At 38.0% G+C, this 288,358-nt stretch overlaps 1 protein-coding gene across 2 annotated transcripts; it reads right to left on the reverse strand.

Moving 5' to 3' along the window:
• Positions 1 to 14,416: 14,416 nt before the first annotated feature.
• On the reverse strand, positions 14,417 to 141,722 carry CBLB (Cbl proto-oncogene B). Of its 2 annotated transcripts, XM_039732799.1 has the most exons (19): positions 141,564 to 141,722; positions 140,607 to 140,765; positions 130,825 to 131,075; positions 73,968 to 74,114; positions 62,716 to 62,872; positions 59,842 to 59,963; positions 57,601 to 57,738; positions 55,987 to 56,074; positions 53,608 to 53,739; positions 49,737 to 49,940; positions 42,180 to 42,365; positions 38,487 to 38,852; positions 35,983 to 36,077; positions 32,324 to 32,467; positions 28,291 to 28,370; positions 28,057 to 28,188; positions 26,651 to 26,791; positions 24,075 to 24,194; positions 14,417 to 18,161 (listed from the first exon to the last, which is right to left on the reverse strand). In XM_039732799.1, exons 2-19 carry the CDS (start codon positions 140,751 to 140,753, stop codon positions 17,899 to 17,901), a joined length of 2,913 nt encoding a protein of 970 aa, XP_039588733.1. In that variant the 5' UTR covers positions 140,754 to 140,765; positions 141,564 to 141,722; the 3' UTR covers positions 14,417 to 17,898. The 2 variants fall into 2 exon arrangements, with proteins under 2 accessions (XP_039588733.1, XP_039588734.1); XM_039732800.1 differs by lacking the exon at positions 28,057 to 28,188 and having other exon boundaries at positions 141,564 to 141,697.
• Between the last annotated feature and the right edge of the window lie 146,636 nt (positions 141,723 to 288,358).

The raw sequence follows: 288,358 nt of genomic DNA on the forward strand, positions 1-288,358 counted from the left end.
CTTCCCCCTGCTCCACTGGCTCTCCTTGCACTGAGAGGCACTGGAGGGCAGGCAGCCCTTGGCTTTGCACGGGAGCAAATCCTACCCTTCAGCACTGCTTTGGCTCCCAGGAGATGGCCAGAGGCAGGGACAAGGAGGAAACCTTGCTCAGAGAGGGTCTCATAGGAAATGGGAGGGAATGCCTCATCAGACACATCAGCGAGCCAAGGAATGCAGGTGACAAAGAGCAAAGGAGGGGGAAATGCACTTCAGAAAATAAAGGAATGGCCTGAAATCTCCAAAGCAGGAAATGAGAGAGATTTTAGAAAACAAAGAGCAGACTAAACATGCAAATTCTGACTAGAAATAAAGTAGAGGCTAGTGGAAGAGAAAACAGCACAGGACAGCACAAGCAGCTGAGCAAACAGCAGCAAACCATCAGCAACGCTGTGAAACACGACTGAGAAAGGATATGCTACTCTGCAAAGGTCAGACAAGGAATCATGACTCAGGAGGAAAGAAAAACCTTGCTTGGAGTCTGGGGGAGATGACAGGAGATTAACATCCAAACACTTTGTCTCGTTTTGTACAACCACTAAATAAATAAATATTCTGCACTGAAAATATACACTAGATTTGTGTATCTAAGCATTATATATTATATCACAAACATTGTAAGGTGAAACGTTACAATAAAAAGAAAATGGAGAGGGAAGCATGAAGCAGAGGGAGAAAAAACACCTGGTGGATTCTACCTTATGCTTGAGTTTCCACTGGCAAGCACTCAGAATGGATGAAGTGACTTTCTGACTCTCTTGTTGGGACAACACTACTACTTGGAGACTGGGGTGGGAGGGGAAGGGATTCCAACATTTCTAAAAAATGTGCACCTCTTCAGAGCACAATCACTCAAAAAGAGATAAATGAAAACATGCTCCCTCCACCATGTAGCAGCAAAGGTAAGCTCTCAATACAAATTACTTGATTTTTTTTCTTTTTCTTTTTTTTTTTTTTTTGGTAAGGAGAATGAGTAATGATATGAGAAATCCATGTGACAATAGGTGGATGTCACATGGATAGTTCAGGAAACAAAGTATTTTAAAAAATTCTAATTACTGCAAATCAGTGGATTTAATGCATTTGGGGGTCATCCACCAAAATTAAAGCATACTGTGATTAGAGAACTGTACTAGGATGGGACACATTTTGCATTACAGAGAGCTTTCCAAATTAAAGCCAACATGCAGAGAAAACTATGATTCCTTTGAGCTTTTGCTAAAATTTAGACAAGCTGTAATTAATATGCATAGAGGATGACTTGTAACTTGGTGGATCATGTGCCTTTTTAAAACTTGATAATTTTAATGTCATTTTTATTAATATAATTAATGCAAGCCAGTTTGTCTGAGGAGAAGGAACAGAAGCAAATCAAAGCTAGCTGTCTGCTTCATTTAAACTCAGATTGATAGGAATATACACTGTTCCCCAGCCTGAGACATCAAATAGAGGACAAGAAAAAAACCTTACAGAAATGGAACCATTATTTACTGAAGGGAATTGGAAGCTGTCATCCATTGAACAAGGCTTGGTCAACCAAACTTTGGGACATAATTGTACCTTCTACAAGATGCCAAGATAATGGATAAGGATTTCAAAGGAGTTTTATTAAAAGACAGTATTTTCCAGGCTGTGAAAGGGCTTTAGATTGACAAACATCCTCTGAAAGTGAGCTAGGAAATCAGAGGGACAGTTTAATCCACACTGCCTTGATTTAGGCCCACTACACTCAGAAAATATCTGCTGAAACAGAGGGCTGCTGCTTATGATGAATCAAACTTTCTCCTGTAATGTGACATCCATTTATAAACGAGCCTGTGATGCTGCAACTCAGGCTCAAGAAAAGCGGAGACAGGAGAGGTTGGCAGCTCTGGAAGCCAAGCCTGCAGTGTCTCAGACTAAAACCTTGTATAGCATTGTCTCCACCCTTCCAGGGTCCCATTGAGCAGCACTAGAACACGGGTGATGTGAGTATGAGGCACAAGCCCACAGCTAACAGCACCCTGCAGCACTGCTCCACAGCAGCTCCCCTTCCTGTGACTGTGCTCCCCCTGTCCCCACAGCTTCCCTTCCCTCCCCTCTGCTGCAGCCACGGCAGAGGCACGGAGTGGCTGCCTCGTGCATGCAAGCAACCCTGCAGAAAGTCCATTTCTTCTGTGCTTGCTGCACAAGACTGCATGCACAGCAACAGTATTACTTCAGGATTTGCTACCCTGACATCACATCTTCCTCACACCAGGAGGATGTGTCTGTCCTTCGTGTTCTCCTGTGCACAGGCACAGAGGGATGGACTGAATGTGCAGGGAAGAGGGAGTTTCAGAAAAGCCCTGGGCAGGGCTGAGTACACACACAGAGCTGTGCAGACCTGCTGAACTCAGCTTACCAGCAAGCTCCTTCAGCAGACAACACAGCTAGGCCCCTTGTTTTATAGGGCAAGGCTTTCACTAAGATTTCGGTCTAACAGCTCTGAAGTGGAGAAATCACTATCCATATATTGATCTAATTCTAAACTCTAATCAGAAAGTCTTCACAGAGAGAAAGCTAAAAAAGTGGAATGAAAGCAGTGCTGAAGGAAGAGTCCACATGTTTGCAGGCAAGCATTGTAGACACTTCATTGGTGTTAAGTCAGCAACTAAGGCAGGCAGTAAAAGTTTGGAAGAAGCATGCCTCTGGATAGGTTAAGTGCACTAGACAGTCCATACTCCAGCACCAAAACCATTTTCAGAAGAGCTGTGCATCCCCTGTCAAGTAGTTCCTGGACTCCACTTGTTTCTTCTTTTACTACCAAACCCAACCACAAGCAGGAAGATCCTTTCTACTCTCCCCTTTCCTCTGCCTTCCACCTGTTTATCTTTTGTCTGATCTCCATCCTGGAAAGCTCCCTGCAGCTAGTTTTTTACGTCATAGAAAGTAAAGCAAAAAAACCCCAAATCAGTCTTCCTGCAAAAGTCTTTTTTTCCTGTCATTAAATTCCTTCAAACATCTAAATTGCTAGAAGCAAAAAACCCCAAATCGGTCTTCCTGCAAAAGACATTTTTTCCGTCATTAAATTCCTTCAAACATCTAAATTGCTATTAATCTATCACAATGGCTTAATATATTTACCACAATTTTATCCTCTGTCTTCACTGCTACTGCAGTTCTACCTCCTTTCCATCTTATTTGGTCACTGGTCTCCCACTGGGTTTTGATCTCATGGTCATGGATTGGTAGTGGTGTAACTTCCAGTCTTCCTTCAGCACGTGATTGGCACAGCTAATTAGACAAAAGGAGGAGGAAAGTATCCAAGTTTCTGCTTGATCCACAGACTCCCAAAAAAGATGCCAGCAAATGAATGTGCAGATAACACGAACAGTGTGCTGTCAGGACTGACAGCCCCCGGGATGCACACAGCACTTCCTGCACCAGAGAAACCACAGCAGCTGCAGAACTTCAATCAAAGCACATTTACAGTAAATTCTTAGTTTCCAGGGCAGAGTCAAGACACCAACCCCCAACAGCCAAACAATAAACAAAAATGTTAAAAAAAACCCTACAATACTGCAGATATCCCATGAAAGAGGTGGCACATCGTTAAACAATATTTCCAAACAGCCTTGAGCAGCTTAAATACTCTCCTGTGGGGTTACGAACCAGTTGTTACAAGGCAGAAACTGGATAATTTCAAAGCACACAAAAGTGCCCCATTTCATTATAAAACTCAAGATTTGCTAAAAAGTGGATAAAAAAATTGTAGGGGGAAAAATGTTAAAAAACCCATTATTTTCCCAGTCTGTAAAATTAATCCATTCCTCTTTAACATAATTTCTCTGTACTGCTGCAATCTACAAGCTCTTACTCATTTGAAGTGGTTATTACATGTCCAGTTGTGTGCTCCTGTTTGAAAGTGAAGGTATATGTTGTTAACAGAGTGCAGAGAAATGTAGATGAATTTCTTTCATTTGCATCTTCTGACTCACCTCAGGAAGACAGCTAGCACCACAGCTTTCCTGGCTGGCAAACTTTACCACAACCCACAGGACATGCTAATATCAGCATTTTCACCCAAAATGCTGATTTAAAAAAAAAAAAAAAAAAAAAAAGAAGAAGAAGAAAAAGTTTTACAGGGAACCAGGGCACGTTGGACAGCAGCAGTCACATCACCACTGTCTCAAACAGCAGCCATCATCTGGAGGCATCACAGAGCAGCAATGGCCTGATGAATTGATTGTAGAGCCCGAGCCCTCGGCAGCTGTACCACTGCCCCCACTGCGTGCCTTCCCCCCACAAGAGTTACCTTAAGAGATCCCACTTGTTCACAGCCCCAGAGCATCCACTGAATCACAGAATCACTAGGCTGGAAGAGACCTTAAAGATTGAGTCCAACCCATGCCCTGACACCTCAACTAATCCATGGCACTGAAAGCCACATCCAATCCTTTCCCAAACACATCCAGGGATGGTGACTCCACCACCTCCCTGGGCAGACCATTCCAGAACTTTATCACTTTCTCCTAATATCCAACCTGTATTTCCCTTGGCACAGCTTAAGACTCTGTCCTGTGGTTCTACCCATTGCTGCCTGGAGAGAGACCAACCCCCACCTGGCTACAGCCCCCTTTCAGGAAGTTGGAGAGAGTCATAAAGTCACCCCTGAGTCTCCTCTTCTCCAGGCTAAACAACTCCAGCTCCCTTAGTCATTCCTCACAGGGCTTGTGTTCCAAGCCCCTTCTGCCTATGGATTAGGAGTTACCATTGAGGATCACGCTGCAAAGGCAACAGAACTATGGAAACATACAGACAAGTATGATTCCAGCCAAGAAAACAGACAAACCACTGACACAGTTAAAAGCTTAATGGTCTCAACACAGCATCGATGCTTTGTGCAGACAAAGGGATGACTGCATTTAAAGCCACTTACAGAGCTGGCCAGGTACTTCAGTCTGGCACAAACAGCCGGGAACAGCTAATGAACAGCTGCTAATGAGACATTTGCTCACTGTGGAGGACAGAAGGGGCAAGAAAGAAGCGGAGTGTTTCTGTCACCAAATGTCCCTGGGTAACAAAAATTGTAAAGGAGGAGAGAGTTCACAGTGTGATATGTCAGGATCTTGAAGAGATGGGCACAGGCTCTTGGCAGCTGTGGTACTTAGGTTGCAACAGCCAGCAAGGGTGAGAGGATAGGATTTCAAAATTTCTGAGGAAAATCTTAATAACAGAGGAATCATATCATAATAATGAAATAGAATGGATGAAGGAAGTTTATGAGACGAACCAAGAGAAAAATATAAAGCCTGAGACTGAATAAGTTGATGTGAGACTACCAGCCAAACACTGTAAGAGAGCTGTAAAAGCATAATTCAAAAATGTGCATGTGCTTTTATTGAAAATGGGATGGGGAGAGAAAACGGATGTTCTAATTAGGTTTAAAAAGGTACACAGGCTCCACCCACTGCCATATTTTGGGTGTTTGCAAATGAAATCTAATTGCATTTTACCAATATCTACAAGGATATCTCAACACTATACATAATTTTGCTTGGTTAAAGTTCCTATGCTACCTTTCACAGCTGCCAGTATAAAAGAAATGGTACCTGTCAAGACAGTTGTTTGCTTGTACTCCCCTATATGGCTATTTCCTCAATGTTTCCCTCGTCTTATTCCTATTTTATATTTCAATAGGAAATTTATATATTTATATATATATATATTATACATATTTATATATACATACATACATACACACACACATATATATAAATATAATGTTTCTGCCTCATATTAGGGACAAAATTATTGGTAGAAGACTTGATTTTCTATTCTGTGTTTTCCACTTTTCCAGCATCTAGTTCACTGGGAGCTCATCACTCAAACAAGAAATTTTGATAAATAGGATCAGATAAATAGCAAGAATGACAGCAATATGTCTTTAATTTCCATGTTTTTTCTTATCTCCCAAATATGAGAAAAAAAAAGTCATGCCAGAAGCACTGCATTTAATGTCAACATCCTGATAGTTTCTTCATGGAGCACCATGTGTTCAGAGGTGGACAGGAAGAAAAACACTCTCAGCAGTTAGACTCCTGACTTTGAGGCAGTAGAAATTTGGCTGAGGAAAAGTTAGAGTGGAATAACAAAGTTAGGTTTTTTTCTATCAGGAAAAAGCTTAATAGAAATAAGATATGTAGATTAATTAGAACATAAATCTCTTCTAATGACTTTAGCCCAGATCATCATATTTTAATTGTGTTTCAAATCATGAAGGTTTTTGGCATATGTACTATATTTCTATTGATTTAATTTTTAAATCAATAGAAGTGAGTCACATAGAATTCAACCTTTACTGACTTCAGTATTTTTATAGAAGCCTAAGAAACAGAAATGCACACCAAGAGCTGGAGTCCAAACTACTTGAACAGGGCTCCTTAACCATAATACAGACTTCTTTGGATCTGCTCTTACATGAAACTTCCCGCCCTTACATGGCCTTAATCACAGAATCATAGAATGGGTTGGAAGGGGCCTTTAAAGGCCACCTAGTCCAATCCCTCCTGCAATGGGCAGGGACACCTTCCATCAGAGCAGGATGCTCAGAGCTCCATCCATCCTGGCCCTCGGTGTTTCCAGGGCTGGGGCATTCACCACCTCTCACAGCAACCTGTTCCAGTGTCTCACCACCCTCACTGCAGAAAAAAACTCTTCCTTCAATCTAATCTAAATCAATCCTTCAGTTTCAAATGTTACATTGCCTGATCTCAGCAGACCTACTTGCATCATACACAGAAAGTCTGTATAAACAGAAGAAAACTTATTCCAGAAAAAGAGAAAAAATAGTTAAGAGAGAAAGGAAATTGCAGACACCCACATGATGAGAAGTTCTATCCCTTGGCAGAGGGACACAGTGGCAAAAAAATAATTGCAAATTACAAATGCCAATATTTTCACCTACTCCCTGAACTTTTCATGACACCTCCTGCTGAACCCATGATGGTTTGACTCTCCCTTTAAACTGAACTGACCAAGTTATTTCCTTTGCAAAATGACAAAAAATCACCACAAAACAGAGATTCGGAAAACAACAAAACTGAGCCTGCAATGCTTTGTTCCATCACTTACAGACCGGCCTATCTGCCAGGGCTCATAGTCCAGCTGTAGAAAGGGGAAATTTCTTACTCGCTAGAAATAAGGAGTAGGTGTTTTGCAGCTTCCAGTTTGCCATCTCCAGCATTGCACCAACTTTCAAGAGCACAAATAAATGAGCTATACTTATGATGTGTATTTAAATTCCAATTATCATACAATTAAGCTACAACTATGCTTCTTGAGAAACAATATGCTCTTACAGCATAAACAAAACATCAGCAAAATTACTGAGATTGTTTCTTAGAGACATAAACCATTTTCGTTTCTTACTGCTTGCCACAAGGATATTGCTTTACATCCAAAGGATGCCTCTCTCTATGTATGTGAGTTCTGGCATCACTATTCCAAAAACAGCTTTCAAAGCATTTTTAAAACTACTCTTGTGGAACCTCTTCCCCCCTACTTCCCCCTGTCCCCCTCCCTTCCCCCTGAATTAATCTGATAGGCTTTCATAAATAGTCTCCCCTTCACAATGGGGAAGGGAACAGAAACCATAGATTTTAGTCAACAGAATTTAAAGGAATTAAAACTCATCTTAAAATATTTAAAAATAATTGCCAGCCCTGTCCCCCTCAAGCCCAGACAACCAAATATCCTGTCATTGTTTTTATCTGGTATATTTAGGTTCAGTCTCGAAGTCCAGCTCCTCTCTAAACTCAAAGGCCAGTCCTAGCAACATTTCCTCTTGTTCAGGATATAGCTTTGTAAAACTGATCCCCTGGTTTGAATAAGGCTCAATTCATTGATGTAAATGTAGAATGCAAAAAGTGCCAAAGTCTTAAGAACTTTCTCCTTCTTATTCTCCAGCCCAAGAAAGCCCACTGCCTCTGCAGCTTCAAAGTAGCTGACATGCAGCCCAGAGATCAGGCAAGCATTTCCTAGCTTATTATAGGCTGGTTTTCTGGGAGTCTCCCTCTCTCTACATGTTATTCAGCAGACATGCAAATGAAGTATTGTCCAATTTGTTCCCAAGTTTCTTAAAGAAATGCAGAAGCAGTGCTCTCCTTTGTACTCCCACAAACTGCCCTACTGGCCAGGCTCACAAATGTCTGCAGTCTTGAGATGTGTTTCTGTATTTTAACAGAGTGAAATACACATAAACTGTATTTCTTGAGTTACAGAACTCACACAAGCTTTACTAGTACTACATAAAATAAAACCTTTGCAAAGAGATCTCACTAAACCTCTGCAGTTTAGAGAGATTAATTATAGAGACATAGAAGTAGAAAGAGGGAACCTCCCTCCATTCCCTCTCCCTTATGACTTCTACATACTGGAACACCTACCAAAGCCAGAGTTTCTCTGGATAAATAGGCTGTAAAAGCAGCTATGGATCTTGGGTGCACAGGTAGTTTTAACGGCACTGAGAAATCTTAAAATATGTTGGATGACAAGGAAGTCGCTGCTGAAACTGGACCACCTGAAACTGAGGTATCACAATTGCCCCCCCAGATAATTTCATTACATTTGGGTAATGACAATTTTCAGCATGCTTTATGGCTGTATGATTTATTGCCAGTCATGAGTATAAAGCATAGTCACAGCATGGCTGCTCTGTAGCTGGAAAATTATTTCCACAAATGCACTGAAAAGTGAAACCCAGATTTCAATTCTGAGAAAAAGACCCCACAATCTCCCATTTCAAAGTAACCTGTAAGGTCTCAGCACTTTGCAGATTTAACAGGCTCCAAATTGAGTTCGGATACAAAACTGCCAAATGACAACATTTTCTTTGCTTAATCCTTCATTTGTAAGACTCAGCAAACTTTCTCATCAATTTCAAACCACTTAATTTTGTGAATATTTTCTAAAACTTAGACATCAACAAAACATATTTTCATTAGAATACAAAGAACAAAAGAAAGGCCCATTCTTTCTGAGACTTGTTGTTCATTTAAAGTAGCATTAAATGGAATTATTAAGATGTATTATCTGCCACCATTTGTGTTTTAGCTGATGATGGTATTTACACTTATTTAGTTATGGAGGAAGTTTTTCATAAAATGAACCCTCTTCTGTCTTCCTTCTGGTTTTTTTTCCTGTGTTTTTTTCCCCATAAGGGAATTTTTTCAATTTTTTTTCTTTGTCTTCCTTTGCAGATACCTTTGTCACATCACTCCTTCCCATTTCCTCTGAGAAACCTTTTTATCCTATTGTCACTGATGTGCCAATAAAAGATTAACAACAAGCTCTTGTTCAAACAGTGCTGAATAAGCACCAGTAAGTTGGCATCATTTCAGAAAGTATAGGGAGCAGAAGTTTTCCTACTTGTTTATTAACCAAGAAACAAACAAAAAAAAATAGTTGGAGGACATGCAGCTCCCTCAAAGCAACTGCTGAATGCTAGGACCTTTCTGTTTTTAAAGGCACATGCAATAGCTTCCAAAAACTGAAAAGAAAAACTTCTCCACCACAAAACCTATTCTCTAAATAAATTAAATAGATTAAAAAAATGCTTCTCCTGAAATTCCTTTTCTCCCACAAACATGCTACTAACAAGTCAGGCAACTAGATTCATTCCATACATCTCGCACAGCTCTCCTGACAGACTTTGCTACTGTCTTGAAAGGGAGACCAGGCAGCCTCAAGAGGCATGATATTGCTGTAACGGAGAAAGCTCAAATACAACAATGATAAAGTATCAATAATACAAGGTCCCATAGGTAAGGTCACTGAAAAATAAATTTCAGCTCAACCATCCAAGGAAAATAAATCCACATTGCTAAGGTAGTTGGTACATCAACAGGAGTCTGCCTACAAGCTGTTATTCCACACTGCTGTGCTCATCACTAGCAAGAAATTAGCCATTGTCCTGTGCACCCCATCAGAGGAGATGAGTGCACTTCATGAGGCAGAGTACAGCAACCACTGAACAGGCATGGAAATGGCACAGAAGTTTTACAGCATTATGCTTATGACACCACACAGGAATACAGCAAGTTACATGGCTACAGAAAGTGCAAAGCATACCCACAATATCTTTGCATGAAGCCACAGTCAGTTTTAATTTTCTCTCAGGCCTTTACAAATTGATATGGAATGTGGATAAAAAGGCAACCAAGGGCCTGATGGCAGGTTCACAGCCAAGAAGCAATGCCCTGGTCAGCCAGTATCCTAAAAACAGAGCACAGATACAATCAAGGCTCTGCCTCTCCCAGTAATCTTGGAAACTGTTTACTCAGCAACACCAACACATCAAAGGAAAGGATGCCAATGCAGGAAGACAAGTCTGTGGAATTCCAAGCAAGGTTTGTTTATTGCTAATAGGTTTTCTGCTTAAGGTAAACCTCAAAACACAAAAGCCTTGAAGGGCCTGGAAACCTCACTTCAAATCACAGGTAAAAAATGTCTCTATGAGAACTGACTGAGAAGATTGCCACAAAGAATTTCAGAGCTGTGCCACAGACCACTGCAAGGGTGGGGGTGATGTGGTGTGGGAGGGAGTAGTGGTGTGAGGGCAAACTCTAAAACAAGGGCATTAACCATGGCACAGATCACTCTGGAATTATACATGCAAGAACATAAGGCCCTTTTCATGTAACTGTGTTCTGCCCCAAGTGTGGCAAGTAAGATTTCCCCCACTAAAGCACACCCTTGTACACTACAACTCAAAATTCCCCCATCCACTCTGAAGCACTTCTCTTAAGTTTGTACCAAATGTCAGATCTTTTCTCATCTGATTCCCTTGCCTCCTGCTGCCATTATGCAACTTTCCTGCTCCCCCAAGATAATCACAGTTATAGCACTTCCTTGCTCAGCCAGGTTGAACATTCTCACCCCTTCCCTCACCATCCAGCCATGCTGTCTCTGGAGAATCTCATCCAGGAAGGCAATCTGCACTTCTTTGAGACCTAATGAAATCCACCCATTTGTTAGAATTTGGGAAAACTATAATGTGTATCCTCCCCCAGGCAGCAGCATGCAAAGCCACAAACCTTCTATCTCTGGTTTACCTAAAAAGCTACAAAATTGTCATCAACAGAGCCAACATGTGGGCAAGGTTACCTGACAAATGAAGAAGGGAAGTCTTTTGGAGGCCATTGGTGGAATCATTCAGATATAGTGCTTTTACCCTCTCTGTGAGAATTTTCCAGCTATGTGATACTTACTTCTTTGATGTCAAAGGCCAATCTTTTATCCCAGCCGCTCGTGGTAATCAATTACCTTTATCTGCAAATAAGTTCTCAATTTCACTGACACATGTTATAAAATTCATCCCTTCCACCTGCTCCTCAATTAGTACTAAAAGTAAGCAAATATTTTTGTGAGTTTTCAAGATACAAACCAAATTCATTAGCCAAACTTCTTAACTCCCATACATTTAGACACAATTCATCTCAAATAGAAGGACTGTTACTAGCAGATGTCATCTATGTTGGTTTCTTTTTACATCTCAAAAGCAAAATTGGGATTTGCTGAAATAAGTGGATTTCATCTTCATCCCAGACAAGTAAATCATGAAACACAAGAGTGAAAATCCAGGTCAAGAAGGGAACAGGAAAAAAACCCCAGTGATAATAAAGAAAACAGGCTTTCTCACAGAACTGTCAATTCATTTTGGATGACCATGCTCATGGGCCATTTGGATACAGTGCAGAGGATCTGCATAACCACTGAGACAGACAAGGCCAGCAAAACACTTTATGAGGGACCTCAGAAAAAAATACCGATGTGGCTGCAAGCTGAGATAGGAAACTGTAGTGTCTGTCATTATGGAGAGGAAGGATGTACTGGTGATTGATGTCACTAAAGAGATTTGGGGTGGGAGAAGAAGATAAAAACAGTCTTAGAGGGAGCAGAAAAGGATGCACAGTGATGTATCCATTGTAGGACGAAGGCCAGGCTGAACATGGCTCAAGGTGGGGTATAGGAGAGCAGGATAATTTGAATTTTAGTGCATGTGGCTAGGTAATAAAAACACTTCTGACAACAGCCATAGTGAAAAGAGAAAAAAAGCTTTTAAATTAAGGCTCAAGAATTTCATATGGACCACAGTAAATTGGTAACAAAAATATAGCAAGAGGAAACACTTGGGTGTTTCCTCTTGGAACACTTGGGTCACATGTTCAAGCAAATTAATAGCTTCAAAAAAATACCAGCTACTACCTTCAGGTATTTCTGAAAGACTAATGATGTAAATTTACTAATGTTTGTAAAGAATTTGAAATTCAATGACACTCCATTAGCAAATTAAAAAGAGTTCTCCAAGGACACTTTCTGCATTGTTGTCTAATGAGAACTAGGGAGCAGATCCTACTTTCAGTTCCCTGATCACTACACAGATGCACAGAAGCCAAGCTCTCTATTTTGGAGTAAATGTATGCACCTCCCCAGCTACACAGGAACAAAAAACTTGCCTTGTAGAAAGAACATGGGTGACTGTAGTAGCTTGACTACTGCACAGATTCAGCTACCCAAAAGAGCAGCTATTTTGTAACATGATTACCACATGGTCTGAACTCCCCAGGCTGGCATCACTTGTCATTCTCTCTCCTCCACGCTCCACCAGACCAGCACATCTCAGCATACACACACAAGCATCCTTCAAAAGCTAAGATGATGAGCTTGAAAACAGAGGTGTTTCCACTGAAATCCTTATAAAGCTTTTGGTTGTTTTGCTAGCATGCAAACACTGTGTGAGCAAAATGCTATTTCACACTTCCCTCTGCTGCTAAAACCCTGGCATCATGCTCCTAAACATTGTGACTTCTAAATACGACACACTGTCCTCAGAGAAGGACACAGCCTGGAGAAGAACACAGTAAATGAGAACTGGAAAAATCATAAACAAACTCCTTTCTGTGCACTAGATCTCCAGGCAAATCACATTAGCTACATTTACAATCCAAGCAGGGAGGGGCTTGGATTGTTATTACAAAATTATCTTCTTCTGCCTAGTTATCTGCTCATCTCCCATCCTGCTGGCTACTGTGGCACTTACTGAAAAAAAAGATTCTGTTTTCCAAGCAGTACTGTTGTAGTTGGACTGGCTGATTCCTGCACAGATCCAGACAGATGCAAGCAGCTTCAGAGTAAGAAGATCACTATTAAATGGTTTTAAGAAGATCACTGTTCAATGGGTTTATGTTTTCACTTCTGGCAGGTCTATGAAGCAAGAATCTTGTCACAGTTCACATTATTCCGAGTCTTCTAAGTTCCTTACAATGTTAAGGATGTTTATGCAATTAAGTTTCACAAAACTAAGATTTATTTTTTGATTTAAGATTAAGATTTGGGAATTAGCATTCATTCTGAACAAAAATTTCCACTGCTAAACATGAGATTATCTAAGGCGAAATGGAATGTTCCTATGTTGCAGTAACACACACAGTGTTTTAAAATCTAAACTTATCAATTTCCTGATGGAAACTTACTGAAACTGATAAATGGAGGTAGGAATCTCACACAGAATAATGACTGGGTCTATCAAACAAAAATTCCTGAAACATTCCTAGAGCACCCAGCTGCTAAAATTTGATTGTAACACAATAAAGTAACACCTAACTGTCACATAGGAAGAGTAAAAATGACAGAAATAGGCCCTGTAGTACTAGAGACAAGTATCCCAAACAGGTAAATTCTCTAATTAGCAATGTGACTAGTGACATACACAGTGGACAAAGATTTAACACACTGAAGCACCATGAAAATCTCAGCACTGAAGGTCTAATCCAACTGCAGGGAACAATGCTGAGTTTTAAACAGCAACACTTGTAATGTCATGCATAGTACAGGGGTTTGATTTTCTAAACTTCTTCCAGAATGCTGGGATACAGTAACAGGAAAAAAAAATGTTTTACACAGCTAAAATATTTTTGACATTAAGAGTACAATGCTTGAGAACGTAAATGCACAGGTTATTAAAAAATATCTGTCAGTTATTTTAATTTTCTTCAGGAAAAATATCCTGCAAATTAATATACAGTCGGACTTTGTGTTCACCACTTTGAATTCTAAATATTTAATGGTTAGCATCTTTCTGCTATACAACTATTACATGCACATTCCAAAATTACTGCCAATTTATTAACTTATACTACTGAAATTTAGAAATGAGGCAATGTATGGGGATGAAAAGCACATGTCTCAAAGCAATGATTCACCTTATTTTAGAGCAAGGCCTCATTTTTGTGGCTTATAAAACAATGTTTTTTAAGGCCCCTACACAGCACAGGCTATGTTGCTAAAGCGTCATATGAAAAGTGGTAATATTCATTAACAGAGACAGAGTCTTGAAAAATCATGGACCAAGCCAACATTCTCTTAACATTAATTTTATAAAATACCTTACATGAACAGATAAAGAACTTGAGCATACATAATAACCAAAATTTAAAAAGAATGCTGAATAAAATATAAATTAATTGAACACACCACTAAATTTGCCACATTAGACAAGTTTATAAAAGGCATTTTCAGTTAAAATAGTTATTTGAAAGAAAATCCTTCAAAATGGAAACTGCTGAAGTCCTTTTTCAAGAAGTCACTCCTAAAAGCGCTAAATATTCCAGGTCATCAGGTAGCACCTGAATGTGCTTTGAATATGGTGTTCATTTGCTTAAAAATTTGTCAATATTTAAGACACGAATTTCAGGTCAGAGTTGTCAGTGCAAAGTAAAGCTTCAAGCTGAAAATGAGAGAAATACAACAGAAGAAATGATCCTGGTACAAAATTTCCTAAATTCACATTGTAAAAAAGCTGTGACAGATGCACTCTTGAGATAATGGACATGAACAAATTTTACCAGTGGCCATTTCAGGGTTCCAGACAAGCCATTAACAGGGCTAATTATATTAGTTTCCTTCACCACAATTTAGTTTTTTCTTACACATAGCCATTGGAAAAGACCTGTGCTGCTGATGTCCACTTGTTCTGCTCAACTTCTGATTCAGCCAATTTGCTCAAAATGCAGTAACTTAGCCAAAAGGAGAGAAAAGGTGAGGCCAACCAGACAACACAAGGACGGTCTAAAGACTTCAAATGTTTCTGAGTTTAACCAACTTTGTTCACCCAAGCACTCTCATTCAAGTCAGTGATCCTTAAAGTTATCTAACACATTGCCAGGCTCAAACCCTTAAGTCTTTCAAAGGTTAAAAATATATTTAGAGAACTATGTCTTTAGAGAACTGGACTGCAGCCAGATTAACTTATTTTAAGCCTATTAATTCCTGCAGAGTAAACATCAACACTCTAGCAAAGCAATTTTGCTGTTTGACTTTAACCAGAACAGGTCTGAAACAGTCTGCATGTTCCACTATTTAAGTGTTATTAGCACAGTAATTTAAGGATTAATGGAAATCTTTTCAAGTTACCACTCAAAATACTGATATTCAAGTTTGTTTTTTTAACACATAATAAAAAAAGAGTGTCACTGGTAGTCACAACCAGAAAGAAGGAAAACTTTAAAAGCCTTAATCTATCAGGCAGCAGTTCCAGCCTCTAATTGAAATATAAGGATGTAATTTGTATAAGCTGCTGCATAAAAAAGAGAAAATGAGTTCTTCATTACAATTCAAAATTTCAAAACTCAATGTGCAGATTGTTAGTTCGTCCTTGTAAAGCATTCTTTTTTCATTATTGCTATGCTGGCAGTTATGCTAGAACCTCATTTCAGTAATTCCAGTACAACCAGAGTGTATAATTTAATAGCCTGAATCATTTTCAATTTACAGCTAGCTAATACGCTACAGTGATGTTGCAAACAAACCAAATGAACAAGAGGGTTCCATACTACACAAAACTTTCTCCCAAAACAGAGGAAAGAGATTAACTTGAGTCAAAGCATAGAATATAACTTACACCAAAACTTTTCCTAAGCTGTACTTGAGGAATGAACAATTACAGGAGGGTGCACAAACTCAGAAGCATTTGCTTAAATCCAAATGCTGCAGCAGTTTTTCCTTATATACCCTGTATTCTCCTGATCACTTTTTATCACTGACGCAGATTAACGATATCCATATTATGCTTTGTGATGCTACAAAATAATTTAATTAATTTTAAGAACAAGTTTTTTCATGCAACAATGGGACTTTGAGATAGCAGAGTAATTTCCAATGGGTGTTCTCAGTTACTTCAAATCCTGCAGTTCAGCCACGTGCTGTCTTTAAAAACATCTTTACAACAAACACACTGGCTGATGAGATCTGATCCTCTAAACTTTACAAATTCTTGCACCTACTCAGAGTGAAAGAGAACACTAACAGCTGAAAGGGAATAATGAACTTCACACCCAGCCTGGCACACTGAAAATTTTTGTATAATCATACATATCAAAATGAGAAAAATATTCTAAAGACCACATGGTTTTATTTGTTCAATAGTACTAGAAGAAAAATTTCAAAATTTCCTAAAAAAACAAGAAAGCAGCAATCTTAAGAATTTTTCTGAAAATATTTGGACTCAACTTTGAACATACTCAGAATAGAATTATCTTCACTCTTTTTAATATCAGGAAGATTTTTAAATTGGCTTGCACCAATTTGGGCTCAAAAATAAAATGTCAAAGTTTGGAATATCACTAACCAAGTAAAGAAAAATGTATTTCCAACTAAACAGCTGGAAAGTGAGTGAATGAATTTGGGTGTCAAACAAATCCTTGAGGATTATGAAGTATACAGGGGAGGGAGGAGGTTATTAAAAAACTTGGCAAAAAATATTGCTACAGTAGCATTAGGAATTAACAGTGCATCAAAGATTTAAAGTTTCCATGTTAATACAAACTGATCCAAGCCACAATGAACCACAGGATAATCACTCAAACAAAACATTAACCGCATTCTACTTTACTGAATCTAGAACTGGAATTTACCTGAATACCTTTAATATAATTGAAAAAGATTCCTTTTAGTCTTGCCATGAAGAACTGGTGCCATTAGTGTGTAATCAAAACACAGTATTATCATGTGCATTTGGCTTTTTTAAACATCTGCAATCAAATACTCAATTTTGAAAGAGATTTTACATGTGAGAACTCAGTATCACTGCTGCATGAAGTGTTTTATTTGTTGGTTGGGATTTTTCTGTGGAAACTGTATATAAAAGACTGTGAGACTACAGGTCATGGAATTCTTGTTAAACAGAAAGCTGCCCAACATTACTGTCAAAATACCTTTAAAAAGGCAGTTCACAGAATAATATGTTTTACATTCAGATATTTCCTCTCTCAAAAGCAAAGGAATCTCAGAAGAAAAAAAAAAAATCAGTAGTGAAGGCCACACACTTTTTGCATTTGATGAGCTGAAATGCAAAAAAAACAATTAAAGCATCTTGTAAAAGAAAAAAAAAGACCAAAAGAAAAACAGAACTCCTGGAAAGTGATGATTTAGTTGATGGAGTGGTCAGCATGGAAACTGTTGGGAATGCTACAGCAGAACTGACCACAAGTACAAGGGAATATGAACAGGACATAGTACAGGCACAAACTAGAAAACTGTAACTTGCCAACTTGTAAACAAGAAAAAGCATTTCACAGATTAAAAGTTCTAGGGAAGTAAACTTTTTTAAAATTATTTTTTAAGTTCAACCCTGATTTAAAAAAGTATGGCTAGCAAAAATACATAAGCCTCAGCATATTTTTAAGTCTTGATCAGAGCAGCCATGAGCCTTTGATAAACGGCTGGAAATAAACACCCTTCTGCTAAGGATGAAGAAAAATATTCCATTCTGTTCTTCCTCTCATTCCCCAATCCACATGTGTATCTGCAGAATTCATGCGCTCCAAGAAAATCTTGATGCTGCTATAGATTGAGACGTGGGGAGACTGGTGGAGGAAAACAGACAAACTCTCTTAAAATACTGCGGGCCACGTCAACATTATTCTGGGCAATTTCAAGTGCCCTCTTGACTTCTTCAAAGGAATAGCCCTCTCCCATAAGTTTTGCAATTTTTGCATCCACATTTTCTGTGGAACTGTCAGAGCTGTATGCTTTCCTGTGATGTATTTCTGGTGCAGTTCTCCGAGGAAGTGGTTTAGGGGGTCTGGCTGGTGCTTGTGAACCATCTGTTTCAAATAAAAGAGATAAAAATAATTATAAATTGGGTTAAGACTGTGTTATAGTGGGGGTTGGTCAAACCCCATGAAGCTGTTTTAAGAGTAAAATTCTAAAGGAACATGAAGAAATACAGTTAACCAATACAGCTCATTTTAAAATTTTGACAGAAGCTGAAGTCCTCAAGAACATCCAAAATGGAAATAATATAGCAATATACTATTTTAATAATAATATAGGAACATGCAGTTTATAATCTGGATTATTGAAAGCTGGAAGAAAAATAAAGTATGATGGAATAGGAGAGACAGTGAAAATAGCCAGTCAAACTCTTAAAGGCTCTCCACTCTCAACCCATAATTTGAGAATATCTGAGTTAAAAAAGAAAATAAAAAAGCAACAAAACAAACTAACAAAAATCCCACAAGCAAACAAAAATCCCAAGGAAAAAAAAACCCTACAAAAACAAACAAATGAGCAAAGCCCAAACACAAATTTGATTACAATTTTAGTGAGGACCATAAGTTGTGTAGAAGAGGAATCCAGACAAATAAACTGAAAGGAGAAAAACCCTTGATTTATTGGTCCATCTTCTAGATTCTGTTAGTTCAATTGCTATTCCTGTCATGCACAGCAGCTAAACATAAGTACATAACTAAATGGTCTCTCCAAAAGACCTCTAGCCCTATTATTCCCACGATGAGAATAGAACATGCTCCTTCCTCTCCAGTCCCCCTCTGGAAATATCTCCTGGTTTCTTATCTTCCATGGAAAGGTTACCTTCACAGTTAATGCTGGTGACTAAGAATCATGATGTACTGGTGAGAAAAAAGCTAATATTCAAACCTGCTAATCTTCTCAGAGTCAAGAGTTCCGTGCTCAAGTAAACTTGGTACTTTACTGAAACGCCTTTATTCTCACTGATTCCACAATAAGAAGCTTAAACACAAGCAGGCGCAGTGCAAAAAACACTTTCGAGAGCAAAGTATCTAAAAAATTAAAAAGTCTTTAATCCCTCAAAAATGGTTTTAACAAGTCCTATCAATAGTGACTTTGATAGATAAATTAGAGGAATTTCTAGCTGTGATATTTCCTGCTTACTTACACTGAGAGCAGTGGCATTTTCCAGTGTTAAGTACTTCAGAGATGGTTCTTTAGGCATGGAAGAAAGGTCATATATCCAGTATTCTTGTTGTAACCTTATCATAACACCGGATAGAGGGAACTATAATTCAACCAAGTGTGTGAAACACTTCAGATAAATGAAAGCAGTTCATACAAGAGCATGTTTAATGCAGGTGTATTTTCCTTTCTAGTTCCATCAATTTGGATACATGTTGCTATGAAATTTAATTTCACCTCTTAATTCAGAGAGTTAATAGTACCTTTAGCAAGATGGTGATATTCCTATGACAAATGGATGAAAGAAATTTGATTAAACATTTACAGTAAGGGGCTAAGACCTACAAGTACTACTTTATATGTTTTGATTTTTTTCTCTCTGAAGATAAAAAGAATTATGTAAATGTTAAACATTCTGAAGCTGATCCAAATGTGCTATGAAGGTGTGTAAGATCCATGAAACACCTGTCTGAGAATTAACTATAGCTCAGTAAATGCGGTTAATCACTAAAAACTGAATCAGAAACAAATTCAAATTTCTCACTTCACTTATTTTAGGAAACTCAAGACTGCAAAAGAATAATATTCTTTATCTTTAGAATAATGGCACATCATTTAAAATCTATCACTTTTCTTTCACAAACCTTCAAGCTGTTTTAATATGTACATTCCATTATGGACTTCATTTCTATACAGTATGAAACAAAATTAAATTTACAAACTGCATTTTCCCCTGGGCTTGAAGTATGGAAGAAATTCCTTATGCATAAATCAGATCCTTCCCTGTGCTTGTGTTTCATGAGGATATTTTTGCTTGACTCAGCCTAATACAGGCTTAAAACTGTTATTTCATGTTTAAAATCATCACTTCACTGACGTTTTCAAACAAACTTTATTAAGCAATCACACCATTTAGAAAGGTCACTTTTAATTCCGTCAGCAGATTTGAAGCATAGGCATTTTATTCTCACTACAGCGACATCTCTCAATAGCACAGACACTCTGAGATCTTCAGCACTCTCAATTCCCATTATTATTTTTTTAAATGCTGACATCTCTTTCAATATCTTCACATCCATATAAAATTTCAGCTAAAGCTGGGTATCATATTGGATCCTGAGCTTAAAGATATTAAGCCTAAGCTGCATGTCCATCTGGACACTGAGATAGAGGTATTAAGTAGAACTTTCTTTTCCTACCTCCCATCCTCTGATGTTTCAGCAACCATAGATGTCTAACTAAAAATTCAAATAGATTTTCTAACTGTGCAAGTCAATTAACAGTTTCTACCATGAGCAGCTTCCTCCACCACTCCCATTTCTGTAATTCAGCACTAGATTGAACCCTTAGGTAAGGGGTTAGTACAAAAGCAGACACAGGCTCATTTTATAAGTGTTTAAAAAGCACAGGAAAAGTGGTGAAGGCTCAATGGCACAGTGGGAGAAGCTGTTTGTAATGATGCCAACTGTCTGTTCCTCTCTGCTGTGAAATGCCCTTCTTTTCTTCCCTCACTGCTTCTCCTGGATTCCTTGGTCTTTCATCAACAGCTTGAGGAGCATCAGAGACACAGGTGACAAAGGCTTGTTGTGAAGGCCCTCTGTGGAACAGTGGCAAGCAGCTACACCTCACCTAAGTGGGGTACAGGAACAAAGCACACCCAGGGGACACGTACTCTAAGGAATTCAGAGTGCAGGGAGAAGGTGAGGGAAAGACCCACTGCACATGCTGCTCCATCAAGCTGTTGTGAGGCACCATCTTTGTACTTTGCAATACTGCAGATTACATTATTTCCTCCTTAGTTAAGTGAAATACACCCTGGAATAATATTCTTGTAAAAGGAATCCAAATTTGCAAGCAAGCGTTTTCATAAGGTCAACTGAGGGAATGAATAGGCAGCAAGCAAATATATTAACCAATCATTTGAATCTGTATCTTACAAAATAGCTAAGTTCAGCAAAACAGAGCAGACATCAATTAGAGGCTTAATTTTCTTCTTCCTTTCCCTCTTATTATTGGCTGTGCTTAGGTAAAATACTCAAATTATTACCAATATTATAGAATAATAGAATGGGTTGGGTTGGAAAGGACCTTAAAGATAATTTAATCTCATCCCCCTGCCATGGGCAGGGACACCCCCCACTACACCAGACTGCTCAGAGCTACATGCAATCTGGCCTTGAACACTTCCAGGGATGAGGAATCCACAGTTTCTCTGGACAACCTGAGCCAGGGCCTCACCATCCTCACAGCAAAGGACTTCTTCCTGATACCTCATCTAATCTCCTTCAGTTCTCCCTTGTCCTCTCACTACCTGATCTTGTAAAAAGCCTCTCTCCTGCTTTTTTCTACGCTCCCCTCATGAACTGGAAGGCCACAATTAAGTCACCCCAAAGCCTTCCCTTCTCCAGACTGAACAATCCAAATTGTCTCAGGCTTTCCTCACAGGAGAGGTGCTCCATCCCTCTTATCACCTTGGTGGTCTTCTCCGGACTCACTCCAGCAGGTCCATGTCTTTTTATGCTGGATGCATTTCTCCAGGTGGGGTCTCATGACAGCAGAGCAGAGGTGCTGAATTCCCTCCTTTGCCCTGCTAGCCACACTGGTTTGGATGCAGCCCAGGAAAGCAGGATGCAACCCTTTTGGCTTTCTGGGCTCTGAGCACATGTTGCCAGCTCATGTCCAGCCTCTCATCCACAGCACCCCCAAGTCCTGTCTCCTTTCTTGCTCTTTTTGTAATAATTGTAAACAGTTGGATATAAGAAGTTTGAGAAACTGTGCCTTTAGGGGAGTGGGTTGCATGGCTGAGTACTATTTCTGAAGTGTTCAATACTGGATATCTGCACTACAATAAATTACTTGGTAGACTTTAAGGATTCAGTTAAACATCATGACAGCAATCTTAAAAACAGCAAAAAGGAAGCAGAGAAGTTAAAGCACTGCCCATTCTACTCTAGGAATCCAGTATCCAAATTATAATTAGATTTTAGAGTGAACTCCATTTCTTTTTCAGCTAGTTCAGAGAATTACCTTACAAAAGCACTGAAATGAATAATTTCTTAAGTGAGCTGATTAGTTCAGAATAAATACAAAACCAAGGTTCTGAAGACAGTTACACTCTCTACATTGTCTTTTTAAATCATAGATGAAGGTGAACCTGTTCATCCTGCAGCTCATCAGTTCTGTCCTTTGGAATTACTGACACTGTAAAAACAACTTTCCAATTAAGAGAATGACATGATCTATCACATAGTTTTCATTTAATTGAAATTAAATGGAATATCTTGATGCATATCATGCTGATTTAGAATGATATTTATAGCAAAAGCTGACACGTGAATGTTTTAGAAGATAGCTATGGGAAACAGATCAAAAAGTATTAACTAGCACCAGAAAGCTCCAAGTTCTTAACTAGCAAGTACCTTGCAGTAATTTAGGAAAATTAAAAATGGTTCTATCTCAGAAGTGCAAGAATTGCAGGAAAGAGCCATAGCTTTAAAAGTAGTTGCATCATTGTCATAATTTGCATTATAAGAAAACTCAAAACACCCTAAATAAATTGACTGAGCATTTTAAGACAAATAGATCCCTCACAATACCACATATAAGGCATTATGAACGTTTTTCTTCCAACAACTGGAAACAAAAAGAGAAACAGCTATATTTGTAAAGATATCCTCTCAAAAGATAGTATTTTCCAAAGGCGTCACACTAATTCACAATTATGCTATTTGTTAAAAAAAAAGTAAGCCTGAAGAGAGCTACAGAAATTTCCCACCATTTAAGCTGGAAAACCAAACTCTTTTTTTCCCCTATACCTCAGAAGTATGAAAATCTCTATTTCTGAGAAGAATGCAATTACTTCTAAAAAGTGTATTTTTTTTTCCACTTGGGAATGCTTCATTTGAACAATGGTGATTATTACAACTGAAATATTAAAGTCCTTTTCTTTATGCATAAGAAGTCCCTGCACAACATTTTATCTATTTAAAGAATGATTAATGGTACAAAACATCACTTGGCTTTTTCTTTGTGTGGCTTCTTCATACCAGGAAGAGAATGTGGTTGGGTCAATCCTCCCCCTTCCCCATGTACCATGCACATCTAAAGAAAAGAAAATTTGTCTAAAAACTGGTGAATGTACTTGGAAGTACAGGTAATACTGTTATTAATTTTATCCACTTAGTAAATTTCCTTTAAATTTACTATTTTTTGTTGCCTGAAAACCGTAACCAAAATTTCTTTGGCAGAGGAATTGTTTATACTGTACCTATTCCATTGAAAAGGAAGACTGAATTTTAAGTGGTTTTGATTCTTGCTGTTTTATTAAGAAACATCTTAAAAGCTTCTTATAAATTCAGACACACATATTAGCAAAAAAGACATAAAATAATAACACTTTAGAGTTAAGCTGCTATTTTTTTGTTTAGGAGAAATGAAACAAAGATGGAAATTAGATGCTTGTGCTCCTTTCAGTACTTCTGATCTCTTATGAGCTTGAAAGGTGTCAGGAAAATTTCTGCCTTTCTCAAAAAATAAGGAACACTATAACTCAGCATTCAGCATTCAGTTTGGCAGCTAGTAAAATGGATGTTATACTATATACACCTACACACAACAAGTAGCACTTTACCTCTATGGCAAAACTTAAGTCCGTTACCCTTTGATGATTTCATACTTTTGTAAAGCAACATTACCACTGCAATTTGCTGTGCAGAACGACAAAACACTCATTGGACATTATGGATGAAAGTTATATTCTTTATAGAATTGTAATTTTCTACAAGAACAGTTTTCTGCCTTACCTGAAGATGGAGGGAGTTGATCATAGTCTTGAGATGTCCTATTTGATTTGACATTTTCTCCAGGTGCTCTCCGAGCAGGTGGCAAAGGAACATGACCAGTTATTGAGTCAAAATGGGGATCTGTGATAAAAGAATTTAAAAGGCATCTTAGAATAATCAGAACTACTATTTGAGGGAGGGCTCTAGCACAGAAGGTAGGATTACAATAGCCTCCCATCATGCAGAGGAACCATGAATCCAGAGGTGTCCTCTGACAGCACATGCACATAAAACTCCAAATTCAGCATTCATAGTACACATGTAAATATGATTTGAAGTGACAAACACAGGAGCACAGCTTAAAGGTGATCTGTCCTACACTGACTGTGGTCTCTTCTCCTCACATCCCTGAGGTACTTTTCCACCACCCCACCCTGACACTGCTGGGATTGTGCCTGGCAAAGCATCAAAGAGGTTGCAGTGCCTGAAGCAGCACAATTAGAAACATCCCAGCTATTCAATTTGCTTAGAGCTTCATTACACTTCTATGCTTTGCAGTTCACAAAGACTGCAGGGCTGATTTCGTATTCATACAGTCCCTGCTGTGGGTAAATACTGCAAGGACAGAATTTGAAAAATGAGAGAAGTAAACAATTCTGACATATTGTCCCCTTTTCTTTTTTCTTTGGCTACCAAAGATGCTGCTGAGCAAGTGCAGATCCATCCTGGATCTGGCTTCTGCTCTGGACTCAGTACTTGCAGAGTGTTTGTTTTGTATATGAGAACAACTTTTCACTCATGTTGATGATGAGATTATTATTCTAATCTGACAGGCTCTGATGGATAGCTGAGAAATCACCCTCAAGACTTGTATGGAAACCAATCATCAAAAACTCATCATAAATCTTCTACAACAGATTATGTGACAAGATGCAAAGTGAGTAATATGGCTTTAGAAATACCATATGAATAAAAAAAGACCAATTCACACAACCATGCATGCTTAACTAGATGCAATACATTGCTAAGATAAATGACAACTGTTGCTGTACGATTGTATTCCTTATGCAAATATGAAGAACAATATGTGGCTGTAGATACATATTCCAGATATTTATTTTAAAGCTTTTAAATGTTTTTTTTTAACACTATTAGTGACGTTCTTAGATTATTTGGAAGTTACACTTAAACATGTAAAACTCTGCATGTTTCTGGGCACAGGCAGATGGAGCTTGTGTGTGTCTGTGTGTGAGGGTTCCTATTTTTCCTCTCCATTCCCATCAGAACTGAACAGTGCAGTGTGTGTTTCTGCATCAGATGATACAATTGAGACACCTATTCTGACTAGACTGCTGAAGTTTACCTTGGTTTTATTTTGAAGCGTAGAAGATAAACTACACTGTACTTATGAACATCAACCTTTAAATTCTGTAGCATGGTAAGTCTTTTCACCTGGATGCATTCAGCAACTTAGATGAGAAAGTAACAGACTGAGTTGAATTTGCATTATAAAATACACAAAGCTTTGGCAAATTACTCAATGTCAGGCCTTGACTGACAGCAAAACATACATAATAAAAATATTCCATAAAAGGTCACTGCACTTCAAGCTAAAGTAGCTCCCTTTCCTCCCCACAGCGAGTTCCACTCACACAGGTCAGCCAAACAGCAGAGAACCTGTCAGGCCATCCTGCAGCTGCACATGACTGCTTGTCATTCACATTTTGGCCTTCCTGTGAAACTATCACCAAAACATTTCCCATAGAGCTTCTAAGAAAAACAGAGAGGGGGAAAACAACACCTAACCCCACCACAAGGCACATCATCCCTGAAAATATTCACAGAAAAGGTAAAGACACTTAAGACACCAGCATCCTTTGAAAACTTCCACAGAGAAAAAAAAAATTTAAAAAATCACTTCACAGACATACACTAGAACCCGCAAAAATCCTGCTGTAATCTGTATCCTAATCAGCAAATGTATTCAACTTCATTAACCTAAAAATAAAACTCTTTTAAACTCAAAGACAAAATCATGAATTGTAAACACAGCTTTCATACCTTTTATAAGCAAAATACCAGACTGAATGTATCACAGTGATTTACAGGGAAAGAAAGGTGAAAAATCTGACTGAGCAAAACAGTTATGAACCCTAGAACATAGCAAGTGTATTCACAATATAGTTTTGCAGCAAAATTTTACAGTTCTAACAAAGCAGACTATTCTTTTCCCTTATTGTATAACTTCTTTCAAAGTTTCAACTTGAAAATATCCCTCATGAATTATGTTTTACTATTGAAAACAATGGAGCTGACAAAAAGATACAGACTAATATTACAGATTATAACAGAAAGCTACAATTTACAAAATTTCTAGCTTGGTATAGAAATATCGACCTCATTTTATTACTTTGTGGTAATGAAAAGTGAAGTCTATTTTCTGAGTAGCTTCACCTCCACCATTTAAAATTTTAATTATTTGAAAAATATTTTGTATAATGAGCTCTGAGGCCTGGTGACAACTTTATCACTGAACAGATAAGCCTCTGAAGTAAAGGAAAATAAATTGAAACATGCTGTTTCTTCTGTACACCTACCAGAATGAAGGAAGAGCTCATGTCCTGATGAGGGTCGGCTCCCTGAGCCAGCAGGTTTTGTGTGGTCAATCATGCTGTGCCGAGCAGGCGGTGGTGGTGGTGGTGGGAGTGAGGGGGGTGAGTTATCAAATGCATCTTCACCTGCAGTTTAGAAATGAATTATTAGATGAGCAAAACTTCATTAAGAACTGGAGAATAAAGAATAAAGCTTAAACTTTATTTTTCTCTGGCTGCTGAGGCCTTCACTGTTACGATTCATCTAAGCAGTTCAGTGACTCCAGTAATGAAACTGTAAACCTGACTGTTAATACCCACAGTCCTCTTCTAAAACATGCTCTGAATAACCTTTTGCAGTGCTCAGTTTCTTTGCTGGGTTGGAAGGAGAAATTGCTTTTAGTGACTCAATTGCTAAGAGTCTACTACAATGAAGGCTTCACGGAGTATCACGGTAGAATAACAGCTGTATTTCAGTGGCTAAGCAAGTGTATTTATATATAAACACCAATGCTGACTGCACTCAATCTGCTACATTTACACTGTGTATTATCTCTGCTTTCAGAAGCTCTGACTCCAGACATAAATGGAATTTTCTAGAGCTTGGCAAAAGAATGCACCTCTTACACAAAGGTGGTGCAAGCAGGAGTTACCAAGCACCGTGATATTTATGTGTTATTTTGCCTTCATTTCTCCTGCATCTCAGGAACACTTCAGGGAGCAGAGAGAGCATAGTGCAGGAACAAGGCAAATGTTCAAAAGGTTTTATGGAACCAGAAATTTGGATGCTGACACACACACAACCATGCAGCTGAGTTTGTTAATGATAGTGTGGGTGGTCCCCAAGCATACCACCAATATATATGCAGGGATCACTGATTTTTATGTAGGAGAACAGAACAGAAATCAGGGTTGGAAAAAAGAGCTCTTGGTTCCTGCAGACAGCATTGAGTTTTGAACTGTCCCTTGATGAGGGAAAAAAAATCCCAGAAAGGAACTTACTAATTTAATTTAGTGGTTTCCTTTTCTTACTCAAATACCATCTTTTTTGCATTCTTCTTTGTATTTGATAAAATAAATGGAATTATTTAAGCTACAGTAGGAAAATTGCTCCACATCACAATGCTTAAACTTCTTAGTAAGAGACAATTAAAATTTATTTTAGGGAAAATGGTTTTTACTTTTCTGTGTAGCTGGAATACGGATTTAGTATACCCTTTTGTCTGTCTCAAGTGAGGTCTTACATACAGATTCCAAATGACACAAAATATTGACTGACAGCTGTAATATTTAGCTCATAGCCTGTTTAGTACTCCTAACCTACTCTACATTGGCTGTTTTTCAGTAAACATGGCATTTAGTTCATCTGGGCAGTGTTAACCATCACACGTAATCAGCAAAAAGTCTGCAACCTAAAGGGGGCACCAGAAGATCATAATCGGAGGGTGTCCTGGTGAGCAAAGAGCTGTGTTTGGGGTTGTCTCTGGCAGGAGGCCGTGCAGGAGGCAAGGGTACCGGAACAGTAGGTGCATCATAGACATCTCCTGAATGACACAACCACAAGAAGTGAATGTTTTCCTGCTGCACCCCTAGGGCAGCACAGAGTAAATCTTGTCAGCAGACATAAAAAAAAATAAAGACCGTACCTGACTCTGGATGTTTTGATTTCTTTATCTCGGAAGTGGCACCGTGTGTTCCATTCGCACATTGGCCATTCTCACACACCCTGAAGACAGACATTAAACAGGAAGCAATCAACCATTTAGCCAAGCATTAATTAATTCCCTGAATGAGCAGTACCTGGCAGTTCACCATATGGAAATGAATCAGGGACAATAAGCTGCATCAGTTTTAAAATTTACATTTTTAGATGTTGAGAGCAGATACTGGTTAACCCTCATTAAAACTGCTTTGAAGGATTGTACTGCTTTCTTGGTGACGTGCTGACACGGCTTAAAATAACAATAGCTGCAATACAAGTTAGAGGAAGAACTAACATTAAACACAGCCTTCACTTCAGAGCTCAGGTCATTACTTTATTCACACAGTTACATCACAGGCTCTTAGTTCACCTTCACAGATGCTGAATTTTCCCTAGCAGAAATACGAGTAAAGAGAAATGTGGATATTATAATGTAATTATACACACCAAAGCACACCAGAAAAACCATTAAACTAAACGTAAGAAACACAAAAAAATCCAAACAGAACACCACAATAGACACTAATAATAAATTTTGACTCAACTTTGCCAAACATTAAAAAAACACAGTGAAAACCCCAAAACTGAACTAGCCAAAGCAGTTTTGCAGGATGTATTAATTTCTGTATCCAAATACTTTGCCTTGTTGATACTTCTACAACAGTTTACTGATTTTTTTTTAATGGATGCATATTCTGCCCTCAAAACTTAACAACAGTATCAAATTAATATGAAAATCATCCAACCAAACAGTAAAGAGTGCCTACAATCTTGCTGAAGATATTGAAAATTATTTTTGTAAGAAGACATTGTTATATGGCAGGGAAAAATACTGAACAAACCTTATAATAATCTTAAATATTGTTTAAAAATATGAAAGAGCCAGGAAATTGCTCTTGTCACTGTAACTGTGGGCTCTGTATATTCAGAAAGAACCAGAGATTTTCCTTGAAAAAAAGCCACCATGCTAAGTAACTCCAGCTTAAAGATAAAAATCCCATTCTACCATGCATTATTATTATTAAATATTGGGAAATGTGCTAGAGTTACATGCAGCAAAAATTTTGTATTTGGGGTTTTTACCAACAGTATTAATAAACCTATCAGCTTTGGCCAAATGGAAAGGAAGAATGAATGAGGGTCTGGAATATTTTAAAATACATAAACAGTTAAGAGGAAGCGAATTGCATTTGTGGTCCCAAGAGTTACAACTAGGAGTAATGAAATAAATATACGAATAATTGTAAGATTTAAAAACAAACAAACAAAAGCCTCTAATGGTAAGAGATCTTTTGCTATAAATTAATTCCCCCAGAGAAGTGGTAGAGGAAGTGTTGTTCCTTTCTTTGACATTAGATTGGTTCAATCTTTCAAATGCATTGGATTCAACACTTCCTTTGACTCCTCACAATATATGCTAAGTAATTAAGAATATTTTCTACTCTAGTTTTAATGAGTTTTGCATTTTCAATAATGTAACTAGCCACAGGCAGCAAGGTAACTTAACAAGGCACCACTTCAGAAGAATCAGTCCAAGATGAGCCCAGCTAAGTGATCAGTTTACAAATAATGCTGAAATGCCTATTTACATTAACAGTAAACACTAGAAAAAAGGACATTGAAGGAGTACTAACAGGAAAGCCTTCTGTCTCCTTTTGGAAAAAAAACTTTATTAGAAAAAGACAGCAAATATAATAATGTAACATTCTTCTAATAATAGCCTAATTAGTAATACTGAAATTCTTTCTTTTTATTTCTTATTCCTGAACTGATGTTCAGCAGTAACAAACCAGACAATGCAATGATCTGCCAGAGAGTAAGACTGTGAATAATTTTTTGTATTATTCTTGAGATATTTTTAGCACTGTCATATCTACAGGTAAAAGAGAGAAAAGGTAACACCAGTTTGGGAGTAGGATGGAACAATTACATAATTCTGAACTACAAAACATTCTGACAAAATTTTTAAGCTGTTTAGCTTACTGAAAACTCCAAGTACTATCCAAGAAGTTAGGCACTAACACTTCGGAAAGAGATAAAAAAAGTGACACTAGGGGAAAGAACTGAAATGTACTAAAAATGTATAACATTAAAAAAAAAGCCGGTAACAGTTTTGGTGAACAATAATGAGAAGTTAAGTTTCATTGAAACAAAACATCCCTCCCATGTTACTTAATAAAATGCATTAAAAGAACACAACATCAACCAGGAAACAGATTCCTTCTTGAAAATGTTATCTCAGCTTTCACATCTAAGCAGTGACATAAGCTAAAAGAAGACATTTTAAGCATGTGGAACACCAGACTGGTTTTTTAATGCCTAGGAGAATGGTTTGAGTTAAATTTTTTATCAGAATGTATAATCAGAGGAGTTGGTGGTTTTAATCATGGAGCAACTTGAATAACAAACCTAGGCATTTTATCTGTAGCAAATCCTAAATTCATGTAAAAAATCCCACCATATGCACAGCAAAACTGGAGAAAACTTGGAAATGATCTTTCTATTTATAGCCTCCATTAATAATTCCAAGGGTCTGGTAAAATACTATACCAGCCAACTGAAAGGACACTCAATTATTTTTTTCTGTAAAATAGAAATTGTAAGATTCTATTTCTCCAGCTGCTTATTTTCTCAATAATCTTTCTGTCTGAATCTATTTGCACCATTTCCATACAAAAGCACAACACGATCCCATGAAAATGGCATAGGAAAAAAGGATTAGGACCTTGGAATGTTTTTCTTCTTGCTTTCCATTTTTTTTCTCAGCCAACATAGTTTTATTTGTCATTGATTTTTTTTTATTTTTAAGTCTCATACAGTAGATAAAAATTTAAGTCATTAAGCTTTGGCAACTGCACAATATTCATGTCTATGCAGTGAAGCCTGGATCAGGATTCCTAAAAAAGAATTTTTAACCTGAATGCAAAGAATGATCATATTATGAGCTTTTTTCTACCTGTTTTGAATTACAACTTAAAAGGTCTAAAAATCATTATTGGCTAATTTTGGGGTGAGAGACATGTTGAGCTTTATTGATGCTGGGTCCTCAACATCACATTCCAACAGAGAGAGGGGAAAAAATTGTAATATGTCACGGAATTTTTTAGTCACTAAATTTTTTAGACCAATACTTGATTCTAGTATCACACTTGTGACCCACAAGACCAGTAAAACATTTGCCCCTTTCCCCCGCAACCACTCCAGACTTATTGTTTTAATTCCAGCCATTCATATCTTTTTAAGGGGCAAAACTCCGCAGGAATGTCACAGCCTTCAGTTGCCACGTCCCTTGCTCCAAGTCTCCTTGTCATAATCCATTAGTAATTCTGAACAGTGAAAGTTTGGAGGTATTGTTTCAGAATATATTTAAAGCTAAGGAGACATATTCCACCTGTACTTAAAAAAGGTTCTCTTTCTGAGAAACACAAAGAAAATATACTGCCAAACAGCTCCAAAAGTTAAAAAGACACACTATACATAGGGGAAAAAAAAAGAATTAAAGTATGCACATACAGCTGCCAGTTCACATACTTTTCAGTACTGCATTGCTTTTAAATTTAATTATATAAAATGTGAACAGCTAAGAATTTCAAAGTTGACTGGAAATTTCAGTCACATAATCCTCCTTAAAACTAAATTGGAAAGAGTTTTAGGGGTTGTATCTCCTGGTCAGTTTTGAAAACCTCAATGTAAGGGGAAAAAAAAAAAAAAAAAGAAAAAAAAAAATACCCCAACTGCAGAAATGGTATCCAAAGGCAAAAAATATCCAGATCCAGTTCTGACACACGAGAGGTTCAATGATGTGAATTTCATGGGTTTGTATCTGTGGCAGTGGCCAAATGAAACAGAAGCATGGGTAATCCAAGCTTAGGAGGCAGGCAAGCTTACCCATCATTACAGACACTGAATGCAGTTAATTTTGGAAAAAGCAAAGGTTTTGTAAACAAAAATTTTTCAAGGCTGCTATATCACCTTACCGAGCAAGAGGTTTTATATTATGACCATGAGGTGGTTGTGAGTTCAGTATTACAGGATGTGAAGAAGGAATTTTGTATTCATCATCATCATCTGGGTGTTCCCTTGATTTATCAGACAGAGAATTTGCTGAAGGACCAGGGCACCTAAGAAGATTAGAAAAATAATGGTTTATCTTCAGCTGTTAGGTACTTGACCTCAGATAATACTGAAAATACTTTTCTTTAGCCAAAACATCCTTAATACGTCTGCTACATATAAGGAAACAAAAGCACCATGACAAACATGTTTGTAAGATTACTTTTTGTCACTGAGAATGCATAGAGTAAAGGACAGCTGCCCTTCTAAGAGTTAAACAGCTACTTTAAGCAAGCACAACATAGCAGAGAATTGCAAAGAATTAGAGTACCAAATAGGCACTTGCAAGACTCAGCCTATTTGCACTTATCAAAAGCACTGAATAAAAGTTAATTCAGGACAAAAGGTCTCGAGCAGGGCTTAGTGATGCAGAGGACATTGATGCTTTCACTGGCCTGTCAAGCTGTGAGTAAGGACACAAAGTGTCCTCTCACATGTCTGGAACGTGCCCCTAAGCCCTGCTCCTTCTGTCACCAAGAAGTGCCATGCCAAAGGCTGATCTCAAGGGAGACAGGAATTCCAAGCCTCAGTTGGTCTTAATGGGACTATGACTTCACCTTCAAAATGTTGTTAGCAAGGTGGGACAGACAGCAAGACGAAGAACACCTTTTAGTGCTACTTTTCCCTCAACTACCTCAAGGCAACTAAATATTCCTAATAAATTCACAGACTACGAAAGGCGCATGGAATTGGATGCATCATTACATACTCAAAAATGGAAGCTTCCTCATGCAAAATATTGCTGTGGTTTATGGTACTTTAGAGAGAGAGTCTGCTAATGATGTAGCAAAATGGGAGCTACTCACTGGAATGGAACAAACACTATTTAACTTGAAAATTTTGAAGTTTTGGGAAAGAATCACTCTGTATCTTTGACATAAGAGTTTTAGATATCCTTTCAGGAATAAAACAGCAACTTGATCAAAGCTGCTAAAAAAGTCTGACATAATTACAGAAGTCCAATTAAAAATAACTATTTTCACATGTTTAGTCAAAAACATAGGGGCTGAGTGGAAAATAAAAACCAGATGTTCAGTTAGCAAGAGTCTAATATTTCATTATTGAGGTACAGTTCATAGTAACTACTTTAGTAAAACAAAAATAAATCAGCACTGTTTCCAGGAAAAATAAAAAAAAAACCAACAAAAACCTCCAGTGCTTTTCTGTTAATGTAGCTTTTTAAGAAAAAAAAGTCACATTTGTAAAATTATATTCCGTAAAAGCTGATTAAACAATTTAAGTAGGGACGTTGTAGAATTGTGAAATTTTAAATAAGAGTCATTTTGCCACCTTGTTATGTAGAATAAGACATTTCACACATTATATACGTGTATCCTTCAGTCAAATATTTGGAATCACAGACTGATTATAACAACTAGAAAGAATAAAATGCCTTGGAGCTATATGAAACAAACCAGCTCCCAATCCACCACACTGCACAGATTGGAAAGCATGAAAAATAGGAGCAACTTGCTCAGATTAATTGGAGTAGCACAGTTGTGAAAAGCAGAGTATTTTGAATCAAGTACAGTTCAACATTTATGAGTGCTGAGCACAGTCAATTCAACAGGAGGAAAAATAGACTGTAAAAATATTCTCTCTGATGGTTCCAAATAAATCTTGCTAGACATTATTTGAGTTACATTTTTTGAAAGCATTTGTTGTGGTTGGTGGAAATTGCCAATTTTAAAGTTTTTTTCCCCTTCCCAGTTTTTCCACCTACATATTGTCAAACAGTATTATAGATTACTGGCATATTTCCTAGTGGTGTCAAAAACTTAATTTAAAATAAATTGAAAATAGACATATTAGTGTTTAAAGAAAGAACAAACAATGATAAATTTTTAATATTTATTCCATGTGGTATTTTAGTAATTAGATAATCTGAACTTCTTACTCCTAAAGTTATGTATTGATAATTTTATGCTCTAAAAATCAAAATCTAAAATTGCCTGTGCAATTTTTAAAACGTATAAGTACAAAGCCAAAACAGAAACCAAAGTTAATTTTTTCCTTCTTCCTGGAATTCATCAGTTTTCTATTCAGAAATCTTTGGTTAAAAAAAGAATTTCTTTTGACCAAGCAGTAGTCACACATTCTAGCTTTGGATTGACAAAATCCTGACAAGGATTTTGTGCCTGTACATATTATAACAATATTGTGTGGATTTTCCAAGGCTCTGTGTATACACTGTACTTTTCATCTAGGCTACATTTGCAAGTATTTGAGTGAAAAAATGGGATTCTCATGAAGTAGGATGTTTTTCCGTGCTATGAAGTACAGAAATAAGAATATTCCCCTCTTCAGATTTTCATTGTATCACGAAATAAGCAGACTACAAGGGAACTGATTACATGAGGTATCCAACTGGTACTTCTCTGAGATCCTACCTGCATCAGGTTATAACAACATTTAATTAACAAGAATGTCTGGATAACATGCTAAAATTTTCTTCTGAACTGAAAATAGGCATGGAGAACTTCACCTCAGCAATTGCTCCACCTGAAACCAGGCTTCTAAACAAAAAAGTCAATGCTCCACTGCACCTTTATTGTAGTGCTCACTGAGAAAAAACTCAGCATATTAATAAATTGCTGAAATATATTTGTCTTCTATATTAAAAAGCTAACTGAACACAAAAACGGAATGAGAAAGTTCTCAGGACTAATATGAACTGACTGTCCAATTATATTATTTAATAGCAAGAATCACAAGCAGAACATTGGAAAGAAGTTGTAGAATAGCATTATTGTGATATGCTCCAATTTCCTTATGAAAACACAAAATAAGGACAGACCACATTACAAGACTTCCAAGCTTTCAACTTTAAATAGATCTTATTCTGTACAAAATCCCGTGTCATTCAGAGTCTGAAGATACTTGCTAAGACAGAAACATCTTTATTTAAAAAATAAACAGTCATTATACTGAAAGACTAACAGTAGCCTGCACTTGAAATGACAAATCTTCCCATGTTCTGGAACTCAGAAAGGCTGATCATATTTAAAATTATACAAAATGGTTTGGTTTTGGTTGCTTGTTTTTTTAGCTACAACAAATAAGAGATGACGGTGTCAACCCTGGATAAAGCTCCATGTACTGAAAGCCCAGAAAGCCTGACTAGATTAGGGGCAGAACAGTGACAGAACACATTTCTTAGCTCTAGCACTTTCCCTGGATTCTGTCATCTCCTGTGATAAATAGCTCTGACCACAATTCTCCTGTAGTAATAGAAGCCAAACCAGACAGTATCTGCTCTCACTGCCAAATTCCTGTGAGCGAGATCTGCCACAATTTACCCTCTCTATACAAACATGCTGTGTCCAATTAACATTAGAACTGTTCCCACTTAATCAATACCATTTAAGTTTCCTTTGTCAAGGCACATTAAATCTCATGGAAAGCATACCTAGATATATTAGTTAATTTCTTTCTTTTTCCCATTTTTTCTTTAGCACCAGAGAGTCAGTGCTATTACCTAACATTAACTAGCACTTTTCTTATATAGATAAAGTTAACTTACTTTATACTAGGGATGACAGAGCCAGCTGGAAGAGGGGGTGAAAGCCGTGGAGGGACATCATAGTCTTCATTTATCAGATGACCATTTGAAAAAACCTAAAAGTCACACAAAAATTACAATGAGTATCTCCTTCTATCACCATGAATATTCATCCACTAGGTCTAACACAATCTACCTTGAGAAGCCTGTGGGTTAAGGATTTTCCAGGAGTTCACATCACAGAGCTGTCTCTGAGGTGACTCTGAGGCCTGTTTCACCCCATTTTGGAGCTGTAAGAACATGTTAGTTTAAAACTTCACCAAAAGAAGAAGCTTCACATGACAGTTACTAGACAGACACTCAGTTACAGCTGAACTGCTTGGGGGAAAATTAAGATTTCAAGATTGCAAAGTGAGAGAGATGAAGCATAATGGCAAAGACACAAGTACATGATACTAAACATATTAATTATTAAAACGGTGATACAGTGCCTGCCAGAACCCATCCTTTACCCACAGGATTGTCTTTCTAACTCTTGGCTTCTACCAATAGCAAAAGGTTTATATTACAATTGATATATGAATCAGGGAAGAAAATTCATTCCATGTTTCTCTCATGAATGTAAATGCAGCCTGAGATGGTAATTCAGGGTTGCTTCCTGTAATCTAATGGTTCAGATCTACAACTTGAAGATGACAGTTCAAGCAACACTTGGTTAAAGATCTATATATGTAACTCCTCCACACTGACTTGGTATTCTAATTTGAGTAGTATTCATTCTATCAGCTTCAGTATTGTGCTAGACCACAACAAGAATGCTACATGAAGGTACAGTTGAAGATATAAATCAAGTATCCCTTTAAAATCAATAGAAAACTTGAAGCATTTAAACAACAGCCTAGTTCCAAATAAAATTTTGGTGTTTTGTCTCAATGCTGAGAAAAGCGTTATATAATAATAATAATAATTAGATCATCATAGATTACTTAAGTCCCTCTCATCACATATGTCAACACCCCTTATTGACAGCAATTCAATTTCAGAAACGTACTTTCAAAATAACCAAAACCTCCATCTATATATACATATGGGAAGATAATTGCCATATACATACACACACACAAAAAAATTAACTGGAGATAGAAAGGTTAAATAGCTTGTGGTCTTGGGAAAAGCAAATGGAGGAAAAAAATGATTTCTAACTATCATGGCTTAACCACAAATCCATCAGTCTAAGCAAGAGCTGTGTAGTCTTCTTGCACAAGCTGTGTAGTCTTCAAAAAAAACAAAAAGAGGAGCTTTGAGTTAATAACCTCTATGAATAAATTACTGAGCTGCTTTGATAAAACTGATTAGAGCAGAACTAGGAATCTTTTCTTAGGACATCACCATTTGATCTCTTTTCAAAGCTAAGCCTGACCAGCTGTAAATGGTTTTGCAAGTGCCTGAGGCTGCTAAATGCCAGAATTCACCTCACCTACAACAGAGCTAACTGGATCATCTACTATTCCATCAGAAAATGCACACAGTTTTGGCATATGACAGTTCCAAAGTGGACTTGAGATGCTGTATTATTCCATACAAGGATACATTGTTATCGTAGATAATTTGCTAGAAGAATATAGCAAATCTAGAATATTCTCTCAAAGATATTTTTCAAGGTTTTATGTGAAAATTGTAACTCAGACCCTCATGTACTGTTGCTTCATAAATTACAGCACCTAACAAATAATTTCTTTATGAGCAGCTTATTGTTAAGTGTTATGGATATGGTGGTAAATTGTGCTGGTAGAATATGATTATTAGAACAATATAATATAAAGCTTTAAAATCACACCAGCAAGGGAGAAGGGGATTACTTCACAGGGTGACGAAAACCACAGCTGGCAGCTGGAGGAGGTATGTCATTAACATACAAAGTAAACCTGGCCTGCACAGGGCCATCATCACTGGGTGTTCTCGCTGTCATGAAGGAGAGAATGCCCAGCAATGATGGCCCAAGAAGATGTTCATCTCAGATAGATGGGACCATCAAGGACAAACATCTGAATGCGGGATTCTGGGAACTGAGGAGCAGATACACATCAGTTCCTGGACAAGGCTTTGTCCAGTGCAGGACAGAGAACAGACACAACATGAATATGAAGAACTCCAAGGAAGGACATAAGGGACTCCGCCGCGGGCAAGAAAAAGAGTATAAAACTCGAACTCTGCCAGGTGGCATTGGTGAACAGGGGGATTTAGTGTGACAGAGGCCAGATCATAGAGTTCACCCAGCTCCAATCCCGGGGTCAGTGCTGCCTTTGATTGTTGGCAGTCGGGACTGTATATCGGTCGCAAATAAATTTTATTTTTTTATTTAAAATTGGCTGGATCAGTTTTTACCTATAACATGAAGCATCGACAGAAAAGATTCAGAAACCTCAAATCACCACTGGCCAATATAAACAGTGTGTTAGCCAATGCAAGACAACATTGCAGTAGGGCGTGAATTTAGGATCCAACACCCAGCTCACTGGAAATACCTTGGCACTTTCTGCAGGCAGCTCATGGCGTCTGTGCTTCCTCATGAATCCCTGCTCCGCACTCACACGGCCATGCCTCCCGTTCACGTTTGCAGTGGCCGTCAGTCCCGCTTTGGGGGAGGCATCACCTCCGCCTCGGCAGCCCGCCAGCTGGCTTGTCCCGAACACGTCCCTGGGACACCAGCCCTCGAGGGGCACGGGCTGCTCCCGGGTGGGCAGGCTCTCGGCGTGGTGCAGGTGCCTAGCCCGGCTGCTGTCCGGCAGGACCGGGGGAGGCCGCTCCGGTGGCGGCGGAGGTGGGTCTCGCAGGGGAGGTGGCGGTGCTGGCAAAGGCTTGTCCTGTTTCCTCACCATGCAGGGAGAAGACTGAACGACACAGGAAGTTACAAAAAAAGGAAAGAAAGAAGCATGAATGTTGCTTGTTAAAGATATAGTTAGTAATTCATGCAATAGAATTATATAAAAGGAATATGTATAAAAGCATTTAAATTTATAATGGTATCCCTTCTTGCTGGTAACTGAATGGACATACAACCATGATAAGAACAGGCTTATAGCTTCTACAATATATCTAAAAACAAACTTACTGTATATGGCGAAATCACAGCAGATGGGCAGAGAGGCACCACAACATTGACACGCAGCTGCACAGGAGACAGGCATTCACAAAAGCATGTGCCCAGTGACACCCAAGAGATGATGGCCCGGACAAGATACCCATCTGAGATGCCCAGAGCAATCAAGACCTTCCATCTGAATGCCAGATTCCGGGAATCGGGGAAGTGTATTATTCCATTCCCAGATGGAGGCTTTGTGCAGCCCAAACCAAAGAAAGAAACCAACTTGAATATGAAGAACTCAGAAAGAGACAAAGGGACTCTGCTGCAGGCAAATTAAAGAGTATAAGAACCACTGACTCGGAGCAGCTGGGGTGGATGAGATGGACTTGGTGCGATAGAGGCCATTTCCCGCATCCACCCAGCTTACCTCCCAGGAGCGTTATGCTGTCCGTTTGATTGTTGGCTGTCAGGACTGTATTATGGTCACGAAATAAATTCTTTTGTATTTTTATTATAATTGGGCATATTATCATTTTTATTTATAACATTGCTTATGACCAAGTGTGGATTCATCGTTTCTGAGATATTTTCTTGGCAGTACAGCAGTACTTGCCAGGAGGTTAAATGCAGGCCTTGCCGGCATTCTGCAGACAACCTGACCCTTCAGACGGCACACCCCCATTTCTGGTGTTGCATGAGTAACCCAAGCAAGGAGTGGAAAGCAGAAAAGACAGCTAACTCAGGCAGATTTAATTGACCCATAGTTTTTTTCAGTATCCTTTGCTTTGATCATCTGAATCACTTATTCATCTGCTGAAATGAATTCTGTGGAGTGTTTGGAAAAAACAGGCTTCCTGGTGTGGAAGAGAAACCCAAAACCCCAAACAAAATAAAAGCCCAGAGGAATAACTCACTGACAGCAAATGAGCACAAAAAGCAATGATTAGAGAGCAAGGGGAAGAAGAAACAATTATTTCATTTTTAATTATATACCTAGGGATGACTCCAATCTTTACATGACACGCACTGTGTCAGAGTGCCGAATCTGTCTGAACTGCAGTTCAGTTTTTCAGGTAGCAGCCTAATTAGTTTGTAGTTTTACTTGCAATTAGCTTATCTGCAAGCAACATTTGTCAGAATACTTGCTTTCTAAGAATTGAATTATATCATAAATGGTTAAATATGGTCTAAAATTACATATGCTAATACTGGAAAGCTGCTACTCAGGTTATCAGGAACAAAAACCTCATAGCTGCACAAATCTGACAAAACCAAAACTTTTTCATTATGACTAAATTACTAATGGCAATTTACAAAGTAACAGTTGGGCCAGGTCTTTACAAATGTTTTATATCCAGCTACCATAAGAAATACAGGGAAAATTACTTTCCTGAAAATGTATAATTTTCTTGGAATTTGGTAAGCCTGCATGTTATTACCACTTAAAGAAAGGGAGGTCACCGAACTTTTTAGTAAGAACAGCATTTGCTCTCACTTCACTCGCTAGCACAGCACTATTCTTCCAGCAGTACCTCAACACGTGACTTGAAGATAAAGTTATTCTACCTACAGGCCTATGTATATTAAAAGGAAGTAAACTAAATAAAGAACTATTTAACCCACTTGCTAGTCAAGTAAAATAGTTATTTTCACTGTTAGCACAGGAAAATAATACCCTCAGCTAGATTTTTTGTTATACCTTATAGTTATAAATTATAGTTTTTTACTTGAGTAAAATAGAAAAGTTGGGGTTTTTTTTTTTTCCTGAAGGAGTAGTTTTGGCAGGACTAAATTATCTTTTTTTCCTGTTAAATATAAACATTTTTAATGTATGAGATTATTCTTTGTTGCCTCCATTCTGTTTCCCTTGCACCCCACAATTTTTTTTTTCCAGAAAAAGTTTCACGTAAAAAAAAGCATTTTCAAAAAATTGAAGCATCATCAATGCTATTCCTGGTTTCATTTCTTTTTTAAGTAATGAACTCTGCAAAAAAATCCCTATTATAAAACTGGTTTTTAATGGATGTGGCATATGTTTGGTGTATATCTTCAATGTGTTATAATTCCTTTGCATAATATAAGAAGTTAGGAAAGAAGATTAAAGAGACTATTCAAACTTCTATTTTTTCTTCTAAATTATAAGTCACTAAAATCTTAAAAATATATTGATTTTCAACCTTAAAGTAAAAACCTGACAAAAGAAACAAGCTACTTCAAACTAGATTATTATGAGTACATAGGTTTCAAGTCATGTCCTGAACTTGAATTTGAATTAATCATATAAAAATGAAAAATTTTATCTAACTCGCTCTCCATATACAGCAATTATAATAAAACAATCAACTTGTTACAGAGAGTAGCAAACATATTTGTTCTTGTTCATGCTTATCCACTCAAAAAATCACTGAATCTTTAGTATCACTAGTTTTACAAAAAAAGGCATACAAGCTTATTAGCTATAGAGCCATTATTATTTCCCTTGAAATTTGAGTCCTGTTATATGCCATTTAAGGTTCTGAAAGCAGTGTATCTGCTCATATTTTTCTTGTAAGGACACTGAAAATTGAACATAAATCATCATGAAAGGAAAACATATAATTTTAATGAGATAATGACCTTTAAATCTATTTTCAGGAAACCTTAGCTTCTATTTATTTTCATTAATCAGAGTTTGTAACAGAACTGATCCATTACTGCAACAGCTTTAAAATTCTGACCATAACCAAGTACAATATAATCATCAGACAATCTGAAGTCATATTGGACCAATACATGCAGCCAGACACATTTAACTACATAAGTATTATGGAAAAAGAAGAGACTTCATCAATACGGATCTAATCTACAGTTTCTTTAAACTAGAAGAAATTAAAGTTCTTTTCCAGAAAAAGCAATATCCATGGAAAGGTTTGAAACAGTCCACTTTACAAAACCAACAAGAAGCTCATAAGTTTCTTTAAACTAGAAGAAATTAAAATTCTTTTGGGCAGAGAAAAATCCTGAAAAAGCAATATCTATGGAAAGGTTTGAAACAGTCCACTTTACAAAACCAACAAGAAGCTCACTTTGGAAAAAAGCAAATGCAATTTCTCAGAATTCTTATATCCAGAAATAATCGTTCAGTAACACTTACCTTTGGTGACCCCGTTGGGCTGGCACACGGTGACCGTGCTACTCCCTTCTGAATCAGATCCAGACGGGGAGGGACAGGTGGAAGACTAAGATGAGGGATTTGCAGGGGGTCTGGAAGTGGTTTTCTTCTTTGTGCAAGAGGGGAAGATCCTGGGGAAGTCACTGGTGAATTCTGCCTGTCATTGCACTTCAGGAGAGAAAAAATAAAATTACCTGTTACCTGATGATCAAGTATACAGCTTCCATTCCCCAATTAAAACACCTGACACTTATCAGATACTTACTAAGAGTCAATTATAATTTTTCCTAATGGACATCTGGACAGTACAGCTCATAGTTAATGAAAAAGAAATCTACAAGTCATTCTGTCTCAAAATTAAGACCCGTGTTAACTTGTGATGAAAATAAAAGGATATATATTCCAGGAATTTGTATAAAAACCTAACAATCACTGCCAAACATAAGGGAAAAAAACCATAAATTCTACCACAGCAATGCTACCCTTGATAACTTTTTTTATTAATAGAGAGTATTCAATCTAAAGTTCTACAAATTACTTTTCAAAGGTGGACATCCGTGATATTGCCTGTTACTGCCTACTGCCCATTTTCAAATCATACTTCCATACAAAACAGAATGTATGTCTTCTGAAAATTTACCAATCAAAGTCACCAGCAAGACATTAGGGAAAGAAGTGAAATCAGCAAAAAACTGAAGGAATTATAAAAATCATTTAAGAACAATTTAACCATCTAAGTAAATACTGAACTAACAACACAAACATTTAACATCCCTCTCCAGGGACAAATTATAATTTCTTTTTTCCTTGATCTGCCCTTTCAAATTCATCAGAACCAAAGATTTCAACTCTCAATATAGGGCTCCATCCAATTTTGCAACTAGTCCCTACCCCTCATCTGGCTCAGTTTTAACAAACACAGCTCAGGTGTTTGCATAGATCAGTTCAAGTTATTTCTATGAACTCACTGTATGAGTATCAGTGCACTGTAATAAACCTGAATGGCTGTGATATTCTGTGCTTTCCCTGAGAGCAGATACAAGTAGCTGGAAGACATTCCCACCAACGATCAGCTTTGAACCACTTGTACCCTGAGGCATCCCACTGTTCTCATATCACAGCTTCCTTAGAGAGGCAAAAATCTTTAGCCATCTTTGGGCTAAACCCCTTGGATAAAAACTTCCCCCTCCCTTCATAAGCTTTTTCACATGAATGCTGAACATCCCACAGTGATAACTGGGATGACAGTAGAAAGTTCTTTAACAAGGAAACAAGTAAGCGACACTGCCCTTCTTTACACACAATCATTAAAGAAACTGGAAACTTCATAAATTCAAAAGCAGAGTGAGGAAAAGGATCTAGAGCACCGATCCTTATCAATGCTCTGTACTACAGCTCAGTTTAATGTCCCATTCTATACAACAGGAATTGCTACCACATCTCCTTCAAAAATAGAAGCCACTACAGTATTACTGTCAACAGTGCACGAAAAAGCAGGAGAGGGGTGAGAAGATGTTGAAAGCTAGAAGGGTAATGTGCAACTCCATCATCAGGATGATTTTTTTTTTTGTTGCTATTTAGAGTCTTCCCCACTTCATCTACATGTGCAAGCTCAATGTCACAACTAAACATTCAAATTCAAGAGACAGAGCAGTTTAAGATTTGTGGTCTTCATGGCTACCAGAAGTTTCTCAGTTTCTCCCTTCAATGAAGAGGTGGTCTCAATATTCATATTAAATGCCTTGAATACAGTCTTTAAATTTTCTTTGTTTCCTTTAACTGGTGAATGACCCTTTCCTTGACTGGAAGACCATAGAGATAAGTACATAAATTACCAAAGCATTTAGCCTCTCAACATTAAGGAAAGTTGAATAACTAAGCAAGCATGCCTGAGCAACTGTAATTATAGAATTACTACAAACTGAATGTCAATTAATTTTCCTTATCAGAAGGCATCTATCAGTTAAACAGCATAATAAACACTGTATCATTTAACAGCATTAGTTTTCAAAGTTTAGTTACAACTCCATAAAGCATTCCTGAAAACCAAGAACTATGCAATACAATATACTCAAAGGATTGACTTCAGCAGACACAAAATGAATATTTCCCAAATTACCTGAAATATAACCAAATAAGGAGGTCACACCTCCAAAAAGATTCAATTATTCAAAATAAATGAGAGTGATATAGTTAAGTCACAGCATTTTATGGCGTTGCACAACATAATGCATTTCAGTCAGCAGGGAATTGTTCCAGAAGAGCAATCATATATGTGATAAGACTAGGAAACAAAGAGTAAGAAATATAGGAAATACTGAAAACCAATTATTGGACAGGAAACATTTGTTTGGAATTTAGGATGTTCTAATTGTCGCATCATCAAACTAATTAACACAATTTCCTGAGAGAGCAACCTGAGAGTCTCAAATGGGAGACTGCCTGGAATTGTACAGATCCCAGCTAAGTGAACAGCACTGTGATATAATTTTGAGAATATCCACCCCTGTTTCAATCTGGCAAACTTCTCTTACACAGTTCTGCTCTAAAGAATCATTAGGCAAAATGGTGCCCCCTTCCCTCAGTGTGCTCACTGGCTCCATCCATGTCAGACTTTTCTCCTGCTGCAACAATAGTCTAACTCTTGCAGAGACAAAAAAATCATAGAATATTCACATTTAAAACCCATTCATTTAAAAGTTCAAGATACTTAAACCCTGACATGCTTTTAAACCCCATGAAGCAAGCAATTTAATTTGTGTGATAAACTTCCAGTTCCATATATTAGCTTGGTATTTGGCTACCTCTGTGACATTCCACGGACAGTAAACCACAACTAACAAAATGAAATGGAAAATTTTCAAAGTAGTAAGTGTGTGAGAGGACTTGAATTTAGGTTTATATCCACGCCTTGTTATGTCTTATTTCAAAACAGCAGAGTAATTTTTCAGTCCCCTGGACTACTACGCTGTAGTACAGCCACAATGCCAACAGAACATGCTGTGACCCCACAGATTTCAAAAAGGGAATTGATTTTGGCCAACAAGTTAAAGAGGCACAATTAAAAAAAAAAAAAGTTAAATAGCTGCAAGCAAAAGCAGCTTTTCTCCCCCTACAGGGAAGCTTCATCTGTATCGCCACTTGGTGCTGAAGTAAGAGCAAAAGCTTCGCTGGGATAAATAATTCTTTGTTGGACCCACTGATACTAAAAATAGAACAAAACCAAATATTCTACAGCAGCAAACAGGTTTTCCTTGGCATTCAGTATCAAATTTCCACCCTATTCCCAATATGAAAATCCCATATTTTGCAGTCTACCCCCATCCAACCTGTCCAGCTGCATCATTTGATGAGCGACAGCTAGGCCAACAAGATGGCTGCATCTAATGTGGATACCAAGGCATTAACAGATGTACTAATATCTACTCTTTTTAGCACTCTACTGTCCTAAAATTCCTGTTTGTCACCTACTGGAGGTTTCTGTATGTTTTCTATATGCTGGGAAAAATGTGCAATGAGAGAAAGCAGTGACAAAAAGCTAAAACAAGCAAGTGATTATGACACAAACTAGCTCAAATGAACTGGCAGTGACAGAAGACAGACCTTCAGTGTACAAAAGGGCTCTGCTGCACCACACAGAGACCTGTGCAATAAAGATGCAATTAAGGAGAAGAACACAGACTCCTTTGTAACAACATGGACTTCATCTGGTTGGCGTGACTGCTGCCAAGGGAAAAGCAGCTGTGACTTTGCAGTTGTACTGCAGAAGGGATCACACTTGTGTTTTTCCATCAGATGTATTTGTTACTGGGATACACTGGTATCACTTTGCCCTTAGCAGTAGTGAATTCAAGAAAAGTCTTTCTCTAAGTTTTCTTTTTATTTATAATCAGGTGAGAGTAACTCACATAGTTATTTCTTGTTAAGATAAGCTGTGACCTAGGCAGAGCAGTATTATCTAGGCTTAAAACCTTAATGAGGATATAAATTTACATCACTTAACACTGATGACCGTAAACATGTTTTAAATAGACAGATTTATTCCCTTTATCTTTGCTGACCCAAGAAAATGCACATGAAGGAGGGAGAGGGAGTGAGGTCTCAGAGTCAGCAGCACACTGCCAAGGGAATCAGTAATTAGGGGAGGCACACTGTCTCCCAGCATTTATACCCTTCAAATACTAGTAAGTAATCAGTTAAGTAAGTCACTCCTGTTGAGGAGACATGATCTTAACACATTCCACCAAACAGGTGTACCATTATGTAGGAAGTAATGTGTATATATCAGTTCAGGTACTGCCGAAGGGAATATCTGGATATGTATTTCAAGTCTTATTTTACATATTTTTAGATTTTATACAATGAAATGAAAAACATTATTACTATGTAATACATGCCTTCTTCCATTACCAGAAAAAAGTTGACTTAATAATATGGAAATGAGTGAAAACAGCCTCCTCCCAGATATTGACAGCCAAGGTCTTTTGTCATGGTTTACCAAATTTGACCTAACTCACTTGATGGAAGAAGACTAGTCATGGCAAACTGTCTTTCAGCCTTGACAATTTCCTATCATTATTTTAAAGTACAGTGTGAATCAATCTATCAGAGTTTTGCACATTCAGATATCTAGGAAATTAATTTCAGAGAAGACAGTAACACGCCAGATGGGGTAACTTCATCTACTCTTAGATGGAAGAGTTTCTTAACAATGCTAATTACACTTTAAGGTGAATTAAATTAAATTCATTAATCAATACAGGAGACTATTAAATTCATAGTCTACTGTACTGGTAGAGCCCTCCTCTATTTTTCATGGGATATTATTTGGATTAAAAAATTACCTTAAACAGTTATGAATTCAAAATTATTTGCTCTTAGCAAGAACTCCTTCACTATCCATTTTCCTTATTTTCATTTTTTATTTTTAAAAGAAGTGTATCAAATTATGTCTTGTACTAAAGAAAAGTGACAGAGAACTCTTCATTCATTAGGACAACTAAATAAACATTATAGAATAACTAACGTACTCTATTAGAGACTCAAACGCCCTCTTTAAAAATAAAATATTTTCAATATTTACCTGAGCCTGTAATTTCCACTTTTTTTAATGTGCATTTCATAATGTTGTGCTTTCCTAGAACAAAAGCTAAGAGGAACATTTTGGGCAATAACTGCATTAGCTAATCTGATATCACGGGCCTGAAATTTCTCAGCGAGGAAACAATTAACAGAGGCTTTTGGCACCTCTCTTCCTCTTTCTTTCATTAAGAAATATCTGAAGACAATGTGGAAATAAAAAAATTAAGCTGATTGCTGAGGCAGATAAATAGCCTAACTGCAGTAGATTTCTCCAAAGCCTCTGTTAGAGTTGATCTGCTGCTACTGCTGACTCATACACAGCACCTAGCAAGAACTATTCATTTTTCTTAATGTGTATCCACTTACTAATTCCTTTAAAGAATGACTCAGGAGCTTCATAATTATTCTTTTCCTTAAGGCAATTTCAAGTCTGAGGTTTTTCAGAGACTTAATTCAGACACCTCTTAGGAGTTTTGGAGTACTGTTCATGGGTAAGAGTGACAAACTGCAGAACTGGTACTTTTCTGATATCTGGTTGAGTATTTACACAATGCATTGTGAAGCCCTACAGTCACTTTCATCAGAGCTTCATGTCCCTGAAACTCTTCTCTTCTAATGAGTTTCACAGCCCAGCTCACTACTAGCCAGATTTTTCTTAGAATGGTCAGCCAGGTGATTTGACACAAATATAGCCCATTTTATTTTCAAGGATTAACCGATTTATGTTGAGAAAGCTGACCACAGTCCATGCAATTACAAAGTTACAACAGTACCAGCAGGTTGGCTGCAAGAGCTAAAGTATCATCTTTGCCACCTAACTTCCATAATTTCAGAAAATTACATTACTACAACACTGTTGTTATGCAGCACCCTGCTCATAGGAAGAGCGTTAATGACAAACAAAAGAAAATTTCACTAAGAGCCAAGTTACATAATGTCACAGAGAAAAATATAATTTCTTTAAGCAGGCTCCAAAGATACACTGATTAGCAGGAAAAATAAATAATGGTTAAAGAAAGAGGCAAGCCTGATGAAGACATCGCTAACAAAAAAGTATCTATAAACAATGCCATATTACACACAGGAGACATGGCTAAGACCATCACTGAACAATCAATGGTAACAATTTTAAGAACACAGCAGCTAAGAATCACCAAATGATGCCATAATTCAACAATTTCAAACAGATTTCAAGAGGGTGGCAGAGTGAAAATTTCTTTCACTGAACAATGAAATCAATGAAAAAAATAGCAAGGCACAAAAAGCACTTCGTGGATACCTAAAAGAAGATGTCTTCTAGTAAACCTATTGTTCCTTCTTTTGATAAAGGCATAATGCGTTTTTGCCTTATCATGGAAGTGATAGCGTTATAAAAGCCCATCAATTCAAGGCTATCTCACAGAGGTCATGCTGCAGACTGCAATTTAAGTCCAGGCAGGAAGGATAAACTGTTCCCAAGGGTAGAGCATGTTGTATTACGTACACAACACAAGAATGATTCATAAGCCTTAAGAGGTTAGGAAGAATATCAGAAGCATGTATATTAACTGACAGATATTCTCAGATATGAGGGTGAAGAACAGGGTTTTTTTTTAACAAATACAATGATAAGGAAATGGAAAAGTAAGATGTTACAAAATTAATTCCAAGGCAACAATTCAATCTAGATGACCTTAGTATAAGGAAATATCTAGTAAATGCTCTGTCAAAATCAGTGTCACATGGCCTCTGACATCATCTATTCCAGGTTAAAATAGAGTAGTAAAAGCTATCACCATAAAATAAACTTTTGTCAATGATAGTGCTTATTTATCAGTAATAAAATCTCCCACAACAAAGATCTCAGAATTTAACATAGAGCCCTTTCAGGACAAAAAACATCCCAAAACACAAAGTCACTACGGATAATCTCAAAAATATTTTTCCCAGTAAGAGTACCTAATACTAAAAATTGCAGAAAAAAAATTCATAGACTGCTCACATGAAGCATAACTTGTGTGCAATATGAATTAGGTGTCAAGTCACTTTATAAAAATAATATTATAAACTGTTTAGAAACTCAACGTTAATCCTAAAACATTCTATGCATGTGTACACACATGTGCAGAAAAAAATGCATATAGGAAATTTTTTGTTCTTTACAAATAAAAGCTCAGGGAATTGTCCATACAGCCTAGTTTGGATAAGAGTTTCAGCTGGTGCAAACTCATGCTTTGCCCATTATAAACTAAGTTATCTTAGTTCACATCAGCTGAGAATTTGGAATTTTTTTTTTCTCCAATTCAACTTCAGTTTCAATGCATTTGTATTGACACATTTTGTTTTTTCAACCCAACAACTGTTCAATGAGATGCTGTGAGCTAAAGCATGAAGTGCAGCCTCTCACTGTTTAAAGTTACAGGCAGCTTTGTTTACAAATGTCTGGGTTTAGCTGTTGTGCAGAGTTTGAGAAGTTACCTTTCGGACTGAAGCCAAACGATTCATCATTAGAGACTCTTCTCTATCATCATCATCATCCAAGTCCAACATGGGCATACTAAAGCTATCCATAATACTGCAGCACCTGGAATTCTCATCCCTGGGATCAAAAGGATCCACAATGATTGGCTCAGTCCCTTTGATTTCACAGCGGCAGAAAGGGCAGCCTTGGCCATCTGATTCCTACAGTAAGACAAAAATGTAGATAAATTGAAAAAAAAAAAAGGAAACAAAGCCAGCAATAATTTTAAAAGTAGGAGTTATACCTTTTACACAGAAACATCCTCAATCAGTCTCTAAAAGCTTGTAAAGAAGAACTGGAGTAAACAGGAAACAGATTAACAAATATTTAACTATAGTAAATCTTAAAATGTCTGCACATTAAAGCTTTCTCTCTTCAATAGACTAAGCTTCACTTAAAAATGACTAATCAAAATGTAGCTATTATCTCTACAAAGCACTAAATCAGTCTTAATATTATAGGTCAGGAAGTAACACATTTTCTTTCAGGCATACATTTTGCTATTTCTTCAAGAGAAGGAAGGTGAGGTGTGTAGACAGAGATAATGCATTTTATTATACACTTTTTATATTAACCATAAAGTATTTCTTTTTCATTTGATGTTAGGAAATGCAGGCAGGTTTTATGGCATGGAGCTCTTCTTGGAAAAACATATTCAGTCCATCACAGCTGCTGCATTACCAGCACTCAGAGCACCTAAAGCTACAAACAGCTTTCTTCACATTTACATAAAAAATCAGGACTTAACTACATTTTCAATAAATTATATAAAACATGGAATTATTTTATTAGAATATATTATCAGAAACAAGAACTACTTGAATTTTTATTTTAAAGTAGTATGTGTTCAATAATTGTCAAGCAGCCACATTCAATTCCTTTTACCTATTTCAGAACTGTATTTTTTCTCATCAGAAATAAACAAAAAGCCTTGAGATTGAGACTACTAATGAACAAAAATCAGAGAAGTCTTTCGAGCACTTATAGAAATATTCCATCAAGAAGCACAACACGGATTTCAATTATTATAGAAAACAAACAAAAACAAACCTACCACCAAACAAATAAAACCACAAACAAACCCACACTCAGAAGAACCATGAAGCTTTGAGAGTTCAAGATAATTCAAAGTGAAATTAGAAATCACACTGTGTTGTATTTGCAGTCAGGTAGACAAACAGCTAAAGAAATATTAACACCAAAATTTATTTCTACTATACTGAAATATAACCAATCAAGCACAGGTTTTTAGTTTATGAGATGCAAAAACATTAACTTTTTTCTAGCATTATTTTTATCTTGACACTTGCCAGTCTTACTAAACTGACAGATCATTTTACAGTTTTTGGATGAGCTGCATCACAAGGTCAGATAAGCATAAATGATTGTCTCCTGACATCACTTGCAGGATTAGCACTGGATTTTCATTTTGTATGGAAAGACACATCTACTCTACTTTCAGCACCATAACAACTAACTAGTCAACTTTAGTGCCTCAAAAAACATCTTCAAATTATATGGTCCTACTGAAGGTGCCACAGTCAAGTGAACCGAAGTCCTCCCTCACTCTATACAACTCCTTAGAGCTTCATTTTCTATTAAAAAACCTTACCAATGAGGCACAGAGCTTTTCGTTTTCAAGGCTTTCTTGTGCCTATGTTCTGCACTAGCAGTTTCCATTCTTTTTTTTGAAAAGCCTTAATAACAAAACACATCATCAGACTCATATTCAACAGTATGACTATATACATGAGATGTCTGTATTAATACACACACCTGTCCATGCCGTCAGAAAGGTTATTTGGAACATTATTAACCTTACAATACAGCCTATATGCTCATATGCTTTTAGAAAACACATACTTTTCAGACAATAGATTTCTGCAGTGTAAAATGACATTTTACTCCTGTTGTGTAATATAAAAAGGAAACAAGTAAACCAAGTCTTATTTGAGAGATTGAGCCCCATAACAGTGAACAGCTCAATCATCCTCAGTATTCTATGCAGATTGGATGCTGCTTACTCAATTTTTTTCTGCTCAGTGAAAACATCTGTATTGGATCTCTTGAGGCATGCCTAACGAGCCATTATGCTGCCAATTAAACAACCCACCAGAAGCTCACAACAGCTGATGCTGTTACTGTGTAATACCTCTTCATTGCCTCACTAATTATACAAAAGTTAAATTTGTAATGAAGTCTGAAATGTACCTGACCAATTACAGCTGATGTTCTGATGTCTTCTGAGCCTAAAATGCTTTGTCATTGTCTTCCTGAATCCCTGTCCCATAGCCAGGTACTGGGGACCTCAGCTTCTCAAGTCTCCAGAATCAGAACACATCACTGGCCTAAGACTGCAACATGCTCCTACCACACCACAAGATACCAAACAATCAGGAGCACTAAGATTTCAGTCCTTCTGCTTAGCCTTGTCAGCTCAGCCAAAAAACAAATGAACAAGCAAACAAAACCAACAAAAGTATGCACCTCAGAATTTTTCAGAATTTTTAAAGTCAATGATTTATGTCATTCAGAATGAAACTTGAAAGAATAAATAAAGGGTACTCCTGAAATGAGAAACATTGTTCCAGCTCAGCAGCTACTAAGTAGTGAAATAAATATACTTTTGTGGGTATGCCTCAAATGGAATTTCCTACGGATTTCTGACCTATGACCAATTTGAAAGATTTGTGTTTGCAACACAAAACTGGAAACTGAGAGTTAATTTTCAAGAAACCTTTATTGCTAATGGAAGAAAATCTCAAATGATACTTCTGGTATATTGTGTTGGTTTGCCACTGAGGCTTTCTTAATTAGGTAGAAAATGTCCTAATTAGAAAAGGAAAATTATAGTACTGGAAGACATGCCACAAATATAACAGTAAAAACACAGTGATGGAGGATGAACTAATTTAAAAACACATCTAAAATGGACTAGACTCAAGGATTCTTTTTACTCTTCTCACTACATTTGTAAGCAAAGACTGATTATTAAGTGTGGAACAAAATCCTCTCTGAGAACTGGTTGAACCTTACTTCTCCCCATAAAATATAGATACAAAAGAAGGGGCAGGGATGATGCACAACAGTAAAGAGGAATGACCTCAGCTTTAGACATTACTTTTTAGGTCAACTGCCCTGAACTAAGGGTGCCCATTCTCCCTTTTCTCACAGACTGGTGCATCCATGAACAAGATGGACAAAACACACCAACCTGGGTCACCAGGAAGCCTCTGAGCTTTTTTGGATGTTCTGTAAATGACTTTGAGAGAAGGGAGTTTCCCCTCTATTCAATCTCTTAATTCAACAACCATCTAAAGCCATCTAGGTGTTTCAGTGCTTTGCATGCTACTAATGTGAAACACAGGCATCCTAAAAGCTTAATTTCCCTCAGGTCAATTCATGACCTCTACTACTGAGTGAATCCTCCTCTCACCAAAGACACCCCTTCTCCTTATAAAATGCTGTCTATGCAGTTATCCATTCCCAGCAGCTATGTGTCCTCTGTGCCTTTGAAATACATCATGAAGTGACCTAAGTGACTGAATTGGCACCAAATACCCAGCTTGTACTGTCTGAGTAGGTCCTGGACTCAGGAAGTAGTTTCCACTCAGCAGCAGTCAGCAAATGGCCTTGGCAAGACTACGAGGCCAGACTGTAAAGACTCCTGGAGCTTTATTTTCACAGATTTCTGGTTGGAAAAAGAGGATGTTTACAATTTTAAATATATATATCCTTGCACCTGGAAAAGTAAACATATACCCACATTGTAAACACCAAGGTAACAGAAATCCATCCCCTTCCCCACCAACTAAACTATGACAGTACCTGCCATGCTGTAAGACAAGAAGTGCACATAAGGTGTCCACAAGGCTCTATCTTCACATCCTTGTCATTCTCTGCACAGATTTTACACAGCTGAAAAGTGGAACCCATTTCACAGTACAATTCATACTGCTCCTGTAACAAAAGAAAGTCAAGCAATTATTTTTTTCCAATTATTTGTACACAAAGAATATACTTCTCCAAATGCCCGGTTTTTGAATCTGCTTTACTTATTAATCAAAGAAACTCTTGCTACTGATCTGTCTAAAAGCCACACTAAGGTTACTGAAACAGCTTTTTCCAAACTGTGATATACTAAAATACATACCAAAAAGTGTTAAAAATATCTGTGCTCATTAGATTTTGTATAGACTTGTTATATGTAACTGCAATGCAAGGCACAAATCCTACTTTTCCTTGGTTGCAGATAAAAGGAAGAAAATGAACATATTAAGTGAAAAATGGGAACAAAACTGGGATTTTAATTTCTAGGTATGAATTTAGGACTAAGAAGATTATTGGATTGAAAATTGCCAAGCAAGAGGCTTTTTTTACCTGCAGCAAGGATGTTGTATAGCAGTATGCTAAAGTACACAATCCTCGTAAAGGAAGTATGGCAAGAACACCCTGCAGGAAACTTGGCAACAGTCATGCACAGATTATTCAGTGCTTTGCATCCTTACTAGACTGACAGGAAGGTAGAACACCACCATTTGAAGGAATAAATAATAGACAAAACTCAAGTTCAGAACAGCTTTCTAGAAATAGTTATTGTTGGGTAACTGACAGTTAAATGCATTTGAATTGAAATAAGCTTTTTTAGCCTTGAAAAACCAAATTTTGAAAGCCTAAAGTACAATCCAGATTATGGGAAAACAAGCAGCTACTGCTAAGAGAAGTGAGGGGACATGAGGCTAAGAAAAAGAGAAAACAAAAGAGAAAGCTTGTATCTGCAGCTCTAGTCAGTGTACTAAAGATGCTTATGGGGGAGCTCTAGCAACGAATCCATCTGCATCAATCTAGCCCTGCAGCCACTTTCATACCATCTTTTCATCATTTAAGGAGGTATACTGACAACTTTAAACCTCTTCAGTTATATATTATTTAAGGCAGACTCACATAATTCGGACTCTGTTGAATTACCATCAGAATTAGCTAATAATGTTCTCATAACTACATGCGCAGAAGCAACTTGATTCATTCAATGGATTCAAAATAAAATATGATTGGCTTGTGAAGAACAAAGTAGTCATTGACCATGTGCTGCTTCTTCTTTCTTTGAGAAAAAGTGAAGATATGGGCTGAAGCATTTCTCTACACAACACAAATACCTGATAAATCTCCATTACTCTTTCATTATTATCTTAACACTGGAGGGAAAAGATGGAACTCAGAGAAGTAGAAGTATTCAAGTTGTCTTCAGGTAATTGTTTTTAGGAATTCTCTTACAAAACAGATATATTTGTAATGGTATTTGTGATAATAACATAGTAAAGAATACTTTTCTAAAATACTTCTGGAGTGGAATGCACATAGAGCACCCAGAAGTACAGAAGATTCAGCATGTCATCCAGTTTGATCTGAAGAAACAGAAGACCATCTGGAATAGCAATGCTTGTCAGATGTCTTTCTTTGAACATATCCTCAAGTCTTCCACATGTTTTCATAGGAAAAATGTTCTACACACTATTCCTTAACCTTCTAATATTAATTTCAGCACCATTTTTAATCAAGGATCTGTCTGGTGTGGTTACTTCCTACTACTTGACTATCAAATATCTGCAGAATTAATCACATCACCACTTAACAAGACTATAAACACAACTACATATTCTAATTTTCTCTGCAATGTGACTCTGTTTAGGCATTTACCTACTTCTGCTGCTTTCCATGATCTCTTTCAATTTGCACCAAAGACAAAGAAGAAAGGAGAAAACTGGATACCTGGAACTGGTATTTTTGTGATGTATGAACTTTTCCTCCTGGACTTGCCAAGCAACTATACCATTGTTATTCAGGCTTCAAAACGATCATTTGATCCTCATATTCTGTATTTGCCTTTGTTATTAGCATGGAAAAAACAAGCTACATAAATCTGTTACATAAATATCAGAAAAACCTTTAGTAGCTGTTTGAAACACTTCTCACTTGGAAAAGGCTCACAAATAAACAAAACAATCCAAGACATGCCATCTGCATCTCCATCCACTCTACAGTTTAAAGGATTATTATCCTGTTACTCACCTAAGCCATTTTATCAACAGCATATTTTCTCTCTTATGAACTTATTACTCACATTTTAGTAAAAGCTTATTATTACTGCTAGGTGAGATATTAAGGGAAGTGAAGATTATAAAGTAACTCAAAACTCTGCCAACATACCTGTGTGACTTTTATGTGATCATGTGGTGTGGGTTCACACAATCCTGTCAAATCAGGATTATAACTTCGTCCATCTGGGAACAGATAGCTGCATCACAAGAAGACTGTTATAAATATGCACATTTCTTTAGCTTTATTAGCTAAATCATACTTACAAAATTTCAAGGGGCCAGAATAAGTTACAGTAGACATTAACTAAAATAAATCGTCTTTCCTCAGCCATCTATTTTATCTTTTGAGTGTAACTGAACTGCTACATATTCATTTTGACACATGCTCAAGCATATTTGTAAAAGCAGAGGAAAGATTTTGATATCACTTGGCTAGCTACCACTAGCATGCATCTGAGCTTTGATTAGCAGATAACCTTCTAGGGGTAGCCCAAAAGAGTATTATTTCAGATCTTTGTTTCTCAGTGAATTCATACTTCTTAGTGATTTCCCACTGGGAGCATCATGCTCAGGACTCTTTAGACTGTTTTAAGTAAAGCTGCAGAAAAGAAGGCAACACATTTGTGTGTATTTGTATTATGATAGATATATAATCTTATATATGCCACAATATTATATATGGGCATATCTGTGTATATTATGACAAGAATCTACACTGAGAACTTCTGATGCACACTGGACATTACACAAGAACCAATGGGAGCATTTCAATTGTGTGGGAAATTAAAAATGGTTAAATGATATTACAGCAACCCTAAGATGTTCTATATTCAGGTTTATGTTACCTGTAACTCAGAAACAGTTTCTTAATGGTCATATATTTTTAAGTCACATAATGAAAAAGTCATGAGGTACAAAAATATCACTCTGCATAAAACATTCTCAGCTCCAGTTTTTGTTTGCTCAGTTTTTGCCAGAGAGAAACACTACCAATATAAGTGTGTTTTATTACAGGCATGAAAAAATACTAGACTGTGTAGGACTGAGAAAAATTATGAGACTGCAAAAGATTTATCAATCTTTTTTTTCTTTTGAGGATTGATCAATTGCCTTTTCTTTTTATTTCACATTATATATATTTATATTGGGTATACCAAAGCATGTATCCCAGTGAAAAGATTCTGACACCAAATATTTTTCTGTTACTTCAGCCAACCTAGCAAAAATATACTACTTCTCCTTATAAACTTACTTTCTCTAATAATTATAAATCTTTTCAGTAAACTATTAGAATGCGGAAAATGTTCTGGCTGCACAATATATAAAAAAGCAATTACATAGCTTTCAAATCATTGTCCACAGTTGGACACATGAATAACTGGAAGTAGTAACTGTTCAATAAGCTTAAGTGCATTTGGGACTCTTGGGGGGCTGCAGGGGAAAGGAGGGATCAATGCAATAGCTGTCTAATTTTATTTTCTCAAGGAATTCATTTGCTATGAGATATGACTTTGGTTAACTTTCAGTTACCCTGGTTAGTGGAATTAACTAGAAACAAGTGTTTTTTAAATGAATTAAATAAATGGCTCTTAAACTCTGAAAGAATGCTAACCACCATATGCAGTTTCTCTGTTTTAAACATCTTTAACTACCCTTATAAGCATATAGAGAACAAGGAAATGAGGATTTCATAGCCATGGTAGCTGTAAGAATTGGTACTTACAATCCTTCCCGGCTGCCATCGATCAAAGCTTGAAACAGAGGCTTATTGTGAGGTATGGTCTGCAGTATGTTCCCATCTCCAGTCACATATCCAATGGCCCACTGGCCTAGGCGAGTGCAACTCAGTCTGAAAATGTAGCTTGATAAAAACAGGATGAATGAAAAGTCAGTGGAATTCAGAGTTCAGCAAAAGAAGTGAAGAGAGCAATTATGGCCTCTGATTCAGACATTGAATTAGGTCCCTGAACATTTGGGTAAGATTCCCAATTCTGCCATGTTCTTTGTAGAATTTTAAATAAACTTGTCTCTTCTACACTGTCAGTTTCTCATGGGCAGAAATAAAGTAAGAGTAGCTGCCTACCCCCTGCTTTTCATCTGCTTCTATTTTAGTTCTCAGAGTGAAAGCTGCACAATCACTCTGAGCAGTTTCACTCAGACATGTCCATAAACCTCTTGAAGAAGAGTGTATGATATGATCCAGTCTCCATAGCTACAACAGACACCTTTTGTGCCTGTGCAGGCCAATCACCTGAACAAGTGGAAGGCAAAATATAAAGCCTCCTCAGGTGCAACAGAAACAGGAAAGATGAATGATAAAACCTGCCCTACTAGAAAATGGTAATTTTATGTGAGCCTGTGGAGGTGAACAAGAGAAATACTACTTCTGATTCAGAAAAAACAAATATTAACTACACAATTGGACTTAAACACTTCTCTGTGTTACAGGTGGTAGCTGAGAGTATACATAATGTAGACAGAGAGCACAATCAGAAGACAAGGAAAACAAAAGCAAAAGAATTGGGCAAGTATAGAGCTTCATACTAAAAACTCTACTCCCTTTCATGTCAAACACCATTTCACATGCAAAAACCTCACTGAGAAAAGCGTCTCACAGTGAAAGACCAGACTCAATTCTGTATTACAGAGCTTAATTACACACCAATATTTAATTTTGTTCCAAACTAATATGAGAAATCTAAGCCTCTCTGAAGTTTGACAGAGCTCTTAGAACCATCAGTAGGGCCCACATTACACTGAAGTACTAACTATTCATCTGAACAGAATCTTGTAATTTGCAGGACGTTTTAGTCAGATTAAAGAAGAAATTTCACTTCATATCCCCTCTTTTCCATTCCAGCATTTCACCTAAGCAACTCAGAAAGTAATTTTCTGATATGCAACAGAAAACTACCTTAAAACTAACTGTCTATTTACAAGGAACATAAAAGCTACATGGGATAATTTCTCTATCACAGCATCGGGATCAATAACAGAGAAAATACTAAGTTTTTCAAATGCTCTCAAAATCAACCTATTTGACTTATGTAGTAGTGTCCATGAGTATCAAGCCAAAAATCAGCAGTTTTCTGTTGGAACCACAATATTTTTGTATTATGGACAGGACTACTAGGGTAATTTAAGATACAGTATAGTATTGTGCTAAAAATCGAAAGAAACCAAGTACAAAATATGGGTATAATTGTTGGCAGACTTCACTAATAGTTTTCAAAGCAATGCACTTTAACTATGTGCTTCTGCAGAAGTTTCAACAAAGAGAATTAGGGAAAAAGCTTCATAACTGAAAGATAAAACTACTAAAATAAATTCTAAGTAATATAGGATTAAATCTATTATTGATTTTATTTTTCTCCCAAGTGAAATAAAAACCCCAGGACAATAGTGACATAGTGGTAAAAGCTCAGTTTAACTAATTTACTATGCACAGCACCACATCAAAAGTATTTTAAAACTCTACATGTTATGGTCTTGAATCTGATTGCTTTTCTAGGTGAAGAGTTTATGATATAGAATGATACAGGCAAAGGAAAAAGAAAGATATAAAACACAAAAGTAACACGAAAGCACAGATTAAATTTATAGGTTCAATGTTACCATGAAAGATGTTAAGATGATTTTTGTTTTACCATTAAGTAAAAATTAAATGTAAATTTTGAAAATCAAATTATATTTTGAAAGATGCTTTTCAAGAATGCATTGCTGGTTTTACCTGATTCAGAAGAATAAAAAAAATCAATTTATTTTCAACTTCTTTCTGTTTATTTTTACATATTTAGACTTCAGTATGCTAATACAATATTTTTGCGCTTCACTTCTTCAGTGCTGCAGTGAGTGTTAAATAAAATGCAAAAATATGCAAAATAGAAGTATGAACCTAGCATAATTATGTAGGTTCTGAGACAGCAAGTTTATTTGGAAAGCAACACACAATGAAACCTCTCACCTCCCAGGTTTAGTGCTGTATTTCTGCAGCCTTGCTTTCACTTCATCATATGTCAGGAATGCCATATATCCAGGATGTGTCACAGCTAAGAAGTTCCAATTCCTTAAGATTGAGCCCCACGGCTACAAAGAGAAGACAAACAAGTAAAGAGACTAAGCCAGGTAGTTTTGTATTTCTAATAAAACTCAAGTCTGTGTGCCAGAAACACCCGAAGTGTTCAGCTGAAAAATGCACACTTTTGCTTTAGGTCTGAATGCTACAAAGGACTGTCTTATACACCCAACTTTGCTACAAGTGCTCCTTCAAAAGAATTATTCCAAGAGCACAGATGAACACCTGTTTATTTATTATCAAAATTAATACCTCATCAAGTTGTACACATGGAATAGAAAACAGGTTTCAGCACAGAGGCCATAAGATACCTTAAGTGTTTAAATTTCTCCAAAAGCAAGGAGGAAAAAAAAAAAACCACAAAAAAAGCCCCAAAAAACCCCCAACAACCCAGGAAGGATATGGAGCTGCTGGAGCAAGTCCAGAGGAGAGACAGTAGGATGGTCAGGTGGATGGAGTACCTCTCCTATAAAGACAGGCTGAGAGAGTTGGGAGTATTCAGCCTGGAGAAGAGAAGGCTCCGGGGAAACCTGGAGCAGCATCCCAGTACCTAAAGGGATCTACAGGAGAGCTGGAGAGGTACTTCACAAGGGCTTGGAGTGATAGGACAAGGGAAAATGGCTTTGAACTGAAAGCCTATAGGTTTAGACTGGATATTTGGAAGCAATTCTTCAGTCTAAGTGTAATGAAAGCACTGCAACAGGTTGTCCAGGGAAGCTGATCCACAACGTTTCTGTTGATGCCCCATCCCTGAAAGTGTTCAGGTTGGATGGAGCTCTGAGCAACCTGGTCTAGTGGAAGTGTGTCCTTACCCATGGCAGGGGATTGGAAGGAGATCCTCTTTAGGGTCTCTTCCAACCCAAACCATTCAAAGGCAAGAACCCATAGCTTGCCTCATGTACAGAGCCTTACCAGAGCAGAAGCGCTAAATGGGACAAGATTTGCTCCCTTTCTCTTCAGTGGAAGTATTTTCACACTAAAGGACATGTTAACAGTAATAGACTGAAGTTCCTACAGAGCATCCAGATATTCTGCTGTGCTAAGCTTCTCTCTGGTCAGGGAACACAGCACTTAAAGCTGTGCATACATACAATGGGGAGGCAGGGGGAGCAACTTCACTTTCAGAGGATCTCCATAAAGCTGAGTCGTGCTTTCTTCTGTGAATAAACACCATTACAAATGCAGCTTTTCTGTAACATAACCCACAGTTGGCAAAACAGTATTTTGATTACTTAATTGGGATTTTCTCTCAGTGGGTGTATGCACACATAGTTACAGAAGCTGTTTAAAAACTAGAGAAGTAAAATGTAACCTCTTGGGAGAAGTTCTCTGACCAAGTTCAGTGCAAGTTCAGTTCAACAGTTACACAGCTTTTGCACCTAATCTGTTTGGCAAAACATATCTCTCTGATTCTTTGCTGAATCAAAAGTTAACCCTTACCAGTCATCTCTCTTCACATGTGGCAATACTGCTAATTCCCTTCTTCTAGCACAAGGCACAGTAATAATGAATCAAACCAGCAGTGGCCTCACAAAGAAAATAAGTGACCAATAATTCTGGTTCAGTTAAAAAGAGATTACTGACACAATTAACATTTGCAACTGTGACAATGTTTTGACTCAGAATGGAGAAGAGAAAATCAAAATCAAAACTATATATACTAAAATCATCAATCCCCTCCTGCCAGATTTTACTATTAACTTCATAATGGCACCCTTTCCCATAACAGCAAAACTGGGACATCTAAGCAACAATTAGCACAGGATAATGTGGAAAACAGAACAAACGACAACCCAGGGTTTGATGTAAAGTTGATATTTTGAACATATCTCCATCAGGCTAAAGAATAATGATATATTCTTATAGGTTGGAAAAAGACCTTAAATATCATTAAGTCCAGCTGTTAACCCAGCACTGCCAAGTCCCCCACTAAACAATGTTCCTAAATGCTTCATAATCCTTTCAGAGAAGACACTTCTCCTAATGTCCAGTCTAAACCTTCCCTAGTGCAACTTGTGGTTCTGGTTTACCACTGTACACGGTAAAGAAAATAAATTATCAAATAAATGGGTGTATATCTCAATGGTTTCTATATACAAAAGAAATATCCAAAGTGATAAATTTCAGAAACAGTATATCTAATATGTATGCAAACCAGTGGTCTTCTATATCAACTAAAATACCTAAAGTATGTTCTGTAGAAGAGACATGAGGTTAAAATAGACACATAACATACATGAAAAGCTTATTTCAGATAACTAGTAATACAAATTAATGCTATTCCCAAATAAAGTACTTGTTGTAAACAACCATTAATGGCAAAAATATGTTCATAAAGGAAAGAGTTAGGCCTACATTTAGCCTAAAAAAAGTAATATGTAACTGTCCTTATGAGTTTGCAGAAACACATCATGTATGTAGATACAAATACACTACAAAAAACACAACTAAAACCTCTGATTATCAGGAGGTCTACATTTCCAGGAATGTATTTAAAAATAGTGAAAAATAAGTAAGCAGCAAACAGCTATTATAATAACACTAGATGTGTGCAGAAATGAAGGAGGTGTTGCTGGATGCTTTCAGTTTTTCAGATGTGTGTGTTGCTGCCACAAACACCTCTGAAGGATGAAAAGAAATGCACAATTTATTTCTAAATCGCATTATTTTAGTTCTTTCCGTTTTTAAAAAAAATCCGTTTCCTTGCCTCAGGACACTAAGCATCCCAAATTAACACAAGTATCCATAATTTTCAAATCTTACCTGAAATAATCTAGTGAAGATATCAAATTCAAAAATTGAAATGTAGTCATTGCAGGTCAAGTCAATAGTGGATTTAAGAGCCATTGCTTCCAAACCAGAGCTAATCTGATGAACTTCATGAAGGCACTGCCTGAACACCTTCCATGGCACTATAGTTCTGTTAAATGGATAGAAAGAATAAATTCAATGAAATAACATATTTAAGACTTGATACCTCATTTAGACATCAAAACTGAACTTTTAAAGGAGTGAATTGTAACATTAATTTGGTTTCTCTACAGAGAAAAAAAACCCCTACAAGTTAAATTTTCTGAAAGCAGCCTAAGCAAATACAAGAATGGCTTACCTTCCTTTAAACACAGCTGAAGTGTCATTTATTTCACATGATAAATATTCAAGCTTCCTTAGGAGTACAACAAAAAGAATGGTGCAGAAACCAAAATACCCTACCAAGTAGGTGTTGCAAACAATCTCACATCCTTTCAGAGATAATGTAAAGGACCTGTTCTATGCTTGTAAAAGAAATCCTTTCTTCACAGCCTCCCTTCCCTGAATGATAACTATCAATTTAATATCTACAATTATGTGATTTTTACTATAGCTAAAGCTCTTGAACAGTGGTCAAGTAACATGACAGCAATCAACCAGATACCATTAAGAGTGGTCCAAGCTCTGTCATAAGCCATGACAGTTACATTAACTTTAACACACAGGAAATTGGAATTATCCTTACTAACACAGAAAGCCATGTTTGGTCAGATTCAGTTTCTATTTGCACAGTTGAAGATAATGCAGGTTAGTTATTTTACCAAATGAGTACTTGTATTTGGAAACTGGCATGAGGTTGATCACTTGAATGTGCTCCATCTTATCTCTCTCAACAACAGCAATTTTTCTTGTGTCATTAGGGTCAAATCAAAATTTTGCCAAGCCTTAACACCTTTTAAAAATGTTCTGCCACACACTGAGATCAGATTATATTACATTTTAAAAACATTTTAATTAACCAAAATATAACCAATGCATAATTATTCAGGACAAGATCTCTCACATTCACAGTAATATTCCATTAATAACTGCTAAATCAACAAAAGATACAGATCTCACAAACTCAGTAATATTTCCTGTAAATTTTATTAGTTCAAAATGCCTTAGCTCTTCTAAGTATTTTCTCATGCAGAAATATAAATTACTTAGTATGATGGGGGGAATCAACTGTATTAAGTTGGCCCTGTGCAACAAATACTATGCAGTTATGCTAAATTAAAACAAACAGTAATTTGAAGTACAACTAAAGATACACTCCTGTATTTCTATTCTATAAGATATTCACTGCATTTCTAAGTGCAAAGAAATCCACTTGTTACATGCAGGCTAGTATTGAGAAAGTCATAAATGACAAAATGGGAAGTTTAATAGATCTCAGCAGATACTTTCATCTCTATATGAAAAACAGGAAACCACAAAGAGCTGAAGAGAGATACCACATTAGATGCCATTTATGAAAGAATGCAGATCAAATTTTCATTAGAGTAAAGAGAGAATAAAACATTGCATTAAATTCAGACAAAAAAAAAAATAGAAAAGTCAGTGCTTCTGTGGTGATTAAGTTTTCTTAGTTCAAGCACCTACTGCTTATTTAGCACCTGTAACCACGGCTCCAAAATGTTTTATGATTCTCTTTATAAACAACCCTAAGTGGTTACAGCACTGAATGGGGTTGAGAAGTTTCAGGGTTGACTGTGGGTTTTGTGAGCTTTTTGTTTGGTTGTTATTTGTTGGGGTTTTCTTTGTAGGGAGGTATTAATTTTATTGCTTTGAATTTTTTTAAAGGTTAAGACAATAACCCTAAAACGAAAAAACAACAGGGCATTTATCAGATATGATCACAGACATACTATATCTTAACAACTGGTTTTTCATGCCTTGTACAAGACCATTTCCTAGATGCAGTTAATAAGTAGGATCTTTGGCTATCTATTCACTAGCACCCTGCACCCCCAAAACTCCATAAGCAACACAGAAAACTAGCCTTCAGAAGAGTATGTTTTTAGGGCTCTGTTGGCTAGCACGTTGGCTAAGACAGAAACCAGATGTTGGAAAATGAGTGATTAGCTAATGAAATAACATCTTAAGTTATTTTTTGGGATTTCTCCAAGAACAAGTGCTTGGAATAGTAGTGGCCCAAATTTAAAATACACTAAATTCAGCAGTTTTTTTTTTCTCTGCAGCTTTGTGGGATAGGTCTTTTATCTTCTGTTTTCTTTAAATAAAGGTGTGAATTGGTTGTTGAAACCTGTTAACTTCTATTTCTCAACAGCTATTTTATAGAGTTATCATCCCTAAATACTTTGAACCAGCACCAAGGATTATTTCTCTGGTGTCTCTCTCCAGTTTACTCACACATATGCTGAGCTCTTTGAGACCTTGCAGACAGCACACACCCACTAAATGCAGGTGTAACTGAGTCTTCACAAGGTGCAGGTTTCGGCAGTGTCCTCCCCTCCTGCTCCTACATCACTGAAACCCGGTGACCTTTCAGGCACCCTGAGAAACACATCCTCTGGCAGAGATCTGGGAGGGGTCACAAGCATCAAAGAAGCTTTCAGAGATGCCTGGCAAGTTGAGTTTCTGTTTGAATTAACATTTCACTGCTCTTCCTTTCTTGTGTTTTAGGGGATACACAGCCTTTGAAGGCACCTGTTCATGACTTGAGTCTAAAGAGTTATTTTAATTTGGGTTTTGGTTGGTGGCAGAGGCAGTGGAAGGGCAAAGAGAACAGAACCAAGGCTGAGATTGGGACTGTCCTAGTTAATAGCATGTTTAGATTGTTATTTAAATAGATACATAGGTTTACATGTATGAAACACCTGTCCTTATAGGAAGAAAAAAAAAAATCCTGTTTGCAATGAAACCACTGCCTGCCACATTCAGCTCCTGAACCTCAGAAGGCATCTCCCATAAATATTTTCAGGGATCTTTGTAATATTTGTTGCATCATGTCCTAATGATACCTTGCACTAGAGGCTGGCAGATATTCTCCACATGCCTCATGCTATTAGGCTGAACCTGTGGACACTTGTCTAGGAGATGAGTCAGTCAGCTCCGCCTCAGCTCATCAGAACGACATGATTTGATATCCTGGTAACATTAGTTGTCTACAGAATTAGGCTGAGGAAGTGCAGGTCTCAGTATTTCAGGTATTTAATTGTAGTTACATAAGCTATCTCTTGTAGAAGAAGTGCCCATGACTGACTCCAGCTGAGACAATATTCTGGGGAGTCTCTCACAGGAGAGAGACCCTAAACTAAACAGTGACTGTACTTCACTTTGATGCAAAGGTTTGATGCCCAAATTCTACAGCACTACTGCATATGCACACATTACAAACAGATATACCCAGAGCTTTATTAACAATTTCTCTTTTTATAATACAATTTGAAGACAAGAAAAATCAGACTAAATTACACATATATACTGTTACTGTGCTCCATGTCAATTTATTGCAACCTCTATCAGTTCAAAAATCTTCAGGGAGATAATTTTAGAAGGAAACATGAAGAAAGCCACAGTGTACATGATGTATAGCAGTAAAAGAATAGAAGGACCTTTTACAAGGAAATCCAAATCTCTACCTGCCAATCTTTTAGGAAACAATTTATACACAACATGTCCTTGTACCACCTTTCGTCATTATTAGAGTAGAAGCAAGCCCATGCCAATTCAAAGAAAAAAAACAAAATAAAACAAATGATCCTGAAAAATATTTCTTTAAGAGGTTTTCTGTGCATGTCTGAAGCCAACAAAACTATCTGGATCTTGGTATTTACCCTGAGATTGTTTTCTTAAAGAGTCCTGTCAAAAACACTAAAATAAGCCATTTCTCCTTTCAAAAACACTAAAATAAGCCATTTCTCCACAGGTCTCTCTAAATGACATTAATTCTCTCCCTTTCTTCTGCAATAGTACATCTAGCAAGTATATTTGAAAAACTATTAATTCTAAAGTGTTTTAACGGAAACATCACATTTTAAAAACACTGTTATATAGGACGGTATCTATTTACTATTGTTGGCACCCATCAATGCAAAGTATGACTCTATAATCTCAAACACAGTGCTTTAAACACCACCCACACAACTTCCATATGCTTAAAGGAAAAGGATTAGTATTTAGCATGTGATTTTCAAGCAATTTAGCACAGGAATTTAGGTCTTCATTCCTGCCCTGATCATGTGTACATGGGATTTTTTTAAACTCCCCTAGTGTTGTTACATTATTAAAAAGCAAAGAACATTAAAATAAACCTGGAGATGAAGCATATATTTCCTGAGCATGAAGAGTACAGCTTTTACTTGTGTAAAACTGCAGAAATACAGCTATCCTGGAATGTCAAGTGACACTGCTTCCATTTGAACCAGAGCAGACCACAAGAATGTCTAGGGAGGTAAACATTTACCTGTATAACTTACACTTACAGTGAACATTTTTGTCTGCAAGCAACTCTCTCAAATGTTGCCAAAAAATACACCATGAAAAGGCCATTACTGTTTCCAGAGCAATTTCAAAAATATTCAAGCAAATACTGACCCAGATAGAAACAACATTCTTTGTAAATCTGAAGTGAGCAATGTGGATTTTGACTTATCACCACTGAAAAGAGCATTTTCTTAAGACTGCTGCATCAGTTTTAAGTGATAGGCCATGTTTCCACTGCTTCTGAACTGCAAAGCAAATAATTAGCACACAGAAGGCTTGAAAAGGTCAGTCCTAAGGGTAAAAAGGAATTCTGCCATATCATGCTAGTACAATTGCTAAATAGTGACATCATTCCAAACAAATACAAATGAATTTAATGAGAACAAACAAGGTAAAAGTGAGAAAATCAGCCTTACGAAATGGAGAAAATATGCCACCAAAAAAACGCCACTTCCAAATCTGTGTAACTGGACATTGCAAGAGAGACAGCAAGTTTCTTAAGACATGCAGGAACTCTGTATTTCCCCAAGTGTCCCCAAAGGGATACACTTCTCTATATTTTCAATTCTGATCTCTAACCACAAATCCAAAGCACACTCATGCTTTTGTACATCCTTTTACACTTAAACCATTGCCTCTCCTGCCTATCCATGGAGAATGTGTTCTCCTGTCTCACAATCTCGTGTGCCAAGGATCAGAACTATCTTTTGTACATGCCATTTAACCTTATTCTTAGTTACCCAGAACAGCTGTGAAGACTGCTCTTTTCCATCTTCTAATCCTGTCTTGCAACTTTCTTCTTTATAACATTACCTGTTGTCTTAATCAAACTTTTTCATCTTGCATTTGTAAAAAAGAGGTCTAGAGAGATTCCTGTCTCCAGAGCACCCAGACAGTGTCTTCTGTCTCTAGCTCAAGTTTAAACAAGTTTATCAGTAAGCCTGTGTGTGCTACTGATCAGCCAAGATAGGAAGCACCCTCCAAAAGCCCCGTTTCTGTTCCTCTCCTCCTCTTTAAAAGTTCCTGTTGCTAGAACACCTATCTTGACAGTGATGAAGGTGAAGGCATTTGGATCACTGCCTCTTCTGCTTTCATCTCTGTCTTTGGCTTCCCTTTACAGTTCAGTTCATACTCAGAGTTGAAGCTCTTTCAGCCATGACCAACTCTTCAGTCTGTATTTTTACACTGTTTAGGCAGTAATGGGGCTCTTGGGCACTCTCAGCAGCAAGAACAGAAAACCAAGTAATAAATTAAGGGGATTAACAAGGTATGAAAACTTGGTTTATCTGAGATCTCTTGAACTTGAAAACATTTAACTGTCAGATAAGTTGTGCATTGTGGTCTGCCTGTTTTACTGCTTCTTCTGCGAACCCAAACCACTGAGGCTGCGTCTGCTCTATCCGGAGCCAAAAAGCAATGACCGCATCAGAACCACAGCTACTCAAAGTTTAGAATATCAATTTGAAATGCACTGTTAAACTGCTATAGAGAAATCTATAGTCACATTTTTTTCCTAAATTCCAATAAAAAATAAATACATTTCAGGCCTCATCTGGAAAAAAAGTACAGGAACATTAAAATAGTAATGTCTTTGATCCTAACAGTGAAAGAATTTCTATTTCCTCAGCAACTAAAAGGTAGGAAATCAATTTACCTGGAAACAGTAACAAAAATGCTTTAACATTTTAAAAGTTGACAATAAAGAATAAAAAGCTTAAAAGTTAACTAAATGGCAGAACTATGGAAAAAAAAAAATTAAGTATATTGACATTTCGCCACTGATTCATTCTGCAATGTGAAGACAGCCACAAATCACAAATTTGTGTAGCAAATTTTAATAGTTACCAAGCCCTGCATGTCTTCTGTAGTTTTCAAACTCAGAATCTGAAAGATCTGTTAGGTCATCTTGCCTACTCTCCTCATCAGTTCAGGATTGATCCCTGTGACATTTTGCACATTTCTACTCAGTAAAAAAAGCCAAAAAACCAGTAGAAGATATAAGGTGCTATTAAAATGAGTGAGAAATCAAGGGAAATTCTCATCAAGCACTACGCAGTAATAAAATGTTGGTAATGAAGACGCTATCAGATTGTGTTTTATATGCACATTTACAACCCACTGGGGGGGGTTACTAAAGGATCTGTAAACAAATGTAACTGCTGATTACATGCCTTACAATTTCACAGTTGCACTGAACATTACTGCTTAGCCGTACATGTAACTAGCACTTGCTAGTTACAACTATAAAATTAGTACAACTATAAAAGTGAAGCAGGGGTGAAGATTCACTCCACTGAAACCACTTGCTCCAATCATGGTACTCCAGCAATCACTACAAATTCAAAAAAATCACATATTCTCAACTTCACCACTTTCCTGCTTTTGACATTATCAAGCTCTTTCTTGCTATAGATAAAGCTTGTGCCAACTTATTTATTAGCTCTCTTTCAGTCAGCTCCTTTTTATTCTTCAAGAGGCTCTCTTTTTTCACATAGCCTGTGAAAATGCCAGAGACAACTTATTCCAGGCATTCAGCCTTTGGAATGTTCTCATTCATTCCTGATTTTTGTTTTCAGAAATCAAATCCAAACAGCCTATTCCCCATCTCTCTGATATAGTTTTTCTGCCAGCTTCCTTGACAAAATCCAAACACCAAAATAATCCCGGGCCTTCTACTGAATACTGCTGACCTCCTCACCTACCCCCTAATTTGGATATACGTTTTACTTTGTCCTTGCAGAGAAATCAATACCTCCACTTTTTCCTTTTTCATATGGCTATTAGCACCCTTCTCCTTCCACCGAGACAATAAAAATCTCATTATCTCCCACCTTGAGTTATCAATCCTCCCTATACGCTCCTAAACCCCACATTGTGGCTCCAGATCCCTTCCAAAAAAAGGAAAAACCTCCTAATTGTAAAGGCTCTGACTGTGTGCTCCTTTTACACTTTCTGCCTCTGTGAAGGCTGATGATTTCCATATTGATATATCTGCTGCTCTCACAAAGCATTCTCTCCCAGATAAGCTTCTCCAAATACTGGCATTGTCTAGAAGTCTAGAAGTTTTTTAGAGGTGTACCATAAAAGTGAAAGTTGAGAAGGTATTCAAAGGCCAAGAATATGTGGTTATCTCAGCACTTGGCTCTGAGGGAGCCATTCTAATTGCTTGCTGAGTTCCACACTCAGTGTACACACTGTTCACTCAGTTCTACACAGAGTGTTTTCAACAGAAATCCAAAGAGTAGCTAGATGTATGATCCAAAGAGCCCAGCCATTTATTTTGCTCATGAGTTTGAAGCCACACGAATTCACACTTGACTAGCTCTAAACACAAAAAGAAAGACTGCAGACTATGACACTTATTAGTAACAGGACAAATAAACTTAGTTGCAGGTGCACAGTTTTGCAGCAAGTGCTCAGACAGACAAATGTAACCAACAAAATTACAAGTTCCCTATTCACTGGAAAAGAGCAGTAAAAAGACAATCGTTCTTTTTTTTTTTAAAGTACAAACTGGACTCATGAAAACTGTATGTATTGGATTTCAGTCTTCAGGAAACTGCAACATGTTGCTTTCTGTAAAAGGATTTGCAGGCCATATTTACAAAAACTGAAAGCCAAACAGTCAACTTAAAAATATAAATTACTATTGGTGACCTTCTTTCTATTTAAAATATTTCAAATTAAAAACTTTAAAATGTATTATTTCAGAAAGAAATTAGTGCAAAAAGTTGATCCAATAAAAATCCAATTCATTATGTTTAGAAACAGGAAGTTTTTTATGATAATACTATGTTTAAAAAAATCATGAATTAATCTAATCCTTCAAATTCCCTCCTTCCAATCAGATCAAACTGCATCTTTCTTGTACTACAGTTTAGCATCAGAAGCCAAGATCCAGGACAACTCTTTATTTATGCTCTAATCTTGATCAGGGTTAGTCAGAAACCCAAAGTAAGGGCTACTGTTCAGAAACAAGTGAGGGGTCCAGGCTTGCCCTGTAAACAGAGTTACAGCCCGGGAATACACAATTAAGTTCCTCCTTGCACTGCCTGAGTAGACCTGGGCATCAGAATGTCCTAGGGTCTACCTTTAGGTGGCCAGGTTAGAAGAAGATATTATGAGTCATTTGCAAAACCTTTATGTAGGCTTTGCTTTTAGGGAAGTGATACTAGCATATTTGCAAACTAATTTGTTACAACAGGTCCATTGTAAAGGATGTGGCTTACAGATATGTCTGCTATATATTTCTAAAAGGATTAGAAAATAATTAATGTTTAAAAAGCCTCAGGCATTTTATTTAACAAAGAGATTAAACCTAATGCCAAATAAACTTTTTTTTCATCTGTTGTTTGATATATATGCTGTTACATGTTTTATAGTTACTTAAGAACAGTTAACTAAACCTGAGGTAATGGCAAGGCTGCCAAGCACAGATCTACTGCTCCTTGCTTAGAAGACAGGCATCAAAACCAGCTTCACTTTATTGGGGAAGAGCTGGGAACACCAGCAACTGTGCTTATTTACTTGGCCTGGAAGTAAAGCATCTGATCAGAAATAACTCAAAAAAATTTCAGGCTATATTTCAAAATCAAACATACATATGTTTAACTGCAGGTCATTAAACTGCCTTGATTCTTAGACATTTTGGATGAATTGATGTTTTAGGCAAAAAGCCAACAAAACCCATATATCCAGTCACCCACCCTAAAAAAACAACAACAACAAAAAAAAAAAAACCAAAAAAAACCCCAAAAACAAAACCCAACAAAAACCCCTATCAAAGTACACAGGGGAGAGCAGAGAAGATCAGAGGGTTTGTACTGAAGGTTCATATTTAAAGTTGCATTCTATACAGAAATTTAAATAAGCAGGAAAGAAACAACGCCTAGAAAAGGCATGATAAGAGCTCCAAGGCCACAAAAGGTTTTAGAAATAAGAGGTCCAGGAGATGAGTGAGAAGAGATTAAGTATGTGCAAAAAAAGACAAGAGCAGAGCTGAATTGTTCAGATGAAATGATGCAGTTGAAAGATTCTCCTTACCAACCTTGTTGTGACAAAAACTTACTAACATGTTACAGTATCCCATTGTCTGACCCCTCAAACACCTATTTATTGTGTCATGTCATCTCCCAGTGGAAATTGGCAGGATCGGACCATTGGAAGGAAACTTGAAGGAAATCTCTTGAAACTCCCACAGACAGTAGAAGTCAGTGGAGAATACCAAAGAGACAGCACAGAGAATAGGGGAGCTGAGGAAACTGCCTCAGATAAAATGATAGAAAGGAACAGCAGCTTGCAGAGGAGGAGAGCTGTAAATCCCAATGACAGAAATGCAATTTGCAATCAAGACATCTGCTAAAGGTCATTCAAGGACAGAGCCCAACAGGAAAAGAGAAGTACCACAAGGAAATTTAAATTCTGAGAGCTCAGCTAAAGGGGAAAAGAGAGGAAGAAAAAATAGCAATACTGAACAAACATGATCATTAGTCATTTTATCAAAGATCCTGTTTTTTTTTTCTTGACTGACATGTTTTTGAAAAGCGTTGTCTGATAGAGAACCCTACATGTCACTTATGTTAATCCTTCAGAAAACTTTAGCTGTCACAGACAGTAGAAGTTAGTGGAGAATACCAGAGACAGCACAGAGAACAGGGGAGCTGAGGAAACTGCCTCAGATAAAATGATAGAAAGGAACAGCAGCTTGCAGAGGAGGAGAGCTGTAAATCCCAATGACAGAAATGCAATTTGCAATCAAGACATCTGCTAAAGGTCATTCAAGGACAGAGCCCAACAGGAAAAGAGAAGTACCACAAGGAAATTTAAATTCTGAGAGCTCAGCTAAAGGGGAAAAGAGAGGAAGAAAAAATAGCAATACTGAACAAACATGATCATTAGTCATTTTATCAAAGATCCTGTTTTTTTTTTCTTGACTGACATGTTTTTGAAAAGCGTTGTCTGATAGAGAACCCTACATGTCACTTATGTTAATCCTTCAGAAAACTTTAGCTGAACTTTTGAAGTTATTTTGAAAATTATATTCACATTAAAATGGGTAACACATAACATGATTAAATTCCTTTTCTCTAATAAACAGAGGACTGATATAGCAACTTCATCACACTCTGGCACTACTTTCATGGGAAAGCAATCACCAGAAAACACTACCATGAACCCAGAAAGAGGAAAGCTGACAGTGAGTGTGTTTAGACTAACAAATAAAACCATGGAAGTGAAACTTGAAAGTTCACACTGAAGAGAATTGATTTGCAGAAGTGCCAACCTACTACGCTGGTATTCTAAAAAAAAAAATATTTACTTTAAAGAGATGTTTATGCTCAGAAGATGCAACAGATTGTTGCAGAAATTATTCTGCCTACATTGTGCAAGATTCCAGAGCTGTAATATCAGGTTCCTAATTCAGACTTTAGAGTTTTTGCTTGCAGAATATATATATATTTTAATATGAAAGGACATTATTTGCCATATACTTCATGATAGCAATGTACTATTTTCACCGTATAATGGAACAAATAAACTTCTTGCAGTAAGACTGATCTTAAGCACCCTCGACAAAACTACCTTTGAGCAAATTACAGCATTGGAAAACAAAAAAAAAGCTAACAATTAACTCAGCAATTTCAGACAATTTAAAGACCTAGAAGAGAAATTATCTTCAAAACACACACCAATCCTTATTTGGATTTGTGGAAAGTTCATTCTTTTAATGTTTATGTTTAGAAAGAATTGAGGATTTTACAAAAGTTACTTACTTATCTCCAAAGAATTTTCTCCAGAAATCTGCAGCATCGGCTTTGGTGATGCGAAAGTTATCACCCTGGAATTGTCCATTTGGAAAAATAGCCTTAATTTCTGCTAGCATGTGGCTGAAGATGAGAGACAGCTTTGTGAGGTTTCTCCTGCAGATATAATAAGGAAAAAAAATCACATCAAATCCTTCGAACTTAATAAATTTAATCAATCTTTCAGTATTTCACATATCCCATGTATTTGTGTAACAATCACTGTGTGACACAAGAAGAACACTGAGCTCTCAACTGAAAACACAAAGAAATACAAATTAGTGTTTTGTATTTCCATGGACTTCTGAGGACATATTTATCATAAGTCTCCATGAATATAAAACCACTTTTTGGAAACAGAACAAATTTGAGTTCTCAACTGCATATTCAGATGCACTCCTTGTGCATTATGCTTGTGAGTTTCTATTTCATTTATTCATTGCAGAAGCAAGAATTTATACTAATTAGACAGCTTATACATTTAAAAAAATCCCCAACCAACAAAGAAAACAAAAAAATTACCCCACACTCAAAAATCTAAAGGTATAGTTTTGTATGTGACAACAAACTTGTCTCATTCCAGGTTTCTAGAAATATAAACATGCTTATTTTTATTATTATATTTTTGTTTATAATATGATAGTGAAAGCAAGTTTTAACTAGAGAGCATTTGAAAGGAGAACGAGAAGATACACTATGAGAAAGCTGAAAAAAAAATAAAAATAATAAAACTATCATAGGAAAAAGGAGCAAATCTAGAAACCTGGAAGCTTTCAGTACTTGGGACAGATGGGAACACAACTTGGTGCAAGTTTGAGCAGAGCTCTGCCTTGCCTGACACAATCAGTGTCCCACAATAATGTGCTGTGCTGCAGGAGCTATTTTCAGGTACATATTCACCTAGTGAGTTTGCTGGATCCCTGAGGCTTGAGTTAAGGGATGAAGTCACACAGAGGTGCCATCTGGGGCACTTCCTTGCCCAGAGGGCACTGTGTCTGTCCCTGCAGAGGCACTGCCTGCTGGGCACAGCTGCACAGGACATGGCCAGAACCAGCAGCTGCTAGGATGTGAGCAGAAAATGCACAGGAGAGACACACATCCAAAAGGCTCCATCTAAATCACAAAGCCCCTTCCTTCCCTCTTAGAACAACACCAGTCACTAAGTGCATCAGAACACTTCTGTTCCAATATACAAAATCATAAGGAAAGGAAAAAAGTGAAATGATTTTTGGTTTGCATTTGTATAAACAAGAAAAAAATATTTTAACATCTGAGACAGCTTCTTTTTATCTGATGGCAAAGGTGAAACTTGAAACCAACTAGAAACTTGTCTGTGCTTCGCTTGAACATACAGCATGTACAAACAGTAAGAGATGACAAATTCCTGGTAATTTATATGCAGGACATCTGCTTTTTTTCTCTTTAAATTTGATTCTTACTCTATGAGATCATTATCTCAAGTCCTTCTTTGGTATCAAAAAGCCGTGATAAATCATGCCTCAATTTTTCACTTACGTACTTTTTCTTTAGAACCGCAAAGCGCATATTGCACCACTTTTGCTCAGATATGCTTATGTGATACTAGATCTCAGTCCCTTCTTGAGGCAAAGATATAAAGCTCACTGATTTCAGAAAAGATTTTCAACAATTATGGTGCAGAGATGATGGCACTGGGGTGGGCCAATGATTCTCCCTCTCTGGGCATTTCACTTGCCTGAAGATGTCTATCCATTTCAGCAATGTACTTTTCCTGTCTTGGGGAGGGTTTTCCCAGGACACCTCAGGAAACATGTACTCCACTTTATCAGACCTGGCAGTGTGTGTAGCTGCATTTTTCAACTTAGGATGGTTCCCTTCCTTCCCCAATATGAAGGATGGAGCAGTGTCAAAAATTTTCCATCTTACCTTCCATTAGCAAGTTTTTCCATCTTACTTTCCATTCATAAGTTTAAGACAGGGTATTAATTTGAAAGAAACAGCAACTAAAATCATCAGGGTTTGGCAACTTAGTGAATAATTCTAACAGAAGCCAAAGGACCATTGAATCAGAGCACTTATTTTAGGTCTCATTGCCACCAGGAGACTGTAAAGAAACCAGTCTGCATCTCTTGCAGTAACAAAGGCTTTCTTCTCCAGGTCACAGCAGACTGATGCAGTGACAAAGGGACAATTGCGCTGGCAGCCTGGTGGACTAGAAGAGCTGAGCAGATAGAGATATGCTCCAGAGACCCTTTTACTCACTGGATTCCAGCAGGGGAGATATCCTAAGGGATCAATCACATTGGAGCTACAGCTCAAAATAACACCGTCCAAATTATACACAAATAGTGGTTTTAATGCCTCAGCAGCCAGCCTCCAGGGTTTACAATTATAATATACTTTCACTGGCAACATGAGGCTGGTTAGAGGTGGAAATTCTTCCTTAGTTGTAGAACATCGCACAGACATTTTATCTCTGCAGAGAAGGGATTTCATACTGATGAGAAAAACCTTAACTTTCTGCAATTAAAATCAAACAATGCTGCTTTACACAAAAGTGAACCAAGATGATAATTCACCAGTATATAATAGCTACTGTGGTAAAATATAACAATATGTTAACACTAAATGATGTTATATCAACAGCATTTTATGTAACATACAGCACAGGTCTCATTTATATTACTTGCAACATATTTAACACCTCCTAGCTGATGTTTTCCTTTGACTCAAGCTCAGATTTTTGCTACCTTCCTTTCACTGAGTCAAACTAATGCCATATAGGTCAAATCCCTCGTAGAACTTGATTTCTGAAGTACCATTTCGTCAGTCATAGTCTATGCTTTGTTGCCAACCATCTTTGCCCATGACAGATCTACTGAAGAACCAACATGGTCTGAATCAACCCCAGAACACCTAAGACACAAAGATTAAATACTGAATTTTTATTTCACATAAACTTGTAAAGATCTACTGAATCAGTAAGCATCTTTTGGTTAATAAGAAATATGCATTTTAATTTCAAAATGAATCTGTCTTTTGAAGTTATACCTCATCAGCAAGACTTCTAAATAGAGAGCAAAGCCTGAAGACAAGACTTTTGGGTTTCTTCGCTTCTCAGCAAATTACTATATTCTGAATCAATTCTCTCTTGAACTACCAAGAGTGAGGTCAGGCTAGAGAATACTGCAAAGATCTAATAATTTAAGGAATTTTTAAATACCAGTCATATGCAATGTGAAAACAGGGCTTGATAATGGAGATACTATAACCTCCCAGCCAAACCAAAACAGCAGCAGTTGACTAGTAGGAGGTCAGAAAGCAGCCCTGTCCTCCTGGATCTACTGAAAAATGAAGTGAAGCATGATCAACATGCAATAGCATAGATAGGTTTTGGCTGTGTCAACTTTGTAATCACTGCATGAAGTTAATTTTACTTGCTGGAAGGCACTGTGGTCCAGCAAACAGGACTGGACAGGGAATTAGGCAGTGTCACTTCCTTTCTGCCACTGCCTTTAATTATGACGTGGAAGGAACACCTGAGCCCTGCATTTACTGCAGGACATGGATGAACAGAACAAAATGCTCAGAGAGCTCCAAACTTGGAGAGCTCTGTATAAAAACATGTGGCAGATTCAGCCTGTGTATAAGTACACAAAGCAAAGCATGCATCTGTGCCCTCATCCTTCAGAATTATTGGATGTCACAGACAATAACCAAGACAAAGTAATTTTAACAACAAATACTTGTTACTCCTGCAAAAACTTGAAAATGTGTATATCTATCTACACACTACACATGTATATAACTTCTGCTTTCATGCCTATGCCCGTGAAAAAAAATAAATTAACAACTACAAATATTTCTGAAAGAAAACCCTCCTAGAATAGTCTAGAATAGAAGTAGGAATGCATACCTCTGCAGTTATTTATGTCATTACAAAAATTAGGTTATTGCTGGATTTCCTTCTTCATTGCATCTAGTAAGTGTTTAATCTTTCTGCATCCACATTGATACACTTTGTTAAACAATCACCTGCAGTAATAAGCAATACACCAACTTTCCAACTCATAATATATAACTCAATCAAGTGTCCTGGAAAAACAGTTTTCAGAGTTAGAATAAGATCTGTTTGGCAACTAAGAATATTTTCCAGATAGAACTTTCACAAAAGTACACCAAACTACTCCTAAACAACAGATAATTCCTCTATAATCATTTTATAGAATAATCATACAAAGACAGCTCTTTTAGCTGGCAAAACTGCAAATCATAACTGCATAGGAACTAAGATGAAAGGAAGTTTGAAATATGAATTTCATAAGGTGAATTGTTTATTTTGACTTCTAAAAATCCATCCACCCCAAATATTAAAGCCTCAAAATCTAAAGCATATGTACAGAGCTCATTTCACTTAATTAGTTCTATTAGAAACAGATCTCTGATCCATATGCTCGATTGTGGTAAAACACAAGGATTCTACAAAATACATGTTACCAATCCAAAGGAACAGAATAGAGTTTTGTGATTCAGGTACAAAAGAGGGAAATGAAGACCCAAGTTCTGAGCTCTGTTAGTCCACTCTCCCAGAGCTCAGAATTTATGTTTTGTGACTCAGATTTCCATTGTGTGAAAAAAGCTCTTCCCATTTTTATTTTGCCACCATGAGAACTATCATAGCTTCTTATAAAACTCCTTGACAGATGATACTTCTGCCACTAGCTACTGGTAAGTGACTCAAATACGAATGCACTAAGTCCAGGACAAATTACAGAAGAGAAAAAAATCTGAAGAAATATGTGAATTTTTTAAGATCTCCAGAAGACACAGGAAAAAGACTAAAAATTATACATGCTGATAGTGGTTCACTCTTGATAATCCAGTATAACCCTGACTCACTCACCCCCCTTCCTCTTATAGAACTTCCCTTCTCAGAGACAGGAAACATAGGAAAAAGAATAAGTAAAAAAACCCACCAAAAAAAAAACCCAAAACAACCCCACAACAAAAAAAAAAAAATCCCCCCGCAAAACAATAACACTTCCACAAGAAAAGAAAAACAACAAAACAAAAACCCCAACATTTCTTTTTTAGAAATCTACAGGTGTAGAATTCAGTCAGATAATCTGAACAATGGAGTATTCCTTAACACTTTAGAGGAAGCAAAGGAAACCAAAGGTTCCTGTCAACAAGCTTGCAGAGATAAAAAATGCCTACCATCATATTTGGCAATCAGATCAACTCTGTTTCTGTGCAATGATTATTTTTAAAAGCTATATAAGGACAGGGTATTGTTCAAAGACCAAAGTATATGAGCCTATTATTGGGATGAAATGTCCCTGGGACTAAGAATAATCATGAGCTCTATTTCCTACTTTTGCCACTGACTCATGGAAGGAACACATACAACTAAACTTTGATGTGTTGTAGTAGTCCTCATCTGTAAGCTGCTCCACAAACACGACCTAAAAACCTGCCTTAAACATGGCAAGATTCAGCCAAAAACTAAATTTATCATATATTAAGAAAACAACAAAAACCACGAAAAACCAAACTAGTATGACATTGTAAGAAACTAACTGGAGGAAACTATTATATTTCTTTGAGTCCTGGAGAAGCTGGGTTTATTACAGCTAGGAAAGCAGCATCCTTCCTTGAATGAACCATCCTTCCTCTTCATCAGCCTCTTTGTGACAGATACAAGGAATATGGTACAAGTCTATGCTCCTATGCTATGGGTACCGAAAGAAAGAAATGGCAGACTTTGGGTAAATATTGGGCAAGGATAATTTGGAAAACAAAAAGCTGATTCCAATGTCACTTTGAATTTTCCTTCATCTTTTCCTTTGCTTAGAAATCATTTTACATTGATACACCACCTTTCACCAACAGCCTGGTTCCTTTTGCTCTCATATTTTAAAAAATACATTAAAATGGAAGAAGGCAATGCTTGAAGAATTCAAAATTTTGTTTCATCTTGTGAAACTGCTTATCAGCTGTCATTGCTTTTATAGCAGGTGTTTATTGCACAATTTATACAAAAACCAAGAATTAATATACAGCAGCTTAGTAAAGAAAGTGGAATATAAACACAGAGGAAGGAAGAAAGCCAGTCTATAACACTCCACAAACTGATGAGTCTGCCTACTCACTGCTCTCTCATTTGTAAACTGGCATGCCACTGTGCCACCAACATCTCTTCAGCAAAGTTCTATCCAAGGATTATGTTTGCTTTTTGCTAAACAAATGCTCCATACAGTAGCAACCATGAACAGCTCTTGTTAGTTGGGTTTTAGGCTTTACAGTCCAAGTTTTGAAAATTTCATTACTTCCAGTTCTGTACAAGGGGCATTTATTCACACAGATAAATGTCTCAAGATACTCCTAAATCATTTTAATTTCTTTCCTCACTAGGCTCTGGTCTATGAGGTAACAAATACAACCACGAAATGAAAATCTAACGAATGCTGGCAGGAGTAAGAAGTAACAAATGAAACACAGTCCGCATAAAGCAAAATGTGAGTCATCAAAAATAAAGGTGTGTTGACAAGCTAAAGATTTAAAAATTTTGCCCATAATTACTTATGCAGAAGGATAGAGGTTACAAAAAAAACAAAAACAAAAACAAAAAACCACCTCTAGAGAATGCTATTTTGAAAGCAATTTGCATAAAACTGATCTGAATATTTACAAGTACAAATACTTTGTGAAGGACAGTCAATCCTATAACATTTTAAGTAGCAACATAAACTAAGAGCTAACAGACTTATTGATTTTACTACCAAGACTTTTAATGACCTACTAGACCATCAGTACAAAATACATTATTTAACATCCCAAATCTAACACGTACACAGATTTAAAAACTGAGCTGAGCACTGGCCTTTTATTTTCTACTTTTCAACAGTCCATTGCTTTTGTGCTGTGGTTCTACTCATAAGTAACGATATGTTGTTCAAGCACGGTTTGCTTCCTCCAACCTCCTCCCATAGACATCTTTGTGTATAATGGTCCAATATTATTTAACTAAACACTGACCTTAAATCTAAAGCTTAATATCTGTATGTATAAATGAAAACAAAGTTGCCACAGAATTCCCCAGGAAAAACAGTAAACTCAGACTTCGAAAAGCTGAATTAATTCACTGAACACAGAAATACAGAAAACTTGTTAAAAATGCGAATGAATTAATGTGAAACATAGAAGACTGAATTCGCATCCTTTGACCATCTTCCAAAGCCTTTAAGTGGAAGGGATATTCAAAACAACACTTGGCCAAAATAGGAAGTCTTAATGACAGAGATGTGATTGGTATAATTTTTTGGTACCCGATTAGGCCAGTAAACACCTTGAATTGCACAGCAAAGTGAGGTCACTACTATTATTCATACTATCCATGTACTGGAAGTGTAACTGATACTACAAAAAAGGTGTTAATACATCCCAATATAACCATCTTCCTCATAATTCTTGTAAGGATCACTTGGTTTGAAGATTATTTGGCACAAACCCCGCGACAGCCAACACAGCAGCCAAAGGCCAGGGCCAGCACAAGGAGGTACTGATGTGGCTAAATGCTTATCCCCTTCCAGTAATCGAGCATGAGCAAAGTGGTTTAGTTCTGTGTCATGCTTCATCTAGTTTGCTGTCAAGCAAAAACTCAGGAAACCCAGTGGTTCTGAGGTGCTAATACCAACAAAGCACGTGTGCCATGCAGCACCCTGAGCAATCCTCTTCCTGTGCAGGTCTGTCTCCCATCTGAGCAGCAAACTGATGATGCTTCACTTCACTGGCCTGCATTGTGCTCATTTTCTGCACAGAAATAGCCCAGAACATGGACTCAGGCTTCTCCTTCCAGGGCTTTTTATTCAGACTATTACCTCACCTTAAAACATGCTGTTTAAGGTTTTTAAATGATGTTTTCTAAAGGGTCTGCCTCCCATCTGAGCAGCAAACAACTGATGATGCTTCACTTCACTGGCCTGCATTGTGCTCATTTTCTGCACAGAAATAGCCCAGAACATGGACTCAGGCTTCTCCTTCCAGGGCTTTTTATTCAGACTATTACCTCACGTCATTTCCCAGAATGTGCTCATTTTCCCAGAACATGGACTCAGGCTTCTCCTTCCAGGGCTTTTTATTCAGACTATTACCTCACCTTAAAACATGCTGTTTAAGGTTTTTAAATGATGTTTTCTAAATAAAATAAACTATAGAGAGATTCATGAGTATTCTTAGCAACAGTCAAAAAGTACTTTGAATTCAAAACCTACCAAATTTTGCAACAGTATAGATTTTTGAGAAGACAAATATTTCTGATTGTTTGAGAGTGAATCCAAAATTTTACAGGCCTACTGCTGTAAATCACACTAAATGACTGGAAAAAATCTGCAACACAATTTAGCCATATTTCAAAGCAGGATTGGTAAATACTTCTTTCTGACATTAAGGACTTTTGGCAAACTAATACTGATATGCATATTTTTCCATTTATGTAATTCTCAAGTACCTAAATACATTTTTGATATTTAACAGGAAATGGCCTTCGGATCCTATGTGCCTCCCAGTACTTCTGGTGAGACTGACACAAGTTTGGCTGAGTGGTGGAACTGAGGGAAATCTTATCCATGAAGGCCCAAAACAAAATTCAAAATTGTCAGCTCTGAATTCTGAGCTCATGGTACTCGACTAAACATATGAAACACTTGCAGGACAAAACCTAAGTTTAAGCTAGCCTGCAGCTGTGAGGCACAGATCTAATTCTTACATAGGGGGCTTTTAACAGAGGATAGAATAAGAATATTACTCTCAATTTCTCTTACCAAAGCCCACAATGAACTCAGAAAGAAAGATGAGATGTTTCATTCAAGAGCAAAGAAGACAGAAGATAGAGAAGGGAGATGGAAAGAAATAGATGTACTTAGAGAAACTTTATTCACAAGGTATGATAAAGCAGAGCAGCATAGGAAACTGAAAGAAATAGATGGCAACATTGTACTTAGAGAAACTTTATTCACAAGGTATGATAATGCAGAGCAGCATAGGAAAGGCCATGAGAAGAAGACAACACTTTTACAGAAAAGTCTGAACATCATGAAAAAAATTAAACTATAAGGAACTGTATTAAATACCATGAACAAATGTACCTATCTTGCAGTTGCTATCTAAGTGGACATCTCCTCTATGCATTCAGGCCTACCCAGGCAACGGAGCCATGGAATAAAAAAATCTCACACTGTATTTAGAGAGCATGGCCACACACAGAATCTTATTCCTGGCAATTCTTCTGAGACCTTACCTTTTCAGTTATGATTTTGTTTTTGTTTGTATGAGTAGTAAGAAGTACAGTAGTATTTTCACGGATCAGATCTTCTAACGCAGAAAAGGGATCTAAAGGGAAGTTTTAAAATAGCATCCACTTTCTTGCATTAGAAGTGTATAGAAGTATCAAAACTGCTGTATTTTTAAAACTGCTGCAACCTGCAGAGGTGGTTAGTACCTGCTGTGTCGCACATGGTTTCCACTGAGTGCAAGACAATAAAATGTCCCAGCATTCCTAAGAGCCTGGTCAAAAAGGAATTTTCCTGGCTGAGCTACATCTGAGACTTGATCGAGAAAAAATACTGAGCTGCACATTTTGCCCTAGAATTCAACTTCAGAAAAATCCTTGGATTTTAGTTTTTGAGCCTTTTGTGCATCATCATATCTATTTATTTGCTCTGTGTCAGTGATAGACGGCTTTCAGCAAAAGCAGAATTGTTTTACAAAATACAACCCTCTTCAACCCATGTAGCTTCCTGTCAAAAGCCATCACTAAACGAGTAGAGAAACTCTCCATCTCTACACTTTAACAAATATTTATTTTTACAGACCTTCAAATAGATAGCAATTTTGACCCTAAGCCCTGAAATCAGATTCCACATAAGTAGATGCTCTCATTACAGCATTCTAAGTGTTGTCACTAAAGCATTCTAAGAGTATTTTAGACCACATGAAAACATGATATTTATTCAAAATGGAAATCCAAGTAAAAGCTACATAAGCCATCAAAATATAATAATCAGCCTTCAAATCACATCTCAAGTTATTGAATTCCTATCAAACATATAATAAAAATTTCCATTAGATGCACTCTAATCAAATCCACCTGAAATCATTCACTGAAAATAATTTAAACACTACTTAGAAATGAGATGCTGCTAGTTTGCAACAGTCAGGTAACAGAAATCTGTGTCCCATAGCTAAGCAGTGTCACACAAATGCATATGGCACAAAAATATACAAAATAAGATATATGAAGTACTGAAAGTGTATGTGGGTCTCAGAATAATCACTGGGCTTTTATTTTGTGAGAGACTGTAAAGTTATTGGCGTTGAGAGAAGGAAACTACCAACTCAAAAACAGTAAACAACCTATTCCCTTTCACATACACCCTGAGGCACCCAGTCACCTGTCCTCCTGCATATGAGGAGCACATCTAAACCATTTAAAACCAGATACATTGCTGCCACATTGCGTTAGGAACTTCATCTGTACAGAATAGCAGAGAGAGAAATATCAAATCCTTGGTTCCAAAACGCCACTTGAAATAATGCTATACATACTTATGGCCCTTGAGGATCAGGTCACTGTGGATCCAACAGGACAGTTAGGAATAATCTGGCATCAAAGGAATACAGCACAGACCTTGGTCAAAGTCTAACAGATTTTATAATAAAATGTGTGATTTCACACTAACTAGAAAAAAGTAGAGCTGGCTGAAATATTTTTATCAGTAATTTGGAGAGTAAAAGCAGGCACTGAAACCCACAAGGATATAGCTAGACAGACAGGTGCGTTTTTTCATGTAAACAGAGGCAGAATCTTTGCCTTGGGGAGGTACTGATGTCAAATATCCAAACAGAAGCTGTCCATACAAATGAAAATAAACCATTTTGCCTCTTCACTCCTTATCTCCCATGAAAAGCAAAGGAAGAGAACAGAATGAAAAAGATTGAGATGTTATTTGCAAAAAATTACCTTCCTTTTTTTGGTCTAATGTACAATAACCATGAAGAAATTTATACCCTGATCTGTTTATTTTTTTTTTACATTAAGCTATTCAAAGGCTATAAGGCTGACAGATAACTGCAAATAGCTGCATTGACTGCACAACAAAAACAGATGTAGTTCATACATCTGTTTTTGTTGTGAAGGCATAATGTGAAGGCATAATGTATTTGAACAAAAAAAATATTGACCTGATGTAGAAAATGGCAGTCTCTGAGCTGTCCATTTTCACTCAGAAGCAAAATTTTCAATTATGATAGGTAATTCCATGAAAATATCTGCTCAGTGCTCATCAGTAATAAAAACCCACATCAAATATCATGAATTATTAGCAAAAGAAGAGAGGAAAAAACTCAGAAAACATACTTATGCCACCATGTAGAAACACAGTCGCCTGCTATCAAACCAGATAGATAAGAAACAGAGATAAAAGAGATACACTGAAAGCCAAGTGAGGTTACCAAAGGTAAGAAATTGATACAAACTGAGGAGGAATGAAGTATCGTGGGACTCTTCATGCTGGATGAGTAACCACAGAGGAACTCAGATAAGAAGTCTACAAATTACAAATGACATAAGGAAGATGGATGAGGACTGACAGAAACTAGAACATTTAGTGAAGGTGACAGGAAGCAAGCTTAAAAAATCCCTGCTGCACAGAAGTTCTTGCCTAAGGGTACTGAGGAGGTAAGTTTAAATAGGTTTGAGGGGATGCTGGGAAAACACCAGGAAGAGCTGCTTCACTGAAGGTTACTAGAGTAACAATGCACAACAGGTTCAGGAAATTCCTTAGCTAAAAACAGCCGAAGGCTGAGAGAGTACTAGGGAAATATACTAAATTATACTTGTTTGCCCCATTTATTCTTCCTTAGGTATCTCCTTATGCTCACCACTGAAAACAAGAATGACTACAATGATTCACATCAGCCTCTGTCTTAAAAGCAAGACACGGTACTTAAGAACTAAAGCACATAGTTCATAGGTTACCCCCAAAGCTCTTAATTTCACTTATTTCACTCGTACAATTTGATTGCACAGAACTTCTAATACCTGATCACTCATAAATTAATTTCGGATGCCTTGGTGAATGGAAGCATTCTACTGTTGACAATCATTCTTTTTCATCCCCACAACTGAGATTAGAAAGTTGAAGTTGGCCCAGTCACAGCCTGTATCATGAGCGTGGCTTCATGTTTTACCAGGAGAGTGGCCTGGCAACATCTGGCAGTGGGAAAGGGAAGGTAGTGGAGCAGCACTGCCCTTCAAAGGGCAAGGATTGAGAGAAGTACCAGGGTTGGTCAGGAGCAGAGCCCTGTTCTGTGCTTTACCATGACAGCTGCAACAAGAACCTACAAGGGTACTTGCAAACACTGGAGACGTGAGGAGTGTTAAGAGGGCTGGTGGTGAAATTGAATCACAGATGTCTTCGAAGATAATCAGTTTCAACAGTGAAAGCCAAGAAAGACAGCATTCCTAAATTAGATGAAGAGGCTCATAGAGGGCAAGCATCCAAAGAGAAAAGGTTACTACACCACAGCTGTAGTGGAAACTTCCAAATTCTGAGCACCAATGTGAAAATCTGTATGTTTTACTTACTGCTAAATTTTATCACATGCAGGCCATTAAAACAATACACATGAATAGAATCACAACTGGACCCAATATACAATAAAATTCCTTCTGGTAAAAATAGTTTTTAAAGCATGAAGGTTCCAGGAGTCACACTGTTAACAGTTTACTCCCCCAAGACAACACTTGTGCAGTTTTGCCTAGCAAGACAGTTCACTTTGCTACTTGCAAAAGTAAACACTTTATGCAATTATGGATTCCTGGAACAATACATCAGTCTCTGAAAACAAATTGCTTTGAAACAGGAATGTAAACCTAAAGACAATACTTGTCTTCTCTCAAAAACTGGAATGTAAACTTAAAGACAATACTGGTCTTCCCTCAAACACCAAAGTATTACAGCTCTTGCTACCCAAGCAAGTAAGAACAGGAGACAGAAATTGAAACAAACAAAAAAATCTCTGGATATTAAGACATTCAGCTGCAAATTTTTAATCACTCGTTTTTTTTCATGAATCATCCTTAAAATCACTGCACTAAATATCCTCACCACCTGGAAATACTTATATTAAGATTATATGAAATTATACTATATTCAGTGTGATTTACTTTCCCAACACTTCAATTTCTCTAATTACTTGAATGCTGTAGCTGAATTAAATATATAAATATACTCTTAAGAGCCATCAGGCTAACATATTCACAGTCAAAAACATATTCCCACTTCTGTTTTTTCAGGTCAGCCATCTTGGGATAGGAAAGGAGCATTAACTACCAAAGTACAACGTGTATTTAATCGCCCTTTGATACAATGAATAATGAAAGACGACTGTTTAGATCTGAAGAGAAACAGAAATGGAAAAATAAAACTGCATTCCTTCCATCTCTGGGAAGCTCAGAGCACCAGGTACCACAGCAGGTAGCCTGCTGAGGTTTGGCACAGTTTGAAATATCCTTGACAAAGAGCTTCACTTGGTGTGGCGTATTTGGTGTTGGAAGACCTTTCACCCATATTAGCAGTTTTCATCTCACATAAAAGACATGTGACATGAAGTGGATGACAAATACTATTGCTATAATAAGCCATATCTGAGTTACTATAAGAAATACTTGTGATCAATAGCTATTGTTGGCTCTTACAGTCAAAGAAACTACAATGCCTCTATCCCTAGTGACTGAAAAAGGATCTTTATCAAAAAAAAGAACAATTACAGCTAACTACAAGAGATAATGCTGGAGAAGCTTGTGCAGCCAACTTGAAAAACATCTCAATCTCTATCAGCAAAAAGACAGAGTCCTTGGAAGTTTTTGTGCCCCAAGTCCCCACACAGCCTGCCCTGTCCCTGGACAGCTTCCCAGAAAAAGCAACGTCCTGTACACCAGTTTCCACCAGAAGTCCCACAGTACTCCTTCACTCCTCCTATTCCCTAATGGCTAAAAGTAAATTTTTCATCTGGCTCCCAGAGAAGAAAAAGGAAAGACTGTGAGAGACAGACAGGAAAGGGGAAACAGAGAAGGCAAAGGCCGAATAGCGATCCTGGAGCTTCTTGTTTCCCACCCACCAAGCCACATTCCACAGCCCCACAAGGGAGAGACCCCCCACCCCCTCTGGTACAGAAGATAAAGTAGTATCTGCCATGGAGCATTCTCCTACAGAATGTGCATCCATGGAAAAGACTGACGCAAAACATGAAATATCCAGTGTGCTGCATTCATGTGCTCATACCAGTCTAAAGCCCACTGGTAAACATGTAGAAAGAGAAAGAATCTTACCCTATGTTAATATTCTGATACAAAAATTCCCAAAGACTTCTCCTGAGAGCTTGAGGATTAAAAGGCCTAGCTAGTGTGTCATAGTGACTCATTGCTTAAGTCCAGAATATTAAAAGATAAGCTAGCCAGAAGAAACTTTACTTTTGCCATAAATGATGTTAATTAAAAGGTCAAGAGATCTAGAGGAGGTGTTGAGAGAAAAACTGCAGAAGGAGAAAATGAAAAGGACATTAAAAATATATATTTTTTTAAAGGTGGGGATTAAAGGAGGATTAAATAAAACCCTTTGAAAGCTGAAATCGAGAAAAGGATGAAAAGGTAGAAATGAAAAGTACAAAATTTATGTCTCTAATTCTTCCTTCAGAACTTTATAGTTCACATTTTCCTCCAGGTTTAGTCACCTTAATTGCATATATGATTCACAGCAGGCTCCCTTGCTAGCAACAGAAGATTCATGATTAAGAAGGCATAGTAAGTTTCAATTTCAATAGCTAAGACCTCAATATATCTGAAAAAATTATTTCAGTCAAAATGCACAAGTATGTGAAGAATAACTCTCAATTTGATTTCTCCATTTCTTGCTTTTTCTACAGTCTGGCTGCAAAGAGTCTAGTAATAACAGCAACAATGTACTAACACTGAGCAGTTCATCAACATCTCACACTAGTTGTACATAACTCTCTTAGGAGAATATGAAAGCTATTTCTTTCCAAAAGCAAGCCCTTAGTATGTGTTAGGAACAATATAGATAATTTTGGATTCAGTCTGTGCTAGGCAGCACTTTCAATTTGTAACATTACTCAAAGAATCACAACTGTGGAAATAAGAAAATGTTTTTAAAGTACTTAATTCTGAAGAGTCTGCTTTAGCTTCCCTTAAATGTTTTTAATAGTATGTTTAAGGAAAATGCAACTAGGACAACACATCTTCTTTTGGAAGAAAGGGCAATGCTAAATAAATAATTTCTTACCTAAACTCTCAGCTTACCTAATGGTAAGTTTGAATGATAATGAAGCAATAGGAATGTGTTCAAGAGGGGGGACTGTTTTTCCTGCAGACCAAAACTGACCCCTCAACTACAAAGTTTAATCAGTGAAAATGGAGAACATTAACACTGCAGAGAATCTCTGAAACAGCCATGACCCTCTGGGCAGGTGCTCAGAGGTCACAGGCATTTTGCTGCAGGCAGGGGATTTGAGCCTGTTGTGTGCTGCTTTAGCTTTCCACACCTATGCCTGTGCAAATTAACCACCAACAAGTGTAAAACATCCACTCCATCTCTGTACAGCTGACATTTTGCTGCAGGCTGGGGATTTGAGTCTGTGTGCTGTTTTAGCTTTCCACACCTGTGCCTGTGCAAATTAACCACCAACAAGTGTAAAACATCCACTCCATCTCTGTACAGCTGCAACTACCTAGGAGCTGCTTACCAGGGCAAACACATTCAGTGCCATGATCCTATACCCCCATTTCATCCTCATACAACTCACAGTCAATGCCTCAACAATGGGTATTCAAACACAACACTATTTTTATCATCAAGGTGGAGGGAGGAAGTTGGAGCAGGAGATCCTGGAAGCATTCAATAAAAACATCCACCCCACTGGTACATGGGAAACCTGAGCTTTCAAGCTGCATTGAAGCAATTCCACAGTCAATCCACAGAACTTGGTGGATCCTGCTGTAAACAAGTCTTGGTTGAAAATAATGTTCATCCCACTGCAAATCTGGTGATATATTCAGAATAGATGGCCTAAATTCTACCTAGCTTTCTGAGTGCTTATTTTTGAAAATTATTGAAAGGAAGGCCCACTGAGAAGCTACAACAACATTAAAAAAAAAAAAAAAGAGAGAGAGAAAAAAAAAAAAAAGAAGAAACAGCACTAAATGCCTTTGATCTAAAATTATGCTTTTTTCCCAGGTAATAGGATTGTCACAGAAAAAGACTTCCCTTGTTTTAAAAAATAATCAAACCCTATGCATTTATGCTTTGTTTCAAGAACTATTATATCAGAGCAAATTATTTTAATAGTCTTTGACATTTTACTACTTAGATGTACACTATCCCGCAAACCTACAGAACTGCAAATATACCCACTTAGGATAAACCAGAAATTTCCCTCTGCTTGCTCAATGACTTTCTCTGTTAAAACAAACCCAGACTTTTTTTTTTTTTTGTCTAAAAATTAAAGATTTGAAAAAACTTTGAATCAGATGTTTGGCAGGTAAACACCAGAAAGAAGCTTCTATAAAACCTGACTTACAGCTGATAGCATTCTGTGACACCATGAAGTTGAGACCCTTTCAACCTGCAAATTTAGGAGATAATGGAAAGACACAGAAGATAAATCACCATATGAGTTATAGGGCTTACAAACACCAATAGGTGTCATTGAAGCACTAGTCCCAATCACTCAGTATTTCTCAGACTGCTAGGACTTACTCCCAGATCCAGAACTTAAAGTGACACTATTTTAATAGGAGCCACAAGACCTCTAAGTCTATCAGGTTAAGTGTTAAAGGACAAACACCTCATCTCCAGTATTAAGAGAGTGAGTCAATCTGCATTAGTTACTGTATTATATTCCTAATCCAAACAGAGATCTCTAATTTTAATGAGCTGAACTATGAGGCAACCTCAGGCAAGGGTTATGCTGATTTTGTTTGACAAAGAACTTTGTTGTAGATATCCTGCTTCTGCCAGAGTTTTATGTGAAGCAAGTATCTTGTTTTTCCATCATCTCATTAGCTCATCACCCACCATTTCTCTCAACAGCAAAGCCATCTATGGAGACTCAAACAAAAGCCAGAAACCCTCTTTTCATAGAGAGAGCCTGCAGCAGCCAGCACTATCAACTGAAATCTTGCTCACTGCATGACAAGGATTAAAAAGAGAGAGGTTACAAGGAGTATTGCTCCACAATTTATTATCTGTCTTCTGACAACAAGTAGTAAATCCTTTTCCTAATTATTAATCCTTAACGACTGACTTTTATGATGATTAGCTTCCATTACAATACACTGAAAGAGTAACAAGGTCCCTCTTGAAGATAATGACAGGAAAGCTGAAAACCAGGACCAAAAATATTTCCTCAATTTAAGAATTCCTCATCCAAAGCTTCAGTATTCATACAGGTTTCCTGGGATTCGTTTTCTCCATGTCTGAAAAAGTTTCAGCTTGTGGAAAGGGGAGAGATATTGCTTCCTGAAAGCCCTTCAGAATAAGTGTGTTTATTCTGGAATACCCTCGGGGCACTCACTGCCCCTTGCACACCACCATTTACCCTCTGGATAGAGTGAGGCTTGGCAAAACATTCCTCAGCAGAGAACAAAAGACATTATATTAGTTCTTCTTCATTACACAGGACAAGGTGATCCTTTTATTACAAAATTCATACAAACCATAATACCAGGAATATATGCAATATATGGTGGGATTTACCTGAAACCCATGTCATAAAAACAGTGTGCTGTTTCTGTGTGGTAAATGTCACATTAGCACATTACATAACAAAAATAACATTCTCTTCTATTCCTAACTTTATATTATCTGCCTAGTCTACCATATTCACCTTTCCCCTTTGGTATTTTCTTTAGATTACTTGCATTAATTTTAACATTTATTCAGCTGACTTGAAAGGTATTTTTCAGTTACAAGAAGGAGTGAGGTAAGTATCAGCTATCTATATAACTAATAAACTAGTTCTGTCTTATACGCCTTTTGGTATCACAGGGCATTGAGATACACACAAGTGAAAATATACACATGTAATTGGCAGTTAGCTTAAAAGGTGATTCCTGGGTTAAATGTTGAACTTGATGACCTTAGAGGTCTTTTGCAACCTAAACCATTCTGTTTCTGTGATACAACAACAGCAGGCCACTTCCTCCCCAACACTGTAAACAAACTGAAGTGGACATTCGTTTGAGACTCAGACTCCAGACACATTTTGAGTGTTGTCCCCAGTCTCATACTTCCTTCCAACACTGTAAACAAACTGGACATTTGTTTGTTAAGACTCAGACTCCAGACACATTTTGAGTGTTGTCCCCAGTCTCATACTTCCTTTCATGTTCTCAGTTGCAATTAAGACTTCTTAGGTGCATGACATATTACAATCAAACACCAATAATTCAATTACACACATGCCTGAGATTACACATTTTGTCACCTCAGGAATGAAAAGCTTTCCCTTGCACTAACCATAAATTATTCTCATGCTCTGTGCAACCAAACCAACTCAAAGAAAAGGCAGGTTCAGGCAGCAGATCCAATGCTGCTACTGCTTGCCTAAAGTAGGGTCCCAGCTTTGGCAGTGCTCCTCACACAGGGAGGACAGCCCACTACCTTTAAGCCCTCAACTCCACATGGTCTTTGCTGCTTCTTTCACAAAAGACCATTATTATGTAAATAACTTAACGAAGGGGTTCATGAACCTCTGTGTGACAACATGTTACAAGACAGCAAGAATTCTTTTAACTAGGGTGTTAAAATTAACAGTTTGAACAGTCTTTGCTATATTCTACAGCAGATGCATGGCCAATGTTTGCTTCCCCGATTGTAACAGAAAGTGAAGGCAAAGATACGTTTTAACAAGAGTTCAAAAGCCCTGCTACAATGGCTTGTGTGTATTTCCTTGTAATAGGAAATAAAACAGGACCAGGGCATGAGCACTCCTAGGTGCCATTGTCCCAGTCCCACCAGACTTGTGCCACACAGCTCAGACACATTCAGGCGACGGCTCCTGTGGGAGACCATTCCCAGCAGGCCCAGTGGATCAGCTCTCCCTGTCTTTAGAGGAAGGCACACGTGTTTTCTAGACATACCACACCATGAGTTCTGGGGGGCCCATGCTCATTGTGTGATCATTTTATCAATGAACACAAAAATGGCCATCAGTGTTAAGAGTGGAAATCTAGGGTAAATTGGTCACCAGGGATCCAACTCTTAAGGAACATTCTTAAGGCTCACAGACAACAGTGAAACTCAGCAACTGTAGAAGTGCCTGATCAATTAAAAAGGAAGCCTAAAAATACCAAAGTTAACCTGCAAAAAAAAAATTAATAGTAATTCAACTCAAACTTCTGTAATGTTCATTTCTGTTGAAGCAAATATGTCAGTTATGAATACCAGCATATGTACCCAAGAAAAAAAGAGCAAAGGAAGAACAGACTGAGTTTATAAAAAGAAGGCAAGAAACAATACAGCATGCACGTTTGCTAGTGAAAATGTACCAGAAATTTTACAGTGTAAAAACCTGAATATTCACTCTCAAAAGCACAAAGCCATTTCAGCAGCTGTTGAAAACACTGCACTATCTCAGAATGTAACTATGACACAAATATACAGAACTGTACATACAATTACCTCTGTACTTTTTATCTAAAGCAAAGTATCTAAAGATGTTAGGCATGAGAATATCAAATCAAGAAAGCAAACATCAGATTTTAATACAAGTTGAGATATTCTAGAGTTTATATGGCATTAAATTTTGCTCTAAAAAGAGACAGACCCTTAAAAGGGAGAAACATAAAATGTCATGAAGTCCACTGGAACTTTCAGCAGTCCCCTTCTTTTTACATGAAAGTAGTCAAATATAATATAAAATATAAAACCATGAGAGTTTGTATGAAAGAATTGCCCCTTTCCATATAGATAAGAGATTGCATAGTTTGTTTAAAGTTGACCATAATATTTTTAAAACAAAATATCACCCAAATGCTAAAGAACTAAAAAACAATGCTACATAACTTAAGATTACCTGTAAAATGAAAGTAACCTTATGAAGAACTGATACTTGTTGAGACCACTTGAAGATTCTCTTCCTGTTTTCTAGTGTGGCATTTTTGTATCTACTTTGTTCAGCTGAACTCTCCCATCACTAAGATTCGACTTTTGCTCAAATGAAACTTATAGGGAAAAATCTATCCTCTAGAAGGGGAAAAACCATAGAACTTCCCAAATGTAAGATTTGTTTTGAATCTCTTTTCAGGTGAAAAACCTGTTACAAATTTTCCTGTTTCAAAATCAGTTTCCATACTGACAATTAGTCACCCCAATTTCTACCCAATTCAATAGGATCAGAATTCAAATGGGCAGGATGCAACACATCCTCTGTGCAAAGTAAGCACACAATTGCCAGACTCTTTTCTGCATGGAGAAACTTCACAAAGCCACCAGAAAAAAACACATCAAAACTCTATATGATGATTCTTCCACACATGATTTATCAGGTGGTATTAAAGTTTCAAAATAATATTTACATCCAGCTGCAACTTTTATTTTGCACATGCCACACAGGAATTTAATGCCATTATACTTCAGCGTGCAGTTTTGCAACTGAGCTCCTCAGCTGATGTAAAAGGGGTTTTGTCCCAATGTAACAGCCCAATCACAGATCTTAGTGGGGAAAAAGGTCTGGATTTTAGGTTGGTTGGTTTGAGGTTTCTTTTGTGTTGGGGAGCAGGGGCTGGTTTGGGTGCCTGGTGTTTGGTCTTGTATTTTCCAGCATAACACTAAGAAGACCAAATTATTTTTCCATTTTTACGTGTTTTTTCAGCAAAAAATATGAGCTAATTATTGTCCCCTACAATGTAAGTAGCAAATCACAAAATCCCTCAAAACACAGGTATCTAATGGAAATTTTGACACATGCTTAGTTAGAGCCACTCTGGTCCATATTGGTTTGTCCAGCTTCAGTTTAAAAGCTTTTTTCATATATGATTTTCCTGTAAAATTCTTTATTTGGGATGGTTTTTCCTCTCTATTTAAAATCATTGAGTTGCTTTTGCCTTACAGAGGTTGTTGTCTTTTCTCTCTCTTTCAGAGGGAGAAAAATGAATACATTCCCCAATGGCTAAGAGGAGTCTTATGTTTAGCACTCACTATTTTGCATCCAGCACACATGAAACATTGCCAAGTCAAGGTGGGAAGTGAAAATAGAAAGCAGGAAAAACTTTGTATATAGAAGTTGAAGTAATGGAGAAAAAAGGCTTGCTGGGTTAATTGACCAGCCTAAAGCCATATGATATATAGACCTATGTAGATACTTTGGTGCCAAAAGTAGCATTGTATTTTAAATGTTTTGGAGAGTTAGCAAGTCTTTTTGCTTATATTCCAATGGAAAAAAATTGGTTACTTGCCTGACTTCCCACTGAATCTTGTACTAACACTATAATATTTGACTATAATTCACTTTTGTAACCATCAAATATAGTGGAAAACTGTAACTTTACTTTTTTTTTGCCCTTCTCTGGATCATTAACATTGAAGCAAAGAATACCTAGCTACCTTTTCAACTTTCACAATCAAAACTGTTGTTCCTCTAATGCTACACACACATTCTTGTGCATCTCAGGTTGGATCAGTTACACCCTGGGTAAGGAAAGGGTTAGCACATGTCTTATACAAATGACCAGAGTAGCTATGCAGTAAACAGAAAAGCTCCAGAGTTCAACTTCACTAAGCAGCAAAATAGGATGAGAATGATGAGGAGTTTAATTATTTTTTTTACCTTTCATAAAGAGCAGAAAGTGGAGACAAAGTGAGTAAAAACATCAATCAAAGTGATATTCTGATTATACAAACACACAGCAAATGGAAAACTGCTTGGAAGCTTTATCTCCCCACTGGAACAGAGGTACTGAAAAGACATATTCCCCACCCAAATATAATTTCCCATTCTCTTCCCTTCCTGTCTGGAAAAAATCCCCAAAAACAACAGCACAGCAAAACCAAAAGGTTCAACACTCCCTTCACTTACCTTGTGCACTAGTTTAGAAATCTTTTTATGACTTCCTCATCCATGAACAGGAATGAAACTATCATCATCAGGAACAAAATCATTTTGCGAAAGCAGGAGAAGGTTATCCCACACCACATGATACAGAAAGAAGCTTATTCATGTTGACTTTGCTAAGCAGACATTTCACCTCTGGAGCTGATAAACAATTCTAATATATTTTCAGCTTCCAACAGGAGAGGAAACACTTAGAGAAATATATATTTTGTAGGTCCTCATTCATTAATAAAAACACTGTAGCAAACTATTACTGAATATGATCTGTACAAGCAAGCCCATGAAGGCCTTTTAAGCTCCATCCAGCCCTAAAAAGATGCATCACATTTAACTGCTTTAAAAATAAGTCACTATTGTGAAGTACATCCAGCAAATTAAACGAATGGAAACCACATTCTCTAGACAAAAATCAATTAGCATGATGCTTGCTGTGTTACACTGTTATCTATAACATATTAATACTCAGCAAATTAAAATTCTTAGGATGAAAAGACAGTTCTTTCTGTCAGTACCCTCTATAGAATTAAGAAATGTTGCCCTGCCCAGGATCCTTGTTTTACAGGAAATGGACCAACAGGAAGTCAAATGTACCAAAGGTGGTCCAAGAGGCTCAGGTGAAACTGGATGGAGGCTGAAAACCAGACTTCCAGACCCTTTCTCTACACATTAAAAATCACTGGCTAAGAAAGAAAAAGGCACCTGCCCTGCTGTTTGAGCCAGACCACACCACTGGTATTTGAAACAGCAGTTTAAGAACAGGTGAAGTACTGATAGTCTTCAAAAGCTTTTTTGCCACCTCCTAATCCATAACTTCATCTGAACAATTTTTGTCATGGAAAAAATAAATGCTCACCTATTTGCCAAAGAGCCTGCAGTAAATGAAGCAACTAGTCTTGATCTGACACTAGCACAGTACATTATTCACATAACTTAGATCCTTCCCCATCTATTTGCTTAAATAGCTTAAAGCTCTTAATAACAGCTCAGCCTAGTCTTGATATCGTCACCTGTCATTTTAGATAAAATTTTAATTTCTGATTTCAGGTATTTCAAACATGTTTCATATATTTTCATTTTCCCATTCTACTTATAAAGCACAGTCTGTTTGGCATCTACAAAATTTGCTTTAAATTTAACATTATTGAGGTAAAGCCTGAAACGGGCAGAGAGCCCAAGCATGGTTTTGTGGCTTGGCTTGAGTTCAAACAAAAGAAAGCAGTAAGAAAATTTGAAGGCAAGGAAACCCACCTTTTCAAGTCAGGACCATTACAAAAACAGCTCTCAAGCTGCTCTATGCACCCAGTTTCTCTATAGATACCCCAAAAATAAGGCCCAGACCACTCTGTCCTCCCCAATCTGTCCCACCATAAAATTGAAAAATAGGTATGGCAGATCATAAGATACTCATACTGCTCTTTTCTGTCTCCTACAGTGGCCTTAGTAAAAAAAATAACCACTACAAGTGTGGTATATCAGTGACCAGACTCTCCTAAGCAAGGCAGGTTAGTCACTGCATCTGCAAATACACTGCCAGATTTTTTTCTCATTTGATGTTAATGACCACAGACTTTATGTAAAAAAAGCTCAATCAAAACACCATAGAGGGCCCTTCAAAAGAATAATTATCCTTCCACTTGGCTGAAGTGCAAACTAGCAGAATAAGAGGCAATTAATTAAAAAGCCACATAAATTTCATGGGGTTTTTTTGCTACCCTGCTGTGCAGCTTGACAGTCACTGAGTAAGGGGAAAGAGGAAAGCAGGGAAAATATTTCTAAGTGACAAATTAAGGACTGTATTCTGCAACCAAGAAGGAGTCAATGATGGAATAATTTTATAGATGTCTCAGGAATGAAGGTTTGTGAACTGGCATGTGGAAGGATTACACAATCTGGCAGAGTAGGCTGGGCAAACAGATGAGGAGATAACACTCACCAAGAAGGGCACTGAGAGAAGTTACACACTCATGAGACAAAAAAAACAGCGGATCATTTTAATTAAAACTTTCTTGTTCAAACACTTTTGTAAGGAGACATTCTCTATACATGCCAATGCTTTGACTTTTAAGTAACATTTTCCAATTATTTTATTATTTATTCCTTTCCAGCATCTCTGCCATCGAAAGGATAAAATTTAAAATTTCTCTCAGTCTTTTCTTTCTCTCTCTGCCTCTGTAAACTAGTTATAGTCTTTTCTCTAATTGTTTTGCCTTAAGTTTATTTTTTTGTTCCAGTGCAATGACCAAGAAGTCAGACTACACTGTCAGAAATGTCAACAACTTCAGCCACACAACAGCAAAGTGTCTCTTAACACATGAATGAGCACCACTTAGTTTTGCTTTCAAAACACTGATTATTTAGCTTTATTGTGAAACAGCAGACAACACATAATCAGAGTGCACTATTCATTGAGTGAGCAAATATAATCACGTACAAAACATACACATTTTTCAAAAGAGCCCTTCAGAGCCCTGAGGATGACCATTCATTTGAATTAAAAAAAAAAAAAAAAAGTGGAGGGAATATTCAGCCATATTCAAAGTATTAGAATGCCTATGAAAAGTCTTCCACAGAAGTAGCACTATATTAGACATGATTAAAACTGTACATTACAGCATTTCCTTTGAGAAGAATACATATTAACAAAGTATCAAATGTGACCTTCTGAATTAGTCCAGTTAATTCACATCCAGAGCTCACAGTTCTTACCCAGAAGATCTAAATGAACCCCAGCAATTTTTACCTAAACAATTTTTAAGCATTTTTTTCCTTTGGTTTCTATTAATAAAGTACATATTTACAAACACTACTACAAAGTAATACTAATTTTCCTAGTGAAAATTTATCAATATTACAACATTAAATTCTACCCATGTCTATCTCTATAAATACAGTTTTCTTCCAAGAAAAGATCAAACAGTTAAAAATACTTTAAAATTTCTACATATTTTTTCCTATGCAAAATATTTCATGTTGAAGATATTTGCTTTCACTTTAGCCAAATTAAATGTAAAATTAATAAAGTAAGACTGTACAGAGCATATAATGATATAGCATACTCATCTCATTAAATCTGTTAAAACAATTAATCCAAGTTACGTTACTTGCTTTTAAAACTCAAGCAAAGCTACCAAAGGACTATTGCAACTGCTTAAAAACAGATTAAAACTAGTGTAGCAAAAACCTGCCAAATAATATCAAACACTGGAACTTTACTCTTTTTGCTGAGACATAACATCAGCTCATGGTTCAGGTATTTTTATGACTACAGGAGGAAAGGCAGAAGAAAAAGTCAACACAGTCATGGCTGGTTTAAACACACTACTGAAAATGCTTAATTGATTTCCACTATCACTGCTTTTCAGAAATGGCATCTTGGCACAACTTGTTCCTTGCCCGCATCTGTTTTGGCATATTTTGGTGTTGGCAAATAAACAGTTTCATAAAACAAACACACCCCAAATACTAAAACTATACCATAAACAGAGAATTAATTTTTACCTAGAGCACTAAGCTTTTTATTAGCATTAGAAAGCTTTCTATATCTGTGAGATCTTAGAGTTTTGGGGTTTTTGTTCATTTGTTTGTTTTTTTTTTTTTAACTAAGTAGCCAAAATTTGGCTAAAATGAATGAATTAATGTTTCAGTTAATAAGGAAGCTTTTCAGGACAAAGAGATTCCTAAAAATACTTTCTAAAGTTTCTGTTTGATTTTTTTTTCTTCCAAATGATAAATAGAAGCATGAGACTATAGGAAGACAAGACTGACTTCAAAATCAGATTTTCAACTGTACTATTGCATTTCCTGAAGCAGTATTCTGAAGGTCAGAAAATTCACCATTTGTTTGACACAATTTTTTAAGAACTAGTATTTGCCACCTTTTAAGCACTGAAGAAAATAAATAAACAGTACCATCACTCTTAAAATGTTTTATTATGCATTAACTGTAACACTTTGTGTCAGTAATTTTCTTCACATCATAGTACTTTTACAAATAATAAGAGACAGTAAAAGGCTACTGGCAACAGTTCCAAGAATAACAATCTATGAACAGAGAAACAATGAAAACCTCTTACTTCAGTGCTTAGCAGTAAGTATGTGAAAACTACCAACATCAAAAGTATAAAATAATCATATATTTGTTTGCATTGAAAACTACTACAGATTGATTACATTTGATCAATATGCAAACATTCAAGAAAATCCTGACAAACATTTCTCAGAGTAATAAGGTAATATCAAGTAAAAGAACAATTTTTAGCATGTTCACCCTTTTCTGATAGTAGTTTCTATCAGCAATTCTTTTATTTCTTTTGCTACTGTACATCTCCACTGTCACTTGCATTTGGAACTTCACACTACATAGAACATAGCATGGATGCTCCTTGGACATGAACTGAATCTCTCAAATGATAACAAGTACTGCAAGCTGGCCACAGAAATGTCACAGCAGCAGCTTTTGCCATGACGTGGAAACACTGACAAATCCAAAACCATTTTTGTAACTTAGGTTATTTCACAATATGTTAGGAACATTATGACATTTTTTGGGTACTTCACATGGTTACTTTAATAGATATCATTTTTTCCCACAAATACCTTGCCACTCCCCTCTTGCCTTTTTCTTTTTTTCCTGATTAAACATCTCAGAAGTTCACAGCGCTGCTCTACTTGTCTGTTTCTGGAAGTCCCTCAGAAACACCACCCACCAGCTCCTTCATTCATTAATTTATTTGCTGCATGCAAAGAAAATGGAATTTTTTTTTTCTGAATACTTACTTTCCCTAAAATTATCAAGTCTATTATTTATGGCACCAATAACAAGATTTTCTCTAAGGAACAAATATAAGGTCTGGAATTCTATTTTGCCTGCTTCTAATACAGTGTTTGACATTTTCACACCTTGAGATGAGGCTTAGTTTTAATTGCAAATTACATCTCTAGACACAGAAAGATGTCAGCTTCATCTCAAATTTTGGCTGCAATTCATTTTTGAGAAATTATTAAATATCACGGGATTTTAACTGTGATTAAAAAACACCTATCAGTAATTAAAAATTTCATTTATTTTTGTAATAAACTAGTTCTGAATTTTTGCAAGACAGAAAACAGAAAAGGCAAAGGCTGTCTAACAAATTGGTCTAATCTTTTTGTTTGTGATGATGATTAATATAATAATTGCACCTATTTCAGAATTAATCTGGTAGAAAGATGGAAGGTAGGTTTTTTTGATTTTTTATTCATGACAATCTGTGTTTTTTTAAGGTATTCTGTCTAGTAATTAGATTAATTTTTATATTAATCCAAATGAGAGATCTTTTCCTCTGCATTCTAATATTTTTCACAAATTATTAATCTTTTACTTGCTCCTCCAAAAGCTTAAAATCATTTGAGTTGTGACTAGTAAGCACGTAGAGAAGATGTACACTGCCTAGAAAATTAAAAACGCAGAGCACACAAATATAGATCCCCCTACACAAACATACTATAAATGCATTTCTTTAGAGGACAGCAAGTAAGATTTTAGTGAATGGTCATGATACATGTGAGAAGATGCACTTCTCTGAAACACTGAAAGCTTTAGCTCTCTGCACATATGACATTTGTCAGTAATATCAGAAAAGGTTTTTTTGTCCATATTTAGGCACACTATTTTAGATTAATTTTGCAGATTTATCTTCCCCTTCTGTGTTAAAAAGATTAAATAATTCATTATAAGGCTCCCAGTAATACCAGCAGAAATAATATGTCCCAGTTGTCCATGACTGTATAAACACAGACTGTAGTTTCATAAGTACCACAAAGTTCAACTGTTCAGGCAGTTGAGGCTTCCCTTCCAGAAGCAAAAAATCAGTGCTGAAGAAAAATCAGTTGGAAAACTGAATTTCAAGGCACTGCCTGAAAGGGGAGAGAAATGAAAGAGGACACTCCTCAACAGCCAGCAGCAGCAAAGTTGTCTGTGAGCTGAAACAGTTGAGGTTTCCCTTCCAGAAGCAAAAAATCAGTGCTGGAGAAAAATCAGTTGGAAAACTGAATTTCAAGGCACTGCCTGAAAGGGGAGAGAAGTGAAAGAGGACACTCCTCAACAGCCAGCAGCAGCAAAGTTGTCTGTGAGCTGCAAAGAAAGGGGACTGCAGCTAAGACAGCTTTTATAAAACCAGCATTGCATCCCCCCATAGTCAATCAGCAAAGGTAAAGATACAGTCCTGCACTCGGGCATCACAACAAGTGCCTTTCAGAACATATTGTACAATTCCAATAACTGTAGTAAGAAAAAAATGCACCTCCTAGCACTTGGAGCACCTTCTGTTTCTCCTACTTCCTTACCTGGTACACCAAATTAAAGACACACACTCATTTTTCTGCCATTTGGGTAAGCAATTAATGAGACAAAGCTGTTCTTTGCACTGTAACTCAGAGGTCTATAAACAATTTCACTATTTCAAATGCAAGATGAACATTAAAGATGCTCCCAGAAGCACCTCCCCAGCTCTATTTAGGTAAAACCGTGCTCTACTTGAGTTAAACGAGACTTTTGTAGAAGCTTTGTGTAAGTTCAGGTCATTTTTCCCTTTCTAATATGCTTACATCAGAAAACAAAAAGTCACCCTAAATCAAAGCAGGGCTCAACACAGGACACAATTTTTGAGCCACTTCTGAAGTTACTAATATAAAATTAAGAAAAAGGAAGGTTGTTTCAATTGTGCAACAGTGTAGCAGGGTAGAACTGACCAGATTCCTGCTCTTTCAGGACACAAAAAGGATGGCCTCTGAAACTCACCTTGCATTCATGAAACTCTTTGTGACTATCAAACCCCTGACTGAACCGACATTGATGTAGAAATCTTGAGAGATGTTTCAATCAGACTAACAAAATTAATGTCTGCTTAACTTCACCATTCTTTCAATTTTCCCACTAAAATCTATCCTCCAGCATATACCCTGAATAAAAATTATTACTGCAAAGCACTCCGACACTACTGTGATAGGTTTTACCAATGCCATAGTAGAAATTAAAAGTTTAATATTCAGTCATGAATAAGGCGAGTAGGCAGAAAGAAGTTTCAGATTACACAATGTATAAGTAAAATTAAAAATACAAAATTATTCTGAATTTATTAGGAAACATTGAGGTTATGCAAATAGTGTGCATTAACTTATAATCCTAAATATTATATAAATGAAAACCATATCCAAATGCATGCATGTATAAAGGGGTCCTGAGGAATTTTATCATGCCGTTCCTCAGAATAAAAGTCTTGTCTCCTGAAAGAAGTGGAACATATTTCTATTCTTTTGTACCAAACGCATAAGGACAACTAAAGTAGTTACGCTTGCTTTTCTTAAATACTCAGTATCATACTTTCAGTGGTTCTAACACTTTTCAAAGTTCTCATAATTCTAGTACAGAGTCTATAAAAGCAAAGAGCAATAACAGATTTTACAGGACTGTATTTGTGGAATCAGAACATAAATAGAATAGAGAAGCATTGAAAGTACATTACTTGTTATACTATAATCATCAAAAACATAAAATATTGCACTAAAAAAGAAAAAAATACTGCCATTGCCTTAAATGTCACTTCAGTGTGCTGAGCTCAGATCTACCTCTTTACTTAAAATTCAGTCATAAGGTTGTATAAATACTGATCCTGAAATTGTGTCCTTCCCATAGAGACCAAAATAATGTAATTTTTTCTCCTTTTCCCACAATATTAGTAATTTGAAATACTAGTATAATACTGAAGAAAGCCTAATGAGGCACTGTACTTAAGAGATCCAACTTGGCTCTGTTTTTTTCTCCTTTTTCCACAATATTAGTAATTTGAAATATTAGTATAATACTGAAGAAAGCCTAATGAGGCAGACCACTGTACTTAAGAGATCCAACTTGGCTCTTCCATTTAGTGCATGGACTTCATGTCACGGATGCAACTCATATTCCTCATAAAAAAGTACAACTTTGGTTTATCACACAGAACCGTAGAATCATAGGAAATACTGAGCTGGGAGGGACCCATCAGGCCAACTCCTGCTCCTGTGCAGGACACTCCAAGAGTCACACCCTGTGCCTGAGAGCATTATCCAAACGCTTCCTGAACTCTGTCAGGCTGGTGCTGTGAACTTCCCCAGAGAGCCTGTTCCCCAGCCACCCTCTGGGTGAAAAATTCTTTCCTGATTGTTTAAAAACAATTCTCAGTTTAAGTGACTGATGTTTTTGTTTGAGTAGCCAGAAATATTTACAGAAACTGCAAGTAGCTGTAGTTTTCTATTACAAACACAAATGTTTCTCAAAAGATTTATTAGACAACAATATAGTCTAGAAAGCTAAATCAAAATCAAATGCTTTAAAAAATTTCATCCACCATAAAATAACTCAGCAGGGACAGAATAGCAAAAAGACTGCTCCCAAAGAACCCAGCACAAAAAAAAATATTTTCTCTAGTGGCCAAAACTTTCCCTGAATAAACTGGAAATACTTTGGCAAATATCTAAAAAGAGTGCTCCCAAAGAACCCCAGCACAAAAAAATACTTTATCTAGTGGCCAAAACTTTCCCTGAATAAACTGGAAATACTTTGGCAAATATCTCAGACTATCTTGCAACTCAACTTTTGTTCCTATATCACCACAAGTTTTACTTCATTACCCTGTTTCAGCAAAAAGAGTTTCTTCTGCTGGCCAGTTCCCTTCACTAGCACAATCACTAGAAGATTGCATTGAATGTCAATTTGTGTGCTTATCATCGCTTCTGTCTTATGAAGACATTATTATTTCTGTTAATTTAGCACAGAGAGGCCCCAGTCAAAACTGAGGCCTTTGTCAGGCTCTACACAACCAGAACAGGAAGGTCTAAAGGCTTTCAAATAAGGAAGCAGGACTGCAGATAACACAAAAACTGGCAGAAGTGGCCGATACACCAGAGGGTCGTGCTTCCATCCAGAGGACCTTGAACATGGACTCACAGGAACCTCAGGCAACTCAGCAGGAGAAATGCCAAGCCCTGCACCTGAGGAGACACTACCCCAGGCACGGTCAGTACATGCTGGGGGCCATGCAGCTGGAAGGCAGCTGTCAGAAAAGGATGTGATGCCCTGCTGGACACCGAGCTGGACACAAGCCAGGAACATGCCCTTGCAGCCAAGAGGGCCAATGCCATGCTGTCTGGCATTAGGAGTGCTACCATCCAGTGATCCTCTCTGCTCAGCATGTGTGAGCCACACCTGCAGCACCGCATCCAGCCCTGGACTCTCCACGATGAGAGAGACAGAGCTACTGCAAAAAGTTCAGCAAGGGGCCAAGAAGATTGAGGAACTGGAGCATTTCACATGAGACAGCCAAGATTATTTAGAGTAGAGAAGACAAGGCTCAAGTGAAATCCCATCAATGTGTAAAAATACCTAAATGAAGGGTACAAGGAGGAGAGATATGAGCTAAAAGCAATCGATAGAGACTGAAACACAGGAGGTTCTCCCTCAACATCAGGAAGCACTTTTTTCCTGAGATGGTAACCAAGCACTGGCACACGTTGCCCACGGAGGTGTCTCCATCCCTGGAGACATACAAAAGCCACCTGGACATGGCTGTGGGCAACTGACTCTAAGTGGCCCCTTCTTGAGCAGGGTGCTGGAACAGAGGAGCTCCGAGGTCCCTTACAACCTCAACCATTCTGCAATTCTATGATCCTTTTTTTATTTTACAGACTCAATTCAACATGAATAATTATGTAAGGAATCACATGACTCATTAATTCCAGGACTAAATGCATCATCAGTAGTATTATACCATGACAGTAATCTAAGAACAAAGCTGATGCAATACCAAGAAGTTTATGCCTCATTTAATTTAATGAGGTGCAAATATCTATTGGTATTTTAGTTGATCCTGATCCCAGGTCAGTCTGTGAAAGACATTTACATTAAAAATCTGAGCACAGGGTAACAGTATAGAAGAATACTAGAGCAAAGTAAGACCATGTAGGAAACTTTAAATAATGTTTATATATGGAAAATTAATTATATCAAATAGCCTCATTTCACTTTGATTGTCATTTACTATTATAAACAAACTCATGGCTGAGTACTCTCAAATTAATTGCTCCATCTTCATCAGTACATGTCATATGATTGGTATCTCAATTTTCAGAAAATGTTACTTGCTTTTAACACCAGATTTAGCAAAGCACATCCTTAACTTTGAAGCAAAATAGAAGCATCCCTATTGGAAGCGACAAATAGCGTTTATAAAGATTCAGCTGGTTATTTGCATGCCTGATGCTCTAAACAATATGCTAGTCAAGCAAGGACAACAAATATACTGATAAATTGTACTCAGGATACAGTCACAGAGTTCCAATAACATTTCCTCATAGGCACAAAGGAAAACTAATCAGCTTAACAGACTCAAGAGAGCTGGTCTAGAGGTGAAACAGGGAGCAAAAGGTTAAACTTCTACAGCTTACAAAGTTTCATCCTACATTTGGTACAGGTAAAAGAAACCAAGTCTTACAAAGTTTCACTAATTTAAGCTTAAATATCTCTTTTAAACAGTTAGAAACCTACAAAATTCCTCAGTATGTAAGACTTCTATAATGCAATAGCACCCTGAATACCTTCCTGTACACTGCAGTTCATTGCCTTTTGTCTTGCAGGGGACAGGAAGTTTGGAACTACCGAGAGGCTCCTGCTCAGCACACAGTCAGTAACAGCTCAATAAGGGGCTGCCCCTGTCAAGGCAAGATTTAATCAACAGTACTTAAAATGTAGTTCAGACTGCTGTGCTAGCAGAATTCATCCAAACATCTCACAGGGAGGAAGCAGACCATGACAAATATTTCTTTTTACTGGCACTATACATAGAGATGAACAGCTGTTACAGTGAGGTATAAACCTGCCTACTATTTTCAGCAGAAGCAGGAGGACAGTCATTCTTTGAGCTCTCTGGCAGTAGATGTTGAACTAACGTGCTCTGTGCTGCTGCTTGGCACAACTTTGGCGTCCACAGAGCAGACTTCCCAGTTTGATGAAAGCTAGCCTTCACTCTGCACTGAAGGGCACAACTGTTAGGGATTCTATACGCTGACTGTGCGCCTTTCACAGCTCAAAACATGAATGGCAGATTGTAAAAGCCTAAGTGCAATAAACAGTGAAAATGCAAAAAATGTGAATTAAGGCAAGCAGTTAGGGAGAAGATGCTGTGGACAGTGTTAGGATGGTTACAAAAACCACCTGAGGGAGGCCCAGCTTTCCTGCAGCTGGGAGTGCTGGAGCAGGGGCTGCACCCCAGCTTCCACAGCCTCTTGCCCCACAGTGGGGATGGCATTGACACACACAGACCAATCCTCACTGGTTTAATTTACCTTGTGTTTTAAGGCACGGATTCCCTCACAGGCTGCTTACAAGACTATGCTTACTGTAGCCCACATGGAAAGCCCTTGCAGAAGCCTGCTTTAGCAGCAATTGTGGTGGTTAGTGGTATGGCTCCGACAGCAAGTAAATTCAGTGAAGGACCCACTGAATTCTTAAAGAAGTGTTCTGGGAGCTTCAGTGTCAATAAAATCCTTTACTTACTGAACCACAAGAAATTTCAAAAAAGAAGTACCTGTATTAAAGGAGTCATGAAAAGTTTAAATATATTGAAGTTTCATATATTGAAGTTTCCAAGCGTAAAAAGCACAAAACTAGAACTGCACACTATTGCTAGAAGAGTTATGTTTCATTTATGTTTCATCATAGGGCATTTAAAATTATTTCACCCTACAGAACTTTGAATACTTTGAATACCACAGACATAACATTTACAGTAAAAACAGAAAATATAACACTATGACAAGAAGGAACATAGATATAAATATTTTTAGACATTAGAATATAAAATTTAATTCAACTACAGCATCAGATTGGGAGTAATGATTATTAAAATAATATAGCTTTTCATTGGCAAAAGTGATACAATGTGACTGAAAACATTTTATGGAAACAAAATAAACAGAACATTTATATTTGAAATTTTAACTATCTTCAAAAGCTAATGTTCTGCATACTTTTTTTTAACAGAAGGTAATCTAATATTTTATTATTATATAGTTCTAGAAAAACTTCACACATAGTGTCTACAAGTAATTTTTAAAGCAATCTGGAAGCATTATATTCAATTTTTACAACATCCAAACCCAAAATATCTAAAGAGAAACATTATTTAAAATTATACATTCTTCTTCATAAAAAAAACTTAGTTCCTTCTACACACATATTACTTGTCCAAAGACAAGTTTATGCCTTTGCTTTCAAATTCTACATGTGGTAAATCTGAAAGACAACTAAACACACAGGACCCCCACCATAGGCAGGGCATGATAATAATGTTCATGTAGAGAACTTAACTATACACACATCTGGCAATTGTGTGGCCTAAGCACAAATAGTAGTATCTCCAAATGTTGGCCAGAAATTATGAACACCTTGTATTGAATACAAAGAAACTATTCGGCAGAGGACTAAAACCCCAAGGGGTTACAATACTTGTCATATTAAAAAGAGACACATTACGCAGAGTGGAAGAGAAGCATCTCAGAAATTTCAATCTCTATGTGCTTGTCAAAATTTAAAGCCAGCTTTCTGTGTTTCACTGACAAATACATATTTTGCTAACAAACTTTTGAGTCTAAATTGTGTCCCTGAGGCTACAATCTCACTGTTTGTAATCTAGTGGACTGAAACCTCTTCTTATGCCAGCAGGCGTAATGGAGCAGGTCAGGTAGCTAGTCTTTAGTTACCTTTCCTTGATGACTTGTTTGCATTATATACTTCCCTTCAGAACACAGTATGATAAACTAATCCCTTGGGAGCCAAACCAAGGAACTGGTCAAGAATATCTTTGGAGTTATTTCCTATCAGTAGAACTATCTGTGAATTGGAGACCTGAGTTCATTAACAGCTCTTCAAGGAAATAAGCATGTCTTACACATCAGAATACATCCTGAGCCTTAAAATGTCAGTCTCTCACTGTGTTATATTTATAGCCTAGCAAATTAATATTCTGTTTTTCTAAGCATAATTAAACCCTGCAGCTTAAAAATCTACATGGTTGGTGAGTTTTGAGGTACAGCTTTAGAAGGGCCACATTCACCTTTGACATGAACAGGCCACTTACAGTGAAGGACTTCCAGGTACTAGTCTCCCATCTTCAGACATACCCTTCCATGAAATACCATATACCATTTGTCCAGTTTCTGTAACTCTACCTTTTCTTACATATAACTAAACGTTACTAACAGTGCTCTCTCTTGAAACATACCTAGAGCAGAGGTTGCTTCCATGGTTCTTCCCTATTCAGCTTAGGGGTGAGAAAGCCATGTGGCTCTGCCTCAAAGATCTTGCTCTGTGCTCTTTTATTTTGGAAGTCACATACTGCTTTTAGATTTAGCAGGCGTAATAGTCTATGCTTACTGCATGGCTTAAAAAGAAAAAAAAAGAGAATTCTATTACGAGTTTTTACCTATTTACACCATTTTGGTAAGGCTTTGGTCCTCCATCTACAATCTGCTTCCTTGCAGCTCAACTGCACACGTCCTTCTGTATAAAACATACACACAAATTAGCAGACAAAATCAATTACCCTCGCATCATGCTGGCTGCCTTCTTCCCTTCAAAATGGAATTTTGTTAGCTCAACAATTTTTATAGCTTAAAGACTGAATAGAACTCAAGGTGCCTTAGCCACTTCCTCATCACCAGGGAACATCTTTTTCAGTGGACCTTCTCTCACACTACATTCCTCTTCTGTGCCAACATTGCTCCATTCTTATATGTCACCTTATCCAAACTGAAGTGTGCAGGGAGGTCTCCTCTCCAGTCATTTACAACCAAATTTGTCTGTGTGGCTCTGTGAGCTTTACCCAGTCTGTTTTCAGTTCTACTGTCATCCAGCTGGTATCTATTAAACACATGCAGTGGATCATAGCTCAGCAAAGGCAGCATCAGATGTATCCACACCCCAAAGCTCCCCACAGCCTTCCTCCTCCAAAGAAGGAAAAAAAAAAGGTGGCAGGGGAGAAAGGGACTGGAAATCTCTGTTATCAATAGACGACATCCTGTTAACTTCATTCACATGAGTCTGTGTGATACATACTCAGTAAGTATTAAACTGAAACCAGAGTCAATGACAAAAAAGAAAGAAAAATCTACCTGATGCCAGCTGCTACAACATTAAAATAGATTATATTTTAGGACAGTGATTTATACATAGCTGTGACTGCTCTCTGCAGGAACCAAAATAAAGGACATGGACCTTCTCTCAAACTTGTGAAGAAAATTAATTATTTTTCTGCCCCCTGTCTCTGGACGACTGGCTTCAGGTGGCCTTGTTTGAGCAGAGGGGTTGAACCATATGATCTCCAGAGGTCCCTTCCAACCTCAGTTATGCAAATCCTAAGATCAGCAAGCCCACTTGGAAATCCAAGTCTAACAAGAAATAAAATTGAGTTGACTGTTCAATGCTAACATTACTTTTTCAGAAAAAGACTTAATTCCCATTATAGAAAGCTAACTAAATAAATATAAACTCAAAAAGGAGTAAGAGATAAGATTCCCACAAGACCCAATTCCCAAGCTGTGTAAACTGAAGTTTAAAACTAGTTTCTGTGTCCCCAACTGTGTCCTGGAGGACTATCTGTTCAAGAGTTCCAGCTTGGGAGCATTTCTGTACTGAAAATGGAGACACTGGACATAAGACACTGCAGCATTCCCTACATTCAGACAGGCACAGCAACAAAAGCCAGCTGCAGGAGAACCACTTCTATCTAAGGGCAAGATCATTTTGAGAACAGCATTTCTTTATTCAGTACAGCTGAAGAAAAAATTCACTGTGACCTTTGGAAATAACTGTTCGATTTAACTTTAAAACCTCCACTTTCTCATCACAGACTTCTGAATACTTAGATACAAGAGTGGTAATATGAATGTAGGTATAATCATGAGTGAGTCATTGATGCCTATTGCTCAACTTGGCACCTTTTTCACATGCTGTTGCAAATCATTGCATTGCATCTTACCTGTACTACTATAACTAACTCAAAAATGCTCTATTTTCCTGTTACTGCAGCAGAAACTAAGTCCACTCTCCCATTTTCAAGCAGTTAAAAAGAAATGGTTACAACTGATTAAGTTCACTTACTCCAGCTTTGCTCAATAAACAAAATCAGAAAAATCCAACGTTTCATGGAAATTTCATTATGTAATGTGGTTCTGCTATTATCCATTATATCCACTGCGTATATGCTTGATGCCAGACAATGTCTGAAGAGTTTTTAATCCAGCTTGGTAGCTATCTGCATAAAAAGCAAATTTGTCCTAGAAATTCTACATCCAATGTGCATTTTTTTCCAGGAAAGATCGTCCTGGTTTTACAGCAAATCCCTAGATCAGAAAGGGGTTTAACAAAGGCAAATATCTTCTTAAGTATCCTCCCCTTTTTAATACAAATATGGAAGCAGAAAAATCTTTCGCATGATATAATACAGAAATCAAAGCAAGAGCCTGAAAGCCAGAGACACTCTTCAGGGCACTGCTCTGAACAAGCTACATAATCCTAGAAAAATTGGTTTCACACCTCTCTGTGTCTCAATTTCCACAATTTCTATAGTTGAAGAAAAATCTAAAAGTACTTTTTTATTAAGAACTAAATACCATATAAAATGCAGGAATATGGCCAAAATCCCACCTGTACTTATTTAACACATAACACTAACAGGTTGGTCTTTGCGTAAAATATATAAACCACTGGCATGTGAGGGTCAGAATCAAATGCTTCCAAGTCTTTATCTACACATTAGAACATTACTAGATATGATTCTGAATCAACTTTCAGAAATACAATGCAACAATCATTTAAAAATAATGCTTTAAAAAAAAAAAGTCTTAAAGTGCATTCATCTTTTGTCAAGTTTTAGACAGACATGAAAACATATATTAACTTTGACATAAACTGTCTTATCATAGAAGGCTATTAAAATAATGATACAAAAATTAAACAGGAGGGGTTTCTTTAACAAAAAACCTTAGTATTATAAAACTATTTTGCTAAGTCAGATATTAAAATTTAGAGCAGTTGCTATATAAGTAATATAAGTGATATAAGTAATATCATAAAAGTGATATAAGTAATATCATAAAAACCATAGAATGCAGCTCTCTGTTTTGATATATTTTGAGTCAGCTGGGGTTATTTCTCCATGCACTATCAGATATTAAAATTTAGAGCAGTTGCATCTCCAACAGTGATATAAGTAATATCATAAAAACCATAGAATGCAGCTCTCTGTTTTGATATATTTTGAGTCAGCTGGGGTTATTTCTCCATGCACTCCAAATCAAAACACTTCCACATGACAAAATCAAAAGCTCAACTTTTCATCCTTAACTTGATCCCTACGTCAGTATTACACATATTACAATATTACACATAAAGTATAACTTTACTAATTCAAATACATTGGGATGATACCAGCTTTCATAGAAACAAAACTCTGTGTTGACAAATTGTGATGCATTGTATTCTTCAGACATATTACTGAGGCAGCCTTTGCCCTGAAAATGAGCATATTTTATCCTGCAAACCAGTGCACCAGAAGATGCACTGACATCCAAAAGCACACACTAACAACAAACTGGTTTTGGAAGAAGTTGTGGCAGGAGTAGCAGAATCAGCAGTTTTGGGTCTCACGATTCAGATTTCTGGACAGCAGCCATTGTTCAGCATTTCCTTTAAAACTTACAGTAAGGGACAGAGAAAATGAAATCAAAGCACTTGAATTAGATCACTTTGAGTCAAAATGAACACACAACAAATTAGAACTTACTGGTGGGTAAATCAGATTTGAATAGACATTCAGCTGTCTAATAAATCTTGCTTCATTTTTCACTGCAAAGAACACTCAAACCCTCCAACTACCTTTGACTTAAAAGAGGTACATAAACTTAGTTCAGTTTTCAATTTAGCCACAAATTCCAGATTAAGTAGGTATCATAAACCAAATGGAATCAAATTAAATTACACACTTGAAGCACTCCTTGGAGAGAGCTATTGACTAAATGTTGATTTTTCAGGAACAAAACACTGAGGTCATATATAGCCAGGGGAAATTAAGACATGTGCATTTTGTGTGTTTTTTCTCATGAACTCTTAATAAATTTGACTAACTACTCTAAATGCCTCCACCTCTATCCATAAAAAGAGATTTAAAGAGAAAGAAATCTGAGGTGTCACTTGCTTTCACACAAACTAAACCAATCATGTGCTACTAAATATAACAGAAAACAGAATAATGTTATAACAGAAAACAGAATGATGTTATTCATGTCATGCTTACTGATTTGCCAAAAAGTCACAGGCCACAAAGATATCAGGTTCAAGCGTGGGTCAGTCAGGACCTCATGTATCTTGCCTCTCCTTCACTCTTCCTCAGCAAGCTTTTATCTTCCAACCCTCTCTGGCCATACCTAACACTTTCTAAGACTGTTACAAGATCAACACAAAGCTCAATGTAATATATCCCAACTCTGACTGCACCAAGTTCAGTCCACTTACTTAAGAAGTAAATTAATCTTTTAACATTAATCTCTGTTGCATTGCTTTGCCCCACAATACGCAAACCAAATTTCAAATTAATTTCCAGCTAAAATCTTATTAATATTTTATTGGGAACAGAATGGGAACAGAACAGTGAGGAAAGGTTTCCACTATTTAACTTGGAAAGCACAAGTTCAGGCAGTATCAAGTACTTATCCTTTAATGGTTCATGTGCAGATTTCTTCAAACAAATTATACTAGACAGGGTACACTGAATTGTGAAGCAAAGTAAAACTCTCAGTGTAATCAAGTATCTAAGCTAAAAAGCTAAAGTATGGTTGTTTAAAAATAAATCTCTCTGAACATAAAAATCTAACTAGCCTTTGTAAGACCACTTTGAAGAGTTAAAGTACTGTACAAATAAAAGTGCCATTCAAACATTAACAACATCAAAAAGAATAAAGTAAGCTTTTTGTGAAGGTCTGGTGAACATTTGCTGGACTGGCAAAATAGAAATGTTCTCTAATTATTCAAAGATGAAAGAGTATCTATTTAAACACATGTGATTGTTTGAATAGTCCTTGATGGGACAGCATTATTACTACTTAGTTCTTTCCATTATACAGTAAAGAGTATATAAAATCTCAGCTGTCAGTGTAAAACTATGTTATAACACTGCAGTCATGGACAGCTGTATCTGCTGACTATATTATTTTTTCTCCCCAGGGCGCCATACATTCATCCTAAATTCACTGGGGAATGAAGCCCTGTGGAAGAAGGAACCCTGGGGACATTTTAGCAACACTGCAGTGGGGAGGGAATGCTAATTATGGAAATGAGGCAGAACCATTACAGTGGGAGCTCCAGGGTATGCAGGATTTACACAGAAATGAAAGTAGTTGCAAAATAAGAAATATGACTAATCCAAAGCAATTCAAACACCTTTTTCTGTTAATGATTGGTGTGCATTTTATCATCCATCTAGTTACTCTTGAAAGGAGCGTGCCATTGTAAATGAAAATTGATTTTATAATATTAAACCCAGAAACTCTATGGTCTTTATGAAAGACTCCAAAAGAATACATAAAACTAGAATGCTATCAAGTACACTTTATTAAGCAAAATCAAATCTATATGAAACTTAAATTATTCTAAAACTTCCAGAATATCATCAAAACACTCCAACTTGCATATGTTCCTATCACAGTTTCAAGTATTATTAGATGGTATCTTAAAAAGTAAATGCCTAAAGAAATTTTGACTTTGTCTGAGGTTTGTGCAAGTTCCCTTCATCTCCGATGTGGATCATTCAGAGGAAATGTGCAAATATGAGCTTAGGCATCAGCCAAAGGAATTTAATCCAACATCAGTGCAGTCTGATGCTAAAAAGACAGAAGCACTTACAAGCATGAATAAATTAAGTAAACAATCACATTTTGCAGATGGGGAAAATAGGACACAGACGTTCTAATCACAAATTATGGCCATCATCCTGCAAAGCTATTTACTGCAGGACACAGTAGTGGCTGGCCATCTATGCACACTTACTGTACTGTAAATCAGATCTTTACACAAGATTTAATGCCTTAGTGACCTGTAGACTTCATTACAGAAATGTAATTCTCTTGGACTAACACTAAAAGAAACTCAGACTACAGTGATTCATCTAATCAGAAGGGCAGTTGGATTGCGTACCCAACACATAAATGTGTTATGAGCCCTGCCAGTTACCTGATCATATCGAAGACCAGGTCATCACCTGGGTCTTTATTTCCCCTGCAAGCTCCACCCACTCCCAAAAAGGTTCAAAAGGTTACACTAGTGTTTGCTTCAGGGTTTAACCTCTCCAGCTTACAGAGGATAAGCTCTTGCAACATCTGGGCTCATTGTCCTTTGCAATCCAAGTTTCAGGTTCGAGAAGATACTTCGTAGTTTGGGGAGAGGTTATGGTTAGTTGGTGGGAGTGCATGGACAGGGTTTCAGAACACAAAGTCTCAGGTTTCTGTCAATACAATATTCCTTTATCAATAGTAACTGGTGTTTCCTAAGGGAGGCACAAAAATTAAGGTCAGCAATTTGCATACTTGCTGTCACTATGCATATTACCTGATGTATTGCACATCTAGCTCCTCCCAGGAGGTTCAAGTAAGTCACAAACAGGATCATTCCATATAAAACAATAATTAGAATGATCTACCACTGCAGAAATGTGGGACCACTGGATGTGTAGGGCTGCACAAGGGAAGTGTTTTTACAGTAATGTCCCACCCACCTATCTTTCCTACCTATCTTTCCTATCAGGGATGCACAGAGGAGCTCTTTCCAGGGGTGTTGGTTCTCAACTCAGATTGAGAGAATATGGAAGAGCATTGCTTTGCTTATCTTCAAACTGCAGGCTTGTCTTGTTGACCCCTGGTGCTCAGATGAAACCATTTGACATTTATATATGGAGGGTTGTAGATGGCATTCAGCTAAAGGGGGGTGAAAACACATTAATTCAAAATAACACTTCTGTCCAGAAAATACAATCACACACAAGTAAATCCCAAGCTATAACATAATAGTTTGTTTACAGCATGTAGCTTTTGAAACTATAGTAGCAAGTTATTGCTCCTGCACACAAACTGAAATGCTTGAAGTCTGCCTGTTTCAACATCCAGTGTGAACTCTGCTCCTACACAGCCACCCACATGCTAGAGAATCAGCATGTCCTGTCCCATGGCTTGCCCTGCTGAGTGCATGAAACAAGATGGTTTCCTAATTAGGCAAAGGCTTCCAGCAAGAAAACATTGTAACTTGGGGGAACAGTTTAAATACTGTCACAGTTTAAACATGCTACAGACTTACCCCATTGCTCAGTGTATTAAAAAATACTGATTTGACAAACAAGGGAGACACTAATGAATTATAGACTATTACAGGGATAGAACCTCAATCAGCTGAAAGAAATTAATTGAAAATGGACGTTCCCCATACTCAAACATGATTACTAGAAAAACATAATTGCTGTTCAGCTTAGACAACAAGCCCAAGCCCATGGCCATCTTATTTTACCACAAATCCCTTACAATTCCTCAAAAATAGTGGCATCCCCTATAGCTTCAGGACACTTAATGATCAGGTACTGCCTCAGAGTTAAGAGTTTATCATGACACTAGACCTCTAGATGTATTCCATTCAGTTTGCATACAGTAATTTAATTCAGCTTATATTCACCTGGCAAAAAGTCACACTTGAAAACTACAATGGCTGAGACTGTGTGTAAAGTTCCATCACAGACAACTTTCACATGCAGGCTAAAACAAGGCTCTCAAAATAGGGAACTATTCTGGAAATGCTGACACATCTTTAACACTGTGAGTGGGTGCCAATATAATACACACATTGTGTACACATATGTTGCTGACTTCCTGGGAAGCTTAGCTGAAAGCCCACATGGTTGATGTGGGACAGCAGGAATGCCTCTTTGAAAGCACTCACACTGCTTATTCATAGTATCTCAAACAGAACCCAAGGCATATGGTAAAATTATGCCATTTCACAAAACAGCACTTAGAGCAGTGAACAATCCTTTTGAATCAAAACTACCCTTGACACTTCAACAAAGAAAAAACTACCTTGATGACAGAATTTACACACAATAGCAAGCATTCAAATAAAAACAAATCTTAAGAGTTAGAATTGCAGAGGTCATCAACAGTTTAATAAAGTGAATTATACCCATCACAAAAAAAACCCCACAACACTTCACTTGTTCTTTTTCCACTAAAGCACACACCCACTATAGAGGGTCAGACTCCCCAAAGAATAATGAAACAATAGATGGACCATCTGCTGTTAGACAAAGCAAATTGAAAATCCAGGAATAGAATATATGGGAGCTGTACTAAAATCAGCACTACTTTTCCATTTGCTTTCACTTCAAATTCTTAGCTAAGCTTTTAGAAACAAAAACAAGTAAGAAAGGCTACCATACAGCAAAGCTATAGAGAGACACAAATATACATAAAGGTAAAAAAGAACATGAAGCATCCTTTGAGACATTTTTTTACCCTTCCTTGGCAACTCTAACCCATACACTAATTTTCCAGTGACAAATACTCTTCCTTCTGTTAATACAGCAAATGGCTGGCATTCACAGAACTGATGTTCCACAAGGATACAGAAGGATATGACAGGTATCTTAAATTGCATATCCATGAATATCCACAACTTAAATGTCTTCACAGCTGTCAATTAATTTTACTCTAAGGTTTACTTGTCATTGCCCCCTCCTAGCTTATTTAGGCACATCAAGAACATGGCAAAGAGAACACTTTAACAGGATTAAAACAAGTGTGAACAAATCACTGCCCTAGGAAAAAACTGACCTGGAAAGACTTTCTGCACAGTACAACATCACTTGAAAACAAAGCACAAACAAACAAAGCAACAGTACATTTACACAGCTTTTTCTCCCAACAGGTGCCTCAAACCGGTGTAACAGATATGACTCTACTGTTCAATTATGTTTGAAGTATTTGGCCACTAGACAGTTTTACCATGTTAAAACAGAATCCAAAAGATGGGTTTTGCTCTGTTTTATTGCTTTGTTTACTCTAAATAAACATAAGCTAGTTTATTTCACTAATATTACCCTTTCCAGTAGACTGGGTGCTTATAAGTTTTGAGACCATATGTCAAAAGTTCTTTCAGTAATCCATTCCAATAACGAACTGCATTCTCAGAAATCATTAAATAAAGAACTGATTTTTAAAACAAACATCCAAAAATCTGTACTCCAAATCCATTTAAAGATATATTGGAGGATTTTAAAAAACTATTTATCTTTTAGGTTGTCCATGACAGTTTAGCATCAATAACACTAAATTCATGCAGCACAAACAAATGGAAACTCTGAAAAAACCTTCTGCACTTTCAGAAAAGCATTTTGTATTCATATTCCTCTTGAGCCACTAAAAAACTGGTATGTGGTATTCAAACACATCTCTTCCTGGCATTGAGATTCATTAAAGATTATTTCAAAGTGACTGTTGAGATCCATGACCCACACAGAACAGCTTCCCTCCCCCACTCCTTTCTTCCTCCCAATGGAAGTGGAAAAAATAGAGGAAGCAAGCAAGTCTTTCTCAGTGGCACCTCACAAGGCAGGATTCCTTTCAGGCAATTATTCCAAGCCTGTCAGTCATACGTGGGTGTAGTTAATGAACGCCCATAAGCACAGACTGGAGGACAGCTGGACACTGACGGGGTCACCCCTGCTCCATCCTGCTGAACACCCCCCAGACGAGCACTGTCTTCTTACATGGCTGTGCTCTGTAAGTGATTAGAGCCCCATTCCTCATAGGGCATTAATTACAGGGATTAACAGTAAAAGGAAACACATGAACAGGATGCTACATACTTTTGGGTTTGTGTGGCTTTTTTTTTTCTTGCTTTTAATCTTTGTGTATTTGCTACAGCTATGAATTCAAGAGTAAAAAGGATGTGCAGAGATCTGAACAAAATAGTACAATACAGTCTTCCAGTCTGCCATATTAAAGAAGCACATTTTAAAAAAATACTGGAGGAGAGGATTTCAGCCTGCTGACATATGAGTTTCTAAGCAAGACAAAAAAATTTGCTATATGTGCCACATTTTCTATATTTTCCCAATTTCAGCATAGAATATGTATCATTAAGCTGTAAAACCACTGGAGCATTAGCCACTGGGAATGAGCTGTCAGTAAGATGCACTTATGAAGTGGATTAAAAATTCTTATGAAGCTAGAGCAGACACAACCCTTTATCAGCACTCCTATCACCCACCATTAATCTGCTGCTATAAGCAAAAAGCATGGAACTGTAAATGTTACTCTTAATTCTAGAAAAACTTGGAACTGCTGTATACTGTAAATTAAATGGCATAATACTTACATCTAAGTGACCTACTATGACTCAGGCAACCAGTGAAAAAATAACCTACTAGAAATAAAGGATAGCTGTTCAAACTCAAAACAAAAAATACAGAGACAGCCTATTCATTATGACCAACTCAGCATTATTGAGTTGATCTAGCAACTGAATATGTGCTTTTCCTATTATAGGGTTTCAGAGCTGAAGGCTACAACAATATTTCATTTCAAAAAGATTAGTTTTTTTCCAGTGTTTTAAAACCAAATACTTAGAAATGAAGAGACAAGAACAAGCTAAGTTAACATAACATAGACATCTCCTTTATTGCTGGCACATTAGGCAAGCAGATGTTCTTAACAGAGACTGTCATCATTTTTAATGACAAACAACAGTTGGAACACAGGTTCTCCACTTCAGGATTTTCACAACAGGCTGTATATCTCAACAAACAGAAATGTTTTCAGGCTCTATTTGTTGCATTATGTCTTCTTTTAACATACATGACATTTATAGAGGATTAAATACAACCTACAGAGCTCTACCCTAAGTGGAGCTGATGGAAGGCTTACACACCATATTTGCTAAAACTTAACTCTGACTTTAAAGAAATTATTTTTGTTCTGTCAAAATTAAGTGTTCTCCAAAAATAAGAATGGTGCTCAGGGATTTTAATAGTAGACCTTAAATTAATCAGGTAACACATTAACTCTATTTTTTAGAAGTTACACAACAACTAATTTTCTACAGTCCCATAAACTGTTCAAAACTGCTCACATGAAAAACATCTGAAGGTGTTTCTCTTTGTCTTTTCACATTCTCCCATTGGAGAGCAGTTAGAACTAAAGGCCTGCTCTAGGATATACACCTGTCAGGTCTCACCAATTAACGACAGCTTTAAAATAAAAATTGAACATTGTTCCAACAAATGTTCTTGGGTACAAGATATTTTATTACTGATCCTGCATTTCGTACTTCCCATGACAGACATTCATGACTCAGAATCAACTCCAAAATGAGTTCACAAAATATTCTGTTGGCTAAGGACCATTTTCCATTGGAACAATTTGAAAACAGATGCTAATACATTTGTCTGTCTTACATTAGTGCCCTTAAACTTGTAACAGGAGGCAATTTTCTTCTCATGCAGTCATTTCCTAAACAATACTGTATTGCCCAAAATGTACTATTTTAAGAGGGATAACAAATGAACGTATCACCTCTTTAAAAGTAACAAGATTTCTGATTAAGAGCCAATGAAGGTGTTTGGGTTTTTTTCAGGACAAAGAGTTTAGTAAAGCCTTCAGAACATTACTGAGGCCTAGCACACACACAAGAAACAACAAAGATGATTAAAATGTTTCTTTGTTCTTACTGTAACCAAGACTAGAACGGGTCACAGGATAACCTACACAAGCTAGGGAATGACCACAGATTTTCCACTAAGTATGCAGATTTCACTTCTTTGAACGTGTGTCCTGGTTCTGGACAAGGTTAATTTTTACAGTAGCTGGGATGGGGGGCATGGCCAGGATCTGGACATTATTCCATTCCACCCCAGGTCATTTCCTTCTGGTCAGAGAGGTGACAACACTGGTCCTGAGCCAGAGGGAACATGGCTGTGGTCAGGTCAAGCTCCATGCTCTCTCTTTTGTAAGCTTTTGTTATTAACATGGTTAACTGCTCCTGCTCATTTTCTTATCTCATTGCAGCTTCCAGTAAATTGTTCTCTGTGCCTTTTGTGCTTCCAGGTCTCCAGCAGGGAGGGAGAGGGGAAAATGAGGGGAACAAGTGGCAGGATGTGGTTTGGGGTTTGTGGGAACACTAAACTGAGGAATATCTTTCTTAAACCACGAACATAAGTTAGTCAACAGATACTAGGAAAAAAGGTGAACACTGGGCCCCAGATGTAATTAATCAGCATTTCCAAGAGAGCCTTATTTTACTCACTCATAAACAAGCCCATGGATCCTTCTCTTTCTGCCATCAGTACCCCATGTCTGATCCAATCCTGCAGTATGTCAAGCACTTTCTCAAGAGTCTTGATATTCTCCACTGTTGGTCATATCAAGATAAACTGACACAGTGCAGTACAGCTTATTGGAGCTCAGCAGACAGAGAGAGCAGCTAATCAGGAGCTGATAAGACTTCCACACCTTATTACTCAGTATTCCTGGCCACCAGGAGACATTTGCATTGGGCAAGGTAGATGCAAAATATGCTAATATTTAAAATGATATCTGGCTGTGGATTTTATTTCTAAAGATACCTTTGTTTAGTACCACAGACAAAACAAAGTAAGGCTCAAACTATTATTAGTGATAACTTTGAGTAAGAATTGTGGAATAAATAAGGTCATCTTGACATATTTTTGCTATAGGTGATAGGAATAATTTCCTTTTTTATTGTTGCTTCAAATTTCAAAGCCATATAGTTTCACTGTTTTATCTTACAGGAAAGCAAGGATATGTTTTGTGAAGTCTCCCACAAGTGGCATCAAGTAGAAGACAAAAATTAAATTTAATTATTTTTCCCCAAATTTTTTCTCCCACTGTAGAGTCACAGCTTGCCAAAAATCAGCTAGTAGCAGTGAAAGACTAGCTCATCAGGTGGGCTGTCCAGGTCCCCCAGATAGTCCTGATCTATCTATCCTGCATCAGATACTATAATTACTAATTACATCTCCACTGTTTGACCATTCAAGCATCATAAATCAAAGTCATCTAACAAAGACATCACAACAACCTCACCCATACAGAAATTAAATTTAGCTTAATCCATATGCTAGCACATAGTATAATCTTTCATTGTATACCCCAGAAATGTGTTTCTTAGGCTTCTGCTATTTCTATGTTTCCCCTTCAGTTTATTGTCTTATATCATAGTAGGAAGAAATACAGTTAAATCTATCTCTACATTGGATACACCAGAAGAAGTAATAATTATTATGACCAAATATACTGAAATGAAGAAGCAATTACTTCATCAATTTTTTCATCTGCCAAGATATTTGTAAGATATGAATACAACAAAGTTAATACACTGTTCAATATGTATTTCACTTCACACAATATTAAAGGTTACATAATGAAAGAAATTATGGGGAAAATATTCCATTATGAGACAGGACAGCTCCTTAATTCCAACATGAAATCTGAGCAAATGATGGTGAAAGTATTCATTGTTTTATCATATGCTAGAGACAAATATAAAAACACTTCAATAATGAATACCTTGGTTGCACTCCAACAGAAAGATTAAAAATGTTTTTAGTCATCTACATTATTAACTAGACACTGATGACAGTCACCTGGTTGCTTGCTCAGGAAGTTTTATCCCTCACAGAAATTCATTTACTGACTTTTTTTTTGCATCTGCACTACGGATTAAGATGTACTACTTTTCAGAATTTACTCTTGGTCCTTTGCATGGATTATTCATCCTGCTTATTTGGATTTTTTAACAGTTTTGTTCATTGCACAGTCTTTTTTTTTGGTGTAAATATCACATTTTCTTTCAAATCAAGCAAATTATACTCCTACACTCAAGAGAATATGCTTTAACATTATTTGGAATTGCACAGTATAAAAGAATGAAACATGCCAACATATTCACCTTGGAAGCAACAAAACTGTTTTGTGCTTACAACAGCAAACCTACATTTTTAACAACAAATCCTTGTTCCTCCAATACAAATTAACCATATTAAAGCTTTGCCTCATTCTAGAGCATGCACAGTATTACTGCATGATCTGTAAAGACAAAGTTAGCTTGCCACTGATAAAAAGACTTGTTAAATAATTATACTAACTCTGTTATTTTTAGTATGAGTCAAGTAAATTAACTTTATTAATATTGAAGTAAAGAGCAGAATAGGAAGAAAAAAAAATTAAGTCAAATGATCACAAAGTATTTTTAAAATTCCATGACATTATCAAAGTATCCCCTAGTATGTCAGATTTTAATGAATGGAATACAGTAGTTCCATCCATCAGCTTTTCCATCAATATCCCACTCTGTCATTTTTGTTTTGAACTAAAACTTCAGCTGTGTTAATCAAAACATATACTGCCATTTTTTCAGATGAAGGTTATTTCTTACTCTTTACAGGTTAGTGAAATTGTCTTTACTATAGGTTTGATACATAGCAAGCATGTCTTCTAGGCTGGTTTTTTGATCAAGTATTCCTTGGACAAAGGATTACCACTACAGCATGTTTATTTTTACAAACTGGCTTTACTTAACTTTCAAAGAGCTTCTATTGACTAAACAGCAAGTGTAGCACTTGAAAGTGATTATCCCAACCTTTTTTTCATCTCTTTATAGAATAAAAGCAGACTTTTATTCTTTCATGTTTCTAATTTTTGATGGGAAACAATGCCACAAAATTAGGAAAAGGAAACCATTTCTTTTTATAGCCTAAAAATAAAATTATATGCGCTTATAAGTTTAGGCATATAATTCATAAAAATGGATTCTTTCTTCCATAATCTTCCTTGTGTTCCAGCTTGCATGGCAAGCAGCTTCCATCATGTAGTGGAGGAAGGCATCCTAAACACATGCTAGTGTTGAAGGCATCCTAAAACAAATACCTTATCACTGAATATAGGATACTTCCTAAGATAGAGAAGCAGAGACCAAATTTTCTAAAAATCAAATGCACATAGAAAAGTGATTGATGAAAGACTCATTCAGGTCCATTACAGCAGACTTCGTTACTACATGCTAAATTCAGGAGTCAGCACTGCCTGCTCCTCAGAAAGTTCCCAAAGTTGCTAACTTGGGCTTTATCGTACCTAAGAACACAGCTCTATTTATAGTTGATGACCACGGTCCACCCTCACAAGCACAGCTGCTCCCTGTACAGACCCTGCAGGCAAGCATGGAGAAGGGATGTGAGACACAGAGCTGTTGCAGACCAGAAATGGGTACTGGTATCCTCACTGCAATGGAGTATTTCCAGACATCTCTGAGAAACAGTACTGTATGTTCAGAAAACACCTACTTCCTCTAGTTTACCGTGCCATCCTATATAATGCTCTAAAGACAAATTGAAATCATACAGAAAATTATGTCAGTTTAGACATTGCAACAGTAATTTTGTATAATCCTAGCAACAGAATTAGCATTAGCTTTATCATAAAGGACACTAATATATGGAAAGTCTACAGGACTGATTCCCCTAACTGTGCTTTTTGAGAGCATTCACACCTGCCCAAAATGGGTGTAAATGGTATGGCACCTTAAAATTTGGCAACAGCATCATGCACAATTTCATAAGGCATAAACAATTATACAAAAGATAGCAAGGAAAATATCAGACTATGCATATATCCCCTTACAACCAGCTGGACTCTATTCAGACATGACTGCCAACACCACATTACTTGTAAAATGTTTGAAAGAGACCTTTCACTAACATACAAAATACTGTTTGATTTTATAAGAGTAAAAAGTAAAAGTGCATGTATCTCTCCTCTACACAACTAGATATGAATCAAGGATCTAAATCAATTATAAGAATTCACAAGCTATTATTTTTTCATTAGGATCTTTTGTGGTTTTAGAAATCCTTGTCTTCCTCTGCAATCTGAATAAATAGTTGTCTCTAAGTGACTCTGGTACTAATACTTCCTTTGTTCTCATTTGACAATATCCGCCCCCAAGCACCAAAGATGATAAAAAAAGAATCTAAAATTCAAATACAGCCTTACAACAACTGCAGTCACACAGCCTGTTTGCATTTATGCTGAGAACAAGCTGTCATAATACTGCTCTACCATTTGTAACCTCCACGCGTTCTCACCTGCCCTCTGCAACAAGAGTCTCTTTGTCTGAAAAGTGCATTTGTGCAACATTCCTTTTTTAATTTAAACTATAACCAAAAATAGCAAACAGCTTGTGCTCCACCAAATCTGCACTGAAGCTCAACTACTCCTGTGGGTTAGGTACACCAAAGAGTTTAATAAAGCTGTTTGGTTTACATCTGGTCATCTAAGGAACAGGAGGGGAGAAGAGGGTGGAAATTCTCACCATAACATAAAAGCTTAAAAAGAAAAAAAATCATTGCATTTCCTCCTCCTATGCAACCCCATCTAATCAGTCATGCACTCACTTTTTCTCAGAAGCAGTCTCTTTGTTAGAGGCTATTTATTGTAGCCAAGCTCCATTTCCAATTACCTTATCATACATTATACACTGAAAGAGAAAGCACCCTCCTTTATCTAGGGACACACAGGAGCAACACTCCAGAAGACTTTCAAGCAGACTAAGACAACTCCTTCTACTAAAAATCTAGTGAAGGAATGATCTAAAAATACAGGTAAATAAATACAAGAGGGGAAAAAAGCCAAATACTAGATTCCTTTCTCTCAGCTTCAGCAAGACTAGAGTAAAACAGTCAATATATCTCTAAAATGTATTGAGACAGTTTAAGTTTAGAGGTTTATATATCATGTTAAGCAACAGACTGATGGTTATGTATAGCTTAGAGGAATTTACTGGAGACCAAAAACTACATAATATGCTTGGAAAACAGAACAAATCACAGGATACCAAGGAGCCTATAACTTTTATTCAATAATTACCAAGTTATCCATGTAATGTCAACCAAAAGCCAAAACTGGCTCTATGACAAGGGCCACTAACAGCATCCTTTTCTGAATCTGTACATTTCAAAAACATCAGCCAAAACAATCTTAACTTCTCCAAACAAAATCATCCTGAATTAAAACGTTGCTCTTCCGGATCCTTCCCACAATCAACAAAACCTGCTTTGCCTGGAGACACAAACAAGTTGTGAGGCCAGCTAAGTTATAAACTTCCTAAATTCCTATAAATAAAACAGCAAGGTTGTGATACAAGTAGAGGTAACTCAAGGAAGCAGGGTAAGTTACTCACACCACAGGACTGAAGTACACAAAGGGCTACTGCATTACAGCTGGCACACCTGACACCCATCCGAATACTATTTTAACCTCTTATCAAGTCTGTACTTTCAGAATAAGAAGAAATAGGTGAGAAATTTCTGCAGCAGAAAGAACGTTGTGTACTTTAATGTACCAGTTCAAGGCCTTGATCCAAGAATCACAGCTGTCAACGCGGACTTAAGGAAGAGGAATGGAATAAATCCTGTAACACCCATGAACAGTAACAAAGGAGAACTTGATCTATCATTTGAATTGCAGGTGCAAGACCTCCTTAGAAGATTTAAGAGACTATAAGAATTCTGCACCAACATTTAAAAGAACTGTACAATATAGAAACACAATTTGAATCAAGACACAAAATGGCCAGATGCACAAGAGAATTTAATAAAACTTTCTAAACAGAAACAAAAGTGGTTTTGTGATCATCTCAAAGGACTTCTTTGACTCTGACATTTCCTTCATGCACACCTTCCTGCACTGACTACAAAATCACCACAGGTCTTCTCCTCTTGACATCTTCATCCGTACCATCCACTACTTAAGAAATATCTGTCTTCCACTTCTGGAATACCACTTTAAAACAAACAGCCAACCTACTCTGGCTGAACCAAGGAGCATTTTAAGAGATTATTAAAAACAAATATACACCCTGGTTTTATACTTTTCTGGCTCTCCTCACATAAAGGGCCTGTAGCAGAAGGTAAGCAATATTAAAAGTCAGAAAATAAGTTCAATTTCAAGACATTCTTCTAAGGATATGATTTATAGGAAATCACAGGAAACCTCCCACTTGTTTCCATTAGTAAGAAGTGAGGACTATGTCCAACACCTTGAATGAATCCAAATGTAATCTCCCCACTGCCACTTTATTCCTCCTATAGTCTTCTTATTATAACTTCTGTGCTTGATTTCTACACCTGGATAACACATTTGTCTCAAAATCTGCCATTCAAGAGAGTTTTTATTTTTTCTGAATGTCTAATTCTGGAATACAGCAAAAGGGAAGGAAGTTTGGACTTCACTGAAATGATGCTTTCCAGCTTTAGTTTACTTCCCAATAAACAAAGGGCAAAAAGAAAAGCAATGAAAAGAAGAAAAGACAACTCCAAAACCTTCAAAGACACAGAAAGCCTTTTAAGAATAGATGAGCCTGAACCAGTAATTCTAATAAGCTTGTGTTAATAACCTTTTAAAAAGTAAAATTGTTTCATTCACAGAAAGAGTTCTGTGCAGTCTATATCTAGTACAGTTTACAGAACTTACTGGACATTATCTCTTACTTCATTAAGCAAGAAGAATGAAAGGCCATAATTTTGTAGAAGACACCATACTCAGAAAACGAAGCAACTAAGCACAAGAAACAAACTTGCAAACCCTGTTTTCCCTTCTTAGCAAGATTCATCCAATGGAGTACAGAATGACAGCACCAACTACTCCTAAATGGCTATCATATGTGTTTGATATGGAAACAAGATACTGTGGCAGTCAGATTATATACAAAAGGCTGACACAAAAGCTTACACTGCATTAGTGCTGCTTCTCTAACTTGTTTCATCCAAAGGACCTTTGAAAACTAAAATTTATGATAAATTATTCACAATAGAGTAATTTTTGTGTCATCATACAAATAAAATCACATCTATATTGGCACTGGTTCCTAAATGTACCATCAATGTAGAAATGAAGATTAGTCAATAATGCTAACAGGCTAAAATGATACCAATCAAATTCATGAATGATGAAGCTTTTCTCTTTTCCATGATGCCCTTTTATCCAGAAACCAAAACAATAAGAATGAAAACCACAGAAACAGTCCAGGTGCCAACAGCTGCCTTACCTTTTTTTAAAACTGACTATTTCCTAATAATTCTACTACAAATTGACTACAATTTGACAGTCATTTTGGAAGCATCTTCAAAAACACAATCTTTAAATGATCACTGCTACAATTACACTACAGTGCTAACAAATAAGGCTAATGCAAGCATATTTGGAAGCAAAGAAAACACAAAGACATCTTTTGCTAAGTTACCAAGAATTAGCATGATCAAGTGTATTGTAGCACTGCTTAGCAGTCAGATGGCTCAGCAAACAAGTACACCTAAATTCAACTTAAAACTAGGACACATACAGATAAAGCATCACCAGTAGATGAAAGAAGATGCACTGAAATCACAAAGATATAGACTTTTACTTGGAATGACACGGGTCATAATCATGAAGTGACGCTTACAATTTTTTTAAGTTAGAATGCAATTTGTACAGGAAACACAGCTAACAATTTGAACACAAGAAAAACATTTCTATTACACTCCTATTTTCAAGGTCTGAATTCCATCAGTTAAGCAAAATAAGAAAGCTGTCACCTACTCAAATACCCATTTTAAAAGCCTGAAGTAATTATTATGATTCAGTGCACTTTATTAGTATGATTTGTTTTAAAATCCCTCCTCTCCAACCATCTCACAAGAATGACCCAAATAGACAGTAAATATGCTAACTACACCTTCTTCAAAGGAAGCACAGCTGTGCTTCACAAAAAACGTCCTTCTATCACCACTGTTACCCTAACACAGGAAATGAAATGGGTAACTGGAAAGAAGCAACTCTAGCAACTAGAGTTACTAACATACTGCCTGAATGACTGTACAGAGCTCATAGCAAGTAGTTTGAAAAAGTGACACTGAAATTTGCTTTAATTTTTGCTAACTTTAAGCAAACCTGTAACTAGATTAGGGTTTCATACAACACAGGTAAGTCAAAATAAAATCTGTTTATATAATCAAACTACTTATGTCAAATTTCCCTTGTCATAACAAGTTTGTATTTCCTTTGAAACACAATGACTTCTGTCATTCTTCATACACCAAATGGGATACCAAAATTAGGTAGCAATAGGCTCAGTGATGGACAACTCTTTCAAGAGTTCTGGTAAGAATGCATCTACAGTGAAAGCAAGGCTTTACACAGTTACAAATTCAAACACAAAATACATTCATTCATCAAAATCTTTACTGATCACTAAAATACCTTAAACAGTGTATTTTGCTACTCTTGGAGCATTTTTGCATAAGAATACTCATACCTGGACAGTTTTGATGTTAAGAAAAAAGTCCTTGGGTGTCAATCAAATTTCAGATAGCCTACTAAGCCCAAAAGACTACCACAGTAGACTGAGTAGCTATAATCATGGCCAAAGATCTGGAAGGAACATATGTATATTTCAAACATAACAGCAGTGACACTTACAAGAATGTAGACATTTCACTACTCCTACCAACAATTTCACCAGCTGTGAAACTATACTGCCATCATGCCTGCCTCAGAGCTCAAGTGCAGACAGACAGAAGAGCAGGAATTCAATCCTCCATTCACGTGCCATCTCATTCCCCACTATCTCCTTTAAAAAGAGGAGAGATCAGAAAGAGGAATATCCCTTTCATTTGCATAGATTTACAGTAATACCACACAAGGCAAAGACTAATAGCCACAACAATGTTGTATCCCCGTCTTCCCAAAACAAGACTGCAGATCTTGCACAGAATTTCCTGAAAGGTTTTACAGCATGAAACTAACATTATCAGTACCTTATCATAAAATCACGTAATATCTGATTGCAGATCTTGCACAGAATTTCCAGAAATATTGTTTTTTAAAATATTAGGTAACCAAATAAAATATTAAAAACTTCTTCAGTTACCACTAAGAGCGCAGATAAAGTGGGCATTAATTCCTTTTATTAAAACTGAACCATTACAAATCAAGAATCCATTAGATTTCTGAAAAGGTTTTACAACATGAAACTAACATTATCAGTACCTTATCATAAAATCATGTAATATCTGAAAAGTGTGAGTATTATTTTGCTTCATTCCATCACTTGTGAAAACCCTAAGCCAATATCCATCATGGCTCCCAAAGTTTAAGGATCTAGGGTAGGGAGGGAGGTCAAGCTCAATCCAAGTGAACAGTCACTCTCTCTACCAGAGGAAAAACTACATATTGTAAGCCCTGTGAATAAGTAATTACAATGAAATGAATGTTTTATGAAGGAAATGCACTTGGTTTTAAAGGTCACAAAGCGACAGATAAGAGCACACAGCGAAACAAATCCAGCAAATTACTGATTGAACTGCAGGGTCAATGAATCCAAGCAATAAATATATCTGCTCTTTGAATAATTAAAAATGTCAAAACACAATGGCTGCAGACAACAGTGTTAAGAATGCAGACAGACCAGATGATCTACTTCATATTTAAGTATTTAACTTACCTGTCCTGTGACTGCTCTTCATACATTCTTTCCTTTCCTTCTTTAAAGAGTCTTATGGCCCGTTTAGATTTTTTCATAAGGCTGTCAATGTAGATTTTAAAATACTCATTCTCACTGAGTTGTGCAAGTTTCTGGTTGTCATCATATTTGCTCAGTATAAGTCGCAAATGTTGGTAAGTATCAGGTAGAATGTCAAGTATATAAGGTGGGCTGTTTTTGAGTTGAAGCTTTGGGTTTTGGCACAATCTTACCTATAAGCAAAAACAAGAGAATGTAAAAGACAAGAAAACCATTGAGACAAAAGCTGATCTGATATTTTCCAATTTATCGGGTATTACATACTTCTCTAGCCTCCAGTCCCAAAGAATTAAATCCTACTTCATTTATATTCTGTGAAATTCCAACAATGTCAAAAGAGGCAAAATTTTACTTAATCTTGTCACATCTATAAAAAGCAAACAAGCTTACCCAAATATTTTGTGGGTTTGCCCTGAAACTATGTCTTTTCCTCTCTAATATATGCTAAGGAGCATATCAAAACACAGCATGCAAAAATGCCAAGAGCAGTACTTTCACACAAATGTTTTCTACAGGTTAACTTAGCTACCGGTGTTTAAGTATCTACTAAGAACTGACATAAATTACTTTGTCATTAGCTGGCTCTCTTTATCCAACAACATAACCTCTGAGACCCTAGGGAAATATAATTTTGAAAGCTCTGCACATAAGAAAATGGTCTGAACTCTGATAGTGCTTAAAAAGTCATTACCTACAACAGACAGACTTTAGGTCACTCAAAAACAGATACTGTAAACCAGGAAACAAAAATATTATGAAGTCATTGTTTTCCAGCTCCTTGCTGGAACAGAAGCTCAGTGCTTTGCTTTGGCTGGATAAGGAGGTGCCCACCAAAGCTTCTTTCCCGTTCCCCTACCCATAATGAAAGACTCATATGTCAAGACAAGGACAGGGAGAGATCACTCACCAAACACTGTCACAGGTACTTAATATTAAGGTACTTAGCCTCAACTCAGGGAACTTAATTCATTTAATTACCAATCAAATCAGAGTAGGGTAACAAGAAAATAAAACCAAACCTTAAAAACACATTCCACCCACCACTCCCTCCTTCCTGGGCCTAATTTTATTTTCCACTGTGCCTCCTCCCCCACAGTAGTACAGTGAATGGGGGCTGTGGTCAGTTCATGACTCCTGAGTGGAGTCTCCGCCACTCCTCCCTCCTCAGTGAGAGAACTCCTCACACTCTTCCCTTGCTCCAGACAGGGGTCCAGCCCACAGGAGACAGTCATCTTTGAATTTCCCCAGCATGAGTCCTTCTCTCAGACCACAGTTCTTCACAAACTCCTCTAGAACATAGCCCCTCCACAGGGCTATGTTCTTCAGGAATAGACTGCTCCAGCTTGGGTTCTCTGCAGGGACACAAGTCCTGCCAAGAAACCCACTCCAGTGTGGGCTCTGCTCTCCATGGGACCCCAGGTCCTGCCAGGAGCCTGTTCTAGCACAGATTGCTTAGGGCATCCCAATCCACATCAGTCTGCTCTGTTACAGTGCATGCCAGCTCCACTGTGGACCTGCATGGCTGTCACCATGGGCTGCAGGAGAATCTCTGCTCCAGCAGCCGGAACATCTCCCCCTCCTTCACTGAGCTGCAGGACTGCAGAGGTGCTTCTCTCACATTTTCTTACTCCCCTCCTCCCTGGCTGCAATTTGCTTCTGCACAGCTTTTCTCCCCCTTCTTTAAGGCATTACCCCAGAGGCACCACTGTTGCTGATGGAATTGGCATTGGCCAGCAGCAGATCCATCTTGGAGCTGGCTGCTCTACTGGACAGGGGGGAATCTTCTGGCAGTGCCTCAGCAAAACTACCCCGTAGTCCCTTCACTATTAAAACTTTGCCACTTAAACCACATAGAAGAAAACATCTCAGTGGACTTGGAATCACTGTGATCCCAAATGGCACAAATATTAATTGAATATATATTAATCAAAGAATAAGTTTAGGCTAATAGAATACCTTTATTTGAATCTAGTTTCCACTGGAAATGTTACTGGAAAAGAAAGGTACTCTTTGTTTCCTACACATCCTTAACAAGATTAGATTGGTCTCTGAGCTAGCTACATTTTCTGATAGTTTGTTTTGTAATGCTCTGTTCTAGAAGAAAAAGAGACTAAAACTAATACGTAGTTTTTGACTGCTGATGCACTGAGCTACTCAAGCTCAGCTAAAGCATTGCATAGGGACACATTCTAGATGTGTGTGCAGCTGTACATATGCAAATACTTATGAAGAAATTAAGACCATGTGGTATAGAAGTTTTATAGACATCATTTGGAGATTGTCAAAGTCACTAATATATAACGTGGCATTCTTTTGAGGTAACTAATGAGGTTATAAAAACATCTTAATACTGCTGAAAGTAGATTCCTATTCCTACTAATCTATCAACTTGAAAAAAAAAACGCATCCTTGAGCTTTTCTGGGTGAGAGGGGAACAAACCTGTATCCTGTAATGCTTACCTCTCTCAACTCAGAGCCCTATCACTATTGCTGACCTCTCCTGTAATTTCTACATCTATACCATTAAGAAATTCACTGCCTTAAGATTGCTGCCTCTAACAGACCTTCATGCACCCCAAACAGCAAAGCAAACAGGTAATAGTTTGTGTCATAGTTAGAAAAGTGGAGATAGAGTGGACAAAAGTCAAGCACTTAGAAGTTTTAAAAAAGTTTAGCACCATTTGAAACAGTATTTAAAACATTTGCAATAGCTCTCCTCATTTCACTGACTGTTATCTTAGTAATTTCTATTATTCTTTCAATTTTTAGATCAGGTAATACATCAGGAAGCCTTCTGATGTGTTGTAGAACAGTCCTTATCCCAGAGAAATTTACATCTCAGTAGGGTAGAAAAAAAAAAGGAAGCAGGCAAACATAAATACATGAGCTGTTCAACATGCTGAAGAATGGCTCAGAGACTGAACACCAGCAGTATGGTATTTCTAGACATAAACTGCAAAGTTCCACAGCAAGCTTTCAAATAATTTAATAGCTTATAAAGGAACTCAAAGTTGAGAATGTGCTGGAAAGAAACAAAAAAAGTAAAGCATATTTGATCATCTCTTGACCAGCAATGAAGTCTGAAACCACAATCCACAACTGCAAGAGCTTTGAAACTGAAAATAACTTGTTTATATTTTATGTGATATAGATAAGGTCAACAGGATTAAAAAAAGGGACAACAGGGCCCCAGCTGTGGGTTAGAAGATGTCTAAAGCAGGATTTTCAAAGAATAAAGGTTGGCTATGATAGCATTCTTACAAGATCAGAAAAGCACTGAAGTTAGGCTGACAGACAGAATTCTCTAAGGAGATGTCAGAAACATGGGCAAAGAATCTTACATGTGTAGCTAGACCTGAAAATCATCCATGCAGAGACATACATTAACTTCTTTTAGTAGAAGAGTAAGAAGAACTGTAATCCCAAATACAGAAGTGAAAATCTTTATGAAAGCCAGATTTTTTTTTCCTCTGAACTTTGAGTTCACTGTGATTTCTGGTTTAGTGAAAACTTGAAACTAGACCGACATTCTTCACAAGACCAACTACAGGTGACACAAATCTGTCACTGATCAAGCCTTACAACTCTCTGAAGTAACAAGCACTAGGGAAAAAAAAAAACATCTGAAAGATCAAAATGTTTATTCAGAAAAAAAAAGTCAGCAGTGAGAGCAGACCACAAGCAGAGAAGGCTGCAGTCATTCTGAATTACTTACTTACCCTAACTTAAATCTCATGAACAAAGAATTAATTATCTCTCTGAAGCTTATCTTTTTGATCAGATGTGCCAACAAGCAGAATATAAGTGATTTCATATATATTACAAATACCATTAAAATATGAAAACAAGAAAAGGCAATTTGCTTATGCTAGTTGCTGTATTTTGAACAGTCAGTCCATTCAGCTATTCAAAAAGAATACCAGATTATAAGGAAGAAGTATTTTCTCTTCCAGAAGTTCTTGAAAGTTTTCTTTAATCTGACGTCACTACATACAAGATAGTTTAAAAGGCTACACTTTCTGCTGAATTTGGAGAGATAAATACAGCACATTACCAGAACCTTCCATTTTAGAACAAGCTTTTAAGAAAGCCACACAAAAATTCTTCAACACCTTCATTAGCTTTATGCATTATAATTGAAAAAATACTAATATTAATGTTCAAATCAGAGATCCACTGAAGTAGTATAAGGTTTCCTTCACTTTACAGAGTACACAAGGCTTCAAAGGAAGTAGGTCTGTAAGGAGATGGTTGGTAAACCATATGGTTTCCAGTCAGGATGTCCTGACACATACCACAGCAGTTCACAATTAAAAGTAAGCAGTAAGAAAAGACACCTGCTGACGCAAAAGACTTGCCAAGACCTTTCTTCAAAAGAAAACAGAACTCAAAACAAACAAACAAAAAAAAATCCCAACACCCCTAAAATAAAGAAATCTATACTGCTCTTTACAAGACAACTCTCACCAACACATTAGGAGCGGACGTGAATCATATCACTGTGTGATTTTTGTATTGTTATGACTGGAAGTAAGCATGTATATATTTAGCAAGCACTCAGTGGTAAAAAAATGAAAGGCAGTGAGCAAGTTAGTAAAAAATATCTCTTTTATGAAGGCAAACTGAGACAAAATTAAGCTCCTTTCACTAGCTCACACTCAGGGAAAATCCAAGTACTTAATCCAGAATCACAGAAACAAAAAGACTGCAACTCTGTGAAAACTCAGGCATTACCTTAATCTATCTGAAACTGATTTTGAAACGGTTAACTCTGGAACTTCCAGACAATTAACTCTAGTTTCTTTGCAGAAAAACATTAACACCCCTCTCCCCCTCCTGCCCACCCCTAACCAAAATAAACATCACTACTCATAACACTTTTGAAGATATTTTTCTTATATTAATTATAAGGCATTTTTTCACAGCATCATCGGAGATGAGAGTAATGGAGGCCAATTGTATATAGACAATTAATTTCTTGCTAAAAACTATGTTCTATTCACTTTTTAAAGCAAAGTTGAAAGCCCCTGACTCATATGACAAAAGGACCCTTGTTCAAGCAAAGCATAGCAGCCTTAACACAATCTGTTTAAACACCTAAGGCTAGTCAAAGACAATACAAGGAAAGTAACTCAGCTAAAACGGAGTAAGTATCTAATGACTAGGACATCCGCTAAACACTCTTTTCAGCTGCAGTGAATGGGTCAGAACAATTGGAGCACCAGTGCTCACACACTTCCAAAACTACACTTCCAAACTGCCCAACTGAACAAGCTCTTCTGCCACGCTGCACAAAACAAAGAATTAGAAACGCCTTGACACACCACAAACAGCATAAAGGCAGCTCTGCAGTTAAGATACCATAATTCTCCAGCAATCCACAACATCCAATGCAACAACAATGAATTCTGAAAAACTTTATCAGGAAGGCCTAATAAGGAAAATGGTCCAAGTTTGAACACTATGCTTCTTCAACATAGATTTCTTCCTGCCTGAAGTTACATTAACTGCAATGCATTTCACTTTCCATGGTAAAAAAAAGCTCTCGTCAGAATATAAGTAGAGGTGACCCAAACACCAATCATTTTGCCTGAGAATACAATAAGTGCTTGTTTAACAGCTACCACAACTGAACCATATGTTTCCATAGTGGAAGAATAAACAATAAGAATGCTGATGCCACAGACACACAAGGACAGTTGACTTTGGAGGGTAATTTTACTTCCTTCCAATTAGAAAGAAAGAAGCTTCTGTTTCTCTGTTTAATTTTGTATTCTTTTTCCATAAGCAGCATACACAGGACGTAAGATTTCCTACCAACTTTGACCATCGAATCAATTACATGAAGTTTTGCAAAGGATAACCAATCCACTCATAGTTTAAACTATCATGCTCTGTATACTCAGATGCTGACAGATGTTCATTTAAAGAAAACCACAATACTAAGATGCAGAGGTAACACAGCTTTTACTCACTAAGTCAATAGTATAAGCTTTGGAGAAGCACTCTAGTTTGCTCTTAAATAATTACTAAATAGCAAATCAATGCCATCTGCATTTATACAGTCAGAGTTAAGCAACTGGTGGGCCGTGACAGTGCACCCAAAGAGTTTAGTCAATATTGTTAATCTTCATAGTAGAAAATGTAATTATTTTCAGGCCCAATGCATAGGAGGAATGAAAAGTGATTAAAAGTTGATGAAATACACCTGTTTTTAAAAATCCCATGCAGAATGCATCATGATTTTACAAGCTTGAATCCCAGAGGAGTGAAGTGTGAAAAAATAGTACAGACAACTCTAAATAGCCCAAGCAGTAAACAGATCTAACTACTCCAAAGTTTACATAGTAGCAATTCTCTCCCAAAGTTAGTCTCAACATACCATTATTCTCTAACAGTAATACATGGCTAGAGTCTAGGTTTTAAAAGCCATCAGGTTTACAAACTCAAAAACAAAAACTCATACAATTTATACACAGTTTAAAGGAACACCTGAGTTACGTGTTAGCAATATTCATTTTTCATTTATTTACAGGATAAAAACTTTCTAAAACATAGATGGTGTTTTAAAAACAGTAATTTGCTTCCTGCAAGTCCAGAGATACATGGTCAGCTTTCTTATACAATGCAAGCATTGAAAACCAAGGCTAGCCATAAAATAAATATTATCTTCAGCATTACACAGAAATTGAAGTATTTTTGGTTCTTAATGATAAAGCTACTGCTTACCCATGAGAAAAGCAGTATAGAAACTTGACATTGATGCTAATATTGCTTTCCCTTTAATAATGCAGTTGATATTGTAAATTTACATAAGACATACCAATAAACCACAAAAAAGTATAGATCCCAGTGTATGAAGTATAAAAAGGGAAGATCTATGGACAGATAGCAATTTACATTCACTGATTATCTACATGGAGATTATTTTTTTATTCTCTGCAACAATGTTGCTTATGGTAACTTTTACAAACAAGGCTCTAAGCAGGAGCACTATTGAAACATTCTGTCCTGCTAAAGAATTCCTCTTCAAATTCCATTATTATTTTCACACTGATAATTAAATTTTAAAAAGAAAGCACCCAAACAAATATTCGGCCTATTCCAACCTAAAGCATCAGCCCATGGAAAACTGGCATTATCACAAAATCCGAACAATTTGAAAGCAGGACACATAACCAATTCTACATAAAGAAGTTTGCATGGTGCCTAGGTAGCCAGAATTTTTGCGTACACCACAAAACTACCCTCACTGTACAGTTCCTATAGGGTGGGAATGTTTGACTAATCCCTTATTGTTGCAAACAAGTAATTAATACAGAAAACCTCGTCTGCCAGAGTACAAAATTACAGAAAGAAATGAAGGAAAGATAGAAGATAGCAATTTTTAAAAAGAAAAAAAAATGCAAACCAGAAATTATTGAGCTGTCACTAGTTTTTAAGACTGCTCTTTTTTCAGTGTTTGATCAAGATGAAAGCTTTGCTTTGTTTTCATTATTCATTTTCTTACCATCATTAAATTGGGGGAAAACTTTAACTACCTTACTACAGCAATAAGATGATTATCACAGCTACTATAGTTAAAGAATAAACAAGCATAATAACTGTTATTACAACAAATAAAATAGGCCTCCAAGCCACAACCTTACTATGGGCAGCACCCTACTGACTTGGCAGAACTTCTGCCTTCACTAGGTATTAATTTGATCAGTCACCCACCACAGAAATCAGTCATAGGACACACTCCAGAAATTGGATTTCAAACAACAGTTGACCGAGCAGGTTTCTATTTCTGATTTTAATCCCTGGGCTTGATCTAGACAGAGGAAAAAATTACCTTCCTGTGCCTACTGCCACACAAGGCTGTGAGATCTAAATCTGTTTGCCAGCATATTAAATTTGCTCAAACACATCCTTTCACTACAAGTACCAAATGCTAAAAACTCAACCAACAAGCTAGAGCATTCTCACACTATGACATCATCCTGTCTGGTATACTTTAATACAATTTGGAAATAAAATTTGATTAACTGAGAGCAGCTTAAAGAGGATACATTAAAGATCCAAATTGAGGACACTTATATAGTAAAATGAAAAAGGAAGCACAGCGCCCAGCCTTTCCAGTGACTTCTACCAAACAGGCCCTCCTAGCTGTTCTGATGGGCTGTGACAAATACAGCCATCCTGTACTAGATAAGTGAAAGCAATCCAGAAGTCCAAGCAGTGGGATAAAGACTTTCTGATAACTGTGCTTTTACAAAAAAAATTAGGGTACAACCTTACTATATAGATCTGTAAATGGCCTGACACAGAGAAATCAGAGTTCTGCATTCCCCACGTGGTTTCAACAACAAACCAGATTCCTAGTTCCCAAGCTGAAAACTTCCTCCTACTGAGGAAGAGTACCTACTTTCGAGTACTTGCAGTCCTTAATACAAGAGGACTCACTGTTAACAGCATCCTGACTGCTGACAGGAAAATTTCAACAGTGTCTTTGTGATAATAACCATTTTTATTAAAACTGGGGTTTCAGTTTGTAATTGCTGCCAGCAAACAGAGTGGAATTACAGATACTTGATTCTTGGAGCACCAAAAATAGCCTACAAGGACTTCAAAAAATACTTAAACATTTGTAAAGGCATACTACATTAGTCTCCACCCTGCCAGTATAACTAATTATGAGCATTAAGAAATGTTGAATATCTTATTCACAAGAGCCACAGGGAAAGCAAAGAGTTGCATTAAATGACAGAGAATCACAGAATTAAAAAGTGGTAACTGTATCACCATACAGACCCAATGCCAACAGGTAGTAATCTTCACTGCTCAGCAGTTCCAAGAGGAAGCTTTTAAATATCACCCAGTGTGCAAAGCAGAGTGCCTGTATCTCCTGAACAACCAGCCATGTTACAATCGAACTCTTCCTACCACTGGTAAGGAAATCTCCTAGATTGTGTATCTAGATTGTGATACAAGGTGTCATTTCAAAGAATACTAAACAAAATGTATCAGGCTGGTGAGAGGAAGCATAAGAGCTAAAAAGCTACAGTCTATCCCCCCGCTTCCTGAAAAATCAGTTTCAGTACAGTGTATTTCTAGTTTCAAAATTAATAGTAGACGTACTTGTAAGTCATTAAAATGCAGAACACGTACTTTAAAAGTTAGGCATGCCATACTAATCTGTTTACTAAACTGACAAGAGTGACATCCCCCAGTCCCCACGCGCATTCCTAAAAGCACAAACACATCTATGTTGCCATCACTAACATATCTCACAGGACAATTAGCTTAACTGAAGTTTAATACTTCAGATGTCTTGTTTGCAGACTAACAGCGTGACACAACATGAAACACACAGAATATGTGATTACAAGTCTAAGTCAAGCAGCTTTTGGTTAGGACAGCTCTTCAACTTTGAGTCATTTTAAAGGATCTGAAAATAACAATAGCCTAAGGCAAACACACACATTTGTTTTCCTTCCACAAACCAAGATTTAAAAAAACATAGCCAGAGGCCACTGGAAAATAAAAAAAAAAAAAGACATATGATGCTTAAATAACCAAAAACATAAGTCCCCTTACTTCCCGAGGCACATGCAGCACAGCACTCAGAGCCGCAGGAAGAAGCTGTTTGCCCTGTGTGTAAATAGCCCCATAGCCCCATCCTTCACTGTGTGCATCCACGGAGGCACAGAGACACCCACCACTTTGTCCATAAGTTTCCAGGTCTTCTCCACAGTCCTGCGGTCAGCAGCTGCCTGCTTGGGGGGGCCCACAGCATCCTGAATGGCATCGATGAAGCCCAGGATCCGTCCCTTGCGCGGGTTCCGGCCGTTGAGGGAATTGGCCATCTGGGAGCCAAGCTGGCCGCAAGGACAGAGAAACACAGGCTCACAAGGTGCTCCGAAAACATCTTGTCACAGAACCCGCCGCAGCCTGCGAGGCAACACTTCCTTCTTCACGGGCAGGAAAGGGCAAGATCAGGGCATGTTTAGGAACGAGCTTAACTTTTCGTGACAAACAGCGTAAACCCACCTGGCCCGGGTTTACATTGGCAGAAGCGATCCCGGATTTATTGTCAACGCCGGCAGCCGGGCGGGGGGAACACACCCGCGCCGGGCTCCGCGCCGCGCCCCTGCCCGTCCCTGCGCCCGCCGGCCGCGGGCACATGCCCGGCACCGCACAACAAAAGAGGCCGCGGCGGAGCGGGGGCAGGAGGGAGCAGAGGCAGGCAGCAGGCAGGCACCCGCGGGGCAGGCGGGGGCAGCGGCACGCACACCGACCGGCACCGGGCGCCGAGGGCGACAGCGGCCGCCGGGAGAGCCGGGAGCAGGCGGCGGCGGGGAGCTCCTTCGGCTCCCGCAGGCGAAGCGTCTCTGCGGACGAGGCTCTCCTCCCTCCGGCCGCGGCGGCTTCAGCGCGGCGGGAGGCAGGCGGAGCGCATCCCGCCCCGCAGGACTCTGCCCCGTGCGGCTGCCGCGAGCGAGCGCTGCCCCGGGGGGAAGCGTGGAGAACTGCTGCCCCGCCGCCCGCATCGCCCTCCCGCACCCCAGCCCAGCCCGCCCGGCGGGTGGGTGGCTGGGAACGTGCGCGCGTGTGTGGAGAGTCCTGCAGGCACATGCAAAAGAGACAGAGAGAGAAAGAGAGAGATGCACACGCACAGGTCTGTCTGCGGCAGCGCTCGCAGCCCCCGGCAGGCTGTGGTCCCCCCGCACTCCTAGGAAGTGAGGCTGGCTCCCCGGCGGCGGCGGCGGCCCCGCTCCTTCAGCCGCGCCCGCCCCCTCCCCGCGGCGCGCTGGCGGCCGCTCCTCTCCTCGGAACATGCCCACCCCCGTGACAACACTGAGCGTGCGCCTGCGCGCCGCGCCACCAGCGCGGCCCTCCGCGCGGGGACGGGAATGCTGCCGCACCACAAACCAATCGCAAGGACGGATTTGCTTGATTGACGCGGCATCTAGCAAATGGGCGTGTTGCAGTCACGGGGCGGGGCAGCGGCCGGGAGCGGGCTCGGCATGGGGAGGGGGCGGGAGCGGTGTCAGGGCGGCCGGGGGCCAGCTCTGGTCCCACCTGGTCCCGCCGGCTGAGGGACAGCCTGAGGGACAGCCTGAGGCCTCTGGGGCTGGTGGCGGCCGGGTGCGGGCTGGTGGGGACACAGGCATTGTCCCCGGCTGTGGGGTCTCCAGGGGCAGCGTGTCCCTCGGTCCCCTGCGTGCCGAGCGTTTAGAGTGTGTTAGCAGCTGCTGGCTCCCGCCGCCCCTTGGAGCGCCCTGCCTTTGCGCTTTTGGGAGTTCGCTGGGGGGTTTTTGTGGCCACACAGAACAAGAATTTTTTTTTCCCCTCTGTCTGGTTTCTTTTCTTGTTTTGTTGCTTTTTTTTCTTTTTCTTTTTCTTTTTCTTTTTCTTTTTTTTTTTGTTTTGTTTTGTGTTTTTTGGTGTTGGGGTTTTTTGGGGAGTTTTTTTGTTTTTTGTTTTGTTTTGGGGTTTTTTGGCGGTTTTTTTTGGTTTTTTGTTTTGGTTTTTTGTTTGTTTGTTTTGGGTTTTTGTTTTGTTTTTTTTTGTTGTTTTGTTTTGTTTTCTTTTTGTTTGTTTTGGTTTTTTTCTGGGTTTTTTTTTGTTTTGTTTTGTTTTCTTTTTTTTTTGTTTGTTTTGGGGGTTTTTTGTTTTTTTGGGGTTTTTTTGTGGGTTTTTTGTTTGTTTGTTTTTTGTTTTGTTTTGGTTTTTTTTGTTTTGTTCTTTTTTGGGTTTTTTTGGTTTTTGAGGTTTTTTGTTGTTGTTGTTTTGTGGTTTTTTTGTTTTGTTTTTTTTTGTTTGTTTTGGGGGTTTTTTGTTTTTTTGGGGTTTTTTGTTTTGGATTTTTTGTTGTTGTTGTTTTTTTGTTTGTTTGTTTGTTTTGTTTTGTTTTTTGGTTTTTTTTTTTAGAGAGTGAGGGAGCTTTGCCCTTAAGCAAGTGCTGAGATTTCCGTATTTCCATGCTGGGAATGGGCTAGAGAGTTCCAAGAGGTGGGGAGGGAAAATGTAAGCACTTTCTGGTTTAAAAAAAGCCGTTTTGGATGCCATTATTTTGATATGAGCACTTCCCCTGGGGATATGGTAAATAAAATTCAACTGATTGAATGCTGCAAAGAGCGAGGCTTACCTGCACAGGGTGCAAGACACTTGACTTCACATCCTTTTGAATATTGTCCAGGGAGTAATTATACTTTGCAAGGATTAATCTTCTAATGAGCTGTCATAAAAGGAAACAAAAATGCAATACTTAGCATCAAAGTTTTTCTTTTCTAAAGACAATTGTATTAGAGGAGTATTTTTAAGTTTTCAAAATATCTGCAAATTGTAGTTGTTTTCTTTCCAATTATTTTCATTTTTAATAGTTTGCTCTTTTTCTTGGTTCTTTCCCTACTTTTCCTTGCATTTGACTTTTTTATTGAAATAGGAGTCAAGAAAAACAGTAGAAAAACTCGTAGAGAATTTCAGTGTTGCTTTTATTCCTATTTTAATTTATAGGTATATTTAGTGCAGGTATCTTCCTGTTGATTTAAAATGTGTCATGTTATTCTTTTGAACACATAAAACAATAAAATAATGTCTTCCTTAAAGGCTGTTCCTCTATAGCTTTTAAACATGAATTGGCAGTTACTTGCCTTAAGTGGGTTGGAAGCTTCTTGTTTTATTGTAGACTCTGTAAATTACTCTCTCTCTCTCCTGTATTGGTTTAAAACTTCTCTCTGGCTGATGTCCCTATCACTATTTTCTTTGGAGCTCAGGTTTTGTCAGATTGACAGTGACTGCTTACTCTGTTGCTGTCTCTCATTTGGCTGTGACAAAAACAGAGAAGCTGATGCTTTTTCAGAACTTGTAAAGTCTCTGGTTCCTGTTCTCGATTGCTTTGTTTTCATTGTTGTTATGTCATTCCCTTCATATCCCACACTCTGCCAAGAGCTGTGATCTGTGAGGTCTTGGTAGCCGTCTGGGGCTGAGTCATGGTGTCTCGCAGTTCATCCGAGTGCAGGGCCAGCAGGAGCGAGCGGCGTGGTTCCCTGCATCCCTCTGCATCCGTGCTGCATTGTTCAGGGAGTAGCCAGCTCCGCGGTGGTTTTCAAGCAGTGTTCTCTCACTGCCTGTGCTGTACAGTAAGTACAGATGTTCTGGGAATTGCACTCCTCAGAGGGTCATGTGAGTACGTTGGAAGCAAGCCAGCTGGGAGAGCAGGTGGAAGGGATACCTATGGCTTCAGCTTCAAGGCTGTTAAAGATGGGGCCGGATTCTGCAGGCTGTGCTGTGGAAGAGCAAGAAGACAGCACTGCTGGTGTGGCTTCAAGCATACAGAGCGACAAGGCTGTTTGACAGAAGACAGCTGAGAGGAGCGAAGCAAACAGCTGCTGTGTTTGAATTTCAGGGCATGTCTTGTTAGCAGTGAGCACATAAAGACTGAGCTGGCCCACTGGATCTTTGGGGTCTATAAGGATTAAGGGTGGTGGCTGAAGGCACTGGCCACCTGAAGTATTTTAATACAGGCCAGCAGCACTGTGTTAATGTCCAGGCATTCCTTCTCCCCACTTTCATTCAGGCTGTCTGATAGGCTAAACTAGGAAGCTAACCTGCTGTGTATAGATCCACTGAGAGACCACAGGGTGTTTCAATGCAGAAACCTTGGTCAGAAACTTTAAATCTCCAGGAAAGAGTGTCTTTCTGTTTGGGCTACATGTAAGGTACTTGTGTAAGTTTGGTGTCTAAGGTCCAAAAATTTTGTATACACAGTTAAAATGGCTCCATAGATCTCTTTTACATACAAGCTCTCCAAGTGAATGTTGATTTTACTTGTTATTATATTGAAGAATATTACAGTTTGGATCTGTGATTTAATTACTCTATGAAAACACTGCAGAATAAAGCACAGTAAGTCTGAGGTGTCAGATTTTAAGGTTTGTATATTACATGAGACAAATCCCCAGCCTAGTCAAGGTACTAATGAATCATGTAATGATGACAACATTAGAATGTCATCCAGGATTTGGTAAAATTTTGTAGTGAAAATTGGAGTAAAGGTAGTTGGGAGTCAGGATATGATGAAGGAGTCAGGACAGTGTAAAAGAAGCCTTGAATTGAACTCTCCCGAGTCCTACTTTGTAAAGTAGGGATTTTAGGTCTAAGCATTTTACTGAAAAGCAAAATCGTGACTTCTTGAAAAACCCAGCTGCTTGGTAGGGAGAAAACAGATATAAAAGATTAAGCTAATATTTACATTTGTCCATTGTAGTATTTTCCTATCTGTTAACTGTTTTGGGTTTTCTTGGGTTTTTGTGGAGGTTTTTTTGCTTGGTTTTTTACTTTCTTAGTGACTCATTCTTCTGGAGTTATTAGACTGCCTGCCTTATGAATGAAACTTTATGTTGATGCTCTTGAATGAATTCCATTCCATCAAAGAGCAATTGACAGGCATTGGAAGCAAGAGAGATGCTTTGGTTTGGTTTCCTTGTTCACCAGCTATTAAAATATTACTGATTTTCTGCAGTCAGTCAATGCATGTGGTTTGGGAGCTTTTGTCATTTTCATGTTTGTTGCTGTGGTACAAGTGGTTTTATACCCAAATATATTGAAACATAAAAATAATGATGAGGACAGATGTGGTTTCTATTTATAGCAACATAAATAAGACAAGGTCCATATATTATATAATATGCTGGGTAAGGGATATGGTAGCAATGCTTGTAAAGCTTAAGCCCTCAATTTAAAAAACTGAATGTGAAGTGACTTCTTGCTAATTGTAATATAATATCCTGGCTATCCCAGCATCCTTAAACTTTCAAATTTATCCCTTGGTGTTTACACTAAATATGTACAATGTAATGAAAAGGCAGCTGTTTGTGGGGATGTAGTGTCCTGTGGGCAGGGTCAGGCAGTGGTTTCATGGCTGAGCTCTGACAAGGTCATCCTCTTCCCAGGATGTGCAGTGCCCCAGCAAAATGAAGCTGGTCCCTCTTTGCAGGGAAACTGAAGCTTCAAGGGCCGCTGGAGCCTACTGGTATTTTGGTGTCCTACCTTTATCTGTTCTGTAAAAGCATCAAACAAACAAAACCAGCAAACGAGAAACCCCCACACCACAACCCAAACAAACAAAACAACCAAAAAAGAGAAAAGATGATTATTGTGATAACAGATAAGCTCCAGGACTATTTGCTTAAATACATTTTGGCCAGCCCATTCTAGATACATACAGCATCTTATGCTACCCTTCTCTCCTGTATTGAGTTACTGCATAATCACCTGTAATAGTTGCTAAGAATATTAAAGTGGAGTAAATGCAAAATGGTTCCATGTTATTATTTTGCAGTGCCCTCAAGAATGCTAGGATATTTAGATCTAAAAAAAAAAAAAATCCAGAAAAGGGTTTATAAGTTGCAAGCCAGCATCACAGGTAATTTTAAAAATAGATTGCAATGTACTTACCTGGGTTTTATTGTAGCAAACTGAGAGACAGAAAGCAAAACCAATCACCTGTGACACTCAATATTATCTTACTGATAATATAAGTTGGTATAATAATAACAGTAGATGCTTTTCTTGCCTTAGTGGGTAATTACTTAGAGAAAATTAGTGATAAGAGTGGCAGTTGTTGTCAGATTATAATCTAGTTAATTTGGCTACCGTTATTTTTCCTCTATTTACTTATGTTATGTTTTTCATAGTCATCAAATGCTCGAGCTTGTTTTTTAAAAAAATTTGTTACTGCTTTCTGGAAGTGAAAATATGTTCTTTTCACACATGAAATGTGAATAGTGTAATAGTTTAACCCACTTTGCTGTTGAACTACTGCAAGAAAAAAAAAAGGCTGCCTTTCCAAGTTTCTGTTCACTGTAAAGATCCATCATTGCTGCAGCAGGCTGTTGCACTACAACTAATGATAATACAGTGTTGCTGTATTTGTTCCCCCTGCTGAGTAACTAAATCCTCTTTTTATCCTTGATGTGGAAAGACAAGGTAAATTTAGCTGTGTCTGTACCTGTAAATAAAATGGGCCAGGCACTTTCTTGGTCCCTGAGGCCAGGGAGGCTGGCACAGGGGTGGCTGCCACCATCCTTCCTGAAATTACACCAGCCACACCACCACATCCAAGTAGTGATCTCTCACCTGTGCTAACGCTGAACCTCCCTGGGATTTGTTTGGGAAAACAGCAGCTGACATGGGCCAAAACTATTCAGCAGTGTCTTAATAACCTACTGCCACACTTCATGGTGTGCCTAGAGCATTATGGCTGCAGTAACTATACAGATTTTGTTGGCGTTTGTATGCATGTAAATATACACATATGCATATGCACAATGTAATAGGAGATGTTTCATATACACAATGTAATAGGAGATGTTTCATCTTTATTCATTTTGATTGGGCTGCAAATAATGAAATTGTTTTCAACTGGCTTCTCGAGGAGTGAAGTCTTTAAAGGGCAGGAATTTAACTGACTGAGGCTCTTGTGCTCACATTTTCAAATCTTTCCTTTACACTAGGAGCAAATCTACTTGAGTATGATATTGTTTTCCTTGCAAAATAGAGCACATCCCTTTGCCTGACGATGAGTAATTAAAAATGTGTTCTCTGTTTGCAGAATGAGTATGAAAACTAATTGTGGGGCCAGGCCTGTGTTTGTTTATATACCTCACTAATGAGTTCGTTTGCTGTAAACTAGACAGCCCACTTCAAAACACATCTCCGCCTTAATATATTGTATTAAAAAAGTGTGTCAGCTTAATTTTAAAACAACCTACCCCTCAGGGAGTGTTCTTCTGTTTCTTTTCTGTTATTAATTGCATCCATCTGCCAGAGCAGGTGCAAAGGCTTTAACTAAGTCCTGTCATTTTAGTACAACTTCTTGAATTTGCTCCATCTGTGCAATAGCATTAAAAAACAATGCCTACATCTATTTTTTCTTTTTTCTTTTTTTTTTTTTTTTAATTATCCCCCTGTTCCTTCTGAGTGCCATGATAGCTCTTCCCAATCTCGGTCTGATAAAACAATCTTTAACTCCAACATCCTTTTTAATGTCTTGCCAAAGTACAGCTGGGTTTTCTTGTTTGACTTGATGATTAGGAGGTTTTCCGTTCAAATAGCTCTTTTTTTTTGCCAAAATGTTTAAGATTTTCAGCTTGTGGTAAGAGGTTGTAAAATACTCCCAGGGGCTTTTCACTGCCATCTTTCTCTGGAGTAGGAGTTGTGCTTTGACAGGAAAGAAGCCTGTGTCTATTCTGTGCTTCTGCAAGTTCAAATAAGCTCAGTTAGTGGAGATTTGAATGATATTGCTAGTGGCTTTAATTGAAATAGTCAGATGAGACACTGTCATAGAGGCTTTTCCTTCAGAAAACCATGTTTTCAGTTGAGTAAGATAGTGTCTTAAACAGGGGAGTGATGCAGTGCTAGGAAATCATAGCTTAAGCATGATGATTTATTTGCTTAAATTTCTTCTTCTTCTTCCTTGTCACTGCCAATATTCTTGTTCATCCTACTAAAACAAGACAACTTTTTGTACTATAATCTGCTTGACTCCTTGGCTGTGAATTTGTGGTGTATCTTGTGTTTCCTGTGTGCTTCAAGTTCTGCTGATATTTTGTTTGTGAGCAATGGCAGGAACCTTTTGTCTTTAGTAGAATAAACAAGCTGGGTTTTTTTCCCTCTGCTTGCTTACCTTCATTTAAAATATTTTTTTCCACACTGAAAAGTAAATCATGTATTTTGTAAGGCAGGTCACTGTTTTAATAGAACTGAGTAATTTTTGACCTTTTGCATGGGCTGTTTTGTAACACAAACTGCATTTGGTACTTCTGATTACTTGCTGCATATTTCAGAGCATTTGGTTATTCTCAGAGTGAGCTGATAAGATTTTTGCATCAATTGCTCACTCTTCAGAATGCAGTTGGTGACTATTTTTCACAAGACTTTTTTTTTTTTCTCAGAGGAAAATGAAAACCAGTGAATCAGACTTCTGGGGAGAGCAATAAGTATAAATTATTTTTTCCTTTTGAAAATATTCATTTTATTGCATCAAGAAGTCATACTGTGAACAACAGTGAACACTACATTGAAATGTGCTTTTGCATTGTTTTATTAATTCTGTTGTGTGGGAGAGTATAACATTTGATTCCATTAAGTTTCAGATTAAGGCATGTTGTGTCCAAGGAAATATAAAAAGGTCAAAGTAAAACTAATAATGAAGTGAAGCTTGAATTAACCTATTTTGTTGAATTTCTTCAATTTTCCTGTCAAGTTTTCAATGTATCCAGTTCTACATGGATGCCCCCATTGTTTAGACAGTCAGTTGTCCAGCAGAACATTGTGACCCTTGTACCAAGGCACAAAAGTAGTTTTAATTACTAGGAATGTGATTTTGTTTCACTCTGGGTTTCGGTTTTTTCGCTCTGCAGATTTATTTCCCTGTGATTTTATTTTGTTCAGTTACCATTCACTTGCTGGTAAATGCAAAACCAGCTGTAATGGCTTACAAGGCTGTTGTGCCAGTATTTTCCTCTCTCCATTCTATTATTCTTGGCTTTTTAAAAGGGTCTGGTATTTTACAGCTTTTCTTGAAATAGTGTTGTACTATAGGGGATAACAAAAAATGTCTTCTTATGTAGTACAGTTCTTCTCAAACTCTTACTTCATCAGAACTGACTCCGTGGTGGATGAACACTCCAATACAATTTTTCTACATACCCACCAGTAATCTGTGCTGCTCATAGGTTTTATCATGCTTTTTCTGCAAATTAGCCCTACCATGTCACAGTGTCACTTTTTAAGGAATGAAATTATTAAAACCTTGTATCTCTCAACAGCTGTATAATTTTGGCACCAGGTACAGCACATGGTTGGTACTCAGTCTGCCACATTAAGTGAAAATTTCTCTTCAGGTTTTCTATGTAGATATGAATAAAAGGCAATAATATTACCTATATTGTCCCTGATTTTTAAGTTTACCTTTTTTTGTGCCTTTATGAAAAAAAGAGTCTAAATGCTATTTTTCACAATAAATATTGTTAATTTTCTTATGTGTCAGCAGTGTGGACTGTGTGTAATGTTTTACTCAGTCCTGGTAGAAAGGAATATCAGAAACTGAGTTTTTAATACTTGGTGGTTTTGTCCAAAACGTACAAAGAAAGTTTGGAGGCAGTAGGAAAGCCCTGTGTCTTGGAAATTTTTTTGCATGGCTTTTCCTTTTCCATATAGGCAGGCAATGCACCCAGAATTTTGAGAGGAAAGTAGTGATCTGATCAAGTGTCTATTCATGAATCCTTGAAAAGGCAGGCTGATCTCATAAAAGTAGATATTTGATAATGGAACATTTACTGAATGTGAAGGTTTCTCTTTTTGTAGGTGCATTGAGGTGCAGAGTTGCCTGCTAATTCTAAAACCCTTGAATATTTTCCTCTGCTTGTGCCTAGTTTTCTGAATTTGGTTTTAAACACATACTTCACTTTTTCCATAGGTACACGCCTTGGGCTGTTTATTTTTCATGTGTTGCATACTTAAATATTGTCAGATTGAAGGAGAATAATATGGACTCATTAACTCCTCCTGCTATATAAATTGGCTTTGGACTTCTTCTGTCAGAGCCTCAGCAAGACTGTCCACACACTTTGTGTGGACATGACATAATTGCCACTTTGTTGTCTGGCCTCACTGTCTATCACAGCTGATGAGACTGTACAACTTCCAGGGGAAAAAAGTCCATATGCTGGAAGGATTGGTTGAAGCTTGGCTCAGCACATCCAAAAGACTCATCTTTTCATTCATCTTAAAAATCATCTTGTGAAGGAGATGAGTGCTTTAAAGCAGACACCCTAATGTATTCAGAGAGCTTTTTCCTTTTGGTGACAAACAGAAGTGTAGTAGTTTTGTCTCCTTTCTTGTACAATCTCAATGCAACTTCTAGGGATGTGTGGGAATTCTTACTGCCTTTCTTCTTCATAACTCTGTGTCAGCTAGAGTGTAAGGGCAGGAGTAATTCACTTTGCAGACCCTGAATAAAGGTACGTTCTGCTGCTCTTAAGCTCAAGGAGACCTCACTTGCAAGGCCTTTCAACCCAATTTCATAATCTTGCGCAGCCTCATGACATAATAAAGTCTACAGTTCCGTGGAGTGTCTGTTCCTGTACTAGTGCAATATCTCCTGTCCATGTGAAATATCTACTTTACCTTACAGGCACTGAAATGATAGGTGGTTGTGACTATTATAGAAACAGGCAGATGTGCACTTTTTAAAGGCAAATGGTAGGTATTGTGGTGTGTGTGAGACAGAGTGCATGCCTGTTCAAATATTTTTAAAATGTGGAACACTTTATAAAAGGAAAAAAAATCATAATGTGCATCTCTTGCCTTTTTTTTCCCTTTGGTCAAAGCTAAAAATATTTTCTCATGGACTTACTTCCTTTTACTCATTGGGCTTCTATATTTTTTTTTCTTTCCACTTGGCTAAATCATGCCAGTTGAATTTTTAACTCTATTTAGCCTGACTACTGAGCCACAAAGCCTGTGAATAGTGTAGTTCGTGGAGGCAAAAAACAGAAATACAGCAGGTAACCTACTCAGAAATAAGATAAATTGGACAGTAAATAAAACTTTTTAAAAAATCTTCAAGGAATGTAGTGATTATATAAATGGAAAATGTGTTCAGTTGCAGGTTCTTCTGTGTTATTGTGCACTCCTGCAGAACTAGCAGAAGGCTGTTATCTTCATGTGCAGTTGTATCAATGACCTCTGAAGGAGGAGGAGGAGGAGGAAAGGAAACAAAGATGAGGTAAAATAATCAGAAAGCAATCAGAGAAAATATGCTGTAAGCAATAAGTTGAGATTGAAATCTGTTTAAAAATACAGGCTTGTGGCTGTAGTTAAATGTCTTGGTTGCACTGACATTATGCAAACATCACCCCGAGATGTTATTTAAAGACCTCTCAAGTGTTCATGATTCTGGAAGAGTTGAGACTTCAGACTTAATGTTTAGATGAAATGCATTTGTTTATCACACTTTCCAGAGTTTCTGAAACCTTCCTGGCAGGTACCACAGCTAAAACTAAATGGTATTTGCTAAGGTGTTACTTTACAAAGATATTCATTTTTGTAAGAAAGAAAGGTGTGTTCTTCACTGCCTGTGCTAGTAGCACTTGATCTAGTCTCAATTACTTGCATAGCTTATCTGTCAGTCAGTTCAGCTTCTCTTACAAGATACTATATGTTGATGCTCACTCAAGCTTTCTGCATTTTTAATTTGAGTGGCTGCTCTACTTGGCGTTGCAGAAGTTGCAGCTTCCTTTGAAAGAATGCTCGTTTGCTCAAATAGTGAAACTTGACTGAATACTGGAAGGAGTGCCTGGGAAGAGGGTTTTGAGCTCAAAAACTTTGATATTCTTTGTGAATAATTGACTGTAATTCCTTCTTTCTCTGAGTAGAACACAAAAATATCATGAGACTTTTTTTTTAATTTGGCCTGCCAGCCAAAATTTAAAATATTAAAACACTCTCTATAAGCTGCTTACGAATAAAAAGTAGCATAAGAATTAGTCATAATTTTGGCAATGGTTTAGAATCTAATCAATTAGCTGCAGCTACAGCTCTTCTATGAAGTGGTGTAGCCACAAACACAGTTATGTGAAACCTTGTTTGGATCTCTCTTGTGCAATTTCATTATATTTTAGTGGGATTTTAATATAATCTTGGAAATAATAATGTCTCATTAGCCCAAAAACCAGTAGAAAAATGCAGTAGTGTTCTTTTAGGTGATGTTACTACAGACTTTTAGAAGGACAAGTAACATTAGGTAGATTTGGTTTTCACTCAGCTGGTGATATTTTTCAGCTTGTAGATCAACAGGAAATCCATTGGCACTAATTATGACTAATGTTTCACTGTATTGCATGAAGCATTTAAACACCCTGAGTCTGAGATATTTAATTTTACATGTTCGCAATGTCTTTTTTTTTTTCCCTTAATGGTGGTCTTATTTTTAAAGTATATTGAGCCTTTTTCAGGAGAACTTTAGTGTAAAGTGACATCAGTGGGACTGTCTTGGTTTAAACCAAAATGTAAAAGGTGGCGCTCCAGATTGTCTTCTAAATTGTCAAGTTTCCTTGGTTTTGTGGATTTATATGTTCAGTTGTGTCAATCGCTTTCTCTGTTTAGTGCCGTATTCATTGTCTCATTTTTATTGTACTTATGTAGGCTTAAGCTTCATCTTTGTCCAAGTGTGTTGCTAAAATCAGGGTAATTTTTCAAGGGCGGTTAGCAGCATAAATGTAAGAATGTATACTTGCAAAATATGCATGACTTTGTGGGAAATTTTTTGGGGTCTCTCTGTCTGTGTGTATATATATATGTGTGTGTGTGTGAGGACCAGAAAAACAAACTTAGGCAACTTCTCACATCTTATTCAAACAGGCAGAACTTTGTCCTGTTAAAGAGGATATGTTTGGTTTCACAGTTTTTTCCATAGATGAGCTTGCTTAAATGCAACTTGGTTGTAGTTCTTAATGGATTTTGTTTTTAAAGTGGACATTGGAGACTGCCTAAAAATAAAACTGGTCAAATTCTCTGAGTTTTTTCTCTTTTTGGCATGAAGTTTACCCATCCAGACAAATGAGTCAATTTCATTTTTTCCATGTACCTCTGATGTAACAGAAAAAAATTGTCTTTTTAAATAGTCATGACAGTCATAGCTATTACAAAAGGGTGAGTGGGGGAGGAAAATAAAAAAAAGGGGGAACAAGTCTACACCAACAGTGACTAGTAGTGTCATAAACCATTAAATGAAAGCCATGTATCTCTAAAAACTCATTGATAGTGTATCCTTGCTCTACATTACATTGGCATGAGAACTCTACTATATTCATCATTAAAATGAAATTTTGAAAAACCCTCTTACGGACTTCAAACCATTGATGTTAATAAATGTTTGAAATCAAAACCTTTACTCATCAAAGGTGAGTAAACCTTTTTTCAGAAATATACAAATCATGTAAGAATGGAAATCATCATTATGCAGAGTTTTGCTTTTTTAAGTTAGGAGGCTTACTTCTATCCTAAGGGTGGTGTATTCCTGTATTTGCACAGTCTTCTCCACAATGACTTCAGATAGTCATATGATCATGTCTAATTTTTACACTGATCAGAAAATATCTTGTTCAAAGTACATCTCATTTTCTTACATAAGAAGAAACTTATTTTTTTGTAAACTGCACAGTTAAGTAAGATCTTGAGTCTGTCAAATTCTCACTGGCATTCTTAATTTGTCTTATTCATTATTTTAGTAAAACCTATTTTACATGACTATGCAAGGGACAACAGGGAAATAATTTCCCATCAAAGAAAACTTTTTCAAAATAATGGATGATAGACACAGCAATAAGAATTAAACTACTTGGAGGAGAACTTCAACAAAAATCTAAATCCACTTTGAAGTATTGAAAAAGGCATAGAAGTAAGGTCTGCCCTTTGTTTCTGTCACTGTTGTTTTTCTCTTCTGCGCCCTTTTCTCCTCAGCTCCCCAGAGGCCTTTGCTTACAGTGTGATAGCGACATTGTGTGTATCACAGAAAAGCAAATACAGTGGTTCACGTGTAATCTTAGGTCCTACTGCCCACACAGATTCATGAGCTCTCTTCCTTTAACCTTGCATATTGGTAACTGGAAAGTTTGGAAGGGCAAATAAGATAGAAAAGGAAGTTATGCATCATATTGGGCTTCTGTTGATTCTTCTTTTTCAAAGATGACAAAAATAATTTATCCCACAAAAAATAGAGTTTAAATGGTCCCTACCTGGTACCAGCTGTGGTTTTCTGAAGAAATGTTCTGGGGAGGATTTTACTTGTACTTTGTTGTCTTCCTGTCTAGCCTCCCATGTCATAGCACAGAAGGTCTGAGCTCTCTGTTCCCTGAATTAGATTATATATACAGGCAGATGGTGGGGAATCAGAGAGGTGCTTGATTTTGTAGTTTAGAAGCATGGTGTCTGCTAGTTGGTGCAGGAATAGAGCAAAAGATGGTCCTGAGAGAGCTGCTTTTTCTTGCTGTTTACATACCAAACTGAACTGCTATCTCTGATTTCAATTCCCTTTTTCTTTTTAATGACACTTATAGACAAAGGATAAAGCACATTCCTGTATTAGAGGAATTCTGCAGAGTATGTTCCAGAGCTGTAAACTTCCTTAAAAGCTTTGGGACACTTGCCTCATGAAATCTGAACTTCAGTAAAAGTTGAATGCAGGAACTAGCCAGCATTCACTTTTTCAGTGATTTTTGCTCTGTTTATTTTTTCCTTCAAATGTTGCATTTTGGATGCTGTTTAACTTTTAACCTCCATGGGGTATGCTGGTGTTTAAACTGCCCAGCTTGCTTAATAGGAGGACAAAACAAGAAAGAAGAGAATGAGCTTGAGCAGCAGAGCAGGCATGAAGACAATAAATTTAGCTGACTTCTGGAATTGCAGCTGTAATGTTGTGGAATTTGATACAGATGGAAAATAGGAGTTGAAAAGCACAAAATTTCCAGTGTGGGTGCCATTTTGAGTAGGCTGTGTGGGTGGAGAATGGTGCTAAGTGCCAAGCAGGGAAGTAGAAGGGAGAGTCTCTTTCCAACTAGTAACAGACAGCTAGAAGAGAAGGGGAGGGGGTTGGAGAAGTGGATTAAATGTCCCAGTGCAGCTATTTTGTAATAAATCACTAATACTTGTGGGTAAAGCTCAGCTCATCAGTGTTTGCTACTTCCTTGTCCATAGCATTCTTTTCCACAGTAGTTTCAGTATTATTTTTATGGTGTCTCTGTTTAATGTCCTACTGTATGTAATCAGATGGTTCATGAGACTCTGAAATCTTTTTTTGGTCGGACTGCATGACGTATAGCAGGGCAAAATTTTGATTAACTGTCATTCTTCAGTATGAAAGTAGCATTAGTTTTAAGAGTGAAGTATTGTTCCTTACAGGACATGCAGTACCAGTGTTAGTGGGCATCTCTGCTTCTGCTTTGGTTTCAGAGTCTCAGTCCAAGTTCTGATGCTTTATTTTGGCATCAAGCCCAGTTCCAGGAGCAGATATTTTCATTTGGTGCAGATGTATTTCCTGTGTGTTCATATAACTCTCCTAAGGGAAAAAAAAAAGAAAAAAAAAGTAAGCAGCAAACAATTCCTAATTTGAAAAAAAGGCTTTTCCTCCAGTAACTTTTAAGAGGCAGTTCCCTGCCTTGAGAGAGCATGTCAATTCTTATGCTGTCTGGTACATTAACATACAGAGGAAAAGGAGAAGGATAAAGTTATTATGCTTGATTGTCACTAAGTATTTGAGAGTGTTCTTGTCTACCTGTCAGTTAAAGGTAGGTTAGGTTTTAGATGAAGCCATAAAGGGTTTTGAATATTTATATGCGTAATAGTTCTGGTTCAGTTTTGAACTAAACGGAGGTCGTGGAAACAAAAAAAGTTTCTCAATGTTTCAGAAGGATCCTACCAGACACAGGGCATTTCTTTTGTAATGTGAACAATTTAACTCTGTCCTGTGTGTAGGAAATGGAGTATAATGGTTTTAATCACTTGGCTTTTATTGTTCTAGGAGAACCCTTTTGTTAGTTTGCAGCTTCTAAGAGAAAGGTTGTATTTCTTGCAATCCTGTCCTTTAGGAAAGATTACAAGAATCCCACACAGTAACATTTAAAAATCTGCTTTCAGCTACAGCCAGAAAATAAGGCTGTGCTATATGCAGTGCATAGCAAAAGTGGAAATGACTCAGTTCAACAAGTTCCCAAGTGTATTGATGGTTCACTTCAGAGGGAATGACACTGCAATGCATGTGGTAATTATCTCTGTGAAAGAAGAACATGGTCTTGTGAATGAAATTTAGTATTTAAGAGCGATGTTAGGTGTGAAGTAATAATTGGGAAGTTATTTGGAATGCAAAATCAGTGAAAATAAGATGGGTCTTTATACAACTGGAAAGTATAACCATGGGTTGTTCACAAATAGTATTAACATCAAGTATTCCTTTCACTGAATTTTAAATTATATCTATCAGGATTAGAGGAGAGAGGGTCCATTCCCCCCCCCCCCCCCCCCCCCCTTTTTAAGGGTTTAAAATGCAGTTCTGGTGCTTGCAAGTTTTCCTGCTGCAGCTGGAAGAGAGACGTCATAATGCTGGTTGTGTTCTGAAATCATAGCCCAAACAAAAGGAAATGCATAGTTTTACCACCTCTCCCAGCTGCTGTCACAAGAAACACTGACTCAGACACACCTGTGAGTCAGAATTCCTGTAGCTTCCTTCCTGCAGCCTGGTAATTTGCCTCTTACTTCACCTGTAACCTTTACTGCTGTTCTCAACCTCTGCATTGTCTCTCTTAATGTCAGCAGGCAGCAGAAGTGAAACTAAGCTGTCTCTTACTGTCTTCTTCCAACCATCCATTCTGAATAAAGGGCAACCAGTCAGAAAAGTTCCTCTGTACTTGAGGAGAGCACTTGGTTAGACAAATTATAAAGGACCCTCTTTTTCTCTGAACTGACAAATAACCAGGTCATAAGCTACATAAACAGGAACTGGATTGAAGAAAATCAAAGGTCATGATGTTTATTAAATGCAGTGGAGATTCTTACACAAGCTGCTTTACTAAAGAAGAGCAATGTGGTTTATTTAAATTAGCTTTCTTTCCTCTGGTTTCACAGACAAGTGTGTTCCTTGTTGTGGGCCTCTGTTGTTGCATTACAGATTTACTTTTCAGAACATAATTCACTGTTGATTTTTTAATGTCCTCTTAAAAGAACTGACCCTCCGCTTATTATTTTCAAATGAGCCAATGATTTTCATTCTTTTCTTTTTTGGTTGTCTGTCTTAGATCCTCTGAAGGGTCTGACACAAGTGCTGAATTACCTATTTTGCAGAGATATTTCAGGTTGCATAACTGACATAAGAAATAATTGCAAAAGAAAAATTACATCTTTGCATTGATTATAGTAATGGTAGAATACCTACCTAGACATGCAGACAATAATCTCTAATATATTGCAATATATTTAGACATCAGTAAGAAATGAAATGAGTTAACAACAAGAGAAACAAATGGTCTGTGGTTAATTCGATCACTTCCTTTGCTGCAAAAAGGCAACCATCAAGTTTTAGAGGGCTTATTCAGATGTGACAGGGCCAACCCCTAAGCAACAGCAGCAGGAACATCCACCACTAATCATTCTCCTTTGCCAGTTTTTATTCCAGTCCTGCAATTGCTCTGCTCACAAAAAGAAAATATGAAAGACTGTTCTGCTTGAGCAAGGAACAGTCAGATTAAATGTTCAAAAATACAGCTCCTGAACCTTCTTATGGATTTAAATTTTCATTTAAAATATTCTGTAATAAAATACAGCATATGTAACATAACTAGCAAACCTTGTGCAGAAGTTGTCTTTTGCTTTCCTATTATTAAGCACAATGTGCATCAGGCTGGGGAATACTGGAACAAGAAATAACTGTTAAGATGCTATGCACCTTTTGCTTTATGAGAATAGTGGGACAGAATCAGAGAATTCTAGGCAAGTTTTGGTTCCTTAGAATTCAACATGGTTTGGAGTTCAAGCTATACACAGACAGTTAAATTTGAGGCGACATCAGACTAAAAGAGGAATGTCTTATGGATCGGATTTTGAGTGAGATGAAGAAAGCAGAAAGCTCATAAAAACAAAAAAAGTTCATTAATTTTATCATTTAACCCAAAATCTAGAAATTACAGTCTAAAAGCTTGGCCCTGGCAGATCTGAAACATCTATGATCCTGTTTCAGGTCTGAGTTTGGCTGTTGTTGAAAATACAGATTAAGAGAGTACATCTGTGGCATATTTTTCATATTAAATGGTTTATTCATAATTTGATAAGCAGAGTCATTATTTCCTCTTTACCCCACATGCCAGGGCTTTAACACCATGCAGACGTTTCATTGCATATTAACTTTTGCACACAAAAATGTCCTGTTTAAATTTGTGAAATCACTACACAGAATTGTGAATTCACTAAATAGAACCACTCTTTGTCTTTCTAACCAGTTGAAGCATTTCTGCAAGCATTTAGCAAAAGAACCTGCAACTTCAGGTTTTTAATCCCGAGTAGTGTGTTGAAAATCTTTGCATTGCTCAGAAAACAGTCCTTTGGGGTGTTCTGCTTAGGTGGAGAGACTGATCTGCCTGGATTAGATCCCTATTCAGGGCTCCTCACCTCCAAAAACCTGCCCTCCTGAGCAGTTGGTAGTCTTTGCTTGCTTGGTATCGTCATCAGCATGCAAGAAATTTTGCAGCCCATTCACCAATGACCCACTCTGGATATGCTCAAGAGAAAGAGAGCAAAGCTACCAAGTTTTGAAGGCAGAAGGACCAAAAGATTTAGCTATTAGGAATTCTGGAGCAAAAGTAGCTTCTGTAATACAACACAAGGTCTACTCATGAAGTGCTCTATCAGTGGATACTGTGACTTCACAGCTGTATGACATTTAATGAAAGCTTTCAAAAAAGCCTCTTAATCTGATTGCTAGCAAAAGATCAGCATTTTCCCTAATGTTAAGAGGCTTTCAGTGTAGTATTTATGCACTGCAGTAAGAAAAATGCATTGGTCAGTAGCCTCTGTTATGTGTAATTTGCTGTATTTCCATCTTGGGGCAGAATTTTGATCTTTACTGTGTTTAAGTCCTCTACCAGATATTTGTCTAATTTCCTCTTTTAGAATGTGAGACTCACTTTTGTATTTATTTTGTGCATTTTTTGTGAATTTACTTTGGATGATCCTGGCTGTCTCCAGTTACATCAAAATGGGCCTTTCTGAGAGACTACTGGCATTTGCAGAAAATCTTTTATTAAGCACCTAGTCTTACCTACAGTTAAAAGTGCTTTGGTTTGGTTTGTTTTTTCTTGTTCTTTTTTTTTTTTTCCCATAAGGCATAAAAATATGCTAGAACAAGTACTCAAAAAGTGTGAAATAGAACTGGACTTGGAGGCAGAAGAGTGGTCATTATATTATTTTTATCTTGTGGTTTTTGGGGTTTTGTTTTGGGGGTATTTTTTCATGTTGTGTTTAATTTGAAGACTAACATATAGCATCTCCAAGTGTAGGTGGAAATACTGAGGGCAACTGACATGAAGTTCATTAGCACTCTATTGGGTTGCATGGCTTGGTTTTTGGCAGCAGGGATGGCCACAGAGCTGGCTTCTGTGAGAAGTTTCTGGAAGCTCCCACCATGTCTGGTAGAGCCAATCCCTTATGGCTCTGAAGATGGACGTGCTGCTGGCCAAGCCTGGGCCAATTAGAGGTGATGGTAATGCCTCTGTGATAACACATTTAAGAAGAAATCAAAACAAAGGTTAGGGTGCAGTTTTAGTTCCAGTCAGAGAAGAGCAGGGTGAGAGTATGTGAGACAAACAACTGTGCAGACACCAAGGAATGAGCAGGGACAGGAGGTGCTCCAGGTGCTGGAGCTGAGATTCCCCTGCAGGCCATGGTGAAGAGGCTGTGCCCCTGCAGCCCATGGGAATCCACAGGGGATGCAGAGATCCACCCATAGCCCGTGGAGGAGCCGTACACCAGATCGTGTGGATGCCTGGAGGAGGCTGTGACCCTGTGGGAGACCCCTGGAGAGAGAAGCCCTGGCTCCCAAGCTGGAGCAGCCTTGTCCTTGAAGGACTGCACCCCATGGAATGTGCATCCCCGGCAGTTTTGGGAGGGCTGTTGCTTGTGAGATTGAGCCACATCAGAGAAGTTCATGAAGAACTGTCTCCCATGTGAGGGGTCCCATGAAGCAGTTGAGGAACAACTTCTTTCCCTGAGCAGCAGGAGGAGCTCCAGGTGATGAACTGACCATAACCCCCATTCCCTGTCTTCTGCTGGGGTAGGAGGTAGAGCTGGGAAGGAGGGAGGGGTGGAGGGAAGGCATTTAAAAGGGCTTTTTTTACTTCTTATTATCCTGCTTTGATTTTGTGAGTAATAAATTCTCTTTACATCTCTAAGCTGAGCCTGTTTTGTATTTAATGAGTGGTGTGATTTTGTATTTAATGAGTGATGTCTCTGGTCCTTATCTCAACCCGTGGATGCTTTGTTAAATTTTCCCTCCTCTGTCCAGCTGCAGAGGAGGTGAGTGAGCAGCTTTCATGGGTACCTGGCATCTGGCCTGGGTCAACCCCCAACAAGTATCAAATCATTCTCATCTTTACACTCTTCCAAAGAACTTTTTCTGTCATGTGAGTAATGAGTTTGCAAGAGATGTGCTAAGTGCAGCATAACCCATGAACATGGGTATACATGGGTATATTGTATTAAAGCATACATTTTACTTGGGCATTCATAAATATATTAATTTAGGACATTATATTAATTTAGTAACCTATTTGTAAAAGTTTGTCTTCTTGGATATTGCTGTTTGTATTTTTAATAGACTGTCTCTACACCTGAGCTCTTAGGCTCTGTTACACTGAGTGAGAGTCTGCATCAACCAGCAGCAGGAGTGGGACTAATAACCTCTTCTCTCTTTTCTCCATTTTGGACATTTACCACTATAAATTTTAAGTTTTGTAAGCATCTCAGATAGAAGTTTTTGACTGCCTTCTGGCCCGTCTACTTTCAAATAAGCCTCCCAGGATCTTTAATCCACGTTACATAGACCATTAATGGAGGATTTCTTTTCAGAAGCAGGAAATGGTAGCAGCTACATAGGAATATATTTTACTCTACTAGAGATTCAGTGTATGCTTTCAATGCCCAAGCATGTTCTCCTGTTTGTATTTTGATGTCTATAATTTATTTATGTACTTTTGAAATGTGCATGGTTTTCCCCATGAATTGAGCCACCAAGTACTTGGGTCAAACTGCTACCTGCTAGAAACTATTTCATGGATTCATCATTTTCAGGATAGATATTTACAATTTTGCAAACAAATATTTAAAATATTTAAAACCTCTTAATGACTTTTGGAAATCTAGTCTCTGTAAATGTGAGTTATGACCTTGAATGATAGAAACTGGTACAGTAATCTACTGAAAATAAGAGTAGCTCATATTTTAAAACATTTATAAATAATATTTATGTGGTATTTTGAAAACTCTGAACACCTTAAAATATCTGACACCTGTGGAAATTTTATGGTTTCTTTGACCACATATGTTGGTCAGTATTGCTCGTAAAGATTATAGTCATTGTATACTCATGTTCTAAAAAAATTCATCAGTCTGGCAATGTGCTTTCATGAAGGTCTTGACTATTTTCAAAGATGCCTTTGGTAAGTTTTCAAGAGGGCCTCAGGTTCCCTGTACAAGTAGGAGTTAGAAGCTCCTAATGCATCCTTTCTGTTAGGTTGTTTATAGAAAGTCATGGATGGGTGTTACAAGCTAAAAACTTATAAAACAATTTTATATGGTATACTCCAACTGTGTGCATAAGCTTATACTGGGCAACTTTGACACAGAAAATCACTGATGTGTTTGCAGGATTGACATCTAGAGGAAACAAGAAAATTGGTAACATGTGGTGAACATAGCTGTAGCACTTTTGCTAGATTGTTCTTGTTAAAGATTAATATGTCAGTGTGATTTGCAGTGAATTGAGTGTTGCCAATCTCTCCTGGTCATCCAGTAAAACAAGCATGTGTGTGTCTGTATGACAGAGATGAGTGAAGGAACTTGGCATCCCATACCACCAAACCCAAATAATTTCCAATACTAAAGTCTTTGCTTCGAACGAGGACATGCTGCCCTGGTGTGATATTAAGCATTATAGGGCCTGGAAACCATAATGGATCCTTTTCCAATAAAAATGTCTCTTTGTCTCTTCTTTGGGAATGTTGTAAAGAAGTATGCTGTGTATAAAAGGACTTCCATATTTAAGCAGGAAGAGAAGTACAAGTTTGTATACAAGGATGGAATTAATGGCAAACCTTCCTTTCCTCTCTTCCCTCTCTTTGTTTTTTTAACTCTATAGCTGGCATCAAAATGACAGCAGGAACAAACTCATATTTCTATGTACTCACAAAAAGAGAATGGGAATTTAAGGCATTGGTCCTTTGTATGTTAACAAGGAAAATATCAGGGTGATTTAGAATGTGTTCAGTCTTTAGTACTCTTCATAAAGCTTCTAACAAAGGGCTTCTTTTGGTTTTGCTGCAGTATAATTTTAATGCTGCTGACACACCTAGTTGCTGAAATTCAACCTCTGGTTATTCACAGAGCAGATATAACAGCTGCAGTTGCATTTTATTGAGAGTGTTCCAGAAGCTATGCTTCTCCTGTTGGGGACCGCTTACTGAGGAATGTGGAGAACTTGGTGTCAGTATTGACACAATCCTTGGACTATTTTCTAAGGTTATGCAAAATCTCCTGGCTGCATTGTCATAGCAGCCACCACTCACTTAAAACTGAACACTGACCACCAATTTTACATACAGCAGCTTTTTCTTTCAGATTGGAACTAGTGACCTGTGGGTAGAAATGCTTTGTATGCAAGTACTGATGTGCTTATCTAAATGCTAATTTTATTAGAATATAATTGTTGGTGGCAGTCCTGGGAAGTAATGTCATACTTAATTTTGACAGTGAAGTTAGGTGCCTATTTCTCCCAAGTAAGGGTGGGAGTTGGGCTCATTAAGTTAGTTTTTTGAATTGTAACAAACAAGCCAAAAATAGATTAATGCTCTTAAATATGTGATGACACTGTACAAGACTCTAGTGCTTGTGAGTGAAGCTACAGCATAAACAAGTCACCAAGTACCTATCTGTATCTACATACCTGTCAGCACTTTAACTCCTTTGTAATAAGTAAATGTGCAGTCAATTTGACTGTAAGCTGCTGAGCACTGGGAGGCATTTAAATATTGATATAGCTATTAGCATATTTTTATACACTTTAGACCTAATTATTTCACTTAAGTACAGGTTGTTAAATTTTGGTCTTAAATAGATAGAGAACAGGTATTTATGCTTATGGTACTATGCAAATGTTTCATTTACTTAATAAGAAATGCAGTTGAACCCATTTTACCAATATTTATGAATTTAAGAGCTCCTGGGGAATAATAGGTGAAGAAAAGAGAAATTAAGGATTTACAGTAATCCTGTTCTTTGCGCTCTTTCATTATTATCTAGACTAGTCTATCGGAAGTATCCTTGTATGTATTCCAGCTCTTAATGACTAATTCTGAACATAAAAAAATAAAACTTCCATTTATGTAGATAAATGAGTAATTTCTGAAACTCTTAAGGGTCTGGAATTGTTCAGCAGTGTGGTTCATTTCCATGTGGTGTATATTTCTATCCCTTTTTTTTTGGTCAATGAGTATGCTTTGGTTCCTCTGTAACATTTACAGGAACAGGAAGCAACAATGCTATTAGTACTCTGAGCCTGGATTTTTGTTTTTTTCCAGGCAGAGTTCCTAGCACTTGGCAGTTTGAAAAGCTTTACCTCCTTGAAAAAGTAGTTACTTGCAGAGCCCTATAAGGAAATTAGTTCTTTCTTGTTGAGCAATGAGTTTTTACTAATAGGGACTGTTATTCCTATCTCCTGGAACATTCTACTTTAAGAACTTTATACTTTTTTCATGGCACTTCTGTGTATCTAGAGATGTTAGGGTGCTCCTAATCTGAAAAATTATGGATCAAGCTGCATCTGTAACAGAATAGGAAGCAAATCAAACATAAGGAATATTTTATCATTGCCTCTATAAAACAAAACAGTCAAGCCAAGATGGAATTTCAAAAGCTCATTTCTAAGCTGTGTTAGGTTTTAATTAGTGAAAGAATCTGGTGACTTACATTGCCACTTATTTACCAGTAGTTATTTATGAAACTTGCATAGACACATTTTATGTTAGACTGCCACTTCAATTCTAATTCAGTGTTCACTGTTTTCCAATTTTGACTTTATTTTTAAAATGTATTTCAACCAGTACTGATAAAAAATGCCTTGAAAATGAATGTTTTCTGTCAGAATCTATTCCATCAATGTAATAAAAAGAATATATTAGAGATTTCATTTACTGAAATGCCATGCCATTCTTTAATACAGCAGGTTTTGAGCAACATCCCTGCAACTATATTTCATTCTGAGTAGGTTCTAAAATCCTTTTTCTCTCTCTCCACCCTTTTAATATCTCTTCTTTGCCCTAAACTCAAAGGGTTTTAAAAAATAGATTAAAAATATTTTTAAAAATCCCCCTGAATCATCCTTTGTCAGACAGTGACTCCATAGTTTTGGTTTTCCCCATCTAAAAATTACTAAGGACTATATCATACTGTCCACTGCAAAGGACACTACTGCACTTTTAGAAACCATGGCTAATTTGTGGGGTAAGAGGAAGGAAATTGCAACCTATGAAGCATTCTGTCTTGCTTAGGAGTCATACCACATCTTCTCAGAGTACAGAATCCCGTGTGACTTGGGGAAAAAAAACAAAAACAAAAACAAAAAGCATTTTCTCTCCTGATTTTATTACATTATTTTATACTGCCCAATGTAGTCAGCTGTGGTCTGAGAAGCCAGTTCATTTCTGAAACTGATTATTAAAAATGGCAGCTTCAACCAAAATTCTGTGATAGCTGTGTTGCCTAGTGCTGCCTAGGAATGTCTGTTCTGAAACAAAGAAATTTAACCCAGCATACAGACCCAGATGGGAACTTAGACTCTAAGAGTCAGGTGGGTACATTGCCCATATTTCCTAAACAAGGTACCTTACAGGGCAGAAATTTTGTGATGCTTATCATAGCTTTAGTCTCAAAGTCTGCTCTCAGCATGGCTGACTCACCACATTAGAAGCCTGCAGAAGCATGCTAAATGTCAGCTTGCATGCTTCATAGCTCTGCATGTCTAGTTTGTAGTGGCTCCAAACAGTTTGCTGTGACAGGAATATCCTATATAAAGTAGTTCTGTAGGAATTCAATGAATTTTTGAAAGTTATCTTGCCCTGGTATCTGCAGCCTCATGCACTCTCTCATTCCCTTTCTCCATTGAAAGGAGATATTATAAATTTTGTGGGTTTTTATTAACTCATTTTTTACATCCTTTCTATTTTAATATGAATGATGTTTTTTCCTCATGGAATGTGATTCAGCAGAGCAGCCAAAGATTTCTTTAGCTTTAAAGTTGTTTCAATGGACTCTCTTTAAAAAGCACTTGTTCTCAGCCTGTCTCTATAGACAGTTGCTTCAGGCCAAAACCTGACTTTCCTTTCTTGAAGGAGCCCAGGGGAGGGATCCTTGTTTAGCCAGATGTGATACACAATTATCCAATGATGCTCATTCTTCTCCCTCCTCAGCTGAGTTCAGTGCTACCTGATGATAAGACTTTCAGTATTCAGTACTGAACCACAGGTGTTATGTTTTGAGTATGGCTGGGAATCCCATCTTGTTGTCACAAAATGGGGTGAGTAGTGCCAAGCATTTAAATTGGGTAAAATGTGGGTCCTCAATTGTCTCCTTGGTAATATAAATAAAATGAAAGCCATGCTAATGTAATGAGCCATTTTGTCTTGCCTTTCTGTTGCAGTCTGGTTGCCTCTAAATGTTACTTATTTAGTGAAATGTCCAAATAGAGCACTCTGCTTTTAATTTAAACCTATTTTTTGTAAATCCATCAGCAGTCCGTTTTATGTTTTTATGCACACTGGATGAAGAAAATGGCTGCTTAAAGTGGTTGGTAAGGTCTCTATGATATCAGCAAATGACCTAAGTGTAACTTTGGGAATTTTTTTGCATGACTTCCAGAAGCTGGAGGGCAACTGAAGTAATAAGTGATGATGACTCATAAAGAATAAAAGGAGCTGTAGTGGGAAATTACGGGAAAGAGCATAAGCTCTGGCTTTTCCCTGCTGTGATTTAGGGCTATTTTTATTAGAGACAAGGGAACTTTTCCATGCCTAGAGAGGAGGCAAAATAGACAGGGACATACATATCCTTAGAGAAAAAGGCAGGTGAACGAACTAAGGAAGTAAGGCACTAATAAACTCCAAATTCTGGTGCAGGAAGAACAAGGAACTTGCTTTAAAATTTTTTCCCCTTCTCTTTTCCATTGACCCCCTCTCCATCCCCTCAGTAATCAAGTGCACTAAGGTTAGGATGCATCCATACTGTTTTCAGGGTCTCAACAGTTGAAGTTACTGTTAGTTTGCAACCAAATTCTTCAAATTAGAACTAGTCAAGGAGTTCAAGCTGTCCTCAGTAGGACTGGTCTGTGAAACCTCCTATTTTACTGTAACTGGGGTGAAACTTCCTATTTTACTGTAACTGGGGTGAAAGATGCAAAATGTTATGAGCAGTGTCTTCCTGTGCCCTATAGAGAAATACCTGCATGTGCAAAAGCCATCCTTGAAATTAGCATAAAAAACCCACTATTATTCTCAACAAAACAAGCATGGTAATAACAAAGCAAGATAGATGCCTTCCATTCCAGTGTCTGCCAGATTTTCAGAAAGCTCTTTTTTGAGATGGGATGAACTTGTAGCTGCTGAATTCAAGGTGGATGTTTGTGCTTGTGTATCTGTGGAGGTCTAACAGACAAGAAAGATTTGATCATTTGAAAGACCAAAACATAAAAAAAATATTTTTTAAGGAAGCTCATAATATAAATTCTTGTGTTACAAAAGCTCTCTTCCCACTCCTTGCTGTGAATGCAGCAAAAAAGCCTATACCTACAGCTGCCCTGTGTGTCGCTTGTGTTAGCTTAACTCCTCCACACCCACAAAGGCACACAAAGCTATTTTGCTTTGTGCTGGAATAGTGCCATCCAGGAGTAACAGCCAAAAGGAAAAAATTCCTTCCAGCAGCATTCATTGCCCTAAGCCAAAAACAAAGCAGAGAGATGCGCTTCTCTCTTTCACGCTTGTGAAGCTGGAGACAGTGCCAACATAAACTGTGACTGGTGCTCTGAAATGGCACCAGTCCATGCCACTACCACTGATTCAGTGGTGCAACCTGAGTTTGCACTAACTGACTTTCTTGTAAGTTAAAGCTTTTTAAAGTAGTTTTACTACTACTTTAATAGTAGTAACAGAGCAATGGAGCTGGTGAGAGGTCAGGAGTACAAGTCCTGAGGGAGCTGGGGGTGTTTAGCCTGGAGAAAAGGAGGCTCACAGGGGACCTTAACACTCTCTACAACTTCCTTGAATGTTATTGCCAGGTGAGGGTTGGCCTCTTCTGCCAGGCAGCTAGTGACAGGACAACTGGAAATGTGCTTAAACTGCACCAAGGGAGGTTCAGTTTGGACATCAGCAAGAATTTCTTCCCTGAAAGGATTGTCAGGCATTGGAAGGGGTTGGCCAGGATGGGGGGAATCGCCGTCCCTGGAAGTGTTTGAGAAACAACCAGACATGACACAACACTTAGTGCCATGGTTTTGTTGACAAGGTGGTGTTCAGTCAAAGATTGGACTTGATGATCTTAAAGAACTTTTCCAACCTTACTGATTCTGATTTCTCATTTTGTTATTATACTTGTTATTAATTATAATTTTGTAACTATGATATGCTCTAGGCTCAAAGTAGCCTATACCTCAGGTACTTTTTTTGATTACTTCCTTGTAAAGCTTTAAAAGGGAAACGAGATTATACTGTACAAAGGAAAACTGCTTACCTCAAGTTATTAGGGTCTGCACTTTTCACTCAAATCGAAGGTAGGTGACTCACTGATTTAAGGAAAGGGGCTTTAGTTTGTGGTTCACCAATGAAGAAACATGAGTGAGATGTATCTGAAGAGAAGGCAAAAGAGCAGCTAATTTCAGGAAAATTAAAATTAGTAGGGACAGAAAATTTTAAACTGTATCTGTACTTGGAGACTGACCACCTCAGCTTCTAGATCTAGATGAACAACAAGGATTTCAGCTGCAGTCTAAGAGTAAGGTGGTCGTCAAGCCAAACTTCACATGGCCTGACAAATCAAAAATGCAAACACATAAGCAAATAAAAGCCATAACTTTGATCCAAGTTCTTGGCCTGAATAATGGGTGGTTCAGGACCTGGGAGTTTAAAAGTTTGTATATGTATAATTGATATGCAACCTAAATAAATACTGTGGCTGGAGGTCATGGCATCAGATTTTAAAAGGTACCTGGTACCATGTCAGCTGTGTTTAATCATCTAATTTGGAAAGTAATGCACAGATACCACTGAGATGCTCAACATCACCTTTAAACACCAGTGAACAAAGATTTAGGGTAGCATAAAGTAGGGAAGTTTGATTTGGAATGCTGATGTAGGGCCAACAGTTGTATATCAGGAAACGTAGCATTGGAGGTCAATAACATGAAATAGTAACAAAAAAATGTAAGCTGATTTCAGAAAGGAATTAGAAAATATTTGAATTCATACATTTAGAAATGTAAAAGTACAATACTTCACAGTGAGAACTATTAAATGTACCAAACCAGAGCTAGTATGTCTGTGATTTATGTAAGGCTCACCAAAAAAAATAATTTTCTCTCCCTTGACAAAATCAAGCTACCTGCTTTTTGTTTGCAGAGCTGTTCATTTTTAGGCTAACTGCACTAAAGACAAAAGCCAAGAAAATTAAAATTTATATTTATTCTCCAAGTAGTCACCATGTCACTGAGAAGAATGAAACTGCAGATGCCTTTGTTCATTATTATGCAAAAGATTTACAAATTTGGTTCAGCTTTAGACCTTTATGCCATTTCTAAATTCCTTAATACTCTTCTCTGAAACAAAATAAAATTACATATATAGAGTTTCTGTATCACAGAAATCATCCCTTTTGGCTTGATTTCTTGGATAATACTGATATGCATTTTCCCATGACCTACATCTTGTTTAAAAATTTGTAAAACCATCCAAAATCCAACACCAGTGAATGCAGCCTCTACAATCAATGTGTAAGCTGAGAACCTGACCTCTCCTTTTCAAACCAGACACTATGTCCCATATTTCAGCACATTTTTGTACATTATCTGCCAGCTTGTAACAGGCACCCCAGCTTTTCTAGCACTGAGAGTTGCCCAGAGGCCATAAAACAGAGGCCACCACTGCAGCTTAAAGGATGACTTCCATCTGGGGCCACTGCAGAAGGCAGAGAGTCTGATACAGTCTTATTCTTTTTTTGTGCTGTTCTGGAAGGTACATTCTAGGTGAGATACACAGGCAAACTAATCACTCTCTGAGCTGTTTTAGATAATGTAATAGAGTAACAAAGAAGTTATTGTGTGGGTTCTAGCAGGAAGGTAGAGAGGAAGACTTTCAGAGAGAGCAGAACAAAAGAGTTTCTTCAAGTCCCTCCTCCTACATATACATTCTTATTATTTCTTATACTGAAATAGTCCAGATTGCTTGTCAAAATCATTCAAATATTATTTTTTCTCTTGGGAGAAAATCTAAACAAAAGTTCATTGGTAGAGAGCAGGCAAGCACATTTTGTTGTAGAGGTGCTTTATATCACCCTGCAGTTCCAGCTCTTGCTGAGGTTAGTCTGATGAACACATATTCAAACTACTGTCTTTTATGCACTTCAGCAGCTAAGTGAATTTTAATGTGTTTTGTAATGTGTGATATACTCCCCACACCAGAAGAACTGCAAAATACTTAAACAGGGCACTATATTTAGGTGAGAGTCAGTTGTTGTTGTTTGTTTTTTTTTCACAATTGGCCTAGAATGTACCATGTTTGCAGTAATCTGCTACCACCTGTTCCTGTTTTCCTCAGCTGAATCTACCCCAAGTTCAGCTTTAGAAATTTATATAAATAGATTGGTATCCTATTTCTACAGACAGGCTATTTGATCTTGCAGATTTTTTTTCTCGTTTCTAACTTTAGTGAAATACTTTTCCTACTAATTCCATGTTGTTGCCTTTCCTTGCTTTTTCTTTTATTTTTCTCTAAGTAGATCTCAAGTTCTGCAGTATATGAATGCCAAGAGTATTCCCAGTCCCAGAGCATTGATCTCAGATTAGCAAATCTAAAAGAGAGAGATGTCAAGAAAAATAATTCTTATTGGTATTTTCTTTTTCTGTTATTACTAGACAAAGAAAAATCCACGACTATAATTTTGCTTTTAAGGGCTCTTATTTACCAGACACTGAGTTTAGGCACAAGGCAAATTTTCATTATGAGAATGACTAGCAGAGATATGACTTCTGGCTTCCTTTTTGTAGCTAGTTAATTATATCAACTTCAACCACTAAGACCCTTTTCAGGGTTACTTATTTTGGTGGCAAAAGTTTATTGGTCAAGCCTGATTGCACTGAAGCCAATTAGAAAAAACTATTCCACAAGTCATCCTGGCCCCACCCTTGTTCAGTGGAATCCATTGAGGCTGGGCTGTCTGAGCTTTGACACCTAGCAAGGGTCTTAGGAAATGTGAGAGCGTGGGGATTGCTAACTCCAGTGGAATTTGAGTCTTAAGGTGGTTGTATCGTGGTTTCCTTCCATGGTGAAATGGACTCCGGGTTGTTTATTCTTTCCCCATACTAAAGTGGGTGGGGGAAAATGTAGAGCAAATTCAAGTTAACAAATTTTTTTTTTGTCATGTTCTTTGCAATTTCTTTTTTGAACTCAGTGGTTAAGGGACTTTACTATGTCATTAAACTACTCTCCCTGTAGGGTGAAAAATCTTGGGTACATTTTTGGTTTTCCTGTCTTTCTATTATTATATATCTAATAGTTCAGACCTATGAAGCACTGATTTTTATTTTTTTTTAACAATGCCAACTAGGATTATCACATTTTCTTTTTGCTTTTGTTGATTACAAATTATTCTTCTTTGACATGGTAAAGGAAGTTTAGAACATATAGTCAAAACCAAAAGTGACTAGTTGAAGTCAGACCTTGAAAAATATGTGAGACCTTGAAAAATATATGAGAGATGTGTAATTTATAGGCATTTTATCTTCATTCTAATATACTTCATTCCTAAAGTATCTAGGATTAAAATGTTGTTCTATCAGATTCCTTGTCTCTTGCTAATTTCGGAATATGCTCATTGGAAGAGATAAATCTTAAACTTTTTTTCAAAAGTTTTTTAAAAATTTTAACAAGAATTTGTTTTGGAAATAAAAAAAGTCATGATCACTGGAAACACCTTCATTCCTAAAGTATCTAGGATTAAAATGTTGTTCTATCAGATTCCTTGTCTCTTGCTAATTTCGGAATATGCTCATTGGAAGAGATAAATCTTAAACTTTTTTTCAAAAGTTTTTTTAAAATTTTAACAAGAATTTGTTTTGGAAATAAAAAAGTCATGATCACTGTTGTTAATGCTTTTAACATTTAATTTTTTAAAATAGAATGTGGAACAGTGAGCATGCTGGAATTTGTCCTTATTTTCTAAGTATCAGATAATTGTATATTTATCAGTGTGAACTTCTTAGACACCAACAGTTGTTTAATTAGTAGTTAAACTGGTTTCATTGTCTTTATATAAGTTGTTTTCAAAGATTTGGGGTTATGGGGATACAGCATGCTTAAATAACTTAAATGCAAGCAAGAACCTCACCGTGTCTTGAGCTGTGAGTGGCGATGCTTCTGGAGCAGTAGGTGACTTTCACATAGCTGCTTAGTTCTTATAGAAGATCCAGCCTTTATTTGCATTGCTTTCAGTTTGTATAACATTAAAAAAAAGTTGCCATTAAAAAAAAGCTACCATAAAAAAATTAACGTGAGAATAGTAACTTCAGTAGCCTAACAATGACTGATTTCCAAGGGTTCCAGAGGCAAATCCTTTCTTTCATTTGTATGAATGAGTAGAGACTTGAGGAAAAAGATTGTGGTTTTGTTTTATCAGACTGTGACAATGAACATTGGTTAGAGGGAGTATTGTTTAATTAACATAATTTAAAGGGTAATAATCTATGTCTTTTATGTTTAGCTTGATCTATTGTGTCAGTGTGTATTTGAGACATTGAAGTGCTTCTTTTTTTAAATCCCTTTACTTTGTGGAGTACTCGATCTCAGGGAGTGCTGATGCATAAAGAACTTGTGGTTAATTTCTAAAGTAGTCCTTAGGAATCAATGCGTACATGCAAAATCCTTGCAAGTAGAAATGAATTTGTTCTGGTAATTGTTTAATTTTCCTTTATCTGGGATAAACTTCAGTAACAAGTTTCTGTGCAGCTGAGTGTGTGTGGCCTTAAAGATTTTCAGTTCTTACCTTGTCCTAAGTGTCATGTCAGACAAAAGGAGAGGCAGGGGTGTTGGAAGAAAGGTGCCATTTAGCAGAAAAATATAATGACCTGGTAGTATCAGTACAAATAAATGTTTTATGAGCTACTTGCTAGCAACATGTGCACAAAGGAAACTACTCAGAAGCTTGTCTTGGTTGCCCAAGGCTAATGCTGCTATAGCAATACAAGTTAATGCACTGGGATAACAAGGGAAGATTCTGGGACTGTGTGGATGTTGCCATCTACATAAAGTGGGGAGCATGGAGTCTAGTTTCCATATGTATAATATGGGAATAATCATTCTCTCCACTGGTAATGCACATCTTATGATAAGTAGCTGCTTGATATGCTGAACATCAGCTGCAACCTATTTTAATTTGTTGGTTTGGCTGTGATTGATCACAGTAGAAGCAGATGTTAGGTCCTAAGCAGAGGGAATAATTTAGGATGTGCATCTTTTAGAACACTTTTTGTTAAGCCTGGGAGAACTGACAATAGTAAATTCAAGAGTTGCAGACCAACAGCACATACTGGGATATGCTATTCTATACTTAGAGCAAATAGGTGCATTTGTCCCAGGATACCATGTTTCAAACCATTAAATAGACATAATGAGGTGATGTATTGGTATAATTACAGCTAGTGGCAGGAAGCGAATTTGGAATCTTTGCCTGGACATTTACAAGGGCTGTGCCTGAGGCAGCTGAATAGAACCATCTTCTTAAGACTGTGATAGGTACATCAACTATCCCTTAAAAACACCATTAGGAGCTTCTACTTCCTACTATTGCTGTTCTGTCAAGAAATGCTACTCTGGTTGAGTAGTGGTTCCATATTATCTTGTTCCAGCCTGTTAAAATTCAGGTTAAGCAGTCTTCGCTTTTGACACTGGCAGTGGTTGTAGTCTGTAGAGTTAAATTTTTGATCAAAAAACATATTTTCAGTCTTTTAAATACCAGTCAATGAGATGTCCCTCTAGTAAGCCTTTTTTTTGTTGTTGTTCATTAAGAGAAGGAAATAAATCCCAAACAACAAAACAAAAAACCACACCTGAATACAGAACTTAGCAGCACAGCTTTCCTATTATATGATAATAGTGGATATAAAAAATACAGTTTCATCCTTGCTCCTGACATGGTACTTTCCCACTCCCAGACTTGTTCACTGCATTTGTCTTTGGTGCTGAGCACATACTTTCAGGCTCAGTCAAGAACTGTATATAGACAGGAGGGCTCAGAGTGTGCAGATCTCATGGTGAAATATCAGGTGGAACCATAATTTCTAGACTAATTAGATGTCATTTCCAATCATTCTCTTTTGGTTTCTCATTCCCACATTAATTTTAAACCTGGAAGGTGAACTTTCTTTAGTGCTAATGATTGATTTGTAGGGATTTTGTGAATAACTGTCTGGAGATTATTCTCCCATAAGAAATTCCCTCATCCTCTTTAAAATTGAACTGTTATCTAGCACTAAATACATGTTTGTGGGTTTGGCATAAAACTCAAGGGAATGTTATTTTTGGATGTTCACATATATATGTGTGTGTATTCATGTTGCAGAAGGACCGGGAAGGTTGTTATTCACACTACTGTTGTTTCTGCTGGTTCGACAAAAGAGCAGCTGGTTCTGCTAATGAATGTTTAAGGTGCCCATTTTTTCTCTCCAGTCTCATCTGTGCGGCAGGGAAATATATTCTGATGGGAACATTCATGACACAATTATTTATTAAATGACAATGTAATTCCCAAGGTACAGTAACTTCCTTTACAGAGGTCTTCCACTGTTTCCTTCTGTAGGCAGCCTCATGAAATAAAGGAATGAACAATGATAGGAATCAAAACACCTTTAACTTTTGACAGATTAATGTCTGAATAGGAATAGTGTAGTTTTCTAAATGCAGAGGGGGGTTTGCAAAGTTCGCTTGGGATTCCTCTTAACTTGCCACTACGAATGTGACTGGTAAAACTCCTAGGCTTCCTAGACTTTAAGGAAAGCCTGCCTATTCCAAATTTTACCTTAGTAATTCAGGTTTGAAATGACTTGTACAAGGAAATACATCTCTATCCATATTAGCCACTTTTTCTTGGTCAGCATATGCTGTTGAAATGAAACTGTTTCTAAATGCAGTTGACTGGCTGATGCATTAAAAACTGAAACTATTTATTTAAAATTATCTTCTTGAAACTGTAACTTCTAGTAATTTAGAGGATTTTGATTTATATCCTGTGAAAAGAGCAGTTACTTAAAAATGGTACATTACAAATTGTACACTCACACAAAATTTAACTTATTTTAATAAACAGCCACAAAAGCTCCACTGCAATAACTATAAAGAATAGATCACAGCTTTAAACCCTGCAGTAATTACAAGTTCACAAAATCTAGATTAAGAAATAAAGAGTCTAATCTATGTCCAGATTGGAAAAACTATGTGTTTTGACTGTCTTTTCTTTATTGCATTCATACTTTCAAGCTTTTCTCCTGAGGGCCTCTAATTTCTTCTACTTTATAGATATACAAAAATATTCAGGTGAAATTTTGCTGAATATTGTGTTACTTCAAATAAAGGTTAGAAAATCCAGTGTGCCCTGATACTTATTCCTTCCATTAAAAATTCATTCAGTATCTGTTGAACTTTTATAGTGCTTGCTCTTATGAGTCATGTTATGGTAGCACCTGCAGGAAATCAAGTGCTGTATTAGGACTTTGCACTCTGGGAGAACACACTCTCTAAAGCTGCTTGCAATTACAGTGTAGATTTACCTGCTGCAGGGAAGGTTAGTCATTACTTTCTTCTCTTCTCTCTCCCAGCTGCCACTAAAAGCAAAGGATTTATTTACAGTTTGCTTGTCTTTGGCATTAAAAGACACCCCCCAAAACAAACTACCCCCCACCAAAAAAAAAAAAAAAAAGAGTCTTGAGGGATAGTATAGGCAGTGTACAGGGTCAGTGAATCAGACACAGATGTACCTGTAAGGAGGTACTGGCACTTCATGCTGTGGCATGAATCCCACAACAAATCATTCGTTGGAGCAAACAGAGCAATGACACCTTAGCCATCCATTTCTCAGGTATGTCTGATGGTGATGTAAAGTTTGAAAGAGCCATTACTGAGCTGATAAGCTCCTGAGAAATGCCCCTGAACAACTGCAGGTGGCACAAATAATACTTTTTGTTTGAATGAATGCCCATGTGCTTTTCAGGTATTTTTGGGTCATATTTAATTGCCTGCAGCCCTTTTCCATTTTGCCCATTTTTGACAGCCTTGGTAAAACCAAGAGAGCTGGAGGATCTAGTTTCAAGGTCTCTCCTGGAGTTTCTGTGCACCAACAAGAGACACTAGGTGTTGAAGCTGCTTAGCACTATCCATGTCTTTGTACTTGCAAACAACTTTCATCTTGTTAAAGAATAAATTTTCAAATCAAATACCCTTTTAAGATAATAACACTGATGGGATAGAACAATACACATCTTTTTCACGACCCCTTTTTTCTACCTGAAACATGTAAGTGTAGACCACGGGCTTCTATTACCTGTAATAAATCTACAGGATCCGTAGGCATCTGTACTGCTTTTATGAACACATGTTCAATCACAAACTGAAATTAGAGAGAGTTAGTAACACTGTGCTGTACAAACACCTCTCTCCTTTATCATTTTCAGAGCACTGTGAAAACCCCATGTAGCTGTAATGATCAGTGGTAATTTTACCTAGGCCTTTATTTTGCAGTTTGAACATGCATGAAATAGGTAAATACCTATTTTATTGATCCATAAACTGAAGCTAAAAGAGGAAAAAAGCCCAAACTCGCTCTACTAAAGCAAATGGGAAGGTTCTGTAGTGCTTTTAGAGCAGATTGGATATTGTGAGAATCTTGCCTGAGGCCATGTAATAAATAGCTTATACAGGTAGGAGTGGAACAAAGGCACCATACTATTCTATAACAATGTTCTAACTGTTCAAAATCAAAAGCATAGAATTAAATGTATCATTTGTTAAGGTCATTTTAGCAACACTACCAACTGTGCATTTTTTCATGAAGCAAACTATATTTTATTTTTTTTTTATTTTGGCTTTCTATTATTTCAGAGATTATTAAAGATATATGATCAAATTTCATCCTTTGTACAACTGGAACTAGGTGTATCTGTAGGTGGAGAAATGTATAATGCATTTTCACTGGTGTATCAGAGAGCAAAATTTGGCCCTATTGATTTAAAACCCCCTCTAACTTCTCTTAACTGAATAACATTTAATGACCATCTCTTTATTAGTGATAATAATGCTGAGCTATAAATTTGGATAAAAGACTAAATGACTCCTGATTTCCATAGAGTCATAAAGTAGATATTTAATTTTAAAAATAAACAAAAACTAACACAAATCCACATTTTTAAAAATTTGTGTATTTTCTCAGCTGTCTGCAATTTTTAAAGGAAAGGAATTTAGGTGGTAAGGAGAATTTTGTGTATGTTTTTGACAGCCAAAGTGGGTTGAGCTTTCTGTTCCATCTTTAAACTTCAGTGAGGTGCCTAAGGCAGCATGAGTAGAAGATGGGAAAAGAATCTTTTCAAAAAGATTCAGAAATCATTTTGATAAGTCTGTATTTCCTCGCTTGACTTGACAGTTTTATTTCTTTGTAGAGCCACTGGCTATTGCTGTCTTCGATTCTTCTAACTCAACGTACTGCAGTCAAGCATTTAATACCTTACAGAATCTCAAATTGTTTTTACTAAGGCAGAGCAGGGGGGTGGGAGAGTGGGCAGCATGGAGCAGCAAGTATGGTGGATTTAGAACAGCTGCAAGTAGCTCCTTGCAGGTCTTTGGGTTTGGTTTGAATCTCTGTGGTAATTAAGCTTTAGGCAACACAAGTCTAGAGAGGCAGTGACATGAAAACCTCAAGGAGGAACAGAGGAACAAACTAAAGCAGGTTGAACAGGAGGAAGGTACACATGAAACAAAAAAAAAGAAGTGTTATAATCCTTGTCTACATCAATATACTCACTAAGTGTTTTGGCTTTTTAAATTTTTTTTCCAAAGACACATATAATTATTTCAGATACATTTTCTGGCTTTTGACACCATGTGTCCTATTGGAGCTGCTCTTTTTCTGGTTGCAAATTAGTGTGGGAAGTGTTTCAGAGTTGCCAGACTATGTTCCTCTCTTTAAAATTGGGTGGGAAGTATGTGGATAGTCCTGGTTTGTGCAGAGGAGACAGAATGGAAAAAAAAAACCCCAAACACTTGCATTGTTAGCTTCAGGATCCCTACCTTCTAAAATTCTTCTAAAACAAACTAACAATCATACCCCCCCCCAAAAAAAAGAAAAAAAGCCCAAACCAAAAAACCAGCCACTAAAAAACAAAAGAAAACCCAAGCAACCAAACAAAGAGTACAGTTCCCCCAAAACCAACACTTGGAAGTCTTAGGCCAGATGAAGGTATGGTAGCCATGAATTTAATCATAAACAAAAACAGTGCTAGTTCTCTCACATAGTAACTGTGCCTGCTCTCCATATTAATAGAAGGTTGCTCTCCTAAGTGGAGGCAATGAAAATAAATATTTTATTGTTTTCTGGACTCTCATTGGAATTTATGTACGGGAAAAATTGATGGAAGGGGAAATGTGCCCACTAGACTTTGGAATTTTGAATAATCAACAGTGAAATTTTATTTTATTCTTCCATCAGCACTGTATTCTTCAAGAGATCAGGAAAATGAGGATGTGTACCAAGCTGGCTCTGGGCAGAACAGTTGCACTACTGGCTCTATGGGTATTGCTCACATGCAGCTTAAATTTGGACATCAGTAGTTTTGGCAATGAAAACTGGAATGGGGAAGGTCCTTGTGCAGCACTGTGTTGGTAGAATGGTGTCACTGACACAGTTGGCAAAGGGTTGCAATACCAGACCATTCTTATTTTCTTATTCTGTATGGTGAGGAGAGAAATAATGGAAATGTCCAAAGCTTTCTGAGGAGTTGCTCCTGTTTCTGACCCTGCTGTCTCATTTGCACAGTGCTTTAAGAGCTCTGGCAGAGCTCTTAACAAGGCTTATGGCAGGATAGGAGAGGAAAGAAAATTAAATTCTTGCAACAGCAGAAGAAGCAGAGGGAGAAATCCTGAGGGAGAGAAGGAAGACAAATATACCATTTGGAGATTTTGGAGACAAATCGCCCTCCAAGAGAGGTGGTGCTCAACACATGCTTTGCTCAGCTACTCAAAAGTGAGAGCTCTTTTGGAACTGTAAGCCTAAGTCATGTGCCTGTACATACAACATGCCTGCCCTGATTACTGCCATTATACCATCTAACCAAAACATAAAAATAATGCAATAAGTCACCACTGCCAAATAACTGTAAATTTTGAAATCAGCTCATATCTGCTCAATAGGTCATTCTGTTTTAACCTAATGCACCACACAAAGACATGGCAACACTCCTCTTGGCTTAAAGGCAGTTGTCCATTTGGTAGATCTAGCTATGGATTTAAATCCAAGCCAACCATACTGGGGCAGTAAATAGCTCTGGATTTCTCTATATCTTGGTAAATCTTTAATTTGTTTGTTTGTTTAATTTTCTCTCTGTAATATAGGAGTTTCGACTTGTATGCTAGAAATCAAGATGACACAAACTTGCATGTGATTCCTGTTATGTGACCTGTCACCAGTTCTCTTGGCACTATCCATAGACTCTTCTGCCAAGATCCTCACAATTACAAGCTGTTGAGACAATAAGAAATAGAATCCCCAAAGTTAGTCCCCAAGTCATCAGGTACCCTAAATGCATGAAACAGTCAAACTTTAGATATCAGGGCATTAAAATTCTTGTTATTTTTTATTGCTGTCCCTGTGTACATATGTACATGTGTACAGGGTATGACAGAAGAGCTAGCACAAGATAATGAATTGTGAAAAGTGCTAGAATAAAACTATGGGTGCTTCCCTGGTATCTTAGAGCAAACATACCTTTTGAGAAGAAAGTACACTTTTCTTTTAGAATAGATCTTTGCTCTCAGCAGTAAGAGAGAATATATAAACCATATAACAGCCCAGGGCCTTAATAATCCGTTTTGGTACAGCAGGTTTGTAAGTGGTAGGGAGTGGTTGAAGGGAACATTCTGCTCCCTTTGTTCCTTTCCTTTTTCAGAGTTATAACTTTGGAAAATGAAAAAAAAATTCTCTTTGCTGTAATACTTTTGATATTGGCACTGTTTGGCAGGAGTAGTCTTCACTTAACTGCTTCATGCACCGGTGAAGATCTTCATGGCAGTGTGTGTGTGTTGAATTAGATAATACTTCTGAAATCTTCACTGTCCATTGCTGGGGCACAGAGGAGAACTTGTGAGCTTAAAAAGTGCAACAAAGGGTACAACCCTACTACATTATTCAGATCAAAGGTAGAAAACAGGCAGCAGAAGTGTGAAAAGCTTTTTTTTCTCTGAAACACCAAAGTGAATGAAGCTTAATTTTAATCTCTTGATTGAAGTAATGATTTTCAGATTATATTCAGCCTTCTGTGCAGTGCAAGGCTTGCTATCACATCTAACCCTGTTTGGTTAGAAAACTGTCTGAACAAGAAGGCTTCAAGGTACTCAAAGGTGATGATAGTCCTGCAGTCTGTCCTGGCAAAAGAGAACCGAAGTAGAGACAGAAAGTGAATGCTTTGTGGCTTAGAGCAGGGTGAAGTAGAGAGAGAGAAGTGATAGAAATAAATTAATACAGAAGTTTGGGGAGGTGGTGATGCAACCTCTGTTATAGGTACTTGTTTCTAGTACTAAAGCCTTAGAAGGCTAGGGGGAACTGAGAAAGGATGGGTGGAGGAAGGAGGACTTGCTGGGTTTTGTGGACAATGGGTCAGTCCTTATTCCTCATGACCTTCACACTTCCTTATCCTGTCATATCTTCCTAGATAAAATTATTAAATAACAGTTACCCAACTGCTTCAGGAGTGAAATATTGCTAAGGCAGAGGAGGCAAGAGTGGTAGTGATGCACTCACATCTATTCATCTGGCAGGAGAGTGTGACAGCCAGTCTTTCAGCTGCTCCAAAGCAACGGGTATCTTGGGGTGCTCATAAAGGCCAACTACTATAAACTTTCCAAAAACCTACGAGTATGTCTGTGCCTATAACTCAAGATTCATTATGAGAGATCTGGTATATTCTTTATTCAGTTATTTTCCCCACCCACACTGCTACAGCCTCTGCTGCTTAGAAAATGAAAGTGATCATGGCAAGTGAAATGGAAGAGATATTTAATATCCTGACACCTAGTTCATTTTTCACAACTGAAAGTCACATATGTTTTTTGAGTAGTGTGCTCTTTGAAAGTTAATTCCTCAGCTAGGCTATTATATTTATTGCTTCCTACTAAGTACTCCTCATGCCCACCTCCATGTTTTGCACAATATTTGGAGGTAACAAGTTATACTCTGTGCTCTGTCTGAAATGTGAGTAGAAATACTTGGAAATGCCTGTTTCCATAGGCATGCCATAATGCATGGAGAGTGTTTTGTGAACCACAGATAAAAGGTACTGAAGATGTAAAGCAAAGAACCTTTTAAATACTGAATAATACCCTGTTTTCCTGTCAATGAAAATGTTTGCATATTTTATCTTTATTTTATCTTTATTTAGACAAGCAGTCTAAAAGTAGGAAGTAACAGAGAAGGCCTTCTTCATGCCACTGAAATGCCTCATTTCATGCCTCATGTTCCAAGCCTTAATCTTCATGGGAACTTTAACCAGCCTGGCATCTGCTGAGAGGCGAATGAAGAAAGACACAAGCAGCTGAGAAGGTTTCTGGAGTGCACTCATGGTAACTTCCTGCTGCAGCTGCTCAGGGCCCTGACTAAACATTGCTCTGTGCTTGGCTTGACACAAGTGAGGAAGAACTTGCAAAAACTATGAAGGTAGAGGCAACCTTGGTTACACTGAGCACAGGATGCTGTAATTCAAGCTCCTGAGAAAATAAAACAAGGCAAATAGTAGGATTACAAAGGCATATAGTAGGATTATAAAGTGCTTGGACTTCAGAAGAGCAGTTTTTGTCTCCTTTAGCAATCTCCTGCAAGAATGTTGTGGGGTACAGTCCAAGAGAGCTGCTTGAGTGCTTTGTTTCTGTTTTCCTCTTAAGGGATGCTTCCTCCAAGTCCAAGAGTAGTTCAACCCAACATGCAGGAAATTGAAGCAAAGGTGGTAGGAGACTTGTGTGGATGAACACTGATATTCTGATGAAATTAGATATAAAAAAGAAGCATACACAGGATTCAAAAGGTCAAGTGACTTAGGAGGCATATAACAAAATATACAGGGAGAGAATTAGGAATGCCAGAACGAATGTAGCATTCAGTCTAGTAAGGGATTTAAAAGAGCTTCCTCCAGGTCTATCAGCAGCACAGGAAAGACCAAGAAATACATGGCCTCAGTCCTGAATAGGGAAGGAGACTTGATGACAAATGGCATGGAAAAGACTGACATGCTCAATGCCTTCTTTGCTTTTATCTCTACTAGTGAGATCTGTCTTCACAAAGGCCCTTAAGACCAGTGGAAAAGGTCTAGAAGAAGGAAGACTTAGCTTAGGGGATGAGAATCAGGTTAGGGAATTTTAAATTACCCTTGTTAAGCACAAATCCAGGTGTCTGGTTGGGATACACCTTTCTATGCTGAGGAAATTGGCTGAGATCATTGTATGGCCACTTTTGATCTTGGAAGGTTGTGCTGGTAGGGAAAGGTTCCTGAGGACTGGAAAATGAGTACATGATGTGCTGTTCAAGAAGAAAATGAAGGAAAAACTGGGAAGCTAAAGGCCAGTCAACTTTACCTTGGTCCCTGGGAAGGTATGGAGCGAATAATTCTGGAAACTATTTGCAAACACAACAAGAATAAGTAGAGGATTGGATTAGTCAGCATGGATTTATGAAGGGAAGAGTGTCCCTGAGTTGTATATTATAGCCTTCTGCATGAAATAAGTGATTGTGGTTGGCAATGGTGTGATGCAAGTAGATGATCAGTGGATGCTTATCTTCACTTTAGTAATGCTTTCAACACTGTCTTACAAAACATTCTCACAGACAAACTGATGAGTGATGGACCAGATAAGTGAGTGAATAGGGAGACAAATTGAATTCTGCTTGAATTGTAAGGCTCAAAGACTTGTGTTCAAAGGCATAAAGTTCCAGCTGGCGATCAGTCACTAGTGGTGTACCCTAAAGGTCAATACTGTTTAATATCTTGATGGGGCAGAGTGTACCCTCAGGAAGTCACAGATCATACAAAACTGGGAGGAACTGTTGATAGACAAGATAATTGTGTTTCTTTTCAGAGAAATCTTGACAGGCTGAACAAGGCAAACAGCCTTGTGGGTTGCATTAGGAGGAGTGTCCCAAGCAGGTTGAAGGAGGCGATCCTTTCCCTCTACCCCAGCCCTTTTGAGTGCTGTGTCTATTTCTGTGCTCCCCAGTAAAAGAGAGACATGGACATACAGCAGTGAGTCTCCTGAAGGTCTCTTATGTTGATTAAGGGACTAGGGCATCAGTAATGTAAGGAGAAGATGCAAAAGTTAGGATTATTTGACCTTGTGTGTATGTTATCATTGTACATTAATAATAGCTCTTGGAGGGAGCAAAGAAGATGGAGGCAGATTCTTCATAGTGTTGTCCTGTGAAAGGCCAAGAGGGTGTGAACTGTAATACAGGCAATTCCATTTGAGTCCAGCAGAAATAACCCAGCTTGTTTTCTGTCAGAGTGGGTTTCCACTGGCTTAGTTCGCAGCAGTGTGTGGAGTCTGCATCCTTGGCGATGTCCTGTGTCCAGTTAGACTTCATCTTATCAAACTTAACTGAGTTTACTCTGCTTTGGTCAAGGAAATTGGACTAAAAAATTTCTAGATGAACTTCAATAATTTTTAAAAATTTGAAAAAAAATTGTAATTAGTTTTTCTTTCTTTTTATTTTCTTTCTTTCTTTTTTTTTTTTTTTTTGTGGAAATCTATGAAACTGAAGTGTCAGCACTGTAGGCACCAGAATCCCATTGAAGTGTCATGAAAATTATGCTAAATTATAGCATTTGAGGATAAAATTATAAATACAACAAAACAATATGTTTTTCTTACTTTTAATAATGAACGGGTGTCCTGATTTTTCTTTCAATTGCTGAGTCCCAGTGTGTGCCTGTGAATGGACTGAATAGTTTACAGAGTTGGCAGCACAGGCAACACTTTCAGGCCAAGAGATAAAAAATCCCACCCCATCAGAGCCATCCTACCTACATCAGGGATTTTTCTTCTGATCTAGCTTGTTGCTACAAGATAGAAATTCTTATTATGGGCTCATTCAAGATAGTAAGAGAAGTTAAAAAAAAAAAAGGTTAAAACAATGTATAGCACAGCAGGCTAACTTTTAAAATGTTAAACACTAGATTTTTTTTTTTTTTCAATGTGCATGTCATAGACCTAGAAGAGTTTGAAATGGACATGACACTCTAATATCAACTGACAGGCTAACATTTTGATCTGCATAGTCAAACATGTGATGCTTGTTTGGGGTCTAGTCTTTGGGACTTTTTCTTATGTGTAAAGTTTCTCTTATAGGAGAAAGGAAATGGTTACTTGGGCAGCTAGCCCATACTGCTGGGTTTTAAATGCACAACCACATGTAGACAAAGATATTTCTGCATCTATGGGGGCTGAGATGGGGAAAAGAACTGATGTTGGAGCCAAACGTCTTCTGTATGACTCCATGAAAACATTGACTGCAAAGAGAAGTATCAAAATGTGACTCTTTTATTGTGTGCTTCTTTTTAATGTGGGACTCTTCTGTGTATCTAGGCAGGGCTCACTGGGCTTTTCTTTTATTTTTAAACATCTGGAAATAGTAATGATAATATCTGTATTTTGGAATAGGGTTTAGATAGGTGAGAGTATGCACTAATAAATTTAGGACATTCATATTTGGATCCTTCTTCTCCTGCAGATTTTCAGCTTTGCATTTTCCATCTCTCACAAATATGATCTCTTCTTACACTCCCTTTGTGTACATTGTCCTAATTTGAAACCTTCTATAGGTGTAAGGTAAAAAGGGAAAACTAAACAGTGGACACCTCATGTCATGGGAAAAGCTCATGTCTCTACCACAGTCCCCAGTGCTTTGGCTCTAAGAAATTTCATCAAGCTTAAATATTAATGTAAAGTTAGTTTTGCTTGTTGCCAGCTCATCTGGCTATTGATTTGTTTGATTCTTGCTATTTTTTTTTTTTTCTGGCAAGTCTGATCAGCTGGAACGACAAGACACATCTTAAAGTCAGAGGGGAGCACCTATCCTCTCCACATCTGGTGTTAGAGAACTGCTACATAAGAGTGAACTTCGATATTTAGTAACAGAGTGACTAATGCATGGTTACATATAGGAAATTCCCAGTTATCCCAACACCATTTATAAACAATGTCTGTAATTCCATCTTCTCTTGACTGCTGATCATTTGACCTCAGTTTTATCCAAATACCCTGGATAAACCAAGCGTGGTTTGGCAGCCAGGCTTCTGTTATATTTAAGCTTGATTCATAACGTGGCAATAGTCTGGTAATGACACATATCCACTTTTCCATAATGTTCTCAAAAACCCGTGGATAAAACACGAATGCATAAATGCTAGGACTGTTTTGCTTCAAATTATAGTGGTAGGAGAAAAGAAAGTATTTTTAAGATCACACAAAAACACGTTTGCAGCTTACTCAGTTACAAAGGGCTGCGAGGGAGATGTCTCCTTCCCTAGAGTTCAGAAAGACTCTTTGGCACAGAAATGCCCCTTTCAGGCATGAGAAGAAAACCAAGGAAGGAAAGATGTTCCTGTGTCGTGCAAAGGTGTAGGTCAGATCAGAGCAGGTGTCAGGAGCAGGGAAGCTGGTGGAAGAAAAGCAAGGGGAGTAAAAACCAGGCCTCAGAGATGGGAAAAACAATATTATTCAGAGTCCCCAAGAGGACTTTACAGCAAAACCCCCAATGAACTGATGGCTTTAAAGGGACCACTCCTGAAAACAAGGGATCCTTCCTGACAAAAGACAGGCATATTTGGTTAGAGTATGTCCATATTGAGATTTTTTTACCTATATCTATTTCATGTTTCGAGTCCATTGTTCTATTAAAGCCCAGTCTCCATGTTTCAAAATGCTTGTGGAGTATTTTGATAAGTTCAACTTGAGGGAGAGGTTCAGCAAGATTCACTAGAGTTCTCAGTTATGACAGCAATTTTGAAGTAGGTTTGCAAAAATTCCTTTCCAAGGAAATTTTTGAAATAGGTTTTCCAGAATACCTTTCCAAATAAAATATATTGTTTAAAATTTTGGGGGATTTTTGTTTGATTTAGAAATTATTTTTCCCTTATCTGAAGCAGAGATACAAAATTCTGGGAGTATTTGAAATTTGAATATTTTCAGACTAAAACCCTTGTGGAACCTCATCTGTAGCCTAGATTAAATTTCCACAAACAAGTAAATGACTGAGAACTTACAGGAAGTACCATTTTTCCATGTAATGTCATTATTGTGTCAGTTAATTAGAAGATCCTGCCTTTCTAAAAGTTTTATTGACTTATTGGATTTTTTCTCCCTGACAGTTAAAGAAATTCCTGGTCATGACAAATTGTCTTTGTATGAAGTGTGAGCCAGCATCCCTCTGACCAGTTGTGGTCAGCAAAATTCCCACACTATTTTTGCAATAACAATGACAAACAAAAAAATGTTTGCCAGAAAATTCAGTCAAAAATTCTATTAACATTAGGTATGCTTTGCCTAATGAACTTACTCTCCTGGTTTCCCCATGTTCTCAGTTCAATTTTTAATAGAATATAATAGAATTCCTTTTATATTGTCTAAAAACGTAGAGCTTTTTAATTTTTTTTTTTAAGTAAAACAGATTAAGGAAGCTCAGATTTAGACTGCCTCTTCGTGGCTTCATAGCTGTGACAGTTTACATCATTTAATGCCATAGGTATAAACTGTTTCTTTATTTGGTGATACGAAATGTACAATCTGGGTATTTGGAATAGATAGACCCAAGACTTTTTCTTGCCCTGCAGTTGAGAATGAGCACTTTGGATGGGGTTTAATGTTAATATTTCTGAAGAATTCCAGAGCAAACAGATTAATACCTAAATTGGCTGTTGGATCTTTGGTCTGTCAAAGATGTGGTTGGAGAAGTCTCTCATTGTCTTGCTTAGTTAGTGTGTGACCTTCAATAAGTCTTTCCACTTCTCTTTTCTCCACTTACAGGAGTCTGTACAGGATGATAATGGTTACCAAATCTCTTAGGATTATTGTAAAAATTAATGGGCTAATAATTTTAAAGCTCTCTAGCTCATCAAAAGATACTTCAGATTATTTCCCCCCCCCCTCTTATTAATGATCTAAGAGAACTTTGAGCTAATGAATAAGAGGTGAAAATGTATCTCCCATTATTAGTTCCAAGAAACATCCTCCACTTCTAAATCATAAAAAAGAAGCACAGGCTGTTTGACAAGGCTTCCAACACTGCCTGTGAATGATTCTTACAGAAATTGCTGAATCATTCTGCACAATGTTTTATGTTCTTTAAAAAACCACATGTTCAGTAAATCACCCTGAAACTCCAATCTTTCTTACATTAACAAATGAGTTTTATCAGACCATTAATTTAGGCTTTTAAAAATTTTATACAACCTCTTAAGACTTGTGTGAAGAATTCAATATGCTTGGTCATCTGGCATTGATTTTAAAATTCAAAAGTATCAGCCTGAGCTTTAACTGCTCCTCATTGGTTTGAACCTTTTTTAGCTTAAAGGCCTTAATTTGCTTTAACTGATAGATGCTTGGGGAGGAAAATTTACAGTCTCAAGGAAAAGTGGTGAAAGGCAACAGAATTGTACAATCGCTTTAGGAAACAAAGGATGTGGATAAAGGAAGATAAAGTAGATTTGGACACAGTTGAGTTGGAAGATAAACAGATCAAAAGAAACAAGTATATATGATGCTCACAATAGCCAAACAAGCACGTATGAGGCTCCCAAAAACCACAGGTGGTATGATTATCTTGTTGTTGTTTGTCTAAAGCTTTGGTTCTCTTCTTGAATTCAATAGTAAATCTCTTGATTAATTTGTTGGGAAAAAATCAAGCTTTAATAATTCCATGTCCTATGACATCTTGGTCAGAAAAACCATCCTTCACAGTGGTGGGCTGATACCTTACAGATTAATGTTGTTAATGTTGCTAGGGCTGATTTCTTGTGTCTTCTTAGGGGTAGATACCTGTAGTGTTTTCTCTTAGGGAACTGCTGGTTTCGGAGAATAAGTGGTCTTTTTTATTGGCCCAAAGGACAAGAGGGAAGACCAGTACAAGTTAAAACTTACAGCTTTTTTCAGATATTTCACAATCTCTCTAAAGTATACCTGCTTAACAAATTTGTATAATTTGCTTTTTAAGTCCCTCTGGAATTTACATGTTTCTGGACTAACCTGTGTTTTCCACAGGTATCTAATTTTACCTTTTTCCAAAGGTATCTAATTTTACCTTTGTGGAAGCATTAATATTGGGTATACTCGTGGTTTGTCATTCTACTGCTGGAGAATAGCATGGCCACACTAATGGTACAGTATGGTTGAATCTTGAAATAAAGTCTCTCATTGAATTTTGTTGCTCATATAAAATCACTATTATCTCTTGTTGGTTGAAAACAGAATGATCTCTTCCTAGCTGGAAACTCTGTTACATAAAATGAAATGCTGTACAAAGAGCTCTGGAGGAATTAACTCTCATTGCTGTCTTATTTTCTGTGCATGAGATTATATAATGCTGAATTTCTGCACAAACATTTGCATAGAATCTGTTTCTTGCTTTGTAAGCATCCTGTTTTGACCAAGGGAATTAAATATTTGTGAAATCCAATGCATTTCATGCTCCTCTTGTCTCAAATCATCAACATCATGGTGGGTCTTTAGAAGCAGCATTCTGAGAACAGGTGGCCTAATTGGGTCTTTCACAGTGCTGATACAGAAAGCTGACAGTAGTTGCTGCCATTGTCATCTTTCACTTGTAAGGAAAGCTCTGGAATCATACTCATATTGCTAATGTTTCACCCTTATTCTCTGGGAAATCAGATGCAATTTCTAATTATTTTTTCTGTTTCATGGTGTCATTGTAGTGAACAGTTTGATAAATACACCTAATTATGTTTTGGGTTTTTTAATACAAAACATGTTCAGGCCAACACTTGAACTATCTGAAACCCCTCCTCTTACTCTGCAACTGGACATCATGGAATCATAGAATCAACTAGGCTGGAAAAGACCTTTGAGATCATCAAGTCCAGCCCATGACCAAACACCACCTTGTTAACTACATCACGACACTGAGTGCCACCTCCAGACTTTTCTTAAACCCTTCCAGAAACGATGACTTCACCCCCTCCCTGGGTAACCCAGAACAAAATGTCTTTTAATGGACAAACCAGACTGAAATCCCAGTCTGAATTTTCACATTATATATTCCCTCTGTTTTACTTTTTTTCCCCATACTTCCCCAACCAAATTTCCAACCTTTCAAGACCTTCACATTTTTAACATTTCTTCTCCTTATTTTGAGAGAGACTATCACTCAGTGTGGTTCTTGCTACAATAACTGGCATGTATAATCAAGTTTCAGACTAATAATAGCAAAATGTCACTTTTTTTTATACTTTTCATCTGTCAATATTTGTAGACTTTTTCATAAGTGTGAAAATCATTCCTGCGCAGGCAAACTATGCAGTCCTCTGGTGATCCATTGTGTTTCATTAATTTTCTTTTTTTTTTTGGGACGGGGGTGGGGGGGAGTTTAAGAAAGGCAGGAGCTGTATTATGATGGCTCTAAGGGGAAAATACTTTTTTTTTAAGTGAATGTTCCTCTTGAGCTTTCTACACTTACCACTCTAAATAACACTCTGATTTGTGGTAGGCGCTGAGTAAATCTTGGCTTACAGACCAGTTTTGAATGGCACTTGCAGGAAACACCATGACAGTAGACAGCTGTGATTTTCACTTCTGAGATCTGTTGACCTGTGGCCTTTAGATCAAGGACTCCTGCTGACAGATTACACTGAAAATGTTGAATTTGTGGGCAATTTCTCAGGCAACCTGTGCTAGCCTGCTGTTTCCTGCCTGTTGGACAGCAATACTGAGAGCTGCTTTGTGTGGAGGTCTGTGATGCTGGAGATTCAGTAAATTCAACTTGCTTCCCAAGAGGACTTTGGGAGGGTCATAGACCACCTCCAGTACTTTGTCCTATTCAAATGTCTGTACAGAAAATCATTATAGATCAATCTCCCTAAGGTCTCAGAATCCTGACCCCTCTTATCAGCAGAGTGTGAACAAAAACTTCAAAGTGTTGAAGATAGAAGGAAATTGGATTTGTGCCTGGATAGGACTAGACTAGCTTACAAGAGGCAATGGAAATATACCTGCCAGGAGGAAAAAGGTCATTTTTTCAGACTTAGAATTCCTGTGATGTATTTAACTGGGTGAAAGTTTTTTTTCTTTGAATTGTCTTTTGTATTCAAGGTACTGCAGACTGCTGTGAATTAATGAATTAGAACTGCAGCATCTATGTAAGCAAATGTAGCTCCAATGATACATTTGGCAAAGACTTGCATCCTCTCTACAAGTTGAAAGTGTTATAAAATACAGAGATGTTTGATTTTGGACTAGAATGTATTGCTCTCCAAAATTGTCATGTAGACTTAAATAGATGCTTGCCACTAGAACCAGTGGCATCACATTCTCCTAACCTTTCCTGAATATGCACCTTTATTAGATAGAAAGTTTATTATATAATGCCAAATATATTTTAATAAAATATTTGATCTAAATCTGAACTCACAGCAGCCCACCACTTTACATTCCTTATGTATTCTTCCAAAAATATTAATAATTTATACTCTTATGTAAGACAGCTTCACAAACTTATGCAAAATTGTCAAGAGAATATTACTGATATTGGATTATAAGTAAATAGGTGTTGTAGGAAAAAGCAAAATTTAGGCAATTAACTATTCACATACTAATGAGGATTTTCCTCAAATTTGTCAACCAGAGTTTTGTTAAATAAAAATCTTCCAACCCACTGCTTGTAGGGTTAGCCAGACCTATTTTTTTTTACACCAGCATCGACAGATACTAGATATTTTCTGTGGCTCTTCCTGTGTCTCCACACTGTACCCTCTTAATGACTCTACAGAAATGAGTTAATAATGTTGGTCAAGAAAGAAATATGATGGAAAGTATGGCTGCTTTTTATCCACTGGTTATGACTCCCCTCCCTTCTGGCTGGCAGAGCCAAATGCAGAGTGGGGTTATGGTTTTTCTTATCTTTGAGAAGTAAAATACAATTTTGTCAATAATGTGGTCAAAAGCTTGCACTAGTCCTTACCTTAACTATTAGTCTGGAAAAGGCTTCTTCCCAAGCCATTGTAATGGCAGCAAAAACTGCATGCAGAAGCTCAGCTATTACTCTTGAGCACTTCAGAGAAATGCATTAGTTAATTACTAACTATTATTACTGCCAGCTGGTACCTGGTTAAGTTTATTTTCCTGCAGCCTCCTGTGGAATAATTCCTCTGTTCCACGGTAAGCAAATGTTTTCCTTAGATCTGAGAAACTCTGTATAGAGGTAAACACACTGGCTGTTTTTAAAGGGAAGTTATTTTGTGAATCCTTATTTCTCAGCTGTATTTCCCATCTATCCTGTTACCTACCCATTCTCCCACTGTCTGTGAACAATATTGTAAGCCTGCCTTCCAGTATCTACAGACTGCATGACACAGGCAACAGGAGTTGCTCCATGCTCTTGCAGAGGTGGCCCCTATAGGAACATCTCCATTTTATGGTCTCCAACACGTTAACTGCAGCACTAAATGCTGAAAATGCAAAACCTGATTCTTAGCTTTACCTCTATCACATAGGGGACCTTATTTACCTATTTCAATAACCATAACAACATCCGTGCCTTTCATCTGAAGGATATCAGTGTGATATAAAGCTGATATGAGTAATAACTTATGCAGTTTAGTGGTCAAGTTGGGTTGGAAAAAAAATAATTTCAAAGGATACCAAAGTGTACCATTTACCTCAAGCTAAATTGTTTTGGGTTTTCCTTCTAGATTCATAAGATCAGTTTCTTTTTAATTAGAAATTTTATTTGTGTTTTTAAAACACAATGTTTTGATTTATATGTATATATTTTTTTCTGATGGAATTCTCTGTGGGAATTGCTATGATAAACTTCAAATAGACATCTTCAAATGACACTTTTACTTATTTCCATAATATATGATAAAAGCATTTGCTTGGTTTTATTATCCTGTCTTATTGCAAGTATTGCTACAATCATCATCCCAGCCAGTATTTATGAACTAGTTAGAAATTACTTGAACTCAACAGCAGCTGCATTCTACTAAATGGATGCAATTTAAATGAGACCCCTCTCAATTCAAGAACTGCTTTTCACCTTTTGCTGAGAATCTCACAGAAGTTTCCAAGGATATCACATCCTCTCCTAACCTTAGAGAAATTATGCCCCTTATATTGAATTTATATGAAATTAAATGCTTTGTAATGCAGTATTTAATAAATAAATTCTTTTAAGGATGTAACACATTCATAATAACAATTTTTAAAGAAATTGTTAATATATTTCGTACAAAAGTTCAGAGAAAGGTGAGGGATAATGGCAAAGAAAATCCACACGTGTTTAGAATGAAGTAGCAGAGATTTTTACTTCCAGTTTTGTGTGATGTATAAAAAAGCAGGTACAAGAACTTTTCTTAGTATCTCCCTCCTTTCTTTGCCTCCCCCCACTTTGCAAACCTCATAAAATTAAATTGATTTCTAGTTTTAGATAAATGAAATCCTGATGGATTACACAGTGGCAATTAGAACAGGGAATACAGTAAAGTTTTAGCTTTAAAACAAGACCCAACCAAGTAAATTTTGTCTCTAGAGATTTAAAGTTTTGAAAGTGTGTGTGTGTGTATGTGTGTGTGTGTGTGTGTGTGTGTGTGTGTGTGTGTGTGTGTGTGTGTGTGTGTGTGTGTGTGTGTGTGTTAAGGAATTCTGTGTTGGTATTGGGCTGGTAAATTGTTCATAATTGAGCATTTATGAAAACTTGGTATATATGGAGTTTTTGATTTATGAAATGAGCCCAGTGGTCAAAAGATATATGATTCATTTCAGTAATATATTTGTCTGGTGGCACCTGGTCTATGAATCAAGAGAGTGATTTTTCCAGTCAAGCAAGTGCTTTGTGAGTAAGACTGATTTATAAGTGTAGAAAATAATGGATAGTTCATGTGCCTGATTTATAAGTAGCATCACTGTCATACAGATGGTTTGAAACTCAATACTTTATATGTTAGATGTAAATATCTATTTTATTACTAAAAACAGACTGATTTATGTGACTGATTTGTAAATCTTTATTCTAGATTTTAGCAGAAGTCATGCTCTGATATACATTATTTCTCAAACAGGCTGTTTTCCAAGGTCCAAATTTTGTAATCACAGTTTAGCTTATTGATATTTACTTTGCATTCTTCTCGCTTCATGTTCTTACCAAGATGAATTGCTTTCTTCATCATTTTTAGGGTACTGCCTTGATGAATGTTGTAAATGGGTGGTTTTCTATCACTTCACACCTTCTCTCCTAGTGATGCTTTCTGCACAACATTCATATTTACCAATTATTTCTGACCTCTGTTTATGTCTGAATGCCACTTCAAGAGCGTCTAGTGCTTTTTCTTAGTAGCTGCATACAAATTACCCCAGCAAACAAACTAATGAATGGATAGAAACCATAGCCAAGGCTTGATAATTCTTCACAAATCTGTTAGTGGCTTGGGAATTTGGGCTATAAACCAAGTACTTTAAGATAGTAAGCTTTCAGTTACATAATTAAATGGAATAAATTTGTTCCAGCTGAGATAAAAAGGAAAAGTTGCCCGTAAGGTGGATCTTTCTGCAGTTTTTAATCAGTGTTGGATTATATCTAAAATGTATTTGTATCATTTAATCTTCTTTTTTTCCCCCTCTTCATACTATTTCTCCATTGAGGACCTTCACAATTTTTTTACTGAAATCTGTACTCTGCAACATTCTTTTCATCAGTGGAATTCTTGAATAAAGAGAAAAAAAATTGAACTTTATATTTAAAAAAAGAAGCTTTTAACTAAAAATGATACAGCAGATTTGAGTCCATTTTTGGGATAGCTTCAAAAATATTAGTAATTTGGAAGCCTACAAGCTGTACTTTACACAAGTTCCTGATTGAGCTATTCATAGTGGGAATTCAGATCCTTATTGAAATGCTTACTATTGGTCATCTGGCTTTGTTTGCTGTTTAATGGTTTAATCTTCACACAGTCTCAACAAACAGCTTACTTTAATGAGTTCTGATTACAGTCACGACAAACATATGCAGAAACCACAACTCAAGTTTACTAATTTGTGGGGGAATACTGTCAGGAAGAGGGGGATGAGTGAGAGTTTGGATCAGCATTGGATCACTGGATATAGAGCATTGCAGCAGTACATTGAGGCCCTGTCGTCACTTTGCAAGGCAACTGCCAATGAGAAAAAGGAGCATTTCAAGGACATGAATAACCCAGATCACTTTCACTTTAGAGCTGGGGACAGATCTCATTGTACTGTACATGGGATGCAACAGGTCATGGAAGAGAAAATTGGAGCTATGACCCCTTCAGTCAATGGTCAAATTCTTGACTGTTTGAAGAGATATCCCAGTTAGTACACAGCTTTTTGGGAATTTATAGCACAATGAAGGTGGGGAAAGAGCAGGCAAGATTGTCATGGAGTAAAGCCAAATGGAAAGGGTCAGGAATACACAACCTTGCAGGGGCTGTAATACAATCATATCATGACTATTTGTCATATCCTTGACCTGTAGAGTTTCAGTGAACAAGAAAAATGCATGTGAATAGAGATGAATTCTGTGACTGAAGAATGCAGTGACTGGGCCAAGGCCAGAGAGAGTGAGAATGAAACACAAATATCTCAGTTCTGTGATAAATGGATGTTCAAAGATTTGTGATTAAAACTTTGTTCATGTTCTCCTTTTCTAGGCTTCAGTCACTGCATTTCAAACAACATGAACCACAATAAACTGTGGAGGGTTTTGCATGGCAGAAGCTTTAAGCAGATCTTATGTTAATTAGAATAAGCTAGAGTTGCTTCAGATCCTGTAAAGAGCACCATTTTTATGGTCAAATTCATGTTGAAGAGATTCACTAACAGCACATTAACTCATTGTAAAAGATCTGATAAAGTTTAGATGGGCTACACAATTGACTATATTTCTGGGAACATTAATTATAATTTAAACTTTAATATGCTTACAAATGTTACTTTGAGAATAAAAGGACAATTTAAAATGACAAAACATTAGGTTTTTATGGACTGTGCTTCATTTACACTACCACATTTTTAAGTTATTGTAACTTAAAATCTCAACATGTGGTTTCACAAATCACAGAAAAGTGGAGTTCAGTACCAAATTGGTCTCCAGCATTAGCACATAGAAAGAGTTCTGTTATCTTGAAAGTCCTGGTAAGCTTGGTTTGGGCTTTCTCTCTGAACTGCAGTAGTCATGACACTTTGTTTCTACCTTGGCCTGCCCTTATCTGTCCTTTCACATACATGCAGAAACCCTACCTAATGACTCAGGCAGAAGGAATGGGCAAATATAATCAAACTACAATCAGACCTAGCACAGTAGATTTGGTAAAGGTGATTTTGTCCAGTTAACCTAGATAATATATTTTCTGTTTGATTTTAAAACACTGGATAGTCACTTTTGAAATGCTAGAATATTTTTGTGTGTTTCCAGACATATTCTGTATTTTCACATTTTCTCTTAAGAGTGACGCCTTTTCTTTTTCAAATTTCTGCTCTAATCCATAAAAAAACCCCTCAGAATTTCTTATAGCACAAGAGCAATGATTGACTACATGTTTCACCTCCAGCTGTTTCACAACTGTTTGAGTAGACAAAAGGCTTTGAATTCACACATTAATTTACAGCTGTAGTGCTGTAGCCCTTATAGTTACCCTTAAGTACCTGTAGTAGGGGTTTTTTTTATTCTGAATCTGAAAGGACAACGTTTTGGATTCTCAGCTAGCATAAACCATTGCTGACTAGAGCCTCCCAGCATTTACACCAGTTCTTTGCTGATTTCTTTGATGTTGCCTTCTCCTTCACCCTTTAGATATACAACCACTTTATTGGTATTATGTAAGTGCCTGAGCACTTCTGTCAATTTCTCATTTTTTATTTTTAACATTTCTAGAAATAAATATGCGTACAGTACGACTGTCTTGTCTTCCTTCCCTTTCCTTAAAAGCTTTCGTTTACTGCCTATTGTCACATTGTGAATATAGTGTATGAATTTATCATGAGTACCAGAATGTTCCTCACAGTTGCAACTTTTACATTCTGCTCCAGTGCCATGTGTCATGAGCCTTTTTAAGGATTAAATTAATGAAAAACATCACTGGACCAATTACTCAGTTCTGACTGTGTGTATGTCTGTGCGCATCTAGGACTTGGGAGGAGAGACCTTTTGGAAATATCTACTGTTGGCAAGCCACAAAATTTCCTACTAACACAAGGAATCTTACAAATGTGAGTAATAAGTGAGCATAATGTTTTTTGTACGTGAGTGTGTCACGCTCATTTTACATGAGCTTGCTTCCTCTGTTGTAGAAACATAGTCCCTATACTATTAACTCTTTTTCTGATGACTAGATCTTTGTGTTTAGGCCCTCTCTTTAAAGCAAAGTACTGCAGTAAAAGTATCAGTTGTGATCTCTTGGAGTATTAAGGTAGATATTGCAGCTCTGTGGTAACAAACATGGCTTTGGTAAAGAGCACAGAACCACTGGAAAGAAACAGAGCTGGCAGAGTGGTCACGAGGATATAATTCCATGTGTGTCCTCTCATTTGAAGGCCTCGTTTCCTTCCTGCACTTAAATCAGCAGGTATAGAGATCCATGAAAGTAAACCATGAATACTGGGACAGAAATGAAGTTGAAGCTCCAAGGTTTGGCTCCTATCTAAGGCCAAACACAGAACCCTACCTTGTTTCTCTATTTTACCTAAGGTTTTTTTTGCCCATTTTTCCTCTACTTGTATTTTGAACATCAAGCTGAGCGCATTAGCAGCAGGATACATTACCTTCTTAAACTGCATCACAGTCACTGGGATTCAAGCCCCAAGCCCCTTGGCCACCTAGGAATTGCATATTGCTAAAAGAGCATAATGACGAGTGGAGTTTAAATACCATGGCTATTGGACTACAGTGTATGCAATTCCAAATTAATTTCTGACAAAACTGAACCCCAAACAGCACTGAAATACTGAATTCTTATGAACACTGTGTTGAGCTGCAATGGAAGACACATGTTTAATATTCAGAGAAATATAAGGAGCTTTCTTGGAAAATACATTGACTATAGTAGTTAAATCCTGCTGTGAAACACAAAATATGTAACATATTAAAGCAATTCTTGCCATTTGAAGGGTTGTGATCTAGAAAATTGTGAACGGTTACTGCAGCTAAAGTTGCTTTAGAGCTTTAATGCAGGTGTAGGGTTCTGGAAGAGGTTACTGGTAGGTTTTAGCTTCAGGTGCTTACACTAACCCTCTGCAGGAGACTGCAAACCCCACAGTGTGCTCAGCACAATGTTCTCATGCATAACTCAGACAACTTAAAAATGAGGTATACAACCTCAGATGCCAAAGCATGAGATGTTGTCGTTGAGATATATTCATGTATTTTTTCCTATTATTGTTGTTCTCCAAGGATGACTGCTGAGTAAAATAATGTTACAAATTGCAACAGCATTATTTCCTAGAGCTCAGCTCTTAAATCTGTCCTTAGTTTCATTTTAGTTACAACTCCCTGGCTTTCTTTATAACACAGTCTGAAGAACTGAGATGCTGAGTCTGTGAGATGAAAAACCGGGGAAGTGCTCGAATAAGATGGTTTCTTTAAGTATTCTAGGTTATATTTGTAGATACACCTTTTTGTTTCTATAAAAAAGGCTGAGTTTTTGTTTTGGTTGTTTGTTATAAAATATAAAAAGTATGGCTGACTTGTCAGCATAACACTGGGAAAGCATTTAGGTCTTTTAGTGACCTCAGGCCCACATTTGGCTGACTAAGAGCCGCATTGCTATGAATTTACTGTAGATACACACTTCTTGACTGGTGTAAACTACCAGAATATATCTGATTAGAGGCAAATGTTATCATTTTTGGAGAGCTGAAAGTCCAACTGATGTTTTATTTGCATGTGCCAGTCAGCAGAATAAGAAGAGTGTCCATTTCCCAGCAGATCTACTTGGGTCCAAATGCTGTGCCTGCTGCATCCTTTGTTAAAATTGTGCTAGGGAATTGAAAGGGAGGACGGACCTGAGACCATACTGAAAGAATTTCTAGTGATGCCTTTTATGTCATTAAGTACCAGTGATTTGGAGAAATCAGGTTTTCCCCATCTACTTTGTAAGATTAGAATTGGTAGAATTCAAATAGGTGTCTTGCATCATACCTTTTACTATTTGACTAAACCACTGTCTGCAATAAAATTCAACTTCAAGTATGACTCATGGTTTGTAGAAGAATGATGAACTTTAGTAACCACTGTAATAAGCCTCCTACTTTTCATGCCCACAGGTGTACATATATAGGTTAGACTTCCTGTCCCTTAGCCAGGAACACAATATTGTATGGATGATGTGGGCCTGAAAAGATTTATGTCTTTGCTCACTTTTACTTTTATGATTTTGCTGAATATATTTAGAAAGACATGCTCTTCATTTATGGGAATGAAGCAGCAGCTGTTGCTTGGAATGAAAATTTTGTTCAACTGAGGGCAAAGCAACATCCTAAAATAGTGTAATTCTTTCAACTGTTGATACGACAGTAACCGTTGAAAGCTGATAACACAGTTTCGTGATTTCCAGTGGATTTTGGTGTTACACATTTTTTGCTGTGCCAAAACCTGAGAGCAGACACTCTGGATCAGTGAAACTGGCAGAAAATGATGAGTGTTTGACTGGTGCCAAGATAGAACAACTGTAGGATAAAAACCCACCACTGAAATCTGTGCTTTTGGGGAGTAATTTGCTTAAACAGCTCATATTTCTGTCAGCAAAACTCTCAAGAATGCTTATGCTGCATCAACATAAATGTTGATAATCAAGGACTTCAGGAAAAATTTACAGAAATGACAGTGTTGTCCAACTAAATTATTAAACATCATATTACTTTCACATATGAATCCCAACGAGCTTCTGTTCTTATGTGCCTAGGAATTACTTGGCATTGATTTCAGGAAAAATAATTATTGTGAGAAGGTGACAAGTGTGATTTTGAAATCCAGACTTCTGAAAAATTAGTGACTTTATTTCCTGTCATTTGATTAAGGGGAAAAATAGTGCTACTGAAGACATTTTACATTAGAATGAATTGAAAATAAAGAGAGCAGGATAGCACTACAGCACTAATGAGGGGGGAGGATGGGTCTGGGCCTGAGCTGGGGACATCCTATCCATTCTTTATTACGTGAGCCAGATAGTGCTCTGCTGGAGGCGTGTGCCACAGAGTCTCCTTGTAAATCCCTGGCAGCTGTAAATAAAAGGAGAGAGAGAATTAAAATATCTAATGGTTACTGCTCAATATTTTCCCAGCTCATTTTTCCGAGAACAAGATTTAGAGCATGTATGTGGGATGAGCTGCTTTTCTGGGAGCAAGGGGGGGGAGAGAGAGAGGTTAAGTTCCTCCTTTGTGTGTTATGCGGTGCTGAGGTATGGGAGTAGGGAAGAGAAATGACATCTGGTGCTGATCTCAAACACCCACGCAATGAGAGGAATAGATCATCACTCCATCCTTAATTCCTGTTTACTAGGAATCCCAGCTCTTTTCTGGAATTGTGTCACCATGCAGAATAAGTCAGTATGCAAGCCAGGTTGCTCTACTTATGCTACTCTTTTTTAACACAAAAAGGGAAGAAACTAAAATCATGGTGGTTTTTATATGATTTAAACATAGTTGGAAGAAAATAGAAGTTGAAACCCACTATCCTTGAGTGACACCTCATCTTTTTATCATATGCTAATCTCTCTTCATATATTAAGATCCAGAAGAGAATTTGTCTATGCTGGCCATTGTTTCTTTATTCCTGCTACATAACTTAGAATTTTCTCTATGGAAATATGTGGGGGTTAGCTATTAAGTGCTCTTTGAAGTCTTGGTCTCTAGTGAATGTTTTTGAAAATGGTAGGCTTTCCAGTATATTTCTAAGGAAAATGAGAACAACTGTATTTTAATCTCTAAATCTTTCACAGCCAAAGACTGTAACTTGAGGCATTTCACTTGCCTGATCTTGTTGACAACCTAATTTTTTTTAAGTGCAGTTGAGCAGGTAGGAATGACTGCTGATCTACCTTGCATTACTTCCTTGAGTTTAGTTTGCTTCTGCCAGTTTAGGGCATTATGGGGGAGGGCCTAAGGTGTTCTGAACCATCTGGAGCTGGAGATCCTTGTGCTCAGAAATGTAGAGCAGTGTCCTTTGGGGTACCATTTATACTCACTGGGCATTTGTCTAGTTGTTTTTCTTTGTCTCAGCAGGGTAACCTTCATTTTTTCAGTTGAATTTCATTCTTTTTTTTCTTTTTTTCAGACTTCTCTTTTGCTTTTTTTTTTTTTTTCCAGGATCATTTTGAATTCTACTTGTATTCTCCAGTACACTGGCAATCACTCCCAGCTTGATGTACCTGCAAAATTAATAATCTTTCTGTCTTTTCATCAGTCAGTTTATTAAGGAAAGCATCAAATAGTCCTGTACTTAGGATAGGCCCCTGTGGAATCTTGTGGCAGGTATGCCAAAGATGGTTTCAGAATCAGTTCCCATAATGAACTATACATATTGGCTAATAAACCTTTTAAAATTACTTTTTATATTGCTTTGGGAGCTCTAATGTGTGGTTTCCTCATAAATTTTGTGGCATAGTGTATTACCTTAACAATTAGTTCTTGAGTTTGTTTGACTAAAGAAGTTCACTTGGTTTTTTATTTCTTCTAAGAACAAAGAGTGATTGCAAGGCCCTTTTGGTCATAGGGCACTGTAAGTGAAGGCAAGGCTTGAAGAAACATGCTGCTAGGGGCAAGAATGAGAATGAAATCAGAAAATCCTCTAATGTCTGCTGTTATACATGCTGCATTCCAGAGGGTAAGAAGATTAGGCTGATTTATACTCACCTGGTTCCATAGGCTGATCATGATAAAATCTTTCTGACCCTTCTTGGCCAGCTTGTATGTATGTGGCCTGAACTTGGAATAGCTGATAAACAGAGGGATGTTCCTCTTACCTTTGCAGGGGTTTAATGCTAATATGTTTTCTTCAGTAGTTGCTGTGGCTAAATATAGATGCTGTTATTCTATTTTTTTATTGCTGTGTGTAGAGAAACTCAAGGGAATATGTTGTCAGGGCCTCAGAGATATGAAAATAGTCACCTTGCAGAACTCATGTAAGGGCCACCTTATTGATCACCAGAAGTCGTGCAGATGCTGTAAAAGGAGGCAGACCATATTCTTAAAGAGAGAGGACATCTGATACAGTAACCTCACCCAGTACTTTGCCACTGGTTAGGGCCTGAAAGGAGCATTGAAAATTTTATCTATTAAGCTGGGCTTGGCGCCATGTGACTGCCAATAATACCTGGAACTAGGCTGGTTGTTTCCAACCACTCTAGGTGTGTACATGGTACTTTATTAATTTTTCCATTTTCTGGGTTTCCATAGTAGTCCACACTGCTCTGGTTTGTCTGCAATCAGTATCATACCCTTTCTCATACATGCTGACACTCTTCCATCAGTTCAGGCAAAGGCAGACTTTAAAGTTTATCTTTACTTGCTGCTAACATCTCACCTCTTAACTGAAAGCTGATATTTTGGCACACCCACAAGTTTGGTACCCTGGGTGTTGTCCTAAGCACAAATCTGAAGAGATGCTGGAAAAGCAAAGATTTTGTTTTTTCTTTATTTTTGAACATTGGATCAAGGTGCAGAACGGGCTCTGTGTATGGATTCAGCCACGTTCCAGTCTCAGTCTCAAAAGATACAAAAGGGTGCTAATTCTGCGCTTCAAAGTTTACCTTTACTTGCTGCTAACATCTCACTTCTTAACTGAAAGCTGATATTTTGGCACACTAACAAGTTTGGTACCCTGGGTGTCATCCTAAGAACAAGTCTGAAGAGATGCTGGAAAAGCAGATTTTTGTTATTCTTGAGTATGGGATCAAGGTGCAGAATGGGCTCTGTGTGTGGATTCAGCCACGTTCCAGTCTCAGCCTCAAAAGATACAAAAGAGTGCTAATTCTGCATTTTATTACAAGTCCTGCCCACAAGTTTGGTACCCTGGGTGTTGTCCTAAGCACAAATCTGAAGAGATGCTGGAAAAGCAAAGATTTTGTTTTTTCTTTATTTTTGAACATTGGATCAAGGTGCAGAACGGGCTCTGTGTATGGATTCAGCCACGTTCCAGTCTCAGTCTCAAAAGATACAAAAGGGTGCTAATTCTGCATTTTATTACAAGTCCTGCATCCCCTGTTAATGAGAATTGGTATCTGCTGTCTATCTGCAAATGGTGTCCTTAAGAAGAAGTGAGGTTCTATTAACCTCATCCAAGCTGGTAGGACTTTGCAAGAAGCCTTGCATAGATTTGGAAGGGTTGAGAGAAAGAATTGTGATGTGCTTGAAACAAACAGCAAACCTTCTGAGCATACAAAGTCATGCAGCCCACAACAGCTGTGCTCACAGGCTCAAGTTCTTTGCATTTCCTAGATCATTGTCCTTAGAGGGCCCTATGTCCCGCTAAGCCAGACTCAGTTGACTTTGCAGGCCTTGTCTTGATGATGAAATTCCCTGTTGCCCCTAGACCCTAAAGAGGGTTTAGCTGCCAAAATCATTACAGGATATCAAACAAGCAACAGTCTCTTATGATTGCATGCCGGTTTTGGTTTTGTTTTGTTTTTTTTTAATTGACCAGTGTCTCTATCACATTTATACTTAATAAGTGCCTTAATAAATAAGTATTTGCTATGAAGATCTTTCTAACAAGAAGCAACTCTGGCACCAACAGTGGAAAAGCACAAGTACAGGCATAATGATACATTCTTTCATTTGAAAAATGTCCTCCTGTGTGCAGTTTAAGACTGGCACTTAGTGAAGGCAGTTTTCATAGCTGTGGACCACCATGGCTGTAAGGGAAATTTAGTACCTCTAATTAGAGAAAATACTGCCTTTCTCTGCAAGCCTGTCCTTAGTAATTGAAGAATAATGTGTTAAACCATTATGGTCATTAAATATATGAAGAGGAGGGTACACTTATTTCAGTTTGCCTTTTAAAAAATGGCTCATTAATAATTTAAAACCCTTTGCTTCAGGGTTTTTAAACACCTAACTAAAAATTAGACTCCTAATTACCTGTTAATAGTACAGTGGCAAAATGGGAGGGAAGAAGAGAATCATAATTACTCATTCTCTCTGGCCTTATTTCAGCAAGTCATTTAAACACGTGGTTTAAAGACTTCAGTAGTCAGAGAAGAAAAGGACTACAGGCACTCAGTAGCATAAAGAACGCAGCCACAGGAAAAATGAAACTGCAGTGTGCAAATGCTGTTCTATAGTGCTTGCTGTCACAAATGTCTAAAGGGTTGAGGTTCTGTTTCAAGAGAGACTTTGAATTTGGAATGAAACCAAAATTAGAGAGAATTGTCTTTTCCAATGCAAAATTGAAATAAGCATAGTATTCTCTGTAAGTACAGAGATTCCTTGTCAACAAAGTCACAATAGTTCATTTTGAAAGGTGGCAGGAGAAGGCTGTCTGGTGCAGCAGCCTACTTCCATCATAGATATCCATATGTGCTTTTTGGAAAAGCTTTTGTTCCTGAGATTTGGTCCTGGATAAATGTACTGAATTGCCTCAGATGTATGCATCTTAGACAGTTTGACAGATACTAGGGGGAAGGATTCATGCTTTTTAAGTAGGTTTCCTAATGCAGTATTCTTTTCTATGAAAGAGTGGTAGCTTTTGCTGTTATGTTTGTAATGAATGATGTATGTACTAAGTACTGGTGGAGCAGTCTACTGCTTTGACTCACTCCTGGTGGCAAAAATATAGCATTTTAACAGCTTGTAAAGAGTTAGAGAAACTTTTAAATGGGCTTAGACTAACTGGCATCACCAACATTTTTTCAGTCATTAATGTTTGTATTTCTGCTCAGTTTTCTTAATTGCGTCCAGATGACCAAAAGGAAAAAAAAAAAATTCTAAGATCAAATATAGTAGAAAATAAGAGCGCATCCTTTTTCAACTCCTCCTCTTACATGTTGTTTTCCTATTTGTATAAGTACCAGATCATGTTAATGATGCCTTAGCATAGAGGAAAGAATAATACAGACCTGTGATGTATCTGCATTTTGTTTGTTGCTTAATGGCTGTCAACTGACAGCTCACCTTATAGTTCCTGAAAAATATTGCAGGTTTTACAGGCTTTAGAATTTGAATGGATGAATCTGTGATTGAATCAGGGTTGCCACTCTGTCATTTGTCTCAGAAACCAGCAAGTCTCTGCTCCCTACTTTAAGAGAGACATTTTCTTACTATTGTTCATGAACCCTAGATGGATTGATTGAATTCTTTGGCTACTTTCAGAAATCCAAATCTTTAACTTTTTCACTTTTCAAGTAAAATGGCAATATGTTCTATATTGTCCTATAGCAACAAAATGTTTGTAGGCTTGTACTCCTTTTCATGTGAAAGAGAGAACCTAGTATCAGATTCTCAATTTGCTTGATTTGTTTTGTAAGGTTACCCCTTTTGGTCTCCAAAGAGTTGAAAATTTTCCCTGGCTTGTACAGTTTGTGATTACTTTGTTCCACCTTTATGGCATGTTCTGCTTCCAACAACGTTAAAAGCAGAATACCATCATTTTCTGTAATTCACAAAGGTATTGGCAGATTAAAGCTTTCAGCCATACAAGCAAAGCCTTATTTTACTGCTACAAAGATAAAGATCCTCTTGCAATAGAGGATATCACAAAAAATAAATAGAAGAGGTGAAACAGAGAGCAAGACCTGCTTCTCTCCCCTTGAGGGTGGCATAGTGAAGCTGTTAAAATGGTGGTGGAGGGAGAAAAGCTCATTACCCCAGCAGTGTGCATTGCCTCATGCACAGACTGTTCTCAGTGGCACAGCACCCACAAGTTTGGTGTTTAAATAAGCAAAGGCCATGGAAGCATGACCATGTCTCAGTCCACAACTGAGGTTCATAAACCTGGGCCACAGTCTATTTCATCAGTTCGAGGTCTGATCTTGCTTGTAAATTAGGTAAATGCCTCTATCATTAGGAATGTTGGGACCAAGGCTGTAACTAAAATCAAGAGCCTTTTTCTTTGTCTGTATGTTGGCTTTGATTTTGGTAGGGGCTTTTCTTTTGGTTTGGATTTGTTGTTTCATTTGGTTTGCTTTAGTTTTCCCCTTGTCTCCCAAAAGATACTCTTGTTATTTAAGCTTAATTTGCTGTTCTTTGTGGACAGTGAGTTCCATGGGTTAGGGGCTTTGTCTGCTGTGGTGTGGGGCTGAAATGGGGTGTGTGTCAGAGCTGTAAGGAATGTACAGAGATCATCTTTGCCAGCTGTTTCCTCTGTGCTGCAGGTCTGAGTGAGCAGGAGCAATGTGCCACGTGGTCCCCTTGAGGACAAGGCATGCTGATAATGCCATGTGCCTTCCAGAGCTGATTCATCTTCTCCTCAGCTTGGCAGTGTCTGAGGAGCAATTGCTGAGTAATTCTGAGAGCCACAAAGCAGCTGGATTGGATCCCAAGTCTTAGTGAACACACAGCAAAACTGCTCAAAGGATTTCTAGACACTGCATGTGATTAATCATGATGTGTTGTTTTAAGATCTTTCCAATTTAAAGTAAATAAAACCAAAAAGGCTTTTCCAGGGGAAGCAAAGCAGTCCTATATCCATATTGAATTCGGTCAAATAATTGCAGTGCCTGTTTTTAATATCTTTAATTTTTTTTTTGGTTTGTGACAAGGGAGAGGACCAGTGGGGAGAGTTAATAGTTACTGAAGGCAAGTTATTGCTTTCCTTCATGTTTCTTCCCTTCCTTAGTTACCCACACTGAGCTGAGACCTTCTTACACACTGTGTGCACTTGCATAACAAACAAGAAGTTCACCAAAAAGATGTGTTGTGATTTTGGGAAATAAGTGGAAAAACTGTTCAAGGAGAAAAGAAAATGTTCTCCGCGTGAAGTTATCTTTCTAACACAGAAAAAAAAATATAACCTGGTTTTATACATACATTTATCTGTACTTTTTTCTGGCTAATCTTTACAAAGGCCTGGATCTGCCAAAAAGTTGAGGCACATGCTAAATACTTACCTTTACTGGCATGAAGACAGCAGAAGTAAATGTAAGGAAAAAATAAGAAAATCTTTTTTTCTCAGGATTCAAAGGATCTTTGACCGTGACTTTCACTAAAATTATAGAAGGACCTGATTTTTTTCCCCTGTGGTTTCTAGAGTATTTTTTACCTCTACAGCTTTGAAAGCTGTAGAGGTAAAAAAATGAATATGAATAATATGTACAAAAAATGAATATGAATAAATGGAGTAGTCTTAGAGATGGGGGAAAGCAGGAGCACGTAGATGAGTTATGGCATGCCCCATCTTAGCCAGTCAATACCAGAGCAGGGAACTGAACCCAAGTGTCTTGATTTCACCTTGGAATGTATCACACTGACTCTGGTGAAAACCTTAAACTCATCTGTGGCTTTGCCAAGAGAATAAATAGCTGCTTCCCTAGTGTTCACCCTTCTGTAAATGACCTAAGTAATGGGGAATTCTTGCCATGAAGAATTTAAAGACAGACAAAATTATAGGAAGAGACCCAGGTAATGGATGTAACTTAACTTTTAGGGTGTGGAAATTTGGGAAGTTTTTATAGGAATTAGAATTGTAGTATGCTTGTAGTTACAATGGTATTTACAAGTCACTTCAAGGAATTTGTAGAGTGATATGGAGAACTGTGAGTTAAAACTGACAACAAACACCTACAGAAAGTCTCTAAATATTCTCCTCCTTTTAATCCTTACATTACTATTGGAAGTAGGGATGCAGACAACCTATTTTCAAACAGTTCCAATTCCAATATCTCTGATTAACCTTTACTATAACAAGTATTTATGTACTTAGAATTTTATGATCACACCAAAAAAGTTAAGTGATTAACAATGATATACAGTTGTTAAATTATAGTCCTGTCATTTCTGTAGTGAAACCCAGTTTCTCCATCCTTTGTTGGTTGTGCAATGGGGTCTTGAGCCTCCAAAGAGTTCACTCCAGAAAAGAGAGGCTGCCCAATGTCCTGTGGCAGTCTGTAGGCAAGCCATGGTTGAAAAACAGCATAAGTGTGCTACAGCACCCAACAGCCTGCTCTAGGAGAAACTAGGTTGGAATGGAAGCCCTTCCAGCCATCTGAATGCATGTAGGAACTTCTGCTGACCAGTGGTCCCAGCTCAGCTAAGACTAACATGAATGTCATGTTAAGGGTTATACATGAAGAAATAGGCTTTATCTAATATATGAAACAGAAAGGGAGAGAGGGAATTTAGAAAAATGCTAAGCTCTGTTCTCTCCTCAACCAGAGGGCGAAATGTGATGCACCAACTTCACTTCTTGCAACAGCAACACTTGAGACATCCACAGTTTTTTATTTATTTATCTCCTCTGCTTCTGAAATAACTTTAACCAAATCAAAACCCACCCAAAAATTAAGCCTGTCTTGGGCATAGAAGAGTAGGCCTTTGCATGCTTCATGAATGTGTCTTTGTAGAAGTTACCAGTGACTCTGCTGAATACTAACACAGGTATTGTAAAGAACCATTAGGCATGTGAAGCAGCAATATTGTCAGGTCTTTGGATTTTTGTGCTGGTTTGAATGAAGCCTCAGGTCTCAAAACTGTTTTCATAATCTGACAAGCTGTGGCACTTTTGAGAAATTGATATTCAAGGCCACGGGTGAAGTAGAGACAAAAGTTTCTCCCATTCTCCAGCATCCAAAGGCTAAAAGGGAAACAAGAATGTGAAAGTCATGATTTAGAGCTCCAGTGGCATAACTTGAGTGTATGGGTTTTGGCAATATTGAAACAGTCTTACAGGAAGATGACATTGCATCTGAATACAGGGAATTCCTCCTTCTACTTTCTGTAAGGCTTCTTGCTGAGGGTTGGGTTAAAGAGCACCCATACATTTTGTGTGCTACAAGGATGAGCTGTACCTTGTCTAGAAGGGGTCTGGTGTAATGAACAATATACTTGTACACAGATGGAAGTTGGAGGGTGTGTTCTGTTTGACTTCCTGCATTATGAAGAGTCAAGCTAATTTTAATCTCAATTAACTGGAGTATCCTTGAAAGACATCTCAGGGAGTGGAAAGAGCTGTTAGTCTTGCAGTGTGCATATTGTTGCGGTGGATTTTTTATTTTTTCCTGAAGAAAACACCTGCTCTTAGATCAGCCCAGAGAGAAAATAGCCATTTCCAGAGGCTGATTTTTCTGAGAACAAGCAGTAGTTTGCTTGAGAATAAGGGAAGAAATAGATCTGCTGCCTCCTTAATATTGCAATTTACAGCTGAATTCCCTGTCCTTTGCATGAGAAGGGAATCCTCTGATAGTCCTCTGAATTTAGTGAGATCAAGGCTGTCTGCAAGAGATTTCTTCAAGCTGGAGGCTGTTAAAATGAAAATTGCAGAGGTCTCCTATTACAGCTGAACAGAGAGACCATCCTCTCTTTTGCCTCAGGCAGTAGGCAGTAAGTCTGTGCAGGAAAGAAAGGAGAATCTATTTTTCTGATATTTAGTGGTGATAATGGCCAGGGATAAGGGCTTTATTGTGCTGGACACTGTTAAGTTAATCTCTGCCCTGCACAGCCCCTGTTCAAGACACAACAGGTGTTAGTACAGAGCTATAAGTACAGGAAAGCTGGGTTAATTTTTGCATAAATTAATATCACAGTGATTTTAATTGGCACAAGGGAGACACTGATCTAACCAATGCCAACAGACACTAATCCATCAGCATCAAGGCAGATGTAGAGGTGTGTGACCCTGGTTCAGCTGTGTATGGTGCACATACATCTGTGTTACATTCTGCCAGTGCAGAACCACAGAAGAATCATAGTTTTGTTGTCCCAGACTCCCTTTTCTTCTCCCTTCCTGCCCTCTTCCTCTCTCCTTTTTCTTGCAGATGGAGTCTTCTGCCACTTTGCTTCACTTGGACAGAAAGGCTTGAGGCAGAGAACTGGTTCTCTTAGAGATGAAAAATTCCTGTTGGTATGTGGCTGAGGGAGGGGTCAAGGCTAGCTGGTTCACTTTTAACCTTTCCTACCTGTCTCTTCAGGTGGAACAACACTGCACAGGCAGCTTTCTGAAGGCATCAGATCCCATCAGGACACTTCTCTAGTGATCTAAATTAGCCTTGCCCTTTAAGTTCACTAAATTGTAGAAAGAGCAGGCAAACTAACCAGCTCCTTATGTGTTCTCAGCTTGCCCAGATTTCAGAGGGACTTTGGTGTGGCTGAGAACTTTCTACTTCTCCAGATATTTCACTGTTTTCTTCCATTGCTCTGCTATGCTTTATTGTGCCTCACTGCAATCCACGTTTCTGAGTTTTCAGGGAGAGGGTTTTCAAATGGGATGCTTATATCCTTTTGCTGAGTTGGAGAGGGGCCTGAGCAGCAAGTTTGACATGGTTACAGCCTGAAGTTCGGTTTCTGGAGGAACTTTCAATCTGTACCAACTTTCTGTGGACTGGCTCTCCTGACAACTCTGGGCAAATATTTGTTCACCCAGCACTTAAAGTAAGGGACTCTAATTCCAATACCAAGATGCTGACATAGTAATACAGAGGAGGAAAAAAAATTTCTTTTATAAGGGAGGGTGGAGAGAAGGAATGAGAGACAGGTAGATGCTGAGGCATGTAGCCAGGCAGAAAAGAAAGGGTAATGGCTTGTGAGGAAGGGATTTTGAAACAAAAAGAGTGTTGATCAAAACCAGGTTAACTTAAAAATGTTCACTGCAAAACTGCCTTCTGCTACAATGTAGTGTCAGGCATTGTTGCATCCAGGAGAAAGCTGAAGTCACTGTGGAGTGTTGGTGTTTCACTAGCCCATTCTTGAGAGGAACACCAGGGCTGGGTATTGTTGTGATGAGTTTAATGCCTTCTTGTTCTAAGAAACTTTAATCATCTAAGGCAGCAAAACACCTCTTTCATCTCGTCAAGGATAGCCTTTTTTTTTTTTAATTTAAATTTACTAACTGTAAGCTAAATTTATCAACCTGAAAATGAGGAGAACTTGCTTAGTAGTTTAAGTTCTCTGTAAAGTTTGCAAGTTGTGAAACCATTTCCTCCCTCTTATTTGGTTTCATGGCCTTCCATTCCCTCACCTCCTTGAAACACTTGTGAAAACTTGATGGGGAAGGTAAGAATTTATTTGAGTCCACTTGTATAGAAAGTCAAATTCATTCATCTTGATTTTTCTCCTGCCTTGGCCAGCTGGAGGAAAATTGCTTTTTGCTCCCAGCAAAGACTAAGAACTGCACCATCTGGAAAAAAAAAATAGTATGAGTTCATGGTTATTGGAGACACCATAGAGCTGTTAGCTATTTGGTTGCTGTAACTTGTATTTGTAGGTTTTACTTCAAAGCTTTATACATATGGGCTTGAAGGATTCCTCCACTTAGAAGCATTTGAATTGCATTGATTCATAGACTTGATTGCTAATCAAGTCTATTTTGCATGTGTCCTGTGGGTAGGAATTTTCTGTGTCCTGTTACAGGAATCTTTTGTGATCTTCCTGCACACAACTTGTGCCTATTTTTAGGTAGTTCTAATACCACTGCACTGGGCAGAAGTGAGAGGGATTCTTTAAATGTGAGGTGAAACAATTTGCCAATTTGCTCTATAATTTTTGCAGGGAATTTAAATCTTTGGCTGTAACCAATTGCAATACTTTCCTCATCATGAGGTAGTGGCCAAACCTAGTGTGATTTAACCTGGTGTGTGCATGAGTCTTGCTGACTGCAAGCGTAGTCTTCCAAAGCCATCTTATTCCAAGGTACTGCTTCTCATATTCTCTACTGTTTTTATGTTTCTTTGAGGGATTAAATACTGCTTCCCAGAACAGGGCTGAATTTCACCAGTGCCTTGACAATGTAGCCACAGGGCACAGAAGAAGATGAGAATATTTGATCAGGTTGTGCCAGTGGGTTTAGTGTGAGATGTTGGCCCTCAAAGAAAGCCCTGTGGTAGGACTAGAGAGGTTAAAGAGCCAGGATATAGAGAACACAGGACAAAATTAAATTAGGTGCTGTGATGAAGGATGCAAATATAAAATGTAAGTGAATCAGAGACTTCTCTGTGGACTGACTGGTCTGAAAGAAAAAGCGGACAACTACTGTTTAAACTGAATGAATTTTCAGTTCAATAATATTGAATACCAAGTGAATCAGAGACTTCTCTGTGGACTGGTCTGAAAGAAAAAGCAGACAACTACTGTTTAAACTGAATGAATTTTCAGTTCAATAATATTGAATACTGACTGTATTGTAGGGTAGAGATAAAAAGCAAGTTCTTCCAGAGAAAAGAGGTTATTTTTGCCACTTTTCACTGTACTGACAAGACCATATCAAGTTTTGTATGTTCATTTTTGGTCTCCATTTTCTGAAAATAAATTTCAGATGACATGGAGCTTGGGCTAAAAGGAGAGCTCCAGTTCAGCTGGAAGAGTACATTCCAAGAGTATGACTCAGGTAAGGCTTCATCCCCACTCTTCTCTAAGGTTTAATGAGTTAAAAATGATTGACATTTCAAAAAAAAAAAAAAGAGGGAAACAGTATAAGTTACTAATTGATACCATAGAGATACAAAGCAAGTTCTTCCAGGGAAAAGAGGGTTTTTTTGCCACTTTTCACTGGACTGAGAAGACCATATCAAGTTTTGTATGTTCATTTTTTGTCTCCATTTTCTGAAAAAAAATTTCAGATGACATGGAGCTTGGCCTAAAAGGAGAGCTCCAGTTCAGCTAGAAGAGTACATTCCAAGAGTATGACTCAGGTAAGGCTTCATCCCCACTGTTCTCTAAGGTTTAATGAGTTAAAAATGATTGACATTTCAAAAAAAAAAAGAGGGAAACAGTATAAGTTACTAATTGATACCTATGGTGGCAACTTGTGTATAGAGATAATGGGAAGGTTTAATAGAGTTTTTACAGGGTTAAAGTGAGATATATTTTAAAGTAAGAGTATTTAGTTTGCCATATGTATGAAGATATGTTATACCTGTCATCAAGAAAATGAAGATACACTTTCTTGTGTGCACTGGCTAGACACTTTTAGAAAATAAATAATGTATTTTTACTCTAATCCCTTTAAACTTAGCTACCTCTCTAAAAGCTTAGAAACAGAGAGAAACAACATATTTGAAAAAGTCTCCATAATAATTTTTAAGAGAGGTTTCATAAATAAACAAGAACTGGAGCTGACATCTATCTATATGCAGAGAAAGCCAAACTGTATTTATTTTCAGCTTTGTATAAACTACCACACCAACCAAAAGTTGTTAGAAGATGCAGACATATTCTTCTGGGTCTCTGTCAGCTATCTTGAGAAAGGAAAAAAAAAACCAAACAAACAACATATGAATTTATAACCCTTTGTTTTCTGTTTTTTCTGTGAAATCAAAATACAGCTGTATGTTTATATATGCATACTAAAGATGAGTAGGTGTATGATGCAGATCTGTAGATTTTTTTTTCTGCCCAGATGCAAGCATGAGAAGAGGAATAGTGCTATGGGCAGACTTTGCATACAAATCTCAGTTCCAGAACTCAGTCATCACATCTGTTCTACAGCTGTCCTCTACTTTTTAAGAAGCTCTCACTTGGTTTGAGAAACCTGATATGGAGATGAGCTGAACACTCGCATTTGAGAGCATGACTCACTGGAGTGTCACTCTTCATTTGTGAGATCTCACATAGGTAATATGGCCATCCCCAAGCTCCTGAGAGATTTTACAGTACCATCCTTTGTGTCCCCTCAGAGCTGCTGTAAAGCAGTTGTGTCACCCAGACTTAAGTACTGTGCTCTGATGTAAGTGAGGCCCTAGAAGTGCATTTTCAAGTCTCTTTTAAAGTTTTTGAAATCAGCTGGTCTTGCTTTATGTCTTCTAAACACACAGTATCTGCAGATAATTGACTTGTTGTTGCAGGACAGTTTTCATGAAAAAGCTAGAAGGCACATTCCTTCCTCAGGCTGTGTCTGATATGAGGTCTGCTGAAGTCACACGAGGCCATCATGTAATTTATTTTCAATTTACTGAATGTGTTGCCTTGGGGTCACATAATTGCCAGAAAATCTGAAGTGATTTATGTCATGTCTGTACAATTTCCACACACAAACTTTCTGCAGACACACTGCAAAGTCAGGATCATCAGTAAGAAAAAGGGAGACCCCTCAGAAGACAGTGTGTCTCTCAGGCTTGCTCTGCTGACTGATGAATCACAGGGACACAGAAGAACTGAGGATTCTCTTACAGCATTTTGTAGAGGTTTGCCTTTCAAAGCTGTCTCCTGAGGTGTCAGGGAGTACATGTCTCACCTATGGGATACCCTGTGATTCCAGAGCACCAAATGTTGCTTGTTGGGCTGGCCTGGAGTGACTGCCCCTCCTTTATTTCAGCTTAGGCTTTAAAAAGAATCAAAATCAAAAGAAGCAAACAAACAAAAAAACCCTCATCCTTACCAAAATAAAAGGAAACTTTCTTAAAAATGGCTTGTGTATGTTTGAGTAGAAAGAAGTATCTTGGGAATTATGAATTTTCAGAACTCAAGTACAGGTGTATGGCAGCATGCCAGGTATGAAGAAGATCTTATTGGATCAGAAAAGCCAGTGACCAAATAAGCCTGTGTCAATCAAAGACCATACTGTAGTGAGAAGAGTTTGGGTGAGCTGGGAGAGACAGAGAACTTGTATCTAAGTTTGCATCAGAAAAGCATTTGTGCATAGAAATGAGGACAGATGTGAAGCTGAGCTTCCTTAATTGCAGGTTCAAGTAGATGAATTTATCAGAAACATTCTTCCCCTTCCCTTTTTCACTGGTTCATCTATTTTGTACCTTTTGACCAAAGCAAAGCAGTCATCCAGCTACCCTCTCTCATTTTTTATTCATTTGCCAGATTTAGAAAGACCATAATCAGACCATAAATAATGATAATCTCTTCCTAGAACATCCTGAGGGGTTAACAAACAAATACTGTAAAGTGTTAGGGGATTCCTAATGAATGCAAGGACTTCCTCATGGCTTTCCTTGGAAAGGAAAACATAATGAAGAAAGTGGTTTGTGTATGGTTCTAATTGCACTAAAGGCCTCTGTAAAATATCTTGAAGTAGCCTCCTTTGAGCTGTATTTTTGAAGGTTTCATCTCCCTCATCTATAGCAAAACTCATTCAGTCGAGCAGTTATGACAGGAAGAAGTGCTTAATGTTCACATCTGTGTTTTCTCAGCATCACTCTGATACTCAGCCTGTAAAAAAATACTGCCTTTACAAGGATCTAAAGGCATAATGCCTTGAGAATTTAGTTTTTCACTTTCAAGAAACACATACACAGAATTCAAAAGGCAAAATGTTCATATTTCAAAGGTTTTTGAATGTAAGGAGGACAAGCAAATAGCCAGAAAATAACTTTAGTATTGACAAAACCCAGCAAATGGGTACCTTATTCCTATGATGTACTTCTGTCAGACTTTCATGGTAATAGTTCTCTGTGTACAGATAACAGCAGGGTCATTGCATGACTGTTTCTGTAAACTAATGGCATCTGTGATATATTGGCTTTAAACCTGCTTTATTAAGTTTATTCTGCTGAGTCAGATCTTCAGATGCTGAAAATCATTGTATCCTTTGCAGAGCATCTCACCCTTGTTATAAATTTTTCAAGTCAGAAAAAAAATATCAAAGCTACTTGGACTGTCATCTGTGTATTCCTTGATCTAAATTACCAGTTTTTGTACTCTTCTACTTTCACTTTGCCCCTTTGGACAACTGATATTACAATTTACAAGCATGGATAACAATCCTAGATAACAATCAAGTATGGCCCACACTGGGTAAAAAACCACATATAAAAAGGATTGGTGCTGCCTTACCTAACAATCTAAGCATCACCAAGGAAGCAATGAAAGTTGGTAATACTACAGCTAGCTAACAGTGCAAAAATAAATTATTTCAGCAAGTCTTCACTCTATTATAGTCTGCCTGGCTGAGAATTTATAATATTGTTGTCACAGAAATTCAAAGTGAAAAGCACACAGCTGTGAAAAAAGACTAACTTAGCTATTGCTAAGGGTTCTAGGTGGGAGCTGTGTCAGGGAAATGGGCTTATGCCGCCCATGTTGGTACAGATTATTGTCTTTTTATTATCTATATAGATGATTGTCTTCTAGCTGAAACAATTCCATTTGTTTGTGCCAGTTTATTTGTAGTTGGCACTCTGTGCTCCATTTTGAAGGTGTTATGTGGTGACCAAAGGTACCAATGCCTGTGTGTGACAGATGAAGAGCCCACGGAAGGCCCTTCCGTGAGTTTTGAATGGCGCTGGCAGTGACAGGATGTTAAATGAATCAGTGAGCAACAGGCTGAGAAGTTTGGACTAGAGCCTAGATTGCTTCACTCCCCTCCCTGGGGCTTCCTGTTTGGAGCGTTTGCTTCTTACCAAGGGCTCAGATCCCAAATGCCTCAGCTGAAGTGTGCGTTGTAGTAGGCAAGTTTTCAAGTGGGCCAAGCACCGTGACCTAGACTGTTGTTTATCCATGCTTCAGAGTGATCAAAAAGATGAGTAGGAGAGGATGCAGATAATGTGCTGGGTGACCTTCACTGAAGGGCTTAACGTCATTGCATCTCTATTTCCAGTAATGGGAAATGAAGATTGCTACACACATCGCTAAAACTACTGTTTAAGTTTCTGGATATGATCCATTATTTAAATATTGATGATAACTCTGAATGCTTCTGACGTTTTGAGATGATCTGTCAGATTTACACTGCACATCTAGTTTGGGGAAAGGGAGTCAAAGCATGCTTAGTAAAATGACCTGATCTGTTGCTAAGTAACAAATTTCATTCAAAATTGACAGAACTTTTAAATTCCCTACTCTTAGAATTGATTTAACACTTCTTTGCAACTCCATACTTAAAACAGCAAAATTGAGATGTGCAGTTTTGTGTATAATGACCTACAATGAGTTTATTCACAGTACTGAGTGGAAAATACATATAAGATGAATCTCAGCTTCTTCTGCATTGTGTGAGATTCAAAATGATGGGAACAAGAATGTTTAAATCTTTCTCACCCTTTACCTGCCTTTCTCAAGCATGTTTTGGTTAAAGAGTTGACTTTATGCTTTTAATGAGATGAAACATGCCCTAAAAGTGCTATAGGAAGGGAAAATAGCTTGGTCAGTGATCCAGTACAGGTGCAGACTCCAACATCTACCATCTCTTGCCTTGTTTTGCTTTTGAAATTCCATTTAGGACTTGAGAAGCAGATGGTGGATTGGAAGCCAACAGCAGAACAGTCAGGATCAAATGGAAACAAAATCTATAAAATGAACTTCAGAATTATGGAAGCTCAGTTGTCTGGAAATCTTTGACAATTGGTGGTTTTTAAGTGCCTATCTTAATGGAATAGGATATATTTGGTTATACTGCAACACTTTTATGTTGGGATATTGCTTATTAGGAAGATGAAATGTTGCCTTCTTTTCGTCTCTACATGAAGTCTCATTTACACTTGCAGGCGAAATGTTGCCTTCTTTTCGTCTTTACAGCTTTTGTTTAATTCTACATGAAGTCTCATTTACACTTGCAGGAGGTCTATGTCTGGATCTGAACCCTGTTGAGCTGAGTGCTGCACTTTGTACAAAAGCTGTGCTATCTCTGAAAGAACTCGTGATCTAAATGAGCAGTAGGAGGTAGGAGTATCTTCATTTTCTGCAGCCATGTATAGTTGTTGATGTTTACACAGAGAAGAGAGAAAATGCTAACAGATTTCAATTAATTAGCAAATTATGATATTTTAGTGAGATTTTGTCCCCAGCTTCCTGAAAATAAGAAGGACATGCAGGGCAGTGGGAACAATGTTTCACATTTGAAGTGTAGGGTGAGATTTCAGTTTTACAGCACAGGAAAACCAAGAAATGTGAGGGTGTGATCATACCATGTTATCCTGCTATTCAGTTACTTAGTGCCATTGCAGCCTTATTACTGCAGGCTGTGATTTTTGTCAGCTGTTAAACTGAATTTAAATTAATCTGTTTTGGACGAGGGGTCACCCAGGGAAATTCACAGGGAAGACAGTAATGAGCCACTGGTGGGACATGTTCATCCCTTTCAGAACTGACCTTTTGGTGACATTAGTGACAAAAGGCTGTTTAACACAAATCATGGACCTGGCATGGCAGGTGAGCTGTGAGTGAGCTTTGACTGCAGAGGTGGGCATCTGTGTAGATTAAGAGAGCAGCCAGGGCTCTCAGCTTTGCTGTCTATATTCCCAACAGCCTGCAGGGTGTTGTGGAGGAAGGGAAATCCCTTCTCATACCACCCAGGACCATTACAGTAGAGACAGGGCTGTCTGCTACAACTTTCACCTAATTCACTCTTGTCTTTCCTCCCACCCCTATAAAGGAATTTTCCTTCTGCTGCTTATGCCAGTAGTCCAGATGGTTCTCCAGTAAACATTCACCTCCAGCAGAACCATGGGTGATGAAATCACATGGGATTTCCCACTAGGTAAACTTCCCTTATCACTAACCATAAGCTTTGCCCTAATAGATGGCATTTAATGCCCCTGGAAAACCACTCTCTGCCTTTGAACCATTGAGATCCAAGGCTCAATGGAAATGAAGAAGAGGCAAAAGACAGAAGCTGTGGGGGGTTTTTTTTGCTTTTCAAATAGAGAGGAAGGTTCTTTACTAACTGTTTTTCATTGAAAGTCTTTGTGTGCAACTGTGTTCTATTCTGATTTTCAGGGTAAATATAAAATGGGAAACATTTTTCAGGAGCTGACCCTATGCAAATGGCCAGCATGTGATAGAGTGATCCCTTAGGTAGTATTAGTTTTCATGCTCTTGCTTTTCCAGTGTGTACTCAGATTGTGCCAAGGCAAAGTCATTGCTTGTACTTGGGTTATCAGGTGTGCTATTTTTCTTCATACAGCTTTGTCTCAGGCCATTTTTTCAGAAGATACAGCAAAGTTGTCAAGGTTCATTTTCATCAGAGTTGAACTCATTTATGTGAAGGTATAATCTGTGGGGCACTTGTTTATTACACAAAATTCTCACACTGCCCTAATAAATTGACCCTAACAGTGAGCATAGTTAAAAAGAATCTGAACATATGCTGAAAAAAATTAAACTTTGGCCATTCCTTCCTAATTGGAACAGTTATTGCTATGGGTTGTGTTTGTGGTTCATGCTCTGGTAAAAGTGTCCATTAAATGTAAGACCTGCAAGCTCATTTTTTGGGGATTAATAGCTTTGTCTTGTGCAGTCTGTAGCAGCATTTTACTTAACGGCAGATTTTTCCTTGGGCTACGGGGGATTGTCTACCAGCCTGTGCATTTCTTCCCTATTCATAGCCTGTTCATATGGATAGAAATAGATGTCTAAAGCAATAGGAGTGAAAAGGCCAAGGCAGACTTTGGGCATGGCCTATGTTCCAGACATGCACTTGCCTATGCATGGTCTTTTTGAAAGTATATTTGAGAGACATTACCTTTTGGGAAGAAAAAAAGTGTAGTGTCTGTTATCTACATTGTGTACTACCACACTAAATCAGAGTGTCAAAACTATGCACCCAATTTCTAATGCAGCCTCAAAGTTTCCTGGGTGACTGGAGATCGGCTGCTGGGTTATAGGGTTGGTCAGCTTAGATGACAGATAAAATCCATATGCCTACCACAGGGGGCAAGAGGGCAAAGCACAACTATTTAGTTTCTTAAGCAGTGAGTATCCAGAAATTTCATTTTCCACTCTGTCAGTGGCTCAGCACATGTTCTCAGTGCAGTCAGAAGGTTAACACTTCAAAGTACGTCCATTTGTTTTGAAGGTCTCAACATCTGAAAAATCTTTTTCTTTTTTCTTGGAAGTGCTGTGAACTTTTAAAACTGCTATTGGAACAAAAGGTATCAAAGCAGATTGTACTTTACAAGGTATGACTTACGAAGAGATTTTCAGTTAGAATACTCCAAATCCCCATGATTTCCAAAACTAGTAGCCATTTTTGAGAATGCTGCCTTTATCTTCTGTGGGTCTGGTTTCATCCTGTACAATGGACATAGTAATGCCTTATACTTTACACAGCTATTTCAGTGCATGATTAGCGTTCCAGAATGCTTCACAATCCTTGAATGAGGAAATTCCCAGATAAAATTCAAGGGTTTTGCACTCTCAGTAACTTTGATACATTTGTTCTCCAGAGATTGCTCCAGTCTCCAGTCTCAAGAATAATGATGCAGCAGACTTTTCTGAAGGAAAGTGTATGTATTAGTGGTGCTTAGACCAGGACAGTACCCCCGGCTCTTAATCATTGTCATGTAGGGATGCTCTGGAAGCTGGGGGATCACAGGGTCACATTGTGAACAGTAGTTCCTTGCTCTTCCCTGACACCAAGTGTAGCTTTAAGTCCCTCTAATGCTGGGTCAATGCCATGAGCTCCTGTTTCCTGTGTGCATTGTGGGAGGTGTTTGCTTCTGGTGGGTGAAGCTATTTGCTGTTGGATCATAATGTGCTCCTACTGCAATGTCACACATGTTGGTATTCCAACTCCAGAGCTGAAAAGAAGAGTAATTATCTTATCATTGTTTTTCAGTCTGTTTCAATGGAATTTCTCCAACTTAACCTATCAATGGTGAATGTATTGCACAGAAATGTATTAATAATAAAAACTTACAATATTTGTTTTGATTCTGTAAAAAAAAATATTTAAAAATCTTTTTACTTTGCTTATAACTTTAGCCATAGTCTTGAGTACCTGTCTAGCTGTTAATTTTTAAAATTAGAAAAATTCTAATTTTAACCAGAGGACTTAGGAACCAGAGTCTGACTGGACATCTTTCTCTTCTTTTGCTGTGGAGCTACATCGCTGCATTTGATTATTCTGTTATACCAGTATTCATAAGATTAAAATCAAGCCTACCATGAAGTTTGTGCTCCCCAGGATAACGCATGTGACTAGAATCTGACTTGTGCAAAAGGAGGATGTTTGTGTGAGCAGAAACCCAAATACAACTGGGAACATTTCAGTGGAAACGGAAGGAACAGAAAGACAGTGTTACATTTAGCAAATGCTTGTCTCTGCTGAGGTGTTAGTTTTCTTACAAGTTGAAACTATTTTCTGCTGCTATTTTAAGCTGTTGTGGAAAAAAAGTGGTGTCTTGAGTCATTCTACTGTTTATCACCATCCAAATCAAAGGGCACAGAATTAGGTTTGTGTTTTCACAGAGAAGATTGATGCTGACACAGAGCTGTCCTTTCCTCCTCAGCAGATCAAGACTGAATGTTTTGTAGATTATAAGCTTGGTCCTGGTGAGGAGTCTGAAATAAAACTTCTATTGTCTCAAGTGTTTTGGTGTTTGCTCTAAAGAAATCATCAAACTTTGTTGTTTATTTTTTGTTCTGTAGAAAAAGAGGGGGATGGAAAAGTCATCCATCCATCTGTTTTCAATCTTAGTTTTAAAAGTCTAAAAGTAAGCAGGCCCCATAGTCCACCCAAAAACTGTGTTCATTGACAGTTTAGAACCAGGGAAAATATATACTTCAGAATCAGTTTATCTCAAAACTTGTACAGACTGTCAAAGAAATCAGTGATGCTGCTTACCACTTAAAAGTAAAAAAATGTAATTTTAGACATCTGCACCAACACAAATACTTACTTCTAACAAGGTCAGAACTCTACTATTTAAATTCGTCTTTGTAATCCACTTTTTCTTTCATCTCTTGTTCTTATCCTTCAGCGGGTTGTGTTGGATATGAGGAACCACTGAAATACTGCTGTGCTGATATGAAAGGTTAAGGAAGGTTATCTCAGAGACAGGGTGTGTGCTCAGATTTTTTGCACAAAAGGCAAGGCAAATTTAAAGCATGACAAATCTTTTGCAGGACAACCCAATGAGCTGTATGTATATTGCATAAGTTAAGGCTTCAACCATGGTGTCTACAACAAAATATTGATGGTTTAGGGACAGTGGTAGAGATGGCTTCAGAAAAGACTGAATGCTGTTCTATCTATGGCCCTAAAACTATTGCTAACCTACAGTCTTGCTACTGTGATTCATGTAATGATAGAGCAACAACTATGTGTGTGTGTGTATGTGTGTGTGTGTCTGTGCCCCCCTTAAATTTCCAGGGAGTTAATTCTATTTCCTCTGGTGTATAGACATATTTGCACAACTGTAAAGACATTTTAAGTATTAAGAGCTGAGGGGAGAGATCTGTACCAAATGAATAGACACCTGTTGGAATGTTTTTATGTGCATGCACATACATAAAAAAACCCTCACAACAACTGTATGTGTGTGTAGGTGTGTGTGTGTGTGTGTCTGTGGCCCCCCTTAAATTTCCAGGGAGTTAATTTCATTTCCTCTGCTGTATAGACATATTTGCACAACTGTAAAGGCATTTTAAGTATTAAGAGCTGAGGAGAGAGCTGTACCACATGAATAGACACCTGTTGGAATGTTTTTATGTGCATGCACATACATAAAAAAACCCCCCTTAAATTTCCAGGGAGTTAATTCTATTTCCTCTGGTGTATAGACATATTTGCACAACTGTAAAGACATTTTAAGTATTAAGAGCTGAGGGGAGAGATCTGTACCAAATGAATAGACACCTGTTGGAATGTTTTTATGTGCATGCACATACATAAAAAAACCCTCAAAAATTGACATTGTACTTGTAGTTGAACTGGAGAGATATTCAGTGTTAAGATTCCCACAGAGTGGGTTCACAGGCATGAAAAAAGCTCATTTTCTCTGCAACTTCTCATCTCCTTTTTTCTCTTGCCTTGCTCTTTATTTTCAGTCTGTTTGAAGCTTCCTAGTGCAGGAGAATCAAAGCCTAAAAAGCAGGATTGCCTAACTGGACAAGCCATAGCATTGTTATGATTAATTTGGCTTGAGTAGAAAAGCTGCCCACAGAGTAGTACTGCTATCAGTAGTTGACTTGATTTCTGAGGATGGGATCCCTGAATAAAGCATGCAGGTTGCTTTTTTGCATTTTTCTGTGTTATGATGCCACTGTGGTCTCATTTAGAGAATATTGATGCCCCATCGTCTCTAAAGACAGAAGCTGTTTAGCCGGGGAAAGCAGTGAGAGGCCTGCACAAAGACTTTTAGAGAGAACTTTAAACTCTGGAGGGGAAGGAAGGCACCAGAGGAAATCCCCTGTGTGGATTCAGTAGACTGTCTTTATGACATTTCACTCTGCAGTTCTCTCACTACGCTCACTGGATTGGTTGCTTTCTGCTAAAATCCCTGTGGCACATTTCAATCTGTTCTTTCTTAATTTCCTCAAGCAGGCATTTTCTTGTTTACTTAAATCTTTGTCTCTCCATCTCAGGGTAGTTTTTTCCTCTCTGTAGCTGTTAAGTTACACACAAGGTCAGATGATTACTCAGAACTTCCTGGAAAGCCTCTTGTTTGTTTTAGACAAAAGTACTCAGGAAGTTCCTCAGCTCTTCCAGCAGAGCTGTACTGGCAGAGGTTGCCAATCCTCCAACTGCCCTTACTGCATTTTTTGGAAGATGTTCTAAAATAAATTTTAGTATAGTACTAAACTCAGCGTATGTCAGCATTGTCCTATATATTTCAAATGCTGAGACTATTTTCAAGATCTCCTGCACCTCAGTTAATAGAAAAATGTCTCCTCACTCACTATGATGGCAGTGTGACAGTCAGGCTTGTCAGCGTTCCCCACCAAGCCTGCCATCTTCAAATTAGAATGTTCCACTCCAGGCACAAATCTGATGCCTTTACAGCTCATCTTCCCCTTCTACACACAGGCTTTCAGTCTTACTCAGCTGGTGAGGCCTCACCCTGCTTCAGACACTTCCTGCATGACACAGACTCAAGGAGCTAGAGTTAAGTATATTAAAGAAAAAAGGATGGAAAAATAAAACCAAACACAAACTCAAATGGCTTGGCACACAGATTCTCTTTAGGCTCACAGCCCCTGGTGGCTTATTTCAAAGCACTTGAATCTATACAATTAGATAGACTATTTCCTGTGATGTTGGGTTATGGAGCAATCACTTTAATGTATTTATATCTTGATAATATATATGCTTCTCTTACAGCCCTCTCTGAGCAGAGACATAGCAATACAAGTAAGGGAGCATCGAGGGGCTGTTCTCTGTATTTTTGTGTAAGGATTTAATTCTCTTTAATTCTCACCACACTGTGGGAGAATTAAAGACTGATGGCAGCTCCTTCCTGATTCTGACCTCTGAGTCTTCCACACCTATGCCATGAGATGTTCATGGGGAAGTCTAACAGCTGTTGAATTCAGCTGTTACCTTGGAAATGATAAGTTGCTGGCCACTTCCAATATGAAAATGCTACTGTTGTGGCTAAATTATTTTAGAGACTACTGATGCATGAGAGCACTTGCAATACTACTTTTAATCATAAAGATGCTGGCATCTTAGCTTCAGCTACCATCAATTGTGCAACACTTAAAAAATTTATTTTGAGAGCTCCACAGAAGGGGCCTCTACTGACTTGGTCTCCATGAGCTGGTCAAATATTGCTGTTGTAGACTAAATCACTTTGCAATCAACTCTTTAGTTTGCAGCATGTGTCTGCATTCCCTCTCCAGGAAAGAAAGGTGGGAGGACAGGAAGCTGTTGGTGCTGCAACCTGTGCTTTGCAGCAGCAGGATTCAAAGGTCAGAATGACTTTGACCTTTCTGGCAGCCCTAAACCTCACTGGGACTTAGGCATCTGAGGAAGCAGGGTGAATCTCTAAATAGACTTATAAAATAATTTCCATGAAAAAAACTCAAAATAAAAACACAAAACTCAAGACCACCATGGGATACCTGTGCCTGTGCTACATGAACCACTGCTCTTCAGCCAGGTGAGTCTTGCTACCAAATAACATTTTGTGGAACTTAATCCAAATGCTTTGGGGCTCAATTGCTTTCCAAATTATCAAGACTTTCTATTTCAGTTTTTTGGCAAGTTTACAAGTGTATAGTCTGTAGATATGCCACTGAATCCTTTGGGTCTTTTCCTTCACAGAAAGGAGGGTACTGCCAGCAGACAGAGCAAGGAAAAATAACTTTGTGTTGAGCTCAATGAATTCAGTTCAGCTGGTACTGGAAGAGTGAGGTTTTTCTGTTTTTCCTCTCAACATGCCAAGAATGTCTTTGCAGTAAGGACTAGGCAAAATGTAAGTGCAATTTATCATTCCTGTTGTTTTATTGTATCAGGAAGCTGGGAAACTTGGTTTTGTAAGTGGCTGTTGCCCATTCCAGATCCCCGTCTTTTCTCATTGAAAGCAGGTCTTGGAAATTTGTTCCAAAGTGTCATGAAATACTGAGTTATAGTGAAGCTGTGGTTTACTTCCTCTGACAAATTATTAATCAAGGCTGAAATGATGAGAACTGGTAGCATTTAGTGTGCTCTGCTCTTTAGTGCTCGAAGGTCATCAAAACTGGGCCACAACTGGTACTCAAGTAGAGCTTCCCTGACTCACTGCACATGAAGTCAAATTCAGACACAACTTGGGAAGTGTCTTTAACATTGAAACTACAACCTTTAGATTGTAGTTGCCATTTAAATAAAATAATTGTTTAAGACGATTATTGCAGAAAAAAACGTGCATATAATCTGTCTTTATGAAAGATTGACGCCAAGTTATAGTAATTTACGAAATAGCTTTTCAAATACCTTTTTCAAAACTGGATCCAAGCCCCACAAATATGTTCACGAAGTTTATGAAGCATGTATCCAGTTAACATTTTACTTGCATGAGAGAAAAAAATTCAACATTTTAGTGCAAAATTTAAACATTCTTTTTGTTGGAAAAGTTCTAGAGAATTTCTAATGTTAGACATTATGACATTTTTTCATTCATACATATGGAAGAGGATAACATCTTTCTCTAGTTCAGGTTTTTAGCCTTAATGTTGCTGAAATAGAGAGATTAATATTATTTTGGATCCTTAATAAGAAACTGGTCAGACATTAGCATTCAAAACATGACAGCAATGTTGTAATAACAAGAAAATTACACTTAGACCAGACAAGTAAACTGTTCAGAAAGGAGCTAATTACATCTTTGAGTGAAATAGACAATAGTTGTAGATGCTCAAATTTTACTGTGCTGATTCTAGTTGTTGCATCCATGGTTTCTGGGAGTTCAGGAGTCAGTTCTGTGCAGGAATTCACAGGCTTTGGCATTTAGTAGGACAGGAAGAAGTCTGCCAGCTGATTTCCCATGGACTGGTTCACAGTCAGACGCTGGAAGTTTACAACTTCATGTCTACTAATACAGATTGGTTTCAAACCAGCAGACCAGAGAAAAAAGTGATTTGCTTTCCTTTACTAGTTCCCTTAAATCTTTCAACTCTTGCATTCTCTCTTTCCTAGACTTGATTATATTTGTCATGCAACACATTGGTGGCTGCATGAATATGCATGAGGTGTGCACCACTTGTTTAGCAACTGAGCAATTGGTTATGAAAATTGCCTGCTGGAAACATTTTCTGCCTAGATGGCTCTGCTTGTGCTGTGTTTTGTTGTTTTTAACTTGCATGTCCTCCCCAGTTTAATTCTGAGTAAGTGATCCTACTAATAGGTATACACTCAATTTGTAAAAGCAATTTGATTATTGTACCTGCAAATCAATAAGGATGGATTGTTTGTTCAATAAATCTTGTAGTCATCCACTCTGTAGTTTACCCTAACAAACACTACCAGTAGTTTGCCTAACATTAGACTGAGCCTCTTCCTTACCTGGATGTATGTTTTTTGAGATTGTTAGCATATTGCCTTCCTGAGGCACAACTTCTTTCTGCACACAGTCTGTGAGCATTCCTGCAAATAACAGAAGCTCAGTGTTTCCATGCATAGTAAACACTCATCTTCAAGTTCCTGGAAAAGTGGCAAGAGGGGAATGAAGGAGGCCAGAACAAATTACAACTGGGAATGCATGACTATATCTGTGGATATTATTTTCCTGCTATTCTGCCATTCCTTGCGTTTCACACAGTCTTACGCTTTTTAAGACAGAGAAAAACTCAATGAGACAGAAGGATAATGGCAAATGTCTAACAGCTTTGGTGGTAGAAACATGATATTCTTTAATTCAGATTTCGAGTGATTTGTTTGGCTTATATTTGAACTATAATTTAATTGTTTCTTTAGAAGACTAAGGTTATGAAAGACGTATTGTTGAATGTTTGTTTTTTGGTTTGTTTTTTTTTTTTTGTAATGGGTAGTCTAAAGCTTCCCAGAAAGTCTTTGGAGCATAGGAGTTCAGTACTAATAGCAACAACCATGTGTTTTATAATCTTTCCTAGGCAGTACGTCAATCTAGGGCAAAAGGAATTCGTTACAAGTATCTCAAGGAATGGCCATCCAAGTCTCACTTTTCCAGCAGAGGCTTGGTAATATTTACTTAATAGCAATTCACCTCAGGAGACTCCATCCTGTATATTTGAAGTCAAAGCTTTCTATATCAATAACCTTCAGGGTAAGCACAAAATAACATTTCTCTTAATGCTCTTTTCTACTTCTGGTGGGGAAGCTCTGCCAGCAATGCAGAAGGGTAGTTAGGACCCCCTGGCTCAGATGGCTCAGCTAACGAGTACCATTTGTGATGTCCTTGTCAGGGCTCTGAGCACTAGACCAAGGTATTTTACACTTACTGTGAAACCCTCTGTCAGGAAAAGATAATTTTCAATTATCACCAATCAGGGCTGAACTATTGATTAAAAAGGGTAAGGTTTTGTATGCCATAACCTCCTGTTAGAAGGAAGAATGTGTCACTTCAAAGCAGGGAGAGTGCTAGCCTTGCTTCTGAAAATGTATGCAAATATTGCAAAAAAACCCTAATACTGAACTTTATTTGGAAAGGCAGGCAAGCAGAGATATGTCCTAATTCTTACATTTAAGCTGACTTTGCTTCCAGATTTGTAGACTTTGTACTTTGTCAATTAACATGCAAGGACTAGATTTTTCAAAACCATAGATGAGCTAAAAGGGATGGACTCTGCAGTCCTTTTCTGTTTGATGCAGTTTTGGAAGTCTAGCAGTTGCTTAATACTTCCCAAAATAATGATTTATAAAATAATGATTTATAGCATCCTGTAGTTATTCATCTTTGTCTTCATTTTTGTGCTGTGTATCTTCAGATCTGGAGGAGATGTATCTGAGGGCAATTCTTCATCCTTGGATTATTCTGGCAGAGATCCGATGTTGTCAAACAGATGATTTCATTGGTAGAGGGAAAGAGAAGCTCTAAATTTACTGCGTGGGCTTTTTAACAGAGGCTTGCCAGCCTAATCTTGTAAAACTAAGACATTTGATTAATTCTGCCACTCAGTGGAACTGCCTTATCTTTACTGTATTTAACATTTAACAGTTCGGTTGAATTTGCCCAAAAGGACCGGGGAGGGGGGAGATAAAGGGGGGTGGAGGAGGGGGGCAATTGAAATCTACTTTCCTGCTAAATTCAAACAAAATTTAGCAGAAACAATTCATTGTCAATATGCAGGAGCCACTATTACTTGCACTGGTAAGAAAAGCAAGTAGCCAATAACATTGATGTAAAGGAAGAGTGGTCAGCAGCCCTTGCTAGGCTCACTGAAGACAGACAAATCCAGAACAAGCCTGAAATGGCATTTGTTTTAGTGCTGCTGCCCTGGAGAGTAAGTGGGCATGACAAGAACAAGAGAGGGACCTGAGCTGAGCTGAGATCCTCGCAGCAAAGCCGCCTCTCAGCCAGAAGTGTTGATGCACAATCTGCTGGACTGCTGCATTCCAAGTACTTCCTCAGCTGTAGCTTCGTTTGTTCACATGCAAGTGTCTCTGTTACAGTTTCAAGAAGGCTTTTTGAGATTGGTTTATTATCAGAGATGTTTTCTTGTTAGCCCTCCCTTGGTAAGTGGATAAGGAATTTTAAGGCCCTTTTCCATCTGGACAGCAGTTGTTTGAATCACTAGTTGTTACCTACCCTTTAGAAGAACCTCTTTTATTGCTTCCATGACCCAGACTTGAAGCTCAATTCCATTTGACAAATGTAAAATTATTACCAAGAAGTTTTTTGGCAGAATAAAAAAGAGAAACTTTGCATTTCTACGGGAAGGCTTTTTTGGTGTGTTTGATTCAACACCTAGTATCTGGAGTTGTATGAGCAAAGAACAAACTGCCAATTTGTAAATTATCATTTCCATCAAAATGCATTGTATCTGCTGTTGAGTAAAGCCTTAAATTTTGGTTTTCTGAGCTTCAAAAAAATTTTTTTTTAAGTTAAAAGTCTTGGGATTCTTTAAAATTTATATCAAACAGCTTTGGCAAATCTAGTGACACTGCCTCTTGTGGGTTTTTGCTTGTTCAGCCAAAGGTAGAGGATTAAGGTAGAAAAAGAAGCAACATTATTTGTTTACTATTTTAAGAAATGTAAGCTAAATTTCAAGAATTACAGCATCAGTGGGGACTTCCTAGTTTTAGACCCTGTTTGTATTTCCCTCTGTACCTGATCTGACACCACAGGGGTACTTTTTCTTGAAAAAATATGGTTATTAAAGTAATTTAATTATTTGTTTATATATCTTAAGAACAAGGAGTACCATCCTTAGAGGAAGTATAACCTGGGAGTAAGCCAACATGGCTTGGAATGAAGTCTACTGGAGGGTTTGGCAGCGTCCCAAGAGGCCTCAATAATTTTTCTTAAGGTATTAAACCAACACTAACACCTACAGGAGTTCAGCAAAAGGGATGCAGCATTTTACAAAAATTCAAAATAGAAGAGAAATCAAGGTTCTTTGAGTATGGTCTGATCTTCCTCAATATCCAGCATTTTGGGGAAAATCCTCAGCTGTATCTGGAACTATTAAGACACAAATCTTGCGTCATGAATCCAAACATTTCTAAGGAGAGCCATACGTTGTGAAAGGCAGCTCTTGTTGCATTGTAACCCACTGTGGTAGAAATTTAAAATCTCTTGTTCTTCAGGTCTTAAGTGTGAGCGTGTATCATTAAAATTTAAACCTGACAAACATCCATAGATCAGAGGCCAATCTGTGCAAAAACCTGGCTTGGTTTAATGTGTAGGTATAGAGCAGTACTAGTATTTTACCTTGTGTGGAAATTTTATTGCTTGTACAGATGTTGTATATCTCTCATTGCTTTTCAGTAAGCTGCCATTAGGCCAGCATGAACAGAACTGTCTGAAAATAGATGGAGGCGATTGAAAAGAAAATACGTCATTACTTGTGGTATCTTTCAGTCTACTGGACTTTGAAGGATTCTGTTTCTAGTCATCCACTATCATTGCTTACAGTAGTTCAAATTATTTACCCAAAGAAAGGAAACAGTGAAGTTGTAGCTTTGCAAAGTATTTACACTGACTAAATGTCGAGTTACATTTCCTCATTTTATCACTTTCTTGTCAGTTATCGCCAAGCTGAGAGAGATGATCCATAAATAGCAGACAAGTTTAAATGTGCATCTATAAAAGAAAGTAGTGCTAAACATTCTTGTCCTGGGTAGTAAGGTACTTAAAACTGTGCTCAAGCTCAGTGGGTTTCAGTGAAGCTTAGGTACAGAAAAGCAATAAGCAGAGTTGCTTAGCACTCCATGGAACCCACTTTAAATAAAATGCACCAAAATGGCTATTATGTGAAGACTATCCAATTTATCAGTGAGAAATAAATGTATTGAGAGTTGTCGTATTCCATGTTGTCTCATATCCTTATTGGCGTTTTAATTTCCTCTGTCAGGTAGAAAAAGCTAAAGTTTCTGAGTTGATACCTATAAGACTTCTTCCCGATGCCCTGTATTTGTGTATTTATATCCCCCAAACTTGCTAGGAGTTTCATTCTTGCTTTGACAAGCATATTTCAAGCTTAGTCCTTTAGGGTTGTCATCTCTAGAAGCAGTCAGAGCATATGTGCAACCCTGACATTCAAGTGTTTGGCCTGAGTAAGAGAACATGTGTAACAAGGTTTCTGCTTGGCATGTTGACTGTGGAGTGGAGAGGCCATCCTCAGGAGCTTTACTTGCAGCTCCTGCAATTTACTTGCCTGTTATAATAGCTGGCTGCACTCCCCAGGTGGCTGAGGGGTTTTCAGTGCAGGCACTGCTCAGAAAGAATATTCTGTTTATTAAAAGGAGCTTGGAAGCACCTGGGAAAACAGGTCAAGAAAGAAACTGATTCCAATAGTTAATCCATAACTTCACTGCTCTCTTTTCTTTAGCTTTTCTAGGTTAACTATGGTGTTTTCAGGTGTGTTTTCTAGTTAAGGAGATAAAATAAGAACTTTTAAAAATCATGTGAACGGTGAAAGGAGGCAACAAAAATCTGTGGGGATCTCAGGTAACAAGACTTGGGGCCTGAGCTTAGATGCATAGGCAAAACGCATAATAAAACATTAAAATAGAGAAGCAAAACTGACTTGCTCAGAACTGTTGAACAATACTTCCTGTCAGGTCTGAGAAAAGCACTGACACCAAGCAGTAAAATATAAGGTTACCGATGGTCATCATATCTATGAAGGAGTCTTGAATAGCTGCAGTTAACTGTAGACATTGTAGAATAGATACGTGTAAAACTATTGCTGAGATAAGGAGTTCTTGGGAGTGTCTGCTACAAACTCCAAGCAGTAGTGCTTGGGAGGCTTGTCTTAATTAAAATTTGAGACAGAAGCAGACAAAAAACCCCCAAAACCCCAAACACCCAAACCCCAAAGGCGTGAAAGAGAAACAAAACTGCTCTGCACATAATTGTGTCTGCAAAGTCAGACATCCAAAAGGTCACAGTTCTTGGTTCTTCCCCAAGGTCCCTTGGGTGTTTAAACCTACTATTTTCACAATCTTCTCTATATTAAAGTTTGTAAACCACTTAAGATACTTAAAATTAACAGTACCAGTGTCACTTTATCTGTCCTTGGTGTTACATGTTAAGATTCAGGTTGACACATATTACTTCACATTATAACCTTGATTGAAAAGTTCTGATATGAAAAATATTAAATTAACAGGTTTACCCAAAATAATTTAAAATTGCCAATAGAATAGTAATAATTATAACCTTGGAGACTCAAAGTTTACCATTGTCTCAAAATTCTCTCTTCCTCTAATTTTCCTGTGATAGGGAATGTATGGCTTTTTAGGCAAGGAGAAAACTGGCTAATTCTATTGGGCCTATGGCCAAATAATGTGTTGTGAATCTGAAATACCCACATGCAGGCATCTCACACTTCATGATGGTACTGAATTTTGATACCTTTTTCTTGAGAGTAGTTGACTTGAGCAAGTTTTTCTATTGGTTGTTACAGGTTTGCAAAGCACACAAGGACCCTGGTCTTTGTGTCAATACTTAATACAAGTGACATGTTTTGCTTGGGGGAAGCCAATTGACACGTTGTGTATCTGGTCAGATGCTTGTAGGAGTAGGTGGGGTAGGCTTCTTTTCTCTCTTCTCTTCTCTTCTCTTCTCTAGCAGCTCTATGCATCTTTTGCCTTTCTGTAAAAAGAGAAATACAGTTGTCAGTCCTTCTCAATCTACCTCTACTTAAATTCTAAGAATGAGTTAATTAAATACATGCTTTCCTTAAGATGTCTAAAACTGGCTTTAAAACTGAGTATCAAACACCATCCTTCCTAAACACATTGTGTGTTATTTAGTCAATTTGCATTCTAAAAGCACTATATTTATTTTGTTAATCTCTACACTTGCACTGAACTTTGTAGAGGGGACTTTGCAAAGTATGATTTTATTTCTGTGCTGATGGAAGGCTGCTCTGTTGGCCAGCCTTAATGCCTCAGCATGATTTTGCAGCTGAATCTCAGCTACCATCCAGGGATTTCTCAAAAACCAATAAACGATCTGACAGGCTGTCTGCCTGAGGGATGTCCAGTGCCCCTCTTACGAGACCCATTGTACTGAAGTGTCCTAAATGTGACATTGTTGTCCTTTCTTGTAGCACTTTGTCTGCGTGCTAAGCAATGCCAGAACTCTGAGCTGGCTTCCGAATGTTGGACAGAACCATCAAGGGAGAGTCTGAGTGATAGTAATGTATTTTTTGCATGTGTACTAAGGAAGTGTTCCTGCAAAAGGAGTGATCACAAAAAAGATGTAAACGCTTTCACAGTAACATGATCTCCAAATTGTTCATAGAAGACTGGTTCAAGAACAGACTCTAAACTGTATATTTACAGAACAATCTAATTCTCGAGCAGCTTGCAAACCTTAATCTCCAAGGTCCACTGTTTCTGTATAGAGCTTCAAATAATAGGTGAGCAGCAAAATAGCAGCTTTTAGGTGAGCAGCAAAATAGCAGCTTTTGCTATGTTTTCCCAGCAAAGACACCCTTCATACCCACAGCTGGCATTGACATTAGTTAAGCACTGGGACACACGACTTGGTGGACACAGGCTAAGGCCTTGTCATCTACTCCACAGAAACAATCTGTGCATGTTCTGGTTCACAACAAACTGAAAGAAAGGTGGAGCAGTCTGGCCCTACCCTCAGGGGTAGACTTGACTTTGCTACAACTGAAAGCTCCATGTGATCAGATGATAACCCACTGTTGGTGCATGGTACCTCATGCACATGGCAGAAATCAAATGAATCTGTAGCCTGAATTTTGTGTGTCACAATGCAAAAAGCTCAAGTGTCTGATTAAAGACTTAAAGGATGGTTCATGACCACTCTGTTTAACCAAATTACTGACTTTTGATAACTTCATTTTTTAATTGTGAATGCCATTTACTAGTGGTGAGGGTTTGGTGAGCATGTTGTTTCCACCAGCTTTACATCTCTGTGAGGCAAATTACCTGTACACGGCTAGGTTAAACTCCAGTTTACACAGGAGTAAGGTCAGAATCAGGTAGCCTCTGTGAGTTAAGTGGTGTATGTACTGACTATTTGCTATCTTTAAGTCATAAGAGTCATATGTATACATTGACTGTGGTGCTGTATGTGGCAATTAGGAAGATCTTTAACCCTGTTTATCTGTTGATGCTAAGAGAATGCAGAAAGAATTAAAAGGTAGTTTGAAATTATACTAATTTGCTTGTTCCTCATTATTGCAGCTCATAAAGATGCTGATTTGCATACTGGATATATTCCTGATTTGTATTTTGAGGTTATTTCATTTCCTGTTATGCTTGCAATGCAAATTACCTTTGTATAGGGGAAAAATGCCCTGTGAAAAAAGGCTAGAATATTTTATTTTGGAAGGGCAGGCTGCAAGTAATATTTTACAATAGCTATGTTTTTTCTGTTCTCATTTTTTTTTATTGTTAGTGAAAGCTTTTCTTAAACCCCAATGTGTGCAGCTCTCTGCTGCACTCACCACTGCAAACTCTTCCAACAGCAGCTGAATTCTTTTAATTGAATCTTTCACAAGACCAGAACCAAGCAGACAGGGGGGAAAAACACATTAAAGCATTCTCACAAAGTGGACTTCACGAGGCGAAAGAGGGTAGGATCAGACTAGGTAGACTTACGAGTGTTTGGGGGGAAAAAATCAATCCCTCAAACTGGGAATGAAACTATGCAGGCAATCTTAGTTGTAATTATTACTCTGCTCTTAACTATAATGATGTTGGGATTTATGTAGCACTTTTCATATGTAAATTGCTCATCAGATTGCTAATTGTCTCAACATAGACAGATCCTTGTCTGAATATGGCTGCAAAAGAGTGCAAGGATCTTTCAACAATGTCACATACAGGCAGCTATTACAATTTTCATTTTGTGTTCTAAAGAGATGATGCCTTTACACCACACACCAAACAACTCTATCTGTGTGCATGCCTAGTAATGTCAGAGCACTTTCAGACAAATATGACAGAGCACTAGAGGTCCAAAACATTCAAATTTCCCAAATATTTTGGGAAAATAGAAGACTGTATTCAGGGAAGTGATTCAATTACTATTTCCATTGAGGGAAAGCCTGCAATGTTTCCTGTTTTCCATGGAATGCCAGAGAGTTTTTCTCTCTGTACATGCTACACACAGGTAAAGAACAGGAAACTCCTCAGTCAGTTTTCACATCCCTACACATGAGAGAATCCAATCACAGCACAAAGAGTGATGGGAAACCAGATTTCATTGCTTGAGGTATGGTAAAGTAAGAGTTAATTCTGGCTTTTAAAAACACAGTGATTTTGAAGCAGCTCCACTCCTGTGAAAAAGCAGAGAGAGTCAAGGAGACAGAATTTAGCCTCCTCTTTTTCAAACTTCCAGTAAATTACTTTCCTTGTCATCCAAAATCTGTTCGTGAAAGGAACTATGGCTCTGGAAAAAATTAGCTGAAAAGACATTTTCTTATTGGAACATGCTATTTAACTGAAACATGTGCCATTTTCAGTGCATTTGGATGTAAAATTGTAAAGCAAATGTCAGTAAGTTTTACTTGTTTGCTTTGACATTTTTCTTTTGTTTGCAATCTATTTAGCATTGTATTATACAGTAAGCAAACATATAGGAAAAACTTCTAAATTTAATCAAAACAAAACTTTTGAAAAGCCCAAAGGGGATCAATTTAGAAAAAATGAGGGTTTTCTTTCAGATTCAGAAGAAAAATAAAATTCAGAAAGCACTAATTTCCGCTAGACTACAATTTTAGTTTCTAATTGCAACCACTATCAACCATTATGACTATAAGGAGCCTCCTTCCTGAGCACTCTATCAAGAATCACTTCTAAATCTATCTAAATAATTTATATCTTGTATTTAATGAATTTAATGGTGGCAGTCTAGCAAACTTTCTAGACTAAAGACTAGCTTGATTGTTTTTATCTCTATGTTTGAGTGTTTTCTCATGGCACTGGATGTGAGTTGAAAAGGCTGTTTCCATAGCTAAAAAGTATCTGCTAAGGGGGAAAGAAATGTCCACAACGGTACAACTGCTAAATACTGGGAATGCAGCCATAGACCCAAGTATAGGATGACCAGTAATTGTTTTTAAATTTCTTTTTTATTCTTCTGAATTAAGCATTTGCTTCCATATTAATATCACTGTTACCAGGATTTTGTTTCTCAGTAGAATTCAAAGAGTGTTTCTGTACAAATACATTCTTTTCATCCTTTAGATTTTCTTAACAGAGTGGTAACAGTGAGGAATTCTTATGAATAGAGTAAGAGACCAAAAACATTGACATGCAATTTTTAAATATTTTTCTTTTTTTTATTGGCATTTTGAAAATTTTGACGGCAGAGGCAACAGTTACTAAGTCCACTCTAAAAACTGTTTTAAAACTGCAAAATCTTAAACAGGCTGAAGTTTTCTTTGGTTTGAGTTTGTGTATATATCACAAAGTATTGATGGTGGCACTGCAAGCCACTGTAATCTTCTAAAAATCAAGCACTTTCAAATAAAGTGATTACTATTTCTTGAAGGTTTAGAAACCAGGTGCAAAGATACCAATGTGCTCAATTTTTGTAGTGTCATGTGAAAACCGAAATAATCAAGATGCGCTGAACTTCTCTACTAAGAAAGGATACTTTTTCACAGAAAATGGTTAAGCTCTGATCAATGTTCCTTCAATGTTCCTTCCATTGAAGGAAGAAAATGTGCTGTTACAGGGAAATAATCCTATATTTGCCTAAATTTTATGTAAGAAAATATGTTAAAACCAAGTGGAAGTTTATTGTTTTATGAGTCTCTGGAGATTTTCTCCATCTGGGAGAAAGAGTGAGAATGGAATGAGAAAAATGGAACCTGTGGAACTGTAAAGTGTCCTGGGGATTTCATTCTCCTAAGAATCACATTAGTTCCAGAGGCTCTGATTTTTTTCCTTTCTGTTTTACTAGGCCATTCCTATCAGCATCTCTGGGTTACCCAGTTTTGGGGGAGAAATCAAGCTAAAATAAAGCAAGAAGGTGATGAGACTAGGCAGTAATTCTACACACTTAAATGCAGTTAATTAGAAATTACTAAATTAATAAGAAATTAGTCAGTTGCACAAGTATAGTCTGGCAAAGTGCAGCAGCAGTCACTGGCACAGGAGAGCCAGTTTGTGTCGTGGGTATGAAGGGAGCTGGTTCAATTTTTCCACCTGTAAGCTGTGGAGAGCTGCGTGGGACACTGCCAGTCTGGTTTGACCTGAGTAAAAATACCTGGAAACTGTGAGATCTGATTTGGTACAAACCCCACACCCGCCTGCACTGTCACTTCATTACTTTATTAGTCACACAGGGCTGTATTGCTCATGGGATTCTTGTGCACTGGTAGATTGGAGGTGCTTCATGGTGTACATTGACTTGACCCTGAAAGGAATTGAGTGCTGTGGCCTTAATTTAGCCTAACATATCAGTATGTGTATTAAATTCAGTTTCAACTCCACTCACTGCTGGAGGGGAAGGTTAAGGAGTTTTTACCCTACATAAAACTTCAGTAGACCTGTAAATACAGAGGAAAATTGGAATTCTGCTAGTTAGACATCTGAGCTGGACTTCTAGATGTCTTTCTGAATGAGAAACCTAGACTAATAAAATATTTCATACCTGCATATTTACTGTCTTGACCTTTTCTGTTACCATCTAGCTTTTTTCACCTCCCCTGCTATTTTTCATCAAAGAAGGAATATTATTAATCTGCTACAGCTTCCTATCCTACCCAGAAGCATGAAGGAAATGTTAGTTTTACATGTGAAAACACACTGCACTAATGGTAGGACAAGTGTCGCTGGTGGTGTGAGAGAGGTGAGGTAAAGCAGCCCATTGCATGGCTGCAGAGGTGGACAGCTCGTGAATTGATGCTGGAGATTCATCACCTGACTCCCAGCACTGGGCAAGTTTCTGGTCATAAATAATTATTAATAGTAATCCACTGTAGCTACAGAGTTCAGGTGTCAATATTAATGAAGTGAAACTACCAGCGGCTTTCACTGTGAATTAAGTGTTGACCATGGCAGTTGATGTAAATCAGTTGTGAATAGCAGTGAGGTCAGATGCATGCAAATGAAAAAGATCTTTCTCAGCTATTGCCTATGGCTTTTTTGCCAGTTATCTCATTGCTTTCTAATGTTTACCTTTTGTCACCATCCAGTTGGTAGGTAGAGTGGGACAGATGGGTCTGAGTAAAAGCTCATGTGCCAAAAATTGCTGCTCCCGCTTGCTGTTGGAAAAGGATCAGTATCATCAAGAGTGTGCTCTGCAGTGAGGTGAGAGTGCTGGGTGGCATACTGGTGAGACAGAAATTGCATATAAATTAGTTGAAGTGGGTTATTTTCTGGGAAGTTTGAAAGTGTAAAAATGTAGATCTCTGTGGATATACAGTTCAAGAAGCATAGGGAATTCCTGTAATGAAAAGAGAAATAATCTAACCCGTTTTTACTAGGCAGTTTGTCAAAATCCACAGCAGTCTGGGTAAAATGAAAGATTAATGTTAGAATCAGGCATTTCCTTGCATGTAACCCCTTCTACTTACAACGAATATTCATGATGGTCTTGTTCATAATTCAATCTTATTTTCTAGCCAGCCCTTATGAGAGAGCATTTTGGTTTTTTCTTCCCATAGGATTTCCTGGGGGCCACATTTCCTGAGAGTGTGCTGGCTATCTTCATGACGACCAGAAAGAGTCATGGTTTGGATCAGACTGTGCTGCTGCTGCAGTAGAAGTAATGGTGGGGATTGAGAAATGGGTACAGGAGCTGCATCTTTCTTACTCCGTCACGTAAATCATGTAATACTCTATGGCTTTCTGCTGCTTTGTTCTCTGCTCCTTTAGTGATTTCCTGTTTTACTTTCTGCCTGCTTTTATGACTCATGTATGGCTTTGTCTCTGGCAGTGGTGGCCCTTATAGATTATGTTATGGCTACATGAACACAGTGGGAGCAGTCTTAAATGGGAGGTGAGACTCTTGGGAAGCTTTGTTGCAACCTGTTCTGTGGGATAGGAGGCTCAGCAAGGTCTGCTCACCCAGAGAAAGCAGATGCAACAAAAATCAGAAGGGAAAAAAAGATATTGAGAAAGCTGATAGATCATTTACTCAAATGAAAGGGTAATTTTCCCCGGTTAACTGTGGGTGAGTGTGTGCCTGTATGATTTGAAGAACTGCTAGGTGCCAGCTAAGGCTTCGGGGATCTGGAAACCTGTCCTTCAACCTATGCTTACCTTTCCAAGGGCACAGTGGAGCTATCTGACCTGCTGTTTTTGGAAACAGATGCTTCTGTTTCAAAGACATACATTTCCATCACCAGTTGCTGGCGCTAGCTCAGTTTTCTGATTGCAGGTGTGTTCAGCTAATATAAAATTCATCCCTTCTAGATATGTTGCACTGTGCAGCAACGTGATGTTTACATATTGATATATTGAATATTGTTGTTTTGCTTTTTCTCATTATGAAGTTCTAGAAGAAAATGCAGGTGAACAACTCCATTACCTACCAAAGTTACTTATGAAATTTGGGTGAAATCCTCATTCTCAGCAATTCTCTTCTCCACCCCATAATCTCTTCTGTTCATCCTCTATGGAGAGCCTGACAAGCTGTAAGAAGGCTGACTGGACTTTTACCCTTTGGGCAAGTGGATTCCACAGAAAGTTTGTCTTTTTTTATCAAGGGTTTTGCTCTTGTGTCTTGCACATGTGTGTGTGTTTGTGTGTGTGTTTTTACAGGAGGAAAGGGGTTCTTTTGTGGCTGTCCCTGTACTAGAAGGCACTACTGCTCACTGTGGACAGCAGCCTTCAGTCAGGCTAAACCTGGAAACAAGACCACCTTTTTTTAAAAGGTTACAGTGCTTTTAAAAGGTTTTTTAAAAGCAGTGTATTTGAAGAACTTGCTGCACCAACCAGAGAGTGCACTGGGAGGAGAAAAACCTGTGAGTGCATATTGTTCTTAGAGTAGTTATTTCTGAGGAGTTGAATTCTGTCCTCAGCTATAAAGTACAACTGTCATCTGTGCTTGATGCACACAGAAGTCACCTTTGGCAAGGTTTCTTTGTTAAATAGTGGCAGAAATGCCAATTCAAATCTACAATATTTCCCTTTCCTCAGAAAAGAAATCAAACACAGCAGCCATCTCCTTAATCATCCTTGCTATTGATCTTTAGAACATGGCTTTGAATGCTACCATCAGAGGCATCACAGACAAAAGCATTTTCTCATTTTCTCACAAAGAAGATTCTTTTGGCCCTATGGTACAAAAAGTTTAAAGTCTAAAAGAAATGTTTAAAGATACTGTCATTTCATTTGAATTGGCTCAGTTATGGCAAAAGGTTCTTCATTTCATGAGATTATAATTTCTATTTTAAAGAACAATTGAGCTTTTGAGGCTTTGGCCCTTGAAGAAAGCATCACCACAGGAAGCACTGTTCAAGGCTACGTACCTCACAAAAGCTTTGGGATCCCTATGGCTGCAAATCACCAACCCACCTTAAGAGACACTGTCTGTTAAATGGATGATTTCCCAATTTTAGCAGAGTCAGATATATCAGGACAAACCTGCATGTCCTTCTGGAATGTCCCACACAGACCCCACAGAATCACAGGATCAATTAGGTCAGAAAAGACTTTGGAGATAATCAAGTCCAACCTATGACCTAACATCACCTCATCAACTAAACCATGGCACTGAGTGCTACATCCAGTCTTAAACACCACCAGAGATGGTGACTCCACCATCCCCCTGGGCAGCTCATTCCAAGGCCCAATCACTCTTTCTGTAAATAATTTTTTTCTAATATCTACCCTAAACTTCCCCCGGTGCAGCTTAAGACTTGAAGGCAAATCCCACTGTTTATGAAGCACAGTACAATCCCACTGTTTATGAAGCCAGTGTGCTACAGAAGAGGGATTACCTTTTGTTCTCCTCTTCCTGGGACAGCATAGAAATTGCATCAGTTCTTGACATATTTTAGAGCATCCAAGAAGTTCTGTTTATCTCACGTCAGCTGGAACATGAGCCCTGTACTCTGTTCTCAAATATTCCATCTTCAAACTCTTCTCCATCTCCTACCACAGTCAGTGCAGCTGTTCTTAGGTAGGAACTTTATCACTTTTATACAGCTTGAGGATTACTTTTATACTGCTTTTGTGGAAGGAAAACCTTTCCCTTGTGATAGGATGCAGCAGTAGTACAGAGGAGAAAGAGTGTGGGGTATGGGTATGACCCTTTGGGTATGGTTATAAGCTGTAGTTCTCTGAGTAGACGCCTCAGCCTTTCTGGGGTGCATTGAAATCAATGATGTATGCAAATATAGACTTCTGTCCCTCTTCCTAAAGTTTAGTATGTTCTTAATTTGATTATTGTGACCTTATAGATTTCTTTTTCTCAATTAAAAGAATGATAATCAAACCAGATAATGGCTGTGCTTTAAAGGTTTGCTTGATGGATGGCATGGGCCTTTGGCTATGCATAAAGCGTCTTTTTCCAAGGTCTTTTGAACTGGACTATTTACTAGTGGCTGCAAAAGCTTAAGATTCAGTCAATTGGCTCCCCCTGCCTTAATCTTGTTTCTGAATGTTTCAATTAGTGTTTGCCTGAACCATTTTTTCATTGTGAATTGTTCCAAATGATTCTGTAGAGCCCCACAGCCTTGGAAATCACTTTCATTTAGAACTACAACTTTGTAAGAGCTTGCCCAGAGAGAGCAAGAGCAAACAAGGTGAGAGACCCTTTCCTTCAGAACTTTCCCAGGTTGAGTTGAGTGTTAGCTGCCACAAGATGTAATTTTAAGAACCTACAAAAACAGTGAAAGCCTAGTTTAACTTTACAGTTAGATCCCAACCTTGCAAAGAGCAGACTCCTGCATGAATGCCACATGTTGTTATGCTAAAGAATTTGCTCAGGAGCTGCATTTCTATGCACTGACCCCTAAAAAATTCACTAGAGATCCCATCTGCTTCCTGCTGTGACAATATAACATTGTCCCAGGGAGCAAGAAGATGAGCTTACATTTCCTTGCCAGCACTTGATAACGTCAGAGGAGATATGTGGAGAGATATTCGGGTCAGATTTTGTAGTTCTATTCTCTACAAAAGATCAAGAAAGGTCTTTATGTATGGAGAAAAGTCTAAAACCCCCTACCCACCACCAATAAATTATTAACTGAGATTTCCCATTGATGGTACCTTAAAGAGTTCTGCATGACCTCTATGGATGTGTAATTAAAAGATAAATGGTGTGCTCTCCAGTCTAGAGAACAATGAATTCTAGTCCAGAATATGTCCAAACTATCCTGATAAGTTCGGAATCAATGTAGACCTACTCCAACAGCTTTGTATTGCTACACCAGCTGTTCAATGCAGCAGCATGGAACACTGCATGGGTTAATTGAACTCGGGTTTTAGACCCACGGCTCAGTCTGCCATGGCTACCATGGTAAGATCCTGGGCTAATTACTGTAAAGTTAGCAACGCTGTGTTACTGCAGCCAACGAAGTGCAGGCTCACCTTGAGAAAAACTTGGCCAGAGGATATGTAATAAAGAATTTATTAAGCAAGTTTTGTCCATCTGCTTACAAACTCTGATAGCTGTGATGTGGAGAAATAAGGCTCATTGCAAGCTGATTTTATTTAGGATACAAGTAAGTGGGATTTCTGAGATCTTACAGCTTTAAGACAACATGTTCCTGTGAAGGCAGAAACATGATCATCTGTTGTGCCCTGTTTTGGTCCTTTTTAAGCTCTCAAACCCATAAAGAAAAGGGACGTTTTAAATCATATGAAGTATCATTTATAAGCATTTCAATAAGTTTTATTAATAGAAATTATTTTTAAAAATGTAATAATAAAAATATTTAAAATTTAAAATATGTATAATTAAAAATGTTCCTATGCATCAGATGTCTACTTGTGCTAATCTTACCTCCACAATCATGTTTTTCCATTACAAAATTATTTTTTAAAATGTAATAATAAAAAAATATTTAAAATTTAAAATATATATAATTAAAAATGTTCCTATGCATCAGATGTCTACTTGTGCTAATCTTACCTCCACAATCATGTTTTTCCATTACCCTAGCCATGCACGTAATCCCAGGAACAGGAGTCTTGGTCTGCTGTGAAGTGCTTTGCATGCTGATGGAGTGTTCTAACTGATTGCCAACTCTAATTTTGTTTCTTTTTTTGAAAAAGACAAATTGCAAAAGCAACCCTTTAATAAACAAAACTCTCTTTCTTCTGTAGCCTTCTGTCACAGGAGAAGACAAGCTTTTTTCTACATGGGCCTCCAGAGAGAGTACAGAGCCAGAGGCTGATTTGACATTGTGAGGGAATGATGACCCCAAAGGGTAAAATGTGGAGCTGTCTTACCAAAATTTGCAAATAGCACTATGATCCACAAAAGACTTGCCAGGGAGGAAGAGGAGGCGCTAGAAGCATTTTCTTTCCTGTTCCCAGTGGACCTGTAGGAGATGCAATGGTAGGTGTATAAACTGTTTGGTTATGCTGGGCTTTTTCTTCTCATGCAAACACTGCCAGTCCCAAATTCCATATGGTGGGAAGTAGAAGTATTTTTAGTGGGCTGAAAATCACTTAATTGACCATGAATCTCTTCCACTTCTGGATCTTGCTGACTGTTAAAGAGCCCAGATAGTGTTTTTAAGTGCAAATACCAACTACAGGACTGACAGCTTTTTCATAATCCAAGCATTTTAAATTCAGTTATTCTTTAAACCACAGTAGCAGATGATTTCATTCAAGAAAAACATTGGAGTTTTTCATGAAAGAGAAGAAAAAGAAGAGAAACTCAAGAAAAATATAGTAGAACTGTAATTTCTGTAAACCAGAATATTTTCCAAGAGACATTAGTATCTTTTGAGGCATACTCAGTCTTAGCAGAACCCTTTGGAATGTGCTTAATTGTGAGATTGCAGTTTTACTGAGGCCATTGTCCAAAAATTAAGATAAGCCAGAAGAGATATTTTCTTTAGTTTTCTGTAGATAATTTCCCTGTGTTCTTCACCCAGATTGCTTCATTAGGCAGGTTATTTTGTCATAAACACTCGCCTCTGAAGGATTTCATTAGTAAAGTGGGAGCTTCCTGCAGAAAGTAAGCAAAATAAATGTTTTTTCTTACTTGCTGTGTCCTTTTTTTTCTATAACAAAGGGAACAATTCAGAAGCATAAGATATCCCTTAAAACAGAAACAACCAGTATCTGCACATTATTAAAAACCATGCTATTTTGAAACTTCTCAGCTACACACTCAACTTGTGTAATTTGTGCATCAAAATATTATGGTATGTTAGTTTCCAAAAGAAGAAAGCATACAGTAGTCACCTGGTATGACTCTACTGGAGATGAGGATTGAGGAGATGTTTTTGATGTTTGCCATGGGAAAGCAAGGGTGCACAATTATCCCACTGCTACTCTAAAAGATTGCAATTATATGTGGAGACATCCTGGAGAAGAGAGGATCAGAAATGCACTTGCTAGGAGGCTGATGGAAACACATGCAGAGAAAATTATTCACTCTCAAAGTCGCTGACTGACATAAGCTGGGAAGGGTTGTGGATTTTTTCTCCTCAGGGTCACTACAGCCTATTGAAGGCACAGTATACCTCTATGCACAAATACCCAAGAATGTCCAGTGATCCTGTACCAATTGTTCTCCTCTGTCTTGCATCTAAAACTGCCAAGGCAGTTGTCAGTGCTACTCCGGGCTGTGAACCACTTTGAAGACAATGAAGGAAGCTTGGAACATGTCTCGTTTCCCCATGGAAGTGTGTTGAAGTTTTAATGCATTCCTGGTGGCTGCCAAGGGATTGTCCTTGTAGCTGGAGTTTCTCAAGGACTGTGTCTTCATGCCAGGTCACTGTGCTGGAGTTTTGATAAGAAGAGAGAAAGCCAGATCAGCACTTGTCCAGATGGGATTGAGTCTCTTGCCAACTGGAGATCATAGAACATGTTATTCATGGATGCTGCCAAGATCAAACTTAGTGTTTTCTGAAGAATTCAGGACTACTTCTAAGCTAGAGATTGATCTGTTATTGCTGTGTTTGTGCTGTAGGGCGTTAAAAACTCGTGATTTTTTCATGCTGTAGAGCTACTGCTATCTGATATGTAATCCAAGTCAAGCAGTAACACAGCTAAGCTTAGTCACTGGGATACAAAGATGCCAAATGTAACAGGCTCAACAAGTCTAAAAGCTGTGTCTTTGTCTTGATTTTATTTTGAAAACAGAATTACTGACAAGTGCAAAAAATCTGTAGATAAGAGTGGGCTCTGAAGCTGTCTTTACTGAACAGACATAGAGTAACCAATTCAACCATGTCAATAGAGGCTTTATATTACCATGTGGGGGAATCTTGCTGATTGTTCCAGTCATTTGCTAATTTTGCTGATGACAATTATGCTTGCTAGCTAGAGAGGTGTTTAACTAAAACATTTCCAACTGTCAGATGCCCAACAACTGATACTTTCCAACATATTTTCCTCTTGGAGAAACGATCCATGCAGAGGGTTTGAAAGAGTGGAGTAACCCAGTCTAGACAATAAAGTACAGTATCAGAAAGGATGGGAGCAAAGTAACTTTTCATATATGCTGTTGTAAAGAGAAAAGGAATATTTTTCTCATACAGTCTAGCCTAGGCAGAGCAGGAAAAAATGGGCTTCAATTGCATTGAGAGAAAAAAAATCTTCAATTGCATTGTTGAGGAAAAAACTTCTAATAACAAGTGAATTCCCAGAATAGATCAGCTGCAAAGGTTATGAAGTCTCTGTCAGAAGTTTTTAAGAACAGGTCAGATAAAAATCAGAAAAAAAGAGAAGTTGAGGTGAATTAGTTTTCTTCAAATCACTTTCAGCACTTGGTTTGTTCCTTGGTATGGCAAGAAGAGTATAAAAAGGGACTTTTTTCTTACATTAAAGGACCATAACAGCAATTAAAAAAATACTGAGAGAGACACTATCTTAATCTAATCAATGGTATTTACTAAATAGTTAAAGAAAACACAAATATGTTTGTGGGAGTAGGGAGAGGAGAGGAACAGAGTGGCATATTGGGGAGGAGAGACAGATCCTATAATGTGCTAAGCTCATGATTCCAATTTAGAGAAAACTTGCATCTTGTCTGACTTTCCCCTTAATTTATAGGAGGGAAAACCACCACCGGCACCACAAACCCAAACAATCTTCCAAGCTTGCAGTTCTATTCCATAGCAGAAACAGAACAAAAGGGAATGGCAGAGCTTTGCCCCATCACAAACTGTCCAGAATGAAAAGGTACGTTGTGTCTGCAGGAGATGTGACAAGGATTCCTTAATTTTTAATCACATGTTAATCCAAAACAAGATTTAACTGGTGCCTTTCAGGTCCCATCTGCCCTGGCACACCCACAAACAGGCCTGGAGACCAAAATTATCACAGTTTCTACAATTTACAGAATGGGCTTTATGTAGAATTGCCATGTTGTTGTTACAGCCATGTCCATGCAAATACAAGGGAGAGTTCAGAATAAAGCCATTTAGCCTTGATCCACTTTGCTCATGTGGTATTTTGCAGTAGAGTTGTGGATATCTGGGGGACCTTTTGCACTTGTGGGATCTCCCCCCTCTAAAAAGTTCTCATTGATCTTGTTTTTAATACACTTTGCTAAAATACATGCTTTTAAATGTAGAATATTCAGCAGCAACTTTTTGTTCATTTGCCTTTAAAGCTTTTTCTGCAAGTCTCATTGGCATTTATCCCAAAAAGATGTTAAAATTATATAATAGAGGAAACCAGTTTAAAGCTTACTGGAAAAGAGCTGTTCTCTTTGATTTTGGTTTATGCCTAAGTAAGCATAATCTCTTGGTTGCAAAATTAAAGTATGTCCATAGAAAACTATCTTCACTAAAATATGTACAGGGCATCACAACCAACCCCATGCCTTACTTCAGCTAATATTTTCCTATTGATGTTCAGGAAACCAGACTGGGAAAATGGGAAGAAAAAAATGTATTTTGGTATTTCTGGTAGTAAAATACACTACTGCATTTTTTTGTCTTGAAATTTCTGTAAGGAGCAACCATGTCTCATGACTGCTGCAGTCAGGGCCCCATGCTATAAGTGATCCTGACAGTAAACAGCTGGTGTGATCTTATCACATGTGTTTGTGTAGCAAAATAAATGCCTCCCTTGATATTCAAATAGATATTCCCCTGGACTTCCACTGCCTCCCAAGAACAGCTCATGCAACCCTGAAGTGCTTTGAACCTATAGCAACGTGTGGTAAAGCAAAAAATTACACCCTTGATTAACTTCTTAGCTAACTTCTTACTTCTGAGAGAAGAGCTGTGTAGCCATAAATACTGCCTGTAAATTGAACCATGCTGTCTTTAGATCAGAAGGCTGAAATGTGACCTGTTTTGCATGCAGGGGTTTTGGGACAGTGTCTGCTGAGGGAGGTCTGGCATCTGGACATACTATTGTTTCCACAGCCTGAGAGCTTTCCTCTTATAGAGCAAGTAACCTCAGTCTTGAACTTTGTTTATACCACAGGAGTCATGTTCTCTATGACTCACAAAGCCTTTGGCAAACAAAAATATTGAGCCTTTTTTTGAAGGGTGAAGAGGTTTCAGAGCAATGCTGAACTGAGAGACACTCAGGAGAAAAGGAGAGGAGAACTTTGGGAGAAAGCTGCTCACATGGGCCTCCGGTAAAAGACAGAGAGTCTTAGATATTGTTCAGCACCAGGATGAAGTGAAGGAAAATAGAGGGTAATCTTGGGAGTAGGAGTGAAAACTCAAAAATAAATTGTGTGCCTGCTTGTAGCTGACAGGGCAGAAGAGGGTTTCCAGGTGCCTGATCCTTGAACACAGACCATCCACATCAGACATTAAGTCTCTGGATCTGGCCTGCCCTCAGAGGCCACGGAAGGATGCTGAAGTTTCTCAGACTGCCCTTCCACTTCTCTTTCCAAGTCTACTCATTAGATGTCAGACAGGTCCTAATGGACCATATAAAACAGATTTTAAGTGTAAGAATCACCACTAATCTGAAATTGCTTGTTGTCTACCCCTATTTTACCCCCTCAAAAACAGTAAAAACTCTAGAAAACTCATAGAAAGACAACATAAAACATATTTTCTGCCATTAAAATAATTCTTCCAGTATTTATGTGACCCAAATAATATAATCTGTGAAAAACCGGTAATTTGCTTTAATCTGGCTGTCCTGTAAATAAGGAGAAGAATGTGTGTGAGTAAGGTAAGTACCTAGAAGAGCAGAGATCAAAATAGTGCTGAGGAAACAGAGAGGAATGAAAAGCAATAAATCACAAAGCACTACTGTATCACTTTAGGCACCCAAGTTATTGATCAAAGTTTGTTGCCAGCTAATGTGGAAAGAGAAGGGAGGACACAAGGAATCAGCCAAATGGTGAAGGGGAATCTGTGTTTTCCCACAGGTGTGGGAGGTGTGCCTGTATAAATCACAGCCCTAGGGATTTGTGCCTCCTTACCCACAGAATGGCAAAGGAGATTCCCCTCCTACCTTCCCTAGGATGTCCCTGGGAGTTTCACAGAGCCTTGGAGCCCAGGTCCCTGAACACAACTGCTATGAGTCCTAGGGAAGCTTACCTCCTCTGTGCAGGGGCAGCCAGGCAGGAAAAAGCTATCAGTGGGGAAAGTGTTAGAGTTCTTGACAGTTATCTCCTCCATGGAAGCCCCTGCAGAGCAGAGGCTGGAAGAGGTGCCTTCTCTGCCTGCAATATCCTCATCTCCTTCCAAGCCTATGAGTACCATTTTGCCTTAAAGAAGTGTGGAGCATACAGAGGACAGTCAGTCGTGTTTTGGGGGGAAACGTGGAGAGGGGACAAAGGACAAGGTAAGAAGCTGACAAAGCTCACATCAGGAAGTCTGTGTTAAAGGTCTCGTGGATGTGTATGCTGGAGATGTCACAGTTCTCTGAAAGAATTGGTGAGGTGTGTCAGCTTTTCTCTGCTATCTTTCCACTGATAGGAAATGTTTCCATTGGGCACTGTCCCAGAACAACTGTGACAGTTTAGCAGCTCCTGTGTGAAGGTCATGTTCCTTTTATTTTTTGCAAGAAAAATTGCAATAAATGGCATTACAGTGCTATGAAAAAATGCTCTAATATCAGAATATTTTGGAATAAAGTAGATTTGGGATAAAGCTAACTCAAAATAGACCAGAATTGGTGTTGACTGTGAAATTAATGTGCTCATGCAACCAATTAACACAACATGATATTAGTAATGGTACTGTCAGATTAGTTTCAGTCTAGCTGATCTAGCAATTCCAGCTAGAGCTGTATAAACCTGGGCTTCCTTGTCATGCCATTGAATAATATGCACTGAGTGGTTGACATCTATTCATATGCTTACTGTGTTTCATGCTGAGTGGCTTTTTCCACAGGTAGGGAAAATAAAGTCCCATATTAACCAGGGCTTAGTGGGGCTCTGTGGCAGAGCTCTGGAAAGCACAATAGAAAGAAATTTGCTGACCGAGTTCTATTCTCAGTCACAGCAGTTGGTTGAAGTCTTAGTTTATATTCACTGAGGATCTGGCTGTGAGACCTGGTTTGGCACTCTTATCCCGTATTTAGACTAGCATAAGCCAGCTGAAAATCAGCAAGGATGTGGGGTGTGGTTCCTCACAGGGAACACTCTGACACCCATGTTGATTTAGTTTTCTTGTTTGGAGAAGTGAACACATTCACAAGCAGAATGGTAGAGAAAACTAAAAGTCACCTTTTGGCAAGAAAGCTGCTATTACCATAAACAAGCATGATTCATATACCAATTCTTATTTTCTTGTCATCTCTGAGTTGTAGTGACATTATGTGAGATGAGAATTTCCTGAGGACAGCATATACATGCTCCAAAACATTCCTTTGATTTTGTGTTCAATTTAAGCTGGTTTAAAAAAATTTAAGCTGGTTTAAAAAATCATTTTTAGTCTTGGGTTAGAGAAAATAATCTCAGTGTATGTATGTGCTTTTCATCACACACCAGCTAAGATGGTTTTTTCTTCTCAGGAATTCAGTGACACAAGTTCATTGTCATTAACTAAACAAAGTATTTGTCTTCTAAAGAAACCTAAAAAAAAAGGCTGAAAATAGAGTTTGTTGGGAGGAAATTCAGTCTTTTTTTTCTGAACTGAGGACTTTAAAGCATGAGCCATGCTTTTATTGTGTCCATGCTGCCTTGCTGGAATTGGAGACATACCCCCATCACCTTCTACCTAAGACTTACTGGAAGCATCACTTGAAGGAGAGAAGGCAGCCTACCTGCTGCATTGAGTCTATTACAGGGTGAAGATGGTGGAGAGCCTCATAGCTGGATTAAGTTCAGGTTCCTTTAGAAGCCCAGCTCAAAGGCTGATGGTACTGCCATAGCTGAGATCTGTTGGTGTGTGTCAGAGCTTACAGATATTCCTTTATTGATCTTTAATGGGACCTCTTGCCCCCTGTTATTCTTTGAGCCTATGGTGCTCTGTTGCATTGATCAATTCCATCCCTCTCAAAAGGATGTTTGGGTTCATCCCTCAAGGTCCTCTCTCAAAGGGTAGTTTGGGTTCAGATGCACATGTTGTGGCATGGGATTGTGAGCCCCTTGAATGCAACTACTGAGGTAATTTGCTGCTTAAAATTTAAATTGCATCTTTCCCTGTTCCATACTTTGCCCAAGCGCCATTCAAAACCTGTACAAGATTCAATGCAATTTCAGATACTGTTCCTGCAAGCTCCTGATGCTCAGATACAGGTACAGCAGAGGAAATTCAGCACACAGCAACACAGATGATTAGAAGGGCTGACATTACTGCTTACAAAGCAAGTTAAAAATGTGTAATGCACCTAACTTGGCTAAGCAGCAGCTGGCTCAAGTGCCAGATGAAGACAAATGAAAGGAATCAGTGTGGGCCTGTGATATGAGACAAATCCAGAGGTAGGAAGAATTTTTGGCTGAATAGCAGCCAGTGTTATGAAGGGAAGATCTAGGAGATCAGCAAGTCCCAACCTTTTTCATAACAGTAATTTCTAACATCTCAGCCTCCTCTCCCAGGAGAAACAGGATGGAAAAAGAAAACAGGCTAAATAAGAAGGGCAGACAGGTTGCCTGTTCCAGGTTTTATAATTTAGGTATTAGATATCAGATGATTTTCAAATAAAATGGTGGAAACTCCATGAAACATAGACAGACTAGAAACATAGACAGACTAGTGTGCCAGTGAATGCTCCACAGGTGTCAATTAGGAAACTGGAGAAGGTTGTATTAGAATGTTTATTAAGACTTGTTCCATTTCTAAATGGTAATATTTATGCCAAACACACTCAGCAAACAAAAGAAATTAAAAATGAAATCCAAAGGCATAATGATTTTCAGTTGCATTTACTTTCCATCTCATTTCAATGACTAGACAGTAAAGTTGGTGGTTTTTTATCCATCTTAATCCATCAGTCAGTGAATGAACCTGTCATAAATTCCAGGGCTAAGTTTGTGCCACACAGGCTTCTTTCCAATGAGCAACTCCTGTGACAGAATTTGCAAGTTTTAAAAATTTTCTTTCTGATTTTTTAAATTGTTTTGGGTATATACAGCCAATTCATCTTTCTGAGGTAATCAAATATTCAGGGTACCTAAGTCATAGGAAAAGAAGCAAGAGTAGTATCAATCCAAAGAATGTCATGGATACCCACTCGTTATTTAGTCTTGTCCAACAGTTGTTTTCAGTCTATGCAGGTCATACAACACTGTGATATTGTATGTAGATATTGACAATTACCATATCTTCTAGTATCTCTTGCCTTTGTTCTAGTACCTAAGGATATTGCCAGTCTAACAATGTCCATACTTACTCTTTTCAGTCTCGCTGAATTTCAGTCTGCTGCAAAGCTACAGGTAATTTACAAACCACATGAACAGAAGTACAGAAGTCTAATACAAAATTGCTACTGTGCTTGTCAAGTAGTGATACTGTGATTACATGCTCAAGAGGCAAGGAATGAGACATGTTTTTTTCTTTTGTACACTTATGGTACACTCTGGTACTACTTACCTCATTTTCCTGCTTAAAAACCAATGAGGTTAGGAGAGGTGTGCCTTCTTTTCCCTCATTCCTAAAACGCTTTTTGGGAAACCCTGCTATTGTAGTAATTCATGCTGACTAACAGATTAGCATTTTTTATGAGTTTCAGAAAGCACGTGTTTCTATATCTGCAATTTTGTGGATTCTGTTAACGCAATTGTTCAAAAGTTAAAACAAATAACTTTAGCAGCAGGAACATTACCTCTAGGACTCTGTCTGGTTAACATCAGTCACACAAGTCTGGAGAGAATCTGTCAACAGAAGAGTGAAGAGTTAAATTCTGTGGATGTCTATGTGTTTGTTCCAATTGAAAACAGTATCTGTATGGAAGTAATAGAGCAGCACGTGGCCTTAAGCCTTTCTCAACAGCCAAAAAGTGCTGCATTATCTGGATTTTTTCTTGCAGACTTTCTCCCTCCAGGAGAAAACTCTGTTTACTGGATGTTCTTTAAATGAATGAATAACACTGTAAACATCCTCATAATTAATCCATCTTGCCTAAAATGAGAGTCTTCCTAAAACATGCTTAACCTTGCTGGGATGATGGTGTTTAAAATCCAGCTGTGGTAGACAGCTCTGATCTGAAGCTCTGTAATAAGGAGAGAATATGTAAGAGGACACCTATGAGATGAAAAAAATGTGACAGGTGAGAGAGAGGAGGCTAAAATCAGATTAAGACTGCTCATGTCTTTGCCCTGTCTTCCTGTTTTTCTTTGTCTTTTTTCAGGGGGATGGGGTGAGGTGGCACCTACCATGCAGGGCTCAATTTGAAGACTTAAATTCCTAAATAAATATGTAGGAATCATCAAGGAATTGATCCTTGCCTGGAAAATAGTGCCAAGCATATTTGTCAAAGGGGCAGGTGAGAAGAGACTGAGACATTTTGTTCAGTTGGTTTGTTTTATTTTGTGGGATTTTTAATGTCTTGTGAACAGTCTGAGTGGGGACTTTATTATTAATATTTGCACTTCATCCCATGCCACTTGCGCATATGTCTTTGTAATAAGAGAGATGACGTAAAATTGTTCTAATCTTTTTCTTTCCTGCAGTGTATTAAGATGAAAGAGTCTGCAGTAATTAACATCAGGCATCTGGCTATCCCCACAGAGTGGGCACATGCCTGATTTTGCTTGTTCTCCAAAAATATTCTTGGATTTTTCCCTTCACCTTTAAAGATGTTATGTTTACAGCACTGTGCCTCAAGCTCTGTTTATTGAATTTCATGCTAGGATGAGTGAGAGGGGGTTGATATATTCGTTCTTGTTTGTCTCCATGAGCTCTTCCCTGAGCTGCTTGGTACAGCTCACACACCTGGCAGTAGCTGGAATGTCCAATGCTGCTGTTGCACATTCATGTCTGACAAGAGTCAGTGGAAACAGGTATTCCTGGAGAACACTGACCACTCACTCTATCCTTGTATTTTCACTTTGTTACTAGCAGCTAACAAGGAGGAACGATGGTAATTTATAAACAAAATTTAAGGGGCTTGTGTTAAAAGAGGGGAAGAGGAAAATTCTGCTCTCTGCTCAGTGTGCATGTGTGCAGAAGAGTTAAAGCAGCTTGTCTAAAAGGAGGACGTGCCATGGATTTAGTTTTAGCAAGGTAATTTTCTACGTGTAACTCCTCCTAAGTATGATCTCTTCTGTCTGAATCTTGTTCTTATAACTTTAAAACTCTCATGAGAGTGTTGAAGGACTTTTGCCTTGATTTATTGTTCCCTTTAAGTTGTTTAGTTTTTAATGAGTTAGGAGATTAAGAGCATACTTAGAGGAGGTTAATTGTGGTGACTTCTGTGGCCTGTGTGATTCTGCATTGCTGGCTCTTATGCCAGCTCTGCTGACTGGCTGTGGCTTGGACACAGAATCTTAAGACTATGCTTGGGAAGAGCTTAGGATAGAATAGGATGAGTCTGCTTGGTCCTGGGATGATTTACCCACATCACCAGGAACAAAATAGTCAACCTGTATGACTCCGCTGTCAGTTTTCAGACTCCACCTCAAGGAGTTCCTGAGACTGCTTGTCCTCAATCTGTACCCTGGTGTATGCTCATGTATAAACAACAGAGTGAACAAGATTGACCTGGAAAACCACTTCAAACTTGGCTTAACGTGCAGTGTAAACATACTTTCATAGGCATTTTGAGAAACAGCAATCCATACTCAGAATGGCTTCAGAAACTGCAGAAACTTGTACCAACTTTAAATGCAAGTCTTAACAAATACTGATGAAATACTTACAAAGTCATTGACAGGAGGAGTGTGGTATGTGAAGGATGTGCTTAAGTTGAAGTCAGACTGATTAAGAGTCATTTAAGATCAATAGCTGTATATTCAAGTAGCTAATCAATAAAATATTTAGGAGTAGGAGCACACTGAAATTCCTAAAGGTGTAAATATAAGCTTCTTTAGATATTTATAACATTGGAAAAAAATCCAACCCACAAACACCCTATGAAACACCTCTTTGAAGTCCAACCGTCTCTGTACATCTGGGTCCCCAGAGATTCCAGAAATAAGAGCTGTATAAATGTTCTGCAAAGTGACAGGTTGCTAGGTAAATTAAGATTGGAGACTTGGGAAAAACTTGAGATAGCCCAATAGCGAAATTGTAGTTGTGTATTTCTATCATTGATGTGTTCTTCTTCACCAGCCAGTGATGCAGAAAGAGCATCTTTATGGTGTCCTGTCAGGCTGTCAGTGACAAAAGACACTGGGCTATGAGAGCTGTCATGAAAGTATTAAAATCTCCTGTGTGCAAAACAAAATGCAGCAGAGAAAAAAGATGAAAAATCCTCCTGAAAACACTTTTCTCTCCTCCCCCTGCCCATCCCCCGCCAACTGAGAAAGTTACTTTTTCAGACTCTGACGTTTCTCAAATGAAGAAACCACTGCTTTCTCATCTATGTGTTATTTTTCTTTAATGGTGTTCTAGGACACTAAAGTTAGCTCATATCATCTTGTGTGAAAAAACTTAGCCCACTACAGAATTTAAGAAAAGGGCCTGTATTTTAATTTATTTAAAATAAGTTATTTATTTAAAGTAAATAAAGTTAGCACATTTGGGGATTTTGCTGTTAGTTTTTTTTTCTTGTGTAAGAAGCCAACATAAGAGCAGGAATATAAATGTTTGTATTCTTATGTTGGAACATATCCATTCATGTTTGTACTGTATTTCAAAGCTGAAGGAATAACGAAGTCTCATTTACACTTCATTTAGCTAAGAATATGTTCATTAAGCTCTATAAAAGTAGAGTTTGCCCAACAGGCAGTGGCTGCAGCAGTGGGAAAGAGTCTTCGACAGACATGTTCCACTAAGTCAATGGCTAAAGAAAGATAAATTTCCCACCTCATTTTTTGGTGAGCATACACACCTCTTCTTGTGCACATAAGTAGTTTGACATTAACCAGCAGATAGCTTCCAGGCAGCAAAGATAGGGATGCCAACATCCAGCAGCTGTGATGTGAGGAACCAATGTGGCATACTTATCTTAGTTTTAATATTGCATCTGTGGAGTGATGCCTAGCTAACTCACTTTGCAAAAATGTGACCTTATCTTATAAATGTACCTTCTCTTATAATTTTTCTGTGTAAGTGGACCACTGCTGTTTCATTACTTGTTCAGTTTTTGTATGATGTAGTCATAATGTGACTGCAGTCATGTAAGTGGTTTTGGGAGGGCAAGGACGTATCTATACGGAGAGATTTAAGTGCTTGTGCAGTTTTACACTTGTGCAGTTTTACACTTGTGCAGGTTAACATGCTTCATTTCAGCTTGGAGTTACATTACAGTTCATGAGATGTTCACAAATACAGATGACTCAATCTAACTGGCAACATTTTCTGATTTTGTTTTTTTATGTTCCATTTCACTGTGTGCAAGTGCTGCTGAAGGAGTATTGTGTAGGTGGAATTACTTAAAGGTTAGTAAGGGTGATGTCACCTAATGGGACTGTTTGTTTGGACTCAGCAGGATAGCTAAGCAGTAAAGTATGCCTGATTTCTTTCTTCAAGCAAAACTGATGTGAAAAAGTTCTCAAAATAAAGAGTCATTCACACAACACAAGGAAAAGACGGACAGTAAGAGAACAGTTCTGAGATTAGAGAACCAATTTTATGTACAAAATTATACATACAAAACAAAGCCCAACCCATTATATTTATCCACCCTTACTCAAATGGATCACTTTTCCTCCCAAGAATAATTGCATATAAGGTATTTTGTTTTTTTCCCCAAAATCACAGGAATTAAGATGCTTTCAATTAATTGGTGTCCTATCTGTTAAAAAAGTGATGATGAGTCTCTGAGAAAGACCTTCAAAGAAGATTTAATCATTCCTTGTAAGTTTGTAACCTCTTTGCTCTTTCTCTGTGCCAGTATAAATTTTCAGAGAGACATTCCTTAATCAAGTCCCAGACATGTATCTATTTGGGGACATACACAAATGGCAGGGATTGGTTGTTTTCTCTTTACTGAAGGATTAAGTAAGATGGAAGAGAAGAAGAACATAAAGATGTGAAAGAATAAATTAGCCAGGAGAGATGAAAAAAGAGGGAGGGGAGAGGTAGGTGACAAAGGCGACATGAGTATGAAGGAAGGAAAATAGTCTGAGAGGAAGGAACTGAGAAGCCTCAAGGGAAGTCATCTTTGATACTGATAAAGTTATCATTTTCAGTATGATTATTCTGAGACTAGTATCTGAGGCTAAGAGAGTCCCAAGTGGGTGCATTGAGATGTTCTGTGGTTGGGTTTCTCACGAGGGATGGGTATTGCTGTGTGCAGGATACTCCCCTCAGCTAGGTGAAATATACGTCAGAAGTGCACAGGTTGTTCAAACACATGTCTTGAGCTACTGGAAACCACTTGCTGCCAGAGTTCTTTTATATTCTGAAAATGACCAACTGGAAACCATAATACAATCTGATGCAGATTGAATAAATCCTCACTATGAAAGTAATCTTACTGCTAGGCTATGGAAATGAGGAGAGGAGAAAAAGCTCCCAAACTGGCTTAAGAAAATACAATTTTCATTTTTCTGAATTCAGATAGAAGTTTTCTTTATTCTTGATAAGGCTGATTTTTTTTTCCCAGACAACATGTTATTAAGGTGGGCTGACACTACACTGTCTACTGCTTCCATCCAGGTCAAAGACTTATATCTCTGAGGTACTCTGACAGCATCCTAGGGCTTTTACCTCAGAGTGAAATTATAGGACACAACTATATTTCAGGGGATCAGAGCAGAGAAATAAAATATTGAATGTATCTATGCAAAGTTACAAAAACCTGCAAACATTTAGCAGTCCAGTGAATGAACACTTTGATAGGACAAGGCATGAGTGTTTAGGACAAGATTCTATTCAGGGTGAGCAACTTTTTACTAGGGGCTAATCAGCAAATTGGTGAAAATATCTTTGCTACTTTCCACTCCATGTTTGCACACCAAGCCTTTGTGATTCAGCACAGAAAATCTAAAAATTGTTGACACAAGGCCACTGTTTGCAGAATCATTTCCTTGGGTATAATCAATGTTGTAGTCATGCTCTCAATTCACTCATGGTGACTGAGGTGGCAGAGTAACAGTGAGGCTGATGTATTTAAAGAGTGATCTTTTTCCACACTTCCATCTTCATTTTTGAATAGCCGTGTTGATATGTTGTTTGGCTTGACTGATGACATCTACCTCTCTCTTGGAGTGGGAGGGACAATGCAGATCTACTCACCTTTGAAAAAAAGAGATGGGAGATTGCATTTCAGGGGACCAGAACCATTTTTCTGCTCTGAAGTGCTCTGCAATCACACTCTTTTGCTACAGCCCTGTGACCTCCTCTCCCTGGCTTAGCTGCTCAGTATTCTAGCAACTGACCCTCCCTCATTGTTTTTGTATGAACCTACCTCTGTGTGACTTTGGACAAATTTTTATTTTTTCCAAGATGCTGATATAGTACTAAGGTAATATATAAGATCGTTTGATTTAGAAAAACCAGGTCTTAATCCCTTTTGTTGGTAAGCCCTTCCCTATTATAATGCTTCTTATAACTAAGTTTTTGTCTTGAAGTTACAGAGTATACATCATGACTTAAAGGAATATAGCTTCCCAATTTTTCCCTTAACTGTTTTGGATTTTAAGCCCTTTTTTTTTTTTTTTTTTTTTTTTTTTTTTACTCCTGGGAATTTGCAGTTTATGTGGCATGGGTAAATGGAAGCTAGATATCCTAGTAACCAGTGGAGAAGGTGTCCAGTCATTTTTTGTTTCTGACAATGCTGCTGAGAATTCTCCCTCTTACTTGTCATAAAAAGTCTTTTGTGCAGTTCCCCGCTTCCCCTAGGCTTTAATCCAGCAAAACACTTCCAACACCAAATGGTCTCATTTGCTTTCAGTAACAATATTCACAGACTTAGCATAAAGCATGTGTTGGAGTGCTTTCCTGGGGCAGGGACTGCATTACATGAGCTGCATATCAAGTCTGCTTGTATGCTATTCTAGAAGTTTCATAAACCCACAGTATCAGCTTTTCATTGTACTTAGTATTTTTGTACAATACACGTGTGCAGAAGATTGCAGGTTAATGAAAACTTGTGAATAGACACACAAATGTGCACCTAGCTGTGCTTGTTAGAATTGCAATATTCAGGGAGTCATTTTTCATACAGCTATGTTTGCGAAGAACAAACTGCATTTTTTTCTCCAATTTGTTGTGTTTCATTTTGAGATCTCAGAGTGACAGGTTAGGGAAATTACCAATAAGGTAATTAAAACAACCAGTCTTTGCCTAAAATTGTTCAGGTTGGGCAGAGTGGTTAATAGTAAATTTCCCACTGAAAGCACCAGTGCATACTAACATGACTTGAACCTGATCCCTGGTTTGCTGAGGTCTCACCATCTGTCTACTTTATTTATTTATTTATTTCTAAAAATGTTTTTAAAGTTGTCATATCTTTACAAAGGGTTGAGAAAATAACTTTTGAATGAAGAGACAGGTTTGGCCAGCCTTCACTCGTGTCAGTGGTAAGCTTAGGGCATTCCTCATTCAACTCCATGACCTCTCTCTGCAGCATCTGGAGCTTTGCCCACCCAGGACATGATGTGGACTGGCTGTCAGCAGCCCTGCCCCGGCCAGGTTCCTGCCCTGCGAGTGTTATCGCCTCCTCAGACTCCCGGTATCCATGGGCACACACCTGAGGGCGTAGCCCAGGGCATGCCAAGAGCATGTCTAGGCTGCAGCGCCAGCACCAAGGCAAGGTGAGCAGCAGAGGTGTCGGGAGGCACCCAGCAAGAAGGGATGGAGCCATAGCCCTGTCGTCAGCAGCCCTGCCCCGGTATCCAGGTTCCTGCCCTGCGAGTGTTATCGCCTCCTCAGACTCCCGGTATCCATGGGCACACACCTGAGGGCGTAGCCCAGGGCATGCCAAGAGCATGTCTAGGCTGCAGCGCCAGCACCAAGGCAAGGTGAGCAGCAGAGGTGTCGGGAGGCACCCAGCAAGAAGGGATGGAGCCATAGCCCTGTCCCTGCCAGCTGCTCTGCGGGACGGGGGCAATTCCCCAAATGCCAAAGACAAACAACACACTTAGCTGGCCTCGGGAGGGGAGAAATCAAGGATCCATGTGACACATAGGGAATTAGTCTCAAGGTCGAGTATTCTCTTAGTCATTTGAAGCGGTAACTTGTGTGATCTCACCTTCTATTTTTGCCATTTGGTCCTTTATTAATAATATTCTAATGAGACTTGGCAGCTCCTGTCCCTGCCAGCTGCTCAGCGGGACGGGGCCAATTCCCCAAATGCCAAAGACAAACAACACACTTAGCTGGCCTCGGGAGGGGAGAAATCAAGGATCCATGTGACACATAGGGAATTAGTCTCAAGGTCGAGTATTCTCTTAGTCATTTGAAGCGGTAACTTGTGTGATCTCACCTTCTATTTTTGCCATTTGGTCCTTTATTAATAATATTCTAATGAGACTTGGTGGCTCTGGTGTGGCATTTGGGATAGCTTAGATCTGAAAACAGTTACCTGGAAATAATTAACTGACAAGGAAACTTCAGGTAAGATTTCTGTTAGACAGAAAAACCCTCACCAAAATCCTGGACACAGAGTGGATTTTCATCCTGTATGTGCTAACTGCATTTTCAAGTACCACATTGAAAAAAAAAATCCCTTAAAAAAAACCAACCCCAAAACAAAAACAAAACCAACCTTATTTCTAGTTAAAAATTTGTCTTGAAAGTTTTAATTTTCTATTTTATGAACAATTATTTTGGTTTTCAGTTGAGAGCTTAGTTGAAACTCAAACCTGAAAATTCTGTTCCAGTTCTCTGTACTGTCGATATTTTGATTTTTACAATGCATGTTTAAGTAGCCACAGTTCCTGAGTGGGGAAGATGTAATACTTCTTTTGCATGTTTGAAGAAATGCTTTGACATCACAATTTCCAAAATAGAAAAAACATTTTTAAACCAGTTTTTTCTTTCCTTGCAATTGCCTATACAAGATCAGACAGATTAAAAAACCAAAAATTAAAAAAAAAAAATCATGATTTAACTCAAAGCATTATTTAGAGCTCTGACCCTACCCTGCATAATGACAGTGCAGCTGTGGTGTCTTGTTCTGCAGGAAACTGAAATAGAATCAGCCTCTACTTCCCGCAAAACCTCCTGTGCTCTCTAGGGCAGCATAATCAGAAGTCTTAGCAGCCTTCACCAGCCACTAAACAAACTCTAGTTCTGTCTTAATATAGAAAGAATAGTTATTTTACACCATGCTGGGCATGGTGCTCTTGACCCAGAAGATGGTGAGGTGCTACTGACTTCGAGACATACATAAAGTTTGACCATTTTTATCAACAGAGGTGATGGGGGAGACAGTTTCAAAATGTGTTACTGTGGTTAAAATTCTAGTTTTACTAAGTTTCTTCTTGTTGAATTTTTCAGTAATTGCAGATACATCTGTATTTTTCACTACCTGTTGTGGTAAGGACAGTGTTGAAGTGATCCAAGAGAGGATCTTTATAGTCTTCTCTTTTTGTTTTGTAATGTACTATCTTTGGCAAAGATAATAATATCTTATTCCTTCATGGTTGATTAAATGTGTCTATAAAAAGTGGTTTGCAAGGTTCTTCTAGCATTGCTCTGAATTTGAGATTTTTGTTTTCTTTCTAACTCTGGATTTCTAACAAATTCATTCCAAAATTTTGTCTCTACTTTCATCTCCCAAAAAGGGACAAATTTTGTGAGGTTTAAGGTGCCACAATAAGACTGAGTTAAGCTGTACATTTAATGTGATTAATGCATTACATGTTTAGCCAAAGTACTGTGAGGAATGATGGCAGATCATCATGCAAGATTCAGCTGGGGAGGCTGTGTTGGACCATGGGGTTTGGTGAAGAAGACAGTCTTGGCCTCTGTTAAAATAAAGAAAGTGGTGTGTTAATTAATACATTTTAGTCAATGATTTTTAGACAGCATTTTTGTGTTCCTCTCAGATGTGGTTTGAAGTTTTTACATTAGAATCTGTTGAGTAGCTGACCATGGTCTGTTAAACATATCTCAAAAATGTTAAACCTTATCTCTGTATGAAGACAAAAATAAAAACATACTTCCTTTCAGTCCCATCCCAGCTATCTGGGTATTTGCCTCAGGCTTGTCATCATTACCCACAAAATGGGAAATTACTACCTCTAGCCCAGTGATTAGTGTGAGCACTCCCTAAATCAAACAGTCAGAGAACATTAGCTAAGTTTGGTGAACCGCCCAGTTAACATTTTAAGCCAACTTGCTGGTTTTCTTTGAGGTGGATTAGAAGTTCCTGTGAAGCAGGTCTCCCAGCAGAACAGTGTGTGTTTGTGACACGCACCTTGTAACTTCCAGGGAGTGGTTTCCAGCAGCAGGTAAAAACAAATTGGGAATACTGGGGAAGAGAAGATGTTTTTCAGTGTTGCTGCCTGAAGGGTGACCAAACATCTATGGTCTCCAGACCCCAGCTTGCTTTGTGTGAGACAGGAGACAAGAGCTGCTGAGGGGAGACAGAGATGGGATTTGTGGAAAGGCATAGCTTTATCTTTGAGGGTGTTTTTCCATGATCTCTGTCTTGCACCCACATAAGTGTTCCATCTTCCATGTGCCTCTGTCTTGAAGCATTCATCCTGCCTCTTCATCTTATTGACCCTTGTGTCTAGAGCAGCTGAAGTAGCAGCTTTTCCTAGCTGATGCCCCCCATGATTGCCACCTACTTTAAATCAGTCCCAGAAGGTGTTTGAGAATTTTGCCTCTGCTGTTCTTCCTCTCTACTCTGTACCTCACCTCCAACTATATCAGTGTTGGGAGTCCAATGAGCTAAAGCCAGAGGTTTGAAACACAGATAAGACAGAGGATGTTTGTGCCTGGGGAAAGCAGAGGTATATATTTTTAATATTGTTTTTAATATTTTTTCTCCTAGTTGTACAAATACTGCCACTTTAAAGTGGGAAGTTTATTCACTTTTAAAGAGAATGGCAGCCCTTCCACTGGGTGTGCCTGCAAAGCACTGTAAATCATTTATGTCAGTCTTCATACTTCAAACATTCTAATGTTATTTCATAAATTTCTGAGATCAAGGGGTGTTCCAGGGCAAAAAATTTTCTCATTGGCAATTTAAAGAGAATCTGAGAAACACATGCATTCTCAGTTGTCACAGCATAACACCAGATTATCTGAAAATATGTGAGAAAGAGTCAACAGAGATACAAGCACAGGGGAAGAAAGTAAGCCTCCCACACCTGATTTTCACTTTCCTTGAGTCAGATAGATGAAAATCATGCCCATGTCATGTCTATATCATATCTTTGAAGAGTTGATACTCTAGTGTTAACCTTAACCTCACTGACAGAATCTTTCCTGGAGTTGACATAAGTAAATATATCCAGGAGAAGATAAGTTAATCACTCTAGTGAGCTTCATTAGTACCATCATGGGCAAAAATGAGATTGCATCTACCACACTCACCACGAATCCATCGTGCTGCTCCTGTGGAGGATTGTGCTTGAGGGGAGAATGGATAAGAATGAAAAAAGTGGATTTGAGGAGTGAAAAAATCTTGATACTAAATGAATTCAGTGGGGGGAATAGTTAATGGGAACACAGATGACTGTGTTGTCTCTTCTGGAAATAAAAGTACATTTGCTCTCTGAATTCACAAAAAAACATGACCCTGAGATTCTTCTGCTTTATGTAACATTTCACCCAACAAATCAAGATAATTTTATGAGAACCTCTGGAAACAGTAGAAACTCCTAGAGGAAGTTTGAGCCCTGACCTTTTCTCAAACTGTCTGTATAGATCTGATCACTGCTGTATTTGCACAGCAAGGCCATCCCTTCCTGCACATCACCAAGAAGAGCTGCCTCAATGTACATGTAGGTCTGCAGTGTTTATGTAGACCAGTAATTTTGCACTTCAAAGAGTACAACCTGATAGGAAAGTCAGATAAGTTGTATGGACTCTAGACAAGATGTATCTAACATTTCCTACCAAATTTTGAAAGCATTTCAAAAAGGTACTGCTTTACTTGCTTTACAAAAAAACCAAAACAAAACAAAAAACCAAAAAAACCCAAAAAAAAACCCCCAAAACAAAGTGTGTGTTGTAACATACAAGCTGAGTGGCTGTGGGGCTGGAAAGTTCATGGCAGGCTGAAAAGAGAAGATCTGGTTTCCTGATACCCTGGGTAGTTGCTGGTCCCCGAGCTTGGCACACCAACTTTCTCTTCTTTCCTTGTGTCCTAGAGCACAGTGCTGTGTAGCCTCCAGAAGTTCCACACCAGTGGGTGGTAATGGAAGCTCTGCTGAACTACAGCTTTTTTTTTTTTCTTGTGTGTTTTAAAATCCTGGTGAAATGCATTCCCATTATTTTGGCTTTATATTTTTAGTTGCCTCATCTGTAGCATCTTCTGAATATCCCATATTCTGGGGAAACCTTTTTATTAAAACCACAAACTAAACATGTGCTGGATCCCTAGGCATTTGTAGGAAAAAGTGGAGACTAGTACATTTTATATATTGGAAGCATGGCAATCTAATAGAGGCTGCAGCATGCAGATGTATGGTTAGGTGAACTACAGATCCTCATTGGATGCAAAAGCTGTGAAAGATGAGGACCCTCTAGAAAAGCAAAAGCAGTCACATAGGAGTTATTTACCAAACAGTGAAAAGTAACATTTGTGAAGTGTCATGCTTTTTTGTCTTAACATTGATTTTAGAGCCTTGGTGGGGGAGGAAGAAGATATAAAATGAAATTAATCTGGTCATCTGGTCAAAATGTTTAAGTGAAGAAAAAATATGGAAGTCTGCCTGAATCATCAAAAAATTTGATGGACTGGGTTTTCCTCCATGACTCATGACTGCCAAGTGAGAAATAGCCTATTGTTCTTTGTTGAAAACTGGAAACAAAATGTAACCACATTTCTGAACTTTTTTATTTTCTTGGAGTATTAATGCTCAATATAAGGTATTATTACTTCAGCTGCCCAGGGCTCTCAGGACTTTTTTTAACTTATAGAATGAGTTGATATAATTATCAGTATTGAAAGAGGTCTTTTTCTTGTTCTAAATTGTATAGAGGGCTCAGAGCAGACGCACATACGTAGCACACACAGCTTTACAACCCTGTCACTAACTGGAAAAGTCCCATTTTATTCCAAGTCTAGAGGGACCTCTGACTGCAATGTCTTCGTGGCAATCAGTTTAAGCACAGAAATCTGAGCTCTTCACTCCGTGAACATGCCTCTAGGTTAAGGATCTGCTTTTTAAATATATTTCTTAAATTTTCTTCTGCAGGTACTGCCAACACCAGTAGGTCACACATGGGGAAGTAGAGGACTCCTTGCTCCACCAGAAAATTTTCCGAACTTCTACCTCCTTGCTCTAAATTGAATATTGATGCCTTGTCTCACACACAGTGAAGTCAGGTACTCCCATGGAGCATCTGAAGCAGTGTTATTGGTACACACTCTAAGGAGAAAGCTGCATTGCCATTTCACATTCTCTCTGCTAAACTGGTAACTGGGTTTTCCAGTCATGCCCACATGTATGCCTGTGTTCTGGACCCCACCAATAAGGAGCTGTCTTCCCCCACCTGTTGGTCAAGCAGGGGAAAGAGAGATTATGAGTGATTTTTGGCTGAAATGGCACCTCCCATAGGTTTCAGACATATGGGTGAATAAACTGTGACTAATAGTAATTTTCTTGTGTGATATCAGAGGTAATGCACAGAGAGCATTGTGAGTGGAGATGTTGCATCAGGTTATCTCAATTTTGTCTTGTAAAGCATCAAGGGCAAGCCACAAGTAGTACTATTAATGGTGGTGTGACTAGTACACCAGGATTGTGAATGCTAATGAACCTCCCTGTTGACCACAATAAAACTGATGTTTTATATGAATCTGATTGATCTTTCTTCTTTAGCTGTGCTACAAGAAGTTTTTAGATCAGGAGAATTAAAACCTGGCTCTACTGCTGTTAAGGATCATGAGAGGCCCAGAAGCATATTTAGGAAAGTTTACTGAAGGACTATGTGAAGGCAGCATTCATGAGAATAGCAAGGTAGGAAGAGATGAAAGAATTTAAAAGAGGACACATCCTCTCACCCACTACAGAGAGAACTGATTCATATCTTCTGCCTGATAGGGCACATGGCAAAAATGTCATGATGTAATAAAATATTCCAGAAATGCAGGACAAGGGGTTTTCTGGGAAGATGGGCACAGACCTGACTTGAATGAATGTTGCTAGTGTTTGCCAACAAACTGTGAGGCGGTTAGCAAATTTGGGATACAGAGAAGGGGCAACACTAGCAAATAAAAAGGTGTTTACCTTTGTCAAGCAACCAAAGACTTGTGAGGAAAACAAAGCTAGGGAATACAGTCAGGAATACTTGAAAAGCAGGTATTTGGTGTTCATTGGTATTGACACATAAAAATGACGATGACTGGGTTTTTTTTAGTTTTTCCACCAGCAGGTAATGCATCTTTCCTCTGCCTTCACAATTTTTTACTATTTTTTTCTTTTATATCCACACTTACTCTTTCCAAAGGGAAAGCAGTAGCTGCTTAAAGTGGCTAAGGAAGCTGTTTACATTTTTCTACATTCCTGACATTAGTTAATATTTAGAAGAGCCATTCTTGAGGCTCCAGAGGAGCCTATACTTGAATACAGAGCTTTCTGCCAAATACATCTGGCAGAAAGGTTACCAATACATTTGGTTTTGAAGACAAGCACCTGCTTGAGGCTGAAATGTTGACATTTAGTATCTTTGCATGTGGTGTGTTTGCAGCTCTGCTGTGTACAAAGGCTGCACGCATGTTGTGCTGGTAAATATTTCTTCACTCTCTGTCCTGGAGTCCAAAATTGTTTAGCTGTAGAAAAGGGAGAATTTGCAATAGCAGTGCACTCTTCTGTTCCAGCAGTGATAAACATTTGACTGTCATTATGTTCAGCTTGGACTATTTTGTAAATACTCCGAGCTCTCCATGTGTGAGTAGTCCTCACTGTAGTAATCGAGGTTCATCTTGCAAACTTTTATCCGTAAAATTAAACCCACAGGCCTTAATGGGACAAAATGTGTGAGGAAAGAGTACCAACAGGCATAGCTGAAGAAACAGGCCCTTAGAGGATGATGGAGTATTTAGAGTCTGAGATAATAAAGTATGGTGTCGTACAAATGTGTCACTAATAGATGGTAATGTGTTATGAAAATTAAAGTGCCTTTCCTGGAGTACTTGGCTGTGTGATACAGAATTTTTGGGACATGCATTCGCAACAAACACATGCTTTTCAGATAGAGTCAAACTATATTTTGACAAATTTTAAGTATTTCAATTTTCATAGTTTTTCTTTAAAATTATATGTTAGGCAATGTGTATGAAGCAGCTGTCATATTCCCAATGAAAATAAAATCTGTACTTTTGTATTCAAAGCTCATGGTGCCTGTCCTGGTACTAAGAGAAGATAGAAACACATCAGTCAAAAACATCTGTTACTTGTGGTACGTTAAAAAGTACTTGGTCTAAATTACACATCTTTACAAGGTTAGATTTCAGCCTAATTTGGAAGTTTTAAAGCTTTCAAAGTTGAGGTTTTTTCTGAGGCTTGGATTCATCCCCGTACAAAAGATACATAATTGCGGTTAAGTTTACAGGAATGAGCTCTAAAGCCTTAGTAAAACATCCCCTTAGCTTCATGACTCAAAATAGGTTTGTTGCCTACTGAAATCTTTCAACCCTTCCTACTGAAATCTTTCAATCCTTGAAGAGTAAAATGTCTAGGGTTACATTTATGAAAGAGTCTATCATTCATAATAGACTCATTCACAAATGTAACCCTAGACATGTTACTTTTCAAGCATTGAAAGACTCTAAGTTGACTGGAACAACAGTTTAACTAGAAACAAATTCAGCCACCTCCATTAGCAGCCAAGAACAGTAGGTCTCTCTAGCGAGGCCTCATCTGCAGAGTGCTTGCCCTGAGGAAGCCTCAGATCCCACAAGAATTGTTTTCAGACTGACAGGTTGCCATTGTTAGTCCTTGATCATTTAATCTCTCCTTCACAGATGGGTGAGGGCCTTTTTGGAGGGCTGGGGGAGCAGGATGGGAATGGTGGTACCCATGTGCTGGATGTGGATCATTAAAGCCAGCATTAGCAGATGATGTGGGGCTCAGGTGTCTTCCTGGTGGGATACACAAGTAAATTATTTATATAAATAAATAGTCACCCAAGACAATTAGCAGTCATAAAGTGAAGTGTGGTGTATGCTGGTCTGTCTCTCTTTCTTGCTTGCAAAACCAAACTCTTTAAACAGGGGTATAAGTGGCTCAGTTGGTTATTGGCCCTGCTAAATCAGAAATTGTACTTTGGCTCTGTGGGAACAGATTGGTTGTGACTGCAATCATCCCTGTCACATCTCTCCAGTGTATTCCCTAGGATAATGAACCTAGGATTATGTAAATTAACTCAGCTCCTCTGACAGTATTGCTTGTGTCTCTTTAACAGCTGCGCTGTTAGCATGGATATGTATGGATTGATGGCATCTTCATCTCCTGCATGGTTGTCATCGTACGCAGCAGTGGGGAGCAAGAACATCCCAGGTCATGGAATCTTTGGTACTCTTGTTTCTGAATGAAGGGGGACTCATGCAAACCAGCTCTGTGTCTTTGTACTACTCAGTGTTCTCCCATCTGTAAGGGTTTATAGGCACTAGTGCCTGGAGGCAGCTTTTGTCCTTGAAAACGATGGATGCAGAGATGGGGCTGCACATGTGGTAATCCACCCTGTGCATGCTGGAGAGTGTTATGTGGAGAGCTGCATGGAGTCAGCCAGGACCAGCTCTGAGCCTGAGCTGCCTCCACACAGAGCAGCACAGCAAGTCTGCACTGTTCTCCACATGTTTTCAGGTGCATTTTCACATGGACATTACCAAATTGTTTCCACATCTACACTAGCTCTGCATGCAGTTAGGGCCACATAAACACAATTTGGTGCCTAAAACAATAAGCCAGTGTGAACAGTAACTGCCTCAGCAGGCTTTGCATCTTCCACACAAACTCTATTTCCATATGCACAGAGGTCTGCTACGTTCCTTTGGAGCACTAAACCTGTGTCCACACTAGAAAATAATAAAAGTACAATCATACCAGTTAACATTACATGACCATAGTCAGCTCATTTTTCAAATGTGAAGCAAAACTTTTAGATGCATAAATTTAGTTTCATTTTTGCTGGTGTGCTTCCTGATGTCCTGGTCAAGACTTGGGCTGAAAGCAGTAGGCTCTCCTTTGAGGCACAGGGGAGGGTATAAAGAACAACTTCTTCCAAGAGCCACTTTTAAAATTCCAATTTAAAGCAAAACTTTTCCAAAGGCCACTTCAGTCTTTTTCCTCTGTGAGAAGAGTGCTTTACTCCCTTCCTGTGCATCATACATGAGCAAAAGAGGCCTATTTTTTGTGGCAGAAAGGTACTTGTTTTCTTAGAGTTTGTTTTGTTTCCCATGTGTGTTTAGTTGCCCTGTGGAATGTTGTGAAAGAAGCTTTTTTTTTTTTTTAGTGTGTCTGTCATCTCTGTCAAAGGGCTGCTAGAGGTTTAGGCTGCCTGTATTATCTTAGGAGTGATTTTATGTCACTAAATAACAAGCTATTAGCACAACCTTGCCGTTGGGGTTTGTTACACTTTGTGTGTCAGTGTGTGTATGTGTTTTTTTGCTAAGTCTCATCTCTCCCAGTCTATAGTCTGGTCATTTAAACTGAAGTTCGCAAACAGCATAATAATGCTGGGAGTCACAAAAGAGGAAGCTAATGGCTGCAGTTGCTATTGTAAACCTGATTTCCACAGCCTCAGCAGGGCTTGGCATATCAGAGGCAAGCTCAGTAAAAGGGACCCTGCTGCTGCAGCTGTGCCTGAGCAGTTGGATTTTTATTGTCAGCCTGGAATGGAAGCTGGGCTGGGAAAGCTCCTGACTGCCTCCTGCAATGCACTGAATGGCCTTGACCCCAGTGGGAGCCTTACATGCTACAGCTGAATTAAATGGATGGTGTTGCTGTGCAGGAGGCCTGTATAAGCTCAAGGATCCAGGTGAGCGCTGAGGAAACTTCAGGGGTTTGCCCTCCAAGAGAGGACATCCCAGCTTCTCTGCAGTAGAGGAGAATGGAAGCATTTATTTAATGCCAAGCTCTGTGCTTCTGTGAGAGCTGAAGCAACCCTCCTTTTGAGAGAGATTGCCTGTGCCAACTCAAAATTGATAGTGTCCTCCTTAGGCTTCTTTCAAACGTGATTTTCTTAATGAGAGAACATCCTTGTACTCCATATTCTTTCTGAGTACCTGCTGCTGCTCTACTACTCAGTAATTCTCCTTTTTGTTTGTCATCTCCCTTGATGCCTTCCATTTACTGTCAGGGCCAAGGCTAGGTTCAGGCTCTCAGTATCTTGGAATATATGGAAGGACTAAACAGGTTTTTTTGTGCTTTTCTGTCCCTCTTCTCCCACATTATTGCTGTGCACTCAGTGTGAGAGAGGAGAGTCTGTGCAGTCCCAATGTACATATCTCCTCCCTAAATTAGTTAATTTAGGTTGTTTGGAAGTACCCGTGACATTGAGACTAAAAGGGGAGGCTCAGTTCATCTCCAATAATGTCTTGGGTTTCCACGAAAACACATGGTTCTATTCTTGTATGTATTCTGGTTGTGTTGTGATATTTCATGTTGAAGAGGAAAATTTTCTTGAGACATTTTGACAGCCAAAAGCTAGCATTTCCATGGACTTATGTGGGTTGGGATGTGCTGGCCTGGGATGGCTTTCCTTTCCTCTTTTCTGGTCTGCATAGCTCTCAAAATGTAACACACAGTGCATTTGTATATCAAACATACCAGTGGGTACTATCTAGCCCCTTGTTAAATGATTTAGGCCCAGAGAGTTGTGGTTTAGAGACATCTCTCCCAATTCAGGCAAATTTGAAATTGTCTTAAGGATAATTAAGTCCTTATAAACTGGCAGCAGCAAAGAGGAAATCTATCCAAATGCTTCCTGGAGTATGGGAAATGAGAGGAAAATTTGGCAATTGCATTAAGCTTACTAATCATTTAGCACAAACACACTGCTCTGCCAATGTGCATTCCTGTATTTACAGATAACCCACAGCATATGGCATTTCTTTCCTGGCATGTATTATGTGTGAGGCTCAGATTATTGCAGTGGAGGAGAAGGAACACCAAACAGAAGGTGCAAATGTATAGGAAGAAGGTAAGGATGTTTACATACTTAAGAGATTTTTTTTTAAATGAAAATACTGTAGTTACTCTATAGCAAGGTCCTGAATTACAGAGCAGAACCTGCTGTGCTTTCTATGGCCTGTGTTGTGTATTATTTGAACACCTCATAACTTGTATGCATTTGTCTTGGTCACACATTTTGCCCTTCCTTGCATTGCTGGTGTAAGCACTTTCTTTCTTAGTGCATTGATCCGTCCAAGTGCAGTTGGTATCATATAGAAAAGCATTACAATTGTAACAATTTAAATGCATTTAAAACTCTGTCCCTGTGTGACTTTCTCAGGGACTCCAAGGAAGCCTTCTGCAGGGGAGGAACGGAACCTGATTCTGCTGAGTTGCAGGAGAATGTTTATGTTTGCCAAAAGCTTGGGGTGCATTTGCTAGCACTGAGCCAAGGAGCCTGGCAGGGGATTGAGTTTGGTTGGTGGCTGAGTCCTACCAGACCAGTCTTACATCAGAAAAAGCCACTCTGTTACCCAGTTCAAGCCAGAGACTCTGTAATGCTACTGCTCCTCATGCAGAAAATGAACAGCAGTTTCCCAGGGCTGCTGGCCATGCATCCTCCTCCCTGCAGGTAGCAAGCTGGAATAAAGGCATAGATCCACTCCACTTACACTGGGAGGCATTGACTCATTTCCACAGAGAAATGAGTGCTTTCAGCTCTCCTTAAAGTCAAGTCAACCATCACTGAATCAGACTCTTAGTCCTTCTAGTAGCAGGGCAACTTGAAGTAAGGCAGTAAGGGATAGTGAGGAAGGAAGGGCAGAGATGTTGTATTTAATCCAGAAAGCATTTCTGGCCTTTCACTGAAAACACATCTGGGGTTTTGTGGAGGAAAGAGCACATTTTCCCACTCTGAAATATTTTTTTTTTAATTATGTGTGTGAAAATTTAAAAATGTTTAAAGGAAATTAAACATCTTTCAAAAATTTATATCTATACGAAAAATATAAAAGAAAGTTCTGATTAAAAACTTCAACCAGATTCTACTCACTAATTTCAATTACCAATAATTCTTAATGTAAAAAATTTCAATCACTTTTAAAAAGTTTAAAATTTTTCTTTTTTAAATTTTTTTTCTTTTTTGTCTGAGAGTACTAATGTGATAAAATCAGATCAGCTCAGCTTCAATTAAGAAGACGAATGTATTGAGACTCCCAACAAGGTTGTCTGTCAGTAGCACAGGATTATATGATCCTTCCATTTGTCTCTCTGTTTGCTCTTGGTGAGGCTGATAATTTCATCATCTTCTCTGAAGCTGCATTTCATTCTCCATAAATTCTTTAGTGCCTCTTTAAGCCCCTCATACTGGAGCACTTTTTCTTCTGGAATGCCCTGGTTTGATCTATTGTTATGGTGGCATGTCACATTCAGTTACTGTACGTGTCTCACTAGGTGCGATGCAATGCTGGCTGCCACCATAACTAATTGTGAGTGAGTCTTGCTCGTGGGGCAGTTTGCTGGAAAATACAGCTGGGACTCCTGGTTTCAGATTATGTGTTCTTTGGACTGTCTTGGCATCAGTGAAATGCTTCATTGTAGAGAGATATGACAGAGCTGTGGGCTGTGTCCATACCGGCAAACTGCCACACAAACTCCACCATCTCTACCCTTGGTGTGGCTCTGACAGCAATAGCAGCTGATGGGATAAATGAATTGACTGCAGCTTCCCAAATCCCCTAGAGCAGCACCCACAGATGTGACTGCCTCAACTTTCTGCTCTGTTCATGCTTGCTCTCTTCAAGCCAGTGTCCCACTCCTGCTGTCTGAAATGGCTCCTGCTTCCTTCTTATCCCCCCTGGTCCTTTCCCTCCCACACAACATGCCTCCCCATAATGGTACCAGTGCTTTTTTCACCTCTGCTGCTGGCCCTGACCAGCACTGCTCTGGGACTAAGTGAGCAAGCCCAGCAGAGCAGGTTCAGCTTTATTCAGCCTTGCTCTCAGCTCTTGTGTACTTCATCTGTTGGTGGTGTGAACACAGCTCCACTTGCAGCTTCTGCAACTTCTAGCACAGACATTTCATCCTGTGCCAAGCATGTCAGTGTGACAGCCAAATTTAGCATGCCAGTCACTGATACAGCTTCCCCTGATATATCTCAGCAGAGAGAGTGGGAAATTGTGGCAAAAAATACTTTTTTATGTTGAATGAGAGATTGATAGTGCCATTAATAAAGCTATTGATATCAAATAACACCTCTGTATACAGAGAGACTGAATTGCCCATCACAACCATCTCCCCCTTCTTTGTCTCTTTTCTGCACTGTCTTTGAGCATTTTTCTGTAACATCCATTTGGAACACTTCTGCTTTATTGGTTTCCCAGGCTTATGAGAGTTCTCTCTCTAAACAGAAGGTATTACACATTTCTGTAACCCTGCTGTATAGCACAAAAGGTTTGGAGTTTTAAATTTTAGCTTTTTGAGTTCTCTTTGGTAGTCTGAACCACCATGACCGATGTACAGATAGTTTGAATGATACAAACCATGCCTGATGTAAATTTAGCTCATGCGAGCAGTCCCCTCTTTTCTGCCTGAGTGGCATCATAAGCAGTGTTGTCACCTGAAGTATCATCCCTTGCATCTGAAATAGCAGCACATGAAATGAAGGTTGTTGTTTGCAGGAAATCTTCAAAGTCAGGTCACACTGCCAGTTCCATCACTTGTCACACTGTGAAATGCTTCTCTCCCCCATGCCTGCCACCAGCCCCGTACTGTGGGGTCATATACAATAAAACACTTTGGATTTCCTTCCTCCCCAGTTTCTCAATCTATAGGGTGCTTTTGAAATACATTTGTGAGACCATTTTCTCTGAAACCATGGATGATAAAAAGAAATGGTTTCTAATGGAAATGGGAAACTGCCTTATCCTTCCCTTATCCTCTCAGGATGTGCAGCATAAAAAGAAACATTTAATATACAATTCTGTTAGAAAACTGGAAGAGCTACAGTCCTGTAGCTCATTTATTTCAAGGATATTTTCTGCCTTTTTAACAGCTAGATGTGGGGCTGTTAATAAACACAAAGAAGCCAGGAGAATCTGAAGTTTAGAGAGAACAAAGACCTGTCCTGAACTTCGGCTGGACACACCCCTGTCCTTTATATGAATGTGTACCTTCCTTTCCCTTCACTGTCTTCTTGAAGGCAAGAGTGCTTTTACTTGTTAAGATTCCATTTTTAAAATATTCTTTGGCCCCAAGCATATAGAAACAGTTCTGAAAGGGAAGCATGAAAATTTGAAAAAGGTTTCCTTGAATTTCATCTACACCAGCTACTAGCTCCTTTTCTTAAGAACTTATTACTGAGCACAGACCTGCCTGGGAGCTGAAACTTCAATTTGTTGTAATGCATATATTAACCACCATACTCTGCATTGTATATCTGATTATGATTTTATGCAGATATCATAAATTATATAATTTCCAAGTCTTCTCTGTCATTTCCAAGTCTTTTCTCAGTAAAAGAAAACCACCAAAATATTGAGTATCTGCAAGAGAGTAGAACCATTAGTTAAGAGTTTTCTGCAAGTACATTTTGACCCTGAAGCTATACAGTTTTAAAAATAGTGTTCCTTGGGTTTTCCAGAAGATACAACAATAACTGTGAGGAACAGACTCTAATATTTTAACTTCCTGCATGTGCCTACACACTAAGTGTTTATCAGTACTGATAATTCTCAAGGTCATGGGCACTTGCTGTTCTGAGCTTAGGCTGCTTTTGCTATGGAAGTGGGATGACAGCTGTGTGCATGTGTGCTGTGAGTGCAAACTGAATTCAAAGCACACTGTACACCTGATTTTCAAGGGCAAAGCTGAAACTAGGTCCTCTCCCTGTTTTGTTTTTCAATTAAAAGGAAAAAGAAAGAGAGGAAAGTGGGGTGTAAGGTAATCCGACAGTTGAACTTTGTTATTGCATTATTTGCTTTAATAAAACCATAATACTAACCACAAGTAGCTTTGTAAATATTTATTTACCTCTTTCATCAAAGGCATTTGACACACAAATAATGGAAGAACCAAAGAGATGTGAAATGCAATGGACAACTGTTACAAATAAACAGTCTTGGAGGCCTTGCATGAACTCAGCTTTTAATATCACTATGTTATTAGATTTGTACAGGCCTGCTATGACATTACAACCTTTTAAAATTTTAATAGATTAGCTCTGTTTGTTTAGGTTTTATGATTGTTTGAGAATGGCATGGTTTGAGAGTTATTAGGTGGAAAAGCCCTGGGAGTGACAGATGTGATAGAGAGGTATGTGAAAAGAAGAAGGTTTTATGGTGACTATTTTTTCTCTCTTTTAAGTGGAATGACTGTGATTAAAGGTGGGTGAGTATCATTTTAAAAAAGGGAAGGTTTTCAAGTATACACTCACATGAATTGCTTTACAGAATGCCTGACCCCTTTTCTCTTACCACAACAGATTTATTTCCTAAAAAGCTTTAGTTCCAAGGAAGGGAAGTGTTACAGATACTCCTGCCAACATGTATCCATCTGTGAACGCTGGTGTGAATATTTCTACGTTTTAATCAGAGCATGGGGGGCTGCCTGTGGCCTGGGAATCATTTGGTCAGGAAACAGATGGCTCTGTGGCAGCTACGAGCACACGATGAGAATTACTGGGACCACTCAGGAATGCTGTCTGAGCAATGCTCATCATAAACACTGAATACGTTGTGCAGTTTGGGGGAGAAGTACGTCTATATAAATGAGTTTTTCAGTATGCCTGCATCTGTAAGTTGGACTGCTTCATTACATCAGTTCTACCATTTATATGCAAAGGCACGTGTTCTGAATATTTAGTCAGGTGCCAGTTAAGTCAGATGCAGCAATATAGCAAACTCCATGTGTGGAATTTTCATTAAGAGCTACGTGGTACATGTTTCTAGATTTACAAGGGGAAGAAAAAAATTGTTTTGATCTGTATTTAATTACAACACTGCTAGGTTATTCTGGCCATTTCAGTAGTTGGCTTGTCCCATGTTGCAATCCCAGGGACCAGAAGTTCAGTTTTCCCTGATAAATGCTACCTCAGATTTGGAACCCATTCTGTTCTGCCATGTCTGTTACCAATTATGACAGACCTGACTTTGCTATCACCAAAACTTCCCTTGTATTAAATATTTTGAATCAGTCACCTGCATTATATATTGTGTTTTAATCTCTCCAGCTTTAGACAGCACATATGTGTTTCTGGATCCTTTTAGATCCAAAATAACAGATATATTAATTATAATTTTAAAATGCATGTACATGATTATGATTTTGCTAGAAACTAAGCATAACATTTTAAAATTCAATTATATGGTAGAAAGTAGACAAAGGAATACTTCCCTTTGTTTAAATACATTTTCAAGAGCAAATCAGTTGTCTTGTGCAGGTCAGCATTGGAATTCCTGGATCTTAAAATGCAAGCATGTCCTTCAAATAAGATAGTTTTCTTTGTAGGTGGTCATGAAATTCAATGCATCTTTCACAAATTGAAATTGCATAAACACAAAATTATTGTAAAGGAAGAATTGGCCCCAAAGTGTTATTTTTAGTGAGTATTTTGAGTGCGGTGGTGGTATTTTCTCATATGATACTCATGATGGTGATTGGAGCTTGCTTGCCCTAAGCTGGTTTCCATCATTCATTCATCTGTAAATTGAGTGTGAATGCAGATTGAGTTCTGGTGGAGTATTACTAGTATTACTTCACACAGCTTTTCCTCTACTGATCTTTTATTCAATTGAGCTGGTGAGACGCCCTGCTTGCATTTCCAAGGTTTGGCCTTCAACATTGACTTTGAATAAAGAACTGAAGAATGCATTGTTGATTTCTTTCAACCAAAAATTATTTTCTTAATCTTTATAATACTTGTTAAGTTTAAGACCAACAGAATTAATACTTCACAACATTTTTAATACTGTATAGAAGGGGAGTGAAAGCTTTTCTCTATTTCCTCCAGGCATTCTCTATTTCCTTCTTGGAGTCTGCATTCCTGGGACAAGGATAAGTGGAAAGAAAATGCTTGCAAGCCTACAGACCGAGCACTGAACCAACCTCCTCCTTCTCTAATCAATGTCATCACCACTTCAAGAAAAACAACTGAAACAAGAAAAACAACTGAAACTTCAAGAAAAACAGCTTCAAGAAAACAAGTTTTCCCAGTGTAAAAGTGTTCCTTGGATCCACCCAGGATCTACTAGCCCTTCTCTTATGATGCCCTTCTCTTTTATGTGTCATGCACAGAGAAGATTTAAATGTCCTCCAGATGATTCTGGACATGCCTCAGTCCCCAGGCCCTCCAGTGAATCTTACCCTGGAATCAAGAAGAGCAATGGACTCCATTATAAGATGTTGTGTCAAGAGTAGCTGTGTTGATACCCTCCTTCCTTTTTGCCTTCAAGAGAAGGGCAAAAATTGCCACTACGAAGAAGATCATTCATGCTGGGGATGAATGCCATGGGTTTTGTATGTTTCAAATGTTTTTTCAGATTGCAGAATTCCCCATGAAGATCTGGGAAGGGGTGTGTCACTTCAGTTTTGCTCTGCAATGATATGGGCAGTATTAATCTGAAAAACTGTAACAGATCTGAAATTAGAAAAATGAGTACCTGAGTTCTCATCAGACAATGTAGGAAGGACCTCAATATTTTCTTTTGGGGCAGCTGTAATGCCTTTTTTTTACCATGAGTTGGCTGCACTAGAGAAGAAATGTTTTTGTGGTCAAAAACAACAAAAAGGACTTTCCTATCAAAATGTCCTTGGTTTGTCGTCTAGAAGTGGTTTGTCTGTGAAGCTCAGTTTTATGGTCTGTTTTCAGCTTCTTGGTACTCTGATGACTTCAAGATATGTATCAAACAGAAATTGTATCTTTTCTTGTGGAAATTTTATATTTTTTCACCTTCCACCTATGGCTGTGATCTTGCGTCATTGAGCAATCTACAGAACCCGAATTCCTTGACTTTGCTTTTAATTATCCTGCCTGATGAAACAGAAGACCATTATTTAATTATCTCTCCCACACATATAGTCACCATTATTTAAGGCAGCATCCTTATTTCCCTTTAGATGTCCTGGATTCCTGGTCTGAGGAACTTTAATCCCACAACCATAACTACTTGATTTTAGCAGGTTTTTCTCTGGTGTTTCAAATGATTTGGTTAATAAGTGACAACTAGTGTAAAGCCTGCAGATCAATTTTTATTATATAATGCTGTGCAATTTAATGTAGGAGTAGTAATGACACAGCACTGACTGGCAAGTAACACTGCTTTGTCCCAAAAGAGACATAGTCCAGAGGCCTGGATGCCAAACCAGGCCTCCTGCACTGTAGATAATGTATCTTACACAGCCACGTATAAAAATTATGTTGGTTAGGAATAAATCAATAGTCCTCGATTGTCCCAGTTAGGCTGAGTGATATTTTGTTGAGGATACAGTTCCAAACATCCTCAATTATTGTACACAGCATACTCCTGCCTGATCCCAAATTCCTACATATCTTAATGCAATCAGGAAATGATGGATTAGCACTTCAATATGCTATGCCAATCTGATGAATTGTGTGGTAATATTATTCCCAAATTGCCCATTTGTTTGGAAAACAACTTTAGTTACTGTGTTACCAAGGAAGACATTGATTTTCTTCCTTTTTTTAAATTCAAGCTAAAAGTTAAGAGGAGTCCTGGGGAATTGGTTTTGCTTAAGTTGATGTATTGGGTCTGGCTGGGCAGGAGATAATTTTCTTCATATCAGCCTCTGTGGTTCCACATTTAGAATTTGTGTCTAAAACAACGTTGATAACCCACCAGCGTTTTGGCTATGGCTAACCAATGTTTGCACAGTGTCACAGCTTGTGTTCTCCTGCTCCACCAAGGAGTAGGCTGATGGTTGGGAAGGGACATAGCAGAACAGCCAACCTGAACTGACCAAAGGAATAACCTTGACCATATAACAACACGTTCAGCAATAAAAGCAGGGGTAGAGCAAGAAGAAGCTGAGAGTTTTCTCTTCTCAGGTGGCCATTGCTCAGGCACTGGCTGGGCCATCAGTCTGCTTGTGAGAGTTGGTGACTCATTGCCTTTCAATTGCTGCTTAATTTCTTCTTTCCTTCAGCTATTTTACTGTCTTTAACTTAACCTATGAGTTTACTGTTTTTTGTTCTTCCTATTGTGACCCCCATCCCAATGAACATGGTGGGGTGAGTTAGAGGCTGTGTGCTTGCTTGGCTCCTGGCCAGTGTCAATCCACCATGGTAAAAACTTTTTAATTATTCTCCACATAAGAAACTGCCAGCAACACATTCCAAGATGCTCAGCCTGGCTCTCTGGTCAGGCCGGTTCCTTACCCTGCATTTCCCAGTGGAGGCCACTCCAGTGTGTTGTATCCTTTCATCTTTCTGATGGCAAAATCCTATTCTGCATCCAGTATTGGGGAGAGCTGAATCAGACCTCTGTTTACTTGCTACACTGAAATCAGCATTTTCCTAGCTGTATCAGTTGTGGAGTCCTTGAATAAAAAATTTTAAGGGACAGAATGTGACTTGTGATAATATAAACAACAAATTATTTTTGAGTGCTACGGGAATATGGTGGTTCCTGGCTGCCAGGTTAGAAGGGCCATAGGCTGGAACTTGGTAGCAGTTCTCCAGCTATATATACCGTCTGCATTTCTTTTAATGACAAAAATAATCACTAGTTTCCTGCACTGCTGTCAAAAAGCTGAGCCAACATGCCGCTCAATCTGGGAGTATGATCTGGAGTTCTGTCTGGCTACATCAGCTGTGCTTTTCAGCCAATTCCAGAAGCAGATTCTGTAATATTGGTGAGGTTTGATCCAGGAAAAGTACAGATGTTGCAGTGTGTTGCAAGTACTTTGGCAGTCAGAAGGTTTCAGTCCAGTCCTTTGACCTTTTTCTGTTTGTCTCATATGACATTTGTACCATGGAGCAGAAGCAAAAGTAGGCAATCTGACAAAAGGAGGATTTTTCCCCATAGAAGGATCCATACAGTTGGACAAAGTCCCTAATAGCTCTTAATATTTACTCTCCTAACATTTGCACTACAAAACAGAGAAGATATTTGATTGCAGCAGTGGATCCTTGAACTAGAGACAATGGTTATAGCTGAGTTAGGGTTCTTAGGCACCCACAGAAATTTATTAGCATTCTCTTTGCTTACTGTTTTCTCTCAAATATACTGACAAACCACTTCTAGTCTTTATTGACTGTGAGGCGAACTGGTCTGATGTGCTCTGACAGCCATTACGGTACCAAACTTAGAATCCTACATTGCTATTTTGGGGTCAGATTAATTTATCTTTCAAGGAGGAGTTAAGTCAACTGGAGAGCACGCCTTAGGTGAACTTGGGTGAGTCTTACTCGAGATCTGTGCTGGATTTTATCAGAAGTGCATTAGCACTGAGGCAAAGACGCCGATGAAGTTGTTCCAACATCTGGCCAAACCAGTCTGTTAAGTGCATTCCACAAACTTTCATTAACTCTGGAAACTTCACTGCTGTGCTTTCTTATGATACATGTGTATGGGGATAGCCATAAATCCACCTGCTGCACTAGTCTTGGTGGTATTAAACCATAGAGAAAGCATCAATCTTTTCCCTTGCACTTTATTTGTTCAAGGCCGTGTCAGTATGAGACATTAGTTTTATGCAGAATCTCATGAAATGTAGAAGTTAATGAGATTGGTTGCATATAAACATTTGGATCATCCAGGGGTATAAAGACTGTAGAAAAGAATGGATGAGATAAAGTGATACTGAATGATTATGTTAATGGGACTATTCCATCATGAAAACAGCATGGAAAATTCTGCTGAAACAAACCTTTACAAAGTCAGTGACAAACATTTCTTGCCAAATGCAAATGCCTCATTCAGACCTGACCTCCAGTAGCTCCAACAAGGTATGGTTCATAATTTCTGCTTGTGTTGCTCTGTGGAATTTGCGACTGCTGATCTTGACCTTGGATTTACTGATAAGCTTAAGAATAGTCAAAATATTTAGCACACAGAAATGGAAACCTCTTTTGGCAATGCCTTTCTTCAGATGTCTACATGATTTAAATAAATAACTGAAAAATTTACTTCTACCTGTGTTACAGGCAGAGAGATGATTCTTATAAGTTTTTTTGTAAAAAACCTGAGATCCAGCAGCAGATGATGTACCTTACTTCTATTCATCTGTAGCACTGCAATGAAACATGGGGAAAATGCTTTTATGAAAAGCAATACTCTCTCCATTTTTAAAAATTAAATTCAAAAAATCATCTAATTGTGTCAGTTGCATCAATCCATGACAATTAAGCTTTTTGCACAAACACTGGTGCTGGCAATATCATATCTCTAGCTCTGCTATTCCTTGGTCTCTAGTGACTTCTTAGTACTCTCCAGAACCTGAATCTTTGTACAGAAAAAAAAAAAAATAGACATCTTTCCATAACTTAATGTATGATTTCTCATTACCACCTTCTAGAAAAAGGCTCCCCTATCTCTTTTTCCTCTTGAGTCCAAAGTCTTGAGTGCCTTAGAGAATAATTTCAATATTCTGCAATCCTTACACATTATTCCTTCAATTTGTCTCAGGTATTCTGAATCGTTATTCAATGCAGTCTATAATAACTTGGACTTAGGCTCTTTCTTTATACTGCACAGAATAAAGTGCCCGCACAGCACTATAAGAGAATTGTGTAATTTCTGTAGAGATTGGTGAAGGATGGCAAACTAGGTTCATGCATGCAGTGTGCTCCCTCTTCAGTAACAGGAGACTCAGAGAGATGTAGATAACAACCTGCATGCTGGAAGTAACATTCACACCCACTTCAAATGCTACAATGGCACTTAAGATCAGAGGTATCTACTGGTCTTGAAATCTGTTGAACTGTTTTGTTGGATTTTCAACAAAATTTCTTAACTTGTGCTTTCACTGTGCTCTAAAATTTTGTTGTGCATGTTCCATGACAATTTTAGATCCAGGCCTGTGCTGTCGTTTTTCAGATAAGCTTCATGGAAGAGTCAGAGATACTTGGTGCAGCTGCCAGAGATGGGGAACAGCGTTCCTTTAAAACCACCATGAGATTCAGTTTTCTCCTCCTTCACACACAAGGTGTATTTCCTAATGCTCCCATCATAAATAAATAACAATGAATACATTAAATCAACAGCAGCACTTCACACAGCTATCCTCTTTAGAGCTGGGGAAGAGCTAACCATTTATAAAACAGAATAAACATTATCTAATACTCTAACACATATACTAATGGAAAGTTGGTGTGTGTGAACGGAGAAGAAGCAACACCCGTTTGCCAAAGGGGCTCTTTGCCACTCACTCACTTTGGAGTTGTTGCTTTTGTGTGTTTCATGTTAGAGAATCCAGCAGACTCATCATGGGACGTTTAGAAATTGGCGTGCCTGCTGTGGCTATACTGGTTTTTAGGGCAGCTCTGAGGTCTCAAGCTTCCACCGGTGTAGTTGAGTGTAAGAAGGACTGGAGCACACCCAAGAGAGCAGGTGCCCAAGTGTGTATGAGCTCCTCTGGAAGCTCCTCTTGCACAGGCTGGGCAATATGGGCAGGACATAGAGCATGCAGTGTCCCCAAGCTGTTGGGAACTTTTCCACTGTACTGCAGTTGTAGACATGCTTTTTGTCAAGGAAATGCTCAGCAAAGGAAAAGGTAATGGAGTACTGTGGAGCAGCCTTCCCAGCACAGAGAGTACAGGCTGGCCTGATTAATCCACTCTGGTTCTGGAAATATGGGCTAACTTCTTAAAGATGTCACATCTCCTCTGTGTCACTCTACTAAATCTTAGAGGTCAAATAACAAAAATGTCCAGTAAGCTGAAGATTCCCTTGGGGCTACTGCAGTCGTGGGGAATAGACCTTAGTGAGGCAATTTCTGGGGTGGGGATATCATAAAGAGCTGCTTTGTATTCTCACAAATGGAGCTGAACCCAGAGTTTATTAACTGCAGCTGGAAAACTAGTTCAAAATAGTAACATATCCTTTAGTAAAAACATATATCATCTGTGTTAAAAACAGGCCTCATAGTTTTTCTTTAATGTTCTCTGGGCTGTTGTGATTAGTTCAAAGCACATTATTCTGTAGGCATTCATTTCCTGTCTCTACATAGGCACATCTTTTTAATAGTTTTAGGTATCCTTATCACACATCCCCATGACACTGAAATTTGTAGGCCTTCTGTTCAACTTGAGGTTGTTTCTTGGGTCTCCCAAACTGTCCACAGTTTGCTGGTGGGTCTCACCTCATAACACACTTTGGGGACAGCAGAACAGTATACTAAAGGAAGAGCTTTAGCAAAATAAATATCCACAGGGTTAAAATGCAAATTACAAACCTACATTAAGCATCCAATGACTCTGGTATTGTCCCCAAGTTTAGTTTAAATTTGCAGGGGACACCAACTCTCCATGTTGCCCTCTAGCAAGAAATTGACTCCTCTTTGCTGAAGAATTCTCCTTTGTTAAACAGTCCCCATCACTGTTTGGTTGAGTGGAGAATATTGCTGCTTTAACTGACAGTATCTCAGCCTGAGTATTTAAGCCCTCACCTTTAGTGTATTTTTGCAGAGCATGTCCAAAGACAAACACATTCTGTTGGCTGAAGGCCCATTGCTTCCTTCAACAGACCAGAGGAGGGATTCTTGATTGCTTGTTCTCACACTTCTGGGCAATCCTGCCAGTGTCTATGTCTTCCTACCCAATAGATTATTTAGTTCCCCAAAAATACAGGGTACAGATAGCATCCACAGAGACATGTGAAATTCATAGCAACTGTATAAACTCTTTTCTCCAAAGTACTGCAGTCTGCAATTAAAATTCCTATGGCAGTTAGTTGCTGGAGGCTCATTTGGTTCACTCATTGCTCTTCTGGCAGTATAAAGTAGCTCTGCTTTAGTTATATAATGTTATGGTGAAAGAAGTGAGCCTGCTTCTGCAGACTTCTGCCTTGGAACTCAGCCCTGTTGCCTTGTTCACCCTGCACATATCTCTGTTCAATCACAAGACTTCAGAGATTCACCTGCTGCTTCCCCTGCTGAGATCCACTGCTGTTTGCTGGAACGGACTGAGAGAAATTTTCTAAAATTGCTTAAATTTCCTAGGAATGAACCTTTGGGATAGTACTGCAACTCTGGTTGTATGCAGCTGGGTTTTGCCTGCACTCCCTCCAGTATGGTGTTTGGATGGCCAGGAGAATAAATTACACTCAATTGAATTTTGACCCCTGGCTTCTTGGCTGCCACCAACTTGGCTTTTAACCTTTGTCAGGCTTTAAGCAAAGGGCTCTTGGTTTGGATGGGATCCATTCCTGAGAGAGAGGTTCAGTTATGTTGGTTTTGCTGTGAACACAGGCCTAAGGAGGAAGATTCTTCCTGTTTCCCTAAAAATGTTTTCAGACAGGTCCTATCTGTCCTCTTCAGGAGGAAAAAGTCCTCTTTTTACACTTCAAAGAGTGTAAAAAACTACTCGTTAGTACAGGTGGAGCAAGATGGAGAAGGGTAAATGCAACTTGTAAATGCAAGGGTTTGAGTGGTGCACTTTGTGGTGTGGAGGTGGGGGTGAAGGTACCCTCAGAATTCTGTCTGTGAAGATTCAGTTTCACTGCAGATTTTAAGTTGTAAATTTTTGTTGGATTTTGCAGAAAATTTCCACATACTGGGTGGGATAATGGATTGCTTTAAACCACAGCTTTCTTTTGAACCATAATCGTAACATTAGTATTTGTTCTGTAGCTATTAAGAGCTTAAGACATTGATTTGCTCAGTCTGATTACCAGAAATAAGAGATAGCCTAAATTCTCTATTCCTCTGTCTGAACAAAAGTAGCCTGATCTAATAACATTTCCTCCTTTGTCTACATATTAACTCTGGAATTACATTGGTTTTCGGTGCTTAAACTCGGGATGTAAAAATTGCTTCCTTTCCCATATGTTTGGCAGAGCAAAATACAACTTGACAAATATCTTCCTTGTTTAGAAGCTCTAAGAACTGAGGTTCAAATATACTTCCCAAGAGGATGATTCTTTGTGCCTTCCTTTCTGTTGTGTTTCTACCTGTCCTTTCCCTGTCCTGATGTTTAAAAGGAGCTTATACATTTTAATATTTTCCAAGCTGTGCAGGAGGAGAGGAACATGTAGCCATGGCAAACCTTAGAGTTGCTGAAGTTGTGTGGAAGGCAAACTGAAATGCAAAGCACCATCTTAGCACCAAAGGCCCCAGGGAAGCTGCAGAGCCATGTGGAGAGAGTTATGGTGTTTGCTTCTGATGTGCCTGTCTAGGGCGGATTGAGGTCTCTAGAAAGCAGAGGAAAGTATCCATCTGTCTAATGTTTCCATGAGGTGGAGCAGTGCTATTTCTGTTTTACACATGACAAATGGATCTCTTCAAAGGCTAACTCCAGTCACTGAACACCAAAAAGCTGGGTTGCTTTGTCTGAAAGAGCCTCTCTGTTTCCACAAGCTGTAGGAAAAACAAAGATTTGCTTAACTATATTCAACCTTTGGTTAATCTCTCCTACTTTCACCCTCCCCCAAAGAGAATTTTTCTAGGTCATGCAGAAATGATTAAATAGTACCTTGGAGCAAGGAATGTCTCCCACTCCTTATAATTGCCAGCCTGGCATGCTGGCCACTCGACCATCTTTCCTGACTATTGTTCAGCTTCATGTAACCATTAAATAAAGTTTTCATGTGGATATTTATATAGAGTGCCTATGGTACTTCAATAGAAGCTGGCAGTAAAGTCTCTCTTGAATCACTCGGTTACCACTGACTCCAGACTTCTTTAGATAATGGTTGATAAAGTTCAAAACATTAATTTCTACCAATAAACAGAAACTGGAAGCCTAGGGAGTTAATAGGGCTTTTTCATCTCAGCCTAACTCTCTGATCTAATTTCAGATAGCAGGAAATATGCCAACTTTAGCCGCTAATTAGAGTTATTCTTTGGAGATTATTTGTAGCAGACCTCCAAGCTTCTTATAACAAAAATGCACTGACAGTCCTGCCAGCATAAATATGTTAGTTGTTTGTAGTGAAGGGGCCATTTGAATTATGCAACGAATTGTTACAAAGTGTTTTAAAATACATCAGACTTCACAAAAAGTAATTTTTATCCGGAAACGATGGCTCTGAAATTCCTTGGGAACAGTAAGTGTGGCAGTGTTGCCATTTTGTCTCTTTTCTTGCAGGTGCTGAAAGATTTTAAATAATAAAGACTGAGGTGGTATTAATGATTGCATTTTATTTTTCATATTTTCTTTGATCCTGTTCTGGAGAGTGCACTTGGCACCATATTCTGCTGAACTTTGGTTATATTCACTCAGGATTATGCTTCTACTGCACTCTAGAATGCATCTTGCTCCCAGAGAAAACAAGGTACTCTTTCATCATGACAAACAAACCTCTTCTTGGGGGACTGACTCTTGATACCCTCACAGCAAGCTGCAGCTTTCTCAGGAAGTTATGTTTCCCAGTGTAGCTATGTTTGCTGTCCCACAGAAGTAAGAGACACAGAATCTCACCCCGAGAAATCAAGAATATGAATTAGTGTGTGGCAACAGTGGTGTGATTATCAGATTCATTCTATTAATAGCTTTTCCTCTTGTAGCACTCTTATTTTATCCTTTTACCTCACCTCTCATTCAAGGTTGAGCTCTTTTATGTGCAGTTTCTGTAGCTTCTAGGTAATGGTGGTCATAAAGCAGCTTATAAAATTAACCAATCCTTGCATTACCCCTCTGAGAAATTCCCTGAGTTTTCTGGCAGGTGTAAAGTGATGAGCCAGTGAGAACAACACCAAGGATGGAATCACATCCCCACTTCTACTGCTGCCCATTGCTCATCCACGAAGATGGAAAAATGTGCCATTACTGATTACAGCTCCTGCTAAATCGGTAGGATTTCTAAAGAGCTTTCTACAGAGCACTGCTGAGGAACACAGAGTGCTTCTGAAGCAGTGGGAGAAACAGAAACCCACAGGAGAAAGGTAACACTCATGTCCTAGACATTTGTGGTTTGACTGGTTTTTCTTCATTGCTATTTGAAAAAGGTGTCAGAACACCTTGGGTGCTGTATTCCTGGGTACTTCCTCTTCCTTTGCCTTCTCTAAACTGGATTCCCTGGTCAATCTACAGCTTCCAGGGTGATTTTCACATTAGTAATGATGAAAATTAGATTGCACAGGTAATTCAGAAAAATGAGGATATGAACTAACAACTACAATATGGTTGATACATCAGAAAACATTTTTAAAGAAAAATATTTTGACTTTCAGGCTCTTGACTGTGAAAATATTTAAGTTAGGTGAAAAACAACTTTTCTAGCAAATACACTTTGTGGAAAATGTTGTCCAGCCCAGGCCCATGCTTCCTTTATATTCCTTCTTTAAAGTAGTGGTTTGTTGTTTTGCTTTGCTTTCATTTTTTTCCTATGTGAACCTTGCATTTAAACTTCAGGTCTTGTTTCACCTGAAAATTTATGGATGACTGGAGAAGTGGAATAATGACAGAGAAAGCATGCAAGTTAAATCAAATAAACATGGGTGGTGAAATTGATTTTATTTTGATTTTCCATTGCCAATCAACTGTATGGACACTTAAACTTTCAGAATATGCTAGTACTGATATCAAATGAGACAGGGATTCTGAGCTGGTAGTGTTTTCTGGCTCTACCTAGTAATCTGAGAGGCAGATTTAGAAGAAGTAGGTTGTGTCTTTGTGGCAGAACATTTTAAATTCACAGTCCCTTTCCTCAGTGAAATGAATTTACAAGAGCTAAGTATCCCAAAAGTTGAAATTCCCTCTTCCTCTGAGCTGTTTCAGTGATCAGGCTGCCTGCCAATGCCTTTGTGTCAGTCAGGCAAGCTGTAGGTGATCTTTAAGTATTTAAGCATTGCTTCAGTAATTGTCTCCTCTGTCCCACCCCATATTTTTATACAGCCTCGTGGTCCACACTGGAGGATGTCTGAGGAGCTGTAAATCCCTGTGTGAGTTGTGAATGGATCCAAGTCTGCAAATGACTGTGCAAAGCAGGAGGCAGTGGAGTATCTGGCCCATCGTTCTTTTTAATTAACCTCTCTAGGAAGAAATACCTTAGAGAAAGTGATTTCCATCCTGACCTTTAATGCAATGATGGAGGAACTGACAATCTAATGGGAACTGAAGAAGCATAAAGAAGATAAATACTGATACTTCTGGATTATTAAAAAAAAAAAAAAAAGGGGGGGGGTTAAAGCAACAAGTAGAAGAATGTAACTTTATTTTGTTTTAATTCTTATAAACGATATGATGTCCACTCCTTTAGATCACTTTAAGGCAGATATGCAGCAAAACTCAAGAATAAAAAGCTTTCCTGTTCTTCTTTTGCAGATGTACTTGTCAGCACAGACGTAAATGTAGCTGTGGGCAAGTGCAAGGAAGGGACCTTACACCACCCGGGGAGGAGGTGGAGTCACCCTCCCTGGATGTGTTCAAGAAAAAACTGGATGTGGCACTCAGTGCAATGGTTTCATTGAGCCTTCAGGGTGTGGGTTGGACTCGATGATCTTTAAGGTCTCTTCCAACCTTATCACTCTGTGAATCTTGTGACCTCAGCTTGCAGAGCTCAGAGGTGCAATGCCATCTGCCAAAGCTGTGTGCCAGCACCTTGATTGCCCTGCAGCATGCATGAGAGAAGTGGGGAGAATGCATGGAATTATATCCTACTGCAGAAGGTGCTTATGTACAACATAAGACATCATGATGCTCCCAAAGGAAACACAGTTAGGAAATGTAAGTAAATTGTTTCTTGGTCTCTCGGAGAAGACATCAAGGCAAACAATTTCTTTGAAAAAAGGGTATGTGGGTGGTTTGGCCAGCAGCAATGTTTTGGTTTTGTCTACTGTAGGGAATTACTTTTTTTGCAAACTCCCCCAGCCAGCTTAATTTAGAGCAGATTTAAGTTACACTAGGGGTAATGTATTAAGAGAGTGACAGAGTGGAGGTCAACTTAACACCAATGTGTATTGGATATTACTTATAATGTGGATCCCACTTTAATTCATTAGAAATCTAGTGTAAGGAGCCATAATTTTCAAGATGTGAAATAAAAAAGGAAGAAATTACAAGTAGGAAGCAGGACA

The sequence above is a fragment of the Passer montanus genome, unplaced genomic scaffold, assembly GCF_014805655.1.
Source record: "Passer montanus isolate IOZ18808 unplaced genomic scaffold, ASM1480565v1 scaffold80, whole genome shotgun sequence".
Lineage (NCBI taxonomy): Eukaryota > Metazoa > Chordata > Aves > Passeriformes > Passeridae > Passer > Passer montanus.

Bases quoted from the DNA above. Each gene is read 5' to 3' on its own strand.
- CBLB (XM_039732799.1), bottom strand. From the start codon at position 140,753: ATGGCCAATTCCCTCAACGGCCGGAACCCGCGCAAGGGACGGATCCTG. The intron at 49,941-53,607 runs GTACTGTCATAG...GTCTTACTGTAG, and splicing joins CTTGTCTTACAGCATGGCAG to GAATCAGATGGCCAAGGCTG. The intron at 32,468-35,982 runs GTAAGTTAACTT...TAATCTTCTTAG, and splicing joins TCTGTCATCCCTAGTATAAA to GTGCCCTGGTCCTTCAGCAA.